General features: G+C 42.3%; 4 protein-coding genes and 4 long non-coding RNA genes across 14 annotated transcripts; 2 read left to right on the top strand and 6 right to left on the bottom strand.

The window, feature by feature from the left end:
- Window positions 1-3,840: 3,840 nt before the first annotated feature.
- On the bottom strand, window positions 3,841-6,375 carry LOC119011535. The gene is made up of 3 exons (XR_005072216.1): window positions 6,266-6,375; window positions 5,299-5,391; window positions 3,841-3,906 (listed from the first exon to the last, which is right to left on the bottom strand). It is a non-coding gene; the product is annotated as an uncharacterized LOC119011535 (long non-coding RNA).
- Window positions 6,376-42,467: 36,092 nt separating this feature from the next.
- On the bottom strand, window positions 42,468-123,382 carry cdh2 (cadherin 2, type 1, N-cadherin (neuronal)). Of its 2 annotated transcripts, none has more exons than XM_037085017.1 (16): window positions 122,994-123,382; window positions 100,737-100,845; window positions 65,031-65,251; window positions 61,584-61,751; window positions 60,027-60,182; window positions 58,675-58,819; window positions 58,139-58,311; window positions 56,808-56,945; window positions 56,138-56,323; window positions 55,242-55,495; window positions 54,052-54,194; window positions 52,732-52,965; window positions 51,616-51,849; window positions 51,241-51,380; window positions 46,764-46,928; window positions 42,468-44,055 (listed from the first exon to the last, which is right to left on the bottom strand). In XM_037085017.1, exons 3-16 carry the CDS (start codon window positions 65,133-65,135, stop codon window positions 43,849-43,851), a joined length of 2,448 nt encoding a protein of 815 aa, XP_036940912.1. In that variant the 5' UTR covers window positions 65,136-65,251; window positions 100,737-100,845; window positions 122,994-123,382; the 3' UTR covers window positions 42,468-43,848. The 2 variants fall into 2 exon arrangements, with proteins under 2 accessions (XP_036940912.1, XP_036940911.1); XM_037085016.1 differs by lacking the exon at window positions 122,994-123,382 and adding an exon at window positions 102,682-103,091.
- LOC119011692 lies at window positions 102,838-197,517 on the top strand. Of its 4 annotated transcripts, XR_005072250.1 has the most exons (8): window positions 102,838-102,966; window positions 104,759-104,821; window positions 142,126-142,228; window positions 153,013-153,079; window positions 178,386-178,580; window positions 179,475-179,596; window positions 196,607-196,819; window positions 197,370-197,517. It is a non-coding gene; the product is annotated as an uncharacterized LOC119011692 (long non-coding RNA). The 4 variants fall into 4 exon arrangements; XR_005072252.1 differs by lacking the exons at window positions 196,607-196,819; window positions 197,370-197,517 and adding an exon at window positions 193,206-193,231; XR_005072249.1 differs by lacking the exons at window positions 196,607-196,819; window positions 197,370-197,517 and adding an exon at window positions 191,173-192,231.
- LOC119011693 lies at window positions 167,999-179,517 on the bottom strand. The gene is made up of 4 exons (XR_005072253.1): window positions 179,434-179,517; window positions 176,170-176,320; window positions 175,370-175,431; window positions 167,999-168,463 (listed from the first exon to the last, which is right to left on the bottom strand). It is a non-coding gene; the product is annotated as an uncharacterized LOC119011693 (long non-coding RNA).
- Window positions 197,518-204,584: 7,067 nt separating the features above from the next.
- Window positions 204,585-206,147, bottom strand: LOC119011694. Its single transcript, XR_005072254.1, has 2 exons — window positions 206,083-206,147; window positions 204,585-204,983 (listed from the first exon to the last, which is right to left on the bottom strand). It is a non-coding gene; the product is annotated as an uncharacterized LOC119011694 (long non-coding RNA).
- Window positions 206,148-209,446: 3,299 nt separating this feature from the next.
- Window positions 209,447-218,600, bottom strand: dsc2l (desmocollin 2 like). 2 transcript variants are annotated; one of them, XM_037085019.1, is made up of 16 exons: window positions 218,277-218,600; window positions 217,986-218,076; window positions 217,668-217,876; window positions 217,438-217,545; window positions 216,546-216,701; window positions 216,280-216,424; window positions 216,035-216,189; window positions 215,785-215,919; window positions 215,135-215,320; window positions 214,798-215,045; window positions 214,488-214,630; window positions 213,679-213,897; window positions 211,987-212,208; window positions 211,646-211,761; window positions 211,176-211,502; window positions 209,447-210,749 (listed from the first exon to the last, which is right to left on the bottom strand). In XM_037085019.1, the coding sequence occupies exons 1-16, from the start codon at window positions 218,313-218,315 to the stop codon at window positions 210,552-210,554; spliced, it is 2,697 nt and encodes an 898-aa protein (XP_036940914.1). In that variant the 5' UTR covers window positions 218,316-218,600; the 3' UTR covers window positions 209,447-210,551. The 2 variants fall into 2 exon arrangements, with proteins under 2 accessions (XP_036940914.1, XP_036940915.1); XM_037085020.1 differs by having other exon boundaries at window positions 217,438-217,542; window positions 218,277-218,599.
- A 3,995-nt stretch (window positions 218,601-222,595) lies between these two features.
- On the top strand, window positions 222,596-232,384 carry LOC119011689 (desmoglein-2-like). The gene is made up of 14 exons (XM_037085015.1): window positions 222,596-223,041; window positions 224,097-224,219; window positions 224,682-224,837; window positions 224,951-225,092; window positions 225,197-225,360; window positions 226,000-226,134; window positions 226,249-226,434; window positions 226,533-226,813; window positions 226,911-227,053; window positions 227,142-227,363; window positions 227,905-228,141; window positions 228,459-228,586; window positions 228,718-229,053; window positions 229,258-232,384. Exons 1-14 carry the CDS (start codon window positions 222,988-222,990, stop codon window positions 230,275-230,277), a joined length of 3,327 nt encoding a protein of 1,108 aa, XP_036940910.1. The 5' UTR covers window positions 222,596-222,987; the 3' UTR covers window positions 230,278-232,384.
- A 3,687-nt stretch (window positions 232,385-236,071) lies between these two features.
- LOC119011919 (tubulin beta-2A chain) lies at window positions 236,072-240,727 on the bottom strand. 2 transcript variants are annotated; one of them, XM_037085388.1, is made up of 5 exons: window positions 240,486-240,727; window positions 239,955-240,063; window positions 239,665-239,673; window positions 238,718-238,828; window positions 236,072-237,507 (listed from the first exon to the last, which is right to left on the bottom strand). In XM_037085388.1, the coding sequence occupies exons 1-5, from the start codon at window positions 240,540-240,542 to the stop codon at window positions 236,423-236,425; spliced, it is 1,371 nt and encodes a 456-aa protein (XP_036941283.1). In that variant the 5' UTR covers window positions 240,543-240,727; the 3' UTR covers window positions 236,072-236,422. The 2 variants fall into 2 exon arrangements, with proteins under 2 accessions (XP_036941283.1, XP_036941284.1); XM_037085389.1 differs by lacking the exon at window positions 239,665-239,673.
- Between the last annotated feature and the right edge of the window lie 833 nt (window positions 240,728-241,560).

The following is a 241,560-nucleotide window of genomic DNA, read 5'->3' as shown; positions in this document are numbered from 1 at the left end:
TCTGCCCTCTGTTTCTGTCAGCCAACTTCTCCTCGCCTCTCCGCCTCCATTCCCCCATTCTGCTACAATAAATCTTCCTTTGCTCTCCTCACACCCATGTCGGAGCCCTTTCGTATGGGTCCGCTATAACATATCTCTACTCCGAGGGTACATTTACAGAAAGAAATTAATTCTAGTGCACCTTTTAGTAGGAAACATCTTTATGTTTTACAAGAGCACTTGAACCAGCGGCGGTCTTTATAAAACAAATTACCCAGTGTCCTTGAGTGTTGATGGTAGCTTTTACAGGGAGGAAGGGATGTAAAATAAATGCAAGAAACTGCCAGCGTGTGTTAGAGAGCAGCACTCATTTATGTGTTTGTTTTGCAAAGCAAATCCATGCTGAACGTTATTACTTTTAGAAAAAGGGAAAACACAATTTCCCGTTCATCGGTCGCACTCTGCTGTGTCTGCACGGGGAGGTGTGTGGAAGAAAACAAGATCGTGATTGGGGATTTGGGGAGCAGGAGGAGGAGGACGAGGAGGCGATGTTACTGGTATCATCACGACTGGCCTGTCGCTACGTGTGGACAAACTGCGCAGGGATGATGGGGGACAAAGGAGGCGATTAGTTGGACAGAGCACTCGTAATACACTCTCGGGGGACCAGTAAGTCAGGCAGCTCAATGCCGCAGCCAGGTTCACTGAGCAATTAAGAGAGCCGGGAGAGTCAAAGTGGCTTAGCCTGATGCTCCACAGCTCTGTGCCAGTGCTGAGAGCAGAGGGTCACTTTCAACCCCTATCAGTCCACCTGTGTCTTAATGCACCCATCCACACTGGCTAGATGAGCCGAAGCACAGAGCCAAAGGGACAAGTGGGGCCACAGCAGTACATGGGAGGAATTATTCTCCCTTTTCCCCATAATTGTGCCTGACATATCCTTTGGCTTCTCTCCCAGATCACTCGCAATACATATATTTTTTCTTTATACCCTTGTTATCCTCGGCTCCTTAATGAATTATTTATAGTGGGGAGAGTGAAGGGGGGGGTAGAGAGCATTTCCCTCAGAGTAAACATACCAATAAAAGCAGAGATGACTGCAATAAAATTATATGGAAGGCATCGTTTGGCCTTTTTGCCAAAATAGGTTTCGAAGTATTATGGGGCCACGCACCATATTTGAACTTAGGGAAAAAAACAAGCGAGGGTCTTTAGCAAACGGATTATCTGGAAACACATTGAGGTCCGGATAAAATTGCGCAAATTAGTATAGCGAGGTGTGGGGGGGCCTTCATTGTAATTCATTTTTGACGCACAAACAATTGATCTTAACTGTAATATTCCCGGCTGCTGCATAAACAGAATCGATTAAATCCTCCTAAATATGGCATTTTCAAACGCTGTCTCGGCGTAAGTGCAAACATAGCGATCCGATTGCTGCTCCTGTCGCAGGTTCCTCCCCGGTTTTAGAGTGTGTGTTAGATATTATCCATGACTGCCTGGCAATCAGAAACACCAATAAAAAAAGAACAAAAAAAACCTTACTGTACCTTACTGGAAGCATTTAAACACTCAGGCCCCAGGACAATCATCAAAAGGTGTTTCTTTGATTTGCTTTTCTCCCTCTCTCTCTCTCTCTCTCTCTTTCTCTCTCTCTCTCTGAGACTGCAATACAAGCAGGATTACACGAATGGAGGCAGCGATGCCTTGAGGGGAACAATTTCCAACTTACCGGCAGCACATTCATGAGCGCTCTCTCACCTGAAGGTCCTCGGAGAAATCTGCGCTTCAATTTACAGCTTCCGCGAGAATGTGAGAAATAACTGTCCCAAAATGAGGAAATCAAGCTCTTTGTTACGTTTCATTGGAGGAGTAGCCGTCAGCTCTCAGGGTTTTTTTTTTTTTTTCCCCCGAAATTGAACAGCACTCCAATGGCTCTCCCTCGCCGTGCATGTGCTCTGAAGTCTTAATTTGCGGCGAGTCTCATTTATTCTTAAGTCCTCTCGATGATTTTTGACACATGTGAAAGTGAATTATTCTCCTGCGTACGAGTCCACGTGAAGTCGTTGCTCGGTGAGTCATGCCACGCTTGAAGAGTACCAGCCTTTCAGAATTGCAGGAAAGGTCAGTGATAGGTCAACGCAGAGAGCCAGTTAATTGAAGTTGTATATAATAAAAGAAGGGGGGGGGGCAGTCTGTCCATTAATAATTGATCAAAGAGCCGTTAAATTGAAATGTGTTTGCATCAATTAATCATACCCCCAGATGCCACTAATCAGCCTTTTCCGTGGCAGCATCATAGCAGTCATGCAGACGACACCGGTTGTGCTGCGCCCGAGCCATCGTCCATCATGTCTCACTGTGCTCTTAAAGCCGGCCTCCAGTCTGTGACAGAGTGATTAAAACACTATTGCCATTGAGCGCTGCAGGCTTTGCTCACAATCTCCTCTGAAAATTGGCTGCATTCTGCCCTGTGTACAGTGTGAAACTTGATTACCATGTTTTCTACGAGATATTGATATTCTTTGAACTTTAGCAGGGCGGCGAGGCGTTCGGCTACAGTCTGCAGCGACAGTTTAAGTCCTTAAAATGTTCAGTTCAATCACTGTCAGGCCGCACGAGTGCATGTAGAGGGGGCGGACGCCCATTAGCAGTTTGGGAACAGCACAAAGCGGAATTTGTAACAATGACGTTAAGGATAACCCAAACCCCCCTAACCCTTAATTACAGCTCATGGTTACAGTTTCCCAGCACAGGTAAAACATAAAAAATTAAAAAAAGGGTAGCACATTTCTTTAACTTAATTAATCTAAAATGCATCATGTGGAGAGCATGCTAGGTTATCTACATCGAACACACTCACATTCTGATTTTGAAGCCATCAGGGTTGTCTGATGTGCAGAGTGACAGTCAGCAGTAGGTCTGTGTGACATCACCGTGTCGTTCCAGGTCCATCATTTGAACTTGTCTAAGTAAAGTAGCAACAGAAAACTGTATCTGTAGCAAGCCATTTATGTTGAGTGGGGTATTTATTGGCCTCTTAGTGTAGAGACTGGGGACCAAATCCAGCTGGGTTTGTTAGGTTTAGGGGGCAAAAATACCTGGTTAGGTTTCACCAACAAAAGTACTTAATTCAGGGTTAAATGTATTGCACCCTAACCTTTTACTGCAGCTAGCTTCATCCTGCTATCAGCTCTCCATAGAGCTATGAACAAAACCATGAGCCTGGATGTAGGCGTACCCATGCCTAACATTAGCAAACTAGCTAAGAACACATAACCTTGCAGGTGAATGTTCTGAATGTGAAGAAGCAGCAGGAGGAAATGTAACCTTTGGATCAGCGGCCACTTAATACAGCTCTCATGTAAAGAGAGTGACAGCACACAGTGAGGTAGAAAATCATGGCTGAACATATGCCGCTTGTTTCCCGTGAATCCTTTGTGCACATGAACCCCATTTGGATCCAGTCCGGGGAATAATAATGAAAGCCACTTAATGGAGAGGTAATCGCTGAATATAGATAAATTAATGTCTTCTGCAAGAAAAGAAATGCAGACCACACATTATGTTTTTTTTTTAAGAATAACCTTCAAAGCATGTCTTTACACATAACTTATGTGGTAACTCAGACACATTGTGATTAGTCTGGCAACGCTGCAATTTGGAGGAATTTATTGCAGCTATCTCAGCTCTCCAGCAGAGCTATAAACAAAACTTGGCAACTCCTGAATTTTCGTCCACCCATGGCTATCATTAGCAAGCCAGCTACAGTAAAGAGACAAAACAAGTGAAATTACCAACTTTGGAAACCAGGAGTTACAATTCTTCCTTTTTGGGAAAAGGCTAACTGCTCCTCCTCACCTCCGACCCCTGCACACACCACCAGCCTGTCTGATATTCAACACCAATTGGTTCCAAGGCGCCCATCTATGTAAAACAACGTATCATTCAGTTTGGGGGAAATAGTCCTGTGGTGCAGTTTGCAAAGTGAAGATATTGAGACACATTAAGAGAGACAAAAGCATCAAACAGCAGCAGCTATTGTTGTTTCCATTATGCAGGTATTTTTTATTATAAATACATGTTTCAGCGCTGCATTTGTCTCAGCTCAGTCATCGGAGGATGATGTCATTACAAATGCCATGTGTCCCGAAGAGTCACCTCCATCTAATCTGTCTGAAATCAAAGCCCCCATCTTTAATTAAGATGAAAGCGCGAACTGATGCCTTTTCATATTTACTACATCAGTGAACATCCAGGTTAATCCAAGGAGGGATTATCTGTGCCGACTCAGACTGACCACTCATGTAATAAACTCATAGGAAAAGGTGACTCAGTGGAGCTCCGGAGTGGCCCGACCACAAGTCATAAGAAGTCAGTCCCACTAAGCCGTGTTAGGAAACGTCCACATCATCCTTATTTAAAGTTTAATATCTCCGGGCTGTGTCTCTGGCCGACGCCGTTGACATGAAAATGATCAATGACAGTAGATCAACCCCGTGGGAAGTGCAAGATACACATCACATGATTAATGGCTTTGCCAGCTGTCATGAACTATAGTGGACCAATACAGCGACGGCTTCATAAATCACAAGTGTTTTGACACAAGAAGTTTTTGTGCACTTTATAACAGCAAACATTTGGTATGTTTTCATTTCCCGCCCCCCCCCCACCCCTTTTTTTTTTCTGCTCGCGTTTCTCTCAGGAACATAACAAGATCAATTTTGCTTCCAATTTAGTGTTTAGAGTTAGTGTATTCTGTTGACAGTGGTGCTATGGCGCACTGCCTCAGGTCTAATGATGAATTAAACATGAAATTTAAGAGTACAAATAAGATGTCCCGCAGGAAAGACTGTCATGTGCTGTCATGCGCTAATGACTGTCTCTTAAACATGCATTAAGTGTTTACCACTAGAGAGAAGAAGGACTCCAAAACAAAATTCAAAGCAACGGAGCGACCTGGTATGCCATCGTCTTATCAAGTGCTCAGGGCCAGAGTCTTAGTAGAAAACCGACTGCTTACACCTCCAACACACGTGGAGCAACACGGGCATCGTATTGGAGTCTTCTTTTTTCTGCTTCTACCTGTCAGATCTAAGCCTGATATTCAACATTTCAGACCCTCGTTTGGACCGTGACCGCTTGAGGAAAATATCGCTGGATTTTCCTGGACGCTTAGATGTAAATCAACTGCAGGCAACAGAGAGCTGCAAAGCAGTAAATAACATCAATAATCACTGCAGCCGTGATCTTGTTTCATTCCGAGCATCGAGCGAGTAGTTTTCCACACAACCGTCGGTGCACAGTAAAGTTGGTTACCTTGCTGAGGAGTCGGAGGCGTGCAGCTTGTCGCCTGCAGCTCTTCATCTTAAAGCTCGCCGCGGTTTCTGCTGCAACATGTTTCATTACTCCCTGCAACATTTTTGCAAGAAAAGAAAACGGCCAAAGATGCCTGTTATCTATAGTTCAGTAGATACATTTTTGATGAACAGTTGTGGCTAGTGACAAACACATTGCCTTCCCTGTGGCTGCTTCACAATATCTTAGGGTCACTGCCGTGAAGGTTCTTAAAGTGCAACAGCTGCGGTAGAATATGTGCCGTTTGTATGAGCACTGACTTAATAAAGCTTGAATGTAAAGGCAGTGACAACACAGTGAGGTAAAATCAGGCATGATTACATGTTGCATTGCTTCCCGTGAATTATTTGGACATGCAATTTGAACTAGAGTATTTATGTAATTACTTAATAGGAATTTAAAAAATGCAGTCTGTACATTTTATCAAAAATGTGTTCTGATACATGAAAAAAGTGAGGAGCAGGTGGCAGTGCAACAAATTACTTTACAATTTTTGAAGTAATTTGATTTAATGAGCTTTAAAAAAAATCACTGACAGGAACTATTAGGGACCTGTGTGTAGGGTTTAGTAGCATCCATCTCTGCTGTGCAACCAACTGAATACTCCTCATCTCTCCCAAGTTGCAACCAAGAAAAGAGGCCAACAGGGAAGTACCAAAATCTGCTGTGCATTAAATGGCCACTTGAGGCTAACAAAAGCAAGTCAATCCCCATAAGAGCCCGTGTTAAAACTATACAGCGGAAATAACGATGTTTACAGCCTGGTACAGCAAGCAGCTTTGCTCTCTGTCTGCTCAGACGACTGCACAGGAGGTGAATTTTTATATAACTCACTCATTTAGATTATAAAAAGGCTTAAAGTTATGCATAATTAGGGGCATAGCCGCTTTGAGTGACAGCTAGCCCTGAGCTGTCTGCCACGCTTTACCTCAGCTAATTCAAGAAGCTGTTCTTCACTTCTCGGTTGTGTTTGATGCCTTGTGATGCCCCCTCTGTGTTTTCTTAGCACTGTCTTAGCATTCCTGTTGTGTCACACTGGAGGTGTGTCTCATCTAATCTGTGCTGCACCCTTGCAGGTAGCTTAATTGCGGCAACTCAGTGCACCTGCGCCCGTTGTGCTGAAGTTACTTAAACTGCCGCAGATGACTCTCACTCTCCGTCTGCTCTTGTTCTTGTTTTGGTGATGATGCCTTCCTAAATTTTCCGTGTGCACACACAGTCTGCACTCACGCACATCAAACACAACTGACTTTGCTGATTTCCACGTCCCATGTTGTAGATATTAATTTGATCATCAACCACTGTGTTGTCTCCTTGTTTGTCGTGACCTCCTGTGCCGGGTCATAGCAGCCTGTTCGAGAAATTGTAATGCGAACACCGGAAAAATAAAATGGGTTGCTGTGTGAATAAATTGGACTTAACAGACTGTAGTGGAAGGACAGACGCTTGTGTTTTTGAATTTAACAAGGGACCCCTGTTAGCATTATCTGACAGATATGCTGGAGCTGGCAGGCTCTGGAGGAGACAGCTGTGGGACAGAGCCCAGATTTTCTGGAGGAATAAACACCTGGAGTCGAGGAGAACATGAGAGCTTGTTACTTAGAATTTGGGAGATAAAAGATGAATTTATCTTAATGTGCTTTGATTTCCTCTTATTTGACTGTTGAGTGGAGGGGAAATGTTCTTTACGTCATTAATGTACCGTGAAGAAAAGGGGGGTTAGAGGATGACATATGAGGACTCTCTGGTGAGTTCACCATCTTGCGGGTAACGTAAAGTCACAATGAAGTAGTCTGTCTTTTTGTGGCAAGGAAACCTGTGTTCAAATTTGCCTCTCTTTATGTTTGACAACAGGTTACTTGTTAGCTCTAGCTAGCTCGAGAGCCTCCAGACGGGTCAGTGTGCTTTAAGTAACTAGGTTCACTTCACTTATTTGCCCAGAAGTTAGGTGGAGTCACCCTCTGCTAAGACGGGGCAGGTCTGACTTTCTCATACGGTGGTCACTCAAAATGTTCAAGACCCGAATGGCCCACTCTAGTGCCAGTGTTTGGTTTGTCCATTCAGGGCTATGGTGGTGCTGAAGAGGACTCGCTCCCTCTGTTGCTATAAAAGTCTCATTCTAAGTTGTCAAAACTATCATTAGATTCAGGTGATTATCCACAAATGAAAATTAATTATGCATATCGCTCTCCATTCCTGCCTTTAAATTCTCCTAAATCCAACACACTGGAGCTTTAAAGGTCATCAGCCATTATTTGCATTCCCTTTAATGTGCAGTGGTGATAATCACCCAAATTTCACCGGCAATCATGAGTTTCTGCATCTGACTTTCTGCCATTCTTTCTGTGTTTTGTCAGAAACGATCTCTTTCTCATTAAAACAACAATAAACGTGAGATGCTTTTCTATGCAGTCTTTTCTGCATATGCATTCCACGCGAATCATTACGCTGCCATGTGGCCGCAGTAACCCTCCTTAATGGCCGTATTAGTAAGACAGGTCACCGGGGGTACAACTCGGGAATGATTACATATCCGCCCACCATCCGCCTACACATATGTATGCGCAAGTTCATTACTCAAACATGCATGCGTGTGCGCAAAACTGCACAGGAGACCGCGGGGACGACAACAGAAGGAGCTGATGTGGAGAGAGGGAATGAGAGGGAGACGGCGAGAGATAGAGGTCAGAATTAATAGAACACTGAACCTTTACTAACACTGTACAGTAGCGAGGCCATTACAATTATAATTATACTCATTAGCCTAATATCTCCTTCTCCATCCTGTCCGGGATGATACGCAACTCTGCTGAGATCCATCAGCTTCATACCCGTTGGGACTCTGTGAACATATGGTGCATTTAACGATGTGGGGAAATAATAAAATAAATTACAAATAACCTCACATAAATCCAAAATAATTGTTTATCTGACCATGCCTTTGGGGAATGCATGCCATTTCCAACAACACAGAGAAAACATAATCTGAAAAGTTACTTTTCTTGTTTTTAATTGCTTGCATTTCTGCACAAGTCAGCAAGCGAACTCATCCCTTTCTTGTGCCTTAATTAAGCACATTAAATCTGTAGGTTATTGAATCAGAACAACTTTATTAGCACCATGATAAAGAAACCCGTGAGTGATTGTTTCAGTCTGTAATTGGATATTTTCTTGGTTTGTAAATGCTTTAAATCCAAATTTGCCGATGTCTTAGCGGTGCAGAGTTACTCTGCAAACCATCTCTTCCACTCGCTACTCCGTCCAACAAAGAGTTTTGTGTGAATTTGCCAGGTCATTTTAATATAACATGGCAAGGTCAGCGCACAGTGTAGAGTAGCTACAATCACTGGAGTCGATCTGTGGAAATGTTTGCAGATGCCAAGAGGCAAAACATCGAAAATGCATCACAACTTAAAATCAAGCATGTCAAAAGCAATGAATGCAGTTCTCTCTATGACCGGGTAAATAGAATGGGATATCTACAAAATCTGCATGTTTTAACATCAGTGATCCATGACAGAGGTCCGTGACTGCTGTTTGGTGAACTTCATGCTTTCACCTTTATATTTTTAGATCCTTGTGATTGTTTTGGGACCTGTCCAGGGCTATATGCTGCTCACCTGACCAGTCCATGCTAGGACAGCGTCCAGGCCTACTGGGACCCTAAACAGGATAAGCTGGTATACAAGAAGGATGGATGACTGGATGCAGTGGAGTCTCCCTGGAGAGAAGATGTATGTGTTACAAGAATGACAGGCAATCTGTTCTTACTAGTGTGCCAGGCGCCAGTGAACTCAGGTGGGGGGCAACCACCTCCACTTGGTCCCCATGTTTGAAAAAATGCTGAAGAAAGATCCCTGATGGATGGCCCTATGGATAAAACATGATAAAGTCCCTTTAATGGTGCCCTTCCAAAGGTACAAATGTGATGCAGTGCACTAATGGCTGCACTTAAAATGGAGAACACTTGTTGCCCTGGTGGATTCTCTTATGGTAAATAAAACACAATATAATGAAAGCGACTGTGGCTCATTGTGCCCTTCCAGTGGAGGGGACATGAGGCTGCGCCATTAAGCTGCTTTACATACCAGGACATTAGTTGGCCTCTGAGGGAGTTAATAGCTCCCTCGATGTTTGACATAGGTGCAAGAGTTATACTTCAACTGTTAGTCACTCTATAAAACAGTGCTGTCAAAGGTGCGATATGTAAGAACTGACCACCTTTCCAGTTCAAAACAAAGTTGATGCTAGCTCTGTTAGCTGTGCAGCTACTTTGAGTTCCCACAAAACTGAGGGAATTGTTAGTATTTACACCACTAGCATGCTAACTTTAGTTTGTATCTTTGCAACACAACACAGAGAGACACACTTAAATCATTTTATCCACATTCAAGTTAGCTGGGTGCTAAACTGGAGGTTAACCGGCTCGATTGGCTGTTAAAACCTTGAAGTTAAACACTTAAGATTTAGGCTAATAAATAGTGATGCTAACTAGGAATGCTAGGAAGTGGCGACCAGTAACACAGCAGCATTTGAGCTTCCCACTCTGAGCACAGCCACAGAGGAGAATGGCAGCAGTGTGAAGTTTTAGGTGTTGAGTTTTTTTTTGGCAGCAGAAATTAACAGCCAGCAGTTACAGTACATCGCCCAGGAGCACATCTATATATATAACACACAGTCAGCAGTGTCGCAGCCTTGCAGGTTGCTGATTTTGCCATGAACACACAAACATTACAGCAGAGCTGAGACAATGACACATAACAGTTTGCTGAAGCATGCTTGCTGAATTGAAGCGGTGGTCCCTGGCATCCCAGCAGAAAACAATGTGGTGGTTGCACCAACCTCAGATTGCCACAGCACACAGAGGCAAAAACTGTCTTCTTGCTTGGATTGCATCTCGGAGGCTGAGAGCTCACATAAAGAACAACCAATAAATTGAGTCGAGGATCTCCGCACCTCGGCGTCGGCAGGCAGTGTGCGAGCACAATTATCTCGCCCACAAAGCCTCTCTAAAGTGAACTGATTAGACTCTTAGCAGGTAAGTTTTCCTATGAAAAGCAAGATGAGCAGCAGAGGCAGCAGCAAGTCTTACAGCAGACGTGGCTAATGAGCAGGGTCGCAGCCGATAGCTTACAGAGACCACACTGTAGCAAAGGGTGCATTAATGTATATTTCAGCCGGCAGAGTACTTCATGTGGGAGTGTGGCAGTGCAATTTAAGTTGCCTCTTGCTCGCAGGCTTCTCTGCTGATATATATATTAAAAAAAAAGGAACGGTTCCAATTTGGAAAAAGACCAATTTGCTGCAGCTATAGGCATATTTATTCCCCCATGAGTCACAGCCATGTCTTGCATTCTGTTAGTTACTGTAGCTTTCATCTGTCAACATTCGGAAAACACATACTCCCAACAGGAAATTGATATATAGATGATTCTGGATGACTTTTTTTTTTGCCAAAATGATCAGTTTATCCATCATATGGTTGATATTTTGGATGTTGATTTCACTGTTGTGCTCGAGTAACAATTACTTGGAAATGCAGGCTCCTCAGCGCGAGGGACATCCAGGTATTTATACTACAAAGACTGAAAATAAAACGCTATAATCAGCACTGTTACGTGTCTAGTGGCCGACACTGAAAGCAACGTTGTTGTGACTGAGAGAGCCAGGACACATCCTCGTTAAATGTCACTTTGCGGGCGGCGAACAGCGAGGCCTGACCCTTTGATTACACCAGAGCCGGGGACAAAGGCAATCCGAAAAGGAGACCCACCTCACCACTATGATTAATACTGCAGGAGCCGAGGCTTCCCCGTGCTTTTTTTGATCCTATAAGATCATTTCTGTCAGAGTAGCTAGCGAAATAAATAAATCAATAAAACAGAGAATGAAAATAGAAAAACACTGCAAGCACCATTAGGCAACGTGGGGGGGGGGGCTTGAAACAACTCTCACTGGATACTCGAGTTTGTAGCATGTGTAGCCATTCCATCAGGTACGTGTCAAAATTCAGTCCAATGCAAACATGACAGTCAAAGCTGCTGTAAGTGATTTATTTTTATTAAAATAGGTGTTAAATAGCCCTATATTCCAACAGTAATCATTGTTAGAGAGTATCTGGTCAGTAGCCTACGTCTCTCCTGATCATGCAGTGACATAGAGAAGAACTTTTCTGGCCCCACTTTATCCAATCAGGAGAGAGAACTCCATAAAGAGGCAGTCCTGTCTGCTCGTATCCTCCCATTTGCTGTTATGTCAGGCGATTACTGCTGTGTGTTTGTGTGGTGTCATAGCAAGGGAGGGAGGCGATTGATGGCTTCAAAATGTACAGGAAGTTAGCTAAAAATGACGGCAAGGCTAACAGCAGCTTGGGACATTTTGAGTAGTGAAATTTAAAGGTGCATTACATAAGAATTGGACCACATCGAATCTATACTCCCAACAAATAGGGGCAACATATCACCACTGTAACTGCTAAGAGTCGCCACCTCCATTCTTTTTATGCATCCATGACTTAGCTCAGCCGTGCAGCTAGCTGGACTACCAGGGGAGGGTTGTTGTTTGCACCGTTAGCACATGAGCTTTGGAGCTCAGGGAGAAAGAAGAAGCCTGCCCTGGAGCTAGCTTGTTTGTATGTATGCTAACTGCAGTACATATCTCTTCAGACAGCTTTGATATGAAGTCAAAAGTGTTGTTTCTTTCCATTATGTTGATAATATTTTTAATGCTTTCAACTTACTGCACCTTTAAACCAAAGCTGACAACCGTGAACCAATCAAAGGGTGCAAATCAATGATGTGGATAAAGCCGCCCATGCTACTGTGTTTTCACAATGGTCAGACTGACGGCACTTGTAGATACAGATATGTTTTGAGGCGGCACGCTGTGGAGAAAAGTTTGAGAAACACTGATCTAGATTTCTTTGAAACATCCCCAAAAAATATATTATTCATGAATTGAATATTAGCTTCCAGAAAGCCACTGGTGGATTTGTTCTTGAAGGTAACTTTTTTTTTTTCTTTTTTTTTTTTTTTTTGTCCCTGCATGACTCGGTTGCAGGCAGATGAATGAATAAATTGATTCTCTCCACAAAAGAAAAAGTAGGGACGGAGGTTCAGCTATGGGCAGAGATGAAAGCAGGCCGCGCTGCCTCTTCCTAAATTAAACACAGAAGACGAGATAACAGATGTCATAGGGGAACAACCATGAGACGAATGCATTGTGAAGCAAAGCACAAAATGGATGTTTTAAGGCATGACTACAACCAATAGAAAATATACAGTAAAATGTGAAGTATACATGGATATATGATATGATAAAAGGCAGATGATCTGATTTCTCACAATTACTCAAAAATGTGTACCGCTTTATTCCCTCACAAATCCATAATTAAAAACTAAATGTATGCATTATTTCCCCCTTGGTTTATGTGCTCATGCTTGCTTTTTAGCTATAAATTATTAGTATAATCCATTAAAAGCATAGGCTGATGTCATGAAGCCTGACAGTTTAAGCTCTTCCTCATATTTTACAGCTCAATGCTAGAAAGCAAGTGACCAGAGCAGCCTACTGCAGAGATTATGAGCACTCAGTCAAGAGATAATGCTGAAGCGAGATGAAATTTGTGATTTTATTGAAGGAAGGGGTTCTGGCATATCAACTGATACTGAGGAATGATTACAGACGGTCCCTCAGGCCATTAAGAAGCTCACAATAAAGTGAAGGGATTGGGTTGGAAAACAAAATGGAAAACATTTCTGTCAGCAGAGTTTCATTTGTTTTTTGCATCCTGAAAGTGAGTTCTGTCCACAACATCTGAAAAAGAGAAATGAAAATGACCAAAGAAACGAACGTTAGCTATAAATAGTAAAAGCACGTGTTCAAGCACCTTCAGTCGGATGAAAATGCCTGTTTAAGAGCAGCCTCTTAGGCCTGAGAAGCCGATGACATCAGAGATTATTGTGGACTTTAAAATACTCCTCGAGAAGTAATGGTACCTGAGCAGCAATCACATATGGATCACTTATCAATGTATTTCACTTTCAGTTTTACATCATTTACCTCTAGGTAGAAGAAATATTTACTCAGCATATACAGATATAAATTGCCACTCAAGTTATATTTACTGTTAAATGTAAATTTTCCACATTTCATGTGGTTTTCCTACTGAGAAGAACATTGCAGAAGGGCATCAATTCAGTGTCATTCGACTGAAATCTTTATCAAGTTCTGTTGCAGACGACTAATGGGCAGCTTCTTGTGGTTCAAAGTCCATCTTGGACTCACAATGTCTAGATGTTTACACTGACACCCCGACTTTACCCCATAAAGGTGACATAACAGGATGCACAGCCATGAAAAGTGCAAGAAGTGCAGGAAAGTACTGTGTTGTTTTATATTGTTTCCGTGCCTTATCACTATGCTTAAAACTGATTCCAAACAAAAAAAAGTAAAAGCCTGATTAGTAGTTCTATAAATTGTGAATAATGTAATAATGATGGGACCACAGAAAATTGGGGGACGTGTCAACATGCTCCTTTCTCAAACCACACTTTAAAATGCAGATTAATTACTGAATACAATAAAGACAATATAGTTATTTCCAATGCTATTAGAGATTGAATTGCGTTTCTCACAAGTGTAAACGTCACCCATCAGTTTGTGGACCACTGTTTAGAAGCCTCAAGCTTGAAATTAATGACGTCACCATCTTGGTTTTATAAAAAATGAACACATTTGGACGTGAGGGTGGAGCTGTGCAGGGTATCCTGATTGGTTGAGTAGCAATTTGTCGATAATAGAGTAGCCAAGCCTGCTTCATCATATATTTAACTCTGAATGGAACCAAAATGTACAAAATGAACATCATGCTGTGTTGAAGAGGACCTGACACTTGTTATAAACCCATAACGAAACTGTTAACTGAGGTAATAAATCAAGTAAGAGTAAGGGTCATTTTCTCATAAGCTTGTATAAACTCAGGTGTCTTTGTGAAACCAGAGGAGTTGCCCCCTGCGGGCTATTTGAAACACTTCCATATTTATCATTTGTTTGCCTCTTGAAGCACCACGTTTAATACAGATAATAGTTGTTTATTTTATGCATGAAGACAGAACATGAATTCTCGATTGGATTATTTATATTCAATCATGAATTTCTCTCAGAAGTTGACAGTGTAATCTAAAAAGTTTTGAGTCTCTCGAAGGTGTTCCTTCAGTTCACATTATCAGAAGAAAAAAAAGGCACGTTTTTGTAGGTGAATCTTAAATTACGTTCCTATAGGCTCCAATATTTTTCCACCAAGGTTTGTGAAATGAGTGCAACTCTTTCATCATGTTCTCTGATACAGCAGCCTAACAACACTTACCCCACCGTTGCCATTGATTAATGCTTTGCTGTCATGTGGTCAGACCGCGCTGCATCCATACCTCCTTGATTATTCCATTTGTTGTCATCTCTGCTGTAAGGGGAAGCTAAATTGTGTTTGTCTGGTCTGTTCACCGCCGACTTACTGTGCAAAGTAAAACCACAGGCACAGAGTACATGCGGGCGGCCCTGTGCGGATATGGTCCGGTAATTTGCGTCCATGGAGAGCGAGCCACAGGAATGAAAAATTATCTGCGATCGTTCTCCTGAAAGCAGACAGAGTGATGGAAAAAGGTGTCAAGGCTAATGCTCCGGGTTGTTAACACTGCTGATTTTTTTTGGTGACCAGACTCTGCCCCCTTGGTCCACATGTGGTTCTGATTACGGGAGACCTTGTGGGTTTTTTTTTTTTTTTTTTTTTTTTGAGGAGAAATGACCCTGAAATCTGTTCTGGATCAGGGACGAATGAAACATCTTTTCCCAGAATGTTTGTTTTGCCTTTCTCTGTGCTGCCTGCACTGAAATATGTTAATATGGTCATCAAGACGCTCTGAAAACCACACAGCATATACAATTACTGAATACATTAGTGCGTGACATCTGGAATCATTAAATTTCACTTTTTTGGGGGGTGAAAGAATCGTTAAAGTAAGCGGCGCGGCATAAAACTTGAGATAAGTTGGCAGGCGGATGTGACATGATGTGTATGCTAATCTCTCTTCCACTGCGAAACATGAATGAATGTGAAGCATGAATATGGAGGAGTGCCACCCGCACCTGCTGTTTCAGGACACCTGGCCATTACGCTGCCACGTAGGTGCTGCTTAGACAAGTTTCCTCAAGGTTGCGTCTGTGTTATACCTCTACTTTGAGGCTGCACATCTTCATTTGACATTTATTATGCCTCAGGCTTTTATCTTATATGGTAAAGTACAGCCTGTCACCTATCGTCTATGATGAAAGGTAATGGTGGATGTTTCAACTCCGAGGGACATATCATTCCCCGCGATCCATTTTCGGAGATAAGTTCATTAAACAGAACATAAAGAAACGCACCTTCCCTTTTTTTTTTTTTTTTTTTTTTGGTGCTCTGAAGCACAGAAGCCAGTGGCTGAAAATAATAATAATTATATAAGGGGGGGCGGGGGGAAAGATTTTTTCATACATTTGTGTTTGATTAAGAATCATCCCGGGGGAGCTGTGCAGCTCCTCATCGCCCATCATTAAACAGGCGCACAGCGAGAGGATCAGAAGAGTTTCAATGAAAGCGAAAATCTCATTCCCTAACTTTAAAGTTTCCACAGCGGAGGCTCACACTTACCAGCTTCTCTTCACACAAGGGCAGGTTAGTGAGGAGGAAACAGCTGTACTGTATCCACTGCACACCATGGCCACTTTGTTCCTTAAAAGCTGTCTGAATACTCAAGGATCAGATTATTAAAGGGCCAGTTCATCCTAAAATCAAAAATATTCTGAATATTTTTCTCTCACCTGTAGAGCAGATAATCCATCTGGATTGTGCTGGAGTGACTTGCAGAGTGCTGGAGAGATGTCAGCTGTCTTGTGAGCACAATGGGAATAGATGGCGCTCGGTTTGTGGCGCTCAAAGTGCCAAAAAAATAGGCTACATGCGAAAAAAATCAACATGAGCGTCTATTTACGGGAAATCGTGACCCAGTTACTAATCCACAGACTTTATTGGGAGCGCTTTCACATGGGAACTACTTTTGTTCAACCAAACTACGTCAGTGTTTCCCACACATAGACTTCACATGTGCAGGTTCAAATAGAATCAAATCGATTTTAGTGACATAGCCCAAAAACATGATCACATCGCCTCACGAGGTTTTACAGTCTGGACAGTGAATGACATTCTCTGTCCATGGGAGAAACTTGAGAAAGAGCCACGGCGGAGGAATCCTTCTCCTAGAACAGATAGGCAATAGATGTTGCACCTACAGAAAAGAACAGCAAAATTCCAATTTATGACAGAATATCTGTCAGTGCAATTTATATGATATCTTTAAAGTCTGTGGATCCAGGTGGACAACTGAGCAAGCCAATGCATCGCCAAGTGGTACTTGAGCCATACAACCTCCTCTCCACCGTGGCGACCTGGCAGAGGGCAAGGCCACACAAGATAATGAGCAAGAAAAAAAAAAACAGAAAAGAAAACTATGTGAAGATGCATCAAATACAGATATAAGGATATAGTAAAAGAGCACTGATGCAGCGGAGCCCAGGTTAAGTCGATCCAGAATATGTGAGGCAGCAGAACAAAAACTAAAAAAGATAGAGGAAAGTAATGTTATTCAGAATAAGCAGATTGTTCCGTTGTCGGCAGGACAATGTGAATTCTAATACTATTCTAACTCACTGCTACAGAGATGGACCCACTGAAGAAGCTAGCTGTCAAAGTCAAGGACTGTTTAAGGGTTAAGTAAGAAAAAATAAGTTTTGAGTTTAGATTTAAAGGCATCAATAGAGCCTGATTATCTGATGTCAGCAGGGAGGTTATTCCAGAGGAAGGGCCTGATAGGAAAATGCCCTGCAGCCAGCTGACTCCTGCTTAACCCTGGGAACTGTCAGGAGCCCTGAATTCTGAGAGCATAATGCACGAGGTGGAATATACGGTATAATGAGATCTGACATGTACGACGGGGCAAGGCCTCGTACAGTTTTGTGTGTCATCAGCAGCACCTTAAAGCCCAAACTTATGTGAACTGGGAGTCAATGCAGTGAGGCTAGGACTAGCGTTAATATGATCGAATTTTCCTGTACGTGTTACGACTCTATCTGCAGCATTCTGAATGATTTGACGACTTTAAGGAGTCTCACGTGGCAGACCCGGAAAAATAAGACATTGCAATGATCCCAGGGCATGAATCAGGATCTCTGCGTCAGCCGTGGACAGCAAAAGGCCTGTTATTTTAGCCACGTTGTGCAGGTGGTAAAATACAATCTTGGCAATTTTGTTGATGTGCTGGTCAAATAAGAGGGCAGAATCAAATGTAAGACCAACGTTCTTGACAGTTGAACTTTGAGAAATAGCACAGTTGTCAAGAGTTACCATCACATGATCAAAGTGGTGCCTCTAAATAGACCTGGTCAGAATGCATCAGAGAGAACAATGGCATCCACAATCAATTGAATAGTGAACAATGTGCCTTCACTCTATTCCTCCCAGCCACCGATGTTCTCTGTTATGACGTCCTTCCTGTAAAACTCACTGATTGTGATGCGACCTCTCCTATTCATCGTAGGCCGTTGTTTTGTACAAGCTTGTGGAGGCACGTGATTGCGGATAGGCTACTTAATCAAGCAAGCATCCTCTGCATGTGGATCACCTGCTGCTGTGAACGTTGAATCGGGTGGTGAGAAAAAATCCAAAACATCAGGCGTTATTAATCTTCACATCCTCTTGTCCGTGAATGAATTCATGCTACCTTCCTTGTTCTTCTTCTATTAAATCTGTTGTGGGTGGCATTGTTCTATTAGATGGATACTAAAAATAAGTAAAAAATAATTACAAGTTTTGAAAAAACTAAAAATGCTGCTAAAATGGGTCGACCGCCCTCCATAATTAAAGTCTATGTGTGGGAAACACTATTATATCTCAGTTGAACAGAAGCAATTCCGACACAAAACAGCTTACAACAAGGTCTGTTTATCATCTCGAGGAGCTGGGTTGTGATTTCTGGAGAGTTTCAGGTTCATGTATGTATTTTTTTTGGCAGTTTAAGCACCACAAGCCGGGCGCCATCTAGTTCCATTATAAGCCCGAGGAGGCGGACGTCTCTGTGGACGATGTCTCACAAAAATTGGCAACATACACATCAAAACAATCTACACGGAAAATAAAAATACATTTGGATTTTGGTTTTTTGAGGTGAGCTTCCCCTTTAAAACAGAAAAAAATAAAACACTTTGGCTCTGGGTGTAGACAGAATTCACAGTCCCCTGGCCAGGATAATAAAAAGCACAGATGCACATGAATGCATTCAACACAAATACCCAGATGCAGGAAACAAGGACCGTGAATCTGTCCAAACACCCCCCACCCGTCTCTAATCCTGGTGGGATATTTTGTCATTACTGGCTCTTGTGTGAGCGAGGGATACAGGAATGCTGCATCCGGTGCCCTGAAGCCAGCGCCGGCAGAGCTAGCAAGAGATGTGCTCTGCTAGCAATCACAGCCTACTGAGTCACAGGCCAGTGGAAAATGTCAGATAAACATCACAGTGGGAACAGGGTTCCTCCCCCTCTCCCTCTCTGGCAGTATAAGTGGTTTAAGAATAGCACTAGAGATGGAGCTGCTTATTTTAAGTGACACCATGAGAGTCAAAAGGTCAAATGAAATATACAAGGTTAGAACAGGCCAATACAGCGCTGAGTGGATCGGATGACCGAGGCACATGCCAGGGTGTGTTGTGGGTTTTGCTCTAATTCAAACGCTATGCCGCATGTTATTCCGTCTCGCCAACATCTCTGCTGTCATCCCCTATTATGTCCCGCACAATAAAGGAGGAAAGTCTGTAGTGAACCAGGAGGAACTGAAACCTGAGTCAGGGCTGAGAGCTGGTGCTGCAGAAGCACCGCATTAGGACTAAGCCGAGTTCTTGCTTTACCAGCAACCATTTCAATTCACACCTTTCGCACAAGCGTTCACAAAAAAAGCTTGTCATAATTTCCTGCGAGACCTGAAAAAACACAGCGAGGAGCAGCTCTCACTGCAGGCTGCTATTGTAAATCACATGAGGGCAGCTCTGATATTTCATTTTCACTGAACATTTCTCTGCTCATCGACCGGTGGGGGGAAAGTAGCCTGGGAAACATCTCCTCCAGTTTCATGACGTACTACACAAACTCTGTGCTCTGCCTCAAGTGAGGCTCACACTATGAAACATTTTTGTCAGGTATAAGAGCTTTTTACTTATTAAAGTCCTGGATACCAGGAAAGCTGCATTTCATGGGGATATACTTTAATTTACTACATGTATTGTGTCCACACAAAACCTACATCAGCTCACTGAATAAGGTGAACTGCTGTAGAGTAAACTGCCAATGGTATATAAGGAAATTAAAAGCAGCATCACCTCAACCAGCTGCACATTCTGGTAATAATAATAAACTTATGACCAGAACGGCACTCGGTCCCTTTTTGTACTCAGTCATAGATACCAACTGCTTAAAGATCCATCCATTATTCCCTGAGAAATGATCAAAAACGTCGCAAAATCTCACATTCTTAAAGACAGCGAGAAAACATTCCTGGATCTGTCCCTTTGTCCGGATCCACACCAAGAGTTACCCGGGTCTATTCCGAGCTGGGAACCATCAGCCATCCGAGTTTGGTGGCAATCGGTACGGCAGTTTTTGTGTAATCCAGCTGACAAACCGACCGACCGACAAACAATCAAACAGGCACAGATGGACACACCCTTCTTGGCGGAGGCAATGATTCAGTCATGATGATTTATCGATAAGATATATATAATATAACACTCGTGTGAAGCGTATATCCTGTGTCTGGTTTCATCAGCTTCAAATCTACTGCTAACAGGGCTGCTGGAGGTGCAGCTGGAGGCGACGGCGCAATCCCACTTAGAAAAGCTGCTTTTAGCCGGGCTGTCTTCTGCTCCAGAGTCCCCATCATATCATCCATTTAAGTGTAACGCCAGGAAAATGGTTTGTCGGCATCCCAAAATATGAGGACTGGTGTTTTTATTTCATTGTTGCGCATGTTTTATATATACACTGTATATATTTTTAATCACAAAAATTTCAGCTAACTTTGAATGTTGATGATGATGAATATAGGCCGTCCCTTTTCAAAATAAAGACTTAAAGTTTTGAACACATAATACGTCGCATTTCTGCTTCAAAATATCTAAAAACAACTAGACCTTTGTTACATATTTTTTTGAGCTGTGTGGTTATATTATCCTAAATATATATCTGTAATTTTGTTCCAGTGGTACATTTCATTCGGTCAGCTCTCAGGGAGGAAGTAAAGAAGCCCGGCGAACAGGAATAGACATAATAAAACTTTAAAAACACTACCTCAAGAGTGCACATTCCTGCCTGAGTCATGTGGACAGATTTTCATTAGTAATAGTGGTTGTTCAACATTGCAGGAACAGGAATGGGGGCAATAAATCACCAGAGTAACCGCTAACAATCCAAGTTAGCTGTGCAGCTAGTGGTTTGGACTTGGAGCTTTGGGACGGGGCGAGTGTCAGTGTTCATGACGCCTGCACAGGATGCTCACTTCTGTAGATATCCGTGCAACACAATACACAGATCTGTGACTGTGGGTTTGGACAAGGCGTGGTAGGTTCTGTCGATTTAATTTGGCCCTGAAGTTTCCTTAAGTTTAAAACACTTGGCAAAGTTACAATATAGGTTCCTCAGCCCTCCGTTCTGCCTTAAATCATCCTTTTGCGGTCTAAGAAGTAAAAGCAAAGTTTTCGCTCCATTTCCTCACGACTCCCTCATTGCTGTGCTGACTGAGTGCTGCCCAGCCCTCTGCTTTATAGCCGCTGCACATAGCAAGGGATGAGCTATAGGTGCCGTCCAGTTCCTCCTCCTCCTTCTCCTCCTCCACCTCCACCTCCTCCCTGGCATTTGCTTGCTGTGGCAGCCGGTGATCATGGCAACGGCGGGTCTTTGGCGGGGGCCAGTCAGGTCTAGACTGGTCCAAGCTGCAGTAGTCTGCTGGCTGCAGTGCTCAGGCGCTGTGTTTAATTAGCCCCATCCTGCTGAGCTGCCGCTGTTTATTTCCCCTGTGACACTCGGCTGATCTCCGCTGAGCAGCCAGAGAGGAGGGGAAGAGAATCATTATGCATACGCTCCTGCACAAAAGCACCTATAGTCTAACTGCTATACTGTACGGGCGCATGAAGTTGCTCTCGAACACACACTCGCGCGCGAACACAGCCTATTCTTTCCACTTTGCCTTCCTGTGCTGGTAAATTTCATTCTCTGCACACACACAGCCACTTTTGAGGGAGACAGTATAGCAGCTCACAGTGCTCAGCCAGTGATCCTCTGGTCTTAGCCTGCACTCCCACATTATTACACTGCAGCAATCTCTACGAAAAAAAAAAAAAAAACACTTGGAGAGTCCTTAAAGCTTAGCTGACAAAGTGTGTACTTGATATTAGCTTTGTCATGATTTGGACAGGCTGATCAAATGTCAGTCCAATCAGCTGTTTGTCATGCTAAAAGAGTAGCTCGACGTTTTGGGAAATATGCGTCCTCTCTTTTGTGCCGAGTTAGTTGAGCGGATCAATACCACCCTCACGGCTGTACGGCAAATATGTAATATACCCAGCTGCCGTTTAGTTGAGATTAGCACAAACGAAGGGATAACAGCCAGCCTGGCTCCGTCCGAAAGGAAACTGTTGGGTATAACAGCCGCAAGACAGAGAAACTGTCCAGCAGAGAACTTCCAAGTAAAAACCACAATGTGTCATTTTCATTTATTAATTAAACAAGTTGTGTTATGTGTGCTGACCTCTTCTTCATCACCTCCTTCTCACAGTTAAGCAGCCACAGGCATCAGACTCGGGGAGCAGTGCGTAAAATGAATAGCCAGGATTTGTGCAGGAACTAATAGTGAATGCCTACGTACAGGGTCCAGACTTTTGTGCTACGCCCATGCAGCTAACATCTGGGAAAGAGTGGCGCAGAAAGCCCCGGCCAATCCTGTCATTATTCTAATGGTTGCCTGGCAAATAAACACAAACACAGCTTAATGTGGATGTATGTGGACGTATTCTTAGAGGTCTTCGTCTGCAGATTGAGTTACCTTTGGACAGGGCAACAGCGTCCGGTAGCTGGTCCCTGGCTTCACTGCTGTCACCTAGTACAGAAATGCATTCATCAGCATCGCAGAAGAAAGCACAGGTTTTTTTTTTTTTTTTCCGACCGTCCGTCCTGACCAGCAGGGTCCACCCCAGGAAGGAGAGGAAGTGAGCCGAGATACAACTCATTGACTTAAGGCTGCTCCTGGTTAACGTCAGGTCGCCGGGAAATGAAATGGACAAATGGGGATCAGGCGGCCCAAGCACCGGAAAATCAGAGACTGTTGGTCCGACATCTTTCTATACTCCACCGCAGCAACCGAGATCCAGCTGTTGCACTGGACAGGCGGAAAGCGTTCTGTTCGGGAGAGGCCGACTCTGTGTTCCAGCCACTGATGCTTCGTCAGCCGGAGTTCATGTACAGCATTACGTGTCAGACTTTGAAGCATGCACTAAGTGTTTTTTTATGTATATATGTACATAAACAACAGTGGAAGAGTTTAAAGAGTCGACCTCACCTTAGCATAGAGTATCGCCTCGTAGCTACACGAGTACATTGTGTGAGTGTAAGGGATACGGTATGAAAGTAAAGATGCTCCAATGTAACTTTTTCTGTAAAAGTAAGAAACATTTACATACAGACACACACACACACACACACACACACACACACCACTGCCCATCCCTCACACACTGCTTCAAATAGAGCTCATGTGATACAGGGGAGAGGGCAGTAGTCACGTCTCCCTGGTCCAAAAAATCAATGCTAAAAAAAAAAAAAAAAAAGAAGGGAATGGCTCTGACAGAAGTTAGGTTGGGCCTGTGAGTCTCTCCGGATCCCTGCAGGGCAGAAAACTCCACTGAGTTCTTTAAAACATTAGCTGTTTAATTTAAGTGTGGGTCCAGTGAATCGAAAGAAGAATTACTGTTCATCTCTGCCGGGTCCCTACGCGGCGGAAGGAGAAGCATCGGGGTCAGCACAAAACGGCAAACAGCCAGAACGGACGGACGTATGGAGATGGATGATGGATGGATCGTCAGAGAAAAGGCTCACCAAACAGACGCCTCATTGTATAGGACACTTTTTTCCCTGCGTGCAACTTAAGCCGCTTAGCTCAAACAAATCTGGAGTGGAGTGAAGAAAGACCAACAGGATAATGTGCTGTACCTCACTTTTTTTTTTTCTTCTTCTCCACCTCTTGTTTTCTTTTTTTTTTAAAACTTTCCTCGTCGTGTTTCCGCGGCTGCAAATTGAGAACAATTGAGAACACATGGCATGTTAGGGAAAATCAGTTTGACTACTCTGGCACCTCCCGAACTGTGAAAGTAGGACTGGCAGAGCAACCATATGCCGCGTGCCAGATCCCCGTCTTGCTACACAAACACTTCCTCACACGCACACGCGCCATAATTCCGGGGGAAATATGATTGATGTCCTGCTTTTTGTGAATATCCACTGGTTTAAACCTGCAGCTCAATGTGGAATCAAAAACGTGAAGATGGCAACAGTCGGAGGTTGCTCTTCTCTCAGCTACGGCGGCGTCATGTCAACATCAAGGTCGTTTAATAGATGTTTATGTTCAAATGAGTGGCTGGCGAATCCGTATTTAAGTCTCCAGGTGTTCATTTTTTGTTTTACGGTTTCCTCGCGGGGCTCCCTCGCCCTCGTAAGATAAGGAGGGGAATATTTTCCTTGTTAAATGGAACAATTTCTCCTCTTTAGGCAAAACGTATGCGGAGAATAATTCATGAGACACACTTCTTCAGCATCCGCCTTGGCTTGTAATTCATTGGCCACATGGCGTCATTGTGTCTGGATGATAAAGTGAGTGAAAGCGGCAAAAAAAGAAAAAAAAATGGGGGGGGATTCGTCTAGGAATCCTTCTGAAGTGTGTAGCTGTGCTCGTATCAGTTGTGTATGAAGTATAATGAGGGAACCTCCTTGTCACTGTCACCTGTGATAGAGTCATCAGACTTCCATATCACAGGGGCTAATGGAGAGATGGCCCAGCGGGATACAAAGGAGAGGCATTGTTGTGCGAGGTTACGGTGGCGTCTTTCGCATCGAAGCGGCGGATTTATCTGCGGTGTTAATGTATCTGAGAGGAGCTCATTTGTCTGTCAGCATGTATACTTGACTGGAGGAGGATGGAGATTAGCCGCTCGAGTCAATGTGACCTCTCTGTCTGTCAGTCCTCTCTCCTCCTGACTGTCTGTCGCATCCGGCTTTGGTGCGCTTTTTTCTCTCAAAGGAAGTGACCGTGAACTCGTATTAAGGGGGGTCCTTGGCAGAGCCGGCGCTTTTTCTTGTGAGACGACAAAGTGCAATCTCCAAAGAGAGAGTGTTTCTTGATCCAGCGCCTGGGATGAGAACATTTTTTTTTTTTTTGCAGAATGCTTCTAGGGACGGAACTGATTGCTGCAGCTGTTTACTTTACCTGATTTTAAAAAAAAATAATAATAAATAGACGTATGGGCGCACGGGCGTATGAGAGCAATTACGATGTGGGAAAAAGAAAAAAAATTGCAAACCTCGTTGCGTCTGTTTGCTTTCGCCTGTCAAGCCCCCTCGAAAAATCGTAATGAATAGAGCAGATAAGAAAAATATTAGGTTCAAGCAAAAATTGGTTCTCTGGAAAGTCTCACAGATTTAAACGATCAGACCCGACAAATGATAAATAATGTAATACCCACGCTGGTGTAATGATACCCGGGCTGTTTTATTAAACCCAATTTATCTATGTTTACATAGTGTTTGGGAGGACAAACATTTGTGTGGTGCCCTGACAGGCATCAGGATCTGGAGCCAAAACAGACTCATAACACAAAAAAAAAACCTGTCTTGCCAAATGTTTGTAAAGATTAGCCACTGTCAAACTGGCAGTTTAATTATTTTTGATTGCACGTTATTAGCGGCGCTCTTGCTACACATTTTTTCTGCGTCTCTCGTTTGGCAAATGAGGCGCATTGTTGATTTCCCTTTATTTTTTTCCCCCGTGTCACCAGAGTTCAGGACAACACTGTTGGCGCTGGGAATGATTGGACGGGGGGGGGAAGAGAGAGAGAGAGAGAGAGAGAGAGAGAGAGAGAGAGAGAGAGAGAGGCGACAGGCTCCAGCAAACAATCTCAGCATGATCAAAGCTGCTGAGTGGAAGAGAACACTGTGTGCGATGATTGGGAGCGGTGCGGGAGGAGGGGCGCCGTAGTGAAACAGATCACCTCGACACAAAGTTTCTCTGACACTGCAGTTCATGGAATGGAATCGGGGAGGGTTGCAGTTACATGCCATTAATCATAACTACCATACCAGTGTCAAGCATTATCTCCGTGGCCTATTGTGTGACTTTCTATGGCGGGCCGGGGGAAGTGATAGCTGTAACTGGAGCGTCGTTAAGCTGTGAGCCTTTTTATTTCCTTCAAGTCATCCTATTATTACCTGAGGTGCGACGACAATAACAAGGAAAAACAGATGCGGGCTAACAACGTGAGGGCCGGTCATCGCCGCACGTTGTAATCAGCCTGACAGGGTAACAACCTCCAGTTTGTTCACAATCCGCCTACTTGTACGTAATTATCACATTTCTCCCCTGCAGCGAGCCTCCCCAGCTGGAGCCGCATCTCCGTGCAGGGAGACAGACATGTGACACCCATACCCACCAAGCACCGTCATTAGACACTGATTGGAGGCAAAGTTCAGAAGACGGCTCCCGCGTTAAGGCCTAATGGTTGCACATTGGGAAGAGGCGCTGATGGGGGGGGGGGCAAGTAAAAACACATAATGGTGGGGTGGTGTAAATTAAACGGAGGCAGTTAGCTGGGTGTGACTTCGAGCAGAGCTGTAAATAATGCTGGCTGATTTACAGTATGAAGTCATCGCTCTCCCGCTTTTCTCACAATTAACACGAGCTCACAGAAATGTATTTTGGTGGTGTCTTTTTCACCCGCGACAGAGTTTAATGAAAAAGGTTTCTATTTTCTCATCTCGCCAAAAGGCTTGTTTACCTGGTAACTTTTTTTTTTATTTTATTTTTTTTTAATCTTCGAGTCAACATTTTATTATATATTAAGTGAATACTAGTTCTGGGGATTTGACCCTCTATGATGCAACCCGGATTCCAGCAAAAGGTGGTACGCTGTGGAAAAAAGCAAGACACTTACTAAATGTTTTACTTCATCGGTGTCACTGTTTTGGAACACAGCAGCACAGAGGGAAATAAGTAGCAGCAGAGACAATAATAAGGAGATATTGGAAAGAATAAGCTAACAATTGGAATAAAAATATATTAATATATACAGCACCATATACAGTAACTGCTCTTGTGTATAATGTATAATGTATAATACATGTAAACTGGTAACAGGTGATTGTATCATGAGTGGATATGAAAGGGGCGAGGTTCACCATTTTGTTAAACACATGGTTGTATTAGAACACTGAACACTGAAACTGTTGTCAGGACACACTGTTCTTTTGCAAATTATTTATTAAAAAAATCTTTTGGGATTTTGTAATTCTTACACAGCATCCCTACTTTTTTGGCATCAGGGTTGTACGAGTGAATGGTTTAAATTATCAGGACAACTAAAACTTTTACAGCCAAAGATTTGAAGAAAAGATTCTGTATTGGACGTTCAAAGCAATTATTTTTCACTTAAATTACCGCTGATAATAGCTTGATCTTGATCTTAATCCTGATCCATCTTTTGTTTCTGCGCTGTGTAACTCCAATGAGCAGGCGGGTTCACAGTGTATCGCGCTTCAAGGCAGCACATCACACACTGACTACCAGTGAGTTTGGTGAAACTGGATCATATTTTATGGAGAGAAACCTTTTCTGGCTTTCCCTCTGATGTCCTTCTGCTCTGCCCGGACTCTCTATGATTTAAGGGGTTACCTGAAAGCAATCTGTAACTGTGAGGTACTGTAGCTCCGGCACAAAAATGGCTGAGCAGCCATCTTCACTTCAACACATAAGTTTTCTAGACATAAAACTGTTATGACGCCGCAAGTTTTGTTTATTTGTAGCACGTAATGTGCATCTGACAAACTGGTACAGAAACCTGTTGCACCCAGGAACAGCGGGGGTGGGGTGCAAATCACACACAAGAAAAATTACTACATAATGGTGCTTTAAGATAGAAACTCAAATATTTTGGCATTTAGAAGTTGATATTTTTGGCTGTTTCATTTAACATTTTCATGCTAAACTAGAATGGGAGAGTGCATGCCCTCGCCAAGGCCTGTCTAATTCAATCAGGCCTAATCCAATACCAAACTCTATAGCCCCGTGTCACTCTGAATTATAAACCATCACTGCTTAACTCTATTTTAAGCTCAGCAGATCTGTGACAGCCAACAAGGACAACAAAAACGACAACGATTTTTATTAGGATCCACATCTAATTGCGCTCACTCATACCGCTTTAATCCGCCTGGTATTTTTCATTAAGATCCATGCATCATGACCTGAAAAATGAAAGAAAATTTCCAGCTCACAAGATTTTGGATCTGACCCTTTATCCAGATCTACACCCAGAGTTAACGGGGTTTATTATGGGGCTGAGACCCATCCTCCATCCAAGTTTTGTTGGAAACCCGTTCAGTAGTTTATGTGTAATCCTGTTCACAAACCAACTACAAAACAGACACAGACGAAAAGAAAAAAAAACATAACCTCCTCGGCAAAGGTGAAAAAATGAGAAAATATCTGACGAAAGTCGAGGGGTTTGGGTATGTTTACCGGGGATGAGTCGAGGCAAAGTTGAGAAAACTTTCAAGCTGATACACATGGGACACTAACACTCACTGGAAACTTAAAAAAAATAATATCAACAACACCAACAGGGAAAAACGTGCAATAAACACTGAAATAAACATACATGAAGATATAACATCATATCCATTTTATCTGGGATGACAGTGGAAGATGAGCCAGTGAGCATTCTGAATATGAAGTTTAAGGCATGAGGACTAAACATGTCTGTTCTCGTGTTCTTCACTCACTGAATCCTCGATTCATCTGAGGATTACGCTCTGCCTTCAGTGTGCGGCGCGCTCGCTTTTTATGCAGATGTGCATGTGTGTATATACATCATGTATACCGGTCCTGACGCATATGCATATAAGCTCATATCCGGCGGACACTTCTGGGTCAGCTCCTCTGCAAGATTGTAATCCAATCGGTTCCCTCTCTCTACAATTAACAACACCACTCAGGAATACCACAGTGTGTCCCAATTATCATTCCTGCAAATGTTCCCGGCAACATTTTCTGCAGCGTGTGCTCCCTCTTCTGCTTCTCCTCCCACTTCTTGGTTCGGGCGACAGGCATCTGAAATACCTGGCTCGTCTGTAGAGCTTTTCACAATGCCCCAGATCCATCATCGCGGGGCCATTGAGGCTCATTGTGCGCATCCATTAACTGTATCTATGGCAGAACCTTACAAAGGGGCCAGCTTGAAGAGGGTCACTGGTGCGTGGGCCCCCGCCATCATAAATCTGGAGCAGTCCGGCGCTGAACCTCCCCTGCGCTCAACTAATGGCGCTCTAATCGCTGGTACCACTCCTTGGGTGGGACGGAGGGGTGGGGTGGTATGAGTGTGTGCGGTTGGTGCTGGGGGACGGGGGCTTTTGCAATGCGGATGGGGGGGGGTTTGTATAAACCACTACTCATTTGTTTCCAAGCTCTGAGGCCAATGAGCCCTAACTAATCACTCGGCTTTTTGTCTTTTTCCATAATAGTGTTTCTGAAGCCACAAATTAGCCAACCGTTTTAGAGACACTTCCTTTGTCGAGGTTATTGATATTAATCAACGTCTTTATCCCCGCTCCAGCACAGTGTTAATATCCATATGAATAAAATATAGGCCGCGCACGAGGGATGGTCAAACCTTCCCCTCCCTCGCTCGCTTTCGGATGGATCTCGTTGTTCCTCATTATTGAAGCGGGTCAGCGCCTCCTCACCTCCCTGCTCACCTGTGGAAAAACATATGGGTTTAGAAGGGCCTGAAATATTAATGCTCACATAAAGCAGGCGTGACCTTCTCTGCAGCCGTCTCCTTCCGTAAATATAGGCTCGTTTCTGTGGTGGAAACCAGCTCAATAAACATTATAGTTAGTCATTTGTTCCCCCTTGTGCCTGAAAACAAGGTTTTTTAAAAAGGTGGTGCCTGATTGTTTGCAACACCCTGTGAACCCGCATGTCGGTATAAACATTGATTAGCATCTGTAGTGGTCGCTCCTAATTATCACACCAGTGAATTACAAAAACATCAACAACAGTATCGTGCAAATCATATGCTGAGGATGTATAATATGTGTGTACAGGAGACAGATTTCTAGAGAAAACAGGCTAATTTTGGATGTTTCTCTCCCCCTCTCAGTTGATATGAAGGAAGCGGTGTCAAAGTGCGAAATCTGGCGCTCGCGCCAAAGTCGCATATTGTTAACTTGCTCAGTATGTTTCCCTTGCGTTCCTGAATGCTGAGCGGTGTCCCCTGTGAGCATTGCCATGCAGGTACAAGTGTCCCACTAATTTGCCTGCAGGTTCCTGGGAACGGCTAATTCCCTCGTGCTGTATCACACCGACTCATTTGGGTTATTTTGAGGCAGCTAAGCGGGATATGAGGAGATTCTTTAACACGCGGCATCCCACAGCTTGTCCTCTCTGGATTGGGCAAATAATGAACTTTTTTTTTCTCCCTTCCCTCTTCTTCTCTCTCTCCGCCTCCAGCTTTGTAGGCAGCTCAGTCAGAACATCTCCCACTAGAATCCGTGGGTGTCCTCTCAAGTAGAAGGAGCTCCTATTGGGTTTTCCTACCGCATCCTACCCACACATCCAAAGGTTCCCCACCCATCTTCTCTCTCTCTCTCTCTCTCTCTCTCTCTCTCTCTCTCTCTCTCTTTCTCTCTGTTTCTTTTGCGAATCAGTCCCTGCAATTCCTGGCAGCAATCGCTGTGTCTGAAAAACACAAAGGAATCGTGTCCACCTTAATACCATCCCTGGGTGCAGAGAGATGCAGGAGGCTGGCATTGGCAAAAAAAATTGAAGAGAGCCTCTCGCTTAAGGGGGCCCCAGTCCTCCTCTATCACTCGTACGGTGGATGATCAAACCTCAGAGGTAGATTCAAGTCAAGTGCTTAGAAGACAATGGCTTGTTCCTGCCAAACACAGCGGGATTACTGGCGGTGTGTAGCCAGTCATATTCTCACATCAATTACACCATTCAAATAATAGACCAGCGCTTGATGTCCAATCATAGTATTTACTTATGAGGCCCCAAAGTACAGAGGACCATAAGAGCCATGAAAATAGTAATCAAAAATTTAAAAGGTGCAAAAAACTAAATAATAATTGAGTCCTTGAGGCCCGCTGAGTGTCGAGGATGAGCTCAGGAGTCTCACGGCCAGGGAAGTGAAGCTGCTCTGTAGTCTGCTGGTACATCAGCTGATACTTCAATTAAACTTTTCATTAATTAAAAAAAAAAAAAAAAATCTTTATTTGTTCAATGAATATGATGCAATCTCATGGATAAACTGAATACATACACAAATACACATACAGTGTAATCAATGTCGTGTGAGTTTATTTTTGTTTAATTTGTAGATTTTTTTTTTATGTTTCAAAACACTACTTTTCATTATGCTACTTTTCATTTCATAATGTGACGTTTGATGTTAGTGGTGCAGTCAACTACCTGTTTAGCCCACATTGCTCCTCTCGCTCTCTCTCTCCAGCAGGCAGGTTCAACAACTAGCTTACCGCCAAATTTAGCCGGTTAGTTAGCTGCGGCAACAATATTTCCAAAGTAATTCTGAAACAGCTAGCCAGTAACTGTTGCTATATTGGCCTGAAGAAACATATTACACTGACACAGTGACAACACAACGTGGCTACACATGCAACGTAACTAGTCGGCTAACTGACTCAGATAATGACGTGCAACTCTGTGAGGAGCAGAAACACCGACCATGCTTTTAGCTGAAGTTGTTTCAGCTAACAAGAGCTAGCTAACTTTGATGCCTAGTAATACAAATCAAGCTAACCCAGCCAAGCTAGTTAGCCTGTGCTGTCCTGTGTTTGTTGTGAATTAAAACAGTGGCCTAATTAGTAAAAGTCACATGTGAAAATACAAAGGTACACGTGTGTCATTATCTTATACGCATTATCTTATGTTAAATTTTAGTTCACATGTGAAAACAACAAATTGTACTCCAGCCCTGAAGGTCAAAACACATTCCAGAAAACGACGAAAGCATTTCGGCACACAAACATGTGTTTCCTGTTAATGTTGCGTCCTCCGAAATGTAGCTGTTGTCTCTTTAATGTTGTTGTGTTTTGACCTTCACGGCCACCGTATAACAGCATGTGACGAAGTGTGAAGTGGGTGAATTTACACGTGAAAAAGCAGATGTAAACACGAATTTCCCATCGACGAGTTAAAAAAGGCCACCGCGTGTGAATGTGTGTGATCCATGTCAGGAAATGGTCCTTCATGCGTGAAAAAAACAATTGCTTGAAAAAAAAAAAAAGACCTGTGATATTCACACTTTCACACGCAATGTTTTATTAAAAAGGGTCATTCTAATCGTCTTCATTTGCATCAGTCAGCGTCCTGTCATGGTGACCTTATGCAGGAGTGTGGGTGTCTCCATATGGTTCATTCTGAACCGCAGCGGTAACACCAGCACATGCTTTGAAACGCATCTCGCAAATGCACACATGATGCATCTGAATGTTTTCACGTTTTCCGTTTTATGTTATTATGTGCAATCACAGCAAAGATCACTTTTCATGATCGATGCGTTCTTTTTCTCCGTGTGACATCACGCCATGGGTGCAAGGGGAAAAGGGGGGGGGGGGTTGGGGGCGTCTGATGTAATCAGTAGCAGTAAGACTTTATTATCAGTGAAGTGTGTGGAGTAATACACCAGAGAAAAGCTATATCAGATATTCATCTGAGGTAATTTCCAATGTGTAAACATGGATGTCGCCCTTGATAAGGTTGTGCCCAATAGTCCAGCGATGATGATAGATGACCACTGATCCACCCGTGTGTTATTCGGCGCTCCTCCGAACGTGCTCATCAGCTGCCGGAGATTACCATTCTGCTCAGGCCCTTCTCCTCCGTGCGCCGGGGACAGAAAGTGAAAGGCTCTTGGAAATATGAAATACATATGCAAAACAAGCAAATAAACAAATAAGGGGGGGGGGGGGTATGTATTTGTGCCTACCTGTTGGATGTTGCTCGGTGTAATGATTCCAGGATCGCTCATGCATAAAGTGTGCTCTTATTAAATCGAAATTCTCTCAGTGCACTTAAAGGAATCGCTACGGCGCGTATTCGGTTGGAGATCAGATTATCTGCGGCGTCGCGCAATGGCTCATTTTGGAGCTGGTAGCGATTTTGTCAAAAGAGATTATCTGATTATATGGGTAATCCTTTTTTTGTCTCTATGTTTTGTGTAAAAAAAAAACAATAAAAATACAGTGAACGTACCTGATATAAACATATCTGTCTGCGTGCTGACAAAAAACCAAACATGCACAATCGTTTTCTCGAGTCAGACACCCTCATTTGCATTTTTATCCCAAATTCTTGCTGGGAGACGAACAGAACGCGTTCACACTCCACTGCACAGGTAAGTTAAAAAAGACATTTTGATGTTTCATGCAACATTTGAACGTCACTCTTTCTTTCTCGTCTTTATATCTTTGTCATCTATCCATGTGTCCTCTACAGTGTGTGTGTCTTCTTTCCTTCCGACCTCTCATCAGCGCAAAAAAAAGGAAAAAAAAGAAACAATGTGCGACCTGCCACTGCAGAGCTCACAGCACGTCTGAAGAGCCGTGACAGGTTGCTCCAGGTGTCAAACTGACACCGGCATCTCCATAAGGGAAAAAAAAAAAAAAAAAAAAAAATCTGTGATAAACTCGGGGTGAGAAATATTGACTCATTGCCGGCGTAATGAAACTATAAAACCAGCGTATGTGTCAGAAAGCAGACGGAGAGAAGGGAACAGAGAGGCAGGTAAAAGAGGGAATCAGGTGAAGGACTGAGACAAGGTTCACCTCTTTCTTATTATAAGGTGTGATTGATCACAATATCATGCCATTAATGGTGTTGGAGCTCACATGGAGACGCTGGGATAACAAGGTCATGCTACCACATTATTGTGCAGCGCTGTTCCCCCGACAGGGTGGCAATATCCTCCACTTCTGGCTCTCACTTCAAAATCTCTTCACCAAGACTGACTCTCGGGCTAATATTAGACATTTGGGCTCCTTTCTTTACTTCATAAAAATGGTAAGAATCCTTTTAAAGAGCCTATTTAATATATGAATGTTTCATGACTCGCCTACAACTAAGGAATTACTGGCTTTGCATAGTCATTCCATGACCAGTATGTCTTAATGACATCTCTGTGGCTCCTATTTAAGACACTAATGGGCAGTAACGGATCTCAAGCTGCGGTGTGTTATATTAAATTAATTATTGATCCCGGCCTCATATACGATTGATGTCTCAGTCCTTGGATACCTTGTTATTGATGGATCTTCTCTGAGGTTGCAAAGCGTGTCTGAGAGCCAAAATGCATCAGGCTGTGGAGCCCGGAGTGGTAACACAACATGAGCGGACGGCTGCGGTGATGCAATTTGTAGTCCATATTGAGATGAGGGAAATCGATGGGACATACGCGTGGAGTCGCATTCGCAAAGCTGCGCCGTCGATACGCGAGGATAATAAGCCCAAATTGTTCTGTTCTGTACAAATGGCGGCCATCGTTTCCACCATATTTTCCACCTAATTAGAATGAATTTGTGTGTTTGCGCTGACTGTGTAATTGAGGGAGGATTCATGGACGTGGAGGGATTCATGAGGTTGTGACGCATGATCACAAATGTGAATTCCTAAGGCAGGTAATTACATTAATTAACGGATGAGGGAATGGAGTCATTTGTTTATTTCAAAGGGAAATTCCACATATTTTACCCATTTAAGAGTGCTTAAAGGGACCTAGAGGGAGTTCTACCGCAATGGTGAAAAGTAGCATGAAGTCTTTTATGGGTTCAAAGAAGCTGCATGTAATCTGGTAAATCATGTGGCTGTGGCTCAGGGGTGGAGTCAGTCCCCCCGGCCCATGTGTTGAAGTGTCCTTGGGCAAGATACTAAACCCCATACTGCTCCTGATGTGCCGGTTGGCACCTTGCATCACAGCCACCGCCATCGGTGTGAGTCGCTTTGGACAAAAGCATCTGATAAATGCCCTAAATGTTCATGTAAATTGACTCCAGTGATGTCACTCATTAGCAAAGTTGCATTGTGGGTAATGTAGGGTTTTGAAAAGAAAGAAGAATGGGGGGAAGAAAAACAGTGAGTTGGTTCTACTGAATGGATTGTCTCCATATCGAGTCCAACAGCGTTATAGGAGCACAATGATACACTAAGGGGCTGATTTTCAAAACCTGGTGCCTACATTACCCACAATGCAACATGGAGACTATTTACGCATTATTATTATTATTACATGCAGCTTCTTCTGGAGCCCCAAAAGGCTTAATGCAACCTGTAAAAACACTTACATGTGTAAAACTGGTGGAGTTGCCCTTTAATCGTACATTTAACGCGTGGACACCTCACATTCTGTCGTACGTATTTGCTGTGTATTTGTACTTCTTGGCCGTCTTGCGCCGCACCACTGCAGCCAGAGACAACAATATCAAGCAGCAGTGTGAGAGACTCGCACTGGAATTGTTGTTTCTTTGTCTCATGCGCTGTTTTTGTGCGCGCACCTGCCCAAAAACCACTTCCAGTTTGTTTTACATACTGATAATAAAATGTCCTCGGAGTTCTGGGTTCTGTGTTTGAGGCTGTGAAGCCATGAAGATGATTTATCCATCTTGGCAGGCGCGCATTTCTTCTTGTTTATAAACTGAAGAGTTTATGGACTTCTTAGCATTGGCACGGCTGTCTTTTATCTGTCTTTTGGCACTTCCTTTTCTTTGACAGAGGAAACAGCACCCGCCGAACAAAAAAAAAAAAAGAAGAACAAAAATGTTTGTATTAGAAGTATTTTAACAAACTGAGCCAGCAGCAGCAGCAACACTGTACAAAACGACTCTGACCAATAGATAACCTGCAGAGTTTAAAGGTTAATCTTTACAGTGGACTCATGCTAACCTGAATTTCCCAGGGCTCACGCTGCACACCTGCCTCAGCACCGCGGAATTGGGCCACATCTGGCTCCAGTCTGCGTATTTGCTTCCCCATAATGCAATCCCTCCCTGCTATAAACAAGTCGAGTGAGGCAGTCTTTGGTTTAGGATCTGTCTTTGTGCTGCTAGTGAATCCTCCTCTCTTTTTTGGGGGGTTGGGGGGATGGAGGTGCTAAAAATACTTGCGTGGACAAACAGAAAACAAAAGCGGAAGGAGGGGGTAAGAAATACATATTGTGTTTGCGGCACACGAGGCATCCCAGAGATGTTGTGAAATATTCAAAACCATGGAGCAGCAGTGGTTTTTATTTCCATTCTCTCTCTCTCTCCAGCGTCGGCGCTATTAAGGTGTTATTGTAGATGTATATTTCATGGATGCAACCCTTAAAAGTCATAACGTGCAGACTGTACACCAACATAAATCAAGCTCTCTGAAGATTTCATCTAGTGCAGCAATAACTGAGAGTTTTTTTTTCTTTTTTATTATTATTATTTCTATTTTCTTCCACATGAGACGCAGACGAGCCGAGGGACTTTGTGGCAACAAGGCACCAACAGTGACGATACCGAAATCTCCCTCTGAGAGAGAATGTATCCGGGCCTGGACCTCGGACCTTCTGAAGGACACGGCTCGTGAAAACTTCCTGTGACGGAGTGCAGAGACACTCCCAGTGTGAGCCACCCTGCTTTTGAAGCTCCTCTCCACTTAGAATTGAGGTTATGGGGTCAAATCAAGAGAGGAGGGGGGGAAAAAAAAAAAAAAACCACCCATGGCCTGAAGAGAGATTAGTCAGCTCAGGGTGGAAACTCATTTAACATCAACCAGTCGCCGCCGTGTAAATCTGTTCCTACACCTTTTTTCTGCAGTGGCCGGGGCAACGTCATATTAGCGCGAAGGACCAGCGCGAGCTATTTATTACTACAGCACGGGAAAATTCTCAATTGAATTCAAAGTGTAAAAAAGGATTAAAGGGGCTGCTTGTAATCACTGTGTTTATCGCTGCTTAGCCGAGCGGATGGTTTGACACGTGTCAGAGTTGACTAATGATTTTTTTCACTCTCTAATTCAACGCTACGTTACAGTAATGAGCTGTAATTCGTGCATTGTGTGCATTTTTTTTACAGATGTCAAACAAATAATAGGCTGATTAAAATCCACTTGAACCGATGTGCCGGCCTCATATTACATCCGGCGCTCTTTTGACAATCGGTGAATGGAAGCTGATGTTCTTCAGGCCGACTGCGGCCCGGAGTTTTTTGTTCCTGCTCCGGCTGATGGCTTGTCACTCCAGCCCCTCGGCCATCCATACGAATGGGTGACTACAATAGAGTCAGCAGACGGGAAAGACCGGCCTATCCAGTGGCCTCTTTTCTCCTCCATATAGACAACAATATAATGACCCAGTTGTACGATCAGCAGCGCATTGATCTCGGGGGGCAGTCTAGCCTTGGGCACATTTATTAGCCGCTGATCGCAGAAAGCCTCTCGCTAGCCGGCAGCCAGAAGCGCACGATAACAACAACGTATTTGTTCTCGTTGGGGGGAATTATCCGGTCATTTTGTGGACGTGGCCGAGGGACGCAAGGCCTTAATGACAAGAGGGTGCCAGAATGTCAAGTGTTTAGTGGCATGAATAAATCTAAAAGCCTCTCAAGGGATCCATTGTTTCCTCTCGTTTCTCCTTCTCCATCATTTCTTTTTTTTTTTTGCATGTTTTATTTCACAGGAGAATTGACAAAAAAACAACAAAAAAAGCTATTTCTCCAGAGTGCACAGTGGCTATTTTCTTTCTTGTCTTTTTTTTTTTTTTGTTAGTCATTTTCAGCTTGTGATAAAGGAGGGAAGTGCACATATGTGTGCGTTTTACAGAGAGAATGGGACGAGCAGGAGACGGCCCAGGTGTCTGTAAATGTGTGTGCTTGGTTTATGATTACATGTCCTTTGTGGAGCACATCAACCACTCATGCAAGAGGAACCACGGGCGAGATGAGAAATTCCTCCCCACACACTCGCAGGCAGCAGAAAGTGACATTGAGCGTTTGTGTACGGGCCGAAAAATCTCACGCTCAGCCGATATGCATCTTTTAAAAAAAACGGCGTTCATCATTTCTCGTCTGGGCGCCACACCACCACCTCCTCCTCCTCCTCCTCCTCCTTCTCCTTCTCCTCACTAACTGCGTGACCACGGTGTCATGGCTGTGTGTGTGTGGACTGAGAATAATGGCGGGATGGGGGCCTGATAAATGAGAGCTGATAAATCAGTATCGCGAAACAGAGGCAGAACAATATCTGCTGAAACAGAGGGAGAGCCGGCGGAGAGATATCCGCCCGCAGTCAGTGGGAATGCAGGGAGTCGTAGATCAAGGGGTGGATGTCGGTGCGACTGCGAGGCGAGGGCCCTGGACTCAGGGAACAGGAGTTCCCCTCCACTCTCGGTGGCTCAAGAAATCCAAACAAATTGATCCGGCATCACACTTAGAGGGCAGCAGTATAGAAATGAAATTGACTGATTCCTCACAAATGACCGGGCCCATACACAAATACATTAAAGACTGCAAGTGCCCCGTGCGCACACACTCCGTCATCCTGCCTGCTTACTTATTCATCCGGAGGTGGCATGCCGGGACTGGGAAACCGTAAGAAATATGCTCTCGCTGCTGCGGGCCAGAAAATTTCTATCGATAGCCTGGGCAGCATCCATCTTCTCAAAGTCCACCAAAGGTCAGGCGCAGCATAACTTAGAAGCTGGTTTGCATTGGATTCTAGTCTGTATTCCGCGTGTTTACTGACAGTCCCCCCACGGAGGCTCGGCGGGCTCTGTGACACTTGCTCAGCCATCCACACACACACACACACACACACACACACACACACACACACACACACACACACACTCAGAGGGAGCTGAGGACGGCTGTCTTGTAAATCCGCGATGGTGAGGGCGGTGTCGGTGAAAAGCATTGTTTCGCAGTCAATAAAAGGGGCCCTGGGGTGCTTGTAAGAACAGCAATCTGCAGCCATTTTCCAAAGAGAACATCTAGGGAGTACTTGAGAGTTGTAAGTTGAGGCCCTTGCTCGTGTTTTTCGGAGTTAATATTTCGGGATAAAGACCAAAACAATAATGCGGCCAGCACATATCGCAGTATCTAATGGGGGGAAAAAAAGAAGATACGGAGCCGCTGGAATCCAATGTGCACATCAGAGCCAGAATCCACTCCAGGACTGACAACAGAGCCCACGATGATAGCCAGCAAAATGATGGCACATTTATTATTTATCTATCTCTCTGTATTCCTGAGGTGTTTTGCTTTTTTTTTTTTATGTGCATTTTGTACGTCAAAGACATTCGCATTAAAAAAATAAAATAAAAAATTTTTTAAAAAATGGCAGATGAAAACCAGTGTCATTCCCGTCCAACTTAATTAGCTTTGCAAATAATTTCCTGCATATTTAAAATTCCCCTCGCACTATTTTTATCCGTTTGTCAGCTGGCTAAAATGTGCAAATGAGATGCTATTCCGAGCAGTTACTTGGACCATCCTTGCTGCGCCATGTGACAAATAAACGATGAAAATGTGCTTCTCACACAATAGACGTTCTAATTACCGCTCAGTCAGTCAGTGTCAGCGATTGTAATCCTCAAAATACATTGTCCTTTAATTTCCCATATAATGTGTTCTGCCATCACCATCACTCTGGCTGAAGCGGACCCCTTCTCCATGCATTGTTAAACAGTCTCTAACGCCACATGTCTATAAATGGTACAGTGTTGTATGTTTTGGGTGTGGGTAGCAGAGGAGCTGAGTAGCGGCTGCCTTTATGTCCTGGGCTCTCTTAGATTGCCAGCTTTTCCCTTCGGGGATAATCCATGTTGTGAAATTGAAGTGCAGCGCCGGAATATCAATTCTTTTTTCTTTTTTTTCCCCTCCCCCTGCTGAGGGTTAAAAAATGAAATGGGACTTGACTGCTTGGTGGATATGAACCCGTTGGAGCAATCTGAACATCAAGATGACAATACGGCAGGGTGGGAGTGCCTGGAGAGGAGTTAAAGCCGGGGGAAGAGGTCTGCGTTAAGAGCTGGACCAGTGTACACCGTACAGCACAACGCTGCGACGGTAAATCTGCTCATCTGTGATGTGTGATTTAAAGGAGTAGTTTGACATTTTGGGAAATGTGCTTTCTGGTGGAGAGTTAGATAAAACAAACAAACAAACAAAAAGCCACTGTCAAATCTGTCTGTTAAATATAAGGCTGGCCCGGTCGTGTCCGAGGCACTAACAAAATCCACCTTCCAGCACTTCTCAAAGCTCACCAATTAGCACATTGAATCTTCTGTTTACTTCCTACGAAAAAAAACTTGTAAGAGCAAGATGAAATGATCAATACCACTCTAAGATCTGTCTGTTACGTGTAAAGCTTGCGCCAGCAGAACGTTAGCTTGCTGGTTGTAGCTGTCACTGGGGTGAAACAGTCAGGCCGACAGCGGCCAAAACATCACAAAATCCACCTACCAGCACTTCTGAGGCTCACTGATTAAAACACCTTGTATTTTCTTGTTTACCAAGTACAAAAAAACGTGTAACAACAAGATAAGCGACCAATACAAAGACTGCAGTCTGTCTGTTAGATGTAGGGCTAAAGCCAGCAGACCGTTAGCCTGCTAGCTGTAGCTGTACCAGCCTTTGTGAAGCTCACTAATTAACACGTTGTATGTTGTTTGTTTACTTTGTGCAGCAACCGTTGTAAGGACAATAACAGTAAGTTAGATGGCAAGATCAAGAGACACTCTCTAATCAATCTGTTAAATGTAAGGATACAGCCAGCTAGGGGTACGTTAGCTTGCCAGCTATGGCTGCAAGTAAGACAGCCAGCCTGGCTGTGTCCTAAACACTATGAAATACAGCGTTTTTGAAGCTCAAATGACCATGTTTTATGTTGTTTGTTTATGTCGCACAGAAACATGCGGCAACAACATGAAAAGAGTCTGTTAAATGTAGGGCTCAATGCAACAGTGCGTTAGCTTGCTGGCTGTAGCTGTGCCAAACCCTCTAAAGCTCAAAACATAACACTGGATCTTGTTTTCTTAGTTTGTACACCAGTAGTATAAGAACAATGATAGTGAGTTAGATTACAAGATCAATACACACTCTCAAACTCATCTGTTTAACCGTAAGGCTAAAGCCAGCTAGCAGAACGTTAGCTGATAAGCAAAATACTTACCCACGTTGAATCTTGTTTGCTTGACAAAAGTTCAATGAAAAGATCAATATCATTTAAATTTAGCAGACCCCGCCAGAAAGCAAAAAAGCAAAAAAAAAAAGTCTATTAATGGTGATCTTCTTCCGAAAGTACATCTTACTTGGCTACATGGTTGTCAGCTTTGGGCATGTTCAAGAAGTAAAAAAAAAAAAAAAAAAAAAGGGATTTGATGAAGCCCTTTAGAGGTCCTGAGTCATGAGCCACATCTGTGCCTGCCTGAGATCAAAGCAACAAGTAGTTAGGCGAAGGTTTAAGCGGTGCAGCGGCTCTATTAAGGAAAGTAGAAACAAAAGGAAGTACACGGAAACCAGCTGCCTGGGCTCGAAAAACCTCAAAGTCTGAGGAAGTGATATGGCAAAACAAATCTGACTCAGTTGCACTTGAAACAACACCTCGAGGTCAGACGGTTTGTTGTTGAAGATTTCATCTGACTGGGCATGTAAAATTTCATGTTGCCTCTGGCGAACGGAGTGCATAGCTGTGCATACCCTGATAAGTGATATGCACTAGACAAGGTCATTTAAAAACAGCTCCGTTAGGAAAAAAATAAATAAATAAAAAATTCCTCGCCTCATGCAGGATGTAGGAAAAACTACCGGTGTTCTTCGGTGGTACAGGATGTGGAACTGATTAACAAGGGAGCAGCTACACTGATTACACCAGCTGAAAAACAAAAGGCAGGTACGGTTCACTGCCTACTCTCTAATAGGCATTCATTGCGTTTTGCGTGAGGCGTAGAAACCCAAACTCCTGTCTAATTTGGTTGAATTAATAAGCCGTGTCCGCGTCGACTCTACCGGGTGGCTCTGTGAATTCCAAGCCCCACAGCAATCGCAGAGAGGGGAGAGGAAGGACGGGTGACGGCGGAATGGCCTACGTCCCCGTGACTTCCATCGGCCAAAAATTCACTGCACGTGACGGGTGAGTGGACCGTTAACCGCTGCTATACCACCATGAGCACCGCACGCACTTTCATCTCCATCCTTCCACATGTCCGAGGAGTACATGCAGGATCCCCTTGGGGCAGTTTTGGGAGGCATTCTTCACTTTTGAGGTCAAGGCCGATCTGACCTACAGTACTCTACAGTACAAATCCCTGATAGCTGCCAGGTGCTGGATTGGAATTGGCATTTTTTACATGAGCCTTTGACCTTGACTCGGCTTAGGAGCACACAGATCGTGTTACATAATGGCCGAATTGTTTACTTCTCTGTCTGCAGCACACGACTTATCTGGAAAACTCGGACAGGCCTTAGGGCACTTTGCTCATGCACAGTGTGTGTAAACAATAAATATATAAGGATGTAAATGATTTATTCTCCCCTCTGGTAAAACACTATATATACTATGAACTTTATTTTTTTTTTTTTGGTTTAAAAAGGCTATCGTCCTTTGAGATAGATTGCACAACCTCGCAATCTAATTAAGCCTCTGCAACAATGCTACATTTGAGTAAAAAACAAATAAATAGAGAGGCAGATTTAGCTCCAAAATTAGCATTTTATTTGGATGGTTGGGGTCAGAGATGTATAATTTGTTTTTTCCAGTACACATGGTTATCCACAAGGCTTTTAAGTCCAAAACCTTTTTTCCAGTCTTAAAGCTGATTCAGTAATTAGTGCCTAACATGTCATCCCGCCCCACCCACCCCCTTTTTGGTACAAATTCAACAGTTGTGCTGACAAGATCACTACTTTTTTCTCTTTTTTTTTTTTTTTTTCTTAATCGATGTTTTTTTTTTTCTTCTCACGTTTTATACAAAAAACTCTCTTAACTTCTACACATTTAATGTCACCCAGATTTTTATTTTTTTTTTCACTTTGTAAATAAATTTGGGAAACAACATTTTTCATTTTTGTTGTCAAGAAAAAAGATAAAAACATGCAAAAAACTTTGAATTTTGTAGTCCAAATCAAACATTTACAGGTTTGGAACTTTTTGCACTTTTTCATATACTACATCAAAAGAAAAAAGATAAAGAAAAAAAAAAACATTATGTACACACATCTTTTTACAGTGAAGTAAAACTTGAAAAATATCAGATGATGACTAAGGCAAATGAAGTGTACATAGATTAGACCAAAACAGTTTTTTTGTTGTTTTTGTAAAATACTACATCACTTCAGAAAAAAAAGAAAACAAAAAAATCTGCTACAAAAGTAACTGATTCGTAACTCCCTTTATTTGCAACCAGCTGCATAATTTTAATTTTTTAGTGAAAAAAGTCTAGAAGTCTAGCGTACTGTACAGTGCTGCTCTCAACTGTTTTTTTCTCTACCATCCAACCTAACAGATTATCCTTCATTTCTCCGTCTTTGTAGTTTATTTAAATAATCTTCAACAAACAGGAGCGTTGTGGAACCAAAGAAAAAAAAGCATGTAGAAGCATACCAGAGTGTAACATACTTTGTTTGAAATCACTCCAAAAGTCAGTACCATTAAAGCCTTGAACATAAAACTAATCATTTAGATCCAAAAAAATGTACAAAAAGGCACATTATATCCCAGTGCTTCTGTACTGTGAAATTCAAGTGTAACTGAGCGCATTCAATACCAACAATCCAAATGGTGACAGTCCACCAGTGTTCCCCTCCCCACATCCTCCATAACTGGACCACAGCCTATGCCTAAGCTTTCAACAAGCATATGTATGCGTAGACTACAACAATAAGCCTAGGTTGGTTTGTTTTTGAAAAAAATTTCTGAATCAATGTTTATTTTTTGTTTCTTTTTCTGTCACAGTTCCATCTTTCAGGGAATATCAGAAGCTGTCCATGTCCATCAACAGGAAATCTTTCCTTTCTTCATTTTTTTTTTCTCTTCATCTCTTCATCTTTTCTCGAGGGAGTGGCTGTGTGTCCTTAGTCATCACTTCCGCCGTACATGTCTGCCAGTTTTCTAAAGCGCGGGCCCCAGTCGTTGAGGTAATCGTAGTCCTGGTCACCCCCGCTGCTGGAGGAGTTGAGGGAGCTTAGGGAGCCAGCTGTGGAGCCGCTGCCCTCGTAGTCGAACACTAGCAGGGAGTCGTATGGAGGAGCGGTGGGGTCGTTGTCTGCTGCCTTCAGTCCCTGAACAGAAGGAAAATAAAAAGCGCGGTTAGATGAGAAGATTAAGTCACGTCTGCGAAGAGGAGGGAGCCTCGAAACACCCCCTCCCCCCTCCTCCTGCTGCTGCACACAAACAGGCTAATCTATCCAAAAACCAGTCAGTTGTTCAACCTCCAACTTGCTCTGGAAATAAGATTAATCAGGCTCCGGTGTTCCCTCTTCTGTGTTTTAGTCAGAACTCTCCCGATGTTTCTGGGATGTGGGATTATCTGCTGCTTGATCAAAAGCCAAGACTGAGCATGACCAGCGGCCTCAGATGACTGGAATTACTTCTGCTTCTCCAGTGACCCTTGTGCGAGCCCCCCCCCCCCCCCCCGCCCCCGTCTTCAAGGGCCTTTCGACGGGCAAAACAACTCCTGCCCTGACACTCTTCCACCTATAATTTAGACAGTTATATCTCGGATGTGTGTAAAATCTAACATATTGTATTTATCTAACTGCTGCCTAAACATTAGCAGTAAGCACTGAGCTCAGATCAGGCAGAGACGAGAGGGACATGAATGACTTTGACACGCATGCGCGTCTCTCCGTGTTATCTCGAGGCTCGTGGTGCTTGGTGGGGGTGCTTCTATTCTCAAGATTGTGCTCGACATTCCTAGAAATCCTCATCGCGTCATGAGAGGTCCTTATGGATTGTTATTGATTTTCAGCCCCATCCCCTAACGGGACTCTAGAGACTTGATGGATTGCTAATCTAGGAGTTGAGATGTGCTTTGGCCATCTACCACGTTGGATCCAAGCCTGGTTTCTCCCTCTTATCGCCACAACTGAGGCGCCCAACAAATAATAAATGAATTAACAGAAGTGGAGCAACATAACAGTGAGAAACGAGACCTCCGCTCATTGGGAACTTGTCGAAGATTTATAGTTTCCTCTACGCTGCCATTATAGCGCTGAAATGCTCTCAAATAAAAAGATGGATTGAATTAAAGTGCCTGGGCACTTAGCGATTATTTTCCACTTGTTAGCTTTCGTTAAGTGTTTGCTCAGGGCTGTGGTGCTGATAATTTGGTGGGAAATATGACAGATGGATCATTCATTACAATTACAACCATAATCGCTCTGCTGGTTATAGCCCCCTTCCATCTACCACCAAAACCCCACTGGCAGTTTCATAAGGTTAGTCAATCACAGAACTCAGCCTCCTAATTTCACCGTGCAGGAGACAATCACGACTTTCAGTGAAATGGTGAATCGGTCTCCCCACTTTTTTTGGAGTCACTCTGTCCCAGATAACAAAAGAGACGTGTAATAAAACCCACTGGTATTTCTATTCAGAGACAACCTTGCCGGGGCTGAAACGAGGCACCGTGAAAAACAATGAACACAATCACTTCGGCTTTGTGGCGCTGTGTCCACCTGTGACCAACAGAGGTCACGTCAAGTCAGTTCTAATGTATCTAATAAATGCACTGTCCCCCTCCCCCCCTTCTGGGAGAACAGATGAATAGACGTTTGTTTGTCCGACTGTGACTTAAAGTCTTTACGCTAAACCTAAAATTTCTTGTCCCTCTAATTTAATTAAGAGCCACAAGCTCCCGGGGCGTGTGCACTTTATAGGATGGAGATCAGACACCCCCCGCCCCCCCCTTTCCCCCTCCCCCACTCGTCTCTGTCTCTCTACTACTCTGGCAGCTCGCCCTTATCAGTTGGGTCAGATTCCAGCTCCGTGTGAGCGCTGGAGCTACCATGACTGAGCTTTAGCGACAGTCAAATCTGGGGCTAAAAACAGATCAACATTGCCTGGCTGCAGCGAGCGTTTTCTGGGTCAGGATGCTCAGACTTGAAAACGTCTCAGAGGTCTTGTGAGAATATTGAAATGACAAGTCCGGTGAAGGATGGGGCGCATTGTGAAGCCGCTCTTCATTGAGCGGCGCGAAACATTAAATTCCACTCAATATCAGCTGTTGCGACAAGTGTGTTAGGTGTATTCATGAGACATGGCGAGAGCGAAAATGAGTGGTGCCTGGGTTAAGGGATCTGAGAGATAGATGGTCGGGGAGCGGAGCTGAAAGAGCGAGTTCTAATCTAAAAACATGGGCGCCATCCAAAAACTCGGAGAGAACTCCATTTGTAATGCTGTGAAACTCTTGTCTGTTGGAGCTTGTGAAAAATACATGACTGCTCTTTTCATTTTACATTCTCCCTTCATGCTGGAGTCAATGATGGCCTCAGGCAAACGAGGGCACTCTGAACAGCGCACTCCGATAGAAAGCCAATGCACTGCTTCTCTCATCTTCCATTTCTACGCTGACACGTCTGTGACTCTACGTTGGCGGAAAGTGAGGAGAAAAACAATTATATCCAAGTTAGTTAGCGTCATGTGCTTTTTGGGCTCTCTGTATGTCTGAGCTGATATACTGTGTGAGATGAGAAAAGTTTCTGCTGGGAGAAGATGAAAACAATTCAAATAATTTATTCAATTTAAAGTTTTTTTTTACTCCCAAGACAAGGCTGTGCACAACTGCTTGATACGAAGTCATATGAGCCAAATTGTTTATTTAGATACAAGTTGATTATAAGAAAGTCATTCAGCTTGAAAATGAAATTCAGGCTTTTTGGGGCAGCACTGATCCTTTCATTTCAGCTCCTCTCTGAGGGATTTGATTTCACCATGCAACACAACAATCTCATTTTTTGCAATAACTGTTGCTGGACGGTGCGCTTACCTCATTGATGAAGTCTCCGATGTCTCCGGGGTGGGGTGCTGCTGACCTCATTGGGTACTGTGGCTCAGGGTGGAGGGGTCTCTCGTCTAGACGGCGGATTCCCACCGGCTTGATGGCATCAGGCTCTATCGTGTCCGGCTGCTGGAGCTGACTCAGGTCGTAATCCTGGTGAACACATGGACAGATGGGAGTTAGCTGAGCGGTGTGACGAGACCTAAACCGAGTGTGATTATTTAAATTGATAAAACACATCCTGTGCCGTGTGGAGGAAGAGGGGTTCAACCCAGCGGAGGAGATTTTTTAAAGTTTGAATGCAGCGGGAAGAGTTGAGGGGAACACAAGAGAAACTTTAATCTCCTTGTCTGTGAAGCACAAGCCCAGGGACAATTTGACACATTAAAAAGAGCCAGCACTGAGGGGGTCCAAGCTGAGGACCACATCATACGCTGCAGAGTGTTTGTACTTGTGCAGGCGTGCTGTAGGAAGGATGTGCAGGCGACTGTTTTGCTCTAATCAATGCCCAGACACGGGATGGTGGATATGCATAAGCCATTCCTAATCCTATTAACATTACCAAGGCAACCTGAATGGCTCGCAGTTTGTGCAAAGTCATGGGCAGGGAAGAAGGAGGAGGAAGAGCGGGGAGAGAAAAGGAGTTGGGGGTGGAAGAGAGGCCGAGCTGAGCTGAATGACTGGATGCTATCACGGTGACAGCAGATATGATAGAGAAAATGCCATTTGAGAATCAGGGTGTGTGCCTAATAAGCGTGCATGATGGATTGTCCCTCTTTAGAAGATTTTCGGTAATCCATCCATCTCTAATATCCCCCTTCAAAATTGTCTTTGCTCAGTTGCACATGTACCTACACACAAACCTGCATGCACGCTCACTGCCAGGATAAAAAGGGAAAAAAAAAAAAAAAAGGCTGGAGAGGCTCCAATGTAAAAATAAAGATGAGAATAAATATAAACCATGTGATGGTGCACAACAACCCAGATATACAAACACAAACACCTACTCAGCTCCACACTAATAAGTATCGTCTCCAATCTAAAACAAACACATTGATTATTCGTGTGTAATTTGATTTCATTGTGAATGACATTAACCTCTCAAGGCTAGCTGGAGAAAGTACGACAGTCATCACGCATCACGCAATAACAACCATCCATCATCTGAGGTGCATTTCATTCTGACTCCTGTTCGACCTTCTCTGAGGTCACGCACCGGAGGGGTCAGGAGTCGGTGACAGGAATTGCAACGGAGCCATATAATGGCTGAACTAAGCAGGAAGGTCTAATGATATACCAGCTCCCTTCAGGGAATCGAATCCTCACACGTACTCTGGCCCGATGAAATGGCTGCCCCCGGCACTCACGATGACCCACATTCAAACATGCGAGGGTGAGCATCGCTTAGCCTTGCAAGTCGTGGCTGAGCAAGTATGAACAGCACCCAGTTTATTATTTTCATATCTTGTTCTATTGTTCCTGCTGGTAATAACATCTTTCTACACACTTATTTAATGTGGAATCTGGGAATGCAGCAAAATCACTCTTAACAATTCCTGCCGGGCAGAAAACAGGATGAGTCAAATGGTCACACAGAGTTAAACTCCAGGCAAGAAGAAGGAAAATAGGAAAAGCTAAATTGTTACCCAAATTGTCCTTTAGCCTTTAATTTGATTGTAAAGCCTCTTGGCAAACAAAGTGGTAAAGATAATCTGGCTAAAGTGCTGGCTCGTTTCCAACATTTCTTCAGTAGTTTGACATTCAATAGTTTGACTCATTTGCTTTCTTGCTGAGAAGTCATTGGAAAGACTGACAACACTCTAGTTCTGTCCGATCAATATAAGGCGGGGGCCGGCAGCCGGTTAGCTTAACTCAGCACAAAAACAGAACAGAGGTGCTAGTAAACAGATTTTGGACAGATAAGCCATTTCCTCCTTTTTCTTAAGGATCTTTCAACTGGTTATGAACCAGTCTCAGCTTAATTCTGATGCAAATGAAACAAATGAGGCCATAAGCATGAACACTGGCTGTTGGTGTGTAGTTTTGATGAACATTTTAATGCCTGTCGGGTTCCAACTCATCCGGGTTGGATGAGTCAAAAAACGATTACTATCTGTATAGAATTTCTCAAACTTTGTAACTATTCCCTCGATGGCCTCTTGTGTTTCTTGCCCTGATGCACTTGACAAGTGGAGGTGGTAATCCCAATTCTTACAATAACTTCCTATTATATGTCAAATTGAAATAATGGCCCCCAAACCCAAGTTGCAATAAGCTGGAATTATCCTGCGATAACATTAGAGATGTTGGCAGTTCCTCTGAAATGTTAAACTTGTTTTTTTATCTCTGGTGACAAATACATGAGGCGCTTATAAAGTCTGTGAAAACAGGTCGATTCGTTTTGTTTCACTTACTGCTTGAGATAGAAAAACAAATCAAAATCTTCTTGCAAAGCATGCCTCCAAAACCACAATATCTATGGTTAATGTGCAGCATACTATTCAAAGGGGGTCACTTGGAGAAGACAATGATTCAGTTTATGTGCACGACAACTTCTCAATTTGCTTTTATTTCTGCATTCTTTTTTTTTTTTTTTTTTTTGTCCGGGACGCGCAGCCTGATCAGCCGTCTGCCCTTTGATGAAATGAGTGCTTCACAAACCAATAGAAACCAGGGCAATGGCAGCAACAACCAAAATCATATACTTTGAGAGCTCCCAATGGTCTGACACTTCAATTTCCTCACCAGCGGGAGATAGGGAGAACAGAGGTGGGCATTATAAAGACCACATCTCAGAGAAAGAAAGGGTCATTTTTTACCCAACGCTGACTCTTCCGATCCCACAGACAAGACCATTTTCTCCTGCTGGCCTACCATCCTCTGCACCACTCAAAATGGAGGCTTGTTTTCCCCTCAACAAATTGCTATACCCGATCGTTTGCCTTTGAGGGGTGTTATATCACGATTCTTCTTCAACATGTTCCGCTCCACACGTCTGTGCGCTTTGTGTGTGTGAAAGCGAGGACGTGAATACACAAGTGGGTGCGTTCCCTCCTGCCTAATCACTGGCTCATGTGTGATGGTTTTCCAGTCATACTGTTACCTTAGACAGAGCTTCATTATTGTGCCACAGCAGATGTCTATCTCCAAATGACATCAGCTTACCAATTACAAGTCTCCGAGGCTAATTTGGCACAGTGCTGGGTCAGAACGGGGTCTCCTGCTCGTTTCTGCAATACCTAAGCCACCGGAGCACTTCAGCCAGTAACAAAACAATAGCCCATTTGGTATATTACTGCCTTTTGTTATGAAATGGTTCCGTTATGCTAACAAGGGGTCATTAGGACAATTGAATTTGTGTCTGTGTGTGTGTAATCAGTGCAGGGGGATAAAGAGATGTGACTTTATTGATGCCGGTGGCACTGCATTACTATTGTATGTGTGTGTTTGTGGACGTTGGGGTTGAGAAGAGAGCACCAGTTCCAGTTGAGCAAACAAACCGATATTTTCCAGAACAGATAGGATCAAAATGTGTTTGTCTTATTGATTCCAGATTTCGATTCCCTGACCCCTTTTTTTTTTTTACAATGAAAACTGCCTTACTACGTTTTTGTGAAGGACTGAAGTGTTTTGGAGCCTCATAATGAGCAGGACTGACACTAGAAAGAGAGCATTGTTGGCGTTTATATGTTCGCAAAACGATTCTAGGTGGTCCTCTTTGTCCTTAAGTTGCTTCGGTTAGACAGAAAACTGCTGCAGCATACTGCTGAAAGTTTCTCCCTAACAAAGACGGGAGACTTCCCTTATGTCACCATTTTCAAAACACTGTGTTGTTTGACGCTTTTCTACACTACCACCAATATGCGCACATTTCTCTGCTGGGGCTAAGGCTGGACAAGTAACAGAAATATTACCCTGATGTGGCAATATGCAGATCTTAATATTAGCTGCAAAAAGTTAAGATTTTTTGATAGAGGTTATACGTGTGACCAAAACAAAAAGCATTTTAATAACAGAATGTAGTGCTATGGCAACAAATCTAATAAACATGCTTGTCACATCGCAATATCTGTCAAAATAGTTGCAAGATGCAATCCAATCTATTCATACAAAAATATAGTATTAGGACCAAATCACAGTTTCTTTATTCATGTGAGCATAAGGATCCAGAGTGGAACTTTTACTATCTAACTAAACATTCTTGTCTAATAAAGAAATACTGCTGCTGTGAGCATTATCATTGTTTTTATCTAACCTGTTTGCACTTGACAAGATCTCTGTTCTGACTGGCTAAAGTGGGCACTGGTACTGAAAAATGTCTTTTCTATTTCCACAATCTGAGGAGCACAGACAAAGCAGCGTGGATTCAAAATTTGACACAATTGCATATAGTAACATGCAGATTGAGCACAGATGTTAACGGGGCCTTCAAAATAAGAGTCTGTGTTTGCCACATTGTTCTTACCTGATCCTCCTCTCCGCCACCTTCCTCATCGTACTTGAGAATGTTGTCTCTCACATCATCCTCTGGATCGATGAGCAGCTGCTTGGCCTGGCGCTCTTTATCGCGGCGCTTCATCCACACCACAAACAGCAGCACTAGGACTGATAGGCAGACAGAGAAGAGATCTCACATTACTAAAAACGTAATAACTTACACATTTTCATACAAGTGTAATCGGATCCGATGTTTTAGAGCTTGGATGGAGGCCCGATCAAAGCTATCTTTTTGGTAATCCTACAGTAATCTAGCGGTATCTCGGATCATGTTTAGCTGTCTTTATAATCCCTGCGTGTGTTCGTGCGTTGTGCTGTTTGAGAGAGGCACTGAGACACTCACTGAGGAGGATGATGATGCACAGGAGGATGGCAATGATAGCCCCGGTGCCCAGGCCTGCAGCCATGATGTGCTGCTGGTCAGTGCAGTCCCCATTGATGTCGCACTGGCACACTTTAATCCGCAGATAGGAGGTGTTGGACATGGGCAGGTTGCCCGAATCTGTGATTATGATGGGGATCTCATAGATTCCACTTTCAAGGTAGCCAATTTTCAGGCTCACCTGAGCATAGTCACCTGAGAGATGAGGAGGAGAAAAGATAGAAAGACTGAGTGAGTGATCTAAGACAGCTCATCGTCAGCGTAGATACATATGAAGAAGGGAGCGCTGAAATCAAGTTGCTGAATGTGTTCAAAAATAAAATAGCACCATGTTTCTTCAGCTGAGGAGCTTTCAGAGGGGATTAAATCAAAACTCTGAATACTTGTTTGTATAGACCGTGTTCACAGTGCGATTACACTCCCTATTACCACAAATATGCAGCATAAATTCATACCTGGAAGTTGCATCAGCATATCTAATCCAAAAACATGGTCAGGATTTAGATTTGGAGCTTATAAACCTCCTGAATACCTTTTGATAATGCTGCTTAGGCTGAATTCCCAGTAGCGATAATCCAAATGCCATTATCCTATTAAGATATATTCACTGCTTTTCAACTGTCACACTGTCTAATAGCTAACAAACAACAAATTAGTTCTTCCACACATGTTTTTTGGTTCAAATTAGCATAAACAATTAATGACTGTTTAGTAATGTTAATAAAATAACTTATTGTCTGTCCCAGCTCTGCCTGACCCCTTTGCAGTGTGCTATTTACACTTCTGCAAAGTGTTGTTCAGATGGATCACAAATCAAGGTCTCAAGCTTTAATTACCAGACAAAAGACTGCTGAAAGTTACATATTTTTTCACATTCCTTTCAGTTTTATTTCTAATTACTAAATGCCACTAAAAGAAAAATCTGAAATGCGTCATTCCCTCTTTTTTTCAATTTCCAGTAACAAACACAAAAGCAGGCCAAAAAGCTGAATCAACATCACAAAGAAGATTAGTGCATTAGACATCACCATATAATGTGAATCTAACAGTGGTTATTCATGGGAATCTGTTTCCTACCGCTGATTCTTGTGATGGTCCAGTTTCTCCTCACATCAGAGGGCCGGTGGGCTAACTCGAAGGCAAACGGCCCGGCGTTGGGGTTCAAATCTCCATCGACTGCAGTGATGTTGATGGCATTTGGCTCGGGCTTCTCACATATCTCTGCCTCCTGAGGGAACACCTTTGGAGCGTTGTCGTTGATATCCAGCAGGAAGATCTGGAGAGTGCCTGTGCCGCTTGCTGGAGGTATACCTACATGGGTTATAAAATGACACACATACAGTCTGAGCACATACATATTTCTGGGGGAAAAGGGGATTTTTCATATGGATAGGAATGTATACTGCTGAGAAGCCATTTATCATTTTGCAGTCATTATGCAGTAAACAGAGAAAAGTAAAGTATGGAGTTTATTCTCCTGGTCTCATGCTGTAATAAGACACTCTAAACAGCTATTTACTCTAGTGGGAGAAGGCCCATCCAAGCTGCATACTGATCTGAGATCTAATCTCAAGTGAGGGGGTAGACAGAAAGAAAGAGAGAGATATCAGAAGATTTGGGTAGTGTGTGTGTGTGTGTGTGTGTGTGTGTGTGTGTGTGTGTGTGTGTGCCTGGAGAACGTCTTCCTGACGAAGGACACAGGATGGGAATACTAAAGCAGACAAACAGAGCCCACTGTCGCTCCTCTCAGGCTCCTCTATGTATTCACTCAGCTAAGAGGCTTTTTTACCATTCAGGCCACGCTCAAAGGAGCTAGTCATCCAATCCTGACCCATTAATGCTGAGAAACCTCTTTATTGGTAGAGTTTTTAAGCCTATTGGCCTAAGCTATGCTCCGCAGAACAGGGTAAACCTGAACAGAGGTAAATCCCGCCAGTGCAGGGAAGAGGTGAATACATCCACATGCTGCGCGGTTCTGGGATTGCTAGCACATTAACCTTCAACTAAGGTGGTCAGCGTTCCAGACACACCAAGGGCCTGGTACAAGGTTGACCTTCAGGCATGGAGGACGTCTTTGTGACTGTAACTGAGACAGTTTTTCTTTTCAGCAGATGCAGTGCATTTGTGCCCTGACTTCAGGTGAAAAACATCACAGTGGGAGTCAAAGTGATGCTAGGTGGAAGATTGACCTTTGAGAGGTAGGCTACATTAGACATACGCTAGGCTTCCTTCTGAAAACGTAGCATTATCTCCTCCTGACTGCTCCAACAGTAATGGCCTCAAAGAGAGTGCTTGTGTAACAGCCTGGCTAAAACACCTAGACCATATAACCGGTGCATCACAGGAGCTCGGCGAGGTATTTTTGGCAACTGCAGTACCACTTGACTGGTTACATACCGTTGTCAGTAGCCAGGAATGTTGCATTGTACAAACTGTTCTTCACAAAGGGCGACTCTCGGTCCAAAATGGCAATTGTTTTGATACGACCGGTGTTCGGGTCAATCCTCAACCAGTTGGCTGGATCTGAGAGTTTGGAATATCTGAGGGGAGGAAAAAAAAGAGGATTACACAGTGATCCATAATCCTTATTATTTCGAAGTACTGTATCGTAGGCAACTGGACTTTTTTTTTCAGTTTCTTGAAGACGTTTCAGCTCTCATCCAAGAATCTTCGTCAGTTCTAACTAACTGGAGGGGAGTTTGCAGGCTTTTAAACTCTGTGTGGGAGTGTCCTTACGAAGTTGTTGAGGATAGCACTTGGAATTACCATGACCTGGATGACTGAGAACTGTCATCAACAATCTGTATTATTCATTTCAGTCTGTATTTTAAGTGAGTTATCTGCAAGTTCTTTTAAAGAGTAGTGAGGTCTAAAAAGGTTTCGTTTTGTTTTCTGCATAAAGATATTTTGTTGGTGAATTTAGTTTCCATTTCCAGCGAGGCATGTCTTTCTTCTAGAGATGCTTTTGTTTTTTATTTGTTTACACTGAATAAATATTTCAGGCGTCATGCATTTTACATAATTATTCCAACTTTTCAGAGCAGCCTCACAAGGGAGACCAAACTGGCTTGCTGTTATCAGTAGCTCAAACTAATTTGTAGGACAAACCGTGGAATTACAAAGCTAGCTTATTTCACATGGACTGTTTTCAGGCAGATAAACTCTTCCACGGCCAAACAGCTGTGAGGCAAGATGTCTGATGATGAAAAGGGAGGAACAAAAATAGGTCCTGTTCTACAAGAATAAGATGGAGACATGCTGGCTGCATCGTGTTATTTGAGCAGGAATGACACAGAAATTGGCCAGGATGGCAAGTCATCACAACCTATTATGTTGCTTCTTCTCACACACCGCGTGCCTTGTAATCAACGGTAAACCTTGCAGCACTATTTTTGCTTTTGTTGCGAATCATTCTATCTTTAATAAGATGTTTGTCAAACATGTACGTCCACCACGTTTATAGCAACTCAAAGATGACTACTCCAGCCTTTAAGGGAAAAGGCTGGAGGTAGTTTTTCAAATTTTCCACATATGTGAACTGGACTTGTTTAGATGTGTAATGGTTCAGACAGTACTCAAAGAACTACCTGATGGTTTGTGGCATGAAGCGATCAGGGTCCTGTGCAGTGAAGGTGGTCAGAGTAGACTCTGGCATCATTCCCTCCTCGAGTCTAATGAGTTTCGGGTTGGGCTCGAAGTAGGGACTCTCATTCATGTCGATCACTCTGATGGAGACAGTGGCAGTGGACTGACGAGGAGAGTGGATGCCTCTGGCCAGCGGTACCTCATTCCTCGCTTCCACTGTCAGTACATACGTCCTGCTGATTTCATAGTCAATAGGCTGGAAAACAAATAGAGAGAGTATACAGAGGGTGAGTCACTCAAATAAATTCAGGACAAATAAACAAAAGGAAATCACATTACGTTTTTGGTAATCTGAGACTGGTGAGAGAGCACCTAAAAGAATTAAAACTTCCTCCTCCTCCTGCCTGAAAAACCTTATTGTGTAAGCTCACAATAGACAGTGAGATGATATAAAGAGGCTCCAATTGTGGTCAGTTGAAGGATGAGTCATTGATGCACAGATAATATTTTTACCGGAATTTCTCTCATTTGTTTGGGACCCTGAAATCTCCCAAGACATGTAAAACCTGAGTAAATTAGTATGTTTTTCTTTTTTGTGATAAATATGATAAATCTTGTAGTAATTGTCTTTGAGTTGCTTCCATTCTACAGACAAATGAACCAGACAGTTGGACTATTAACTGCAAGCAAAATCACATTTAACCTTTAATTTCAGTTCCATCACATTCAGTGTGTGTTATAAACGGTCAGAATATAGAAACTGTCAGATATCAATCTTATTAATCGAAGAAATATTAATCTTAATATTAATATCCCTAAACATTTCAGTGTAGCATACGTATATTCACTACACATCTCCAAGGGATTAAAGGGGCGGAGTTTGAAGAGGAGGCCTTACCTTAACGACCGTCACCAGACCCTCGTTAGTGGTCGGATCAGTGGGCACGGAGAACCTGCCCGTGGGATCGCCCCCGGTGATTTTGTAGACAGCATTCCAGGCCGGCGTGTTGGGCTGGTCCTTGTCAGTCACCGTCAGGTTGGCCACAATGACATTCACACGGTTTTCAGGCACCTCACCGAAAAACTGCATGAATAAACCATGAGCGTACAGAGCAGCGAGCTGTTAGTGATACTGCTGTGGCAGCAGAAAGTAGACCGAGCCCTGCCTGCCTCTCACAGCACAGCAGGACCAATCCAGGGTAAATAGACATCTAAGGTAACTTATCATGTCGTCATGGTCATCTCATTCCCTGTCCTCCCCTGATAGCACGACAGCAGCATTACAAATTTCAGTGATTCGCGAGCACAGTAAGTGCCTCTTTCACTTGGGCAGACACCCCCCTAGTTGCATGTGTCAACATTTGCAGGAGAATATAACACTTCACACATGGCTGGCTACTTGTATATCTCTATGGCTTCAGAAACGCTGGGCAAGCAGAACTGGGCTAGTGGGCAGAACTGACGCTTGAGTGCATATATCCACAATGGGGTGAAATGGGGGTCCTTGTTGTGCTTCCCTCTCGCTAAGATTGCTGTGCTGATGTCCCAGATGTGAGTTTGTTTCTTACCGTCTCAGCAGTAAACTCTGGTGGATTGTCGTTAATGTCAGTGACTCTGATGACAGCAGTGGCTGTGTTGGAGAGGCCGTACATGGGGTTGCCTTCCATGTCAGTGGCCTGGATGATCAGCGTGTACTGAGGCACTTTCTGGAGGGAGAGGGAAGAGAGAAGCAACGTCAGGATTAAAACACAATTCTTTGATCTCAACAATATAAGCAATTAATTGTTTATAAGGTAAAAATGGTAACTCAGTGCAATCTCATACAAAACCACAGTAAAAGTTCCCATATTATCTACCCTGTCTCTAACTCTATGGTTGTTCTTAACAATGAAAGGATTTGGTTTTAAAATGCATTACATTAAAAGGTGTCTGCCCCCACTATGTACAGTATGGAAATGAGAATTACATTAGAACAACTATTCAACATACTGCTGTTAAACACAACTGCAGCCTTCACAATGACCGATCCCCAGCAAAAACAGAACATTCCTAGTTCCACAAAGATGATGATTTATTCCTGGACAGCTGTTTTAGGTTGAAATAGACTTCACAAGTGTCCTTAATAAGCTGGTACCCCTGTGCACATCAGTATTAATGTGTTCACCTAAAATGAAACAAAACTGAACCACCTAGCTTTTTAATTATGATGAGTAATGGTAGCTTTTTATATAAATCTGATTTATTCTCCATGGGGGGACATGAGTTGCACACATGCTCGTGTGAAATTCACAACCTCTCCTATGTACACTATCATGAAGCCAACAAATGACTCTTTTCACATTAAAAGCCACTCAGGTGACGGACCAGTTGCTAGGTAATGAGAGTCGGGCAAATTACTTTCATGGTGGCAACTGGCGGACATAAAACGGCGGCCCCAGGGCGGAAGTGATTGAGCAGCCACCTAGCCAGATTGCCCTCACTAGAATTGCACCAACTGGCTCCAGCTTTCTATATTATTTTATTTATTTTTTCAAACAGCCATGCGATCCAATTGAATGACAGAGTGGTAGCATTTACAGCATGGGAAAAAAGAGAGAAAGAAAATGCAAGTAAAGCCTCTGCTTTAGAGAAAGGAAGACGGAGAAAGCGCGAATGAAGGAAGGGAAACGTTTAGCTGCTCAGTGACGCGCACGGCCTCCTTGTAAGAGTAAATAAGTGTGAAACAGCCAAGTCCATTTCCACTTTCTCATTTAGTTGGTAATCAGAAAAAATCACTTTGGCTCATTAGTTCTCAGACAGTCTGGATATTAGCAAATACAGTCAAGCTGTGTTTTGTCATCATATCAAAAAAAAAAAACAAGGCTACAAACAGGAGAAAGAAAGAAGGACGGTCAGTCACCTCTCTGTCCAGGCCTGCAGCCACTGTAATGATGCCTCCTGTTTTATTGTTGATGGTGAACATATTGGAGGTCGGACTCTCGGGGTTCTGAGACAGGATCTTGTAACGCAGCATCCCGTTTGCAGTTTTGGGGTCATCTTTGTCCACAGACGTCACAGTCATAACAAATGTTCCTATGGGACAGAAACACAAAGACAAGATGCAAATATTTTTCTGTTATCTTTCTATTTATTTCTCCTTTTACTGGCAATCAAAATACATCAGAAGTTGAGGGGATGGGGCTATATTGAACACTGCTAGATTTATAGCTTTGAACAGTATTATAGATATCAAGTGTTCTTTCTAGTGATCTTTAAATACCTCCGCACACTTTAAAACAGCAAAAGCAAAGTTAACAAAGTGGCCTCCCCAGGAATGCCATCAATGCTGTTTGATCTACTAACATCATAGCAGCATGTGAAGCCGGAGGCTCAGACTACAGTCAATTGGTTGCTCATACAGTGCGAAGCTGTGCTTGGCTTTATGTGGTATATTACCTGGCTTGGAACCCTCTGGAACAGTGCCGTTCCAGATCTGATGCGTGAACTCAGGTCTGTTGTCATTCATGTCGATCACATTGATCACGATATCAATGGGGTTCTCTACCTGGTTGCCATTCAGATCCACTGCATGAGCTCTCAGCTGGAAGAAACAAACACATCTGGACTGTGGAATTGTTCAAGCCAGGATGATTCTCCACTGTTTCAAGCATATACTGAGAATAACTACTCACTCAATGTTACCCACTTAACTAAAATATATTTTTACTGCATGTAGAAGAGCAAACAGTTCAGAAAATCAACTTTATTCAGACAAGCGTGACCACGAGAGGATGCTTTTTTTTTTTTTTTTTAACAAAGAACATGTTTTTCCCACAACTAACTCTGGCATGTGCAGGTCAAAAGGCAAACAGATGACTAGATTTAGTCAGATACCTTCCATAGTCGACAACAACACAACCCTTTCAGCTGCATTTTTATTGTGGTCTGAAACAGATATACTCAGATTTTATTCAGTACTGTTGCCTACACTGGGTCAGCGCAAGTTCAGCTGTTTTACAAAAACAACTCTGACCAACTGCATGTTTTTGCACTTCAAGTGAATCGGTCCTGCTTTCAGCAAGGTAGGTTGGTGGTTACACAAGATTTCAACTCACTGATGCACCTATATTTTGATCACTCCCATCCACGCTCTAGATTAAATATAAGTAATACTGTATAAAGTGAAAATCTACAGGCTTTGAACAGTATACATCATATGCCCTTGAAATATGAAATATTCAACACGTTACAGTGTCATGAGCATATGGCTTACATTTCACACGCAGCTTAAATCGAACCACTATGAACATATGTGAGTTTTTTCTGTGAAAGTCTTTCTCTTCCTTAAGGGATCATGTGGATTTTGTCATTCTATTTTAACCACAATCTTGATTAATGTCCAACATTTCAAGTTAAAGCACATGGATAAATAGTATCTATAAACTAAGCTATGTCATTTAAAGAGCGCTGCAATATAATGGGTGAACCACTAATGAATAAAGCAGCTCTGAAGGAGCTGGAGGTTATCATAATGTGTCTAATACACACTAAGTCATTTGAAAACATCAAGTTAAATCCTTTAAATTCTCAGACGGATCAGTCAGATTTCATGGGAGACCCTGGCCCTTATTGAGTCTGAGCAGAGCATTTAGGCTACACATGACCACTGAGCACATGCCAACTGGTGGGAATGTACAGCGCCTCCAGACAGAACACATTTCTCTTGATGCAGCAGGCTGGAAACACCATTTGCAAATTATACCTCTCAGGGGGGTTGCTTTTTATATAAACTACTGTGTCTGACTTACATGGAAGTTGGAGATGTGCTCCCGATCCAGGGGCTTGTTGACAGATAGCTCTCCAGAGATTGGGTCGATGATGAAGATGCCCGTGGGGGGCTGGTCAGCACCGGGGCCTGTCACACTGTATCTGAGGGACCGGTTTTTGTCATGGTCTGAGCGGATCTGTTGGTACAAAGACTTGTTAGTAAAAGCTTCAAGAAAATGCTGCCTATTAACTATACACTGACTCCAACGTTTTTTATTTTTATTTAATTGATTAAATCAATAGTATTCGGAGTGTAATGTATTGTGATTGAAAAAGTAAATAGTTGAATGCCTTTTACAAGTTTCTAGAAAAATCTAAATCAAAAGTATACAGAAATAAGAAATGCAGAGTAAATAAAATCAGGATTAGAGGTGACAGACAAATTGTGTGTTTCTCCTTATCGATAAGAAAAATGGGTTTATTTTTATGCCCCATGCATTCACAGTCAGCATGTGAACTTTTGACCTATCACATGGGCCATGAAATGAAGACAGAGCTGGCTGCTAACTACTATTAGATTTTTCTGGAGTCAATTTGTTGGGGAGGTTAGCTAGCAAGATGAAAGAGAAAGGAAAGAAGAGCTGATGCGTTGTCCTTTAATATCTATTCATTTATTGCTAGTCATGTCATCATCCCAATATTGAACAACCTTATAGCACATCCCAGATTTTCTTCATAATGTGCAGGCACCATTGCTACACTCTTTCCTGTACACTGACTGACATATTGAATTATCTTTTCAGCACCAATCACAGTATTAGTTTAAAAATAGGTTGCTGTGCAAGTAAAACGGTGCATATAAGGTGTATGTGTGTCCGTCTAGTATTGAAAATCTGTCTTGGCTGGTCTCTCTATTCTGTTTGCCATGTAAGCTGAGACCCTATGTGCCTACAGCCTGAATCCATGCTGAGCAAACAGAGTATTTCCTCATTCTGATATCATCCACTAAAGCCCAGAAACATCCCTTCTAATATGGCCGGATTAAATATAATACATACAAATAGCATGTACAGGACTTAACAGTCGGTAAGGAAGCCAGCTTAATATGCTGAAAAAGGATCTACTTCTTAGCTGTCCTGAGTATTGCTTGTCCTCTGTCAGCCACCCACACTCAACCCTGACCAGAGAACTGATGCAAATGAATTGTGCTGTGTGTGTGTGTGTCCTTGAGAGGCAAGATATAAGGAGTGTAAAATCTCAACAGGCAACTGAGGAACAATTGCCATGGTGAGCACTTAAGATTTCTCTCAGCTTCTAAATAATGCCAGGTTACATTGGTACCGACCGCCCTCTGGAACAAAAGATAAATAATACATAGGAAAAAAAGGACCCTGACCTTTAGCAAAGTACTGTAAATATAAAGCGTTTTGTTGAAGGCATGTGTCTCATGTCTGCGACCCTCTGAGTGGGAGCTCAGGGCAACCGAGACCTTCAAGGTTGTCATATCAAGAAAAAAGCCTATTCTTTGAAGTTGTGAGCGTGGTGTGTGTGTGATTGTGTGTGTCTAGGCATGCGTGTGCTTCAGTGAGCTACGTTACCCGGACAAGCTCTTGCGGGAATGGGCCTCGTGAGTTCTCCGGGACATTGATTGGGGGGATGACCCAGTCTCTTTTCATGCGCTTGAGCTGGCTGTCCATGTTTCGTGATGGAAATGCTATTTCCTTCAAATCCTTGGACATGACGGGAGGGACAGCACCTTCCTGGACCTGTGAAAAGGAAGTGATTTAGTTCAAGAGCTGGGCGGTGATTATACATTTATAAAATATCACTACATACATACTATTATGTGTCCATACTATAGGATGGATTGACATTCAATTTTGTACAGACGTTCACAGTCTCCAGAGGATGAATTCTATGACCTCTCTGACTATAAGCTCCTAAATTTTCCCTCTGTAACTATTAAAGTAGTTTCTTCAACTTCTTATCCAGCTTCATAATCAGATTTTCATTAGTCCATTACTTTTATTTATGACGAAATAGTTTGAAAATTGTTGACATGTTGTGTCATTTGAGTTTAGTGCCAATAGCCAACTTGCATGCTAATGTGGTAAACTAATATGGTGGCCATGGTAAACATGATGGCTCTTGCAGACAGGTTCGAAGGGAGTCTGCAAGTCTGCTTGTAGTTTTTATCCGATTTCTGAAGGCTGACCAATAACCCTTCCATTTCAGTTAAACGAAGAGGAAATTGATGTGGTTATAAAAGGAAACATCTAAAAATCTCTTCCGAATGTCACTTAATATTTATTGAAAATCTGTGTTCAATCAAACAATCCACTGTTTTATGACTTTCTTTGTAGCTTAAAATATCTACAGTACAACACGTGATGATATGCCTTGAAAGGCTTTGGTGTGGCGACAATTTGGCAAGTGCAGTAGTCACACACTGCCAGAGCTGTTTTTTTTTTGTGTGTGTGCTTTAAATGGCAGACCTCCTCTTATGTCCTGATAAAATGCACCCACACAGACAGACCAGCTTCCATAATGGATCTGCCATCCTCCCTCGCCTGTAATGAATGAGATTTGAAACAAAGGAGGATGGTACCTGCAAGCCAGACACTAAACACACAGATGGCTCAAATTGCCTATGCTGCTCCAGAGACTGAGGAGACTGAAGTAGTGCCAGAGAAAGTTAAAATAACCTTGAACAAAACAAGGCAGGAAGGAAAACAGAAAAACAATATGTGAAATCTGTCAATGTCAATGAATGATAGCTGGGGTTTCAATGGAACTGTCACATCCCTTGAAGTATTTTCCATACGGTTGCCTTTAATCATCTGAATGTTGATTGGTTATGAGGTAGTCAAGTCCTAAAAACTACTACAAAGTGTTCTATGCATACAGAAATTAATTACCACTTTGCTACCTTATAACATGACCCATATCCCTCCTTCCCCCTCCTCTAACATCTGGGGAGCTGTCGGAGAGCTTCCACTAATCATGTTTGAAATCCGATTATACTGCTTTCACACATTGGAAATGCAGAGAGGCAAGCGGACAGATAGCGAAGGAGCATGCCTCAGAAATATCTATTACCCTATTAAAATGAGCGCGAGTGAGAGCAGTAATTATTTGCAACCTGTGTCTGGAATGATGAATGGCATGGTGGGTTTGTTCAGCCCAACACGCATCTATCTCTGGTGTGCTGGAGGTCTGCACCTATCCACACACTCCGAATCCCCCTCCATCTTCTGAATAGAAATCTACTTCAGAGTCCAGGAGAGTGTTAGGTTGAGTGATGGCCTGAATGTTTGTGAGTGTGTGGGAAGGATTAGATGTGTGTATTTGCCCTTCTTAGAAAAATTCTCTTTTTTCAGACGTTGAAGTGTTTTCTCCTCACGGACTGCGGTGGTTCTGGGTGGAGATGGCGGGCAAGGACCCTCTCACGTTAACGAGGATATTGTTTGGTTGTCATTGATTAAAATGTTTCCCCAAGGCTGCCGCATTCACGGACTAATAAAAAATGTAATCGCTGATGTGATTAAGAGATGCGTGATGATTCATGACAATAATTATGCTGTGGGGAAGACAAACGCTCATGACCTCATAAACGTACACGATACGGGAAAGTCAGTCCCTGATTTCATTACTGACAAATCAGGGCAAATGCAAGAGCTCTTTACACATGCAGATCAAAATTTGGTTGCTGATGATACAGTTGATAATTTGTAAACGTATGTGTAGCCAATGTGAGGCACTTACTTGTATTTAAAAGCTAAGATTAACCTGCTGAAAGTCTGAATGTTTACCTGTTTGCGACAAGCATACATTTGCCTTTGACCAAGCGACACAGTGACTGATGATATCATTAAAATCACATACCTGCAGGAGCCTATATAGTAAATGAGTGTCAGTGGCTAACGATGGTGTTTTGAAAAGCAGTGAAATCATTACCGGCTACAAGTTTAATTTCGGCCCAGCAGACCACTGTGCCTTCGGTACTGACAGTAACTACACATAACTGTCAGTATTAACTTTTAATCTGCACCCACATAATATACGACACCCGTCTTTCCTGAGATTATCTGCTATGCAGCACATGTAGAAACAGCCACTCGTGGCCATTCACTTAAGTGTATTAGAAGGATAATAAAGACGGGCACATTGGTCTTTGTAAAACAAACACGATTATTGCATTTGGGGGTGTTCATTAAGACACCAGACTGCTAATGATCTCAGATCTTACAGCAATGATTATTTTACAAATGCACATAAACCCCCTTATATCCCTACAGAATGGGTAAGGAGAGTTAAAGACAATGCGTGTGTGTGTGTGTGTGTGTGTGTGTGTGTGCGCGTTGCTTTACTCCTTTAAGTTTAAAGCAACAGATATTATCTAATTGAACAGGATCACATAATCCACTGGCACTGACGTTAAAACCTCTACAATAACACATCCCTCAGAGCTTCTTTTCATTTCCTGGTTACAACGCAGACTGATGGGACATGTGCAGTGCTTTTTTTGTGCACTTCCTCTGATCCCCGGCCGACCACAATGTTGACATATGAGCACATGGTCATTCTAACTAATTGCAGATGACTGCACAACACGTCCAGTGGAACAAGTGGCGCTCTAAAGCTCAGACAGATGCTTCCTGTCTTCCAAAGCAGTGAGAGAGGTTCGTCCCCTTTTGGATGATAAGGCAATAACCTCACAATCACAAGGCACGCTTACTGAAATCAACTTTATGAGGAGCTATTCTGCATCTGCTCTTGCTACCCACTGACCGTGTTGAGTATATGTTTGTGCTCCTAGTAAATTGACACATTAAGTTTTAATTAGCAAGCATCCATCCAGTCTCTCGGAACACCTGCTGCAATTTAGGGAACTAGTCATCTGTGAATGTGCAGTATGCCTAATGAGCGTACACTTTTTGTTGTGAGGGTAGAATTGATCATTCCACCTTTCTACGGCTATAACATCAGTCAGACAATCGTAAAATAAGTCACAAACGTTATGGAAGTGGTTAAGGTATATTTACCTGCTGGCTGGGGAGTGTGGAGGGTGTCAGCTTGACTTGAGTCACCCATTGCTGCTGAGTGGTCGTGTCGCTGGCCTTGATCAACAGCGTTAACGCAGGGGGCATAGAGTGCTGGATACTCCTGACAGCATAAACCACTCCGTCAGCTTCTATCCGGAAGTCAGATGGGTTACTGCATTCAAACCGCACCAGTCCACCTCGGCCACAGTCGACAAACCCCACTGCAAGAGACAGAAGCAGAAAATTAGCCCAACAGTACAAGAGAAACCTAGAGGGGAAAAAACTAGCTATAGAGTCAACTGAGCTGAAAGACATACAGACACACACCCAGACAGACAGAAGGTCCACAAAGGTTTTCTGATTCTCCTTCTCGCTCATACATTATTCACTTCAAGCTGTGCCCCAAAGGTATTGCTCAAAACAGGTGCAGTGGAGGAGAGAGTTGGAGGGGGAGAAAACTACAGAAAAAAAACGAAGTGTGCCCCTTAAGGGCTATTAAAAAAGAACCCTAAAACCCAAAACCATTACATTTAAAACCTGATGTGTAAATTAGACTGCCTCAGTGCCCCGCTGTATTTGGGTTTGAGAAAATATACACAGGACATATAAAAATGTTTAATTCCGTGATAGAAATCTAATTTTATTTCCAGCTAAGGCCATCGCATGCTAGCTTTGTCCCACATGACATACAGGGATGCCTTCTGCGGATGACTACCTATCCTCAGCTCCTCGAGAGACAGAGGTAAGTGCGTGTGATGTTTATTTCATCAGCGTGTTCACACAGAAAACACACCGAAACTCACGCACGCATGCATACACTGCAGACAGGTGGCTCATGGGGGCTGGAGTCCCACCGGTGCCTCAGTGGCAGTGGTACAACACCAGTTCATGTTACAAGTGAGTGACAGTACAGCACAGACTCCACGGAGCTCCGACATGTACACACACACACACACACCCCTTCACACCTAAGAGCTTCATTGTCTGATCCTTTTGTGTGGATGTGTTTCCCTGGCTGCCCCCACCCCCATGTTGTTACCACACAAAACAGCATAAAGGGAAAGATAAAATTCCTCCTGGCCACAGAGATCACAACGTTACCATACAGTGTTTGTGAAGGCCCTGCTGGTGCGGCAATGAATTATTAAAGGAGATGTGGAATTACTTAACAAAAGCCTTGAAGGAGGGTGCCTAATCTTCCTTTGTGCTGCTACCTTGGGGACCAACGGATGTCTTCAGAGTATCATCTGCACTCGCATATCTGGTTCCTCTGGGCTTTGGTAGAGGATGCAGTAAGATCGTTCAGGGTCTAAAGGAAGTCAAGGAAGTTGAAAACCTCCATGCTTAATTTAATATCATCGCCCAAAAACATGCAATCAGTTCTCCTAAAGTGCACCACATCGTACAACTAATAAATCTCTCTGTGATGACACGGGAGAATTTAACACTTTTCTCGTTTCTTCTAACGGCAGACAAGGCAGATGTTTTCAGGTAGATGCCCTTGGTCTCAGCACTGACAAAGATTAGTTTTTTTAGTGAGCCACTAAAGGCACAAAAAGCAACACAGCGGCAACAAAGGGAAAGGCAAATCTTCCTTTTAAGAAAAAAAAACTATTATTGAAAAGTGAATGTGGTATTTGGATTTTCTCACTCTTTTCTTTAGCCGAAGCAAGCGTCCTATACAAACCAGCATGTTTTCGAATGTGAAAAGCTTGGAAACTGACGTGCGGTGTAGTCACAGTGTATTCATCCTGATGAATGGAAATGCAATCTTGCTCTACCCAAACCCGGGGAGAACGAATCTTTCGCAATGCTCATGTGTTGCATTCTATTACGACCACTGGTAAAAGATTTAACATCAACATAACAAGAAAACTGCACTGCACACTGGACCTTTTTTTGTACCTGATGAATTGCAATTCATCTAAATATTGCTTAACAGCACACAAAGTGCAATTGGATTTGCAGGAGAGTCAGCAAACTAATAATGAAGATGGAAGATGACAAGATCTTTCCTTTATACTGGAATACACTTGATATTGACCATCACCTTCTTTTCTGGCTGCCTTTGTTAAATTACCCTTGACCAATTAGTTTTTTTCTCTTTGAACCTGGCAGAGCTGACATCAGATAGATGACCTTCTCTCTCTGAAGGTTTTGCCTTAAAGCCAGCCGCCTGTAAACTCAAAGCCTTCAGGCAATCACCAGCCAGCCCAAGTCAGCAGATCCTCAGACAGAGGTAGAATACAGAGTAAGGGACTGTCAAAATAACTCACAATGCACCAGAAGACAGTCCATAGATTTAAGAACTTATACTCCGAAGAGGGTTGTGCTCCACTTGCGCTTTTCTGACTGAGGTGTTCATTCTGCATGGTGGTATTTGGCAAATTCAAGTAGTATTATGTGCAATTAGAACATTTAATTGCAACTACTTTGATAAAGGAATCATCACCCAAGCATTTGATGGTTCTAGCCTCTGAAATATGAAGATTTACTGCTTTTCTCTGGTTTGTATCATAATCAATCAAATATCTTTGCAATGCTGACAATTGGTTGGAGAAAATAAAAGGGATAGACTGATTATCAGGGCTGATAATCAGCATTTTTTGTTTTTTCCCCTTTTGTATCAGTATCTGTGGTTTTTGTGTCTGACTGCCAATAGATCAAATTGATTTAAAAATGCCCTGCTTCCACTCTGATGCACGGTCCTCTCTCTGTCTGTAGTTACAGCTCTGTAGTCTCATTCCACAACACAACCAGACTGGTTACATGTCACAAGGTGTGGAAATTCCTGAAAAGTGTATTTAGAGTAGAGCACTTGGGTCTACTGTACCTGTATTGTCAGTTTTACTGCAAATGTATATCAGCTCCAAATATTAGTTATTTCTCCTTAATTGCTCAAACAGCACACAAGCATATTGCTCTTTGGCTCTAGGCAATTTTGAAGGTCATCTTTCCCACCAAATGCCTGCAGGTCTAAGTTTAGTGGATGATTGTTAATTATTAAAAAGGAACTTCTGCATTGTTCCAGCGGTGCTACTTTAGCCAGTTCCTCTCCCCCTCATTGTATTTAGGGGGATTCCAAATCAGCATCATGTCTATAAGCAGTAACAGGAAACCAGCAATGTGACACGGATTTGTCTGAACCAAAAAAAAAAAAAAATATTTATAGAGTACAGATGTTAAAGTGACTCAGCTGGGTTTGATTCACATTTGTTTGAGTAATACTATGTTATAAGGTCACTTCTCATCACTACTTTAATCCATCACATAATACATTTAAGCTGCAGCTCATGTGTTTTCATTTTCTTTACATTTTCTTTCTAGCACATTAGACTATACTTTTTTTTTGAACACGTGTAGCAGCACACTTGACAGCAGCGTTTTCCCCTGCAAGTAATTTTAGCCCAGGCCTCTCGCTGAGCTAAGCTTTGGATCCTTAACGTTGGCTGAAATTTGGCCATCAGGACACCTCTGAGAGGCCCTTCAACAGTCAGGCCCCAACGGCAATCACTGCACAAACTCCCAGCAGGCCCGACCATTTCCAATGATAATGAATGAGACTGTCCAGCATGTGTCTATTCATTTATCAGACACACTCTGCTGGTTTATAAAACCGCAGAAATGTGGAGTGAGGCACTGCTTAAACCCTGGCTCCTGCACCTTATCTATATCTAGATGTATTGGCTCCCCAAGGTACAGGGGCTAAAGGAGATCTTGGCTGCCACGCCCTTTTCAGACATGTCGTCATGGGCACAACGATAAAGGCCTTTGGTTTGGATAGAAATGCCGATGCAGCAGAGGGGATTGGGGGTTGGGGGTTAAAAAAAAGGAGGGGTGCAGAGAAAGAGAGGGAGAAACAGGCATGTCAGCAGAAAGGCCTGTCCAACTAATGCCCTGCACCGGGGCCCAAAATTACCTCCGGCTCAATGATCCTATTCACGGCTCAGATGCCCCCCCTCACTGACAAGCAACACAAAAACCCCAGCTAACCTCTCCGTAGTGCCAGAGTGCCTCTCTATTGTCTACTCCATCACGTGATGAGTCTAACTCAGACAGACACAAATAGTTAGAGAGAGATAGAGAAAGGCAGTGAGAGATACATTTAATTTGGAACATGGAATGCAGACTCCGTGACAGCACGGAGGCAAAGAAAATGTTCCACAATCTCAGCTTTAATGCCTGCCTGCCAAATACACTGGCTGTGAGTGAGCGGGCTGCAAGTCCCTCTAATGTGTTGTAAATGTGACAAGACTCAAACCTCTCATGTGAGATCATCCCAATATACCATCACTCATTTCCGGAAAGTGATGTCACTGTCAGTTGAGAAATACTCAACATAGGTGTTTCATCAGTAGCCATGGATAAATGCAGACCCAGGCAAATACCCCAGTGGCAAACCCCCGCACACACACACACAGATACCCAACCCTAGCAAATGGTACAACACCCCTGACAAAATGCATTATTCACAAATGAATGTGACCAGGTTTAGTAGAGTGGCCTGCACTGGCGATGAGACAATGCAATATGAAGCAGAGGCTCCAGCTGAATGTGCTGTGTGAGACGTGCATGCCAGCACCACTGTTTATAAGATCCTGTTAAGCCCCAGTGGAGCTCGCAGTCCGCTACCTCAATTCAAACTGCTGTGATATGAAATTCTAATCCAGTCTAAAATTGGGGAGAACATGCCAAATTAAGGTCAGCATACAGCCTTTGTGCCCAACCACAAAAAAATCCTTCACAGCATATTCTGTAATTGACCAATTATTACACAAACTGCTAAAAGCAAAATGCAGCTAAGATGACTGCTTGATATGCGTAGTTGTGCATGCATATGTTACTTGGTCTCTCTCTAACTGGGCTTTTTTCTCTAATGCTATTATTATGAATGCATATTCTACAGCTTCAAGGCTAGTGAACAAACAAACACCATTGTCCAACTTATTAAATCCTATTTTTCACAATTAGGGCCACTTTCATGCTGTAGTACTTCTTTTAGGCTAAGTGAATCTTTTTGCTCTCTCTCTTCAGTTGCAACAAATAAATATACATTTACATTTTACAGGTAATATAAAAACTACAATCAACTGCGTCATGTGGGGTTGCCACAGTGATGACATTTTCCCACCAGTTAATAGAATCGTGCCAACACTGGTGTTTCATATTACAACGGACATTTTAAAAGGATGCTCACCATCTGTTGAGCTCTGCATTAAGTTGCTGCTGATGCAAATCCAACATTTTCTTGAGCGGCAGGAGGTGACTTTTATTATTAAGTGTGCTAATCACAGAAAATGCAATATGTTCAGTACACATGCAGCTATTTTTCATTAAAAAAATCAGCCTAAAATGAGCAATTCCAACTTATCATGCTCTGAGGTAAACAGCACCCTTTTACCTTGTTAACATCAGGCTCAACACTGGCATTGCATTTAAATCAGAACTGATTTGACCACAGCAGCAGCCCTATAGTCAAGAATTAGGTGAGTTAATCTGGGGTTGTGAAAGCACTGTCCATCCTTTCTAATCCAAAAGGGTTACAATGGTACACGATTTTCACGATGTGATGACCGTTTTAGAAAATATCATGGTATCACAGTATAACAAAATCATTGTTATCAGTTGACCTTAAAGCAACAGAATGTGACATCCTTGAAAAAGATAGTTGATTGTTGAGTCTCATTCCAAAATTGTCAAGACTGTCAAAATACTGATGCTCTGGGGTGGCAGCTCAGGCTGGACACCAGAAAAAGGTGTCAGGGGTTGAGTAATCAACTGTCTTTTTCCAGGATGTTACACTTTACTGCTGTACTGGAATCAAACAGGGGATTTTTGGTAGGTACAAAAGCATGTAATTTCTAGAAATATTATGTCTTCACAGGTATGAAACTTGAGATTTTTTTCAACAACACTGACATCGTTTAATTGGATACTGCAGCCAATTAACACGGTATGACAATCATCACTTCTCATATCATGGCTGTGAAGTCATATATTGCTGCAACCCTAATAAAAGGTTTCTAAAAATTGGATTATTTAAAGAAGCTGAGATGAAGAGATGAGACTGAGGTATGCACTGTATATTTCTGGTTTCAGAAAAGAGGGTTTTCTTCAGAGAAAGTAAACTGTGTTTGTAGCTGAAGCTTGGATCTGGGGATGATGATACCGCCTTTTGCCAGACTAAGCCCTCGAAGGCGTTTTGCTAATGCACTGCACTTCAAACGTGCAAAGCATCCCATGCATTTATAGCCTTGCCTAAAATATGTAAGGGATTTGCATGAAAAAAACATGCAGTGTTTGTACTCTGTTCAGTGTCTCTAGCAATTAAGAAAACTAAAGAGGAATTGCATCAGAGCATAAACACATTTAGTAAGCAGCTGGCTTGTTTTCCTAGCTTGATTGCAGTGACCATTCCCAAAACACTTGGGTTTGTGTAGTTCGTGCATATTGTTGGAGACATTTTTTTCTGCTGCCTCAATTAGACATTTATGTAGAGGCCCTCAAAAAACATATTGATACTACCTACTCTTATCACACACACACACACACACACACATTTGTGTGTGACGTCTCAGAGGCTACAGCAATATGAGCTTGCTCAGTCCCAAACACAGAGGTTTTTTAAGCTCCCTTGATCTAGCCAACTAGCCCTTAGGAGAGAGAAACTATTTTCATTCGTTTTGATGTGCTCTCCAAGGGTACAGTAGCCACATTTGACAGCCATTATGTTTTAAGGACAATTACAAGGTAAGCAGACCCCCCAGCAGGCCGAGAGTCGCCTCCATTTCTTTCAGAGTGCAAAGGCTTATCCCTGCTCCTGTTGGGTACAAAGTATCTCTGTTGTGTGTCAGCAATGATTAGCCTTAAGAAAGCTACATTTACCCTCACGACTGGCTGTCCCATGCCTACACATCAACTGCACTGCTTAGTAGATACCTGCTGAGTTCTGACTGAGCAAAAAAGGTATACCAACATAACCAGGTCGCTGTGATCTTCCTGAACTGACATTAATAAAGAGCCTCTTATTCCAGTGGCAAAACCGGTTTCCGTGAAAAGAAAAAAAATGCATGATGACAGTTCGGCTCTTTTGAATGAGTAATATTTGACCTTTGGAAATTAGCAATCTCAATGGGTTAGTAGTGAAGGGGAAGCGCAGGGGGGACATCACAATTATTCACCCGCCTTTGTTGGGTAAATGAAATGATTCTGTGTTTTCCAGCACAATGACAGCCACGCATTGTGTGGATTACTGTGTCACTAGAGCCAAGAGCTGATAAGACTAAGCTACATCCTTCTGCAGTTATCAGCGCATAGCTACTGGGATTTTGTTCTGCGAGTTATTGAGACGAGCGGCTTGATACAGAGGCTTTAGTGGGGTATTAAACTGACCACATTAGCAGGATGTCAAAATCTTACCTCTTTATGATGTCACTCAGAGAAGCTCTGTGAACCCTGCGAACGCGTACAGGTGATGCTCATTAGGAGAAGCGTCACATTAACAGGCTGGTTATCAAACTGAGAAAGACAAAGGCTGACTGCTTCATAGATCGCCAGAAAACGTGCTTTACAGTTTGTTTCCTTCCTTTCTTTCTCCAAGTTCAAGGGACAGTAATTGATACTTTTGAAGAATGAAACTTATAATCAGTGCAGACTGTGATGGGGGTTAAGTGTTAGGTAAATGTGACACTATAATACCAACGTATCTCTAAATCTCCAAGCCTACAGTTTAAAAACGCCCGGTTGGCGGAGCCCCTCAGATGTAAATCAGACCTCTATGAAATGCGGAACTTTCTGACCATAAACAGCTTTTCTTCATTCGCGTTTCTGTCCTCTCATCAAAGGTCACAGTTTGTTTGTTTTTTAATTGCTCTCTATACCCTAATTCACCTTGTCACTGCTGGCATTGGTCACTTTGTTCTAACTACAAAGGCTTTGATGATTAGCGGAGAGACGGAGAACAAAAGCAGGGAGTGGCAAAATAAAACAATCTGCGAAGGGTTGGAGGTCAGAGTCGGACTGGGACACCGAGATGTCTTTTAGAAATCAGACTGTGAATAATAATCCATTTAAAATGTCCACATGCATCATTTTTTATTGTTCCTGTGTTAGATAGGTCATTCTCTGGTGACCATACACCGCAGTAATACACATTTTAAGGGAATGCTCGGCTGCACCACACCATCCATCTCTGCTGTGCCACAGTGCTGCTGCATAACAGGCATTTTCAGCTGGATGGAACGTTAGCTCATCTCTGAGGGTGAGAAATAACCATAAATATTTAACATAGGATATTGATCGCTTTCATTTATTATACATCTACTGTGATGAAAACAAAGACACTACTTAAAAGAAAAAAACTAAGCATGCATGGCCTGATTCACTCAGACACCCTAATTAATTCAATTATTAAGCAAGAAAACTGCCTCCATTTCATCACTTTTATGCTGTGTTATGCAGTGAGTAATGACGAGGTAAGGTGGAGGACAACTAGATTTAAAGTGTTGAACAGCAGACACAGTCAATATAATCTAACTTTAAATCTATTAATGAGGTTGTAGTTTGCACTAGAATTGAATGGGAGTGTATTATATTGAGAAATGTTTCTAATGTTTCATCCAACCCATTTATAAGCCTGAGGTAAGGCTGAGCATTATATGGATATTATATTGTTAATATGATGTGAGAGAATAACTTCTTGGATTTTGGATAGAGATGTATTGTAATATGGCATAAAAGCTGTCTTTTCCTGGTTTTAAAGGCTGCAGTTCAATCAAGTGATGTTATTTTCTGAACTTACCAGCATTTAAGAAGTGATTTTAATAAAATTTTAAATAATGTAGACTATTTTATGAAGTGTAATATAGCTGAAAAAGATTGCAATATTATTTTAGGGCCATACGGCCCATCCTGAGCATGTGGGAGCAATAATATTACAACCACTTTTGAACATAATGCACTAACTGCAAAAAAAAAAAAAGTAAACAAAAACTGAACATTATCTTCAATGTATAGTTTGTGGCAGATATAGTTGTACCTAATAGTATTTGTAGCTATACAAATATAGTAAATAATTGCTTACATTAAATTTAATAGCTGATTTTATACATGTACTTTATTCTCAAGTATAATTGAGCGATTAGTGGTCGTAAGAAGTCAGAGAGAAAAACACAAGTATAAAAGCACGCAGTCAGTGGCCACATCAGCTGATCACTATGAAGCCCCTGCGCCTCAGGCTCCAAGCTGAGCTGATATTTTCTGAAAAGCCTGATCACGGGGGCCGGGCACTAAAACTGCCTCAGTGCAACCTGTAATGTGACATTATTAGGTCCTTTTGATCTCAGAGGCATAGAATCAGAGCTATTTAGTTCTCCCTCTTGATCATTTCTGTCAAAATACCATCATGAAATTCAAAGAGACAAAGAAGGAGGCAGTGACCAGTGATGAGGTAACATCTGCTGGCATTCTCAGTGGTTCTTGTAGGACTTTTTAATCACGGCAGCACAGAGGGTTCTGTCTCTGCTTTGTTGCTGAGAGGAGAAACACAGAGATGTATCTCTCTGCACAGAAACAGTACCAGTCGTCGTTCCACTGGGACAATCATTATCCAGAGTTTCTGCAGGAAAACAGGATAGGTGACTTATGCAATAATGTCAATGCCTCATACTGCATTCACTAAGTAGGGAACTAAAAGTGAAAATCATGCATAGTTAGGGTGTAGATTCCAGCTTCATCGTCTCTCGCTGTAGAAAATAGTTTATATAGCTCAGCGTTGGCACAGTATGCCAACCATCTTAACTTAGTCAGGAGGGGCATGTTTATGGAAATTATATCAACAATCACTTCAAGGTAGTGCTACAAGATACCCGCTTATTACAGGGACTAGAGCTGTTATCACTGTAAAAAACACACTATTGGTGTGTCTGTGGTTGAAGATGGCTGGTGCCAGACAGAAATGCACCAGTTTGTGTGCAAACATCGCGTGCTTGAGTAAAGGGTGGACAGTTCGTACATCAATCAAATCTTGACAACTCACTTGTCATCGTTGCAGTGAACTGGTAACAAACGGCAACTGTTTATTTCCCCACATCTTGGTGATGTTATGCCATTTGATGGACAGCTGGGGACTGAAAAATGCTACAGAAGGCTTTTGAGTTTCAACACATTTTTTTTGTGAGTTCTATGTGAAGCATAAAAATTACCAGCCTTTAAAAGCCACCTTTCAAGCCAAAAACATTTAAATATGTGATACTAGAATATCGAGAATAATATAGGGAGAAGCATCACTTTGAGCATCAATAATTGAGAATCACTTTTTATATTTACCTTTGAAAAGTAAAAAACAAGGGATTTGTAATGAAAATTGAATTTCAGACACCCACAGGACTAACAAACCAAACAGTTCATTAAAACTTTGATTCTTACTGGACAAAGCTTGCACGAATTAATGTTCAGAAGATGAAGCCATTCCCCAGGAGATCAACCGCGGAGGAAGCCATTTGTACGTTATCAAATTTGATAAAATTAACACAGTTGTATATTAGGACGTGATTACATTCCACGAATTGCCTAACCTTCTGTGTCATTACGCGACATGGAGTTAATTCAGTGCTGAAAAGAGGCAGGTCCAGCCACCGTAAATAATAACCTTCATGCGTGACAGGAGCAGGCGCCCTCTCCTCATGCGTGGCACACCCCATTCATAGCTATACAGCAGCGTGGTGTTCTTCAGGATTTGAAAGAGTTCTGGGGCTTTCCATCTAGTAATAAATGTAACCATCTGATCGCCTCACTGTATTCAAGCACATTCAAAATTTCATTACACAGTGGTGAATAAGCCACAGGAATGACCAACCAGAATAAACACAATTACAAGGGTGCCAGGTGATAGTCAAGGCAATGTAACATGAATAATATCCCAATTTACATGCACTACTTCCTGCTATCTGTTGAAATTGTCAAATTCTCACATTCACAAATGACTAGAAGTCAAAGCCGTCTGTGCGATGTTAAAAAAAAAAAAAAAAAAAAATCAACCTCTGTTGGATATCATATATTATATATATAAGTACAAGGTGATATAGCAGGGCAGTTTTATTTATATCTTGAAAGGCTCTACAATTAACATCAGCAAAAGCAGTTTCAGCGATTTAAGTTTCATCTGGATGTGTAATCTGTCTTGACCTGATGTTCTCTTTTAAAAGCTTTGCTACCCTTGTAACATTTGAGGCTCTTCACCATTTCATTTTTGATTATTTCAAAAAAATGTATAAAAACCTCCCACTATGTTTTACTTAAGGTGAGTTAGAATCTGCCACATAAACTCAAACACAGATGTACTGTGACTGGATCGAGTTAATATGTCTTTATGGAAATTACATTTGAACCATCTTCTTTGCAATAATGACTCAATACCAATTAACAAGAAAATGATAGCTCATGAAAAAGGCATGGTTTGTGCATCCTCTCTACCTACATAGGGAATAAAACTTGCGCCTGCTTTGCATAGCTCTGTTGTCAATCAAACCTATGCAAATGACTGGCTCAGGTAAAGACTGATGCGGTCCACTGCATCCAATTACAAACCTAACCACACACACAAACATGCCGTTTCTGTTCACTTTTTTCCTCTTTCTTTTTAACGTGCACACGCAAACGGTGAGGCGCGCACACACTCACACACATACGGTTTTCCTTTATCCTTCTGAGTGCTCAAAACAGAACAGCAAAGCAATTTGAACCAGATTCAGAAAGTGAGGGATTTTATACAAAGAAGAGTGTCTGTGGAAAAAAAGACAAGACATGGAAGGATGTGATGCACTCACCTACAGCGTAAGATGTAAAATAAAAGCTGAAAAGAAATGCATGGGGATCTGGGACCAGTTCTTGGGGCCATTATGTCATGTATTGCACAGTCACAAGTTCACGCCGAGTTTTTGAGAACAAAGCTAATGGAATTCCTGCTTCTCTGCTTTTTTTTTCCTTTGGAGAAGTCAGGGCACGGGGAGAAACAAGAAGAAGGCATGTGAATCCTCTTTGGCTGGGAAACAAAGCGGCAGACAAAGGAAGATGAGGCTGACAGCCTCTGGAGGAGACTATTATACTGTAGGATAGGGGCTGCTTCTGCATCGCTCTCCAACTACAGATAAATGATTTACTGAGTCATTTGCACACACACAAAAATTATACTGTATATTTTTCTTACTGTTAACACCGACCTCTAAATTGTACAAATGTACATGCATGTGGTAATCAGTTTCCCTATAGGGAAGGAATGTAATTTCTATTTCAAAACAAAGATATTAAAGAGAGAGAAGGAGGACGAGGAAAAACATTATTTTGTCGAAGCGGCCATATGAACACTTAAATGCTTCTTTTTCGAGCTAAACAATGCGTATGAGTCATCGCGGTGGGCAGACCATTACAGCTACAGCTACCAACCATTATCCTCATTTCACTCACTTGCCCTATGCCACACATCATGAGACACTTGAAAAATATGCCTCTCTCTAAATCCCTTCCTAAGAGCAAAACAAACTAACATATGGAAAAACCCAAGGCTGTGGAGTCACTGGGTTTAGAGAACCTGCCTTCAATGAAAGGCTGGGGAGGGGAGAAAATGTTGAAAAAAAAAAAAAATCCATCCTCAAAACAATGACAGCAAGGAAAAAGCTTCTTCTTCAAAGAGAGGGATTAGGGCAGCTGCCAATACACAGGGTGTGTGCATTTGCCACTGCACGTTTGAATCAATACGTGTCAAATTCTGCTTGAAACACAATTAGCCCGTGCTTAAAGAAAAAGACGAAAAATACACAGAGAGAAGATTAAAGACAAGCCCAATGTTGCTTTCAAAAGCTTTCGCATTCAACACATACACAGCCTTTCAGACGCATGACAGCTTGTTATGTGCTGCTCCAGTCGGGAGAAAGCAAACAGAGAGGGAAGCGTGCATTTGTATGAATTTACAAGCGCTGTCTTAATGTGTCAACCAAGCTTATCCCTTTGTACTGTGTTGGTTCCTCGAGAAATCAAGCTACAACTGAGATGCTAAGCACAGCTCGCTAACAACCCGCTTTGACGTGCTTGACCCTCCCCCACACATATTTTGTGATCAAAAGGGGGAGGGCAGTTTATGCTATGGATTGATGGTAGTTTAATATCCATCTGTGAACAAAAAATAATGTTTTTTATCTCAAAGCTGAATGTATCAGATTCTCAAATTGATGGGACAAACGTATATACTTAAAGCAGAGAAAAAAATCAATTTAAAAAAGCATTTTTCGATCGTGAGCGGTTTGTAGACTTTGAAAACTTGAGTCGTTTGTCTGAGTTGGATATAAAGTTGCTATGTTGTGTAATACAGACAGCTTGAGCTGTTATTGATCCCCGTTTTGTTTTTTTTCTCTTTCGTTTTGCAGAAGTTAAAGCTCAATGCAGCATCAGTCTGTACGAGAGACACATCTTTGTATTAGCTGCTCTTTCAATATGCATGACTTCTTTTTCTATTTTGGAGCAGAAGCAATTTAACACAATCCAACCCAACAAATTGGCATACTGCATTGGAGTCTCACCATCAAATAATACAGTCTGAGCAGCATTAAAACCGCATAAGTTTTCCATCTAAAAATGCCTATAGACTGAAAAATATATGTACAATTCAGTCGTTTGCATAGCTGAAATGTGGATTCTAAAAGATCATTTAGATAAAGAATGAACCTAGTTGTCCTTGTGTGAGTAAAATCTGTGTTACACATTACAAATAGCACCGGATATAACAGTCCCTGAAGTGTAACAGTTGCAAATGCAACATCAGGTGTGAGCAATTAGTCTTGGCATCGGTCCAGCACAAGGAAGTGTCTCGTCTCGCATGCGTTATCTGTGCTTAGGGACCAGTTGAGCGCTACCATGTGGGGAGCATGGCTGTGCGACTGGACTGTGTGAGAGGAGAGCCCTCTTACTCCCATGTAATCAGCTGAACTGAGTGGGTTCAGAGAAGGATCTGTGCAGCTGTGCTTTATTACAGACACAATGAGTCCCAGATTAGGGGAACTGGAAGGAGGGAGGGAATAGAGGATCATGAGGGAGGCGGAGGAGGCGGGAGAGGGGTGAAAATGACTCCAAACACATCTGTCCTCAGTTTGTCTGCAGCTATAACACCAAACCACAAGCATGGCCATGTACAAATCTGTCTCCGCTTGGAAAGGCGGCCTGCGGAAATGTTTCAGACCTTGGGGTTTTTAACGCGAGGACTCGTGGGAATAGTCTGTCACTTCACGGTGATACCAATGTTCGTCAGGGTCACACAAACATCAACAGTGGTGGCATGAACAAGCAGGTAGCACAAACATGTGGATCAATGTAGACAGCTTCTTGTGCTGTCAGGTTGTCTCAAGGAAACACTCAGTGCTATATTGAATGACGTGCTGTTTTCCTTTTGGTTCTTTGCTTTAAAATGTCAAAGCAAGAGCCTGACCCAACTTAAAGCAGTGTAATTGTTGTCCAATTATACAGTGCTTTCAGGGCAGGCCTGGCAGTCAGTCTACAGAAATGCAAGCGATCATGGAGCCTCCACCTGAGTCACCCTAACAGACCGAGAGAGAGACACACAGATGAGAGGGAGAGAAGTGAGATGCTATGTTTGGTCGAAGCTACCCTATCATTCTGCCTCAGTGGAACCTCTCAGGCAAACAAAAAATGCAGGTTCACAGCGTGTTATGCCAACAGAGGCAATATTCACCAGGAAGACATCCCACTACCATTAGGGCTTACTGGAAAGCCTCTCTAACCCCCTTAGAACAGCTTACGCATAAGGAGTGATTAAACATCAAACCACACTGTTGAACCCTAATCCACCACCCAGTTCCTGACGTGCCTCCCTGTTTGTCTTGCTGTCTTCTCTCACATATACATAGGCAGACACGAGCTGATATACTCACACTATTTAGAAGTAATCCCAAAATAAGGTTTTTGTGTCTGAAAAGTAGTAACAGTAACAGTAACAGTTTACTTACTAACAGCTAACACAATGATGAAATTTAAGTTTTGGATTAGATGAAAAGCTTTTTTACAACTGACAAAAGGCCAAATCTGGGGGGATTTTTGAGTTGGCAACAGGCACATGACACAGTCAGGGTGAAGCGCTGGTTCTTTGTTGGTCCGGCTGGAGTGTTAAATTGTTTCAGGTGGGCTACTATTTTCTTTAAAACTCCTCTGCTCGGGCTGTGGGTATAAGAATAGCAATTCCCAAGACTGGAATTGATCCTATTTTTTTTTTCAGCGCATGAACACACCAACAGGAATGATGGGGGGCGCATCACTTGGTCTGTAGCTGGTTTTATTACTTACATGGCTTCTCATCTAAAGCTGTTCTCTCCACTTATCCACATGCCTCTGATATACTGGAGTGGGCACAAGAAGATGTTGTTTTTTTACTGGTTTAATCTCATTATTTTCATTGGCTGATAAAACCCTGTGCAAAAAGTGAGCTTATTATTTATTGCTTTCAACAAAGTCTATCTGCACCAGGTGTTTGAGCATGCTCAGATGGATGCAGGGATTCAAACAAGCGGTTGGGGGGTGATAATAAGAATAATGACCTTTTATTTTTTGTTCATATCTCCTGTGGTCTGGTATGGCACAGCTGCTTAATAACCAATATGATGTCCTCTGCTACTCTATTTCCTCTAGGACCACACTGGACAGATCCAGCAATATAAATGGACGCCCAAGATGTACGGCCTAATAACTCACATTATATGAATTCAATAACACGTGTCTATAGCCCTGCATGGTTGTTGATGGGAGCAGTAAAACAAACTTTAATATCCCAGTGTGTTACAAGTGTTAATGATCAGCACTGAGAGGTGTTTAGGCTGTAACTCACTGTCCATGGCCACCTCCCTGCCAATGGAGACAGTAATTCTCATGCTAACACTACATGCGAACACTGACCCATAAACAGCATCCGATTTTTTTACAATATTACCAGCTCTCTGACGTCAGCGTTGAACTTGCAGATTCCTCAAACTCACCACACTGTCTGATTCATTGCCCCAATTGTTTTCACATGTATGCGTGACGCTGACCACTTTTCAAGGTCATCCGTCAACATGTCATTTGGCAATCCGGGGGTAAATAATTAGTTTGCAGAGGTAAGACTTTGGCAAGGCTGACGAGTGCAGCAAAATACGGCAAACATGGCATGCAATGAGATCACAGACTGCTGGCCAGCTGTGTCTGTTGATGCTGCAGAAACTCTTTCAAGCCCCTTCAACATATGGTATGAATCAAGTACATCAGAGTCATACTGAGTTTTAAAAACAAGCTAAGGTTCCATGTATTTGCCAATGCGGGATTAATTAAAACACTGAGAAACGCATCATAAAATGTATCTTGACATGCAGAAATGCTGACACTGTACTTAAGCGGCCACATATTTCAAAAGCATAGTTCAAGAAGAGAAAAAAAATACTTGGCCGACTGTTTCACTGAAATCCAGCAACTGTTTTAAATTAAAATCTAAACAGCATTTCAAAGTGAGGTTTACTGTAACCGCACGGTCTCATGCATTTAAAATCAAGGACTTGACTGTATTATGTGGTGCTGATGTACCTAGACCAACTGTTACACCTCTTAACATACTGTCTAGGTGGGATAAATACAAGAGATACAAGTACTTTAAATTAGATAAGGCTCCAGCAGCCCATTTTCATCTCTCTCCACCAGAACTACCCGCTACCTCTTGCACATGTTCAGACATAGACATACATTAACTGCCAGGTACTGAAGAACTGAACTGCATCTTTAGTTTATTGAGTTTGTAAGCCATCTTTCTTCAACTGTATTATTCTGTAACCAAGGACATCCCTATGCTACACAGAATCAACATAAAAGCAGAGAAAAGGTGTTGGGGTGGGGGGGCATTACGTGCAGCTGTGCAACTTTTGTTAGCAAAGTGTTGAACAGGGTGCTGTTATATTCATTAACCCTGCAGGAGAAGACTGTTTTCCTGTCTCCGGTTAGAGCAAACAAAGCAAAATGGTATTTAATTGTTTACTTGTTTTCTTAGGTGCTTATGTGTAATGTATCAGTCCGACATATACGTGCCTCTGTAGCTGAACATTTAAAAGAACTAGAACAATAGAAGTCATCATCACTATAAGCCTATAATGCAATAAGTCTATAGTAAGTAGAGGCATAATATATTAACCATGTAACATCAGTATAAAGCAGGCTGAACCTAGCATATGAACCCAGGTCAGAAAACTCACACTGACCCCATTCACACTGATGATAAACCGTGTTTTCCTAGATTGCTTTGCTGGCGTGAAACTTTACATTTCTATGACCAGAAATAGGCAGTTGATATACTCGGATACAGTCTGGGAAAGGGCGTTGTCCATGAACCTCAGCGTGTTGCTCCATCTTGTGTTACACATCAACCCCCCAATCCTTTGTGCAGAGCGACAATAACAGCGTTTGGGAGGGGGGGTGGTTAGGGCTGACGGGGTGGGATCTGGTTGCCTCCCAACCACTGCCATAACAACATATGGAGGAAGCTCAGTTACATGACAACAGGTCCATCTACCTATAATTCTTTCTACGCTGTTCAGACGCCTCAGGCTACTTACTGTTAAGCAGTAAACACAAACACACATACAGCAGAGAGAAGGTGGTAGTATAGGAGCAACACAACAGAAATTGTGCATGTTTACAAAGACATGTTATCCACGTTAAGAAAAGTGTCGCGTTGGCTTCAATAAAACTCACAGAAACAAAAAGATATACACGATAGAAACTGTGTGTGCGTGTGCAGGAAAACAATTGTATCATCCCTCACTTTTGTACACTCATTTACATACTGTGGGCGTAAGGGGGTCAAAGATCATCCCCATCACAAATCCCTTTGAGTGAGGACTCACAATGGGCAGGAGCTGAATGCTTTTAGCCTAGCGGCAAAGGGGAGAGCGGCTCCTCCCTTGGTGCTTCATTCCTCCATCCCTATACCCGAACCTCTGCTACACCCCCTTATTCACCAAGTTTATCGTTTGAAAAGAATCTGCACTGTAACCTGAAGCAGTCTGTGTATCAGTTTTCAAACGAGAGTAAGACAAGCTGTGAAAAAAGAGAAGCGGAAACAGAATAAGAGAGAAAAAAAACATTAACAAAGAGAAAAGGGTGGGGTAAAAGCTGAACTTTTATTGTGTCCTGGTCCATGGCAGAAACTGTGGGGCTTCTTTCAGTTGTCACACTAGAAGACCCATCCATCAGACACAAAGCTCAGTGTAGTTCCCAAAAGACTAGCAAAAGAGGGGGACACTTTCCACTGTGCTGGCCAACACTCCTAAACCCGGCTAGTGTAAATAAGATTTCCACTGGCGCTCATTATGACCAGCATACAAACAAGGCCATAACATTCCAGAGGAGAGACAACAATGAAATTAAAGACATGGTGGTGGGACGGAAGATTTTTGCACAGTCACCACACGTAGCTAAGCAGAGAGTTCACTCCTTTTTACCCTGAACAACATCCAGTGTGTACATCATCTAAAAATATGTGGTTCACGTATAGTTCATGCAGCATTAATAGCAGAGCATGGCATTATGAGGGCATTAAATGAGATTCCTTCCTTGAAAACAGTTGTTGTTTTCCGGTCGGGACTTGGGCCTCAAAGAAGGCTACTGGGCCGGAAGCCTTGATGATTAAATATGCAGGCTTCTGTCAAAATAACAACAGATATCTTAAAGAGTCAGCAGCTGGGATGCTAGCAGATATTGTGTTGCATTCTGAGCTGGGAGGCTGGCGTAGGACGAGGATAACATGACAGCTGTAGCGACCCAGGGTACCAGGAAGACCTGGAAGCACAAACATTTGCCTTTCTGCCTCACTGGAATCCACATTAGGAGGTCATCGGCATTACAGCAACCCCCCCAGACGTGACCCAGTGGCAGCTGTGCATGGGAGTTTACAGCCCAAACACAAACAAGAGATAGGGTGTTCAAGACGGAAGGGTGCTGCCATGCATGTACAGTATGACACTGGCGTATATCCTTGACAGTATGCCTGGAGTCAATTAAATTACCATTTTATGACAGCGACTGGACATTAATGTATTACAATGCGAGTCGTAGGACTGGGCAATAAATCTCCAGTTAATTATATTGTTATTGTGATAAGAGAGACTACATGTAGTCTGATATCGTCATAACGTGATATGGCATAAGCATTACGGTTAAGTGATGCAATTTTCTGAACTTCGAGAGAGATCTATGGATTATTGTCATTGGACTTTGGATATCATTGTGGTATGGCATAAGTGTTGTCTTTTCCTGGTTTATAAAAGGCTTCATTACAGCGAACTGATTTAATTTTCTGAACTTCCCAGACTGTACCAGTGGAAAGTACCAGCGGTCATCAAAATATCGAGGTATACTGTGAGTACTGCTGCAGTGTCGATAAGGGTATTTGGTTTGGGTATTGTGAAATTTGACTTGGCAGTGCTTTGGAGGAGATTTCAAAATATCGACATATATTGTGAGCCACGATAAAGCCTAAAAATACACCAATATCATTTTGAGGCCATATCAACCAGCCTCAGCATGAGGGGACACAGACAAGTAATGAGGCGAGTGGTAATATGAGAAGTCCCATTTGCATCATAAATCAATCTGAATATCACCAGGGTCATGTGATCTTAAACCAAACACTGAAATGTTTGATGTTGTCCTTGCATATGTCCCACTCAATCATGCTAAGGTCCTCTTCTCAAGTAGACCAGTGGGAGCCGAGCTTCTAAGATCAATGTAACATATGGAACAAACCAAAGTGAGAAGGGTGTGGCGCCCAAGGGTTAAATTTTAACACGGATAGACAGCTGGTGCTGTGAGCTATGACAGCATAGAATTCATATGGAATTCAATTCCCCCCCTTTTTTTTACAGCTCTGGAATTGTGGGCAAATCGTGGAGCTTCTCTGGTAAGAACATTAAAGGGTTTTTTAAAGGTCTGCTAGAAGAGAGCAAGTCATTTTAATGAGTGGCAATGTCCAGCCTGTGCTCCTCCTCACTTTAACTGCCTCAAAGCCCACGTTGGACCCCTCAGCCACATCAGGGACATCTGGCCCCGACATCTACAAACATGGCCCTTAATGGGCAATTACAAAGTCCAGGGGCCTGGGAATATGCTGCGATTTATAGTTCCAATGTATCCAAACCCAGAATCTTCTGTCTATCATGGCCACATTAGGTTATATGAGACAGGAGGCCCATCAGACCTAATAAGCCTTATCCTTTCCAGAGGATGGCCATTAAATTCCCCCCCTACCATGCCAGCCCAGCCATCAGCTCCCAGTCTAGTAAATTAAACAAATGAATGGCGTCCTCAGTATTACAATTAAAGCATAGAATAACATCAAACTATGAAGCTCATTAAAGCTCGACTCCATCTACACTCGAAGCCTAGCCCGGGAAAACTCAATTATAAATCATTTATAAGGCAGACATCCACTGTGTGTATTTTGTTTCACCCTTCCAATGTCAGGCTCATATTCAGTCCGACTATATGTCGGCATCTGAAGAAAGCTTGAGGGGGAGGCAGGTTTTCACAGAGCCATTTTAGTTGCCCCTGACAACCCATGGCTTTTGCCAAGTTGAGCCCTCTTCATTTAAGTTCCCCTCGTCTTCATTTCGCTGTTCCTCCCTCTTTTTTTCATTCGGGGTCTCCTGCTTTTATTAAGCCCCCTCCCCCTTTCGTTACAAACACAACTGCGTTATCCATGTCAAATCCATTGGAGACAGCCTGGGGAAGTCAATATGGAGCCAATAGATTCTCTGCTTTCACTGTGGAACTCCTGAGGCAGGCAGGGCAAACACAGCTGAAACCATCACGGACAACTCAAAACAACTGTAACCTTTTTTTTTTTTTTTTTAAATGTTTTAATCTAAAGCAAGAACATATTCTTACGGAAAAAAATATTTAACTGTTATTTCTTCACACATTCAGTCAAGATTTATCCAGGTGTGACAGAGATGTTCCACTTAACAGTTTTTCTTCCTCTCAATGTAAAAGTAAATGAAAAAAATTAAAAAGCCCCTGTGCTGAAAAGAAAAGCTGGACATGTGAGAGAAAAGAATGAAACTCTTTTCATAGCGTTCCTAAGCTCACAGCCACAGAAAAGAGGATTTTTGTACAAACACATTAATCTGTGTACTTTATTGAAGTGCTTGAGCAAAGAGAAAATTCCAATGTGAGTCACAGACAAAGAACAGAACAATTGGTTGTGAAACACTTTATTCCTCCCGTTGGATGCAAAAATACCATTTTATTCTTAGCAGTGTGTGAAATATCAGCGCAGGGAGAGCAAAAAAATGACTACAAATACACACAGTATCATGCCTTGTTGTCTTTCTGCTGTCTTTTTTGGCAATTAACACCTGCCAACAGCCTTTCACCTCCTGTCCTGAGCCGCAGGTGTGAGGAGACCAATGTGTGACCTGATGAAAGACACACTGCCAGTTTGGTGCCAAACAGTCATTTCCCCTCACTGATAGGCCATTCTTTATTTAGCGTAGCCTAAGGAGGTATGCTTAGTCGTTGTGCAGACCAACACACACCGGCACCGGTGCTAAAAATAAACTCTCACCACCAGCACAGTCTACTGGTCACACATTAACCACAGAAATCTAGTTACTCCCCACCTGAAATGATAGCGAGTCTTGAAATTAAACACATCAGACAGAAAACAGGAGAGGGAAAAAGACTGAACGTGGCATTAAAGTATGAATCACCACCTGTACAGCAACATTTCTCCCACTCTTCCGTCTGCTCACCCAGTGGACAGAACTCTAGAAGTGACAGTGAATGCTAACAACGCAAGTTAGTGTCTCCTGGGCTTCTGTACAGCAGGCGCGACGCAGAATCATAAATGAGCGACTTTGACAGAAAACACATAGGCTTATAGAAAAAAAAGGAGGTGAAGGATGAGCAGCAGAGGAGGCAATGAATTTAGAGGTTGGGGGATTTTCAATATGACAGGGGGTAGTTATTTGCTGGCAGCAGCAAGCCCTTTACCAACAAAGGGCCTTTCATATTTCCTGTGAACAGAGACAGAGACTCCCATTAATCCCGGAGGGAGGGCTCATCTCAGGCTTCTCCTCTGCACATAAATTACTCTTCTTATGCCCTTCCTCCCATTACTGCTCAGTGTTTACAGCATAAAGAGCAAAGAAAGAAAGTGGAGGAGCCAGCCACACATCTTTAATGTGTTAGGCCACTCTTAAAAACAGTTATGTCGGCGCTAACTCATAACACATGTGCCAACATTTGCTTTGCTCCAAGCCACAGTCAGGAAGCTGCGGCAACCCCACTCTCTGTGGCCCTCCTCTCATTCTGTCTCTCTATGTCTCATTTCTGTCTGTCTGTCTCTCTCATATGGGAGGAGTGTAAAAGCTCTGCCCAGCTGTCGCATTTTTGAGCAGATGAAACCTGCTCTGACGGGCAGAGAACATGCCAATCCCCACTTATCCCACACAGAATGGAGTTTAACAGTGGTGCACAGCTGCCTGTGTGCACATGCTTAGACCCCTCGGTGGTCTGGTGGAAGGCACGATAAGCGGCTAAGGAACCATCGTCGCCCCGTGTGGCATGCTGAGAATGGATTTAAAGGAAGTGGGGGACAGAGAAAGACATGGAAATGGAGAGAGACTGTGAGAGAGAAAGGGGCTGAAGAGGGAAAAAAAAACATATCCAGTATCTGGGCTGCCTTATTTCAAACGGACACAAATCAATGGTAGTGCAATTGCATTTTCCAAACGCACTGTAGACGGAGCAATAAATGAAGGCCGGGGATCAGAGGATAGTTTGAGGAGAGGCTCGACACTGCATTGGCTCTTTCATACAACACTATTCAAGCTGTCAGCAGGGTCCTACACCTACTGCTGCATTCATGCAAACCATTTTAATGCATGCAACAACCCTGTTCATAAGGTGCTCAGCATGAGAGAGTGATAGAGGTTGTTAATGAGACTACTATTAAAAGCACCAACAGCAACACTATTATCCTGTGAGACGGTACTGGTTATGTTTGGTGGCATTAAATGTGGATGAATCATCACATGATCTGTTGCACGCATTACTCAGGATATTAGTTTACATAGTTGTGCTTTAGTTCCGAGCCCATGGATTCAACACTATGAATAATTGGTGATGATCAAGTCTGAAGTCATAAAAATGTGGCACCAGTGGTATGCTTGGATGTTTTATATCCGGAGCACAATATCTCAAACACAAAAGTGGATTTCATCGTACTCAATCTTGTACCATCAAATATCTATTACTGAAAAGCCATGGATCGCTTCCAAACGTCAACATGTAGGCTCCTGTGGGTAATAAATATTTTTTCTCTTTAGATTGTTTTTTTTTGTCTGACAAAAAAAGACCAAAAATCACCGCTTCAATGTATTCCAATTCAGAACACAAGACGTGTGACTATCTTTGCAGTCAAAAAGAAAAAATGTAATATGCACCATCATAGCTCATGAATAAATATTATCTTTCAATCAACTGTCTGATCTTTCAACAGATTTATAAAAGAACAATGTGTGTCAGTGTTGTCCACTCCAGTCGCAGCACAGATTAAGCCTCGTAAATGCAGAACAAAGCCTCGTATGTGTCTTTTGACCTCAGCTCTTCTCGACAACACATTCTTTCTAGGACAGAGGGGAAACATTCAAATGGGTTCGCCATAGTTGTTTTTCCGCTATTTATCAAATAAGATCCCCTTTAGAAGACAAGCTGTGCGTGTGTGCTTGGGGGGTGGGGGAGTTGCTTTGAACAAACACCAAACACTGAAGTAATAATGCCACGTCAACCTGATGGTTTATGTTCTTGGCAAGGCATCAACAGCATACTTTAGTCAGGACTGAAGGGGTTCTTTGTTGTTCCTCTAAAGTTTATCTATTACTTGATTTAACTGCAGTATCTGTCACATTTCTAACACATTACTGTCCCTAAAAGGTTTCTCTAGGTTCCAGGAATGAATAATGGCTAATGGCTTATCCTCCATCCATTTTTTGACTAAAAATGTCTAATGAATCACTAATGGACTACAGGGGGCAGTGGCGTTGTCCATACTCAAACTTTCTTATTGACTGCTTTATCAACCACTGACAGGGTTAGATTTATATTACATCCTACATCAGAGAGAAATGGTATAAACATGTAAAATAGAAGCCATGTCATTTTTCTGTCAGAAGCTCCTATAACCACAGCAACGCTTGCGCAAAAATTGTGCCAACACAAGCTTTCTGAAGTGTTTTTTCAGCTTGCCTTGATTGCTCAAACAACCATAGGTGTGATTTAATCCATCAGGTTGTACTAAACCGACAGTGACTTCATATGCTTTTCCTCCTGACAAATTTAGTGCCTTTAAGGATGGTGCTATGTAAAGTGCAGCATTTGGTCCCAGACCACAAAATGGCCCACGATGGGAGCAGCACCATTGGAAAGGCAGAGCCTGGGCTGAAAATGTGAGGATGTTACATCACATCTCTGTCTCTGTGAGTAACTGCCATCTTGTGTGGAAAAAGGGCACCTCACACCTCAAAGAAGGAAGACGGTGTAAAAAACAAAAGGCTAGCTGTACTATTATGTTTGCCAACTTACAGTTGTCTGAGTTTACAGTACTGTGTGATTAAAAAAAATACACTGTTAAATATAGCTGAAAATGCTTTAAACCTTCAAAGACTGTTATGATACTAGAATTTCAAAATTCAATACAGTGCTAGCATAAAAACATGATACTCAATACCATGGCACAAAAAATGGAAATAAGATATATACATTATTATTTTTCAATAACAACCTTCACATGGTGCTGGTACATAAACACATAGCAACACATTTGCAAGCATATTTTTCAAAGCTCTGGTACTTTTGATAATACCAAATGTGGATAATGCCTTTTTTTTTTTTTTTTTTTAACGTGACACCAAAAAAGTATTAAAGCCTTACATTTTTTCAGTATTTTATGGTCACTCTCAAACTGAACTGTGTGTGTGAACCTCTGCTTCATAGTGACATCCATATTTGGCTCCACTGTGATCATACCCTGACTGCATGTTTCCCCCATCAGCTGGCACCCACTTGTCCATGGTCCCTGCTCAAGGTAAGCTTTTGCGATATGGAGCTTTTCAGGTTCAAAATAACCCTCCTACTCATACGTACTGCTGTTGCCCACAGGCAGAAATAATGTTTTTTCCCATTTTGCACATGCTGTACATTTTAATAAGTAGTCCACCTGAACACACAAATAAGTCCCCTTAAAACACAAGTATGCATCGCATTTACAACCAGCACTTTCATGCATGCAACATTCGCATGCATTAGTCCTTTTACCTAATCCTCTGGCTATCTCACTGCAAATAAACAAACACTTGAAATATTCAACAAGCGCCTCTAAATTAATACTGCAGAGGATGGCTGAAGCAGCATCAGTGATTCTGTCTCTGTTCTTACTCTCTAAATGAGGTTACAGCGAAGCCTAGTTGGAATATCTGAGGGGTATGTATGAGTGGTACAAACGTACAATATTAAAAATGTCCTTTAAGTTGGACCTCATCGGGGATGTCCTCTAATAACAAAAACACATTAATGGTACAAGTTCTCTGTTTTCATCTACTGCTTATTTCCACAGGGATGTGATTGTGGTCCTATGTACAAACAATGCATCGGGCGGAGATAAGCTTCTCCAGAGTCAATAAAAATGGCTTTAGTTGAACCCCATAAGGGACCGGGTATGATTATAAACACAAGTAGAGGAGCTGGAAAAATAACATCATAGCATGTTGATCCAATATAAATGCATGCCTCCCCTGCCTCCCACCAGGTTTTACAGACTGGGAGCTCTGAGGGAGGACTGGGCTGGAATAACATGCGCTCAATCTTCTCTGTCCACGGCTGTTTCTCCGCAGTCCACACAGCATTCTTTGCATGCTTCGTTTTATTCGAATGCTTCTCTGCCTGTTCGGCTTTGCTCCTTTGTCTCACAGCCACAAATGTTACGAGTAAATCACAAGCAAAGACCCGCAAAGACAAAGAGATTTGTGAGAGAAATAAAACTGCGAAAGTCTTGTCAAGCAGTTTAAATCGCCTTTGCAGAAAAAAACTTTGATTAGGGATTCTGAGTCCACAAAATCCTTCATCTGATAATAATGACCTCAGTTCAAGATGTGCTGCTGTAATGTGTTTTGTGCTCCAAGTGTTAATCCTTCAGGCATTTCACGCACTGCACCCTGATCTCTTCCAGACACATTCAAGGGAGCATTACGATTCTGTGTAAGTCCTGCTGTATGTGCTCTCGATTTCTACTTCGGCAGCAGACACTTGGTCAAACAGTGTTAAAAAAAAAAAAAAGAAGTAATGATTTAAAAATAAGGGAAAAACTGGAAGATAATGTTGCCCCCTAGGTTTGATTCAAAGCCCAGCTCTTTAATAAGCCCAATTCATTTTCCTCCTGGATCTGGCTCCCTCTATCACTAGTGACAGGCGTGAAAGGTCAATAACCTTGGCTCATACCCCTCATATGGTTAGCAATGCCATAAATTAATGGTTGAGGCCCGTTATTCCAAACTCTTCAAGTCAGCCGAAGGAAGCTTATCTTCTACAAAGGTCACAGTGCTTAGAACACTTAGTGTGAGACTGAGGGGCTGATACAGGACCTATATAAAGTTGAATGTATTGCACTGGTGGAATCAGATGGGCGGTAGGTGGGATGCTGGTAAGCTTTTGTAAACCTCTGTTACTGTTGTCAATCTTACAGTGTCCACTGTGTTATTATGAGATGAAATACAAAACTGGTTAGATGGGGCTTTGGCCTTTCTGTGGGTTTGATGCAGAATGATGTTATGGTTTTGATACAACATTACTTTATATTTATACTGAATCAAATAGCTCTCTTGAATGAGAGAAGTGATTTGCTTTATTTATCATGGTTGAGAAAATAGGAATACCTCTGCACTGTAATGTAGCCGTGCAAAAAGTTTTACCTTGAAAGTTTATGTTGAGTCTACTTTTCTCCTCTAAACACCAGGAGATTAGACCCTTCAGGCAGTAGGGATTTTCTAGTTTGTTTTTACAGCCTTGACAGCTTCATCACATTAGACATACTTGTTGTGCTCCCTTCCAATACTGCAACCAAGACTGTGTTTGCAATGTGCTTTTGACATCTTCTAATCTCAAAGTTTTCAAAGGAATGGTAACATAATTTGTTAAACAAATTTTAGTCAGAACTGGATTTGACTGAATAAATGTGCTTCCTCTTCCCTTCTCTCAATTTGAAATTTAGGCAGAAATTAGGAGTGTTTGGTTTAACGCAACGGATCTCCTGCAAATCCAAACACAGCAAAATCATTGTCAAGTGCGAATGAGATTTCAGTTATGAATGTAAATATTGATTTTATTACAATTAATCATGTAGCTCTAATGGACAGCGGCTGCCAGCTCACAACCTCACACAAGCACATTCTACCTGCCAAGAATAAAATGGCAGAAGGCCAAAAAAAGGACAAACTAGTGAAGAAATATAAACAATTGAGGGTTAAGAGTCCAAGATATTTTATTTGGGACTTGGATAAAACTATAGATTTAAAAAATGTGATTATCTGACTTACATTTGTCAGATTACGAGAGGCAGAACTCCACTGGGATGGCTGTGCTGCCCTAGCTTTTGACTGATTTATTTAAAATGTTTGCCAAGATGTAAGTTACAAGAGCTGAAAAATATAACGATTTAAAAAGTTTGTGATGGAGTCTCGCTGACAGTTGTTCAGGCACTGTTTATAATCTCTTGATTTAGTGCAACTTGATTAAAGCACACAGCCACTTCTACCAACTGATTTTCATTTCATTTTGCTTACAACTTCAGGCAGAAAAGTAATTTACAGAGAAATACAAATCAAAATAACACTCACGCTTATGCAATATGTATTTGTCCTAGCTGCCCTATTGGTGCTGATTTTGTCAAACACATAAGGTTATTTTATGCAAGCTAGATGCAAAATGTTTGGAGAAATTAGCAGACCTTCATCTTGTAGCAGCAGTTATACCCTTCAGTGAGACTCTGCCCCCCTTGCAGCCCCTGTCCTGCTGAGCAGGCAGTGCTACAGGAAATAAAGTGGCGACATGCTGCACGCTCTTTAATGCCTCGGTAAATATCGACAGAGGCAGAGATAATATAAACTCAGACGACGCAGGCCGCAGAGCGGTATGTTGCTCACTGCCACAGTGAGCGCTTAAATGGAGGCAAGAAATTGCTGCAGGTCAATCATAATATCCTCGTGGTGATGGCAGACACTGGAGTCAGCAAGGTTTGGTGACAGTAGATCACTTCAGACAACTAATATGGTGGACTACGTATGCTTATCTGATGAGCAAACGGTTTGGGCAGGGGAGAGGGGATTGGAGGCAATGTTCCCAACCACCAATCCAATCAAGATTAAAGTAAGAGATTATTAACTACAGATGAATGTAATGATGCTCTTTATTTTGTAAGACAAGCAAGAAAAAAAACAGATATAACTCTCAGCCTGCAAGGTCCTGAAATTATGTGATCAATCAGCAGTGAATGGGACTTCACTCATTTCCTGTCTCTTGATGAGCATGGATACACTGAGCACACGTTGGAGTCCAACAGACTTCACAAGCTCCACAAAACCTAAACCATCCATCATATATATTACCAACACCACTAAAATCCCACATCACACTCATGACTTAAGCCATTGAGCAACCAAGGTCACTCTGAGAAACAAACTGAGTCGGAGAATAAAAGACTAAATGCTACACTACTGTCCTTGCATTACTCAATTAAGTCACATCAATCATTGTATAGAGCCAAGGGAGCTCCTCCATCTTAAAGCTCACGTGCGGAAGCGGGGGAAGGGAGAAAAAGGGAAGGGAGTGGTGGAGGTAGTGGAGCCTTGGATAACAGAGAGTGTCACAGGATACGACCTAGCGACTCATCAGCGGCTAGTGTCCAGAGAGGCGCTGGTGCATTGAAATTGAAGCTGGAACACAATAGTTGGCGTGGCCCGCAGGAGGTAGACGTCTCTTCCCAGGCAGGATATTGGCCTTTGTGAACATGGTTACAGTATCTGGGTCAATTAACGTGTCCCTGCTTCAAATTTCTCTTTTGTTGTCAAAGGAATAATGGTGTGCCAATTCATGTAGCCTCTTGAACGCAGCATGGGGTCCAAGTATGCGAGCAATGTGTGTCACTTGCATACAGGAAAAGGCTAAACACAAGGCTAGTTCTGTTTCTATTTTCTACATTTGCTCATACTGTCTCATTAATATATTCATTTGAGTATTAGCTTCCCAGTTTGACCCTGCGCACAAAGACGCTGTGTCTGCCTGCCTGCCTGCCTGCCTGCCTGCCTGTCGTTCAGTGATGTATATACATCCGGGCAGCCAGTGAATGCACTCCTGTCTCAAAGCAAAAGAAAAAACTAAATGTATCTATGTACGAACAAAAGATTTAACCAGAGAGAGAGACAGTAGTGGGGACTGGGAGTGGCTTCCCTTCACATGCCTGCTGATGGAAACATGCTAACCCGAAGCTCTCTATAGTCTCATATACCTTAACATTATGACAAAAAAAACAAGCACGTTAGAGAGAAAAACTGAGAGCAAAATCGAACTGTGCAATTGCAAAATAAACAGCTGGGGCAAACTGCAAACAGAGCTTTCTTTGTAGAGACAGGATCTGTGAGAGAGATATGGAGTTGTTTGCTCTGCCAGCCAAAAAAGGCTGTCCCACTGAAGAAAAATGGCACTGAAATCCACAAATCAGTCCCTAGAACAGTAAACAGTCCACTCCATAGTGCTGATGTATTGTCTTCTAGGTGCAAGCTGGCATTTTCTTTTCCACACTAGTTCTAGCATTTCACTTGTGAAAAATAACACTAGCCTAGTTATAAGAAGGCATATATGCAGAAAGTCAGGTCAATACAGCTATTTATATACGGCCTCATTAAATAGCGGGGTCATCTTATGCACTTCCTGGGTGTTCTTCATATTAAATAAAACACATCAGAACTAGTGTGCACACCGAAATCGCTAAGAAAGACCCCAGGTTCCTCTCATGTTAGAACAAACAGGAAATAATTGTTTAAGAAGGAAAAATAAATCTTTTCTCTTTTGACAGTCTTTCAGATGGAAGCACACACATCAATAATAAAACCTTAGTAAAACTGCATCACGGATGGAGGGGCCCAGGTGTGATCTAGAACCAAATAACCTATGAAATCCTTCTACCTTTCACATGACTGTGTGACAGGTGCAGTACAACGAAAGGGTCTGCTGTTCAGATCTGTATTCAGTCCCGGCAGATCATGACAAACAATAAAATTTTGATTTAGCAAATCTAGTTACCCACAACCTTGCGAAAAACAGATGACAGTGTGCATTTAACACTGTCAGATTATACAGCATGGTCTGACAGTCATACCTTGCACTGAAAGAGGTAGTCTGGGTCAATTTGCCTTCACCAACAGCTAGTTATAGAGGGCTCTGTTACCAGGAGCCGCCTGTACGTTTCTAAAAGCCGTCTACATTGAAGAGGCTAATTATATGCCAAGGACAAACCCCCCACATGCTCACACAGGCAGGAGAGAGGGACACCTTAACTACTGCCCAATGTCAGAGACACACACTGTTAGGTGCCAATAGCAAAGGGCAGGGCCTGTAGCTGATAAGAGCGATATGAACAGAGGTGATGAGAAATCGTCGGCACTGTGTCAGGCCTACTTTATCTACATTTAGGCACTGTTCAAGTACCTGTCTGCCTCCAAATATGTAGAAATTATTTTCAGCCTACCCTTTGTTTAGATTAAGAACTTGCAGCCTAAAAAAGGTCAGACATAAATAAAATATGCTCTATCCTGTCATGCCACCCAGCAGGCTCGGAAAAGCACACCCACAAATTAGCCACAGATGGCCGCACTAGCTTTAATACGCCAACATTGTTTTTTATTTTTTACGATATAGCCTGAGGACTGCAACAGAGCTGTGAGCCTCTGACAAATGGCTACCACTAGCCCTCAACCAACTCTGCTTCCTTGTTATACTGTAGGCAAACCATACACCGCCAAGATTCAATCTGCCGTCACAATATGTGGTGGTTATCTAGGCCGTGGTGCTCCCAGGAAGAAAATAAAGGACAGCGACGGGGAGATGAAAATACATTTATGCAAGGCTGATAACAATAAAGAATAAAACAAATTCATACCCAACCCGCCAGTGATGCTTTAGCTGGGAATTGGAGCGCAGCCTTCATTACAACATATTGATCAGTGCAAACAAAGACCCTGGATTTATTGATCCACTTCCAGAAAAAAAAGAGGGGGTTGGAGGCAATGAACTGCTCTTTCGGACCAACTTACAATGAAACTGCTGCCTTAGCTTATCAAAATGAAAGGACAGCTGGAGTTTGATTCCCAACAAAAATAAAAAAGATGGTCATGGGGTACCTTGATGTCCCACAATGACAAAGAGAATATGTAAAACACACAGCAGGCAAGATACGATTAAAGAGGAGGAGCTTCACATTATCTCAATTTGCTCTGTATTTTTTTCTCATCTGCTGTGTGATGGGTCCGCTGTGCTCATGGATCTCAACTTCAACAGGGATTTGAATAGTAAGAAAGTCATGTCTGGCTATTGAATTATTCAGCAGTGGCACAGACATCAATGCGGACCTCATACACCTCAAACATAAAGATCTGAATGGCAGACGCTCCTTTTTCTGACACCGTGGGCTTCAGCAAAAATTCTGTTCCCGCCGATTTCATCAACCTATACTGCATATTTCAATAAAAAACAGAAATATATAAAAATTCTGCAATGCTCCAGGAACAGTCCCTTATAGTCCTCAGCCATACCACAAGGGCTTTAATCGTTATTTACTGTACATCATGCTGCTGGAGGAAAATTACTAACAAACTTCATATGCAGACTGCGAAGAACCCTGGGGTTCAGACATGTGTCTTTCTCAATTGATGAACGATCGACATTGTAGGTCAAAAAAACAAGAGGCAGGGGTGTTGTGCATTTGCTGCCTCCCTGGTGACGGGTCAGGACCTCTTTGGCTGGTCTTACATTCATCTACACCTCACCAGGAAACCCCCACCAGCCTCGACCCATATCAGTGCGCAGGAAAAAAGAGTATTTTGCTGAGTACTTCGTCCAGTTTACAGGAGAGGGTCGAGCGGGGTCACGTCTCACCAAACACAGGGGCCCCTTAAACACATCTGAGTGGCCCCAGCTGTACCCAGGGCCATCAGAATGTTAACAGAGCGCAGAGAACCAGAACAGCATAAAAAAAATGGGTTCAGCTGGTGCAAAATTCAGGATTTGCAAAAACAATGTTTTTCTTGTCAAAAGGGTGAAATTTTGTTTGTGTAAAAGGTTGGCCTTAAACAAACACAGCAATGAGAGATAATTATACTTGATGATAGATTAAGTGTAAATTCTCAGATGTATTTAGAGCCCGAGAGAGCTTTCCAGTTTGTGTTCTCATTGCTGACGTTGACATTAATTGCTTCAATCACATTATTAAACTGGTCAACTGTAAATCCCTCCCCCTAACTCATCCCTGGAGTCGCCTCACTGGGCCCTCTTGACATGCTCACATTTAAAGCACTTGAACCGAAGCTAAAGCAGACTATATACATAACTTCTCTTTCATCACCAGAGCTCGCATAATTGTCAAGAAAAAAAGGACGTAAAACACAAGGCTGTGGGGTGGAGGCAAGAAAAATGAAAGCAGAATAGATGGTTGGGGGTAGGGATGGCAGAACAGCAGCATAAGAGACTGTATTAAGCTCAATTAGGCTTTTGGGCTTTTCATTAACCCAGTTTTTAGGGAGGGAAACCTCTGCTGAATAATGCTGCGACTGACTCACTTTGCAACCCTGCTTTAAAGGCCTCATCTGGAGAAAACTGCACAATGTGTGTCAGCTCTCCAAAGCCACCAGAATTCCATTAGACACCCAGGGGCAAACCACCCGCAGCCGCAGCCTACCTGAAATTAAATGCAATTTAGTAAAACAAGTCAGCTTATCAAGAAACTAAACAAGATAAGTAGAAACACTGCGCACATGTTTAAAGACTCCAGCTGCACTCATCTCCAAGATAGTCCAATAATAAATAACCATGTTTGGTCATTTCTCTCCACTCAGGCCAGAGCAAATATTCCAACGTTAAAAGCAAGGTCATATGGGCCCCAGAGGGTAGACAGTGGGTAACCCCCTAAGCCCTGTGTGGTTTTGCACCTGCAAACAATGAGCGTAACCTCCCTTGAATGGATCATTGGAGAAGACTTCTTGCAGACAAATAATTGTCCTTCCTGGCATTTCTCTGTTCTGCTCTGCCAAGCAACTTTGACGTAATGCATTTTAACAAACCTATTGAAAATCAATGGGGCATCACTTGGCCAGCTAACAGTTAACGTCTAAGTTTACGCCCCTGTAATGTGATTAAATCTTACAATCAAATCGCTGCGTTAACTGGACGGCCACAAATGGCGTCATCAAGTCCACAGGATGTCTTCAATTTGGCGCATACAATGTCGTCTGTTTACATGTCAACAACCACCATTTCCAGGTTTAACAGACCTCAGGATGTGTATTCTCTTGATCAGTAACAAAGAACAGACTGCAATTACATGAGACAAGATAGCTAACAGCTCAACCCCCGCTGCATCTCGTGAACATGCTGGGGTCAAATGCAATACAATATGAGTGAAGGACTCATATTACTGACACCTTACACAATGTACTGAATTACACAGACATTAAAGCAGATCTACCAACCAATAACTTAACAAGAGGTTACCGGAATAAGCCAACTAGTTCATTTATAGCCTGACAAAAACCTGCATTCACACTTTCAGGTAAAGTTAACAAAATGACTCATCATGATTCACTCAATGCCTTTCTATTCATTATCTGTGGCCTTTCTGGGCCCAATTGGCTAAGTTAATGGAATGCATGGAAACGTAAAGCATTATTCAGCTACATGCAGCTATGGAAACATCAATTTGAAAAGAGGGAAAAACAGCCTCTGGTCAAAAACAATATCCCAAACAGCATGGTGAAAGCAAAGTTGAAAAACTTGGGGCATACTCTCCACACTATGGGGCTTTTGTCTTTCAAAACATGCCACAGGAGCTTTTCATTAGACATTTTCATTAACATCATCCCATGCTGCTGAGCCCTGCTGCATTACAATGACACAGGAGTGCCCCACTCCGTCAAGGAAATCTCCACAGAGCAACAGCTCGCTGGGGGAAGGGAAGGTAGAGAAAAGAGGAGAGGGGGTAGTGCAGGGAAGGGAAGGGGGGGCAAACAAAAGGGAACCTGATTACCCCCGGTCACGGCTCATCCACGAGCCAACAGAGGGAAATCCATCACCTGCAGGATCAAACGGAAACTTGTGCACAAGGTAAAGCCCAGTGAAAGCTGTACCCACCCATCTAAACACTCTCTTCCTTTTCTCTTTTCTTCTCTTGTCATTGCTACCACCCCACCACCACCACCTCTCTGACTCACTCCAACGGCAGTGTGCAAGTTTTAGGAACACACTGTGAAATCCAACACAAGTGAGAATGTTTTCTGGTCCAAATGACCTCGAGGCTCTCACCTCTCTAATGGCACACTGGTGATATATTCCAGCTTTTATTACCGTCTGTGGGCCTGCTTACTGCTTCACAGTAGCTGCATCCTCACTTTGCCTATATTAAACTCCATAGAGGCCATATTGGTCATGCCTTCTGCAATAAAATGGACTGCTGGGGGAAAAAAAATCATTATTTCTCACTTTCTTGTTTGCACCGGGTTATATGTTGGAAAAAATACAAACCAAAAAGAACCTGGACAATAGCTGTAATAAACATTTTGAAAGAAAGGAGCTCGAATTGCTGTTATTACCGCAATTGAGTGGATACAATGCCATTTAATCCTTGCAGGAACCTTTAGGCACGTGTTGAAAAGTAAGAGAAATTCTTCCTGCATATGATTTAAATCTGTACTGAAGTGATATTCAATAAACACAAGACAATTGCGAGATAATGGCAAATGACGATGCAAAACAATTCAGTTTACCAGCAGTAGGCACTGAATGTTTAACAGCAAAGCTATTTGCCTGATTAAAGTTGCAAGTATTGAAATCTGTGTGTAATTGATTTTTGTTCATTGCAACAAGAAGTGTCCCCAGTGCAATCAACAAAGTTTGCCTACTTCTAATGACAGAGCCAGCTAGTTATTATTCGTCTAAACAGAAATGCAAATTACAAAAAACACTAACTGCTTCGCCTCAATATATGACCAAGCACTTAAGGAACAATCTGCTTATATTCGTGTCTCCTGTGAAGGAAAACAGCATGCACACCGAGGGGACAGGAGCTACATAAAACTGAACCACATTTGAGCTGGTTTACAAGACAAACTACATGACTTGCAATACCACACAGCCACACTGAAGCTAATTGTTTAAATATGTCAGGCTTGTTCTAAACCGCCCTGAAAAGTAACACATGGAGGCAAGCTTGCACAACTGATATGCATGCCGACAAGCGCGCACACGCTCACACACAAACACAGGCAAACAAGCATCCAGCACGGAACAGTGCGAGAAAAATATTTCACCACTCACCGTTGAAAAGGGGCTGTCCTTTCTCTGTGATATCTGGCACCACAACCTTGTATACATCTTCAGAGAAGCCAGGCCTGCATGGTGGGGTGTCCCTGCCCTCTGCTGCAATCTGTATTGGTGGGGGGAAGCATGGGTTGGGGGGGGGGGGGGGTCATAATGAGTCATAAATCAACCTTCAAAAAATGCACTCTGTTGCCTCTAAAAACCTCTTGGTCACGTTCTGAAGTCCCCACAGTTGTACAAAAGCATCTGTTGTTTTTATAGCAGGGACCGCAATTAGGATAATGAGGCCAAAAGGGTTAAGCATTAGCCAAAAAGCATGGCTAGGCAAGAACAAGCTCCATTTGTCCCCCCGGAGGGGCCCAGACACAGGGACGGGTTATGACCAACTCTCTACGTCGGCCCCCTCTGATCAACACACTACTCCGGACAAACACTCCACTTTGAAGCACAGGAACAAGGGAATAAAAAGTAAATGGCAACGAGCCACTTTTGGGTGAATAAACATTGCTGTGAAAATGTCTGTGAGAAAAAAGAAATAACAACCACTGATTTCTAAAGAAACTGCGAGGCTCGGGCTGTGATCGATACTGTGCTTTTTAAAAAAAAAATGTATTTATTTATTTTTTTGCCTCTTTTTGATAAAGGAAAACCTGCACCTCGGGGTGTCAACACAAAAGATTTGGGGGAATAAAAGGCGGGGGGGCTGTTGCAAAAGGAAAGAAAAATCTGTGAATCACTGGAGCTGGCGCCCGCACAAGCCAGAGAGAAAATCACTAACAGTGAGAAATCACAAACAGAACATAACAGAGGAAAACGCTCTGGTGTCCAGGCATGTCCAAAATATACTCCATCACACACACACACACACACACACACACACACACACACACACACACACACACACACAACACCCGGCATTGATTCAGCTCCCAGGAACAGGAGGCCTGGCTGGCCCTTATTTCTTTGCATGCACTCTCAAAAGAATGTAAAACGAGAGGAGTGCTGCTGAAAAAGCGCATTGTGGGTATCCGTGCCACTTGCCATTCTTAATCAGAGGAATTTAAATGGAAAAATGCTTGCAGACTGGAGGGGAGGGTGAGGAGGAGGAGGAGGAGGAGGAACAGAGCCAATCTAGCACGTTACAGCACCAGGATGTACATTTATAGAAATAAAAGTGTGAACACAGAGACGCCTAACGCTTCACAACAATTATTTCGGCCGCTTAACGTGTGGCTGCTGTTCTCTCACAGTTCCATTTGCCACAGAAACACACACACACACACACACACACACAATCATTCTCAGGAGTCTCAGATTATTCACTGCTACATATTGAGCTGTACACCATACACACACACACATGTACATATTTACAGTAAGCTACTTCCCTTTGTTGCTCTTTAAAAAGGAGACAATTAGCACGCATGGTGGACGGGGGACACGCTGCAGTAATCTACATAAATATTAAAAACTAAATACAACCAAGTGCGAAAGAACTGGGTTATTGTTAGCGGGGCTGCGTCCCCCTAACTTTCGGACAATAAAATATTCAGCCGTTTGAACTCTTAAACCGAGGCTACGTCACCGCAGAATGTTTGAATTCTCTCATCTGAAATGATTAACCCGTTGGTTCTAACGTCCGCGCAGCAGTTAAGCTAGCATCTCCCGGAGAGTGAAAACCGTTAGCCGGGCACCTTAAATGGCGTAACTAGTCTAAGCTAGTTGAGGGGGGAGTCCGCGCTACAGACCCACTTTATGGTGAATTTATGCGGCATTCGCGGCCACCGTTCCCCCATGTAAAGTGGAAAGGGGGGGAGGAGGGAGGGAAGGCTAGCTCGTAATTCAACGAACATCATCTCCACACCAACAACATGACACCTTTAAGAACAAAAAAGTGTCCGGCGTAAACTCCCGAGCAATTTTTTTTTAAAATCAAATTTACCTGCAGTCCTGCCAAGACCGCCAGCAGGAACAGACTGCTGCCCTCGTGTAGTGAGTACATTTGTACGCCTCGGCTTGCTTTAATTCCCAACCCCACTGCGAGAGTCGGAATCCGTGTAAGAAGGAGAGAAAAAAAAACACAAAACAAACGAGGGGAAAAAAAACAAAAAAAAAATGGTGAAAAAAAGGAATATCCGTCTGATTCAAGTGAGACAAAAAAAGGATTCCCGTCTCTCTACGACAAAGGCAGGAGCAGCGGCAGGAGCGGTGGCGGCGGCGGCAGCATGTAAGCAGCCTCCTCCTCTATCTATCCGGTGTGTACTGAGGGAGAGCGGTGCCTGGTACTGAGGCTGCTGCTGCTCCCTCCCATCCAGTCCGACCGACACAAAACGAAAAAAAAAACCACACAGAGCCCCGGCCACTAGTCTGTAAAACCGCCCATCTCACTGTCTCTCCCTACTGGTCACATTGCCAATTTCACTGCTGGGACGGATGTGGGGGCTCCCCTTATGTTAACTAGCATTCCCCCCCTCCAAAAAATGACAAGAGTATTGTAGTGTTCACAGGTGAATATGCTCACGGCACAGTGTGTGGTAGTTAGTGGTGGCCCCATGTTACATTGCGGGATATATTTGTTATAGTGTGTTTCTAGATTTGAGTAGCAGCCTACTCAAATCTATTACTTTGCAATCATAACAATACTCTTTTTCTGCACTCAGAATGTGATTTGAGTAGAAGTGTTGCATTCAAAAGACACTTGAAGTGGCAGAAGTGGGGATACTGGGATATTTTAGTGTTTCAGTTTTTATCAGAATCTTTAAATTTGTGTTTTGTAATCATCCCCGAACATGGCGTGACACATTTCTGTTGACTTTTATTGCACATCCACTCACATATGCACCCATAATATCCCAAATAACAAATGTGTTAGTAATTTGTGATGTATTATGGGTACTACATTATCACTTGAATGTTGCAACAGGCAAAAGCGAGGCTGCTCTATATGCTGCTGGGTAGCTTACAGTGATCAATTGGAGGCATTCATAATACATCATTATTTATCAGTTGATTAGCATTATTTTGATACACAATGTTGAGGGTGATACTGTTATTAGGAAGGAAATGTATGTATTTCTTTCTGATGATTGCTCAGATATCACACTTTTGATAAAGACATGTAACAGAGGTGGGATATTTTATGGTTAATCATATAGTTAATAATAATTAACCATACAGTTTATTGTTGACCCCATTATCTAAAATGACATCACTGTGGCGAAACAGTAAACTTACTGATTAATTGGTAATTATACATCTGTCTGCATTCTTAATTAAAGAACGATAATGTAACCGCATGTATCAGAAAACATATAAACCAGTGCGAAATATTGTTGAAAGCCCGATATTGACCAATAACATAGGCCATACAGTATATCCATCCGGTTGTAGCAAATATTTTTAATCGGCATAGCAACTGATGTTATCAAATGAATGCAGTGGAGTAAAAAATATGGTAATTCCCTCTCATATGTAGTAATGAAAATACTCAACTAAAGTAAGAAATCCTCAAAAATAATCATACTTAAAGGTCCGGTGTGTATGTTTTGGGGGGATTTAGGGTAAAAAATGTAATATGCATCATGGGAATAATGCCTAATATTCATAATTATGTTTTTCATTAGCGTAATGTTACGTCCTTGGTTGCGTGCCATGTTTCTACAGTAGCCCAGAACGGACAAACTAAACAGTGGCTCTACAGAGGGCAGGGTGAGACGAAAGGGTATATGGTTGGTTGTAATCTGCATCATTACTGCGAGATGCTACAAAATCCTAAACACTGGATCTTTAAGCACAGTCGACTACTTGAGTAAAATGTGCTTAATTAGTTTCCACCACTGTTTTATATCTCTTGGGGTCTGTCATGTATTTTAAATGCAGCTGTGATACATGAAAACATATATGTCATTTACTGTGGGACACGTCGCCGCCAATTTTTGAATTGGGATATTTTGCCCTGATCACTTCGAGCATAACTGACAAGTATTGTTGACTAACTAATTTTAAAACTGTTGACGCAGGTGACAGATGATGACACGATGTTTGCCCAAGACCTCATATGTTCAGCACATGGTGAATTGAGGGTAAGTAACAGCCTACAACTGTTAATGTTCCTTTGCGATCATCAAAATGTAATTGATCAGCTGGACTGTTTAGCCGGCTAGAAAACCCCTAATGTCTGCAAACACGGATGGCTGCATCTTACATGCTAGAGTTTGTGGTACATAATAAGACAGACTTAAAGTACAGTACAGCGCTGCTCACTTAAGAGTGCCCCCCCTTCCCCCTTCACACAACCCTCCCACCACATTGCACAAAAATCGGATATGTTGTGCGCCATTAAAAATGTTTTCCTTGTCATGCTTTCGCATCCCTCCCCCCAACACTTGTCAGCGAAAGTGACGCCTTGGAAAACATTGTTATTACTGTAGCTTCATCTAACTCGAACCGTCATCCTAAAAAATGCAGACCTGCTGATAAGGCGAGATAAGGCCCCCCCCAACAGCAGTGTCCAAAGTTTTATGGGTCATTCCCCATTTATTTGCTCATTGTCTGGTTTCAGTTACTCATTCACATAGCATTTAAAAGGCGACTCTCGACCAAGCTTGGGAAAGACAGGTGACCAACGCAGACACTCTGTATGTGCTGGAGACTGGTTTGAAGTTCTCAGAAGGTGGTGTGTTGTTTCTGCTCAGCGTACACTGGGATGTACCACTACTTCTTTTGTTTTCATTTAAAATTTTATGGTTCTCCAGACCCCCTCTGAAAAAAAAATAAATGAAAAATAAATAAATGCTCGTTGAATGTCATGGACATCAGTCATTCAGGTTTCAATCAGTTGTCTCTCGGCCTGCATAAAGAGTAGCCCGCACTATTGATCATTAGGTAGGGGGTGTTGATCACTTTGCCCTTAGATAATTGCTGTTTACTGCATGTCTGATCCCGAGGATTATTAATTGTCAGTGGTTTGTGGCCAAACCTGTGTGTGTGTGTGCTACCGTCGATATTTCACTTGCGGATACACAAAGCTGCACTGTCGAGACAGCTCAGTGTTTTCACAAACGACCATCGCTGTGGAATTTGGGATCTTTGCATTCTATCCATTCATCCTCGCTTAGGTCTGGAGTCCGCAAGTAAAGCTTTTTTCATGTTCCACTAAAGTATGCGATGAATAATTCCCTTAAATTATCTTCTCATGTGATACAGCCCGATGAAGGTTAAATTACCTCGGTTGTGCCCTGACACCTAATTAACTGTCAAGAGATGTGGCTGTGCGAAAAATAGATTGCATCTGTGACACGGAGATATTTCAGAGTGTTGGTGGACGAGAAAAATAGTTATTCTGGCTTCAAATAATAAACAAGGGCTGACTTTTGCTTCACCTCCTCCCGGGCAATCTGTTGTTTTTCCGAGTTATTGGCGTTTGGAGTGTGTGATGGGAGCGATGCTGCTCCCCCTCCTACTACAAATCAAACCATCCGCTCCGGAGAGTGTGCTGTAATCCTAAACAAACAGTAAGCACTATCACATCCCACTTATGGTCGGCACGCGCGCATACACACACACACACGCAGGACAGTTTTTGAAAGCTTCTTGTAATAAGTGACTCGTGTCACTTCACACTCTTGTCATTGATTAGCATGCCTGATCGCGCATGTTTTAAAATAATTACTGTCTCTTTGGTGGAAATGAGTGCAATCAAGAGAAGAAAGGAAGTGCAACAAAATTAAGATAATGCACTCAGACCAGTAAAGAAAGACCGCTGTGCCCCCCCCCCAGTGGCTATTAAGAAATACAACAAGATCATGTTTTCACCCAAAGGCAGTTTCATTCGACGTCAAACCCTTCATTTGCTGTGGCAGAAAACGGTCAAGAGATCAAACCAAATGACCTGTTGATAATTGATATCACGTTTTGTACAAATTGTTAAATTTATGTAATCTAATCTAATTGAGAGTGGGATCAAAATGCCCCATCTCTTTGATTAATGCAGAGGCGGTTATCTTTCATCAGTGCTTGTCTAGGCAGGGAGGGGAGGAGGCGTCGCTGGGAATCCAATTTGGACTTGGCGCATTCAATCAAACAATATCATGTTGCATGATTCATAAGACCAATCTGAGACCCCCAGAGAACCCCCGTGTGCGGCGTATATACCTGGTCTTGGCACGGTCAAAAAAAATAATAAAAATGTGCAGTCAAAGGAGAAGTTTGCCATCAAGGTCAGTGTGCGGCCTTTGGTTAATGTATTCTCTGGCTCGGGCTGTCTGTGTGCAGACAGATAACATTGTTTTGCAGGCGAGTGTGAGGCAGCCGTATGATGCATGTTTTGGTCATGCTGCTGACACGGCGGTTGACTCTCATAAACGCCGGTGTCCAAGGGGGCTGGTGGCCCGCAGGAGCCCTTGATTACGCACCTTTCACTCTGCACAATTGGATGCGGCGCGGAAGCATTGCAAGTGCTGTGGCCTTGATGGCACAGGAAGAAAAATGGACGAGGTCAGCAGCACTTTCACATCTGCGGCACTTCCTCATGCTGACTTTGTGTTGCTTCAGGAATATCACACGGCTCACCCTCACCGCTCCCACGTACTGCAGAACTCAGAGCTCAGCCGTCGTCTTTTTTTTTTTTTTTTTGCTGAAAGCCAAATATAGATGACGATATTCAGTGACACACATACGTGCAGCCTCCTCCGTTTGAATTCATCGCCTGCTTATGTAAACCGAAGACGCGGCTGTCAGTGTTTTTGAAATGACACTGAGCCTCGGTGTTCAATCAGTAAGGGAAGGAGTGCGTTCTCCTCTGGTTTAAAGTCACATATTTCAACCCCCTCATAACGATTGGCGTATATTACCTTGTTATTGGCAATCCCGTGCATGTCAGGCATTGCTTTGGAACAAATTAGTGGGTGGAAAGGAGCAACCTAGTCCTCAAAAGCCATTATCAAGTCCAATCAAGCTTCATTGTTATGCATTCAATAAAGGATCTCTAAGGGCCACAGTAACGCTCTGATTATATTCCTCTTGTGCCAAAATCGGCTCATTCAATCTTTTATGCCGTTTGAACAATGGAGCGAAATAGAGTCGGGGCATGCACTAGGCTGCGCACACACGCATATGTGTAAGTGTACGGTGCACGTGTACGATTGCACATGCAAAGAATCACGTCGTCCAAGCTATCTTTAGTTCATTTACGTTCTCACTTTTTACGGCGTTGGTCACTGCACGCCGCTCTCCACCAAAACAGCACATGACAGGCGTTTTCCACAAAAAAAAAAAAAAATTCATGATCACCTCGCTGAAAAATGTGTAACCTCACATAAGACCTGATTATTATTGTGCTGCACGCAAAGTGACAAACGGTGACAGAGACACGCAGGAAACATTTCCGCCGAGCGTTTTCTCTGTAATTTCTCGTGAAAAGACATGTCAGTAAAGCGGCTTGGTGCCACCCCCTTGTCGACAAATAAAGGGAAAACGCTGCTCCGCGATCTCTGGCAGCGTCTACTGAGTCACAGGGCTCGCGCAAGTGTGTGTCTGCCCCAATTTAGGGATGGCGTTTTTTTGCTGGGGGCCACATCTGCCTGCTGCATGCTGGTGTGGCACACAGATCTAATGGTGATTGATTGCCTGATTAAGGCAAATTGTGTTGAACTCCACAGCAACCCAAGGAGAGAAGAAGGCATCTTTAGTTAGCGACGCAATAAAAGTGTGGCTATTGATTTGTGATGACGCCTTTGTGCTGAAAGGCAGTTGTCTCAATTATTTATTGCCCACTTGTTATTGCCCGTGTTTTCTTTCAAACAAACCGTGTCCGAAAAGGTTATTTTGGTTCACAATTTCAATTCCAAAACTGCATGAATAAGCATTAAAAATAGCACATTATTATTCATCCAGTTTTGCCAATGATAAAAAAAACCACAGTTATATAACACTCTGCAATAGAGGAATTAATATTAAAACTTTAGCACTACTGTCATGCTAGCAGTTCTGTGAGGCTGTTCTGAGGCACGATGGTGCTTTATGCTAAATGCTAATATCAGCATGCTAACATGCTGCTTACAGTTACAATGCAAACGTGTTGATGTTTAGCAGGGATAAATTTGACATTTTTCAGCATCTTAGGGCAGCAAAATAGCATGCTATGATCACATTACATTTAGCAGACGCTTTTGTCAAAAGCAACTTGCATTAATTCACACACTGATGGCGGTGGCTGCCACTGAGAGAATGGTGGCACCAACGATTATGGTGATCCATTTTAAATGGTGGCTTTAGAGGAAAAGGAAAAAAAATCACTTATCGTCTGAGAACCACAAATGTATGTACAAGCTTCCATTGTAATTCATCCAATAGTCATTGAAATATTTCAGTCTGAGCCAAAGTGGTGAATCAAGCGACTGGCCACCATTGCCATCCATTAAACCAAGTCACCAGCTTAAAATGTTAAGACACAAGGAAACAAGACAAAGGCAACTAAACAAGATTCTCTTCTTCACCTCACCACGGGATGAGAAAATAACAAATGGCTGTGGTGTTGTTATCTGAGTGTTCAGGGTGAAACTGGAAAACTTTTTGCTTTAATAAACCGCCTTATCTTCTACACATGACAGGTCAGTCGGTCAAACGCTTGCACACACACACACATACACACACACACTGATTTATGCTTACAAGTAAGCCCACCGTGAAACAATTTAGAGATATTTTTATAGCTCCAGTCACATGTTGAATCAGTGCACAGCCATATTCCACATCAATGGTGCAGCGGTGCAGCAAAATCAGCCCGGTCTCTTCAACTGCCTGAACTAGAAAGTCCAAGGCGGAGGTGGAGGTTGATGGACGGGTCAGCAAAGGCTGGACTTTCACTCAAGAGGCCGATGTTTGTGTTCTGCATGAACACCAACAGACAACACTTACTTGTAAAATAATGGGTGTAACATATGAAATAACCAAGTAGTTTTCTTGCCTTGAAGGTGCTTTGCCGAGATTCCATTTCTAAGCTAACACTAGCAATCGGGAGAGAGAGGCTCTGAGATGAGGCACTCGAGAATTAGCATTAATTAAAAGTCCTCATCCTTTGGACATCCTTGTATAGGAAGCCGAGCAAGACAGGGAGGGTCTCATCTTTCACGTCGCGTTACGATCCACTCACATATGGCAGACAAAAAGGTGATTTATACATGTAGATTGCCCCTTTAAACAAAGCTGTGACCGTTATGTGCTTATTTTTGTTGCCATCACTACAAAGATCATCTGGCTATGGGTTAGTTCTCCACAGAAACTAATGGGCAAGGGTTTGGTGTAACACAAATTTGACTTTCACGTGTGTGTGTGCATAGTAGGACAACAGCTCAGCTCAGTGTATTGTTTTCCCACCATGACATTAAAAAATCTGGTTTACATGCTCACGGAGCCCCCGGCGACCCGAGAGCCTCTTCGGTGTCTTCGGTATTTGCAGTTGGAAATTTATTTCCCCTTATCACTATTGATCTGCAAGAAGACAAGGTCTCGGGCCGTGACAGCCTGGCCTCCCTGATTTAGGAGTGGACCAGCAGCCTGTCTCACACAGGGACCTGGATGGATTTATGCGAGGGCTGCTCGCCGCCGCTGATCCGCCCATGTGCCGTCCTCCGCCTCGCACCGGGCTTTCCCATCAAGAGCTTAATTTCAGGGGTAGTCGCGGAAATGAGACAGTGTTTTTCCGTAATCGCAGAGGTAATGAGATTAGAGGTTACTTATATAAATGCTTGACTTTTTTTTTGTTTTGTTTTGTAGTTATCTTAATGTGTTCAGCAGGGAGAGTTTAGTTTTCACATTTATTAGATTGCCTTCATGCAAATGGCGGAGACGCCTGATTGCAGAAATGTGTTAATAATTACTGCGGGCCTAAGAAGGTGGCAAAGGGCTGGCTGGCTGGCTGGCTGAGTTTGTCAGATTGCATAAAGCGGTACAGTGTGTTCATTAAAAGACTTAGAATCATGATGGAAAGGATAAAAGGCACGCTAATTAATGAATGAAAGCATTATTTTCATTAGTTCCCTTTTGTCACAGTGGCGTACAGCCATTTACCTGAAACACATTAAAACGCTGGAGATGAAAAACCTTTCTAATAGGCAGCGACTAAATTAAGAACATTATGTTCTTTTTTAATTTATTTTTTAAAATTTTACAGTATTGTTGATCTGACAGAATGTACTGCGTCTAAATGAGATTAAAGTATGATCCTAATTCATGGTAATTGCCACAGTACCTATTCCAGCACACTCGCCTGTGGGTATTAGTATCTGTTTTTTCCTTGTCAATGTGAACAGGATTATTATCTGGCGCATTGTGCTATCTCCACAGCTCATTAGCAGTCAGCAGGTTATCAAATGCTTAACATTCTGTGTTTCTTCTCCCCAGTTCAGAAAATAACACCGCATTTTCATCCGAATCAGATAACATGGAGAAATAAAAACAATATGGAGGATTTTGAGTGCATTGTGATGGACTTACTGTCATCTTGCTTCTCTTTCAGTACAACAGGATCCTGACAGCTACAGCACTAATCATTCAAATTAAGCTAAAGATGGGTTATTTTAAAAGTGATATGGGTTTTATCTGAGGGTTTTCATCCTTGTGGCGAAAGACAATGGCTCGGACCGATACGTGGGGCCGGATTCCTGCAACTTACAAGGGCGTTTGCAGCCAAAAGCAGCAGATGTTAGTGGCAGGTTGCTCGGAGCGAAGGGTGCCTCATTTGGCTCGCTCGGGAGGTGATCATGAGACATATTGCCTTTACTCGCGCCCTCCAAGCAGACACATGACTGCCCTCCACACTCACCGGGGAATTCGGCAAGACTAACACCAAAGGGTCAGGCAGAAGGTCTGAAGTTGTTCCTGGTGCGCTTGCTGTTGTATCGAGAGCTCGACATAGTCACTGCTGAGCTTTCATTTTGTCTTAGGTGAGGCAGAGTGATGCATCAACGTGACTCACACAATCCACACAATGCGTGTGCCACACAGCGCTTCTTTTGAAACGCCCACAAATCATGAGTGAGGCCGTCCTCAGATATGTCGTTTTTTTATTACCAGCTCCGGCGCCGTTAAGCACAAAGAGCACTCTTGCATGTCTCGCTGCAGCAAAGATGTTTGATTTGCACTACAGTGGGTTCACAAAAGAACCCCCCCCGCCCCCCACACACACGCACCAAAAAAAGTCTCACTTTTTGTCTCAGTCGGTGCTTTTTTAGCTGCTCAATTCCTCTCTCACCTTTCGTGGTGTCTAATTGGGTTTCATTGATTTACCCCTCCATGATGCTGGCTTGGCCAAGTCTCTGCTGACCCTGCAGAAAAATATCAGCCGGGCTGTCTAACAGGCACTGTTCCGGCTGCACACACACACACACACACACACCCAGCACTCCCAATATAAGCAGTGAATGATTGTGTCAGTGAGCTGGAAGTGAGTCAAACTGCCGCTCCTGTGGCCCTCACAGCAGAACCATAGATTAGCGTCGCACTGAAACAACAAAAGGCTCTGGGGGGGGGCGGGGGTTGTACCCGCTGCTCGTGGACTCCAGCGCGGTTGTAGAGGGGAAAAAAAGTGAAGGGGCCAACTGGCGGTCGTCAAGAGGCCCGGGGACACGGCCACTCATCTGTGCCTGAGCAACCATGTGTCACCTTGAGCTCTCTGGAGGAGGTGTCCGGACACGAACCTGCTGGGCCAGACGGAGTGTGAAGAAGGAGAGGCAGGAGGAAGGAAGGCAGAGAGGATGTAGAGCTGGCTATCCAGCGTTCCGTATGCGACAAATTGGGAGAGGAAACCCTGAACAGAGAGCGAGAATTTGACCCAAAAAAAAAAAAAAAAAAAAAAAAGAAGGAATGAATGCCTTCACCCTTTCAATTCCGCATGCGGCAATAGAGAGGATAAGAAGAAAAGGATATAACACAGACAGAGCTTTGATACCAACTGTGTCCTCGTTTCCTCCTCTCGACTCCCGTCCCCCTTCTGCCATGCATTATAAACGGCTGATTATGACAGTGACAGCTCCTCAGGTGTGCAGTATGCTAGATTTGTTATTCAGCTCACAGGCAGTGCTGTCCCTCCCTCTTACCACCTGCACAGGCACACTGACACGCACACACAGTGACACACACACACAGACACACAAACGCCCACACTCGTACGTACTGCTCACAGCTGCTGTGTCAGCGGGACTCTGGAGCCGGAGAGAGGGGGGGGTATTACATGAATCAGCCTCGCACAACTGTTGTATTCACAGCGCTGTGATCCAAACTCGCAATTTGAATTGAGCTTTTTATTGTTTGATTTAGGTTTTCATGGGCCTCTGGGTTGTTTTCATGAGCCTGGTTTTGTTTACATTTACGAGGTATTATTACATCTTAGTGGACAGGAGAGAGAAGATTTGCATTCCTGGAGAAGAGTGTAAGGGCAACCTAAAACCAGGCCTTACAGGAAAACGACTCTGTCCTCAGGGCACTGTGGGGCCACAAGGCCTATCAAATTAAGATGTACACTTCAGTATGGTTTGCAAAAACACCCTAAATTAGTAAATTCTACTTTTGTGGTGATCTGTGAACGTGGGTTCGATTGACAGATCGTAAAACAGACGCTGAATGCGTCACAAACTCGACATATTTCAACGCTTAAAGCTCCACCAATTAATATGCTTACATCAGTGACTGATTATGTGATGTGCTTAAACTGTCTATGGAGAGTTCAAGTGTCTTTCAGCTCATTGCTATGGCTTAACGCCCCCATATTTACTGTTTTAGCTCGGTCTCATCACTCTCATCACCCTCATTTCCAGTCGCAGCAGGGAGCTACTTTCAGCACAAAACAAAAAAACTAAAGGTCTGATAAACCCACTACACCACCTGCCCAGCACCAAATGGCTGACAGAAAAAGTTACTGTCTAGCTGGTGAACGTAATGAAGCATTTAGCAGCTAAAGAGCCGGTTATTTCCCTCAGGAGTTGGTGAAGACAAAACTGAGCGAAATGGAGAGTGAATATTGGAGGATTGGGAATTTTGCTGGTGGCCAGAAACACAACTCCCAATGAATGCTAATGTTGCTCCGGCTCTGCTGGATGTGTAAATAAGCAACTGTTTGCCAACATGTTAGTGAGATTACTGTTAGTTAACGACTTTATATGGTAATTACAGCGTATGTCGATGTCACGTTTACAGCCGCTCCCCCCAAGTGTCCAATAAAAATGTCTAAAATGTTCTGTTTAAAGGAAAAATACGCACTGAAACACAGTCAGATTCCTTTCAAGGCACTCGGCAGCCATCTTGGCAAATCCACCATCGGCTCATCCCACCAGCACCAGTTTAATTTTGATTGATGATGGTGAAAATAATGCATCTCCTTATCAAAAGTTCTACATGTGGGAAACACCGCCCTTCAACTTTGACTGTGTGTGAGCGCCAAGCATCAACGTTACAAACACAGAGTCCAGCTCTCCTCATCCAGCTGTAGTCCGGTGCTCAGAACGCAGTCTGGCCATCGAGTGCAACAACAACTTCAACAACATCTGAGATGTTATTGTGAAGACATGTCTCTGTGGGCACTACAGGTCTCTGATTCCACGTGGTTTGGTCACCCTGAGTCCTTTTGTGTCTATTTCCTCTTCCTGCGGCCAGCCGTTAGCCAGGAGCAGCCTTAAACCGAGCTGGATTAGCATGACTCTTATTCCACCTCTCTTCCTCCCCAGGCTGATCCAGCCGGTCAGTTGGATGGCCGAGAGAAGCCGTGGGCCGTGATGGTCTCAAAGTCCACTGCTCTTAGTCCACAACACCCACTATCTTCTCCAATGACAATGATAGTATTTCAGCCATAGGCAGTGTGTGTTTCAGCAATAAAACTGAAATATGATGGTTAAAATAACACTAAAATGGAGCATAATTTGGAGGAACTACTGGCCGTTGCATCCTCATGCGCTTGCCATAGCAATGTATGAGACATTTGATCTCATAATCATGACTTTTTATCTCATAACAATGACTTGTATCCCGTAATTATATCTTCTTAGCTGACAGTTTTGGCAATTCATCATAATTATGACTTTTTTTAATCTTGTAATGTCAATTTTTAGTCCCAATTTAAATGTTTTAATCTCATAAATCCTTAACTTGCAGAAATGGGCTTCCATAACTTTCTGAGCCAGTGCGCATCAGCACAGAACTGCTTAAAACGTTTGTGCCCTTGTGTGATGTTTGCAGTTCGGCTTTCAGCAAGCAGATGAGTGACTGTTGGGGGGAAGGTGCAGGATATGTGTCATACAATCGCCATCTCTGACGACACAGACTTTTCTATTCAGACTGCCCTCAGTGTTTTGTCTCCTCTCCTCTAACGCCTCTGACTGTCTGACCTTTCCGGGCCTGTAGCTTAGTTGGTGAGTTTATGTTTTCGTGGAGAATTGCTCAGTTATAAACTATATAAAGTGAGGTGAGGGCACCTTCAGACTTCTTTAGAAGCCGCATATTTAATCGTGGAAATGCATCCCAAAATGCTTCATTAAAGGCATCAATCAAATCAGAAAGTGAGGACGTTTTCATAGCCTCTCTGGCGAAGGCTGCAGCACTGAACCTGTATTCACACGACTCCTAAATCACAAAGCATAAAACAATTCCTGAGCAGCATCACCACTGAATATCGAGTGCGTGAAAGTATCCACCGGGGGAATTTTCCCTTGAAGATTTAGTTGATAATACTGCTGCTGTGTACAGTTCTTATCACCCTGTAGTTTTCTCCTGTTACAGTATTTTTCAGAATAGAAAATGGGTATGACTCAATCTCCGGGGCAAAGATGGCGAAGAGATTGTGTCCAAAACAAACATGGTGAGCTGTAATAATTTCAGGGCATGTTAAGGAAAAAAACCAGAAAAATTACATTCTCGCGGTGTTGATTTTGAGAAGTCTCCTCACACGGCATTTCTTGAAGTGCCTGTTATTTCAGCAGTGCCCGTGGCTTAGCTCTCTAATTTGCTTCAGCTTTGGCTTCACTCTACCATGTAAATGCAATCAAGTTGCTGACAAAGTATTTCTGTTGGCAGAGCTGCCGTCTGCCTTCTACATTAACAAAATAAAGAAATAAATACACAGGAAACCGATCTAAAAATAGAAAAAGGAAAAAAAAAAAAATCACTTTGCCAGGCCTTCGCTGTGGGAAGCAGTAACTTACAGAGGGTTACGGCTTCACCTTTTAAAGTCACATCGATTTCATTAGAGTTGCATTATATTTGTGTCCATATTCGCCACAAGTATTTTCAGCCTAATCCGACTTGACAGGGTTAATTTTGCGAGGTCCAGTTTGCAGCAAGACAGATTGCTGACCTTTTGACAGTCAACTTTTAATTAGGTTCCATGTTCACTTCAGTGCTTTGCTTTTCTAATGCAGGCAGATTGCGAATGGTAGATATATTAGATGTGATGTAACCTGAGTAGGTTAACCGAGCATTGCACCCCTCCCTGCATTAAGACTGATTGTCCAACCTTACACATGAAAAGGTTACATCAACCTTCAATTAAAACCGTCTTCACATTTCTCACACTGTGCAGAGGTTGGTAATGTAAATGTTAGCATAATGGCTGCTGGGTCAAGAGCTGAAATGTTAATGCCCTGGTGCCTAATTTACTTTGTTTCCTTGAGGGTCACAAATTAACTCTCATAAACGCATCATTACGCCTGCATTTCATTTCTGCCTTCAGGGCCAAATTAGACAGACGTTACCTTGATTGGAGGTTGCTTTTACAAAGTTTCAGTTTCACAGGTCAGCTGTTAGTACTGAGGTAAAGCAGTGGAAACCAATGCACAACTATAATGGCATGTGATGATGTGTATGAATTATTCCAATCCCTTAAGCACCACTCTGGACAAAAGGTGCAAAAGAAACAAAGGAGGGTTTTTTTTAATTTTGTTTCGTTTGTTTTGGTTTTGTTACTGCAAACCACGGATACATGCAAATTTGTACGTGTCATACATGTTGTATCAACATTTCTACAATGTCTGTCATATCGCGGTCACTTCCATAACATAAGCTGTTTCTCATGCTGGGAGGTGGAGAGGCGGTGGTTGATGGCGTGACAGACACCTGCTGTGCCAGAGACCGCTGTTTGAGACAGTGTTTGTCAGCGCAAGACCACAGGCCTCTTTTTCTCAAGATGTCAAGTCGTTTTCTAAACGTGTGATGGGCAACACAACCTGATATTTATGATGTGATGTGGTGACATCTTCAAGACTTCTTAGTGACAACTAAACCAGATGTTTATGATGAGATTTCAGGACATTTTTCAGATGTGGTAGTGCCAATAAAAAACTGATATTTATAACAACACATCAGGAAATCTTCCAATCGTGCTAGTAGGAACATAACCAGATATTTATGACAAGATGTCAGGACATTTTCTAGCTGTTTTAGTGGCAACAAAACCGGATATCTATGATGAGAAGTCAGGACATCTAGCCTAATAGTGGCAACAAAGCCAGATAATTATAAAGAAATGTCAAGACATTTTCAAGCCCTGTTAGTGGCAACAAATTTACATATTTATAGCAAGATCCTGTGACATTTTCAGGCTGTTAGTGGCAACAGAAACTGATATTTATAATGGGACGTCAGTGAATCTTCCAGTCATGCTAGTGGCAACAAAGCCAGGTATCTATGATGAGAAGTCAGGACATATTCAAGCTGTGTTAGTGGCAACAAAACCAGATATTTTTAAAGAAATGTCAGAAGATTTTTCAACTATGCGGCAACAAAAAAACGTATATTTATAACAAGACGTCAAGAAATCTTCCAGTCGTGCTAGTGGCAACGTAACCAAACATTTATGACGAGATGTCAGGACATTTCTATCTAGGATAGTGGCAACAAAACCAGGTAGGCCAAATAACGGATGTTTTCCGAACCTGTACCTAAACCAGACCTTCAACATGCCATTCATGCAGGAAATGCAGATATCATATTATAGATATAACCAGCTGTTAGTCAGGGCTGTGGGCACTCTGGGCCTACTCCAAGGAAATGAACCTTGGGGACACTGTTTGAGCATCTGTTACTGAGAGTGCCAGGGCTCAGACCCCCTTAAAATAAGACTGAAATTGATACTGACAGAGGAGCTCTTATGAATGTCACGGGCTCCTGAATGCGATGACAAATTGCATTGTGGCTAGAGTTTAGGATTCTGGTGACAAAGTGTCATCTTGCATTAGCTCGCTGGAGATTGGCGGCCCAGGCCAAACAAGGTGGCAGTGAGGTGGAGAGAGGCAGTCAGCACATGAGACCGTTCACTCCTGACAGGCTTACTGTACGCCGCTCAGGCACCGAGAGGCAGAGCTGCTGTAGCCAAGCGATTTCTCAAAGTTCCTGTGCGTTCACACTGCTCACTCTGAACCACATGATTTACCACTTCACCAGTGCCATTTTTAGTTTCCAGGTTGTTGGGGGTTTTTTTGTAAATCCTTTTGCCATATGCTTTTGAAAACATATTTTCAAACCAACTCGGAGCCCCCTTTTTATTCACACAGAAACAATCAGTTAAAGCCAAAAGCTCCTGCGCGTATCAAACGTCCCCAACCACCCTACAAACTTGGAATGAGGCAACATTCAGTCTCCCCACGGCATTGGGTTGGAATAAAAAGAACTAGGCTGGTAGAATAGAGGAGGGACCCAGCTGAGATTTACCACCTACCAATACCTGCATTTTATTTTTAGCTCTTCTTTGAGCCGCTTCTGAATTGAGGAAACTAACTAAAGGCTACTGTGCTTTCATATGTATCCCCCTCCCCCCCCAATGAGGAACTTATGGTGTGTTCCAGCTTTAAGAAACTGAGAAGAAGACGTCCTTGTAACATGTGAACTTTCTGATAAATCTCTCTTAGCTTCTTCTTCTTCTGTGTTTTTTTATGAAGGAGCCCCTCACTGTTGTTGTCCTTTACTCACATTTTTAAAAACGTTGGCTCTTATGCTGCAATTTACCTTCTGCTTTTATGCTCTTCAATTATATTCCATTAAAGCGATGCTCTTGTTACAACCTGTATTATTACTCATAGGATTTAAATAATTGATTAAAAAGGCATGTTATTTCTGATGCTTAATCCCCTGAAAAACATTTTGATGCCTGTTTCTTTTTCTTAATTATTATTATAATTTACTGATGCCTCTTAGTCACATGGGCAGAGAAGCAACTTTGTGGCTTCCAATCATCATCATCATCATCATCATCATCAACTGGCTACTGCCAAGGCTCTGAACTGAAAAGCTGGACATCTTTTCTGTCCTTTCCCAACCTTCGCCAGGGAAAAATATGCCAAAAATGCAGCTGAAGATTTTGCAAAAATGGAATGGCGAAAAAACCTCCTTGTATTAGTTTATTGTGTGTGTCTTGTCCACTTCTCAAACACATCAGGCATCACATTCTTGTGCTGCTCTGCCAGTGGGGTAAAAATATACCAGATGCTATGAATAGGATGCTGGAAATTGTCCTTGTGATATTATGATGTTAATTTAATTAGCATTCCCACTTTACAATTCGAAGAGGACAGTGTGACACCTCTCTGCATGCAAAGCAGGGTGAAAACGTGTTATCTTATAATAGTTAATTAGATTTCTTATGTGAATACTGACATGTTAAACAGGCTTCTCCTACCAGCGTCCTTCATGGACCATACTCATGTTTATGATTACCATTAATCCTGCCAACGGAGTGGAAACAACTCGCTGTCTGTGTATTGGCACGGAGCTCCTCAATTATATCAAAAATCATTTGTGTTGATCTATTGATGTTGAGCTTTGGTGCAGAAGTTATTTCCCAGTGAGGACTAGCTTCCTTTTGCCAGTATTTTAAAAAAATCTGCTTGTTAAACCAGCCGGGCTGAACAAGCTGTTAATGAATATGCAGTGATATTAACATCTGTAATTGCTGTAAAGGCTGATTCCAGCAGCATGGTCTTGATTATTAAATGATATTTGATGTTAGTTAAACGCCATCTTCTCAGTGCCTTCCGTCGGGCTGCATAGATCTGTGCCCAAATCCTGCTTCTAATCTCCATTTGGCAGCATTTCATCCAAAAGAATAAATCTTCTGTTGTGACTACATCCACACGTCGGCGCAAGGGGTGACGGGACATATGAGGCAAATTGAAAAATTAGTTGTCAGCGGTATTGATTGTCAGCATCCCCCGGAATCGACCTGTGCACGCCCAAGTCCATGCACTTCCCCTTATCTTGTGTAAATTAATGTTTTTCAGGGTTGCAGCAGGAATAACAAGGTTTCCCAACAAATTAATGCATCCTTGTTAGCGGGACTATGGCTGAGATGCTGTCAGCACCATGCTGATCTGCTGATGATTGTCCAGTTGGAGCATGCAGCGGTCTGTCATGATTTATTTTTTTCGTTTTTGTTTTGCTCTTCCCTGCCGCTCTGTTAAATGGATTTTCCCTAAATGCGGGCACAATAACAAATTACCTGGCAAATTTGCATATTATTGTTGTAGCTAACACCATTTCTTCCAGTAAACACCCCTAATTTGCTCATGGGCCTTTATTATAACACCTCTTCATATTTTTTTGCAATTATATGTGGTCATCGAATGAGGGCATAACAGAATAATTGAAATGCATGCAAGCTACTTGCTTGATTTGCTCTTTTATTTATGAAAATGTGCCTGGCACATGTGTGTAGCCTTCAGTATAGCAGCTTTATAGTTGAGAAATCAGACAAATGTCTCTTCTTAACCTGTGCCGTGTAAAAGCTCACATTTGTCCTGCAAGCTTTCTTCCATAAAAACGTGCCACAAATAGAAGAAGTTGGGTGTTATAGCCTAAAGAGCTGCCAGAAGAAGGACTGCTGCAGTTTCCCAGAAAACGTCCAGGGGATTATTTCCCAGTTGGAAAATAATCAAAATGGCGAGGACACAGAATTTAGAGGCCTACCGGAAATCAAACAATTCAACACTGCAATAACACGGCATCATTTTCCATTCAGCTTTGTTCAAATCAGGCCAAGGAGCCCCTCAGCTGATAGAGAGACGGAGCAGGACCCCTTTTTACATAATATTACACAAAATTTTGCATATTAAACTGTGCCCACAATAACGTGTAGGGAGGTGGAGGGTTTATCAGAGTTACAACGATCTAATATGACTCACAAAAATGTCCGTACACTTTGGGATAATAACACAGATAATGGCCAAAATGTTCAATAATATGCAGCTGGTTGACTATTTCACCATTACAGATAGGTGCCTGAGGGGATTTAGTGTGTGTTATGGGTAGCTTGCCATCAGTGTTGTGTGAATTAAATGTTTTTTTCAATCTTTGCTTTAATATGTTTGTTTCATGTTGATGTGCAATTTCAGACTCAATTTTGTTGAAAAAACTAAAACGTAGAGAACATTATCGAAAGATATTTTAGCGACCCCCTCCAGTAACTCTGAGGACCCACATACTGCACTTAAGTACATATTTGAGGTACTTGTACACAACTTCTCAGTGGCAGATAATGTTCCATCATTAAAAGATGCATTATTTAATCATTTAAGTTTAAAATGTACCTACAGAATGTAAAGAAACAACAATGTTGACCAACTAAATATTGTGTTGCAGAGTTATCTTCAAGAGTTAGCAAGCTAACAAGTTAGCCCAGACCCATCATGTCTCATAATACCATTCTGTACTTAGAGAGGCGATAGTCCAATAGTAAAGCTCAGGCAGAGTCATCTAATAGAACTGTTAGCTGCATGGTCAAACAAATGAGCTAACTAGCTGATGACAGCTACAGTAAGCAGCAGTTAGTGGTTATATGCTGCATTCTATGTGCTTGGAGTAGGATTTCCACAGGTGGTTGATTCTTACATATTGCACCTTTAACGTAACCAAGGTTTTGAACTGACTTTGACTTGTTCACAGAGCATTTTCACAGGCCATTATCATTACGTTCACAGAAAGGAAAGCTCTGAATATGTTGATAAAGGTTCTCAGTCACCCAGGTCATGGTGATTCTGAGGGCCGGATCGAACGCAACTGGACTCTTTCGGTTCCTTGAAGAAGTCTCACCTGTCATCCGAGAGGCTTCTTCAGTTCTGTAACATCCTCAGGGAACTGAAACAAGTCTAGACTGATGATACAGAACTGAGAAAGTTCTGAATGCTTCTTCCACTACTGTTAGTGAGGAAGTCAAAATGAACCCTTTTTGCATCGCAAAGGAGTAGAAGTTAGATAAAAGCATATAAATAGAGATCATGTGCGCACATCCCTTGGCATGTATTTACTATTCATTATGACTCACAACCTCCAAATGTCATTAGCTGTATCACATCACCCTATGGTGGACACCATAGGAGTATGTAATAAAACAAAAAGGTCTGAGGTAATCTTGATCAGATAGGCTAAATAAACACTTGACCTAACTGACTCAACTTTGAGTTTTCAGTTTCGCTTGAAACTGCTCCAGTCACTGTGAGATTTAACTGCAGTGCTGGCAGGACTTCAGTTTCACCCAGAGATATCCCTACAGGCCTTGGCCTTTACTGAAAGTGCCTTGGACCGAGCAGTGACACGTCCTCCCTGACCTGGCACTAGCCCGGCTAACATTCACATGTGTTTTAGCTCAGTGTGATGACAGTAGGGCAGTGCAAACGAGATAAATAAGCAGTCAAACTACAGTAGTACAACCCAGAGTACATTCTTCAGAGCCAGAGAGTCTTCTTTATCTTTACATTTTGGATTAATACAACAAAAAGTGACAGTTTATTTGGATATGTCATACTCCCAACAGCTGGTGACAAACAGATGTTTAAACTAGCGCACACCTCCGCCAAGGCTCAACAATCCACTTGAATCCAATCAAGCCTAATCCAATATCAAATCCAATAGATCTGTATCACTCTAAATTTTAAACCACATGCTCAACCATAATTTAGACCATCGTACAATGGAAAGTCACAGAGTGTATTCTAGGCTAAGACCCATCCTCCAACCAAGTTTTGTGGAAATCTGTCACGTAGTTTTCGTGTAATCCTGCTGGTGAACCAAGCAGTCAACCAACCAACCAATCAACCAACCAACCACATAGCTAGCCTACCAGCAAGCCAGCCAAACAGCCTGTTAGCCTGGCAACCAACTAGCCAGCCAGCAAACCAGCAAGCCAACCAACCAACCAACCAAACAAACAAGTGAACGCACTTTCGAAATTAAATGTACATTAATCCAAGCATCAGCTAAAAGCATATATTACTTACTGCTAACCTTTAATTACGAAGTTGATTTATCTTGAGGGGCGGAACTTCAACATGTCGCGATTGTGTCCACTGGGATGATAATTATCGTAACCACCTCACGCGGACACACGCACCAAAACACTAGTTAAGCTAACTAGCATGAATTAGTGTCGGCTCAAAACAGACACCGTCGCGCACCTGTTGCGGCGACTCCAGCAGCTGAGCGACGATTTACAACCACAAGAAAGAAGTGTGGAAAACTAATTTTACACTCGCTGCTTCTCACACTGAGTTAATAAGAGGCTCAAAAATAGCAAGCTAAATACAGCCAGCTTCCGTGGCTCAGGAAAGATACTTATTCTTTTTTATTTTTTTTAACGGCAAGTGTGCTATAACAGACTGAAACACCGACCCCCGCATCCTTCAGCTATGCTAATGGTGAGTAAAGTTTTATTTTTTCTCTTCTGACATTATGTTGCTGCTTTTTGCTGTTTTCTATAGACGCCTCTCTGCTCGCTATGGTATGTTTTGCCGGCATTGTCGCTGTCCATGGTGTTGACTCATTGAAGTGATGTGACGTTTTTTTTTTTGTTGTTTTTTTTTCTTCCTGTGATGTGCTGGAGCTCCATCTCTTGTTTTTGACAGTAATAGTTTGGTCTCAGTGGCTCTGAATACATTAAATATCCATTAATATGTATTTTAACGTGACCGTTAAACATCAGTCCTTTCCCAGGCAAAACAGCATCATTGAAAAAAGAACAACATGGAGCCTTGGAGGGATGGAAACAGATGAGAAACATGTAAAATAAGATGTCATATATGTGGGGATCTCGCTATTTTCATGGCAGTAATGCTGAATATTAAACATGTTGTACTTCTAAACAGCCGTGCAGCTGATGCAGTAAGGGGAAGCAGCAGCGTTTTGAAAGGATTTTCCCATTTCGGGATTATATGAAAATGCCTCACACGTGTTCTCACACAGAACATTATCCTCATTATCTTCAAAAGACAACACAACAGCCAGAAGAAGCTAATTAAGAAATCACTTGACTTTTTTGCTTTTGATCCCCGGCTGCACTTTTGATGCCGCGCTGTGGATCCTGACCTCTCATTTTGCTGAACTACGATAATGTTTAAGATACAGTTTTCGCCAGGGTTAATAAAATGTCACAGCACTTAGAATGGATGAGATTTGAAATGAATGGAGCGGCCGCCCTTGGATACAGGAGAGATATACTGTACTGTGCACCTCAGCTGCTTCAGTCCAGTATATGCGGCTTATTCAAAGGAGCAGCAAAAGCATTTTGATGCCTAAATTTAGTTGGGCATGATTATCATCAAAGCCATTCTGATACGGGCAACAAAAAAACAAGAGGCTGATTGCAGCAAAGGAGTTTTTGATACAGAAGTGAAAAAAAGCATCTTTTGGTGTCAAGCTGTCACAGAACAGCGCTGATTAATGTGTTACAAAAAAAAAAAAAAACGACACCCTCAGACTAAAATGTGGATACCGCCGCGGTTGTCACATGCAATGACAGTTTGGATCTAGAGGGAGCTATCATGAAAAGGATATTGTTGTTCACCTGACGGGGGAAATCTACTCGCCTAATAGATGATGTGATTAAATTTCCTAAAAGAAGACACATTCAATCAAGACATGCATTTCGAGGAAAAAAAAAAAAAAAAAAGGTTCCCCACTTCTCTGAAAACCGTCGAGCAGTATTCTGTCTCGTCAATAAGGTGGAGCAGCGTTTTGTAGGTATTAAATATTTAGAAGACGGTGGGGATAAGGGCGGACTACTCCGGATTCCTTTTATTTGTCTGCAAAAAGTCGTGATAACTCTAAAACACTCAGAGGCATTTTGCCTTCTTTACCCAGGGAAAGAATTGGACACTGGAGCGGAGAGGGTGCTTTAGCAGCAATTGTTTTTTGCTGATTGATTTAGATGAATTTACCCTGAAATGTAATGTAATTAGCTCACAAGGGTTTTTGCAGATTCATTGCCATAGTCAGGGCGTTCCCCCCTGTAGGGAGACTAACACTGCATCATTTACCACTTACTGTACCTGCGTTTTAAAGCAACTGAAATCAGATATTATAATGGTGCTGCTGTACGGGGAGGCCAAGGAGGTTTTTCAGACCGTCGCTGCAGAATTAAGGTGGTAATTACAGAGACAAATCACATGAGCTTATCCCAACTGTGGGAAAAGTAGAAAACCAATTTCTGAACACATTAAACTAACCCCAGTACACACGTTGCATGTAGATATCTCAGCCAGCTGTAAAATGCTGTTTGAAGACAGTCTACAGGATTAAAAGACGGTAAAGGTGCCACAGTGTTCTGCTAGTTTTATGCCTGAATCATATGTTAGTATTATTACTCTAAAAGTGTCAGTTTTGTATATTTAGTAGAGATGCACCGATCGATCAGCCAGCGACGTTTACATTTAGGGCATTTAGCAGATGCCTTTATCCAGAGAGACTTACAATAATTCATGCATTCGTGCATTCATACATGCAGACCGGGGGAATGAAACCAGCGACCTTCCAAAAAAAAGACACTGGTTCCACCCGTGAGCCACAGCCACCTTGAGACAGGAATCAGCTGTTTTTCAGTGTGACAGGCCATGCAGACATGTCTGAATCTGTGCCGGTTACATTGACACACATGCTGCCTGTCTCCCCAACATGGCTGCCAGCCTGAACAGAAAGGGGAAAAAAGGAACAGTTTGTTTTATTTTAATGTCATTTACCTAATTCGCATGTATATGTGTATGTACTCACGCAAGACATGGAGTGGAGCAGAGACAAGGATGCAACTCGAGTTAGTCAGTACGACGAAGATTATCTTGTTAGATAGATCTGTTGCACCAGTTTGCTTTTGGGTAAATAAAACATTTTATTCGACGTCTGTGAGCCTCCACCTCACTCATCAACCAAGGGCAAGAGCTCAAAGGTTGAAAAGAACCAATACGTGATTCTTGTTGGTATCCAAAAACACAAAATAACAGGTTTTGAACCCCGTGTTTTAGAATGTTTGGTTAAATCCAGAGCAATTTCGCTGGTGAATTTGTTGAAAAAGTCCTAAAATCAAGTGTTAATCAGATGACACATTGGGTGTAAAACACAGTGCTCAAAGATTCGTACAAGACTGCAGGATTCCTCCCTTGAAATAGCATTAGCCCAAATTATACCACTCAATCATCACTTATGGGCCCCTGGCACTATATGTCAAAGTTTGTCACTTCGTGGAGCTGCAAAGACTCTGCGTTTTGGCAATATCTTTTCCTTGTGTTTTTCTATTACCCTCCACCAAGGTCGTAATGTTTTCAGTCCCATTTCTTTGTTAGTTTGTAAGCACCGTAACTAAAAAGCATATTAAGAAATTTCAGAGGCATTTTGTGATACATTTTGTGAAGAATTGTGTGGCCTTGAACACGTCTACAGTCTCTGAGTGCTTTTCTGGTTATTGCTGCTATTATTTTACAATCTCCTGGACACCAGTAGGCGTTTAGGTCTGCCACATAATCGTAAAAGTGCAAAAATCGATCCATATTATCATCTTTAAAATAGGCATTTAATATAAGATTTCCCATGGCACGTTTGTGCCTGAACATTTAAACAGTATGAAACACAAGGCTAATTTTCATTGGCTGGTAAAATGTTTGTGACAAGTTGAATTTCATTTACTTTGCTGCTGCAGTTTTTATTTTTTTGTCTTTGTCCTCTTCTACTTTTCTGACTTTAGATCAGGTGGACAGTGTGTTGCTGTTGGCTTAAATAGTATCTCTGTCTTAATGTGATTATCCCTGACAATGATAGAGAGTTTTACACATGCTGTCATTGTATTTAACTCCTAGTTTGTGTTAAATGGACATGTGATATTGTCTGATATTGATCGCAAATTGTTCTGTCACAAATTTGACATTATTGCCCAAAATATCTATATAATGAAGAAACTTGAGAATATGCCCCCACAAACTGAAGAACAGAACAGAATCAGACACCAAAGAATTACTGTAAGTAGGTCACAGGCAGGTGGAGATCAAGTTTCCTTTGGTAGTGTTAGAACCTAATTGTGTAGCACATCCGATGTGTCATCACGGATGAAAGGAATTCTGCTGATTGGAAGGTAACACACAATAACTGGCAAGAAACATTTCATGGCCACACCGCTGTGGCTCGAGTTCTATTTGTTAGCACACTGGACCCATGACAGATTTGGTACGTCAAAGAAGAAGTAACTTGTCAACATAAACACAATGTTTACCCTGCAGCAGCTGTGAACACACAACATTTACCAAGTGGAGCAGCTTTTAAGAGGACGTGATACTGTAGAGCACATATCACTCACTACGACTGCATACAAAGAGAAATTTGGTAATATATGTGTGACCTGTTCAATTTGCAGCCCTTGGGCCGAAAGATGCCCTCTAACAACCTCAATCCAGCCCTTTGATCCTTTTATAAGTAGGCTATTCATTAGTTATGTGAGTTGTTAGGCACAGAAATACATTGACTTCATTTAAGTTTGAATGCAGGCTGTTTAAGCAGAGCGAATTTAGATGTGTTAAATTTAACATTGCTACTACACTAACATTTAAAAGGTCCATTGTTTTTTCCCTGTTCTTTGGTATACGTGAGGTTTCTCTTTCCATTTTGAGAAACCGTGAAGAAAAAATAAAAAGGTGCATTGTTTTACATTTCCAGATTTCCAGGTCAGACACAGGAAATGAAAAATTCTGGCCTTTTGGCACTTCACTTTTTTCAAATCTGGCCCTTCTTAAGAAGAAGGTGAATAAGCATGATAAATGCTTTACCCTGACACAATGGCACAGTCTGGAAAAAAATGGAGGTAATGTTTGATGACATCCTCCTGTGAGGAAACTGCATGCTCCAACTGAGTTTGGGCTGTTTTGTGTAGTTATCCCCATAATAGCCTGCCGGTGCAGGGAAGGTTCCAGTGACTCTGCTGGTAGCATTCTGCAAAATAAAACAAAAGAAAACAAAACATTCCATTCAATCAATCCTCTGATTCACTGATTCACATGATTGGCACGGTACCTGTCCAGGACCTCAGCTGATAGACCTCTGTTTTTACGCTGTTGTGATTTGCTTCAGCCCGGCCTGTAGCTGGTTACCAGCCTGTCACAGTTGGGAACCAACTCTGCTGTGTGGAATGCAGGAAGATGCCTTAGTAACAATGCATAAACAGCAACTGGCAGCAAACGCAACACACAGCCTCTCAGTAACTATTATGCAGCAAAACTGAGCTTATCTACACACTTTATGGCTGAGGAAAGTGATAATAGCATGCACTTTTCTTTTTCACACACCGGGAGAGACTCACTTCCTAACACAAATCCACTGCACACACGCACGCACACACACACACAGACACACACACAGACACACATACGTAACCAGGATAACTCCACCAATTTTACACATTTAATTTTTTTTTTTTTTCAGGACTTGGGGCTACGACTGAATATCTGAAAAAAGTAGTTTAAAGCCTGTCGTGGCTGCAGAGGAAGCTGCATGTAATCTGATAAATCACCTCCAGTGATGTCACTCAGCGGCTAACTGGCAGTATTATTAATGGTGTTAAGAGGGTGATGTCTCTAGTTCTGCTGTATCAATTTTGATTATTGGATTTTAAACTGTCCATAATGAGTCCAGCAGTGTCACAGGAGTCCAACACTAGACCAGTGACCTGCAGCGCCTACGTTTTCCACAATGCAGCTGAACCACTGAGTGACATTTATCAGATTACATGCAGCTTCTTCTGGAGCCACAGAAGGCTTTATACTACTTTTTCCTCATAAAATTAAGTTGTACTCCCTAAGGCCTATAAACACACTTTAATGTAAACAATTGGGGAGACTTGGCTGGTAACACAAGTACAAGCAGATGCAGGTTAGACGCTATAAGCTTAGACATTATCGCCAATGTGCCATGACTGTAATACCGGCCTTTTGATGTTCCCACTTTGTACCATAACACACTCTTTTCTGGCCCCAGTGCCTTGACATAGCAGGCTGAGGTTTAAAGCGGTGAATGTGTGATTGAAAGGGGATAAGCAGATCTGTCCAAGGTGGTGTTTTGTCAGGATGTGAAGAGATTCACACCACACATTTCGAATTGGGATAGATATTTCTAAGGTCCTTGCTGAAACATAAAAAAAGACCTTTTTAGTCAATAGTGAATGAAGAGAGGTCATATAAATTGTAGAAAGCAGTTTTATAATCCTGATTGAAAAGCTTGGTATGGAAACAAAATTAAGTGCCTTCCCCTCTGACTTATGCTTAATTGACAGTTAAACTAATGTATAATGAAATATAATCTGGGCTCTGAGCAGACTGTTATGGTCAAAGTTGATATATATATATATATATATATATATATATATATATATATATATATATATATATATATATATATATATATATATATATATATATATATATATATGTATATATGTATATATATATGTATATGTATATATATATATATATATATATATGTATATATGTATATATATATGTATATGTATATGTATGTGTGTATGTGTATATGTATATGTATATATATATATGTATATATGTATATATGTATATATATATATATATATATATATATATATATATATATATATATATATATATATATATATATGTATATGTATATATATGTATATGTATATGTGTATATATATATATATATATATATGTATGTATATATATGTGAGTTTGGGCTGTATATATGTATATACACAGCTCGGAGAGCTCTGTCAATATGTCCAGGCTGGTTCTATCGTTTGAAGCATGGCACGCCATCTGCAAATACCTCAGTGAAATTCAAATGTGGTGAAATGCAGTTATCTTTTTATGGGGATTTAGATGGAGCTGTTTGGAGTTGGGTCTTCCTATTCATTTATTCTGTCACCATCGAGCCGCTCAGCTGTATTACTGAATTGATGCACTGTGACAGTCTTAAGCTATTTTTATCTCCTTTCGCCATCGTATTGAGAAATCACAGCTGATATACTGTAGAAAAGTCAGGGATTTCCAACCGACACCACCTGAACTTGATATAGCTCATAACACCGTCTAAGCCGGCGTATTGAGTTTTGTTCCTCTGTGACCTGTAGATCAAAGTAATGGACTATTGGAGGCTGTGCACTCCAAACTAAAGAGGCTTGAGCTACGGAGCAGTTTAATGGTTTTGGGCAGGTTCTTAATTATAGGACAGATTCCCCTGAGTGATTTCCTCTCTTATAGAGGAGCAAGGCAATTGTACATTTTCACACCTGATCAATACAATGAGGATGTTTAATAAAAGGTACATGAGCAGACTCCATCAAATCAATTAGCAGACAATTATTCCACCGACAGTGAGGCAATACATTAGTCTAATACGTCAGAAAGAAAGTTCTAGCAACACGCAGCCATCCACCAAAACTACTCACTCAGGAGTTGAACTTTTCAAAATTGATTCTCCGCTGACATAAGTGATATTGATATCACCTTTCCAATGCATTTGCTTTCTAATTCAATGATATGCATTATGTTGAGGAGCATATTATAATATATATTGATATTAAGAGGTCAGAGCTGTTTTTTCACCATGGAGTCCGTGTCCTCAACAAGCCGCTCTGGAAAAGGTCTGTCCTTGTCCCCTCCGCCTCTGTGGTCATCTTGCTCGAATGCTCCCGCCGATAATGGTCTGATGACTTTTTGTTCCAACAAGTTCAGCGGGTCAAGACGTGTCATCCATTTCACTAAGGTCAGAGCCGGTATTGATCGGTCCCTAAGTGTAGCTTCTTTTTCTCCCTTAGCAGGGATTTCTGTAGCAGTGTGAGAAAAATACTTCTCTCCCTACTTATCTGGGCCCACACGTCTTACATCCAGACGAGCTGTAAACACTGATACGCTACAGCAGAATGGGAGGAAAAGTGGAATTATTGAGAGCAAATATGTTTTGCAGCATGGTACCACAGTGAAATAACATTGACTACAGCCACTGGTGAATTGCTGAGAAGTTCTGTCTTTGGAGAAAACATATATTTCTTGTTAGTTTTGTTTACCCAACTTTTTATTTTGGATCTGTAGTTATGAGATCTGAAAAAAGTAGAAGTAGCACTAATTGTATAGAAACTATCCTTTTAACATCACAGTATGAATAATATTGCACTGAGATGTAATGAGAAAACAGAGCATTTTATAAATAAATGAGTAGTGAAATTGAAGCAAAACAATAAAGCCAAAGATTGATTGCATGGTGGCTGGACCCTGATATGTACTCTGTGAAATACAGACTTCTGACAATGAAAAAGACTTGGTAATGTCGCTGTTCAGTTGCTTCCACTGGTTATTATTTTTGGAAACTAAACTCTCGGCTAACACTCTGCCACGCTGTGCTATGGACGACTTCATGTTCCTTTCATCATTCTTTAATCATCACGTACACCATGTTTTGTGGCCCTTTTTTTGACTGCCCACTCACTTTCTCACACTGAAGGTGCACATTTTTCTACAACACACTGAATATTTTAGTTTTTAAGTGGAACTGCCCTCAAATCAAAGAGTGATCTTGTCTGGAGCGCTGAAGTGCCTCCTGTATGACCATGTCAGAACTGCTGCTTTTTTCTGTCCATTCAGTGTAGTGTGCTTTGAATCATTTTGCAAACGTTTCATCAGTCATGCATAATCTTTCTTTGATGCACACGGCCCCGGCGACAGAGAGGGATGTTAGCTTGGTTTTAATGCGAGATCACTGAGAGAGTGACAAGGTTTTTCTTCGCCTGCAGATAGCTCAGCCTTTCCAGCAGTCAATGGTTTCTGCACTGTTTTTGTTTTTTTTTCTTTACCACATCTTACAGTTTGTCTTTCTGGATCATATTTTTCACTGTTAAATAAGAAGAGACGTGAGTAAGACACATAAAAGCAAAGACATGTCTTCAAATGTCGATGCCATATTGCCTGAATCCATGTTTGCCTCCTGGATGTGTTTGATATGTAAAATTTGAGCACATCATTATGTAAAGCGAGAATTTCAGCGGGGAAGATGTGTTTTGCGCTCAGCGGTGAGCTAGCGGAGGCTGTCAGCTCACTCTGTGACTTTGAGAAGTTCTGCGAGACCTCATCCGGTCACGCTCAGGACTAGGCTGGACGTGAGCGATTTGAGGCAGTCAGAGATATCATCCATCAGCCACTTCACCTGGGTCTAATGGCTCGCCGCAGACAGGCATGTTTGTGCATGTGTGCATACCACATGCCCACCTACTCTTTTTTTATGTCAGAATATCAGCAGGCAGCACAGTGTCAGGGCTCACAAATGGATTTTCTAATCCACTTGTTTGCTGGAAGTTCTTTCAACCCCCGGTTTTGAAGCCCAGGCCAAAAATGTACTTAAACACAAGCATTCCTGTAGACTCCTGTCTGTCCGTCCAGCCCCCTCACCCCCTCTCCACAGGCTGTTATTGTGTGTTTTGACTGGCTAAAATGTTTCCACTGCAGAGAGAAAGAGATGCAGGCAGGAAAGGCGAAGGACATCAGGAAAGCTCAAATAATGAGATGTCAAGCAGGGCAGACCATAATTGTTAATTGCATTTATTCCTGTGCTTTTGGAATGCAGCCATGATGCTTTCAGGAATATAAAGTGGTGTCCTCAACATGTTCCGGGTTCAGCCTTTTTTTTAAATGGGTCTGAGTGATCAGTCCTGAAATTCAATAAGTAGTGCCTTATTCCAATCTACAGACATCTCATGCATGACCATATAAGGGTCCTACACAGATATTTAAAAGCATGACGGATATAGTCTCAACAACATTAAACCGAATGAAACACTGGCTTTGTGAAGACGACCCGCCAGTGTGCTATTAGTTGGCTCTGACATACACAAATGTGTTTCTCCATTAGATAAGTGTTTGAGCTGCATGGGTCACCAGGATAAGGCTTAATAGTTTGACGTGGTGTACAAACTTTTTAATGTCAGCTGGAAATCACTCCCAGCGTGTTTGCTTTGACTGGGGCCGTGTTTGCTTGTTCTGCTCTCTAATTGGCAGAGTAAATGACCTTTCCTCAACTTTTTACCTCAAGTTGAACTTCTGCCGCTGGGTCCCGTCGGCAGCAATGGTTACTTTTCACAGCGTCTGAAAATAATTACATATGTGCAGTGATTCCGACTGTTTAGACGGACGCCAAATGAAGTGAACTGTTTTGTAGTTAGGGATATTTTTTCAGCCGATAACCAGTAATTACTTGTTTCTCATCGCAGATACTGAAAATATATAGACTTGAATTTCTATAGCGCTTTTCCAGGCTATTGACTCAAAGCGCTTTACAGCACTTGTCGCATTCATCTATTTACATACACATTCATACCTTGGTGACAAAGGTTGCCATGCAAGGTTATATCGTATCCATGCATTTATGTATGATTAAAATACATGCGTATCTGTGGTCAAGAAAGGCTCAGATGTCAAGAGACTCTCACATTATTTAATACTCCACAAGGTCTTAGTTATGATTTTGATTATTAGTGGAATATTAGGTCCATGAGGAAGCAGCTTGTTATTCCCTCCTCCCCAGAATCGTAGGATAGTGTTTCCTGTGAGCACCGCCTGTACATCCTGCCAGCCCAGTCCCTTAATTGACTTCTAAAGAGAAACTGTCAATCATTTTGATTTTCTGTCACTCCAAACGCATTGTTGCAGTAACGACTCAGGAGAACTATAAATACGCCTCTGTTTGGAATCAGCAACTCTTCCTGTTTTTTTTTTTTTTCCACGCACACCCTCTGATGTTCATATACCTTCCCGGTTTTACTTGCCACCCCCAAACCATCTGCTGTCAGACATTGGTAATTAGTTTTATGGTGTTCTTGGCCGCCAGAGTATGGCTTCACGATAATTACCCTTTTATTGTTTTGTATTCCATTGTTAATGTTGTTGTTTCGTAGCTTGTCCTAATTAAAAGTTTGGAGCTTTGCAGAATTAACACAGGCTGCCCTTTTTGTCCTTCTAAATTGCTTATCCCGCAAAGCTAACATTAAAAGGATATGATGGATGGTGCATGGGACAAGAGAAGATAAGGCGTGGGACGGTAAAGCGTCAAGGTAATGAAATAGACAAAATCCCTGGCACCACAATGCACAAGAGTTTCCGTTACCACAAGCTGTAATGACCACGACATTTCCAGGTTGCTCTCCGAGGGGAAACTATTGTATCATTACTATTTTTCTCCAAAAGTCTTGTCTTGCAAACCCACCAAAGTATTTCAGGTACTGGAAAACAACCTGCGTCTCCCCTCTACAGATTTCTTTGACATTCCTTTATTTCCTCCCGCTCTGCAATCCCCTGGGTAGAGTACAAGTCAATATTCGCCCTGCATCTCTCACCGTGCTGTTTGTTTTTAATGGCTTTTAAGTTGACAGGCGGTCGGAGCTGGCTTTCTCAGGGGCCCAAATGTGTTGTCTGAGAGGTCTCTGGTGCTGAGCTTTGGTCATCGTCGCAGCCAAATCCACTTACACACAACCCAATAAGCTCTCACATTCAACGGCACACATTAACCTGGAGTAAAAGCTATCTAGATTAAATGGAGGACTTGACCGAGAGAGGAGACTCCATCTGGTATCGACCGACACAAACCCCACCTTGATTCTTCGTTGATTCAGTCACTCAAATATCTATTTTGATATTTCTGCTTTTTTATATTTTTATGCATTAGCTCATGAGTACTGTTTGAAACTGTCTGTGTGGACGTACAAACTGCAAACCTTGCAGGAGTTGCAGATCACAAACTCTATCTTGTTTAACTCAAAACAGTGGTGATATCTACATGGAGATTAATACTTCTGACAGACATTAATTGTATCTTCACTTTTTCCACAGTAGTGTGTTTCATCGCTAAATTAACCAAATGTGAGAATGTTTGTTTAAAAAATAATCAAAAATTATTGGAATTTATCAAGAGAATGTGAAGAAATAACAGTGTTGAAAATGTTATGTTAAAGATGTCTTTGTACTGAACTGCAGAGAGATCTACTAGCATGCTAATGAGCTCGCCCAGCCCGTCCTTTCTTGCAATAATTATGTACGTACCTCAAGAGACGATGGTGAGTCACTGTATTGTCCAGTCTCCCCTAAGTCCAATTGAGTGGCTAGCTTAGAGGTTAAAAGAAGAGGACATTGTAGAAGCGCCTAAATTTGTAGTCATTTGAACAGCGACTTGAGGCTGGATCTAAGAGCGAATCAGTCCCCATAGAACACCATATTAACATTACAGCAGAGACTCAGTAAAGTGCGTATCTCCAACAAGGTCCTGACAGTCCCCTTTTGTAACTGACGCCTAAATACAGCAGATAACAGCCGCCTCTTTGCCCAGTTTTGGATTAGCCAGGAGTTGAGCAGGGTCACCATAATCATGTGGAAGTTACTGCCCCTGGTTAGACCCTTTAAAAAATACAGTAGTTGGTGAATGTAACAGTAAATGCAGTGATGGCTGAAGCTCTTTGCAAGCCAAAATCATTATCACCACCACTACCATTCACCCCCAGCGAAAAAAAAAAACACTTTTAGCTGCAAAGAAAAGAAGTGATAGAAATGGAAGAAAAGCAGCGTTAACTCTGGTGTTGCCTCCCACAGCTGGAGACAGCTCTCAGCGCGTGAAAAAGGGATGAAGTCTGATGTTGTTCTCGCAGCATTTCTTCTCTGCTGATAATAAAACCGCTGTTTATGCTGACATTGGGTAGCTAGGGACTATGTTACTCATGGTAGGGGTGGACTCCCCAATTTTCTCATGATATGCTGCAATCAATTTGTTTGGAGTATTCGTTCAACCAGTGCCCAATCCTTGCGTATGACACCTTTAACGAGGAAGATGTTGCATTGTAGAGTACTTTTCTATGTGTCGCTTTCCAGCTCTGTATATTTTCTCGATTATTAAATGACAGACTCTAGAGATATGTTATTTCCATTTCGCTTTCAGCCTCCCTTTTAACACAATTGCATGCCATCGGCAGTATGCTGTGAAGCAGTCAGGGGTATGTGTGATACAGCCTGAATGACTGATTACTACATCTTTAACTCCCAGTTTAACTAGAACTTTGGGAAAGTAATCATAACATATTTTTCCTTTCATTTTTTATCTGGCTCGGTCCCCTGCTGTCTCCCACTCTATGTTCTGCAAATTAAAAAAAAAACCAAAACAGTGCAATATGTCCGTAAGAAAAACAGTATTTTCTCTAACCTAAAATAAAGTAAGTGCATGTGGTGTGCTGGAAATATTAAAGCTATATTTCCACTTCTTCCCATAACACCGAAAGTCATTAGTACATTATTCGGTCTAAATGGGTTGAGATCCACATTTTTTAACTGTGACACGATGATCAAGGCAGTGAGCTGTCACTTGTACTTCATGTCAAGACAAACCTCAGCGATCCTGTAGTCAGTAAAATATTTATCGTCTTTTGCCATGTTATTCACTAAAATATTAAAATAAGCAGCACAGAATGAAAGTTTCCCGACGCAGCGGCGGACTCAGGACGTTTGACAGGCAGGGCCGGAAAACAATAAAGAAGGGCACGAGCTGTATGCGATGGGGCACCAGCACGCAGACAGTTGTGATGGATTTGTTGTGAAGAGAGGGCTCTTCACCACATTTTCTTCAGCGGAAAGGCGTCCCAGAGGGCACTTAATCATGTTTTATCCACCACAGTCGCATCCAAAACATCACTTTTTTAACATAGGGGACAATCGCACCCCCTGCAACCCCCCTGAGTCCACCAGTGGCTAGAAATGTCTGTACCAGTGTATGATTAGCACCCACATGCAAACCTCTTTACTCTAAATGAATGTCCACCAGTTGTTATGATTAAATTGTAGCAATGTATGTCACAAAATAATAAATAGTAAATAGTGAATGTTAATAAATCATAACTGGAGCCTACTCCGAGAAATTAAATAATTTACTTGAATCCCTTTTCGACCTTCTGTGAATTTGATCCCGGACCCTCAACGCAAATTCATTAGAAAGATTCCTGAAGGTTGGTTTTAAATTAAGTTGTTCCCTCCTCTCTCTGTTGAACAGGAAAACATAAATTTATTTGATCATTTTCATCTAATTTCCCCCACAATCCTCTTTTCCCCTAATTACCAGAGTTTTAAATTTGTTTTTACATTACTCCCAATCCCTTAGCCTAAATGTCACAGCATAACATATTTACACTGGCTAATGACCTGTGCTGACAAGAGAGGGGGGGCAGCTATCTCTTTATTTAACACACGGAGAGTAATGATTTGCACGCAGAGGGGGCTCCGGTGAGGGCTGGACATCTCAGTCTGTGTCCTTTTAATAGGGCCTGTCTCCAGTGATTAGGGATTGTTGACAGGGGGAAGTTGTAGTGCCGAGCAGCAGACGGAGCGCTCAGTTTCTCCTTCCCATTTATTACCACCTTCCCAATCTGTGCTCACCAGAAAATTACTACCCTGCGCACGAGCACAAACGAAACACGCGCACACGTACTTCTGCTCATTATGTCAGATATCAGATGGTGAAACCAACATTGTCAAGTCATGGGGGAGAGCAGGGGCTGCCTTTCCTCCCACGCCTTTCCGAAAAACTTCTGGGTCTCAGGGCCACACACTCCAGCTCTCTCATCATTACACCCCGGTTCACAGCACAGCATCAGTACTTTTTCTATCTTGCACCAGGCTGGAGCCAAACTAATTAGCCTGTCATCTCTATTCTCTTGTCTTTCAGGCTGCTGGATTTTCTGTGATTAGTTTCTTCCATGTCATTTTCTAAAATGGTTCATAGGCCACAAACTCTTTTTGTCTAAATTAATCAACAGTGTCCTTTCTTCCTCTGGTTAGAAAAAAAAAAAAAGACTCAGACCTTGAGCTAATTGTAAGGAGATGGCTCTTTCTCAAAGTCTTTTCCAATCCCGTAGACAAAGAAGCCTAATTCTCTTTTTCAGATCACGGTCCTGGCTGTGTCAGCCAGCTCCCCTTTTTTCCCGCCCTACCCCACCCACGCCTCTGGAGATCAAACCCAGGTTCACCCAGGGCTTTATGACACTTTGACACCAGAGGTTGTAATTGACCTACACTTCTGACCCGTGCTTGTACACAAACTGTACAGTGGTAATTCGGCAGGCAATGCATACTGAATAGCTACAGCTTCCTCTGGGTTGCTGGAGGCTAAATTAATTTGTATGAAAGTCGAGGATAACTAATGGGCAACCTGGACGAATAATACAATAGGAGCCCCCTTACTCCACAGTAATTCAAGCACACAAGGCATATTTGATTACATATTCCTGCCAAATGCATACTCATCCTCATATGCAAAAGGAGACCTAATGGCATACTAATGCACAGTGTTAGCCATTATGCATGATGCGTTTCAGCCTAAGCCACCATGAAAGCCAATCAAACCATAGCCCTCCAAATTCCACAGTGTGCCTTATTTTTAACAGTTTTTTTCCTCTGAAATCAGCAATTAATTGCAAGGAGTTAATTGCAGACTGAACTGCAGATGACCTGTGCTGCTCTGTTGCTGCAGTGTGTATACCCTGAGAGAAGAGTATAATAGATGTACAGGGGAGGAGGGATGTGCTGAGAGGATTAGTCCAGGCTCTTTTGTGGCAACTAAAGCCAGCATGTGATTTTTGCAGATAACACCTGACTCCGATAAAGAAAAATATATACTTTATGGTTGTACACGTCAGTATGGACAGAAGTTAAGGCCCCAAAAGCCTCTCTCTTCAAAGGAACTCTAAGCTCCGGAAATTCGACCCAGCTTTGTCACTATCCATCATACATGGTCATTAACCTGTGACACGTGGCAGCCATCTACCAATCATCCCTCGTCATAAATCACTTTGTTCCATGAAACAATGCCATTTCTGCACGATGCAATCCCATATGGGAGCAGAGAAGTCACAGCAGACGGTCACATCACTGGATGAATGTGGCCAAGGAGCTTCTGCTCGTCACATGTTGACAGCGGTTGAATAACCAGCTCAAACGCATGAGCCCACATTAGTTGATATGGGCTGGCCTCCGTGCATGCTAGCTCTGGCCTAAATCGGCTATGATTATAACTAATGGCCATAATGATGTACATTTTCTCCCCAGCAGGACAGTGCAATTAGGATCAGGCGAATTTAGTAGCTCCTCAGGCAGTCCCCAAACCCTCTTTCTCTCAGTCTTTGAGCCATGCATTTATGTGCATATACAGTATGTTTGTGTGTGTGTGTGTGTGTGTGTGTGTGTGTGTGTGTGTGTGTGTGTGTGTGTGTGTGTGTGTGTGTGTTTTAGACAGAGGGAGAGAGAGTCTGCATTGCTGTGTATATCCAGTAAGAAAACATGCTTTACTTTTAGGTGTGTTCATTGATGACAAAGGCTTCAATCAAGCCCAAATTAAACATTTTTAAAGCTGTTCGATCTAGATTCATATTTAGATCTGCATTAAATTGTACTCACTCATAGTTAGAACCATTTTCGTTATGATCCATGCATTATTCCCAAAGAAATGAAGAAAAAGTCTGAAAATGTTTTGGAATATTAAAGGTGCTATATGTAAGTTTCAGTTAAAAAAAAGAAATCACAAATTAACCATAATTATCAACAGAATGTGAAGAAATAATAATATAATAGAAATAATCATGATGTTTTTTAATTTGTTGCATAGATGTCGACTGAAGATAACATGCTGACCAGCTCGCCCTGGCCTGTCCTAGTCTAAAGGTCCTTTGCTAGCCGCGCTGTTAACTGAGTTAACTAGCTAACAGCAGCTACTGTTAGCGGCAGTTACCAGAAACTCTGGTCATATGCTGCCCCCTATTGGCTGTGAGTATGAATTCAACAGGTTTCTGGATACATCCCTTTATCCAGATCTGCACCAGTAGGGTTCCTTGGGTCTGTTCTGGGCTGACACTCATCCTAAATCCAGGTTTAGCAGAAATGTGTCCGTATGCTAGCTGTAAGCCTGCTGACCAACCAACAAACAATCATGGACGGAAACATACAGCAAACACATTTTGCAAAAACAATACTAATTTCCCCTTTTTCCTCCTTAAACCACAGCTTCATAATAAATGTTTTCTTCTTGAAACTGACATTAATCCGTGTTTGTTAGCGCGGCCGCAGAGGTGTTGATTCTCTATTTTAATTGTGGATGCTGGAGGCTATAATTGTCTTGTGCTGGACTGATGTTGCTCCAACTATTTTGTTTCCCCCGCGAGCAAAAATAGTGGACATTTCGCACACGCTCTGGACTTGCACATCAACAGCAAGACTGAGAAACATGTGCAAACATGTACTGTAAGAATTTCTGCAATTTTGTTGATCATAGACGGCTGCATTATTCATCAAACAAGACTTGCCTCTGGTGAAACTCTCCTCCCCGCAGCTTTCCAAGTTGTTTTTTGTTTGTGCAGCGCTGAAAATCTCTATCACTTAAAATCACATCTGGCTTTCCAGACACTATACATCGCCTCTGGCCATTTACATCGTTTGAGTGATTCAGATTTTCTTTAGTTTCAATCAATTAAAGTGTTTTTCATAAATGGTCGAACAAACTCTCCCTCTTTAGAGTCGACATGCTGCCTTTAACATCAAAAGGGTTTTTGATTTGTTCTTTATATGCTTCTGGTTGCCAGCATAGAGGATGTGCCTTTTTCTCCACAAAGAAAATCTTTTGGGGTTTACTTTCAGCTGTGTCTCTTTCCTGCTTTTAGACTTTTGTTCAAATTAAAGAGCATGCACATAAACATATTCTCACATGCACACCGGAGATACACACATTGTGCTCGTCAAATCAAGCCACGTCGCCATGGAAACTGGAGTCGAATAAAGAGATTGCCTTAATCACTTGATAAGTAGTACAAACTCTGCTCTCGTCTGGCCAAAGACATTCACGTTCCAATATGATTTCAGATTCACTGTGTGAAATATGTGAAGCCATTTCATTCTATTACCCAGTGTTATACACGGCGACATCTGGGACAGCTCTCCAATATGTTGTACTCGGGGTTAATTAAAAATGTAATGGTCAAGTCTGTATTTGTAATAGAGCTGACGGGAGCTCATAATTCATTCAGATTGATTAGATATTAAACCACTGGTCTGTACAACCAGTAGTCAGAGATGACTATATGGAACAATTATCCTTGAATCAGTGCTGATGATGTCCACGGCTCTGATTGGGACGTGGATGGAAATCTAAGGAAGCAGTGAAAGCCGGTTGAAGCTCTTATTCAAGACTAATCCTTGGGAATGGTGAAATAGATTTCTAATTTTTTTTTCTTTTATGATTAGTGCAATGAATGGATGCTTGAAAATCTTAGAAATGTAAAAAGAAAATATAATTCGATTTCAGTTTTTGCGGAGAAATGAAAGAAGTGGCTGAAATTCTTAACACAGCCTGTATTTTATTGTGTCAGACTCACGGTATGTGTGTGTGCAGCACAAAGGAATTAAAGCTTTATCTCTAAATGAATGCCGTACCCTTGCAGTGCAATTCCTGTTATATAATATTCTTTCTAGATATCCATCTTTTGCAGCAGAACGTGGATGTTTTATTTGAGAGAATCACAGTATCTGCAAGCTGTTGCTTATGAAGTATTATACAATAAAAATAAGGGCTGATTTGAGGAAAAGGCGTAATTAAATTTTACTGAGCAACATTGTGAGTGAGATTGTTTTGATTTAATTTGAAGTCCAGGCCTGTATTTGTGTCTGCATAGTAACAAACAAGATGTGATTGTAACACGTTTTATCACAAGCTCATCTTGTTTCTACATGAATAGAATCATGTAGAAACAAGAATCAGATAACTCATGCATTTGCCGGCTGTCACAGAAATAATAACATCATAGGTGCTGATGAGTTTAGTGTAGAAGCACAACAGATCATGCTGTCAACTTGAGGGTGATGGGGAATTCGTAAAGTGCTTTTTCTCTTTGCTAAAGAAAAAGTGCAAAAAAACTCTAATTGCTAGATCCGAGTCCCCAAGCTTCTTAGATTTGACAGATAAATGGGAAAAGGTACGACTGTAACCAGCTGTGAACTTGTATGAACAGACAACATTTCAACTTCCGCCAGAGTGGTATTTTTCTTGATAATTGGATTGTGTTCTATTTCCGTAGAAACAACTCCGAAAACACTGCGTGTGTTTTTTCCAAATTTCTGTGAAGAAATGATCAACACCACTTAAATAAGAGAGAGGAAAGAAGCATTTCCACTGATGAGGTAACGTGAAACTATTGTAATTTCATGTGTATTTCAAGTATTGCTTCATACAAAAAAAGTAACTACAGCAGCAGTTGCCATCAATGTGAAGTGGGAGGTAGCAGAAGAAAAATGATGCGAGTGCAAGTCAATTCATTCATATAGTTTATCATGAAGGAAAAAAAGTATGTCATAAATCGAGCGTGCATCTTCACGTGAGATTTCGCTCTTATGCATGATCATTCAAGAGCCATTACATCAACATTTACTTTTTAATGATAAATTCGGTCGATTTAATCATACAGCTTCATTGCTCAAGCTACCCTTGGCTTTACAGTACCGAAGACGCGAACACATTTGGTCCAACCATTACAGGGCTCTGTGAATGGAAAGTTAGCATTGACATAGGGTCAGAACTTTACACTGTGTGTTAAGCATCTTAACATGCTCCATATCTCACCCCAAAAGTTATGCAACATCAGCAAACACCTTACAACACAGCACTGTAGCGGGTAGGACTCAAAATGAATAAAAAAGTAGTGAAAACAGTGTGTTTGTGCAAGGAGCTACATACCACTTTGTTGACATATGTGTCTTCCGGTAGCTAGACCAAACTAGTCAATCCGTCAAGCATGCGCTTACTCCCTCACTGGCGGAGACAGAAACGTATTCCTGCATTTTCGTTTTTCTGTTCATAATGTACATGTCCATGTTACAGCTGTCATGAGCCATGAGCCTTACAATAGCCTGGCAAGCCTGTTGAGCACACGCTCGACGGATTGACTAGTTCGATCTAGCTACCGGAGGACATGGATGTCAACAAACCGGTATGTGGCTACGAGAAACAGGTTGTCTATTGTCAGCTAGTTTTATAGGAAAATTCACTAATTCAGTCCACATTTATTAAAGCATCACATTAGTGTTGTACTTGCCATTGTTTATTAATATTAATATATGATTAGGTAGTTCAAAAGTGCTGATAATTCATAGTTGGCTATTCATGGTATTGATTAGAAACTACTGACAGTTCTTAACCCAGCAGTAGTTAAAGGTGCAGTATGTGAGAATTTCAGTTTAATAATAATGATGATAATGGGGGAAAAAAATCAAAGTTTCAACCACATGTCAAAGATCTATTTTATTACAGAGATATATACATAAGTTAGCATGCTAACCAGCTAGCCCCGAGTTGCTTTGAACCAACAATCTTCCAATGCTCTGAACTCACAGTGTAGGCAGGGTCTGCTAATACAACTGCTAACTGTGTAGCTAGCTGAGCTAATTAGCTAATGGCAGCCACAGTTAGCAGCATTTCTCCCCCTATTTGTTTAAACTGGATAAAATTCTTGCATACGGCATCTCTAAGACACTAGCTACTTAAAGAATTTCAGTTGAAAACAATATTAACTAAATTTATCAGCAGAATGTGAATAACAAAACTGATGTTTTAAGCTCTGTGTGTTGTGCTGAAGAGATATCAACTGAAGCTAGCATACTAACCAGTTAGCCCCAGTCTGTCTTGGTCCAAAGCTCCTGTGCTAGTGTTGTAAACACCAACACCCCATTTGTGCACCAAGCTCACGGTCCGGATGGCTAGCTGCATGGCTAATTACTGCATATTGCACCTTTTTAATATTTCAGACAAACAAGACAGGCTACCTCTCAGTTCTGGATCATCAATAATCTTTCAATCTAAACATATTGATTGATTATTTAACATGATGTTAAATCTACTCTTTTAATATTGCTAATTGGATGAAGCTCTCTGCATTGAACTGACAAATTTAAAAATGCCATTTTTTAGACAGAAGCTGCTGGTGATTTTTCCTTGTGGTTTGTTTGTATGCAAGTGTGAAATGTGTCTTTCATAAGAAGGTAACAATGTGATTTACTGCTTTGTTTTGGTGCACAAAAAGAGAAAAAAAAAAAAAAAATGGCCATGATTGATGTGCCAGTTTCAGGTCCTCTCTACCGATCACGAAAAAAACTACACAAGCTCTGTCTGTGTTTTCCCATCCTCGTCCCCTGAGGCGGCGCTCTGATGTGGATGAAGTGAAGAATTATCACTGTGGGAAAAGATGGGCACCTGCCTACTGTACCTGGATTTCGTTTTGATTCTTTTTGCATTCTGGGGGTATTTATCTGCATTAAATGTGGGAAACGGACAGCAAGAATTTCTCTTTCTCACATGAGCCATATTTTCAGAGCTTTCGCAGGATAAGGAATTTGAGAACGTGATGAACATGAGCTCGCACAAAAGCTGATGTGATTCTGCGTATTTGTCACCCCTTATTTAAATCATCACCTTTGAAATTCAAATGCAAATATGTAGCAAACGACAGAATGCATCCATTTCATTTTCTCTTACATTTTAAACACTTGAGAAAAGTGCCTTCATACAGTTTTTAATTTTAACTTTAGAGGCTAATTAATTCTGCAGTAAACACAATGCGTTCTTTAGCTGAAGGCAAAAGAGAAAATATAGAATCAGAATCAGAATCAGAAAAAGCTTTACTGCCAAGTACGATGTTACACATACGAGGAATTTGTTGTGGTGATATTGGTGCATGCATCAAATAACTATTAAGTGAAAATATAACAAATTAACAATATAAACTATTTAAAGAATAGAAAATATAACAAATTAACAATATAAACTATTTTAAAAAGCAGAAAATATAACTATACAATATAAATATATATACACAATCTGTTTTTTGGGTAAAAGGATAAATAAATAAATACATTTTTATATATATATATATATATATATATATATATATATATATATATATATATATATATATATATATATATATATATATATATATATATATATATATATATATAAATTTATTTTATGAAAACATTGTCCTCTGTGTCAGTGATTTGGTTGCTAAGGCTGGCAAACTCTATCTATGCTGACTCATGACAAACACATCTCCAGTCAGATCTTGTTTTTGGTAAAAGCTATCATTTCACCCTGTCCAATACCTGACATCAAAGAGGGAGAATATTGAGGAAAAAAACATCTGTGCCTCATGAACTGAATTGTTATTATGCATAAGTGACAGAACTGTATCTCCTCGGTCACTGAAGTGGAAGCCGAGTTTTGCATGATTGGTAAAAACACACGAAGCGGTAAACACATATGTGGACACACCTGGCAGTTTCAGATAAATTCAAATAAAAACTGTCAATTCAATCAAGAAGTGAAACACATCGTTAGTGGTGATATCTGAAGATGACAGAGGAGGAAACACTCCTGCCAATATGCTGCCTATGAATAGGAAATTATTATAGGAAATAAATTATGCAAACAAATGTCTGTCTTCAGTAAGAGAAGCAAGAGAGAGCATTAGAAAAAAAAAAGATTTTCAATTGAAAAGTGTCTGAGGTGATACTTTTGGCTTATGGAGAGACTTAATGTAGTGAACTAATGAGCAGGGATTATACTGTTCTGACTTTTTTTTTTTTTAACAGACTGTTCTCTGACTTTCTGCTTAGTGATGTACAGTATTTTATGTCTCCATTTTTATATCTCTTCATTGTTTTGTTAATGCTCACAACTTAATAATTTATTTTGTAGCTAGTGTTGTAACCAGAGCATTAAATGTCAACAATTTGTGAGTTAAACTGCTCTACACAAAAACACCGGGGGTTAATGCATGTTGATTGAGGACTGTGAATTAAAGTTTTGTTGTTATACACATCATTTCCAGAATCATCTACCCCTCTACGACTAAATTAGATTCAACTTTAACACTCCCTGCAGGGAAATTGGGATACGTTGCATAATATGTCCTAAATTCTCAAATTTGTGAGGTGAAAAAGGGAATCGTTGACGACGTAATTATGAGAGGAAAGTGGTTTTGTGGTTTTGAATGCACACACACACACACACACACACACACACACACACACACACACACACACACAGACAGTTACTTTTTATATTGAGATCGAGAGCAAATAGAAAATTAAGTTGTAATCTTGAGAAAACAAGATTGCAAACAGCCATAATTAGGACGTCGAGTCAAAAATGATACTTGTCCCCATTATAACTGATTGAAAAACTGATTGTAAAACTTAACACTCTTGAGTTTGAGTACCACACTCTGTAACTGGGCATTGGACTTCCTCACAAACTGACCCCAGACAGTTCGGATTGGCAGTCACACCTCCTCTGCTTTAGTGGTCAACACAGGAGCTGCCCAGGGCTGTGTGCTCAGCCCCCTCCTCTTCACACAGTGTGCGGGGACGATGCCACCGTTATCAGCCGCATTATGAACAAAACGAGAGCTCACGTCAGGATCAACAATCTTGCAAATTGATACATAAGTATCCATCAGCAGACTGCGAAGCAGCTTCTTTCATAAGGCTTTGACACTCCTGAACCCACAACAATGTATGTTTTTTTTCTTGAGAAGCAAAAGGGCGCTACACCTTACATTTCCTTGTACAAGCCTTGTGAAATTAAGTGAACCTTGGAACTTTTTGGAACCTTTGGAAACTTTAGCAGAGATGTCTTTCTGATGCAGAGCTTGATTTTGACATGTAAACTAACTGAAGTGAATTCTATTTTAGCTGTAACTTAATTGTGTTTTGATGTAGCGGAAACCTTTTAATCATCACTCATTCAACATTTACAAGAGATTATATTGAAATGTCAAGGTAATGAAATGCTTTAAAGTCATTCTTTTCACTTCACACTGCTGTTATCCTTTGAAGGCACTTTTTTTCTCCTTACAGTGGGAAGCAACAAAACATCGATAACACAGAAGACTCACCGCAGTAAAACACTCTGAAAAACCTGCTGCTGGTCACTGCGAGAGCAGCGCCCCTCAGCTTTTAGACAGGAGCCCAAGATAAACCACATGAAAAATACATAACAACCGCGGTCGCTCGTAGTGTCTTTGATATAATGTACCTTTTGTTGCTGCTCAGGAACAGAAAACATATCTCTTATTACTAAAAATATAATCCACTCCCAGGGGCTTTTGAAAGTCTGAAGAGCATTCTGAAGATTTTAGGAATGTTTTTGGCTATTTTCGGCCATCTAAAGATGCAGGCAAAATGCAGTCAACTGACTGATGTTTTTCTCTACAAATGCAGCAAAACAAGTTGATATGTGTAGGTCAGCAGGCACGAGCTTTTTTAGAGCACACAGAAAGTTTTGTTAGGACCCAATGAATAAGTCGAAATGTGCTTTGAATATCTAAACAATAATTTCTTCTAAGATCTCTACAATTCGATAAATATGTAAAAGATATTGCTCTGTAAAAGCTATCATAAGGTACAAATAATACTTGATGATTGTTTAAATCCAGAGTACACAGTTCTGACTACCATCAAACTACAACCCAATGATCTACTCAGCCTGGCCTCATGGCAGAGTAGATCACATGCCCTCCTCTGATTCACACTCCATGTTTTCAGAGTCGTACCACTTCTTCCCCATGAATGACTTTTGATCACGCGGTTGTGCATGCTGTCCTACTCCACAAGGGTAGGGTACATGCTAGAGGAGACCTCTCTGGTTATGACTTCGGCATGTCATGTACCTTGTAACTAGCTTCACACAGTTCGGACCAGCTCTGCTGTGAACAATGCAGGAAGCCATCAAAGCCCCCGAGCGAAGGAGCTCAAGTATCTTGGGGTCTTGTTCAAGAGTGACAGGAAAGTGGAGTGTGAGGTGGACAGGCTGGATGCTTGTAGTGAAGAGTGAGCTGAGATGGACGGCAAAGCTTTCAATTTACTGGACCAAACTTCACCTGAGCTGTGGGTAGTGACCAAAAGAAAGAGAATCGCGGATACAATCTGGGAAATTAGTTTCCCTCTGTAGGGTGGCTGGGCTCAGAAATGGAGTGAGAAGCCTGGCCATCCGAAAAGGAGTAGAGTTGCTGCTCCGTCTCATCGAAAAGGAGCCAGCTGAGGTGGTTTGGGTATCTGATTAGGATGCCTCCTTGCCGCCTCCCTTTGGAGGGGCACAACCAACAGGGAGTGGACCCTGAGGTAGACCCAGAAATCGCTGGAGTGTTTATGCATCTCATCTGGCCTGGGAATGCCTCGGGGATTCAGGATGAAGAGCTAGGAAGTGTTGCTGGGGATAAGAATGTCCAAAATATCCTGCTAACCCTGCTGCCACTGCGAGTCCACCCAGGATAAGCGGTGGAGATGGATGGGCATCATAGTAACGGCTGCATATACATAAACTTAAAATATTTCTCCTCCTCTTCGCCAACACAATACACAGCCTTGAGTAGCCTGACTATTATTCAGCAATCTATGCTCGTCCAAACACTTTACAACTGACTATAGTGCTCCCAAACACCATGTAATTGTCTGTGATGGTGGCAGCGTGCTGGTACTTCTCCCAGACACTCAGCCCCCTCACACAACAAACGCGCTCGACTGCATTGTCATCCACGTTGCTCTGCCAGAAACATACAGCTTGAGAGCAATAAAGGCACCCTCTGTGTTTGGTCGTGTTGTTTTGGGAACAATGATACGTGTCGTTTTTCGCAAACGCTGAAAATCGTCCCGTTGAGTCATTTACAATCGAGGACGTGTTGCATATGCTATACAAGAGTTACAGTTGCAAAAGGGCAGAGAAATGTGACTGTAGGTGTTATTATGTGTCCATATGGTCAGGTTTTTTTACATTTATCAAATGCGTCATAAACAGATGTGCACGGGGAATACGTTTCGTCTTCTCTTGTCCCTCGTTGTTGTTTGGTTAGCATAACAATGCTTATGAAATGCGATTAAAGGAATGTTTCAGGAGTTGGAGATTATGCAGGCCTCGAGGCACACATGAGGACTTTAATGTCTCCCTTGCTTTGCTTGTTTTACCCGTACACTGTATATTTTCACACCCACCATATCTAGACAATTACAATAACAAATAATAATATCAAATATTAAAGCATGAAGCTGTTAATTGGATGCTGTGCGCTGTATGATGATAGTCATCCTCCTTGAAATGAGCAGTATAACATTTTCCGAGTGCAGGTAGACGTATTCATTATCAGCCTGGCTCTGAAATCTGTAGCAGAAAGAAAATCTTTCCTCATCCGTTGCCTGATTACTATACGTTTCTTACACCGTGTTCTGATGCCTTCCGGTTACTTGTATCTGTGCGCAATTTTGATATGCAATTGTCATGAGGTCCTTTTCCATCAAAACGCTTTATGAATCGCTATAAGCAGAGATTGGTTACGGACAGGGGGCGAGAGGGAAAATAAAATATTTTTGTTTATTTCAGTGTATTGCAGCTCTTTCTGAATACACTGTGCAGAATGCAGGAATGTGCATCGCTCATCATCAAAAGACAAGCCACCAATGTGAAGTGAAGGCAAAAATGTTTTATTAACATCCTTTGCAAATATAATCATATAAACCTGGCTATGATTAACCTGCACTCCCTGGCTCCAGTGTCTGAATAGCTTTATCCTGCGGAAATTCTGCCAGTCCAGTTTCCTTTTGTAGGCTGAGATACCGCCTGGAGAATAAAGCTATCCGCCAACTCAACAATCGGTTGTTTTGATTGGTATTAGGCCAACAGCGCTGTCAAACTCGGGGATATAAAAGAGAATCAGAAATGATAATCCCACTTACACAAGATTTTAAGTTGTTGAAAGTCCCGGTGATTCTCTAAACTTCTCTCACATGCAGACACCTCGGTGGATGTGCACTACGCCGAGCCTCTGGAGCGCTCACCACAGGGCTTTAACAGTCTGCGCTTTGATGTGTGGTTAGATGGGTAGACGTAGGGAGGGAGGCCGAGAGCCAGCGAGAGATGGAGAGAGAGGGAGAGAGAGAGAGAGCGAGTATTAAGTTCAAGGCCAAGTTAGCTCGAATTCCCACTTTCAAGCTTCGAGAGCGGCCTTTCAAAGTTGAGAACAGCATTGAGTAAAAGTCACTGGAGATCGCATCAGCACTGTGAAAGTCTAATCACGCCAAAGGTCGTTTTCATAAACCTTTAATTATTGATGTTCAGCAACTGACACCTAGCACAATGAAAAACACAGGCAGCTTCGCATTTTTTGCATTTTTTTTTTGCAACCTAAACCAGAGGTGTCTGTTCGTTCAGAAGTTTGGCCGATGTCTCTCAGATTCACAGCACTTTTATGAGGAGTTTCATGTTGCAGAAGTCTTCAAAAACATTTTTCTTCTTTTGAAATGTTTCTGCTAAAAAAGTCATGAGCAGGGCTAAATCCATATTCCTTTCATATTTATATATAAAAACACATAAACAGTAATAATAAACGAGCAGCGGGCGGTGAAAGACGTTCTCTGTGGCTTTGGAAAAAAGAAATGAAAAAACATGCATCTTCTTTGAAGGTTGAAATTTGTCTTTTAACGTGTACATTTTTCTACTTGGTTAGGGGTTAGGGTGAGGGTTTCAACCTCTTATTTAAGGTCCTTGTAGTGATAGTTGAGGGTGACCTTCATTTAAAAATGATACGGAGATTCAAAGTACAAATAGACAGCTCTGATAAAATACAAATCAAAGGGATCAACTAAGTTAAGTAAAGCATCAAATACTGAATTAAATATTCTCACATTCAGTTGGCTATTGTCACACTTGAACAAAAGTTTTACATGCAAGTTTGACATTTTTCACACATGTATTGCACGATTTCATTCGCGATAGGCTTTTTTCACTTGTGGATTAGAATTTCCAAATGAAGAAGCAATGCACCGCACATGAAAACACATGAAATTTGCTTATTTAGATGTGCATTTCCACATTTTTACATGTGATGTGTCACGTGGATGTTTTCTCATATGAACTAAAATTATGATGTGAAAATGAATGAACACATGAATGAGACGTCATCTAGAGTAATTGGCTTTAAAGTATAGAAACTATAAAGAAAGAAATCTGCAGTCTGTCTGCATGTTGTTCTCTTGAGAGTAGTTCATCCGGTCCACTTCACACTTGGCTCAAAGAAGTGCAGTGTTGAATTTGCAAGTGCAGTTTAAACATGAGACAAAACAATACTGAACAAACAGCACACACTGCTCTGTGCAGCAGTAGGGTTGTGGCTCCAGCGCTTTGGCTTCTTGACTCTGCAGACTTAAAATCTGGACCCCCGTTTTGAAATCGGGTTGTTTTTCTTCTCTCTAATCTTAAACATGCACACATTACAAGATTTTGAAATGATAGCGCATCACACACAGTACAGATAAGGTAGTCATAGCAGAGGGAGCAATACACTACCCCATGTGATCCCTCTCACGTGATCTCATGGGTCACATCCGAGATTAGCCTGGTGCAAACAACCAGCTGCAGTTCTGCATTGCAGTGATTAAAAAAAAAATCAAAAGCAGTAGGTTAAACACCTCTGGATGAGTGTGGAGAGGATGTCAACACAGGTTTTCTGTTCTTCAGCGAGAACTGGATGTGAGATTTAAAGTTTCCTTTAACAGCTGTACGTTAGCTAGCGTGAGCCTCAAGGGCAACAATTTTTACCTTTGCTTGGCAGCAGTGTCAGCTGCTACAGGATGCCTCGAGCATTGTTTGTTGTGGTCTGGCTTGGAAAATACAGACGTAATAGTCGAAATTTTGAGTCTTAGAATATCAGACATGTTTGATATTATCGGGGTGGCCCTAGTGAGTCTGCCAGCAGTTCAGGAGGCTTAACACTGGATCAGTAAACCCCTCACAATTCTAGATAATCTGTGCCCAACATCGCAATTGATGCATACATGTAAGCTCTGCTGGGGGATGCAAATAAGTCATGTCAGGTGTATATTGCCCAGTACCCACGGAAGCATAGTGTCAGGTGTGGTTTTGTTTGATTTAGCTTTTCTCAACAAGCAGCAATACCTCAGCCCCAGTAATCAACCTTTTTTGAACAGCCTGTTTTGAAAGGGTCTGCACTAGTATAAATGTAAATTAACACATGAGAAAGTTACATTTTAACATGTATAACACACATTTTCATCCATAATTCTATCACTTTATACATAAAGCATGACCGATTGATCACTAGAGCATAAAGAAGTAATGTATGCACAACATAGACAGCAAGGCTGTAGCAATATGTCACTGTAGGACAGGGCGTGCCAAGCTCCCCAGATAGGAAATACGAGGAGGGTGATTTTATTTAACAGCTCATTTAGCATTCATGTATAGTACCTTTAGCCTAGGTTCCTAATGGCCTGTATCCCCCAGGATTTGTCAGAAGATGTATGGAAATTCAAATACATCAGCAGGAAGTGCACCCGTCTCTCTCGGCATGGCGTCAGAGTTGTTGGAATTGCAGTAAAAAGTCTGGCACAGGGAGCCTTTAGCTGTTTTTAGCACCGAGCTGTTGGGCAGCACTTCATCTGAAGGGACATGCACACAGCTGCTATAACGCTGTCATAACATCAACACACTGACAGGAACATCAATTAAACTCTATGAATGATTATGACTGTTGTGATTCAGTGTCATTTGGTTGATTAGTTACTTGTAATGCCAAGTTTGTTAGTCTGTTATGAAGTTCTAAGTTTAGAAGACATAATCTGTCATGGCAGTCTAACTAATAATGTGTAATCACACTGTCAGACTTTATTATGATAGTGTCAGCAGTAGTTTCTCTGTTTCCATGTAGTGGCAGATTTTGAGAGCTTTATAGATGATGTAGACTGTCTAATGTACTGACTTTGTAAATACGGTGTTATAGCAATTTGTAAAACTGTAGTAATGCTGTAAACTCTTATCATTCTTATAGCTCGAGTTTGAGTTTGAATCTGACATTGTGCCGTTCTCACCCTTCCGTCTGTTTACACTTGTCCACATGTATCAGATCAGAACTCTGATTGGCTATTGGATACCAGTCTTGAGGATGTTGGAACACACCAGACGAAGCTACAGTAGGTAACATCCTTCTATCTATCTATCACTATTCCTAAACTAGCATGAACAGATATATGATCAATGAGCTGGACAAAAGTTTTTTTTTTGTTTTGTTTTGTTTTTTTTGTCAAGCTGCTTTTAAACATTGAGCTAATATTTGTCTCAAACAACCTCCTGAGGTGGATTTCACTCTGCACTGAACACTGTAGTTGCATTTGCACTTGCCTTTTTGATATTGCCACCAGTCCTGATAGTGAAACTCTCAAAGTGTCGGTTAAGCTGTTGAAATGTTACAGATACTCTGTTGACTTTCCATTGGTGAACTATACACATAAAGTGTTACCAAATGAACACACACAGGCGAGCGTAAATAACATTTTTGTTGCCTCTTCTAAACTTGGCTGTGTTTCATCTGGCTCTGTGTCAACTAAGGTGTAAGGCTATTTTCTTGGTGCAATTTAAAATTGTAGACAAAATTGTACAAGTAAGTATACAACTGAGTTCTTGCTTAATTTTCTAAGGTATAAATGGCCTTTTTGTCTGTGTCTTAATGTACAGACACGGGGTAACTTGAGAGAACTTTTAATCGCTGATTATATTACTGGATTTTATTATCCTTTCAGGGGCAACAAATCCTCACAGCTGTGCACGCATTCACAAACACACGCACAGCCTTCTCAGACCTGAACATCCTTTGCTACTACTTTTTGCCTCCATGGCAATCCATTTAATTACATCTTTCGGTCCTCCTAATCTCCCTCACTATCTGCTTGCCGTGTATTTAAAGGAGCAAAAGTTCAAGGCTGTCCTTTGCTTGTGTTGGCTGCACACATGCAGTACAACAGCAAGCACATGCGCATGGGGGTTGAGAAAACTCAGCCAATCCCATTAGGAGTGAACTCCTCCAGGGCATTGGCCCCCTATCAGACAAGCAGTTACCAATGGCTCCTAATGGGTTTACCACAATGTATTACCTGGCACCATCCTACTCTAATTACGCAGCCCGGCTCTCACCAGGAATAATACAAACCATTACGGCCTCTTTTGGAAAGACAGAACTGAGTGAAACCAAGACATCCTTGGCATTTATCAGATGCCATCAGTTAATCAGAATCAGAATCATTTTTATTGCCAAGTAAGTTTTTACATACAAGGAATTTGGTGTGGTCTGTACCTGTAGGTCCTAAACAACAAGTGTTACAAAAATAATATAATAATAATAATAATAATAATAATAATAATAATAATAATAATAATAATAATAATAATAATAATAATAATATAAAGAGCAGACAATGACAAGCAAAATACCACAGTAAAAATATAGAATAGACAGTAACATGTGAGTGAACAAAAATATGAAGGTAGAAGTGCCAATAGAACACTTTACAAGTGTTACCGTTATTGTGAATTGTAACAATCTTACCTGCACGCCTCATGGTCCTTGAGTGCACACCTTAAGTGCTTGTATGTTATGTGTTTTAGTCCACTTTCAGTTCCGGGCTCTCTGTCAGCAGTTGTCAGCTCGATCTCCAACATTTCACTGAAACGTCACTGTACAGAGAGGCATGCTCCTAAATATATCTGAGCTCACTTTAGACAAACCTACTAATGTAATCACCTTTGTTCCAGGCCTGTTTTTCTTTTTTCTTTTAACACATTACAGTAATATGAACAAGAATGATGTGAGCATAAAAGGCCCAACACGTCCCTTCAATGCAATCAAGCTTAGGTTTAATCCGGCCAGATCCAGATTTTTGCAAAGATCCATATCAAATTGTTCTCACAGATAAATACTGCCTTTTTTTAATCAAGACCATTGGATTATTAGTTGAGAAATTGGAAAATATGTTAAAAATTGCTCACAAACTTGTAGTGTTAAAGAAAGTGAGAAAAAGCAATCCAGAATTCATCTCTTTTTTCAGATTGGCATATAAACATTTTGGGGTCTGTTCTGGGCCAATCTAATTTTCATTGAAACTGTTCATCCTGCTGACCAACCAACCAACCAACCAACCAACCTGCAATCCATTCAACCAACCAACCAACCATCCAATCCCCATCACCCAGCAATCCAACCAACCAACCAGTCAAAAGAAATTGGCTGGAATCATGCCCCTCTTGGTGGTGGTACTAACAATTTCCCCCACTTTCAAATGTTAGGAGGAATCATTTTATCTGTTCGCGCTGAAACAAAGCTGTAAGTACGGCATTGAAGTAACCCTGACAGCTAAAAATCAAAACAGCCGAGGAGCTGTGTGTTACATAAGTCAATAAGCTGTATATTTAATGTCTTCCTGTGAGTGGACTCAAGGTAAGTTAACACAGCACGAGTGAAAATACACCAGTAGGAGCCCAGTACTTTACCAAATCGCAGAGGTTCCCACGGTTCTCACTAGCTGTCTGATAAATGAGAGCACACTGTGGGAGGTTTATTAATCACTAATCACTAAAGCTCAGTGTTGCTGTAGCAACACTGAGACACAAAATCCTCCTTTGCTTTTACACTGAGCCCACCTGGCTAGTTTTTATATGACTAAGGGTCAGGCTTTAGCAGCACAAGGCAACAGTGTTTTTTTATTGATACAGTGCTCAAAGAATGAGAGAAGGGGTGTGTGTGCGTGTGTGTGTGTGTGAGTAAAGTTCAGACTGTGCCTCAGGTTTGTGAGCTTAAACCTCTTTTCTCCTTGTGCACATACTGGCAAAATCCCATGTAAGATAAACACCTTCCCTTCCTGACAGATACCACACACTTTGTATCGCAGCCTCAGCTGGTAGAGCGAGAGGCACAAAGGAGAGATGAGCAGTGTGATAATTGTTAACAGCTCATTTAGCATTCATGTAGAGGATGGTTTACTGTGAATTTTAGCTGCTCAAGGGACCTAACAGAATCACCCACCCCTGGTCAATATCAGTCCATCTGAACAGAACATAGCTGTCTGCAAGAGAGTTTAACTTCTCGCCACAGGAACTGTATTGTAATCCACCCTCGTCATGTTTCATGATTCCTTTTATGGTCATGAGTTGCTCTGATTTTGATGCCAGCACAGTCAAAACTGACAACTTTTGTGTTGCCATATAAAATATTCACAGCTGTAAAGGCTGGTCTAAAAATAACCTGTGTGTTTCTTCTTTTCTTTTCCCTCTCCACTTGTTTTGTCAAGTGGGAGGACCTTGACTTTTCTTTTCTTTTCCAGCGCCTGAGCATGGCCTCTGAGTTGGGAGCTTGCTCAACTTGATCCGCTTTTTTCATTCCCACTGCTTGCCAATTTTCCTGACAACTGAAGCAGAATGCAGACAGAGCGAGAGAAGGGGGGGTTGAGGTTGACGCAAAGGCTTGACAGCCCGTCTCTGCCCTTTGTAATGGCTGTGCTCACCCTCCAAGCATCCCTCCTAGACCTACTCGCCCCTCCTCCTCTAGCCCTCCCCGCTAGCCTTACCAGAACAGGGTTTATCATCTGTGATAAAGTACCCATGCTCTGGGAGGAATCAGCCCTGGATGTTTATTACATTAGGTCAGTGCGTACTAATGGAGAAACTCCTCCAGACCATGTCATCGCCACAGGGCAACAGGGTAGCGGATACAAAACAGCATTACTTCTTTCTCCTCTCTTTCTCTCTCTCTCTCTCTCTCTCTCTCTCCGTCTTTTCCTCTGTTCTCTTTCACACAGACAAAAAACATACACCCACACAGGAAAGGTCATACTCGATTAGAAAGCTTATTACGGTTTTCGGCATATGCAATTTATTTGACTCTACGCAATTTTGAGAGCAAATAAGCAATTATGTGTTTTGTTCTGCTCACACGCACTGCTCTGTCAGGTTCCATTCATTTGGTAGCAACAGAAAATGAGTTGACGAAATGGTTTGAAATTGTGGTCAGTGCATGATGTTTTGTACTTGTGTTTGCCTTGCCAGAGCGAAAACTTCAGCCTCAGGGGAACATGATGTGCCAAACGATGTGGCGAAATCCACCTTTGTCTTTGGTACGCCGAATGTAAAAACTCCCAAAACCTACCCCTACGAACATCATGCAATAATATAACTAATAGACTGCAACACTCTGGCAATGGGCTAATTACGTAGCATCACATTGGCTGACGATCAGTACCTGCCATGTATCTGAGGTGAGCAACAACAAATGTCTCTGTATTTCATGTTTTTTGTCTTGGTGACAGACTACACCTGTCGGATTCTGATGAAATAAATGTTATATCAAATGGGTAAACTGGGTATGTTTCCAGTTTTGCTGGTACAGTGTCGCTTCATCCGGTTTGAATTTGTGTGAACCGACCGAAGCAGCATTGGTCGGATGTCAAGTCACGTAAAGGTAAATAGCAGCATGTGACTAGTTAGCCTGAGCTAGGGGATATTTTGTACTCTTCAGTTTTACAGATAATAATAGATTGTGATGCATCATTAAATGATCTTCTTGTGCTGCAGTAGTCCATGCAATGGAATTTGTGTTTTGCGTTTATTGTCGAGGGAAGGTCTCCCCTTTTGTTGTATGTGGTTTGATGTTATGCTTGCCCACGCTCCTTTTGTAACGCGGCCCTGTAGCTCTGTAGACTCATTGGCAGATGTACGGGTGACGTCTGCTATCACCATAAAATTCTGTCTTTTCAGTGAACATTTTCATCCTGACATGTGGTGGTGCCAGTCATCATTCTTGGTGGCACCGGCCTACGCAACAGGTGTGACATGAGGATAGACCTGCATTCTTGTTTTTGTTTTCACACCCGCTTTTTGCATTTGCAATTGTGCATGCATGTTGTGTTTTGGGACACATTTTGGAAATTTTCTTTGTCACAATTTTGTTACTTTAATGGTATTCGGACAAGAAATGAGATCTAATCTTAATATTTCAAAGATGGAAAAAAAAACTGATCTGATGAGGTGAGAGGTGACACCTTTTTTTCATTAAAGCAGAAAGAGGACTCAATGGGAAATAAATTTGATCTGTCAACATGAATATTTTTGCAGCATGGAGCTAAAACAACCTTGTAACCATGGTTACACACTGATAAAGATGTACAGCACAGAAAAAGTGACAGTAAGCCCAGTCTTTTATTTTGCTGTGGGATGATACATGTTTGCATTTAAAGCTGGTTTAAATAAGTTCTCCTCCAGTACTCTGATGATGACTTTACTCTGACTTGCGTTGTTCAGGTGTCTGAGAAAGCATCAGCTGCCAACTCACCTGAGGCCCATAATTAGCGTCGAGCAGCTGCTAAGCTTTCTGTGCCATAACAAATTCACACTCTGTGGACACAGACTGTCAGCCTTGCAAGATCAGCCACATAAAGCAATAAGGCTGTCTTCTTTCCTTCCCTCTCTCAGTCCATCACACTTTGCCCTGATTTGTGAATGCATGCAAAGAGGCAATGCACCTTCTCCTTTTATGCTTCATGCTAAGTGCCAGCTCTCCTTCCTGGAGCAGGCCAGATATTAAAGTGACTCTCATTCATTTTCATCAGTGCGCCATTGGATGGAAACAGTACTTCATTTTCAACTGCTTGTTGAACCCCTGCAGTAAGCAGGCAGGCGCTTTGCCCGAAAGGCAACCCGGGCCAGTGCAACATCAATGACCGCAGTGGCACCATTAATGAGAGACGCTAGCTGGGTGTGATATGAATCATAGGGAGTTCTCACGCTGCGCACGGCACACTGTGTTTTAATGATTATCAGGAATGGGAGAGGAGGCCTGGACAGATGGTCTCTCTTGAGGCATTCTCTGTTAGGAACAACTGCCACAAGTAAAACAAGTTACCTTAGATGATCTATTCTCTTCTTATCAGCCCCCCAAATCTGTGTCATTATAAAAATGCACAGAATGGCAGATATGGAAGGTAGATTAACGTTCCCCTCGCTGAATTCAGCCTCAGTCGATAACATGCGACATTCCTCTGAAGAATGTGAATCCATTTGGAAAGCAGACAGACTCAGTTAATACATGTTCTGTCCCCATTTTCAGTGAATTATGTCCTGCCTTGTACCGTAGTATTCTTAAAGTAGACACATTATGCTCATTTTCAGGTACATCATTTACGTTTGGGTCACTGGTAGAATAGGTTTACATATTTTAATGCTCAAAAAACACATCAGTTTTCTCATACTGTCCAGTGCTGCAACATTATAAGCCCCCTCCTCTGAAACACTCTGTTTTAGCTCCTGTCTCTTTAAGGCCCCCCTCCTGAATACTGAGATACAGCACATGCCAGAAGCCAACACAGCCAATAACACGAGAGCAGTTGTGCTAAATCAAATATCACGTGCCGAGCTAGCCCGCTAGGCATAAAGTATACAAATGTGTGACACAGTGACAAAGTGTGATGTCACAAAGTCACAGGATTAAAGGGGGGACTACTGAAGAGGCGTTTCATGAGCAGAGTTTTCTGTGGGAGAAAGGAGTAACATACAAAATAACATATACAAACACTGGAGGATAGGTCTCCTTTTGATATATTCACTTAGTACAGTCTTATAATATCCATTTTTTTTGAAAGACACATTCATTGTGTGTTGTTGTGTTTCCGTCCTTTTGCAAATGAGAAGAAGAGAAATGTTACTTGGCTTGTCGCGTTGCAACCGTCCTGGTTGACAGTGCCAATACAAAACAAGTCTGTACAAAACATCCAACACATGGAGAAGAACACCTTTCAAACCACGTTAGTATTCTTCTGCATCAAAATAAGCTGTGTGAGCACATTGATATCATGCCTTGCTAGCTGGTGTGCCTTTTATGTATGTATGTCTGTCTGATTTAAATAGACACCAGGCTTCCCGGCAACCATCCACAGCGAGTGAAGCTCAACAATTCAAACATTACTTTAATTACCTGTTGTCACGGGAGAAGGTGACAAGCATGAAACTATGGATTCAGGTTTTATCTGAGCATCCCGCTTTATCCAGAGTAATGTTTGCCTGCAGTGAGCAAAATGCTATATACACAACGATATTATGCGTGGATATGAATGAATATAAGGCAAAACAAGCACTCACAGAGGGATACACTCACACGCTTGTAGAAGATATTCAGTCACAACATATATCCATGTGTGAATACGCCTGAAACTCACAGCATAATAACTCGCAGTACCACCGTCTTACCTGGGATTTTTGAGAAGGATGTGTAGCCATGGTTGCATTTTTGTGCTTGTGCTGTATAATCATGTGGCAGGTGTTACTGTATGAATCAATGTTCACATAAATAAAGGTGTGGAAGCGCCTTCAAAGCGGAGCAGATAAAGGAACACCAAATGTGTTATGTACTGCCTGCCAGTAAAAAAAAAGAAGAAAAAAAAAGAAAATCCTTCCACGAAACAGGTTCCTGCCTCAGTGCCTTCTCTTCTTCTCCTCCTGCGAAAATGTTTTTCTTTCGAGGGAGTGAAGGTGCATATCTGCTCAGAAAGGGAAACATGTTTGCTACTGTACCAAAACAAACAGGATAAATCTCACCAGCAGAGGCAGTGGTGCAGAGACGAGCCTGACAACAGCCGCGGGGCCCAGCGACTGCTGCACTCTGCCTAATCAAGCAGCCCTTTGAAAGCGTTGTCACTTTATTCCCGGCACAAAAAAAAAAAAAGAGGAGCGAGAGTGAGAGCAGGGTTTCAGGTGGCATCGCTAACAACAGGGAGACGAAAGGAGGGGAAGATTTCTCCCTTTAAGTTTTTTCTTTTGGTTTTGTTTTGAATATCTGCTTTTCAGGTGTAGCAGCAAAGGAAACACAGTGGAGCAGACTGTGTAGGAAGCAGGGGTACAGCTATCTTGCAGAATAATGAACTGGATACAATGCTGTGAGCATTTAAGCCACCACTAAATGATCCCAGAAGGGCACTAGACTAACTTTTTCATCAGTATCTCAAAACAATTGTAGCCGGTCTGGCTGTTAACAGTACCAAAATATAATAAGTTGTTTCATTACTTTGTTATTATCATCTGAAGTATTTGTACCTATAAACTGTACTCAGCTGAAGCACTTAAGTAGATTTATACACCATAGGGACAAACTATTAACATTAAACATCAGCATAGGTGGTTCTCATTTTGAAAAGTATTGCAGGGCCCCAGGGTGCCACTGTTCCATTGGTCGGACCAGCGCACCTGAGATTTAGGGGTTTATTTTTTGGAAATTTCAGATCATCCTAGTTTCTTGTTGCACATGACATAAATGAAGAAAAACACGTATTTCCGCCCTTTTTTTACTGTTACTATCATTTACCTAATGTGTTAACTAAGTAAGCCGAAATGTATTATTGGGTTCATGAAAACGTCAGGCACACCAGTTCAACCAGCATGAAAGATCTGTTTGGAGCCCTGCATTGTATGTCTGTAGATCAGTAGATTCTGGTCTGTAGATTTTTTTTTTCTTTGCTAAATGATGGGCCACTTTGAATGACGCTTCGGTTGGAGCCTCAGCTCCCTTCACTGGTTTAGTGAACAATTGCTGCCGTTGCAATCCCACTTTCAGCTCGCTCACCTTAGCTGACCGCAGGCTGCTGCCAGAAGGAAAATCACGGTCAAACTTCTTATGAAGTGTGATGAAGTGCCGCTCCACGTTGCTTTTCTTCCCGACTGCAACGCTCGTCCCGCAAATCAAGCGCGCACACCTGTCACTTGTGTTTACACTTGCGAAGAAATAGTAAGTCTCCCACTCCTGATGGAAATGGTAGGCCTTCTGTTTTTCGTCGATGGCCCTGCCTCACTTATCTTGTATGTTAGCTTCAGTCACGTTAAAATAAAATCCACATTTGCTTGTTAATTGCATTCACGTTCGGCATTGTGGGGTTGGCGAGCTACTTATTGAGCTACCGGTAGCTCAAATATCGTGCATCCCTAATTTACTGTAAATGTATTGAGTTGTTTATTAATATTGCAGTTTAATTCAGAATAGCTGTTAGCCTCCCTTAGCCAAAACATACTCTGCTGCCCACCAATGGCTAACAGCTAACCAGCTCTTCTCACGATGATTTCAACACAGACTTGTTGTGTACGATGCAACATTATCGGGTAACAAAAAATGCTGCAGTGCCGGTCGATACTACCTCCTCTCAGATTTTAAAACATCATATTTATCTTAGGTCTCGTGCTAAGCAGCCAGCCAGTGATGGTAACTATAGTAACCGCATGAGAGGATGCGCCCCATTGTTGTCTCGGTGCAGTTTGCCATTTGCTAAGTGATAACACATACTCCTTTTCATCCTGGAGGTGTTATTAAGTCTTCATTTAGACTTAGTTGTATAACTGTTTTCTCCTGAATTTGGGCATGTGGGCACTGAATGGCAGGCAATTAACAGTGCCTCTGTCTGTCCTTGATTGGGAGAGAAAAAGATTACACTAAGCAGCTAACGATGGAGCCATCAACCCACTGCACCCTTGTCGGCCAAGCAATTGCTTATAATCATTACCTTTCCGATCAAAGCAGAACTAACATTCCTTTCTCCAAAGTATCCTCTTTCTAAACACGATGAACCTTTGAACTGTACAGCAGAAATATTCATCTCCAACTTAAGAAAATATTCCGCAATTACCTCCTCTCTCAAACGTCGTTTAGATGTTATCGTTGCATTATTAATGGAGGCTGGTTACCAAACTCATCTTCACAGTTGAGCTCAATTCTACAATCCATACTTCAGTTAAAACCGTATCCTGTTTTTTAATAAATGGACCATAATTGATGCAGAAATATTGAACTGTGTTTCTAGGCAGTTATACCTGTAGCTTATGCTGTAATATATATATACCATCATTATTAATATTTTCTACTATTTAGATGTATCAAATCCTTTTGTTAGACCTTCATCTGTGCAAAGCTTTTTTTCCATCAGCGAGGCAGCAAGAGCGGAGTGACCTTCTACTCTTATTCCTTTTATTTTTTCTCCTCCTCTATCCTGTTAAGGGCCTCGTAATTACTGGTCTTAACTGCCACTGCATTTCAATGACCCTCTTTCAAATCAAAATAACTGGAGGTTCAAGGTTAAGAATTTATTATAAATAATTACATTAAAAACCGTTTTCACGAGGAACGTCTCTCTCCATTACGTTAAACAGGAGGGAAATTTGCTGAAACAGCCTTTTAAAGAGGAATTCGGGCAGACTGTTCGCAGACGAACTGGACAATGCCGTGTTTGTTTTAAGTTACAATGGAGCATGTGCTCGTCTGAGGGTGGGTCTCTGAAATGCCCTAGTTTTTCTGTTGAACATAAAATAACAGCCCATAAACAAACCTCGGTCCTTTTCCTTACCGGCTCGTGCCAATGTTTCTGGAAAATATTGAGTGCATTGTGCCTCAAAACACATGTTCCTTCATTTCAAAAGCAATCATCTCAAACATTTTTTTCGAATCAAGATGTCATTCCCCTCTCTATAATGTTAGCAACCCAAGTCTTGCATCAGAACATAAACCATCAACTCCATGAAATGCTATAAACAAAACAAAAAGAGAGAACGAACGCAGCACGGCATCTTTTCAAAGAGAATAACACTGCTGACAGGAAACACAAGGCTGATCTACTCCACGCTGTAGTCATAGATTAAGATTCACTTGTTATGGATCATCATGCTATTTTTATAATCGGTTTTCTATCACTTAATTTTTCTATCACTTTCTTAATTCAGACAATACGATTTCAATGCAGAATGTATTGGATTCTTGATTAAGTGGTTTGCACCTCTGACACGGCTCCATACGTTTTCCGCTTCCCCTTTCTCAATGCGTCCTTGTGCTAAATGCAAAAGAAAATGACTTTAAATGGCTATTAGCGGTCATCAGCAATCAGCGAGTGAGTAATCCAAAGGAAACACTTCTGTTAGAATAACAGGGACTTTGAGAGAGAAAAGTCTGACATGTGTAGATGAGTTCACCAAAGCTCGAGGACTTAATGGAGGCCACGTTTATAGGTCCCAGCCTCTCCGGTCTCTGTGGTATCAGCGTCTTCATCAGCACAGGCAGGCTTGAAGGGGAGACCAGTGAACCTTGTCTGCCTCCTCCACCCTGAAATCCTTCAATCTCAGCGAGCTTTCTGAGGCAAATGAAACAATGTTCAAATTTAGCCCTCTCCTCCCCTCCAGCAAGAGAAAGTTCTTGTTTCTCATCAGTGTAAAAAAATGTAGAGCAACAAACTCGCCGTGAAAAAAAAAAAAAAAAAAGGGAAAATAAGGTTCGTGTGAGGAGATGAAAGAAAAACTTTGGAACATCTGGCAAGCAGACGCTGGCAGGTTAAGGTAAACAGAGTGTCCTTTTATGGTAGTACTCCTACCCTCCGCAGAATCAGAGGTATGATGTGGAACACCTTCAAAGGAGCGAGGGGCCAGCACATCTTGTTTCAATTTATCCTCTCACTGGCAGACATGCTCTTTGGCCATTATGCACTCCCACAAAGAGGATACTTGGCTCGCACAATCACGCATCGATACCGAGCTGTGTTCGGGTACGGCGTGCATTCTCAGACACAAAAGCTTTTGTTTGAGTTTGCGTTTCATACTGTGCGGCGCAGACTTGTGCCCGCGCACACTCAAACATTCAGATATTCACAAAACTCACATGTTGTCTAGTGTGACCTTCTGTGGAAAAACCAGGGCGGGAGCAGATTAATTAGTTCACGGCCAGCCCTGAAAACTAGCCTCATGCCAGACCTGCATGTCAGCCTGTACAACATCTGGCAGCGGGCATCTGGTGCCATACATCAAACTAGCTCCTCCGCGTTCCACGCCCCGCACACCGAATGTTGGCCCCGATCAAACTAACTTCTAAAACTAACATTTGCTTTACGGGGGGGGTAAAAGGGGGCTCACAAGGTCCTGAGGGCTGAAGAGGTTCTTGTACCTGTTTTCCAAAAGGTCACTGCCAGACCAAGAAAAGGCAACTTCTGTTTTTTGGGTTTCAGGGGAAGATTAGAGATGGAAGGAAAAGAGTGCGTAGGAATGCTTGTTCATCCATTTTATTTTCGTGTGTGTGTGTGTGTGTGTGTGTGTGTGTGTGTGTGTGTAACCAATCCCACCTCCTGGCCCTCGTACCCCCAGCTGCTCTGTCGTGCATCCCCCCCCCCCCACCTCGCCAAAGCCTTTGATGTGACGAGCTGAAGTGTCACGAACCCACGAGCGCTCCAACCGCTTAGGAAGCTCTAATGAACAGGATAAAAACACAACCCCTAAATCAATGAGCAGGCAGCAGCAACCCTGTAGCTGTCACACTGATATCAGAGCGGGTTCTGCCCGCCACGCTGAAGCTGCGGGAGGAAAAACAGGCTTCCCCTGTGATAATAGGTAGCAGGCTTTAGGCTGTTAAACTGGGTCACTTAGTGGTGCATGTATCTGTGGAACTCTCTAAATGTCTTTCCTCCTCTCCTCTTACATCCCTTCTCTTTTTTTTTCCTACCTCCCTGTCTTTTTCTCACTCCTCACCCCTCCAACAGAGCTCTGACGCCCCCGAGTACCACCACTCCAGCACCGCCACCCGGTCCTGATAACAGTAACTACATTCCTCTCAAGTATTACCGCCGACGGTCATACAGCACATCGTTGGACTGCCATGTTTTCATGGCCATAAAAACAGCACGGCCTCTTTTGAATATCCGTGCGCTTGCGTGAGGTATTTTATTATCGCGTTTCGTTGAGTTCCGGCTCTCTCGTTCCGTAATGAGAGAAAGAGATTGTTACCTCCGCCGCCTCTCCCTGTGTGCGCGGTGCCATACTCAGTGGCTGAGCATAATTGAATGATTTTGTGAGGGATCAATGAGATTAGGGATTGTGTTTATTCCTCTGTCGCTCTGGATTAGCAGTCCTTTTATATCTGCCTTGAGGAATAGCACATACAGTACACTCTCTTAACACAAACACACACGCATACACACCAACCTCTCACACACACCGTGGCGGATACAGATAAATGCGCTGACAGGCTAGCGAGATGGTAAGAATGTAATGGAGAGGTGTTGAAGCTGTAAATGTGCTTAACGAACACACAGGTGTTTCTGAATTACAGTAAATTATGAGTCATCGTCATGTTGATGTACAAAAAAAAACCCAAAACAAACACCAGTATTTTTCCTTTGTGCGGGCTATGTTATCATGCTCGTCTGCACGGGTGTTAGCCCTGCGAAACAGCTTCACAGGAGACTGCTGGGGGGGATTTTTTTCTCATGGACCATATTCCAAAAGTGGGGGGTTTGACTCAGACGCTTGTAATGTAGGGAAAAGCCCGCAGGCCCGCCTATCTGCTGTTCTATGGGTAAAAGGAGAGTTTGCTATTATTAACCTCGCTATGAATCCCGTCCTTCTACCTATCTACCAGTAATCCTAATAATCCATGCTTGCACTCCCATCCCTTCCATAATAAGTGCCAGATGCTGATGGTACGGATAAACAGCAAACCTGTGTTTTTATCCAAGAAAAATAAAGCAGAGAGGCCCGCTGGAATCCACACGCTGTGATGAAAGAATGTGAAAACAGTGGTGCACATAAGCAGAGAAAATCTCTCATCAAGGCAAGAGCCTCGCGCTACACCACTCATCCCGGCAGATCTGTGTCTTAAGCGGCACACAGACATGCAGAATTTGTGGATTCCACCGATTTATCTCGCACTTCAGTAAAATTATATTTACAAGTGGTCTTGTTGTACGAGTCATGTCTACCTCTGCGCCCAGGGTGGAAATAACACAGAATGACACCGCCTTAATCTGAATGAATTAGCAGTCTATTTATGATACAGAATTCTACTAAAATAAAGAATTTTGAGAGGAGTTTGTTAATTCATGCAAAAATGTGTTGTCTTTTTAACACGGGCATGGCTTGCCAATTAACGGAGAATTTTGAAGTCTGTCTTTCTCTTGACTTCTGTGATTTCATCAGCATATTTGGCACACTTCAGTCATTAGAAAAAATCTCTTGATTCGACGCCTCAGGGTGTGTGTGCAGGTCACAGGGAACATCTTCCATTGCACCAAATAGCATAACAGCACCTCCTGTCAGTGTTGGGCAGCATTACTTTTCAGAGTTAATTGTGAGATGGTAAGATTACGCCTGCTGAAAAAGTTACTTGTTTTGTTATGATGTTAGCTGATGACAAAAACCCATTTGCGATTCCTTACATATGTTGCTGCTGTTGTCCAGAGGATACACAACTTCCTTTCAGTGTGCCAACTCTGCTAACAACATTCAGCAACCTGTATCCTGTAACACTGCAGGCAATCAATAATAGGAATGACATCCCCAGCACAGCTCCTGATCAATCTTTTATGTTTGATTACAAAACATAAAATTGAGTGGGCACAGGGCAGATGGCCTGACAAGTTCATATAATATCTAATTATTATTATGTTTTTATTCAAAAGCAGTGAACAACAGCCAATTTTATTTGAAGTGCATGAAAGAAAACAGAAGCCGAGGATAGCTGACAAAGATAAACAAGAAGATGCTGGCTCATATAGCCTACAGTTGGGAATGGGTATTGTTAATAATTTATGAAATCTGTTGTAATGAAAGATGACATTACACATACATGAAGTGAGCACCGTCCCTGAGTGCAGCCTTTTGTTTTTCCTGCATGCCTCGAGACAGCCAATCACGAGCACTTTTAGATCTCGGCACGACAAGCGGGCTGCATGCATATTGGCTCACTGATGCCGATTAACTTCTTAGGTGCTGAAATTTGATATCGAATGACAGGACATCCTTCGATACTCGATAGTATGGAGGCAATTTGATCGGTGCCCTACCTACATCAGGTTTAGACATGCAATCAATGAGCCAGTTAGCGAGGTCAGCGCTTACAAAATATAGATGTCCACGACGTAACGGCTGTGTCCTGCCCTCTCTGCTCACACAGCATAAAAGATCCCTACGTACAGATCCTCAGATGGCTTCGATGCTGTCTGTCAGGAAGCAGCGGAGACAAAGAAACCATGCAACTGCAATGGATTTGATTTAATTAGATTTTTCATTGTGGCAAGAAACAAATACTTCATTGTCAAGGGCACGGGCAAACAAAATTATTGTTTAGTTTCGAGGTTACCTTGAGGGGGTTTTGTGTGTGACATTTACAAACAAGTCGCACGGAAACATGTCGGGTTTGGCGTAATAACATTAACTTGTGAAGACAATGTTTTTCTTATTCATAATTTAGACAAAGAAACGTCGTAAACATAGATAAAGTATTCATAAAACATAAAAAAGCAAAGAAGAGGCAAAAAGACGCAGACAAATACATACAGTCATGTACGGAGGATCTTTGACACTTTGAGGGAATTGCTCGTGGGCTGCAGTATATAATTAAGCCCTATACATCTGAAAGATGTAAAAAAAAAAAAATAAAAAAAAAAGAAAGAAAGAGGGAAGCAGCGGAGCATTGTTCAGGCTGATCTCCTTGGGTCTTCTCCGGCTGCACAGATTGCTTGCGGCACTCCCTGGAGGCAGGACAGCGGTGCCGGACGGCCAAAGGAGAAGAGATCATAAGCAGATGGTTAAATCAAAGGGATTTATCTGTTCATATAACCCACCCAGAGTCGGTGAATCATCACCATTTTCATGCAATTCCAGCTCCCAATAGGTGATTAGGAGATGCAGTTCTTGAAGAAAACGCAAGTAATTCTTTCACTTTTGATTGCGGCAACAGCGACGGGGAGCAGGGAACAATGGGCACTTTTGTAAGAGGCCTACAAACCAGGTGACGCTTATACTAGTCACCAGGCTAATTAAAAGTAGTTCTCTGAACCTGCGGTAGTGTGCATCTCAATAGAGGTTTCTGAATTGTTTCCTTTGTCACCTCTGACAGTGATTCATTTTCATTGGTAGGGTGAGTCTGCCTGACCCAGTTGTAGGAATGCTTTGTTTCGCTTTTCCTTTCAGCAGGAGAATATGTTGCCCTCAACTAATGCTCCCATACAATGTCTGGCCTTGAAGGCTTTTTACACGGTCCTTGCTCGGGCATTATAAACACTGTATTGTTATCTGTGAGACATACCAGCGCTAAGTTGCAGCAGTTTTTTTTTTCTTATCCTTTTATGAATTCAAGGTTCAACTGTGCTTAAGTGGAAAAGTGAATGTTTTTGAGCTGTAGAAAAATACAGCACAGTATGGACTGACTAGCATGTAAATATACCAATACAATATATTCCATTAGAAATACCAATGTATCTCGGGGGGGGGGGGGGCTGAGCTGAGTTTGATGGTGATGAAGAAGGCAGCAATGATCGCTGTGACAGCACTGATGTTGATGAAGATTAAATGGTGCCACCATACCAACAGTCCTGACTCGACGATAGAGCTGCTATGATAAATCGATTACTTGTCAGCTATTCAGAGAATCACCAACAATTTGGATATTCGATGAATTGATTTTAGCACATTTATAAGGAGACTGATTCCAGGTGACATTTCTAGTTTTACATTTTATAGACCAAACAGCTAATCTATTTAATCGGGGAAAGACATTGACAGATAAATATGGCCGTTTCATTTGCCACAAAAACGCCTGTAGATGGCCTGACTTCCTGCAAAAAAAAAAAAAAAAAAAAAAAAAAAAAGCTGGTTAAGGACGCCTGTGAAATGGCTGGAGATTGTCAGACTTCCTGTGAAAAACACCCAGTTTTGGTCGCCAATAACATCGCTGTAGATGACCTGCCTTCCTGTGAAAAACTCCAAGTTTGTCGCTGCAAAAAAAAAAAAAACCTGGAATTGGTCTCGCTTCCCGTGAACCATAGCTGATTTTGGCTGCCAGTGACACGGCTGGACATGCCTTTCTGTAAAACAACACAAGGCTTTGGTCCTCACAGATAACACCTGGAGATGGCCAGAAAAGTGTCCACAGACTCACACAGCAGTCACCCTTTTGGCAGCCCTGTACTTTGCAATAACGCCACCTTCTGCTCCACCTCCTAAAGTGAAAGTCAGCTAATATGCGTATGAAATTATTGTGATATGTCGTGTTTGATACAATTGTCAACCTCGGACGTATCTGTAGTTTGCAGAAATGTTAACTGCCGATGTAATATCCTGGTGCCTGGGCTGATACTTGACATTGCAGTAGCAACTGCATCCACCTCCAAGCCCATCAGCACCCCTCTGTTTTGGGCAAGGAAAATTAGAGAGCCACTGCCAAGGTGGAATCGACCACAGTAATGTTTTTCCCCTGTGGAGAGTGAAGCCAGGGCAGGTGACACATCCACCCCCATCATACACAGCACCGCACTCCATCACCTCTTGTCAGCCTGAACTGTGGACTCCTTATTCCATCCAATCTAGCGCTCCTTTACCTTATCTCCACAACCAATCAGTTTGCCCCTGATCCTATCCCCTCAACCAATTTAAATTCTGGAGTCTCACTTTAACCAGACAGAGTCCTCTGCCCTTTTCATCATCCCCACCGGTCAAATTAATAGCCACTACCATTTACATGTAACATCAGAGGGATCGGCAAGGCAGGAGCGACAAAGACGTGCCTCCCACTGCTTTGCTTTGATACCCTTATGCAAACTAGCTAGTCTGCTTGACTTCGTGTCAGCTTCAGTGTCAAAAATTGCATGTGTAAAAATGTATTTTTCCTCCGTAGACAAAGCTCCGCGTTTTGTTCATTAAAACTTCACAACCCTCTTTCACACATGCAGGCGGTTTCACAAAGCCTGGTGCTGCTCACTTGCTGGAAAAATAAATTAGAATTGATAAGCAGCTCTTTGAAAATTATAAAAAGCTAACATTTGTTTTATTCTCTTGCTGTGATTATATGCCTGCCGTGTGCACAATTTGATCTGTGTTAAACTCTGAGTCAAAAGTCTTTTGTTTTGTTTTTCCCACGACGGAAAGCAATGAGGTGTTGTTAAGGCATTTCTGATTAAACTGTGACTAAACATGACCAAACACTTCCTTTTGTTGAGAGGATGACGGCAGGGATGACTTGCTCACATGGCATAGCAAAAGCCAACACTTGCTCCTTATGTCTCACCCTCCCATTCATGTGGAATAATGGGGGCCCCCAGCAGGCAGATACGTGTAATTGCATGAGTCAGGCTCTTCTGAAACAGCCTCTTTTTTGTCTGTCTTTGTCAGCCTGCTCGTCAGACCGCTGAGTACAGGACAGGGCTGTCTGCCAGCTTCAACTCTAAAGTCCTGACTTTTTTTTTTTTTCCCCTATCCCGTGAATGTGTGTGTGTGTGTGTGTGTGTGTGTGTGTGTGTGTCTCTCTCTCTCTCTCTCTCTCTCTCTCTCTCTCTCTCTCTCTCTCTCTCTCTCTCTCTCTCTCTGAGTAATTATGTGTGTATGCGCTCATTTCATGCCCATTTCTATTTTATTGATTTCTTTGTCTCATTATTTGTCTATTTATCTTCAGTCCATTACACCATTATTGCCACAATTGCCCTTTGGAATAAATCAAGCAGAAGGCTGTTCAGCAGGCAGCCCACATACTGTACAATGAGGAATATCTCCAATACTTATTGACTACATTTTCTGATGGCTTAATAACACAATGGAGATAATTGTTATCGGTAATTGACCAAATAAATACAACTCAGTAGGTACAGATAGCTTCACAGAGACTGGAGGTGAGGTAAGATTATTTCTGCGAGCAGCGGTTTGTGTGTGACTTTCAATGGGGAAACAAATGAGCTCATTTGTACTTGAAAGCCTGTTTTCCAATATTACAAATTACTGGAGTAAAAATAGCACTTATTCATGCGTTTATCCCTCACGGAGATGCAATGTACGTTCAGAAACCTTTCCCTAAGCATCGCACAAGTGGATGAGATGCGCTACCCCATACTGTTTTTCCATTTCAGATTACTTTGCATTTAATTTTAATTTAACATGCAATCAGACACCATATAGTGGAAACAATTAGTATGAATGTCATTAGCCACTCGCACGCTCGTAATCTGAGATTTTTGCATTGCAAATCACATCACGCACCATTACACACATATGTTTGCTGTTTGCTAAACATCTTCACAGCATATTTGTCAGTGTGTCAGAGCACAAGTTTTTACATCTAAGTGACAATTTGAATACTGATCGATGTCCGCCGCAGGCAAAAAATGTTTTTACATTTTTCTGAAGTGTTGTTTTTTGTTTTTTTTTGTTTGTTTTTTTTTGGACCAAGTGAATTAAACAAGTATCCTGCACATGTGCCTCGGGGGCTCCATATTTCCATACCGATCCAACACTCAACAAAGTGGGATCAATGGTCAACATTAATCTCTTTTCAAAATGGCTTGTAGTCAGTAAATCATGTTGTATAATTATTTGTCTCTACTGCCGACAGGTTGCAAAACATATTTATGGAGACAGCGGTAACATTCTGGTAAGTTAGGGAAAAAGATGGCCATGTGCAGCCATTGACTCCTAAAACAGCACCAACGCCAAACACTTCCTCCTGTTCTCACCTCCCTCACCCCCCTGACTAATACACCACATGCCACCATCACACTATAACGCTCAACCAGTCATCCCTTACAGTGAGCACAGGTCTGACAGAAAATGACGGTCCCTCAGCTGAAATAAAAAAAAAAAAAACACATTTCTCTGTTGTCGCTTATAAATAATTAACATGACAGCATTTCCCCACATTTTTTTTTTTTTCTTGTTTCTCTCCTTTTTTTTGTGGGGGACATAATTAAAATCTCAGGAGCCCCCTGACTGTGCTGGGGATTTATCTCCCATGGCACGTCTCCATCTGCAGCCTGGATCATCAGCCATCCCTCTCTGCATTAGCCCCCAGCTGTGCAACTGTCTGCCCAGCCCAGGCCTAGCACGCCGTATGGGGGGGGACACTTGGTAAGGAAGTGGGAGAAAAGAGCGAGAGAGAGAGAGAGAGAGAGAGAGAGAGAGAGAGGAGAAGAGGGGAAGGGAGGGTGGTAGGTTGAATATCAGCAATAAATCTTAATATTTCACATCAATTTTATTTTGCAGAGCTGATTTGAGCCTCATTTTCGCTCAAATGGCCTTCTCCAGTGAGATCTGATTGATACTAATAGCTTCCACAGCGGTTACATTCAGGGAGGGTCGGAGTCTTTTTTATTGGCGTAGACAGTTGTAAGTGCAGCACCAAGTAAGATTGTAAATTTGGCTCTCTTTCACATAATGTGACTCTTGAGGGCGGTTAGACTGATAGCTTGTGAAACACTACCGTCATCCATCCACACTCGCCCCGTGGATGTTCAATACTAATGAGATGAGTCAATTCTTAAATCTCATAAACAGACACAAAGTTTATGTCAATTTTGTGAGGTTGGCAAAACCTCGTTTTTTGATACTTTGTATTTGACGGAAATGACTTTAATGTTTTCAGATGCATGAAAAAGTTGTCATTTTTTTCAGTCTGCTGGAGGTTTAATGGCACAGTAATGTTAGACAATAACAGATGGCTGAGTGTAGGTGTGGGCTATATATACCTGGCCTCATCAATCTGCATACCAATTTTCGACTTAACACTTTGAAATTGCGTGCAGTGTGCTGGATACGCCAAAGAATTAATATGCTTGCAAGTGATTTCCCAGTCCTTGCCATTAACATCTGTGGAGAGCAGATCCATAGTCAGGTGAAGGGCTTTCTGTTGTCCCTTAAACAATAGAAAATATATTTGGGATGAACAGAAAGCTTTCTCGGGCCAAAAGGGTCTTTTGTACACGGTGTTTCCCACGGTGTTTTGTGAACGTTTTTTGTGTTTTGGGACAATTTCTATTCATCTCAAGATGGGGAGAAAAAAAGGTTAGTCTGGAACCTTTGTTGTCATAGTCATAGTCATAATTGTGTCGTTATGTTATTAAAAGTAAACATGTAACTTCTTGCAATTTGGTTAAGTTTAAGGAACATAAATATTTGCTAAGGTTTAGGAAGAGATAAGGTGTGCATGATGCAAATGTAATATAAATGTTGGTTTTCTTCTGGGCTTCCCAACTGCCACCATTGTTTCTCGCTCTGTAGACTAAGTCATCAACATTTTTTATGTGTGTTATTGGAATGCATCTCCTTCACACTGAACTTGGAGGACTGTCGTATTCGCTGCTTGTAAAATTGGATTGCACTTAATAGCTGTATTATTTGTAAGTTATTGAAGCAGCTATGGATGTCTAAGTCTGGACTAAGTGCAAGGGATGTTAATAATAAATTATTAATCTATTAAACGGCGTTGAGAATTTAACTGATTTAAATATGTATTGATAAACAATCATAGTCACAACTACATCAAATGTAGGCCAGATTTTGTTGAGCCAGTTGTCATTATCTTGTGTTATTAAGTTTATCACTCAAGCAACATGTTTACTTTATCTGTTCCTCTAATTCTTAAAGTGGCCCTCTCTGATTTAACATCAAAACAATTTTCTACTGGTGAAAACGTACAACATATTTCATATGTTATTAATGATTATCGATAATCAATTGTTAAAGACTAGCGATTCAAGAAATGACAACAAATGGGCATCATGTGTGATCTGCAACCAAACAACTCTCCTCAAATGAGCAGTGCACTATGAAAGCAGTCAGTCACAGGGGCCCATGGGTTCATAACTCACCCGGTCTTTGGATTGGAAACCGTCCCACCTACGAAATGGCCAAGTATTTGGCCACCTCATATTCCAGGCGATTTAACGGCGCCTGAGCTCCAGCACGCAAGATATGGTTGATCCAATTTAGGCCATGCTCAATCAACCTAATTCTACAGGGGACACAGAGGCTGGGTACTGCAGTGTGTGCAAGAAGGGATTGCTCAACAAAGCAGCTTTTAAAGGTCATGTTTTTGCTGCCTCCGTGCCCACCAGATCCTTATAGAGGGCACCCTTTTGCGAAGCAGTGTATGTAAATTCATCACAAACCTCCAACTCAACAGTGATTTATGCTGTGAACCTGGGGGACCTTGCTTTTGACTCAGAACGGGAGTGTAAAATGCATCGTGGCGTCTCTGAGGTCCTGTTTTGTTCTGTGCTCAAAGAAGTTCAAATTACACTGACATCACAACTCACCTGACCTGCAAACCCTCGTTTCACTGCTCACTTGTTTTTCCTACGGTTTGCAAACCCACAGTAATAATTTGCTAACACTGTAAATTGTTGTAAATGTATGCGCACGTCAACATGTTTTTTTCTGTTCCTTTTCGGTTTCCCCATCTTTCTCACAGGGAGCACGGTGTCATGCTTTTGCGTCTGCCATACAAGGAGACAATTATGCTATCAGCATGGGATCGCCGCTTGACATCACATGTCCCGATGATATAATGAAATAAAAGAGGTTTCACACACATTCCCCCACTGTGTCCTTGACGTGCGGAAATGTCTACTTTGCAATTTCTGTAATTTGGATGAGAGGTATATTTTCAAACATACCATGGTGTTGAATGTTCTCTGTGGGGGATCGGCAGTCCCGTCTTCCATTTCAACGGGTGTCTCTGTGAGGAGAAGGAGAGAATCTTCCGATGGGGTATTACACATCTTGAAAGTCGCCTTTGGGTCTTTCCTGAATACCAGTGAATGCTCCATTAGGACTGGTGATCCCACAGAATAAGGATAATTACTGTTTAACTCAGAGTTTTGGTCAAAATTCCTACTTTTGGATCCAGAATGCAGACGAAGATGGGAAAACGGGCGAAGAGATCGAATGTGGACATCGAAATCTTTCCACATGCTGGCCATTTTAAACATTCATCACTGTTTAGAAGCCCACCTTACCTATCAGTGTATGTGCACACACATGTCAGCTTTCTGTTCTACCTCCAGATATGTGGTTTGGATAATCTGTTAGTTTTAGACATGTTACCAACAATTAACAGCAGTTTTCTTGGCTGATTCCAATATTTTTGCGAGTCTGACTTATCGATTCCAATTTCTTTTCCTTCAAAGAACTATAATTAATTACACATTTTTACAACCTTTTTTGCTGGAACATTTAATTGCAAGTTCTTTATAAAACATTGACTATTAAATAACCAATAAAAACCATACGCCGTAAGCTGTTTTAATAATCTTTCAGTCAAATGTGGAAGTGAATCTTGGCTCTTTCTTGTAACATTTACACACTGTAACCTAGTATGTCCGGGAAATAAAAATGGAGGGAGTCTGCCTGTGATGCGCTGCAAATTACACGTGAGCAGAATAAACAACTCGCTGATCTGGTTCAGACGACTTACTTTCCCAAAAGAAAACAGGTGCAGCAGCTCACAACACATCCTGTCATCAACTCGTGTTAACGTCCACGTCTCTGCTCCACTCCGTGTCTGTGTGGACGCCTCTATGGTAGAGAAAATGACGCCAAAGTCCAGCAAAGTCTCTCAAACGGACCTGTGAATGAAACAAGCGCACATATTTTTGGGTAATACTGCTTTTTTTCTGCTCAGACTGGTCTGTTTTGCTGAAAACCGGCTGAAAATCAATCTGTGTGATCTCTAGTGTGTTCACACATTCTTTTGACTTTGTCACACCAATTGCTTTGGTGAGTAAAACGATAATGAAAATGATGGAAATGATGGTCAAAGGACAAATGGTGATAAACCGGGATTCTTCTTCAGCAGCTACCTGCAGCTTCTGTCAGCAGGGAACACCTTTTTTTGGCTCAGTGTTCCACATGACCGTACAAGTAATTGACTTACATGTTTAATAAAAATCAGTTTAATCTGGAGCTTAATGGATTGGTTGGGATCTGCAGAAAGCTAATTTGCAGCAGTTCTGATAATTGATTAACTGTTTAAGGAATTTATCTAGCAAAAACTGCCTATCGCTGTGTGCTTCCAGCCTGACCAATGTGAGGATTTGCTGCTCATCTCTGCGGTATATACTTGGAAACTGAATAGCCTAGAGAAAGCAAGCAGTTTGGAGGCCTGACCTTGGGGTACAACAAGCAGTGAATAAAACAATTAATTGAAAAAAAATAATGAATAGAATTATTAGTTTAAGCCCAAGTTTATTTACAGGCGCAGCCTTGTATCTTTTCAGGGATATCTTCTATTTTATAAATTGGAACACGATGTTTGGGTGAGAGCAAATCTTAGTGATACAACATGGAGGAAAGGTCGACGTGGAAACTCTGATCGTCAGCGATGAGGGGAATTTTAACAGCCGTTGGAAGCCATCATGTCTAACATGCAAACTTTTACAGCAGTCAGGAATGCTTGTTGTAAATGCTCAACACGCTGCAATAAAATGTGCCAAGCAGCGCTTGATGCTGGGGTTTAAAACAGGCTTGTTATAATGAGATCTCCCACCAACAAACAGATGTGGCGAACCAGCATTCTGTGAAGTTAACATCTGTGGATAATTGGATGGTGTAGCTATTGTGGAAAACACGTTGTGGGCCCCTGTTTCTCAGTGAGAAGTCATTATCAGTGTTTATGTTAATAGCTTTGCCTTACCAAGGTTGCATGTGTTCTTGGACTGAAGGGAGTTTTGGCTGGCTGCTTGCGCTTTCCACTTCTTGGTCATGGCAGCATTGCTACTCAGAATTTCAAGTCTTGAATATCTGCACAATCTGTTGTGAATTTCTAAACTTAGTACTGCCGTCTACAGAGACCAAGATTCCCCTCACTTGTTGATTTGGCACTTGCGACCTGTCGGTTATCTTCACATTAGTCTTGCCAGTCGCCTGCCAGTGTAAAAGAAACTCATTTTCAGATCTTACAGACCTGTGCCAACAATGTGCTCTTAGGAAACAAAAATAACATTTTGGTGCACGTGTTTGTGCCTTAACGTGCAAGTCGTGTTTCAGAAAAATCTTAGTCTAACACAATAATAAGAATTTCTTGAAATGTTTGGATGTGAAGGTTTCTTCTGCTACGTTAAACATGGATGGTTCGGTCGGATGTGGTGTCCATTTCGTGCTGGACACCCACAGATGCCCGGCTTCTATTTAGTATTCTCTGACAACTGTTGAATAATTTGAAACCTACTCTGAATGAAGATGGTCTCTTTGTGTCGGTGTGTGTGCGTCCCTGTCCGGGGCTGTGCTCGATTGCAATTTGATCACATTTGATATTCACACTCGGTCTCAAGGCAAATTCAATACATCATTTATACATTTCAGAAAATGAGCATATCCAAGGACAAGACATTGGACGGTTAATGCATCATGATGTGAAATTGAAAATGTTTGTGTTTACTGAGCTCTGAAAGAAGGTTATTTAACGTCTCAAGCAATGAAAGCGATTTTGAAGTGAGGAAGGATGCGATAGGCTGCTGTTTGTTCGTAGTGTCCTTCTCTACACAGACAGCTCGCTTCTCCAGTCAGTCGGCTCCTTATAAATAAATTGCAAGTACGAGGCATGCCGACAGGTTTGGCCGGTTCATTTACTACTTGACTAAAATGTTCAAGATGTGATCGACTGTAAGTGATTTGAACTTGGTATGTTGACAGGTGCCTGATATGCCTCCAGCATCCCAGCAACCCAGCGACCGCGAGCACCCCTTGGGAGCTTCATGCATTATGCTTCTAGCATTTACAGAGAAAGAGATATTAAAAAACATCCAGTCGGCAGCAGCTCTGCTTTGTTGTGGAGAAGAGAAGTCAGAGGAGAGCAGGAGAGAGAGACGTTCAAGCTAAATACAGGCCGTGAGTAAATAGCAGACAGCGGCTTCATACCAGAGTGATGTTCAGAGGAACTTTGTAGAACATAAACCGAGAACAGGCAATGACCAGATTGTTATCTTGCTACATACTCACAAAACCATTGAAGCCTTTGTGCCATTTCTTTCAGACAGCCTGATGTTGTGTGCACGATTTCTTACGAGGAAAGGGAAATGCTGTAGCTTTAGCAATCAAAGGTGCGATGCATAATAATTTGTTGTCTTGAAATCATCCTCCAAAAAAAGAGGGGCAGCATCTCACCATAGTTACTGATAACTGCTGCTAACTGTGTTCTTTTCAAACATCCATGGCTGCAGGTACTGTTAGCTCGTTAGCTCAGTTAGCCGTACAGCTAGCCGGACTAACTGGAGAATGTTGGTGTTCACACCACAAGCAGAGGAGTTTCAGACCATTGGGAGAAAAAGGTTGTCAGGCCTGGGGCTAGCTTGTTAGCATGCTAACTTAAGTTGATACTCTATGTCTTCAAATCAAAACATCGATGTTGGCAAAACTTGTTTCTTCTGTTGATATCTTTAGTTAATTTATGAATGTTTTGAATTAAAAATATATATATTGCCCATTTAACCTAATGTTTCTCATATGGTTTGCCAATTTAAGATAGGATATTTCTGAATATCAATGTACAACAACCTGTACCCCTGTGTATCTGTCCAACCTCATGTTTGCGGCTGTTGATGTGGTCATTTTCCTGTCACTATTCTACAATACAGAATTCTGAATGTAGCTTACTGGCTAATATTCTCATTCTTTATCCTGCCGCTGAAGCTCATATTTCTCCAAACAGATAAAACATTTATCAATGGCCACAACATCTTACCTTGTGAGGCAGAGAAATGACATGATCATCTCATCTCGCAGATCCGTACTACATGGCTTCAAGCTATGTGCTTGTAGCTGAACCACAGTGGTTTGGATCAATCAGCGTCCTATGAGGAACTACTGGCAGCTGTTTGAAAAGAACAGTGGCGGCTCCTAAAGAGGTAAGTGAGGATGATGCTATAGCTTCAGTTATAGCAAAACTGAAGAGGATTTTTTTTTTTCATTGAAAGAAGAGCAAAGAATGGCACTGAAGGCTTTTCTCGATGGAAAAGATGTTTTTGCTCCTCTCTTGTCTCTGGCTTCAGCAAAGAGTTTGATTTATCAATGTGCTCCACCGGTTGAGCTCTCCTGCTACATCACATGGTTCGTTTAGCTGATCGGCTGAAGTTAGCACATGATACAGGGTGATCAATGAAGCATCTTTTGAAGGTGCCTGCTGTTTTCTAAACAGTGTCTTGGGGCGACTTCCCAGGTAGTTCTCCGTAACAAACCATCCGGCTTATCAGGTTACACAACACCACACCTGCTGTCCAAACCGGAGGTGTATGAGATGATTCAGCAACGTTGACCAGGGCTGTGTCTATTCAGCGTCGCTTGACGAAGTATATCTTTCCATGGATAATGTGCACCGTCATGCAAATGGCATAATTTAAACATGAATCATGGGTCCAAAACCTTGCCAATGACTTTGAATCACTCACATGGTCTGCACAGCTCTCAATCTCAAGCCAGCAGAGAACATTTGGATGATTTTGCAGCACCTTGGAAAATCAATGCCTGGAAAGATCTGACTGTTTTGTTCACATATTTCAATTTGTGCTACCCGCTAAAGCAGCTGGCCAGTCAAATAGGATTGAGAACAAGAGTTCTCGACCTTTAAAAGAGGAGCTTCATCACAGCCAGTATACATGAGTGTGTACAATACTCTCGGCTCTAGCTGTATGATTGATTTAATGTGGTGTAATGTTAAAAGAGGCAAGCCTTTAAACACGACCAGGAGCACACTTGGAAATATATGGTGGCAATTCATAGGTTTTGGAGAAAATAGTACAAAGGCTATGTGAAGAAATAACCCTGAAACACAGCTAGCATGTTTTCAAAGGAAATGACTCAAAGGTAATTCAGCTGCACATCAGTGTCACAAGTGACAAAACATGAGAAAGATCTATGGAAGACATCGTGCTCGTGTCGCTATTCATTAGTATGCAGCACATCACGACATGCTCATGTTCAGGGGGATAAGAATGTGGGTTTTTTTTTTTTTTTTTCATTCAGGTTACAGCTTCAACACTTTTTACCTGATTGACATCCCTTTTTTATAATTTTTTTTTCAGTATACGTGATATTGAGTTGCCCCGGCAGGTTCAAGCACACGCTGCAAGATAACAAATTGATCATGAATAAACAAGGTCACTCCTAATCAAACAGTCCGATGCTTAAGTCCGAATGTATTAGCGGGATCAGACGTGCTCAGAAAGAAAGGAGTCAGCAGGCAGAGGAATAAATACCAGAGAGGCAGCAGGCCAGGAGGTCAAAGTTTAAAGGTGGAGAAAGACCAGATATGCTGGATTGCAATTCAATAAATTCCTCTCTGTTTACTCAAATAAGTCCTTCTGTCAAGTTCCTTAAGCACACATACTTATCTCTACCTGTTTAGGTAGATATTCATAGATTTATTTATAGAGAGAGCAGTAATGTTCCATCTAAGAGCCTGTAAAAACCTTACAGTCTGCATTGCAATTGATGTTAAGACACACCACTGTGTTTTATTAAAGTTTGGAATGAATTAAGTTTGCACCTGCAGTGACATCCGCGAAGCTCTTCCTATTTTCTAAACAGGCGAATTGTTTATCCATCTCAATATGACAGATATTGATTGAAGTAGCTGAAGAAGTGTTTTGTACAGGCGACGGAGTGCCATGGCATGTAATTATCTCCCACTGTCTTCTGCTGATAAGGAAAAAAAAAAAAACTGCCGTGCCTAAAAAATGTTAATCCGGGTATTAGACAAGTGGGAAGATGCATGTCTCAGTGCAGGCTGGGAATTAGTTTTCAAACACTTTCATTAGAGCCCTGTGATTGAAATAACTTCTTTGGCTGAGAAAGTTTTGCAAGGCTTTTCTCTTTGCTTTAATAACAAATGACCAGGCAGTGTTTGTACTGTAACTGCTCGCTGGCTGTAAATTGTTCTGACTGCGAATGGAGAGTGTGTCTTTCTTTCTTTTCTTTTTTTTTTTTATATAGACAGGCTGCGCTTGGTAATTGCTAACTTTGGGATATCTGAGAAAATGCGCCGTTATCTGTGAAAGCTTTTAAACCATTGTGTAAAGGCAGAATTAAACGGTCAAATGGAACTGAAAGCACTAATCCACAGATTGTAATTTTTCAAAATAAAGCCATTATATCGCTTTTGTGCTGCATTATCACTGCCCATCGCTTTTCAGTAATTTTGAAGAATCTGAATGAGCCAGCACAGAGTGCTTCTCCTATCAAAGAAATAAAACACTGACTAACCTAAAGTAAGCGCTCACCATGCAGGAACTTAATCCTGTTCATCATTGGGAAGAATTCTGTTATGTCCCCCTAAAGTCATATAAAGAACATTATTATATGACCACTGTAGACCAAGATGGGAAGGCCATCCTGAGGTGATACAGAGAACTCTGAACTGCAGCACTTTCACAACCAAAAGAGAACATTTTATGATCATCCCCACTGTTCTGTAAAGGTCTGAGACACTCTCAGGGAACTTTTAAGGAACAGAACATCCCCTTCTTCTGTGGGGTTTCTGCTCACTCCCACTCTAGAGCTGTGATGTCCATGTACAAATCAAGATGTCTAATCATGCAGCGGCACAGCAAAACCACAAAATATTTGGTTCTGGTAGTTTGGTGACGTACACACAGGGCTACATGGTGATTGCTGTAACTCTCAAGCTAACTGCTATCGCACCAGCTAGTAGGGAACATGGTAGCACTAGCCAGTCACAATAGTTCTCAGAGCTTCTTTCAGTTTTATCAGTATTGATCTGCTTACATCTGGCATTTCGTTTCTCAGGAGTGTATGTCATTTAATTCAGGAAGGAGCTTTGAAGGGGAAAAGAGCTTTCCAAGCTAGTTAGCAAGCTTCTTATCTTGGTCGCTAACAGGAAATAACTTCAAAAGACACGGTGCATATAGCCCAAAAAAAATACATCAGTCAATCATCAAACACCAAAAATCATCTGACAGTGGAGGGTTGAATAAAAATGGACAGTGCAACACAGCTAATAAGCTATGCTAGTTTCCCCCAGTTTTTCTTGTTGCTATTGGCCAATGACAAAAGTTGACCTTGCTGAACAACACTGGTGTCGATTTGATATGGCCAAAGAATGCACTGATCGCAGAAATTTAATTTAAAACAAATTAACTTAACTTCTCTTAAATGCCGATGTGATTGACATCCCTGTTTAACCCCTTTATTGGTTCTAATGTGGCCATGTGGTCAAATAATTATTTGCCCCACTAATCCAGCACTGCTGGTGAAGTAACACAGGACCTTCACACAGTAACTGTGATGTATGTTCCAGCAAATACCAGTCTACGTGGTCAGGACTTGACCTACTAACCCAGCAGTGAAGCTCTGACCCTGGACTCCCCCTCTGGACACCACCTTGAGCCCCCATTGAACTTGTTAACAGCCTTCCCATGTCTCTGGGCCGGGCAGCGGTGATTTATTTTCTGTGCCCTCACAACAAGGAGCACCGCAGGGTTGAAAGATGATTGTCCCGTTGAACAGGGGAATAAACCGAGCTATGATGGTGTCAGGAACCCCAGCTGGAGCCAGGAGCAAACTCTATCACAGACACAAAGGAGGGAGTTGACCTTTAATCAAAGCTAAGCTATACATGCTGCTGCAGTCCAGTGGAAATCACCCTATTCTGGTGATTTTGAATTTATGATTTTACATTTCATTTGTTCCTCTGTGGGACAGTATGCAAGCAGGACATTCCATTAAATCCATGAGATGTATTGAATGGTGAACAGTCCACTTAAAACCTGCATACCTCTGGAAGAATGTCTCATAGTAATTATATTTCCTGGCAGGTGATTTTATGTGTTTATCACCTCTCAAACCAAGGTTAATTTAAAGTGCTTTATGTAAGACATATAAATGATTAAAAACAGTTGAAGCGCATTCAGTATGAGAGAAAAAATTAATACCAGCCACCTAAATATTCCTGTTTTTCTTTTCATCAAAATCTATTCGTTCATGGGTTTAATAACATAAGGTAAAAATAATCCCTTTATTTACATATTTTACCTGTCTTGATATGTCACCATATTTCTTAGTTATTTGTTGATGTTCGTATATCTGCAGATCTTGCAGACAATAGATACAAAATCGGTCACAGAAAGAGATCCATGCACAATTCACAGAGAAAGTAATGACAATGATGAAAAGCACCCCATTTAGGAATGTGAAGTCAGACAGCAAACTCTTACAACAGTAAGGAGAGAAATTTCCCCAGACTTCATTATAAAATCGCTCAACTTTGTGTGTTGTTGATTTAGAAGAAACATTATAAACTTTGTGAAATGTACTCTATGACGCAATCCTAATTTTTTCTGCCTTCTTGTTAAATCGGCATACATTATATCTTGTTTTAGTCATGTGTGTCTTTGATATAACGACTTGTTTTAGAGGATGCTGCAGCAACCAAAGCACCACTGTTCCATGCTGCCGTGCACAGGTTTTCGTGGAGATCAGTTTTGTAGTTTTTATGTAATCTTGTTGACAAACAGTTGAAGATCGTCATCACCCCTTCACAAATTATGAGATGTACACAGTTGCTGATTTGGCCTGAGGAGATACCCGGGGAAAACTTATGCAGGGTTTTTTTCCCTTCCCTGCCATAAAAGCTGCTATTTTCCCAGAAGAACATCAATACCAAACTTCGTGACAGCAAATTTCAGACATTGCAATGAATGTTTTTTTTTTTTTTGTCTCTCATTATTTTCTTCTCTCCGACCACAAAAACCATCTCAACAAGAGGAGTTTGAAGAAGTTAAAAAGAACAATGGCGTAATAAAATAAAAAAACCTTAAAGAGGAGGAGAAATCATGAGGAGCAGCAAAGGTACTAAATAACAGCGTACCAAAGGCAAGAATAAAGACTAGTTGAGGATGAAGAGCTATAATCTTATGCTGACTTTAACTTAGACTTGGACAATTTTACACCCCCAGCAGTGCCATCATGTCTCACTGTGGTGAGCTTCAGTGTCTACTAAATCAAGTCCACCCACGCACACTACATCAGCTCGCCCACGCCCACCACCCACTGACGAATCTGTCACGGCCGCTATCAATGGCGGTCCCTTTTACTCTGGTGGAGGAGCAGAGGCGTGCGCGCTCTCAAGCGTGTGTGTGTGTGTGTGTGTGTGTGTGTGTGTGTGTGTTAGCGAGAAAGAGAGCGAGAGAGTTGTATTTATCTGGTGTGCATGAGACAAGGCAGAGAGAGCCAGTAAATCTGCGTTAGCCTGACATGAATGAATCCTCTTTGCTGTTTTTTGATTGCTCGCACATAATCTCATTTTCTGTACATACAGGCCATTTTGGTGAAAATTAAAAGAGGGAGGACTGAGTTAAAGAAGTGTTCTCCAGTGTACAGTCAGTTTTTCCGTTGTCTTCTTTTTGAAAGAATCTGAAGAGCCTGTTGGGGGTGCCGCGAGCCGCTGTACACTTACTTGGAGATGAAGGGGATGAAGTCATTATCTATTGATGTCTTCTTTTTAAATGCCTTCGTCCTACTGATGTGTACTCAGCCCACACTCCCCGTCCCCGTCCCCCCCCCCCTCCCTCACTGCCAGCCCTGCACTATACCACCACTCCTCTCTATCTCTTCCTTATTTGACTTAATGCTGATAAATTAGCCCCATCTTTACCCCTCGCGCTCCTCACTCTGAGTGGCCCCGGCTGGATTTACTGGCGCGTACTTCACAGTGTCTGTCTCCGCTTCTTTTTCACTGTGGAGTCAGAAAAAAAAAAAAGGGTTCTGGTGGCGCATCCTCAGCGAAGGTCATTCGCCGTCGATACCAACTTGACAACAACATCTCGGCTAAAATGGGATCATTTGAGCTCGCAGACGCAAAGACGGCACCTTCTCTTTGCCCCCCCCCCACACAAAAAAGCTATATTTCAACTTCTATTTTATATGTGCCGTCTGCAGAGAAAAACGCTCTGAAATGTTAAAAGGGAGAAATACCGGAGCCGTTTATTGCATTTAGAGGAACGCCAGAGCTGCTAATTTTTACCTAGGAGACTCAGCCCCTTTAAAGTGTTGCCATTGATGTAAATGAACACTATTATTCTCCCAATGGTTTTCCAGAACATTGCTATAATTACCGTAATTATATACTGTAAAAAAGCAAATTTGCTGAACAACGGGAGCAATATCTCCACTGCCTCACTGTTTGGTGTACACTCGCACATTTTTCTTCACACACACTAACTCTTTCTGCAAACTTCTCATTCTTATTCCCCCAGAGAGCTTTTTTTTTTCTGTGGCTCTCCACAGTTTTTCTTAAAGGAGGGGTGGGGGAGGTGTTGGAAAGAGAAACGGGGGGAAAAAGAAAGAGCCTTCTGCTGCCGTGAGAGAGATGTCGAGCTTAACTGATATTGCCTGGCTGCTGTGTGTGCGACGCTGGGATGCCATATCTGGGTCAGGCCTCTCAGCCTGGTTCAGGCGGCATCATGCGGTATTCTACAGGGAGTCCTCTTTAACTTCAACATGGGCGAGAGAGAGATGGATTTTGAGAATATCTGGTTTCACAGGTGTGGCACGCTTGATAAAAACGCTCCCTGGTAAGACAGCTGAGCAGAGATTCATCAGCAGCGCAGTGGGCCTAAAACATTCACAGGCCAGCTGGTACACTCTCACAGCTCTGACGCCACGGAAATGCACTTGAGATCCCGTGTCTGTGTTTTCACTCTGACACAAACCTGCAGTGTAAAGTAATGGTAAAAGGCAGCAGTGTATACCCTTTACCCACTCCATCGAGCCGTGCCCTTCTGTTGTCCCAGGCCTCTGGGGTGCAGGCCTGTTGATGTACATAGTTTAATCAAACTGGCAGGGCGGCCTGCGCTGACGGGTGTGTTGTTTGAGCTCGTTGCTCCATGTGGCCGGCCGTCCCACCCTGTGCTTTCCTCAACACCCTTTTCACAACATACCTTTTTCACACCGGACAAAAAAATAAAACACCAACACCCGCTGACATATGGCTTCTGTTTTCCATGGGTAAGGGTGCGGTTGGCATTCGTTTCCCAGGTCAGATGAGTCCGCAGCAGTCACAGGTAGTCACCGACGCCGATCAGCTGCGATAGAAAAGTGATGCCCAGGTGGACACACTAATTTTCACCCCCACCGCTCAAAAGCACTTTAGAGCACTTGTCAGATTCACCCATTCACACACTTACACACCCACTAATGGAGGAGGTTGCCGTGCAAGATGCCAGCTGCTCATCAGGAGCAATTTGGGGTTCAGTATCCTGCTCAAGGACACTTTGACATGCAGCTGGGGTGATCCGGGATTTAAACCAGCGATCTTCCGATCTTCACTATCACTAATTTACCAATGAGTAAGGTTGTTTAAGGTTGTTGGTGCTTAAGTCATTTCCAATCATATCCGTTGAAGCAGCACTCAGACTTCATTAGTTTGTGACTGAAAGAGAGAATGAAGTAAAAAAAGTTCCATCGCAGCTTTTTCACTGATCTCCGAGCTGCCTTCTGCTGTACAAGTCAAACCCATCAGCTGGCTGCTGCAGACATCTACTGGCATTTAAAAAAAACCTACATATACATATAGGCTGTTATTGACATTTAGCCACTTCTGCTACCATTGCATTCACAACAACGCTAACATTGCCAATGCTAGCTAGCTAATGTAAACATTGCAGACACTAACATATGGACAGTACAGTATGCTGGGTGCGTACTGCAGAACTCAGTCATTTTTACTTTTTGTTCTCACAAACTGGCAACTACTGTCCATGTTGTGTGCCTGCATAGTTGGGAGTGGAAACGTGGGAGATAGCGTGATCCTCTCATGCTCATGGGCACTTCAGACGGAGACGGATGGCAACACCCGTACGTTACGCTGTGACGCTCGTGTCTGCCGGGAGCTCGGCCCCCCAGAAGCATTGACAACCACTGCGGTGCTCAGGGGAACCGGCGGTGATGCAGTGTGTGAAAACTGGGATTAACAAGAGAAAGAATTTTTAAACGACTACATTCGATACCTGCGGTTTGAGTAAATGCTCGAGCCTTTCATGCTTTGTTCACTAATTGCAGCACTCTGCGATTGAACTCGTGGAACATGAAAGAACACCCTCACAAAAAAATACCTTTGAATGTGGAAGAATACTGTTTCTTTGTCTTTACACTGAAGGGAACGTACGTGGGGAAATTTTTTCTTTTCAATTGCGTAGCCTTGAAATGTATCGAACATTTGAAACTGTTGTCTACAGTATGGCAAAAATGCTCTTAGTTGAGAGCTGGTCTTTATTGTAAACTGGTAGAGTTTGAATGAACCGAGCCCAGTGTCACTGCTGTTATGTTTGTGCTTGTGGATGTACAGACAGTTTATCCTCTTCTACTCGTCTACACAATAAAAAGGCTGCTGTCGTGCCTCGCAGATGGTCGATAATGTGATATATAAAAATACTGATGCCATTCTCTAAGGTTGCAGGATATGGTCTAAAAAACATAATGCGGTTGCGATATCACGTACGATTATATGGAATGATCATTTTTGCATCACAATTTCCATTTTTTTCTCTTTTTTTTTTGCCAGAAGAATTAGTAAAATCCTGCTGATGTGACATTTGTTGGGGTCCGTACCAAACAAACACACGAGATTTGTGTCTCAGGGCATCTCTGCAGCGCTGCAGTACTTCATTATAATGTTGTTTGTCACATTTAACCTTCGTCAGATAATTGCAGCTTCCTGAGATTTTGATACTGCACAGAGCCATGAAACAGTTGATTGGTTTTGCAGCCCCATATGCATTAGTGTGACCATCAAGACCAATCTTTTAATTGCCAATAATTCAGATTTTTAATAACCTCGTAAGAGAGCCCAGAACTAGCAGGCTTTTCCCTTCGTACCTGCCTGTTTATGCCTGCAGGTCAAAGGAGTTTGTGTTGAAATCGTGATGCAAGAACTCTCAGTTGTTGCACTTTGATGAGAAAAAAACAAAGAAAAAAAAAAGATTCTAGCTTATAACATTTTCACCGCTTTCTCTTTGGAAAATAAAAACAATTTCATCCGTGTGATTTCTCTGTTTGTGTGGCAGCTCTAATTGGTATTTGTGGGTATTTTTTTTCCGTGGCTACTCAATTCAGCTGCTCTGCGGAGGTGCCCTCGTTTTTTGGGATCACACAGATGTCAGTTCTGGAGCTCTTTTGATGAGCTTTCTATTTTAAGCAAATCGCTTCACTGTTGTGCAGTACTTTGGTCTCTGGTGAACAGCTTCAGCCGGTCAGACAATTAGATCAGTTATGAAATTTAAGCCAGTCTTTTAACTTGTTTCTTCCTGTTTTGATTGTGAGTCACAAGCCCTGATCAGTGAAGCCCCATACGGAGAGGAGCACAATAATTCCAGGCAAGAGTTGCGGCTGGTGGGCTGAGGACAAAGGGCAAAACTCAGATCTGCCCACCCACTGTGGTCACCCTGCCTGGATAGCCTCTGGATACGGGTAAATGGGCATGGGGATCGTCATCCACATAGTGAGTCAGTCTAATAAGCTTTGTGAGTGAGTAGGCAGCAGTCAGGCCGTCTCTGCAGGATCTCACTTCTTTGACAATGTAATACAGTACATGTTCTCTGCGATGGGGACAGTACGGTGTCATCTGAAGGCTTCCTCAGCGTCAGCTGAGAGAGATTATAAAAGGAGAACAATAAAGGCAGGTGTGACCTGCAGAGACACACAAGTGGAGGCTAAAAGCTGTAAAAAATTAAAAAATAAAAAAAAAGAGGAAAACGTGCAAAGTTTTCACGTCAGTCAGTTGAAAAAACGATCTTTGAATTGAACCAAATGTCAAGAGATTTTATCCATTACTTCGGAGGACGATGCACTGGAATCAATCCCTCAAAACTAAATCACAAAATAATTAGTGTCTCCTTATCGCAGTCTCCCCCGCTCCTCTCCGTCTCCTCTTCTCTCCCTCCACATGTACAGAAATGCACACATGCTCGCATGCTTGCTCATCCCCGTTCTCCAGGACTAATTACTTTAAATGAAAAAAGCTCTCCTCAGGGGCACCAATTTCACCCAGTGCCTGATGAGCAGAAATTACATGTCTAATGGAATGGAATAGTTGCGCAAATTGAAGAAATGAAACACACTTTTTTCTTTTTTTCTCTTTTTAAATCTTGATGCTACCTTAAATTAGATTTTAATTTGGACCACACTCGCACATAATGGAGTGCAGTAAGCCCTCTTTGGCACCTCTCCTAATTTCCTGTGGCTTTCTTATTCCGCAGGTCGCCTGCAGTATCCATTATCAACTCCACCGACCGCCATTTTAAGCGAGATTCCTATTGCCGCAGGAACGTGATGTCAAGTCACCTACAGTAAACGCGATGGCCGAACTGCTTTTTTGTGTCCAAACCCCGTGTAAAAAATGGAACTTCGGCTACGGCTGTTGAAAGAATCAGCCTTCGTGGCCTGTCGTTCTGCTTTTTAAAGAACAGCCTGCCGAACAGACGGAGTTGCCTCACATAGCGGAAATAATCTCTGCCTCTGGACAAACAACTCACCAACCAGGGACAATAATAGTAGAGTTATGGCCCTGCACCTGGTTGACTAACCTGCTCCAGGTAGTAGAGCCCTGCTTGTCTGTAAAATGACCTGCCAACCACAGCCACTCCGCCCTGCCTCCGGCTAAACCATCAGCCAGCTGATCTTCACTCTGTTCTCCCTGGCGATTTGCCACAGGCAGGCTGATTCTGCCCGTTCACCTGGCCGCTTTAACAAAAGATGGAGCGATATTTCTGTCGTGCAAAGAATAATAATTGATGGACAGGTAGTTTTTTTTCTTGCCAGGGGCAAGTTTTCTGACATGCTAAGCAGGGTGAATATTCCAGCACAAAGCGTTTTGACTGCGATTCATGATTCATGTACAATCCGATAACAATGCTGTAGACACACTGTGACAAGATTCAAGGTTCAAAGTGATTTATTTGTCACTACAGAGGAGGGTTGCATAACTAAGTGAAAGTATCTAAACTCCTTTATATTAGATGTTCAACATCCAGGAATCTTTCTATCAACTTTGACTGCGTGCTGGCGCCGAGCATCAATGAAAAAATAAAAAACAAAATCGGAAGGAGCTTCTTGCTGCTGCATCCGCACGGTTGTTCGGCGGCAGCCAGTGCTTCCATGCAGTGACTAAAAGGCATTGATTTTTTTAATAACTTGTGTAAACCACAACTTAGGCAAACTATAATTAGCCAAAATTGCTGAATCACAAAAAAACAATGAGGTCGTAATCCTGGCAAGATGGGATGTTTTCAGGAGAGCAAAACTGACGCACATGTTGTTCTTTGTTGCTCTTTAGGATAAATGTTAATCACAAAGTCTTTTTTTCATACCTAGCCAGTATAGGGGAAAACTGTAAGCGTAGGTTTGTATACATGTTTCCATTATTGTTATATAGGATTATATTTCTATGTTCATCGTCCCCTTTTGTCCACAGGAGGTCCACATGTTGCTCACCTTTTATGCCTCATGACTCACTAGTTGAGCAGAAAAACAGTGCCCCTGCTGAGTGGAAAAAAACACACAAGATCTTGTTGTGGATGACTACCGGCGGCCCTGCATACAAAAACCCCAAAGCCGCTTGCTCGTTCGTGGGAGGAGTGTCTTTAAGCCAAGGAATGTTGTCTTTGCCTCCTCCATCTGAGCCCATCTGGACGTACAGTGTGTCCGAGTTTCAGCCGAGATTGAGAGAAAAGACAAACTGCAGCTGCCGGAGTTAAAAATAAACAGAAACTGTACTGACGGGAAGAGGGCTGGAGAGAGCTGTGGAGAGGGCTTCAAGAGGTCGACCTAATGGTCCGGAGGTCACCGCACTCGGGTGTGTGTGTGTGTGTGTGTGTGTGTGTGTGTGTGTGTGTGTGTGTGTGTGTGTGTGTGTGTGTGTGTGTGTGTGTGTGTGTGTGTGTGTGTCAGAGAGGGAGAGAGTGAAAGACAAAGAGAGTGGAAGATGTGGAAAGTCCCAGAGAATACAAAAACATCACAGTCACAAAATGCTACAGAAACTGTGAGAGAATTAAACAAAAAGACCAAAAATGTTAAAATCCATGCATTAAACACACAACATTACTCCAGTTTAAATTGTATTGTTTGTGTGTCTGAACAAAAGGTGAGAGAAGAGCTTCCTAAAAAAAAAAAAAAAACAGCATTCACTCATTTATTCATTTGTTTTTATCTCTTTATCACTATTTGAGATTACAGAGGACCGGTCCCAGCTTTACCAGCTAAGATCCGGCGATAAATGGGAAACTTTTTTTATTTTTTTTATCGAGTCTTATTAGGGATTCTGCTTGTCTGCCCCCACTATGAGCTGATGTAAAAACCAAAAAATAAAAAATGAAAGCTTTCATATCGTACATGAGTGGTGTTCTGGCAGCTGTCAAGATAATGTAAGCCGAGGGGAGACGTGTTGAAAGAATTGCAGGAAGAACAGTAACTTTTCACCGGCGCCCCGCTCTTTGACTGCAGCTGAGGCGTTCACAGCAGCTGAGTCACCGTCCCAGAGTCCCCTCGCTCGCCGTGTCTTTGCTGTTGCGGCTTAAGAAACCTCCAGTACTGTATGTGCGTCACGTACAGTATGTCATCGGGAACTTGCAGTCGACGATTTTGAAGACGGTCACGTTTTTCTCATCGTGCTTTTGCGCTCAGTATGCCGCGTGTTAAATTGAACGATAGCTGTGAGGTGTTGCCTTCGAGTTGCTTCGAGGGTGGAGGTGAACACTGTAGGAACCTTTTTTTTTTTTTTCAATAAAGGTAATAATAAGTCTTGGATGTGGATGTAAACATGCTGAAATTGGAGCTGAAAATTAATTCAAGTTCATTTTGAAAAATTCACACAGGCTCAGGCTTTTTCCAGTGGAGGGCTGAAACTGTAACTCAGTGGCGGACATGGTCTAAAAGCTCACACCTTTTGTATTGCGCTGTCTTGTATTGTATTGTTAAGATGTTAAATGGCCCGACTCAGTTCCTAAGTCCTCAGGTCTGAGGGACGTCATGCACAGTGTCACTCTACTGGCCCTTTTTTAGATTTTGAAAAAGGATTAATGCAGTACCTCACACAAAATAATTAATAATATTTTTTTTTAATCAAATAGTATTAGACAATAGATATCCTGTACACAGCAGAGCTTCTCTCCTGGGTGCATCCAGGACAGGACGGACCAGAGTTCCAGCGCACGCCAGAATACGATTTGACGTTATTTTATTAACAATGACAAGGACGGAGGACAAATCTGATAAAGCAACATGCTAAAGGCACAGTTTGCTCCTTGTTATTCTTAATAAAAATATATCAATTGAATCGTAGTGTGCACGTGAATATTGATATTTCTTATTTTATTTTGATAACTTACGGACCAAGTTCGGGCAAGTCAAGTTGATTCTATTTACACAGCTCACAATCTCACAATCTCAAGTCACTTTGCCTCAGTTTGCTTCACAGTCTGTGCAGTGAAAGACACTCTCTGCCCTCAGATCCCTGGTTTGAATATGGAAACCCCCCCCCCCCCCCCGCCCAGGTCAAGCTGTGGGAGTGTGAGTGTGGATCCAGGAGGCCGACTGATGTGGAACCTCCTCTCCACTGCGGTGACCTGGACGAGCACAGGCCATGTAAGATGATTACATGTATATAGATATAAGAAGATTATAAAGCAGAGGAAAGCAGGCCCTCTGTGCTAGAGCACAGTTGTAGGTATCAATGGTAACTTCAACCAGCGAGTAGAGGATGTGGAGCAGCTGGTTTTTGGACCCGTGAGCGGCAGCTAAAACATGGCAAAGGTCAACATTTCACCTCTATCTGTTATTTACACTTCACAGTAAATGACATAACTGTCTGCGACCAGCGGCACCTCCTCAACCCCCAACAAACCACTTCCGCGTGAGATAATATTCAAAGCTTAACTCTCAAAAAATAATTCACCATCACAGAAGGATTTCTCCCTGTAATAAGGGATTATAGAGCAGCTTTCTCCGCAGGATTTTTGAAAGCCATAAGCTGAAATGGCACTAAAGTTCTTCTGAAAAGAAGAATTAGTTATAGTGTAACAGAAGCGTTGATAGATAGATATATATTTTTACGACCCCACTACCAGCAATTATCTCTTTGCGGTCGTGGCTCTGGATGTGCAGAGAGAGGCATTGAAGTATTGCTTTGTTTCGCTTTTACGTAAGCGCTCCCGACTGAGTTTGGACAGTAAAATTGAGTTTGAGTTTTTTTTCTTTCATCAGGTGCTGAAGATGATTGCTGCGTGGGCTTTTAACATGAGGGTTTTATTTCTCCATTTACCAACAATCACGCGTTACGCCAATTAACCCATACCCAGCACCTCTGCCTGCCTCACAGTTTTTACCCAGCAGCACATTGAGAAAACTCCTGGCCTTTTTTTTTTTTTTTTTTTACCAGAGATACAGCAGTTTGCAGAATGAATGCCGATGCTCCTCTAAAATAGGTGGTCAAGGGGACAAAAGAAGAAAATGCATTACATTTACTGATACGCCGCGGAGTGTGTTGTGTGGAGAATTACCTACAACAAATGAAAGCGCAGGCAGGAGAGGGGGAGATAAAGTGAGCGGGCACAAAAAAAAAAAAAAAAAAAAAAATAGAGTAATGTTCCCGCAGTTTGCAGATTTGTTGTGTGAAATGGCTCGGCCCATTATCTGGACAGCCAGGAAAGGTTTTAGCGCAGTGTGAGGAATGCGAAGGTGCGCGTCCCGGTGTGTAATTAACAGATAAAACTGTTGGTTCATTAAATGCATATGCAGTGTCATGCATTCTCTATGCGAGTATTGATCGACCGGACATCTCCGCGCGCCTCCCCGCTCGCCGGACTTCTGACACACTACATCCATCACGCCACCTACCTCCACCATATTTATAGAATTTTAATTAGCTCTGCGCTCAAGCCAACATCATTAGCTTTTTCTCACTCTCCCTCTCCCCCCCTCTATCTCTCTCTTTCTCTCTCTCCAGCAAACAGCCGTGCATTGTAATAATGGTGTTTTCAGACAGAAGCGGTGGGCACTTATATCAAGGACACAGCAAGAGTGGGGGGAGAGAGAGCGCAGGACACAAGGTTGACAGTTTAAAATGACAATGAAAAATGGAAGTGGTGGAAGAAGAAGAAGAAGAAGAAGAAAAAAAAAACAGCGTAACATATGTGGAATGCAGGCAGTAATGTCACCTTGGAATAATTTCAGTATGATTAAATGAGTTGCTCCGGCCATTTTTTTTCAGCGTTGACAGTATCTGAAAAGAGTCGACACACCACCGAATCCTGAAAAGAAGTTTGTGTGAAGTTTTTAGTGACTCCGACGTGCAGGATGAGATTATATTGAGGTGCGTACAGATGCTGGAGACCATTGAAACACTTGAATTTAAAATTCAGTTCATGCTGAATATGGTCAAAATCATGTTGCTGGTTCAGGGTGAGTTGTGTCTCTGTCTCAGCCGCTCTGCCCCCCCATCACTTCTTTCTGCACTATGTAACTTCAGTGAGCGGGTAGGATCACAGCGTTACGTACATTCTTACCTGAATACACAAGTTTTCAACACATGACATTGCTATGACGTAATGAGTTTTGTTTATAGTCAGCGGCTGCGTTACATCTGACAGACTGTTCCAGACCTGGGATTTGTATTTGTTGCACTCAGAAACTGTGGGGGGCGCCAGATCGCACACAAAATGCCAATTTCTGCATTATGTTGCTTTAATGTGTTTAAAAGTGCTTTGATTTGGGGAATTTTGAGTTTAAGTGGACAATGCTACAAATGTCAGACGTGTATTTATGATTTAGGTATTCATTACCAAACTACTTTTGTCTTATGTCTTCAGATAAAGAGAAAGTTAAAAATGGATCTGGAAAACGCTTGAAAACACAATTTTTATATTTGACGCTGGTACATTCGAGTGGACTGGACTTGTGTATAAACTAGTTTTTAACGGAATAAAAATGATGCCACAACTGTAATACCAAGTTACCAAGTACCAATTAATGTTTGTTAACTGAATTTTTTCAAACAAGACGATGAGCTCCAAACTTCCATGACTGGTGATAAGATGAAACAGTCAAATCCATGACGCAGCCTCACAGTGCTGCAGTCTGCTGGCAGTTGTAAACTGAAGTGGCTCCGTGCTCAGACGCTGAGATAATTTAATCAGGTGGCCCGTAAAGATGACGCAGACTGACTGCGATGTCGAGGAGTGAGAGACTCGTCTGCAAGCAGCGATGGAACCGAATGTGTATAGTCATGTGCACATGCATATTAAAGGGACAGTTCACCCTAAAATCAGAAAAAGGATTTTTTGTTCCTGTTGTGCCATTCATCCATCTAGATTGTCTCGGTATGAGCTGCAGATTTTTGGAGATATCTGCCTTCGCTCATATAAAACAAAAGCAAACAGTAATGTCGCTCCCCAGAAACTATGGTTGTAGTTAAGGGTAATAAAAAAATGTATGTCTTATTTAGGACAAACTTCCCTTTAATAACCACATTCCATGTGAACACTGTGTCCCAAAGAAAGTTACAAATCTGGATTTGACTCAAGTATATTTTTCCAGATTTGGGCCCAATCCCAGTAAGCCCCGTGTCCTTACCACTGAGCCCTACTCCCCCGTTTTGCTGCTCACGCCTAGGGTACCACTTCTTGTTGGGATAGAGGGGGAGGGCTACATGTTTCTCCAAACGGAGGTTTTTTTAGTCCAGCTGCACTTGGTTTCACCGCTGTAACATCAGTGCAGACCAGCAGGGTAGGAGCAGGGCTAATGGCAAGTTATTGACTAAATGTTCTTTTGTTTTGTTTTTTTGTGATGACGTCATTGATAGGCTGAAGTTGTGAAAGAGTTTTGAGCACCCATGCCTTCTCTTTCTCCATCAGATAAACAGCATTGTGATAACACCAGGATTGTCAAGGCAATGCAAGTGAAATCCCCACAGCTGAAGACGTCGCGCTGAAAACGTCCAGTTGCGTTTGTTAACGCACACAACACCGCGACTACTGACGACGTATGAGGGTCTTGAAGGGGTTGTCCCATTTCAAGGGTTTAAGATTTCCGTCACAACCCCTCGGTAACACTCGGAAAAACGAGAGGTAAGGGTAAAACTTGTAAATGGCATTGAGCCATTTTTCTCTCAGCTGGGCAGTGAGGCACGTCTCAGCAGCCTCCTGTATATTCACCTTGATGCTGTGACTCATGAAACCTCTGGTCTGTTTGGGGATAGCGTTCACACACACATTAGCTCGCGGGGCCGCGCACACACAGGCACACCACCACACAACACTCACTTAAGGGTGACCTAATTAAGCCGGAGGGTAGGTGTAATTACATGCAACCTTCATCTGCCCTACTCTCTATTGTTATGGCTACTCCGCTGCCTATGGACTGAGTCACCGTGCGCCGACGCTGCTGTCGCCCCGGGATTTCTCGACGCATTAGCCATATGAATCCACAGAGACGCAAATATCACTTATAAAGCTCTAAAGCGATACATTTAGGCTTTCATGCTGCCTTAATATTCCATTCACTATTTCATGGAATTGCATACGAGCTCACATTAGAGCCTCTTCACTTGGTTTGATAATGGCAAGTTATGAAATAATTATTCAGATGAATAATTGAGGTTGTCTTGTGTTTTTATAGACGAGTGTGACTTCCTTGAGGAGGAGATGAGATGTGCTCCTGTACACAAGGCTTCAGCTGCCTTCTCCTAGCAACAGCGCTGGCCATTAGTCTCCAGGTTATTAATGGAAAATGTTTTTCCTCATAAATATACGGTCCACAACTGAGAGTACGTGTACTGTTTTTTCTCCACGTAACCCTTGAGCTGCTTTAATAGACGCGGTTTCTACAGCAGTCGAGATGATAAACAAGCTTTGCCGTTTTGGGTGAGCCGAACGTTTTCCCGAGGACTTTAAACAATGGTTTTGAAGATAATGTATGCATAATTATTACAATAATGTTTGTTTTCACTTTGTCTTTCGCTTTGTCCGCATAAAGGTTTTTTTCTAAATGCATATTTTTATTTTATACCAATAACAGTTCATTACCAGTAGGATAACTGACAATTATCTTCTTCTTCTTCCTTACTCGCTTGTTAAGTCTATGAAAGCAGTTTAGCTTCATATTATCAGCTCTGTTCATCAGACAGAATTTCCCTGATGCGATGAATAGATGATATTATCAATTTCCAATGTATTGGTCCCATATATATGTCGCACATTCCCAATAAATATCTTTTATAAATATCTCTGTACACACGAAAACCCACAAATGCTTAAAGGAGCATTCCGAGCTAGTACGTGGTGACAAAGTCTACATGACAGACATTAGAGAATCTGAGCAATCTTTGGCGAGCATATTCACTTCACAATGATTCAAAACCATAGTGAGCTGCTAAATTCAGTTGTAAACTAGTTTAATAGACCGAGCAGTGCTAACAAAGATTTTTACATGTAGGTGCTAACCAGACGTGAACAAAAAAAATATCCTCCGTTGTTGACTCTGACACATGCTCATTATGCTCATTAGAAGGCCGCAAATTGATGTGATGAAACTGTTAACACAGTTAAACAGAAGGTAGAGTAAAAAAAATATATCTCCACACTACAAGGTGTCCTAAAAAGCTGTTCACATGCGAACAAGAGGCGAAAAAATGTGTGTGTGTGGGGGGAAGGGATGTTTGTTTTGCCACATATTCCGTATACGTGTGTGGACAGACTAGAAAGTGATCTCATAACTTATGCACACTTTAATATGGATGTCGGTGTACGTGCTTCGTCGGTTGTATTTTCTCATCCTTCTTCAGCTCCGTTGACCTGCCGGTGGCTCCCTCATTCCAAATTCATGTTGCGTGGACAACAAAAACCCCACAGAGCATCATTTTGGATTCTAGTGAAGCTCTCAGAGTGTACGGTGATAATACAGGTGTCAAGCTAAAACAAAAAACATGTAGAAAGTAAAATTCTTCAGATGGTCCACACCAGAAAAACAACTGTTCGTCCCGGTTTAAAGCTACGTACTCTGTGTTAACATGAAGTAGGAAGTACTGCACATCTGTTATGGTGTTTATTTATTATGGTGGTTAAACATGTAATATGCCCTTAAAAAAATAAGGCTTCTAATTTCCTCTTTAGGAATCAATCTTTTAACATCAATGGCTCCATTAATACCGTCCATGAAAGCCGGTCTGAATCAGGGCTGTGTGATCTGTGTGACTTATGGAAGGGGCGATAGAGGTCACAGATAAGAAATGTTATCACACGAGCTGTCAACTGTGGCAGCAATTTGCTGTAGGACCTGTAAGTAATTAATCACAGCGCCTGGTAATACATTCATCTGATCCTCGAGGGATTCGCCGGGGCTGGGCGATGACCCCCCCCTCCACTGAAAAGGTCAAACACTCCAGGTCTCGGTCATTCTTTGAGACCTGTATTTGCAGGTTGCATGGAGGGGAGGAGATCCTCCTCTGGTCAATACATGTTAATCACTATGTACATATTAAATGAGTCACAACCACGATTGAATTTAAATGTGTTTGAGATAGAAGTAAGAAATAATTATAACCAGGGGAGATTCATTGTGTGACAGGAAATACACCACAATCATTGCACAATATTTATTCAATATTAAGATTAATATTTTGCCGTTTTATTCACGATAGCAGAAAAAAGTTAAATGCTTTTCCAAAAAAAAAAAAGAAAAAAAAAGGCAATACAAATGTCTTATTCACACATTTGAGTGAGATAAAAATAAATAAATAAATATACAACAATCCTTCCGCATGGTCGGAATTGCTGATGACCGGCCTTTGATTTGGCCTCTTGGTGGAGAGGATGAAAGGTTAGAGGAAAGGAATGACTGCCAAATGTACTGGCATCGATTTATCCTCCTCCATGATTCTTTTACCCGCCACTCACAATGGATGGAGTGTTTTCTGTGATGTTGGGGTGGCAATCGATGAGAGAGGAAGAAGACGACGACGAAGAAGAAGAGGTGATTTGGTTGGTATAGAACTTGGGGGGGGGGGGGGGGGGGGTAGGAAAGGGAACCTCGCCCTTATTTAAAGGGAAAGCGTGAAGTTCGCCGCACACGGCGAGCTGGAGGGAACAGCAGCGGAACAGGTGATCCTGCATGTGAAGCAAACGGGTCAAGGTTGCCTGTCTGCTGAATGAGGTGCGCATTGTGAGCAGGTGTTAAAAATGAAACATCGTGGCAACACTGTGACGGTGCGTGAGCACTAAGGTCGTGTCCAGACTGACAATAGCACTGCAACAAACACACAACCTTCTCATTCATTTTCGATGAACACCAAAGATAAAGAGGGCTTCTGAGAAAAAAGACACTCATGTCTGTCCAGCAAGGAGGCTGAATCCCACTTAACCACTGCCTCAGCACAATGCAACTTGATACTGCATTGAAATAAGTATGAGAGGACCTTCTGGCAGATCCCATGAACACTGTTCACCTTGTTATTGTTGAGACGGGGGATGCACTGACTCACTTGGATTTCTTGGGTTGTAATTTTTCCTCATGCATTGTATTATTTTTGAAGGATCACTTCAGTAATTTGGGGTAACACCTTTATCAAACTCGGCCTAATGACTGCCTGTCATTGTAAGTTCCTCAAGTTCAAGTTACTTGTTAGTACCCAAAGGTAGATCATATTTGCAGATTTTGTACTGAACTCGTAGAATCTGCTTATAGTTTCTATACCTTCTATGAACTCTGTTTATAATGGTATTCATATTGGTTGTTGTATGTCTGTTCTTGTTTTTAGAGGATCAATTCCACTAAAATACAAGGCTGCAGCCAGCAGCCAGTTAGAAAGACTAGAAACAGGAGGAAACAGCACAACAGTTACAAAATCTGTACACAAGCACATCACTCATATGCAACAAATCTCATTTTAATGTGCAAAACAGATGACCACTTCCTGGAGTCACCACTGCAGAGACACAAAGGAAGTTACTAACCCCTGCCGAGAAACAACCCGACACATAACCTCATGTAAAATGGCAAATTATTGTCCGTACACTTTGATTTTATCAAAGATTAATCAGGTGAGATTTACGTATTTTGCTATTGTTGACAAAATGAAATACTGTATTATCACTAAACTTGAACTTGGTTCAAGTTGAACTGGTAAACTTGCTTTGAAAAGACAAGTTTTCTCACATCTCAGAACTTGCCTTTTCAAACCTCTCCAGTAAAAGCCGAACCCCGACCGAAAGAAGAGGAAGACTTCAGGTCAGATTTTCACTGATTTCCTGCTGATCTGTCATTTCAGTGTAACGGAGGTGAGAAGCAGGATGAAATACGGAGGCACTTCACATGTAAACAGTGCTTTCAGTCTTAGCTAACACTGTGCAAGTTCTTGTTTTGGAGTTTAGTTTTACAGATCTTCAGGATTGTCTAAAAAGTTTGCCAAATGCGAAACCAAATGTTTTTTTCTGGCGGATGCTACACTTTTCAGTATGGAACACGATGATAGATATATGGTAGCGCAGTATGCTGCTGTGATTCAGTTTTTTTGTATTGATTATCTGATTTACTGACTCAGTTAAATCAGCCCCAGACAACGATATCTTTCACCTGGCTGCCAATTGTCTGGGAATACGAGCCGAGTGAGCTCGACGGAGCGCGGCAGATTTGTGTGATGTGACTTCTTTTGAGCCGGCTGGATGAGATATGGGGTCAACCTCTGTGTTTTTCTGCGGTGCACATCATCATTTGCTGGTCTATTTGTGCTCGGCTCGCCGTCCGCCGCCTGTGTTGTTGTGTACTGAGTCTCCTGATAGGACCATGTTGATCCAAGCCTGACAGCAAATCAATAAAATGCATTCCCTCCGCATCACTGTTGCTGGATATAAAAAATGTCTTCAGAGCTCAGTCTTAGAACATGAAAGGGATCGGCATGTAAGGGGTGTCGGTGTGGTTTAACTTCTCCAGATTTTCGGTATAAATAAACAACAAAGTGGTCAGAGGGCTCCGGAAGAGATTTGCTGCTGTGCAGTATTGGATTTGTGACTACTCTGTGGATGTATTTATTCAAAGATAATGAAGTTGTATTCACTTTTACATGCAGTGTATGCATCTTGTAGCATTTGCTGATACAGATCCTCAACGAGTGATGCGCCGCTCTGCTTTGACATGTTTGTTTTTATATAGATGTGAAAAAAATGGAAAGGAAATGTTTACGTTGAGCCCAATAATCCTAATTTTTTGATTTTGAATTTGAATGTTTACTCGCGGCTTTCCCGTGTATCCTCATCAATATGCAAATTTCCCGTTATGGCCATTGAGCTCAGAGGACTGAGGGGGCCGAGATTTCGGCTGCACGCTCCGTATCTGTGCCTCCAACCTTTAGCTCATCCTGTTTTGACACCTACAGTGTCAAAACATTCCCTGAAGTCAAACGTGCAGCGGGCCAATTAAACTCCTCACTAAGACTGTGTGTGGTTATCAGGGCATAACCCCTGTGCGAGGAGTGTGTTTTGTAGTCTAGCTGAAGCCTCGCTCTGCACCCAGCCAAGAGACAAGGCGGTGAGGCAAAAGCGGCCGCTCGCGCAGAAGGTGGTCTTAGCGGGCCTTATAGATCTTCACTGCGGGAGGTCTCACACTGAGAGCCGGAGTGAGCCACCGTCCTGGTGCCGACTTAACGCCCGGGCATCAGTTCCCCGAAATCAACTCACACCCACGTGAAAATTGTCTTGCCTCTTCGTGTGTGGTTCAGACACCCTGCCACTCTTCTTTACGCTCCTAATCTACCTGTTTACCCTCCTCCTCCTCCTCCTCCTTCTCAGCCTGTCTAACCCCCGTCTGTTCCTTCTCTTTTCTACTCAGGCAACTTGCACTTTGTTGATCCTCTGCGTGTTCAGCTGTTAAATCCTCGCAGTTCAACCGTTAAATTCCGGCATTTGGTGAAACATGACAGTGAGATTTTTTTTGCAGAGGGCTCGCTTTGATTACGATAAGTACAGAGAGAAACACTTTGTCAGGTCCCGCTTTTTTTATTTTCCCCTTCCTGTTTCTGTCAGATAAAATGTAACGAGGCCACTGTGCTAATGCGCGGCGCTCTCTGACGAGCCACAACGTCACGTGCGTCAGGCAGAAACTCTTTTATTCTCTGAAGGCTCTCAGGCAACAACAACGCCCCTTTGAGATTGCAGCTATTCTCTGTAATCTTTTTTTGTCTCGAGTCTGTTTTCTGTTTTTTTTTTTTTTCATGCCGTATGAGTGTGTTCATTAAGCAGCTCTGTACATTCCCCACACACGCCTTTTTTTTTGTGCAGAAGTGATTTCAAACCTCACACCAGCCGAGAACCAAGACAAGCTGTGAATTTCTCTCGGAGCAGCGTTTCAAAGCCTAACCACCTAAGCCAGAGTGTGATCTGCGGCGCGAGCCTCGGCTGGATGAGACGCTAATGAACGGGAGCCATATTTGATGGTTTCTGCGCTGGCTAAGTCTGCTGACTTCTGGTAGTTTGTTGCACCCCTTCTCCAGCAGAGGCGAACACAAGCGGAGGTCTCACACCGCACACCTTAACCGGGTTTTGTGATGCTGCTCAGAGGTGCGACCGTGGAGATGAATGGCCTCAGCGCGGTCAGCCTCGGCTATCCATTCGATACAGTAATGAGTCTGAGGCTTTCCTTTCAACCCGGTGGACACTTCACCGTGGAACACCGGTCTGATGAATGCAGCCGCTCCGTCCTCCTTGTTAAGTTCCCAATAAGATGAAAGTCGGGCTTTCTTTCAAACACGGCCTACCATTTATTGTTTGACAAAGAAGAAAATAAAAATATTTTTTTCCCAGTACCCTCTCAGTTCCCCCCGTTTATGCTTTTACCGCGTGCGTCACTCGTGTCCTTGTGTCCACCGAGTCATAATCACATGGACTCGCCATTTACATCAGGGGGACTACTGGCTTCCAGTACGGGCCCAATACACTTTACATTAGTGATACGGCATATAGCAGATGGATCAGATGATACAAATCCAGATTTAAAAAAAAACAACCACATTAAAAAACAGGGGACTGAGTTCGACAAACAATCCATCACAGTCTAGTCGTTTGCGTTTTGGTGGTCTGACCTGTAGGACTTCTCTCCTTCCACCACCTGCAAGACCGCGGTTGCATCCTCGACTGCTACGACCGTGATAACGCAACGAAAATACGGCAGAGTGTTCAAACTTCCCACCAGTTGTTGAATCGCAACAGATGGGCGCTCCACAAATCTTTGATATTGTGTTGGCATCAATCAAGCTAATGGTCGAAAATGGTTCTGATGGAAAAAAAAAAAAAAAAGTCCAACATGTTTCACATATTATTATGTTCATCAGACAGCCGACTGACAACCGAGTGCTTAAAATTTGCATCCCTGGTTGCGACTGTCGCTTGTCAGCACCAGAAAAACTCAAAAGCATCATTGTTGTCCTTTTAGTAATGTATGTATTCAAATGACATATCAGCAGGGTTTGCACTGAAGTGTCCCCCTCTTCAAATGTGGCGTTGTGTTTGCTCATCATAATCTGTGACCACTCAGCCGACTCTCATAGTGGTTGTTCTACTAGTTTTCACATTGCTCTGGGATTCTATCTTGAACTGGGTGTTAATGCAGTTTGTTTTGTCTGTTTTATTGACCTTATTTTCTTTGGCTCTGTCCTTGTTTGTGAAGCACTTTGGTCAGCTCATGTTTTTATTATATTTGACTCAACTTACATAAAACAAGCAAAGTGAACGACATCGGTTAGCCCTTTCATCCCAGACGTATCCAAGCATTTGTTGCTATGCGAGTGCACTCACCCGATGAAAATGCCATTGTTGCAATCATTGACGTTTCTCCTAATAGATGTGATTTTTTAACTCTATATTTAGTGAGTTTCCCTACAGGTTTTGTGGTATAATGTGCTGTGTTCATAAGGCGCGGCGCCCGGTGCCACACATTTCCGCTGCATTCAGAAAACAATCTGGTTACCGAAGAATGTTTCAAAAGGTTCTGATTGCAATCATAGTGTTTGCAGCATGCATTGTGCTCGCCTCTGACCGTTTTTTTTTTTTTTTTCACTTTAAATGGGCCCTGTTGAACTTCTCCATTGTGCTTGAAGCCAATTGTTTGTTTACGTTAGCGTACTTCCATTTCTGAGCTAACGTTAGCGTCAGTTGTTCTTGTCAGGAGAGAGGCGCGTATAAAGTAAATCCGGCCCGAGTCCTTTGCAGAGAAATCCCCAGTCACTTCATGTCACAGTCCTCTCACCTATGGCCAATAAAAAAAAAGTGGTTAATGCATGAAAATTGCCCCTTGAAGTCAAGTCACCTAGTTACATTTCGCTGAAAAGTTAGGGAAATGAATCCAAGCCTACTAAGCGAGACTAGCATTTTGGATATTGCAATGATATCTATAGAGATCAAATGTCAATGTGGGAAAAAACTTAACCCAAAATCATTTCAGAAAGCCGTTCATCAGATTTGAAATCATAAAAAATAAACTATCTGCATCTCCCGAAACAAAAACACCAGAGAAACAAAATGTCAGACCGATTATTAAGACTGTACTCTGGTATTCTACTATCAATAATTATGTATTTAATTGAATGGGTTAATTTGGCATTTTACACTCATATTCTTCAGACTGTTTATCACTGGAAATCCTTTTTGACTAATTAAGACCCAGATGTCTCACTGAAGGCTTTCCGCTACTTAACAGATTTATCTAATTAATATGTGAGCTGCACGTTTTTTCAATCGAGTGTGGAAAGAGATACTGACAATCAGACAGAGCGACACCTCAAACCAAACAACGTCATCTGGGATCTTGCATGTTAAGTTTAGGTGCAGCGCATTTCTGCCATATGGTTCTATGTGTAAAGCCCCACATATATAGAAGTAGTCAAATCCTTTCTTCTCTTGAATAAGTCATATTTGTAGTGATGTGGTTACCAGAGCTACCACTTAATGTTCATGGAAAACCACCTCTGAGATCAACTTCTTTTTGTCCTTTTGCTACCTCCTGTTCGGCTACTGTAAATAAATCACCGATAAGAAACGGAACACGATCCTTACTTTGAACTGTGGAAAGGCGTAAAAATGTTATGCTCCCCGAGACACGGTTAAATATTCAAAATCAGTTAAAGAGAGAGTTTTAAGTAAGCTCATCATTACTCCTGGCAGATTCATTAGAGCGCCATCCTAAAGAGCTGGCGGTCGGCTCCCATCTCACTGTAGTTATAATGAGCGCCGAGGTGCAAAAGGGAAGTAGTAGTAGAAGAAGAAGAAGAAGAAGAAGAAGCCTGATCGTGTTGGATAAGTGACACCAAATATCAGCGAAGGTGACTTAAGAGCAATGTGATAATCACCGCGCGGGTCTTTGTGCGTGCGCCACGTCGCAGCACAACGAGGGCCCACCTGCCGCAAAACTGTCACATCTCTTCACTTTCACCCAGCTGTCGTGACTTCACAGCTAAACTGAAGTGATTTCAGGTGTTTGGTTACACAAGTGACAGACAGGAAAGTGTCTTGACTGGAAATCAGCCGCCTTCTATTAATATTCCGCCTCCGGTTGGGGTTGGGCTTCGGCTTCGAGCTCAGAGAGGAGGGTAAGTGTGACACCTAGTGGCCGAGGCGGGAACTGCTGTGTGCTTCCCTCTTTTCATGAGGGGAAACCGCAAATGAATCATGCATGATTAGTGACAGGAGGATCGTTTCTGAACAATAGGTAATTGCTGTCGCTTTTGTGAATACATCATAGTAATTTGGAAACAGGGGCCTGTTGCACACCTCACACACACACACACACACACAACTCAGTGATTAAATTATTCACAAAACTCCCCCCTAACCCCAACCTTGATTCCATATATACACTATATTACCAAAAGTATTCGCTCACCTGCCTTTACTCATTCTATGAACTGAAGTGCCATCCCATTCCTAACTCATAGAATTCAATATGATGTCGGTCCACCTTTTGCAGCTATTACAGCTTCAACTCTTCTGGGAAGACTGTCCACAAGGTTGAGGAGAGTGTTTATAGGAATTTTTGACCATTCTTCCAAAAGCGCATTGGTGAGGTCACACACTGATGTTGGTCGAGAAGGCCTGGCTCTCAGTCTCCGCTCTAATTCATCCCAAAGGTGTTCTATCGGGTTCAGGTCAGGACTCTGTGCAGGCCAGTCAAGTTCATCCACACCAGACTCTGTCATCCACGTCTTTATGGACCTTGCTTTGTGCACTGGTGCACAGTCATGTTGGAAGAGGAAGGGGCCCGCTCCAAACTGTTCCCACAAGGTTGGGAGCATGGAATTGTCCAAAATGTTTTGGTATCCTGAAGCATTCAATGTTCCTTTCACTGGAACTAAGGGGCCAAGCCCAGCTCCTGAAAAACAACCCCATACCATAATTCCTCCTCCACCAAATTTCACAGTTGGCACAATGCAATCTGAAATGTACCGTTCTCCTGGCAACCTCCAAACCCAGACTCGTCCATCAGATTGCCAGATGGAAAAGCGTGATTCATCACTCCAGAGAACGCGTCTCCACTGCTCTAGAGGCCAGTGACGGCGTGCTTTACACCATTGCATCCGACGCCTTGCATTGCACTTGGTGATGTGTGGCTTGGCTGCAGCTGCTCGGCCATGGAAACCCATTCCATGAAGCTCTCTGCGTACTGTACTTGGGCTAATCTGAAGGTCACATGAAGTTTGTAGCTCTCTAGCAATTGACTGTGCAGAAAGTCGGCGACCTCTTTGCACTATGCGCTTCCACATTTTCTTGGCAGCCTGATAAAAAAAAAGAGACACCACTCCATATTGAACTCAGAGGGAGCCAAGTGTCCTCAGACTCCTCTGGTGGAGGGTGAAAACACACACCCCTATCTGAGGAGATTGTTTTCACAGTGTGCCGAAAACTAATTACAAGCAATAAATTAATTTCACGCTACCGCTTTAGAATTAATTGCATCTTTTGCAGAAGTGACTGGGGAAGTGATGGCTCAAGCAGCTCCGATAAGGGGGGGCCTGGACACACAAAGTGGTCCATTGAATTAGGTGGTCTTATCAGCGCCATTACTTTACATGAGGATGCACTTGATAATCCGTAAAGAAATTATCTCCAAAAAAGTCCCTCGTTTGTTTGTCGTTTTAATTGCTGGTGAGGGTTGTTTTTTTTCCATGTAGCTCCCATGACACACATACACACACACACACACACACACACACACACACACACACACACGCCATATGTTGGGGACAGCTGAGGGATGTTGTTTTGCACATTTCCAAGTTTCTTCTGCACTGTGTGACAATGTTTTTTAGCGTGGAAAAACTTGTGACCCCCCCGGTTCTCAGTTTGGACATCCATGATACATTTCACACCCGCTGATTTGTAAGCGTCTATAAATAAACTGTCTGTCAAGTGATTTTTTTTTGTTTTCACTCCTGGGTCACAATGCTGTGTCATCACTGTGACCAGCTTGTGAGTCAGAGATTCCCTGACAGCACCGGCAGAGAGTGCGACCTCTCCACACAAATGCTAAATATCAGAGCCTGCAAGTGTGAGGCACTTCTGAGAGAAAAAAAGAAAAGGCAATCATTTAAGTGGCTGTAGCTTTCTCGCTGCACATTTCTAGAATACAAGTCAAACACAGCAGCTCTTATTTCTGCAGAGGGTACTAATTAAAAAGAGAGACTGCTTATTGGTAAAGTAGGGGTAATAGAGCTGCTGCCTGTGGTTGGAGTGCGTCCTTTAGATATTTGGGTTAACTGCTTATTTTTCATCATTTCGAGTTAAGTGACTTTTCAAGATTTCCCCCTTCCTAATTGGTCCCAGTGGGATTTTTGAGCAAAAAAGCCCCTTTGATGTTCACATCTCGTTCACATCCTCCCATAATTGTGACAGTATTATTGTAATCTGTGCAGATAATGTTGTTGTATATTTTGTTGTTTTTTAACAAGATCCCCGTGTTTGATGGCGATTTAATTCCAAGATTTATCCCCACTCTGCTCTCTGCTGTCATCTTGGATACTCAGCACCACAAATACATGACAGATTGGCCCTTTTTCTAGATCCTGTAATTATAATTTACAGCTTCTGGATTTGTAATTCTTCACAGTAATGCAGTCCTGCGTGTCATCTAAGCAAAAAGTGGGGGAATTGTTATTTTATTTATATCATCTATGAATTAATAATCCATAATCAGCCTGTGTAATACGATCACCAGCTCACTGGGGAATTCAATTTGTCTTTCAATACATTTGTTTTACTGCTTTATTAATTTATGGCGGTCTGTGCATTATGCAGCTTAGCTTTTTTTCCTACAGAATCTCATATCCTTTTTTTTTCTTATCAATAATTGATTCAATGTGACGTGCAATGAAACTCTTGCTGCTGGAAGACGATTTTACTGTTGACCAAAACATATGACTACAATTCAATTCAGTCATCGCTGCATTTGATGCAATAGGTAGCCTACAGCGCTGCTGGCACAGAGAAAATAGGATAATTACAGGAAAGGCGCTGCAGTACTGTATGTTCGAGTGCAACAACTTGATCTGCCGAAGGTAAATATTAGCTAGGAGCCGGTTTGTGCAAGCTCAAAGTGCCACACCCAGTAAATTATTCACCACAGTACACACAGAGGCTGAGCACAATGAACCACTGTGTTGTGGTCGGCTCTCTTATTCTGTTAATCAGTTCACCACAAGTACAAAGTCAGAACAGTGATAGGAGGCCTTTTCTTTTTAATTTCACAAGTTAATGTAAGTTAATGTTAATGTATATCAGAAAGCATACTGTAACATCAGAGTCCAGCTGTAAGCAAAGCCTTAAGTGCATGCAGTTGAGTCAAATTAAGTGGCCTGTTCAATTAAACGATTTATTTTCCATTAAATTAAGGTCACCACAGTCTTTTAATGACATGCAAAATTACAACTTGAACAACTTATATATATATACACGTGTGAGAATGTCAGTTTCCCTTTGCATTTGCAGGTTCAAGCACATTTTCCTGCTCTGCTTTGGCTTTTCTCTTGTGTCAGATCATTGTTGACTGTTGCAGGCGGTGTCAACGACACCCTGCTCCGCCCGTTCACGCCCTTGTGCTGACTTTCACAGGATTACTGTCAGAATGTCGCAACAGCCTCGATGACACCGAGGGCTGAAACTACGCCCAGTTTGCGGTCAAGAGCCGCGCTGGAATGTGTTTGCGCAGATAATTACTGTGTGATTCGGAAAACCAGTCAAAAGTCAACACTACTGTTTAGAAGAGATACGTGATTGTGAGCAAGGAGGTATTTTCATGTGACCGATTTAAAAAGGCACTTCTATTATTGTATTGTTTTATTTATTAGTTTTCTTTTTCTTTAAAAAATATATCAAAACGAAACAAACATTTTGAAATCAGCCACACAAATGCAAAACTGTGACTAGTTTATCACTAATAACCAAAATACCCAAAGTCTGTTACCAATTGATAGAAAACCCCACAGCCCTTCACTGCATGTATCTGTACAGCTACCATTATGAACCTGCAAAACCAGCCCACCATGAAGCTGACAGGTGGATCAATGGAAAAAAACAAGAATCTATAGGCAAATGACACTCAATTCAAACCACAAAGTATGTACAACAGATTTCATCAACACAGTTTTCAGTGCAAAAGACTTTTTTTACCAAAAAGCAGCAAGAAAAGTAAAGACAAAAAAAAAAACCTAACAAAAAAAAAAGCAAAGCAGGGCATCTGTTTTTGTCATTCATGTTCAGGGGCATCCCAGTCATTCCGCTTCCTGTACAGTCAAACGTAAACACCATTCTTCCTGAGCACCATTGTTCATGACTTTGTGCAAACATCTGCTAGGGTTTTGAATTTCGGTCCGAGGGTGTTTAGGAAGTCTAGGTCATCGTTGTCGGCGTAGTCACTGCAGCATCCGACGGAGCCGGCTGTGGAGCCTGCGCCCTCGAAGCCGTAGGCATGGACTATATCGTCTGCGTAGCGCCCATCGTCTTCTGTTCCCATGAAGGACAGTTTCTGTGAAACACAGCGGAAGGGAGAGAAAGCGTGTTATTACTTGTTGTAGACTAAAGCCTGAGCTGCAGGAGGCGAGATTCTCCACAGTGTGATAAAATAAGTCTGCTCAGGATATGACTGGCAGCCAGATATTACACATCGAACAAACACAAACAAGTTAGAAAGAAGCATTGTTTCTCGGCAAGAAGCTGAGAAATATTAAAGTTTACAGAGGATACTATCACGGCTTAGAGAACAAGATTATATTACACATGAGAGTTACTGAAGCTCTTCCAGATAACAGAGACGTTATTAAACCACAGAGAATAAAAAGGTGTACACTTCTGGATGTATTTAATCCTGCCACACTCTCCCACTTTCAGTCAGACATATTTTTTTTCTACATACATTAATATAAGCATGCTTTCAACAATAAAACAGCATTACCTGGTGTAGGTAGCGGCCGTTTGTTTGCCAGGTTCGAAGAAACGTTGTGTCCTGCAAGTATCTGTTGTCAAAGTCCACGCCACTACCAAGAAGATGGCCTCCATTAAACTGGTTAGCGCTGTACAGGTTGCTGTCGTATTGGGCCGAGTAGAACTCGTGCGTGTCACCTTTGACAACACCGGACGTATACATCCCGTTCTCATGCACGCTGTGGCCACCAATCGTGCTGGAGCTCTTGTTCCCGAGCCATCCTGCGTTCACCGCGGCGCCCTTAACTGACCCCATCGTCAATTGTTCAACCGGAGCAGTGGGAACAGCTATGAGATCCTGTCGAGCAAGACAACAACAAGAAAAAAAGTTGAGCTATACAATTGAATAAATGAGGCAAACTGAGGGGGAAAAAAGGATCAAAGTAAAGTTTCTTCACAAGGGTATGAGCCTAGGCAATGCTTTCATTATTACGTCCTTACCACTTCATCCCCTGGGGCCTCAATGTTTGATTTAAGCAGGATTCCACCGCTGTCTCCGACATCGTCAATCTCTAACTTCTGTCTCTTTGTCACGCAGAAAAAGGCGAGCAGTAAGCCTGCAACAACAAAGCAAGTATGTAAGGAACGGGTGCACAAGAAGTGCATTTCATGATCAGCAGTGTTCCACGTGTGGAGTGAACATCATGACATTAAACACAGTATACGATGCTTAAACTTCTAAAAGTTCTATCAGTCCTAGAGCACAAACGTCCTGTTTTATTATCTACACAGTGTAGCCTACACAATTCTGCAGGCAATAAGTATAGCAGTGGGAGACTCACCAAGCAGCAAGAGGAGGGCCAGAGGCAGCAGCATAGTCAGTAAAGCCAGTCCCCCTAATGACACAGTGTGATCCTTAGCCAAGCAGACTCCATTCCTGCACTGGCAGATCCTTACGGGCACTATCTGCTTTTGACCATAGCCCTGCAGATCCGTAACTATGAGCTCGACGTCGTGAATCCCCGTGTGAAGCTCTTTGACCTGCTTTAGCATAGCTGCTGTATCTGAGGAGGAAACACAGGTGTAGAGAGCATGAAGAGATTTGTCCGAGAAACAGCAACTGAATAATTCACACAACACTTTAAACCTTTTTTTCAGGGCAGAGCAGTGTTAGGCGTTTTAAATATGATGCTTTCAATAAAAACTTAGAACAATAAACAAATATATTCTTTTGTATGATTATATTCACCTATAACTCTTGACTGTCAGCACAAGAAATCTTAGAAGGTTAACAATTGGTTGCCATCAGAAATAGGACAAAATTACTTTTAAACCCAATAAACAATGTGAAAATGTACAGTACATTATATTTTTTGTATGCTTTTGTTGCCATTTAGAAAAAAATGTCCACCAGGGAGCGCAAGTTTATTTTTCAACTGAAAAATGTCCCACTGAGTACATATCCTGGTCATGATTCTTTTAAAAGTGTATTTTGGGTTTTGCATTTATATTATGTTATTTTCAAGGGTCGCGTGTAGATCTGGAGAAGGAATTCAAACTCATATTCAAACTAATATTATCAATATTGATGGGTAATAATACAAACTCTGAAATATTTATTTTATTCATGACTGAATAAACAAGCTGTTCTCAAGAGGAAAATGAAGTCCCCAGAACACTGATTGAAGCTAGAAAGGTGGCAGGGTCCGCCACATATACACAAAGTATACCAGGGAAAAAAACTGTTTGTGAGTTTGTTTATTCAGTCATGAAAATGAAGAGTTTGTTTATTATGGCTGAAAAAATCTTTTCAGCTAATATGCAGTCATCACATTTATATAGCTTCTTTTAGCTTTTAATGTTAGAGTAGTCACATTTACAAAAGTACTTTACTTAAGTACTTACTTATTTTAATTTTTACTAATTCAGATTTCTACTTTACCGCTCTTGTGACAGTTGCAAACTAAGTAAGTTCTGAGCTCTTGAGAGATGATTAAACAGAAGTTTCAATGAGTACTACCTCATGTGTTAAAATTAAAATGCTGCTGAAACCTTTCTGCATCAATGCTAAAGATCATGTAATAAATAAATGTAATAAATATAACTAACAGGGATCATTTTGCTGCATGTCGTATTTGTACAGTGTGATCTGAATTCCTCCTCCACCACAGTTCTCCAAAAATCATTATCAGTCGAGTGGTAAACAATCGATGTTAGGCCTGCCTGTGGCTTGTTGACTTGCCATGAATGCTTCTATTAGATTTTGTGTTTTAGTGGTTTGTTTTGACAACTTTCACACACACGCACACAAAAAATAGGATACTGTGTGAGTACTTTGACCACATATTGCAGAGCTTTTCCAGTAATGTTCTGCTGTTGTCCAACATGTCTCCTGTCAACTTGAGACACCATTTGAGGCTACATGGTGTGAGTATCTGATATACGAAAAGTTTTTATCCAAAAGGTCCAATAACAGAACTAACTGCAGCTCTTTGACAAACTTAGATTAAATGGGTAAATATTCAACCACCTACCATTAAATGGTGTCACCGACCATTTGCCGTCATTATCAGATGGAAGACTAAAGCTAAAGGGGGCAGAATAGGGGGACTGGTCGGGGTCTTCAGCCAAAACCATCACAGAGCCGAGCTCTCCCGGCTTCTCACACATCACCAGCTTACTGGGGACCTTTGGCATGTTGTCGTTGACATCCTCCACCACAATGATCACTGTTCCTGTGCCTGTCTTGGAGCCTGAAATACATTAGAAATATGTTAGTAGTTGTCAGTACAGAGATAAAAAAACAAAAAAAACAAAACAGACTTAGCTGCACTGGGACAACGATTGGCTGTCATTTCTGTGGAACTCTGACATGCATCTGAGATCAGTTTTTACCAAGCAACTGTGAGTCACCATATACAACTAGTCAGAACATAGCTGTCAGTTTGTTCAGACTGATACTTGTATGGGTGTGGCTGAAGTCCCCTGTAATGTGTGGCTGGTGTAACAATACCACTGAAAGGTGTGGAGCTGACAAATGTGCTGTCCGTGGTTATGCCATTTGTAAACACAAACACCTTCTGAAACCAGACTTGGCTTGGTGACAGCATGATAGGTATTGCTACATATTAATTCAGGTAAGTGATGTGGTAAAGAATAAGGTAACAGCACACTTTCAAAGCCAGTGGTTTCTTTTATCAGCCCAGTGGTTATATAAGGCTTAGCATGGTTATGAAAGCACAGGAGATAAACCTGAGCTCTAAGCATTATACGTGCAATTATTTTCTGATTAAAGTAACAGCTGTGTGGAGTCAATGGAAAAGGAAATGTACAAGAAACTTACTGGCATCAACAGCCTTCATGGTGATGTTGTACTTTCCATCCTGGACGAAGTGCGACTCTCTGTCAATTGTGTTTGCAACCCTCAGCTCCCCGCTATTCTTGTCCACATTGATCCAGGAGGCTGGGTCTTCGACCTTGTAATAACTGAGAAACAAGGTAGAAAAAGTACTTGTGTGTTAGCAGCACATTCTTCCATTCAGCAGTGAAAGTCTGCCCTCCAGTGTTTAAGAGGAGTAACCAAAAATGTAGCTGGGGTCTTGAGGATTTAGCCGCAACTGTGTCTGTTGCTGTCACTAAGTAAGATGACTCACCTGATGCCTTTGCTGTTCTTGCTTTCAGGGTCTACAGCTGTGTAACTTCCTATCAGCGTGCCGTTTGCTACGTTCTCTCTGACGGTGAAGGTAACAGTAGGAGCTGTGAATTGTGGACCCTCGTCGACATTGGTGACAGTCACGTCCACAGGGGCGGACTGCCACTGGGCGCTGGTGCCGCTGAGGTCAGCTTCGTTTCGCGCCGTGATCTCAAGCTTTACATTTGTACTCTTCTCATAATCTAAGCCCTGGGAAAAAAACAGGGAGGGATTGTGTTACAAATACAAATGTTGTGACACAGGTCTTGGATTTCCATACAAAGGACAAATGTACTCACCTTTGTGACATACAGAAGCCCCTCGTTAGTTTTGGGGTCGGTGTCAATTCTGAAATTTCCATTCTCGTTTCCTTTAGTGATGACGAATTTAGAAATCCAGTTCGGCGTGTTTATCAGATCCTTATCTTCAACGGGAATTCGGAGGATAAGTTTATCTATTTCATTTTCTGTGACAGTGGCTGTGTACTGAGGGAAACAAAAAGGGAAAACACTTAAATGAGACATCCATTTTTATTTAATTTTTTCTTTGAACAGTTTCAAACCACTCTGGTTTAATTTACAGTGATGACAAAGACTTTCTACAAATCGCAACCTGTTGTGTTAAAAGGCCTGTCACAATAAACTTCTTCTGTTTGACAATATACTGTCCCAAATACACACCTTATATGAATAATACACTTTCAGTTCTTAAGAATATTCAGAGATTTAAATTTGGAACATATATAAAAACAACAGATAAAATTGGCTCTTGGACCCTGTTGACAAAAATTGCATGTCGACCCATCCGGCAAATGTGATCGAGGTCGTATACCTAAGATGTATACAATAAAATATGTGCGATAAGTCCAAATGTATAACTATTGTGACAGGCCTGATTGACGCCAAACTTTAAGACATTATTTCAAGACGTGTAACCACTGATTACTTACAGGTGTATTTAAGAAAGTCGGCGGGTTGTCGTTGATATCAGTCAACGTAATGGTTGCAGTTCCGGTGTTGACCAGACCATTGACTGCACCGTCCATGTCTTTGATTTGTACTGTTGCCAGATGCTTGTCTTTTGCCTAAAGAAAGAAAAACATCACGAAAGATGCAAGATGTTATGATATCTCAAGAGACCACGAGGAAGCTTTTGGACCATTGTGTTTCTAAGTCAATCACTGATTCAGTGGCACTCACCTCTCTGTCCAGGGTGTTAGTTCTTGTAGTGATGACACCTGTCTCTGGGTTGATGGCGAACAGGTCTAATCCATCCAACAGAGTGTATCTGATCTTGACGTGTCTGGTACCTTCTTTGTCTCGGTCTGTAGCGTTCACCTTGCCCACCACTTCACCTGTGGTTCAAAACGTGGTCATGGAGCGTCATTCACACTTGGAACGCCAAAAACCACAGCACTTTCGGCGAATATTTTCATATTCCTCACCTGCTTTGCTCTTCTCTGGTACGGTGAACTGCAGCGGGTTCGTGAATGTCGGAGCGTTGTCATTGATGTCGTCTACCTCTATGGTGATGGAGAGGGGAACATCTGTATCCTTTTCTGTGTTCTTGTCAATAACTCTGGTCTCTAACTGTTTGGACGACAAAAAGTCCATTGGTTAGTTTCATTAACCGAACAATTAATCAAGTCTTTGAAGAAAAATAATCGGCGAGGAAAAACAAAAGCTGGTTGCAGGACTAGTTCACACTCACTGTGAATTTTGGAAACATCTCACGATCAACCTTCTTGTGCACCCTTAACATGGCAGTTTCCCGGTCAAGACTGAACACGTCTGTCGGATACTTATCGAAACCAGGTCCACTGAAGCGGTAGTAAACATTGTATTGGGCTTCTGAATCTGAAACAATCTAAAAATTATATATAAAAAATAAAGAATATGAATGATTAAAAGAGATACAAGTACACACATTTACACACATTTTAATTCATAAATAATCTCTCAAAATTAAGGAAACCCATTTGTGTGGTATAACATGCTGTGAAAACTTACAACTATTGATAACTATTACTGTTGTTAAAGAAATATAGGCAGAGGTGGCAAAAGTGCAGCTTATTTACTTAAGTGGAAGTCCTGATTCAACTTCCTCAATCAAGAAAAAGAAAGAAAGTCCAGGGCATTTCTGTGCAGAGCTTACCGAAGCTCGTGTCATATTAATATAATCCAAAGATTATTAAACCTGAAAAAATGTAGAATCAGTAGGATTTGTCAGGGTTGTACTTGTAAATGCTCCAGAGAGATAGTCAACATAAGATTATGACATTTCTTGGTCAAAAGTAGTGAATAATTGAGTAAGTATTTGTACTTCCCATCTCTGAGTAGAGGACTGACACTATAATAACACATTTGTTCGACCTAAAAACAGACTTATGCTTTAAGCATCATTCTAACTTATGACGATAATAATAAAAGTTGCGCCTTTATTTTTTCTCATAAATCTCATACCTGGCTCAAGGGATTAATCACTGCATGAAGTCAGGTGAAAGTCATGTCATGATGTCCTGATTAACAGGTGTGTCTGGGTGTGTGAATAAAGTTAATCCGGGGGATAAAGAGCATGAGAGAAAAAAAAAGACAAGATTTACCCTGTGAATGTCTCTTGGATAAGGTCCATCATCTTCCTCCAGTATGTGAAAGGTTGGGGGGCTCCACCGCCTCTTGGAGCGCTTCAGTAAGCCTTGTCCTCCTGTCTGCTGAGACATGGGACCAGATCAGGAAGTGTTGTTTTTGTTTTTGTTTTCTTTTTGTTGTTTTTGGGTGACAGACAAAGACTCATGTAGGAGGACACGCACACCATCTCTCTCCGTCTTCTTACCTTTCGTGGCTGCTCCGGAGCGCGGATGAGGTGAACTTCCATCTCGCGCCACTGTCCGCCGCCGTCGCGAGCCTCCACAGAAAATGTCTGCCCTCGCGCCGACACGGACACGGACCTCACCGCCACTATTTCACCATCACTGTACACTGTGAAGCTCGGGTCCGACACGGACAAGAGCACCGGTCCGTCACCGCAGTCGGCGAGATTCACTGAAAAACCCCGAGAAAGTGGGCGTAAAGGAAAGAGAAACGTGACCGAATGCTTGGGAGGAAAAGTAAAACAGAGGTCACTCATGAAGACATAATAAGTCATGGGTACCTTTTGTGATGTGTTGTCCGGCCTCGACTGTTTGTGGCACAGGTATGTAAAGAGATTTCGGGAGAAAACACGACTCCGCTGCGGACAGGAGCTGAGGAGGCAGTCGGTAAAAGAGTTTTAATCGAATAAAAAACTGCGTGAAAATGTAGCCTACCTAAAGCCTCCTCTTCTCAAATCGAGTAATTATATATAAAAAATGAATAAACAAAAGCACTCTCGTTTATATATAAAAGAAAATAAGCTTAAATTAGACTATTAGAGAACATGGGAACAAAAAGTGCAAGCACTCACCAGCAGCAGGCAGAGGTTGGAGAATAAAACACTCGCCATTTTTCTCCTGTTGACGTGGGAAAACTCACCAGAGGTTTATCGACCTCAAAGTGAATAAGTGCCGAATTAGCGTCGGCGTTAAAACCTCCCAAAAGAAAAAAAAAAAATTAAAGAACTAGTTCACTCCCACAGCCTTGCTCTCTCTCTCTCTCTTTCTCTCTCTCTCTCACTCTATCAGGTCTGTGATAGCAGTTCGCTACCGCCTGTGAGTCAGAAAGCCAGGAGGGACACACCTTTGCCAGGACTGCCCCACCCAGCCTGGCCTGCGAGAGCCTCCGGGGCGAAGAAGCACCTTACAGAACCGTACGTGCTCGACACTCCCTTAAAACTTTGCACACACATACATTTATATTTGATTTTTTTCTGCCAGCAGGGGGACACATTGCTCACATATTCTGTAAATTATTCTGGAACCAAGCTGTTGAATGTTGCAAGACACCAAAACAAAGCTGCACACCATGTAATTTCTCATGGGAGAGTTATTGCTCTGCCAAAAAAGACTATAAATCCACTTTTATAGGACTATTGCATTGATTCGTGTCCATGTTTTCAGATGATTGCATAAGTTTGTTTAACAGGAGAATCTGGTCTGAGGACATCTCCCTGTAAGGTGAGCCCCCCCCCCTTCTTGTCTCGCAAACTCCACTGAAGCATTCAGTGCAGGAGGAACACAATCGGGCTCCGCACTTAACACCGCAGGAATGTGCTGCTGAATGAAGCCTGCTGTGGGGGGAGGCTCCTCTCCCACAGCGAGGCAATCTCTATCTCTATAAACTGCTGATAAGAAATTAAAAAAAAGAGTGAGAACGGTCAACAGCCAGCAACATGAGGTCTGTGTCCTTAAAGGCATGTCCCACTCACATCTACTGTAGTGTGTGTGTGTGTGTGTGTGGGGGGGGGGGGGTGTTTGTTTAGGAAGTCAGAGTACAGTACGTGGGGGCTGCAACAGGAAAGGTGAGAAAAATGTCAGGAAGACTGAGTCATGGGCGTGGACATGAATGCAGAAGTGCTTCTCGGGCTGAGAGGCTGGACGGCAAAATGTAAAACAGACGGAGCAAAATACCCCCCTGTCACTCCCAGGCCTAGAAATGAAAGTGAGTTATCGTCGGGCTCGGGCTTCAGTGTTTGCACACATGTAAACCCGTTAATGTTTTCTGCTTATTCTCCTAGTGACACTGAGTCTGACCTCTGTCTCCCACACACTCATTAGAATAAATGAGCCACAGCTGAGACACTTACAATCCTGTAAATAACAGAATTGCTCAATGTCGTATTTAAAAAAATTTCTTCTCCCTGAGAAGTGCAGTTTAAAGGAAGTGTGTGGTTCTGCAGAAATTCTCTTTCAGCGTCATTGTAACAGTCAACTTTTACTAAAGGCTACGGAAGAAAAAAGGTGCGATGTTTGATGTCACACTGTCACTGCCAGAGGGCACATGACAGGTTTGTTTCTCAGACGCAACAGCTTCAGTGTGCAACAGTTTTCCAATCAGTTTATGATAACAACATATGTATCCCTGAGGTAAGAAAGTTTTCTGAGTGCATAACACAGCCACCCCACCCTTCTCTCTCCACTCCCGTTTGGCTGAGCGCCAGGGACAGGCAGGGTGGGGCGTGCACGTCATGTGTTTCAGTTCATGTTTGGGTGAGACGATTTGCTGAGCGATGTCTTTTTAGAGACTGATGTGAGTAATGGCCACCTGACTATAAATGAGTGACATGAAGTACTCGGCTCTGCGGAGACGACATCAAACGTGATGAAACCTACAGTTCCGGGTTAATAACCTTTTCATTCCAGACAGGCACACCTGCGAGCAGTCTACTACGACAGCTGGAATAACTCCTGTCTCGATCAAGAGAGGCGGTGAAGCACTCATGCTAATTTTTCTATTGGATTTCACTGATACACTGACAAGTGTTTGCACAAAACGCGTCTCCATAAATCGTGGCATTATACATTTCTGCCAACCAGCCTAATGTATAAACTTGACATTTTTTGGTTTAAAATTGCATGTTGTGTGACAATGTTGCGCTTAAGGTCTGGTTAGGATTTAGAGAACAAAAACCACTTAGTTAGTTTCCCTGCCACAAACATGCCTGGAAAATGTCCCGACGTCTAGCAGAAATCACTTGTGTTTGTTGGATGCAAACTGGTCTCAAACTGGGGTCTCTCGCTTGGCGGCCATATTATTACCGTCACTCCTTTCCTGATGAGAACTTTACTTTATCAAGGTTTATGTCAGAATTGGCAAATGATGAAACAAAGTCAAAAAAAAAAATGCCGACATGCAACATACATCCGAGTGGTGGGTTTAAAAGTGCCTTCGTTTCCACACAGGCCCATACACGTGGGTCATTGGTTCGTCTAAGTAGACAGGACATGGAGATCAGATTAAGCAGCAACAAGCTTCTTTTCATGTTCTGTTTAACATCTCACGAACAGTAACAGTCTCGCCTTGAGCCGTCTGGTGGTCAGGGCAGTGCGACATAAAGATAGTATATCATTATCGCGATATGACACTATGTCGCCTTAGATTATGGATATTGTTTTAATATGATATGTCACAAGTGTTTCCTGTTCATAAAGGCTGCATTACAGTAAAGTGACGTCATTTTTACTGAACTTTCCTGACTGTTCTACCCACTTTTTCATTGTATCCACATTACTGTTGATTATTGGTGCAAAACTCTCATTATGGTAATATTTGATGAAGGATCTCTACAATACTGTCGGATCAGAGAGGGTATTTGTTCAAAAATATTGTAATATTTGATTCAGTGTCCAGAATCAGAGACATTCCGTCTGTGTAATCAGAAACACATCTCATCATAACACAACACAAAGAGTTTCAGCAAAACATTACATCACATGTGAAGGAAAGATTTATGAAAGAGCTGCATTAGTTTAAGCGATCTGCCCGCGATAAACTTGTCAGATACACAATTTATTTTTGATCTGGATCTTTTTAATTAAGCTCCCATGTCACGGACTCATCATTACAACATTGCACCTGACACCTGAGATAATATCCTCGCTAATACCCTAGCGTACGTGTCTTTCGGTCTGTGACAAAAGGCAACAGTTTGGTGTTTTTTCCAGCAATGTTGACGCCGTGAATCGTTGATCCTGTAAAAGCACTTTGGTCACTCAAAGTGGACACAGATATGACACACCCTGTTTCATGTTGGGTTACGAACTTGCTCTGTTGCATTTTCAGGATTGGAAAAAATGGAAGTTTTGTGACTTTGTGAACCTTTGCGAGCATCAGCGCTTGGAAACGTGGTCGAGGAGATGCCTGTTGTCATGGGGGGAACTACGACAGAGGTGGTCCTGCTCTGTGTCTCGTGTCAACCATGGTAAGATGCAGTCAGGAAACTTAAACGGGTGCGGAGATGAGTTTGAAGATTAGACGTTATCCGACTCATCAGCGCTGAGCACTCCCAAAATTGCGTTGTAGTGACTATTATTCACGGCTCAAAATGTCATCACACTGGTGTTGTGGCTGGTTTCTGGTCCTAGTCTTTTGTTGATCTTTTAGCATTTTAATCTCTGTTAAATAAAGGAGATCATGACTAAGAAAGTCGGTGGCTTCACTCTCACACAGCACAAGCACAAGACCAGTCCACCTTTTCTCTCACATGCAGCCCTTGGATTTGTCATCCGCCACCATCGAAACCACCCGTTCACCTTTGTGCTGAGAGAACCGTGGAAGAGGAGCGATATAAACTGTCGATCACAAAGCAGCCGCTCTCTGAAAAAAAAAAAAGTTTACAAAAAGACGACGTTGCAGTCTCCCAGTGAATCATGAGATTCGCTGTTGAATAAATTCACTACAGTTTATTTATTTTTTTGTGAAAGACATGGATATCCCCTCCCACACACCTTCGGACACAGGGAGTGAAAGTTTCATGTAACTTGGCAACGCAAAGTCACACACTGTGCCAATATTTACACACACACACACACACACACACACACTCTCTCTCTCTCTCTCTCTCTCTCTCTCTCTCTCTCTCACACACACACACACAGTCCTAAGTGTGGTGACCCCAGGAACAGAGATGCTCTACTCGGGAATGTCGCAGGCATGGGGGAAGTTTTACAGATGAGTGAGAAAGTTGATCTGAAAGCACTCCAAGACTTTTTTCATACATTTATTTATTTCTTTTAAAGCTCAGTATCAAAATCATAAATAAATGAGGTGATGCCATTTTATTTTATTACCAAGCATCTTTTTAATCCACAAAAGCAACTTTTATTTCCAGCAGTCACAACACCGAAAAAAAAGCCATGTCTGTCTTTTTTTCTTTTTCTTTTTTTTAAGATCCCAATCTGGAGGGACTTCCTCTCAGTCCTGTCTACCTTTCTCTTCCCTCCTTGGCAGAGACAATGGGACAACACACAACTATTGCAGCAATGCGCAAAGTGGACACACACCGCCTCTTTGTCTTTTCTCCCTCTCGTCTTATCAGGAGTCGACTGTGAGCAGTCAGCCCGAGAGAGGAACCGCCTCTCGCTGTAAAAAGTCCCTACCCTACTGAAAGGGTCAAAGTCTGGAGGAGACCTACGCAGGAGTCCAGAGCGGGATCAAGTTTTCGCGATTTCACTTCAACGGGAGGATTTTTGTTTTGTTTTGTTTTGTTTTGTTTTACGCGGTTTTTTTTCCTGAAGCCAATGGCTCCTCTGCTAAGATGCACCGTTGTCATTCTACTGGCCGTCGTCCTAACGGTGAGTAGAGCAAAACAACCCAGATTCACCTTTTGTGTCATTTAGAGCGAGAATCGAGCAGAATAACTGACCGCAAACAGGTGTGGCTCCTCTGTTCGTGGTGCGTTTAGGAGCATCGGATACGTTTTTGCGTGTAGTCCAAGTTTAGATCAGAGATTAAAGGACTGATGAGAAAGTGAATGCGCCGTTGGCTCTTTATTTCCTCCTCGCGTTTATTTCCCTGAAAAAACGGGATGTGGGTAAACTTTCATAGCCAACAAGTAAGACTTTTGAGGAGATTTACGCATTGGCGAGGGATGGTGCTAATGTTATGGACATACTATTTTTATTAGACTACTAATATAACAATTTTGCTATGAGGAGACTTTTTTTTAAGTTGTGTTTTTAAATGTCCAAGTTTTGGGGAGCCTTATGTACTGTACATGGATGTGGGAAGCTGGGGTGCTGATGTGGCTGCAAGAATGAGGCTTAAACACGTGCCGAATATACAAGAAGGCCCAAAGATTAAGAATTTGTCAATGACAGCATTTCACAAAGTTTATAAAGTTTCTCAACACTCAAACTCATAGAATAGATGTTTGTTTTAAAGGAATCTTGGGTCTTTCCCTCCCTGCTGTTATTGACTGTAGTTGATGTCGCTGTTTTGACCTAAGCTATGTTGGTTTTTAAGCTGTAGTACAAACTGTTGTAAATTATTCTCAGTTCATGTCTCCCTGGCCACTCAAATAAATGCTTAAAAAAAAGTAGTAGTGGGCCCTATTTACTGTGACATTTTTATACAGATTGACCCCTCAGCACACTCAACTGTGACCTCCCGTGTCCCTACCTGAGGCCCTTTTTATTGCATGTCAGCGCCCCCATCCCTTTTCCTGTCAATCTTCCTCTGTACTGTCAATAAACCCATGAAAATGGCGAACAAAAAATAATGTATTACCCTGAGATAAGGGTAAATAAGTGTGGTTAGGTTAGAAGCAACAATACATCATATGATTTTGTAGTTGTTAAACATGAATGATGATCAAGTTTTTTTTCCTCCTTCGCTTTTTTACCTGCAGCTTGTTCCGGTGAGGGCGAAAGGAAATGGACAAGTCCTACGGAGACATAAGAGAGAGTGGATTGTTCCCTCCAGGGACCTGAAGGAGGGACATGACTACACTGGCTTGGACTATATTGCAATAGTGTGTACTTAATTGTTGATTTTTTATTTTTTTTCCCAAAGAATTTGATTAAAACAGCAAGTCCTATCAGTTTAGAATTATTCTACAAATGTTTAAAACAGCAGTCCTTGAATTAATTACAACATTGTCTAGATAATTATTGTTTCTCCTCCTCTCCTTTTGTGTTGTTCAAAGCCGAAGTAAGACTGAGTGTTCGAGTTGAGCACACCGCACTTTGGCAGACTTCCATAATGACTCAGATGCAGTACATGATGAGAAATACACCTTTTCTCAAGCTTATCTGGTTTCATACCTCAGCTAGATACACATGTTGCTAGGTTGCTAAGAAACAATAATGCAATCCTGTGAGCAAACAATTTCGATGACATCAGAAAAAGTGACAGTAACTGGTTATGACTAAACATTTCCCTGTTATATTTCCAGATCAGGTGGATTCATTTTTTTGTGTATTTTGTTTTTCAGATTCGCTCTGATAAGGAGAACTACACAAAGATAAATTATTTCCTATCGGGGCCCGGTTGTGACGAGCCTCCTCGAGGTAGATTCGGGGTTGACAAGGACACTGGCTTTGTCAAAGTCTACTCCATTCTGGACCGAGAGGACATCGGCTTCTATCGCGTACGAGCGCATACATGCATCCTTTTTGCAGAAACTGAGGCATTTACAACCATGTCTTCAAGTTGTACAGTGAGGAAATGATAAAATAATTGGATGTTATCTTTTCTTTTTAGTTAAAAGGTATTGCCAAATTCCTCGACGGGACCCTTGCTGAAAACGATGTTTACCTGAATATTACTGTTTTGGATATAAATGACAACCCGCCAGTCATTAAAGTGCAGCAAGTCGGATATGTCAATGAATCGAGCGCAGAAGGTATTTTAAGTCTTCTACCGTATATCTGTGCCATGGCAGAACATTTCATTTTCTTTGCCTGTGCTGAACTGATGTATTGCTTTGTTCACATGGGTGATTTCTAGGTACTATTGTGATGAGAGTGATAGCTACTGATGCAGATCAAGAGAACACACTGCACTCCAAGATCAGCTACAGGATTGTGGGGCAGAGTAGCTCTGCTGGGATGTTCTTCATCAACTCTCAGACTGGAGAGGTCATGGTTCAACAGCGCACTCTAGATCGCGAGGTGAGTCACTTGACTGACCTGAAAGTCTTCTTTTTGTTGGCCAGTCAAACAAGATCAATATACTTAAGAATTTTTTCTGAAAAGGGTCTTAATTTACTTTTGGATTACTTGTAGAATCGGCTTACATGTTTTAAAGCTCAATCCAGTGCTGCAGACCAAGTCTCTTCTGATTGGTCAGCTCACACATGCCCGAGGCCATCACAGCTAATAAAAACAGAGCAGCTGTGCTAAATAGATTCTTACGTGCAAAACTAGCTGCCAGGTATGAATTTTGCAAAATGTGTGACATTGTGACATAGTGTGATGTCACAAAGCCATTAAACTAAATTGAAGGCCGGACTACTGACGAGGCGTTTCAGGAGCAGGGTTTTCTGTGGGAGAGAGGCACTTCCATTGATGTGGACATTAGGCTTTTTAACTTTCAATATCTTTTATCTGAACCTATATAAAACACTAAAGGAAAGGGAAAAAGCAAAAAAGTGTAATATGTCACCTTAACACATTGTTTTACTACAGTTAGTGAACAACGCTCATTGAATGCTAAAGAAAAAAACCAAAACCCTAACACTAACACTATAAAACATTAATCACCTAATCTTTCGAGATCACCGTCTAATCTTTTTGTTTGTTTGTTTCTAGAAACAAGATACGTATAGGTTGACCATAGAAGCCTCAGACATGGGTGGACAGGCTGGAGGACTCAGAGGAACCGGCGAAATTGAGATCAAGATTCTGGACATAAATGACAATATTCCAACCCTGGAAAAAGAGTCGGTATGTGCGACACAATAACCACAAGCAATGTTTCCGTTTTTTCTTTAAATGGTCTGTGTAGCATTGTTTCACGGCTGTTCTAAAGAAACTGGTGGTTTGTGTTTTTAATTGCAGTATGAAGGGAGCGTGGAGGAGAACACCATCGGTGTGGAAGTGATGAGGATCAAAGCTCTTGACATGGATATGATGTACACTGACAACTGGCTGGCTATGTTTGAATTCATTTCAGGGAATGAGGCTGGCTACTTCAGCATCACTACTGATTCTAAAACCAACGAGGGAATCATCATGATTAACAAGGTAGCCTTGTTTTTATGAACTGAAATTGTAAACGGTGAAGTGAATGAGCGTGATTAAAGGATGAAGGCTCATGTGAAGTCTTTAACATGAATCCACAGGCGTTGGACTATGAAGAACTAAAGGTGCTCAACCTGGAAGTGGGCGTTTCCAACAAAGCACAGTACAACTTTGGCAGCTCACACACCTCAACGGGGACCTTAATTAAAAAAAGATACCCCCTTAAAATCAATGTGGTCAATCAGAAGGAAGGACCCCGTTTCCAGCCAAATGTCAAAGTGGTGACTCTCTCTGAGGACCACACGACCATCTCCCTCGGCAAAGTCATCGGCACCTACGCTGCGATTGACAGTGACACTCTACAGACGGCCACCAATGTGAGGTATGGCCACAAAGTGAATTGAACCATAGTTGCATCGACACCCTTGTTACATTAACAGCTTATTTTTGAGCTCACATGTGGATTTTCATTTTCATAGGTATGTCAAACTCCGCGACCGTGACAACTGGTTGATTATTGACGGGAAGACAGCAGATATCAAGCTGAACAAACTGCCTGACAGAGAGTCCAAATTCTTGATCAATGGAACATACTATGCTGAAATTATATGCATCACCAATGGTGAGTTCTGTAAATTCGACCATTGTCATTATTCTACAGTGGACTAATATGGTGCACAGCAGTTAAATATTAATCTCTTGGATTTCAGATGCTCCCTCAAAAACTGCCACAGGGACCATAGCCATTCAGGTGGAGGACTTCAATGATCACTGTCCTGAACTGACTGCTAAAACTCAAACAATGTGTCTCGGGGATAATGTGGTCTACCTCACAGCCACAGACGGAGATGAGTTCCCCAATGCAGCACCATTTGACTTCACCCTGATCCACGAGCTCAGCAAGGGGCAGTGGCAAATGGAGCCATTAAATGGTGAGATTCCAATTATGTCTTGGTAGATGTCCTGAAAATCATTGTTAAATATTTGCTTTAATCTCGTAAATGTTTGCATTAAAGAGGCATTTTTTGACAAATGTATGTATTTTGGGACTTCAAAACATTCAATTTGAAAAGACTTGATGTTGATCATTTCAATGCCACATACTTTATTATTCATCCCTTGGAAAATTGCACAAATTTTACTCACTTTTTTACGATATTTTTATAGTACATGTTTTATTGTTTTCTTGGGAACAGCTTTATGAAAGAATGCTATACCATGTAAGTCTTTCAGTTCCAGTGGTTCACTGGCACGAATCACTGAAACAAACTGAAGTATCATTTACTTTATTACCCCCATATATGCTTTTCCTGCCGTAACAAGTCTGTCTGAACAACTGTCCATCTCGGTTTTATCACTTCTGGCTAACATAAGAGGATGCTTTACTTAGTACTGTTACAAGGGTACGAACACAATTCTTTGTAACTCATGCAGCAAAAAGAAATAACAAATGTTGGCCTCTTCTTCCTTCAGCAACCACAGCCATTCTGCGGAACCAAGACTACTTGTGGCCGGGTATTTACAAAGTGGCAGTGGACGTCAAAGACCAGCAGGGAAAGTCATGTCATGATGTGCAGATGGTGGAGGTTACTGTGTGCACTTGCCACAAGGTCGTTAAAGCCTGTTTGGCACCCAGAACGGACGGTGCAACAGCAGTTTTTGGGGCTTCAGGTATCCTGCTGCTACTCCTGGGACTGCTGCTTCTACTGCGTGAGTAGAGTATAACTTTGGCTCTCTTTGGCTTGTTTCAATAAGAGACATTTAATTTTCCCTGCGATGTTGCCTCACCATACATGTTTTAACATGCTTGGAGAGGTAAACATAAAAAGAAGGGGTGGGTCACAGGCAGTTTTGGAATAATAGAGAGAGTGATCATGGATTACGCAACTATTTGGTCATTTTTCCACATGAGTTAAATCCTTTTGAGGAATAGGAGCTATTCACAGATTGATGAGTCGATGATTTTATTTTGCCTGACAACTATCTTTATGGATTTCTGTTTACATATCATCAAATATGCGTTTCAGTGGTGCCATTGCTGCTGCTGTTCTGCCTGTGTGGAGATGCAGCTGCTGTTGGAGCTTTCAAGGCCATTCCATACGATACTAAGCAACAGCTGATCTCGTATCACACGGAGGGACAGGGAGAAGACAAGGTATTTTGATTAGCATAGCCTTGGTATGAATGGATCTGTAACAATATTAGGATGTTTTCCATTTTGTAAAATTAAGTTAAACCTGTCTGAAATGCTGCATCTCTTGATGAGATCTCATCCTTTTCCCACAGGATGTTCCTCTTATGACTGCCCCAGTAGAAGTTGATGGTGGCCACATAACTACCCAGAATGTCAACAATTATGCAAGCAGGTACACCGGGGGACTGGCAGAACTAGGAGGAGCAAACTTTGGAGGAGCAGCCTCAGGTGGTGGCGTAAACATCTCAACCGTGACAGCTGAGAACATGCACCAGTACAACCAGTATAACTATTCTGGTGGGCAAATGGGGATGGACACAGGCGCTGGGATGATGACAGGACAAGAACATCTTCACTCCAGATACAGGACTGGGGCCTTTGATGGGATGGCCCTGTCTGAAGAGTTCCTGGGAGAGTATTATACAAGTGTAAGTATGGAAAAAGTAACTCAAAAAAACAATCTGATCAAGGAATAATGTTTTTGTTTTTTTTATCCAAAACTTGATATATAAAATCTTACATTCTTATAGTTAAGCTTTTTTTTTATCATATATATCATTATACAGTCACAATTGAACTGTTAAGTGTTATTGACTTTGTACTTCATATATTCTGGTGCTTTTTGTTTACAGAAAGCCAACCATGCCACTCAACAATCCCAGCAGAAGGATGGTCCGCTGATCTATGACTATGAGGGTCAGGAGTCCCTTGCAGGTTCTGTAGGTTGCTGCAGCCTTCTAGAGAATGAGGATGATCTTTCGTTCCTCGATGATCTTGGGCCCAAATTCAAAACCCTGGCTGAGATCTGTCACGGCTCAACCTTGGTGACTGATACTGTGGATGCTGGGGTTTCTATCTCTCCACCCAGACCTGTGTCTCCTGCCAGGCCCTCCACTTCCACCCACACACATGTTCATACTCACAGAGAAACAATCAGGGACAGGGACAGGGACCACATCAGCTTCAACACCCTCAACACCTCCAGTGTAGCATCTGGATCCTCTGCCATCGTCCAGGAAGAACGAATCACTGAAAGAGCCACTGTTCCCAATGTACATGTCAAGGAAAAGCTTGTGATTCCCAATCAGACGATGCTCATACAGCAGCCCACTATGTACTATGCTGCCACACCCATGTACGTAGTAGAGTCTAAGCCACAAATGGTGCTGGTGGCAGGTGGTGCCCAGCAAGCAGTGGGTCAAGTACCGCTTGGCCATGTTGGGATGACTCAAGGGCTGGTGCAGGTTGGTGGCCTCCAAGGTTCTCAGGGTGTGGTCCTTGTAGATAGGCATATAGGAACGGGTGGGATGACAGGGCAGGTAGCACAAGGCCTTTCGCAGGGAACCATCTCCAGGTCTAGACAAGTGTTGGTGGAGAATGGGTCCTTAGATGGAGCGCAAGTTGCGCACTTAGCACAGGGCTTTGTACAGACAGGACATGGGTATGCTGCAGAGCAAGGCTTGGGGGGCAGGGGTCAAGGTATGCAGGTGAAAACTCAAAGTTTTTCAGTAGGTTCAAGTGGTTCTGCGGGGTCAAATGGAGAGTTTGCAATGACAGCCACACCCAAAATGCAAGGAGGCCAGAGAGTGGTTGTGCAACATAAGAAGGTGTCAGTGACAGAGAGGAATATTGAATCCAGCACAACAGCGTAAAGCAGCACTTTTGTTCAGCATATGCACTAATGTCACACTTATGGTATATACTGAAATATATTTCAGTACACTAAAAGTACTGCAATGAATAAATACATTTAGGTTCATTCAGATAGAGAGATTGTGGTAAAACTGCTAAAAGGACAGTTTGGTCTGCTTTACCAAAAGTGCAAGACTGTATGTCCTTGTCTAATGACAACACTACTTACTAAAGTAGTTAAAACAGGGTATTGACTACATGGCCAAATGCCATAAAAGGCTTTGGATTTCTATACATACTTTACAGTATTGGTTTAAAGTATAAACTTGGGTTAGGGTTTGGGGGACAAGACAACAGATTGTAAGAGGTATTCCATCATTTATTGAAGTTTAACCTCTGGTGGGATGTAATGACAGTGTCATTTCCCTCTTTATTCAGTCCCAGGATTTACCAGTTTTGCACCAAATGACAGCCCTAAAAGCACTGTATTTATTTCAGGTACACAACTAGCATGGCTTCAGTTAGGGAACACCCAAGTAAGCATTACAGAGCTCAACCAGTCTGACCAACAGTGTATACAAAGAGACAATAGGAAGAAGTACAAACAAAAAAGGCTATATGCCCCTCCTTCTCACGGGGCACCAATAAGCAAGTGTCAACAATGTTATTTTACAATTAGATAATCCCTTTTCTAGTCCTGCTCGAAAATCTGCCAGCTGGAGAAGGAAGGGAAGCACTTCACTGGTTGTAGCAGGTCTCTGTATTACTGGAGGCTGCACTTGGGAACCAGTTAGGAGCAAGCACTCACCTGCACAGTAACTTACCATCAAGCCATAGCAACCCAACTGCAGCTCAAATGAATCTGAGCAAGAGAAGAAACACAAAACACAATGTACCAGCATGTGGAAAAAGAAAATGGGCTGCAACACTAGACAGCTGGTGGGAACATTTAATCTCAAAGCCAGCAATGGAACTTTTGTGCTCCTAAAAAATCTCACAAGGATATGATAACCTGTGTGTTCGAAGCCAGCAGCACCTGAAAAATGGTCTTGTCATTGATACAGATCAGTACTGTTATTAAACCTATATCTCATGCTCAAGTTTTGTTGATAAGAACATCACAAAACATGGCTGATCATTTGTCAAATAAGTTCATGAAATTAGTTCCTAATCCTTAATCATGAGCCAAAATGCCTGTTGAAATGCAGTATAATACATTCATAGTGTAAATATATTGATAGCTTCGGCCCTTTAGTCTTGAGAAGCACACAGTTGTTTTGCGAGAGGTGGAACAAAGTTTCTGTAGCTTTTTAAAAAACATGTTAAATGTTTAAGAGTGGTGGGATTCTCTGGTAGCATTTTGTAATGTTTTAGCTTCAGTCGTGCCTCAAACTGTCTCTTGCTGACAGTGTGAGTTTTTAAGTTAGTTATACTTTAATCTTTATGGTGCTGTTTATATGGGTGGCCCCTCTTGGAAACTAGATAAATGCTGCTTGTACTGTAATACTGAGGAAAACACCCTCCCTAATGCCAAAGTGTTTGATTCAGCGCTTGAAGAAAAGATTAGACTCCTTTTATCTGCGGTCTTTTTATCATAGTCACTACAGACCATAAACATGAGAAGACAGTACTTCAAAGTCTCTATTTTATTGTTGCACTCTTTTTGTTTTATTATTTCTCCAGAATATCTTCGGTATAAACCCAAGTGCCAAAGCTGTAAAGATTGGGTATGATGGCCCTATTTTATTTTTTTTTACCAATGTACGGTGTGCCATAATTACCAGATAGACTTTTAAGATGTTTTTATTGTGTATGTGAGTGTTTGTGTGTGGGTGTGAAGGTAACATAATTTGGATATATGGAAAGGCAGAGTAATCAAGGATGAGATTGCCGAGCACTGACAAACATTTAATGGAATGACACTGTTTGATATTGCCGTTCATGCTTTGATATATATGTATTATCATCTCTAGTATCTGATGCTGTAGATACTGTGCTATGGCACGTGTTGCTTTAGAGCAGTGCAGTAGTGAAGTAGCTGTATTGGACATGATGATGACGTTTTCCCTGTATTTTTCACCTGCTGTGATAATAAAATAAAATGGAAAAATAAAGCTGTTGTGTCAACCCCGTTTTTTCTGAGTTCACATGACCATGATATGAAAAGATGATGCAGAAACATGTTAGTTTTGCATGTCAGAAATCGGATATGACCTCGTGTGGATATTTCACAAGAGTAGAATACTTATATTGCATATTTTGAGTTTTCCCAACACTATTGGGTGTGTTAAAAAGGAACTGCGGTGCACACGTACATGCATGTCGCAACAAGGACGCAGGAAGGACAGAGGCATTATTGTTTCATCCAGATGAACTGTGTATTTGTTTGCACTTCCAGTGGCGTCAAGTGTGAATAAAAAAAATCATGTTGGTGTGACGCTCCTTCGAAAAATGGTTTGAATGAATGTGTTGTCTTGACACACAAGATGCGATAGCTCACCTGGGTGTGTTTATCACACCTAAATTCACTGAGATTCATTAATACATCTTTCAGTGGAAAGTGTGTTCTGCGGCCTGACATCCACTACAGACGATGATGGTTGCACCCAGGGACGCACCTCTTGAGAAATCACACAAATGCCCCAAGCGAAATCAATGTTCACTTCCTTTTCACTCACATGCAAAGGGGGTTAAAGTTTTGATCAACTGCTGATTTTTACGTACTGCCCAAAATGGAAAGGCTTCAGAAAAAGGGGAGGAAGAGGAGGGATATTGATATGGGTTTTGGCATATATGTTGGTCTGTACAGTTTGCCCTGCCATTCAGGTGAGGACAAATTAATTAATTTGGTGTAACGCTCCTTTGAAAATGGTTTGTTTGGACACACAAGATGTGAAATTGCTTATACTAATCTAACCTATAATGCCATTTCACCCACTTGCAATCAACTTCCCTAGTTCCACTACAGACCAGCAAACTCTTACTGCTGGCAGCTACGTATGTGGCTGCTACAGGCACAGGCACAGGCACATAAAGGGATGGAAAATGTAATTAGGTTGTAGTGTAATGTGGAATAGGTAACTATTATCGATGATTGTCACAAGGTCATATCAGCAAATGACAGAGATCACCGTGTGGGAGTTCCAACCCATGACTACGCAGTATTTATTTCTAGGTTATTTCATGACTACTCGATACTCATGAGTGGAACCGCACCCATCTTCAAACCCAGCCTTCATTTTGATCGCATCTGTGGTCTGAAGTGAATTTCCTGACAGCCTGTGTTGTGGCTCACCTGGGTGTGTTTGTCTCGCCTAAATTAAATAATATTCCTAAACCTTTTCCCAATGGAAAGTGCACTGTTTTCTGTGGTCTGACATCCACTGTAGATGCGGACCTTATCTTGATGGTTGAACCCCGGGACACGCTTTTTGAGAAATCACAAAAGATTAAAAGTTTTGATGCTCTATTGATTTTAACGTAACACACAGAATGGAAAGGCTTACTATAAAAGAGAAAAAAGGGGGGAAGAGGAGGGATATTGAGATTGGTTTCGGCATATATGTTGATCTATACATAAAACCAGAAAGAATATGCAGTACAGGAAATGTGTCTAAATGAATTAAAATTGTTAGGCAGAAAGTTGTTTACTCAAGTGAAGTGAAGCTGGAGCAAACAAGTGCAAAAGCAATGCATAATCCGCAATTATGGTCATATGGTGGTTTGGCTTGCTCGTAAAAGTAGGTTAAATGTCACTTACTGCCCTTTGGTTCTCACTTAGCTGGGGAAAGATGCACGAAAGTCAAAGAACTTGTTCTACCGCTATCTCACCTGTCAGACATCCAGTCATGCGGTCAGTAAACGGGGGTATGATGTGGGGTTTGATGGTGCACAGATGGAGGTGATATGTAGGTGTATATAAATGCATTGGAGCTAGTGTGTTCTCTAATGCATCTTCTTTAGATATCATCCACAGTGAGAAACATGCCGCTGTTCTAACAGGACTGCTGTAGAGTCAGTGTGGGTCACAGAGGCCACTCAGTCAGCTCATCAGGACAGGTGAAGAAGGTAGTTCATTATCTCTCTGTCAACGTGGTATGTGTCCATCTCAGCGAGAGGCAATTAGTAATGAGTCCGGACGCAGTAATGACTCAAGCCAGAACTGGTTAGACAGTAATTGAAGAGTAAAGGAATATCCAGAAGAGAGACGTCTTTAACTTCACTTTTATTGCTGTAATATTGTGGCTGAGTAAGCCAAAACAAAAATGGCCTCCAGATAACACGTCAACCCGCAAACATATCATTTATAAGACTTTAATGGCCTCCTGGAGGGGGTTTGACTTGGCAGCTTGGATCAGACCTGGAACTCTCTGTTATATCTCGCAGATAACCAGCCTGCGTCTCGTTCTTCTGAGATAATTTATTAAACAGATATTAGCGTTTGCTCCCCAATTTCTCCAAAAGAAAGGAGTTCATAACATGATCCATGTCAGATTTTCTTCTGCAAACATACTGAAAAGCCTGTTGGGGGAGTATTTGTTTTCTCTCATGGCTGCACTGCACCCTGTGGGTCACATATCTTCAAGGATTTGCTGGTTTGGCCATCCATCATGTCAAGGCAGATGTTTTCCATCATCCGTCAAATATAACATTCTTTCTCAGCCGTGACTTGGGTGTGGCTGGCAGTGTTAACATATTTCAGCTCCGTCGCTCTGGGAGAGTTGTTTAACAGCCAGCCGCCAGATGATGACAGCACAAGCTGAAGTGTGCGTCGTGCTTCATATCAGCAAGTTGCATCATGTCACAGTCCTGTGCATTGCCTTCGTAGCATGGCAGTGATTAATGTGTGTTGTGAAATTCTCCTTTAACTCTGATTGTTGGACGTGCGTCAGTCTGATGCTGCCAATAAATTCACTACAAAAGGACAATTTCACAACGGTTTCCATACGTCTACGAGACTCAAGCTAGATTCTTCAGGTCATCTGGTTGCTCAGCTTCACATATTGCAAAATGTGCATTAAGAGATCATTACTCATCTTAAAGGAACTCTGTGTCTACATACATAATACTGTCGACAAATTCACTGACAAGACCAAACACTATGAGGCAGTCGTCTGTAGTGTCAAACCTCCTCACCCTGTTTGTTGCACTCAGCCCCAGGGCCTATTCTTTCCAGCCGCAAACGTAAATATTTTAAAACCGGTCTCAAATATCTTCAGAAAGTGCTGAATAATTAATAACTGGTTACCATGGTTGAGCAAAAGCTCCTCTAAAATGAGTAAACAGTGCATTTGTTGGGGGCATTTTGTCTGTTGGTGAATATTTACGGCACTGAGCATGTGGGACTGACTCAAAGTACTATCTCCATGTTACTGTTAGGAAGGAACATGTCAGCTGGTGCACCTAGATGGTCTATGGCACTAGGAATATGTATATGGGGCTTTTGGATACACATAGAAATACTTGATAATACAGATAACAACAGATTTTTGTTGGTTTAAGGGTTCAATTAGAAGAATATAGAAAATCAACAGACCTACCACTTCGAGGTAGTGAAGGCAATTCGAGATAGGTGATTGTTGGGTCTCATTCCCAGGTTGTCAAATCGTTTTGGGTTTGAATTTTTACCAACCAAAAAGCATCCATATTTGTCAATCTGTGAACGAGACTCAACAATCAACTTTTTCCAGAATTGTCTTCCCTTCCTTCAACATAGGGTGACTCATGCACACTATAGAGTTCTAGAGTAAACAGATCATACACTGCAGCTAAAACAAAGGCAGTTTTAGATGATTGAAATAAAAACACGACATGTAAGTATTGACCGGACTGGATCTTTATTGAGACAGTGAATGCATGTTGAAGTGAATGTTACAAAACTGTATTTAGACTTAGACTTATTTTTTGATACTAGCAAAGCATGGACTTGGAAAACCCATTTCTGTGGTTCTTGCATCTTTTTAGGTTCTAGCGCCACTTGTGATCTTTGTCAGAAGAAGCCATATCTATTTGCAATATAATTTCGGCTAAACAGCAATATTGTGTCTGCACACTGCGATAGTTAGTTGAAGAGCGTACGTCTTATGATCTCACTGCACTTGTCCAACAACAATTACAATTTTTCGAGGGGACTCATTCACCCAGTGTCATGTCAGCGGTGTACAATCAGTGGCGAACATCGTGGCGGACTTCTTCCTCATCCTCCATTTCATCTTCCTCATACTCGCCCATCTCATCAGCAGTGGCGTCCTGGTACTGCTGATACTCAGACACCAGGTCATTCATGTTGCTCTCGGCCTCGGTGAACTCCATCTCATCCATCCCCTCTCCGGTGTACCAGTGGAGGAAGGCCTTGCGGCGGAACATGGCTGTGAACTGCTCAGAGATCCGCCTGAAAAGCTCCTGGATGGCCGTGCTGTTGCCGATGAAGGTGGCGGACATCTTGAGGCCGCGGGGAGGGATGTCGCAGACAGCCGTCTTGACGTTGTTGGGAATCCATTCGACGAAGTAGCTGCTGTTCTTGTTCTGCACACTCAACATCTGCTCGTCCACTTCCTTCATTGACATGCGGCCACGGAAGATGGCTGCCACAGTGAGGTAGCGCCCGTGACGGGGGTCACAGGCCGCCATCATATTCTTGGCATCAAACATTTGCTGCGTGAGCTCTGGCACAGAGAGGGCACGGTACTGCTGACTGCCCCTGCTCGTGAGGGGCGCAAAGCCCGGCATGAAGAAATGCAGGCGGGGGAAGGGCACCATGTTGACAGCCAGCTTGCGGAGGTCAGCGTTGAGTTGGCCAGGGAAGCGGAGGCAGGTGGTCACCCCACTCATGGTGGCTGACACCAGGTGGTTAAGATCGCCATAGGTGGGTGTGGTCAGCTTCAGGGTGCGGAAGCAAATATCGTATAGGGCCTCATTGTCAATGCTGAAGGTCTCATCCGTGTTTTCCACCAGCTGGTGAACGGAGAGCGTGGCATTGTAGGGCTCCACCACAGTGTCGGACACCTTGGGGGAGGGCATGACGCTGAAGGTGTTCATGATGCGGTCAGGGTACTCCTCGCGGATCTTGCTGATGAGCAGCGTACCCATTCCTGAACCTGTGCCTCCACCCAGTGAGTGGGTGAGCTGAAAGCCCTGGAGGCAGTCGCAGTTCTCGGACTCCTTCCTCACCACGTCCAGTACTGAGTCCACCAGCTCAGCTCCCTCTGTGTAGTGACCCTTGGCCCAGTTATTTCCTGCTCCACTTTGACCTGCATGGTGGATGTAATGTTAAAAGACAAATCATGTTGGGCAAATGATGGTATTGCAAACTTGATAACAGGTTTATAAGCTGTAATTTATGACTGTTTGGATGGATTGCTGTAAAATTGGGCACAGACATTCATGGTCTGCTGAGGATGTACTTTACTGAATTTAGTGATGCCCTGACTTCTACTGTGGTGTGACCGTGAAGTTGATGTTTTTGGTATTTACATACATGTCTGGACAATGATTGGATAGATTGTGATAAAATTTTGTGCAGATGTTCATAATCCACAGAGGATGTATCCTAATGAATTTGGCCAAACCCCAACTTTTCCTGTAGTGCTGTCATAAAATTGATGTTTTGGGTATTTAGTGGCATATCTTGACCACTTTTGGATGGATAGATATAACAGTTGGTACAGACATTGGTCACAGTCCAATGAGGATCAATCCAAACCAATCCAAATTTAGTCAAACCCTTACTTTCTCTCTTGGACGACCATGAGGTTGACCTTTTTTGGTATTTAGTGAGATGGCTCAAAAACTACTGGATAAATCAGCATGAAATTTGTTTCAGACATTCATGTCCCCTTAAAGCTTTGATTTAATCAAGCACCATCATTACGTCTCTTCGGTGTGTGTACGTACAGTGCCCAGCCCGAAAGTAAATGACAACATGACATTCCCACCAGCTGCAGCTATGTGTTGCTGGAGCTTCACAGCAAAACAGCAATGGAAGAGGAAAAAAACTGAAAATATAAAATGTACAGTTTTTCATTATCTCCCACATGGTCTGGATACAGTCAGTTATATTCCTTGTGAGTTATAATTCTTTGGATTCAGAATTAATTACATCTATATTATCAAAGGTTCTTTTGTTTGCATATTTTCTGGTGAGGAAAAATAGAAATTAGTCAGTCAGAGTTTTCCGCCCTTGTATCCTCACTTGTGCCAAGCACTGCAGCATCATCTCCTGGTAGATTTCCTTTTTGCTGAGTCACCATGAGAGCTGTCTCAGTCTGACACAGCTGCACATGGACAATGCATCACACTGCTGGCACATCGCTGAGAGGCTGCAGGAGCTTCGTGCTCTACACACTGTAGAGTTACACAGCTTAACAGGATGTGACAGCCGCTGCTGACTTATGCACACATTGCACGGATATGCAGTTGGTTCAGGGTGAGCGGCGACACCAAGATATATCGTTCACTCACCGAAGACAAAGTTGTCAGGTCTGAAGAGCTGTCCGAACGGGCCAGAGCGAACTGAATCCATGGTGCCTGGCTCCAGGTCGACCAGGATGGCACGAGGCACAAATTTGCTGCCTGTGGACGAAAAAAAAAGAGCAAAAGATAGAGGGATAGAGAGAGGTAAAGGATGGAAGGGTGGAGTAGGATATCGACAGTCTCGGTGGTGCATGATGTCAGCACATTTGTAGGGAACCAAGGGAAAAAACTCTCCATGTTAAGAGTACTGATCTAAAGGAACATTAATACAGCAGTGCTGTTTGGTAACGTTCTCTTAAAGGAAACAACATCCTGTCCATCCAGACGGACATTTAAAGGCTGCTTCATGCATCCGATTGTTTGTTTGTTGCACTTTCCTTTGCTCCACCCTCTCTGTCTGTCTGTAACCCCTTTCACAAGCAAAAAAAAAAAAAAAAAAAATCCTCAGCATGCTGCACTGCTTATTTTAGACCAGCGGGGCTTTCAAGGTGCTGATCTCTGCAGAGTCTAACAAAGGTGCTGTCTTGCCCCTGCTTTACCCATTTTTTAATTTCTCTGTTCCATAACATTTATTCATGGGATGCACAGTCAATTCACATGCACTACGACCCAGTAGGTGACACTGACGCGAGCGTGCAACATGGAAACAAGGAATCAATAATGGCCTGCTGCGCTGACATAGTGGTGGAACATGCTTTTTAGGCCTGTACGGCCTCCTATTCAGGCTTTTTCATTAATCCAAAGCAGACAAGTGGCCACCGTTTGATCCCAACCCTGGCTGCACATGGATGGAGCTCTGAGCACTGATTTGTCCTGTGGTGAAGCATGTGTCTAAATGACACATGACGCACACGGGATGACCTTCAACATGCCAAGGCAAAAAAAAACAACAAAAAAAAAGAGCTGTGGGTCAGCTATACAGAGACTGCAGATACCTGTACTCCCTATAGAGAGAGAGGCAGAGAGAGACACAGAGGGAGACAGAGAGCGATGGAGAGACAGAGAGAGAGAGTGATTTTTTAGCAGATTCACTGTCCTAATTTTTCCCCTGCACTCATGCTGGGACCTACTTTCCCCTCACAGCTAATTTAGTGACACCAGTGGCGTTTCAAATGAGGTCTGTGGCAGCTAAGGGTCATGCAAGGTTAATAAGCAAATGGAAACAGCACACGTGTGTTTTTATTTGAAGCAAACTTTGATACATATCTCTATTTTGTTTTCTCACCCGACGCCTCATTGTAGTAGACATTTATCCTCTCCAGCTGCAGGTCACTGTCACCTTGGTAGCTCCCAGTGGGGTCGATGCCATGCTCATCGCTTATCACCTCCCAGAACTGATGGTGGGAACAGACATAATCATGATGTGAGCTTTCACCAAAAAAAGAGACGAGTTTAGAGCCATGTGTTTTTTCTTTTTTCTTTTTTTTTTTTTTCTGAGTCATTGCGTATCTGCCTGGTGAGAAAATGACACGCAGCAGCAGCAGCAGCAGCAGCAGAGGGAGGCCACATCACTGCAGAGCAAAGCCCAGCCCGACCGAACCGCGCCCTTATCAGCAATAACTAATCTATCTCAAACTTTTTTAATAATAGAAATCAAAATATCCTTGTAAATCAAAAGTAAATCGTTCAGCGCGCGCGCACACACACCGGTAAATAACGCACGTGGCGTTACGCACGGAAAAAATAATAGTCATAACAATAACAATAAGGCTACTCCATTCATCTTTTTTAAACTTCATATTGATAATATCTGTACCTTCGCCCCGATCTGATTCCCACACTGTCCAGCCTGGATGTGCACGATTTCCCTCATGGTGCGCTTCGGATGCGGGCAGAGAGCGTCCTGTCTCGACTTCAACCGGTGTCCAGTCTTCCGTCCTCAGTCTCTTGCCGCTGTGTTCCTCAAAATCAGCGCTTGCCTCATTTCCAGGTCGAGCTTTGGAGCCGGCGAGATAGATAAACGTGCTGCTGGCCGGATGACGTAGCGCACAGCGCAGCATCCCTGTATCCCCGTCAGCCAATAGGAGCGCCCCGGTTTGATGCAGTGGACTGGAGGATCATGCCGCATCATCCCCCCCGGCTGTACCCTGACATCACCCCCCGCCCCCCTTGTCCCATGCAGGAGAAATGTTGCCATTATCTACTTTTTTCATACATCGCTTAGCTTGTTCTGTGAAGCTCAGGTAAATGGGTTTTTTTTTCAGTGAAATCCTGAAATGTGCTGTTTTACATCAGGGTCAGAGTGAAGTGAAGTGTAGCTATAAGACTTCCTGTTCTAAAGAGTTGTCTCAAACTCCAGGATGATCTGATTTCTTGATTGGATCAGATTTTTTTAAACCCAGACTATAAACCCACAGTTGTTTTTTGTTGTTGTTGTTTTAGCTTGAATAATGAAGATAAGCTGTAAAAAACAGAGCTGGACTGACTTCTCTCAGGGACCGGGGGGGCATTAATGATATGTGGTGCTTTATAAAGCCAAACCCCACCACACCCATTCATGCAACAATGGAATATTTTTCATGCTCCCACCATGCCCCTAGATTTGCTGCACTGGGGCCTTCTCTGTGCTTTTTTTTAAAACCAGGGTGGTGATGTGTGATGATCAAGACCAGTCCTCAGTGATGGTAATCCCAAGGAACCTGAAACTGTTCACGTGCTCCACCAATATAGACAGGGACATTTTGCCTCCTTTGTTTCTGACATCAACACTCAGCTCCTCTGCAGCTGTGACAGTTTGATGAACCATAAAAGTTGTTGAAGGATGTGCACCACATAAGCATCTTGTTGAGTGAGATTTATAAACCAGATTTTAAAAGAGGGCCCTTTCTGAA

This window comes from Acanthopagrus latus, chromosome 21 (genome assembly GCF_904848185.1).
Source record: "Acanthopagrus latus isolate v.2019 chromosome 21, fAcaLat1.1, whole genome shotgun sequence".
Classification (NCBI taxonomy): domain Eukaryota; kingdom Metazoa; phylum Chordata; class Actinopteri; order Spariformes; family Sparidae; genus Acanthopagrus; species Acanthopagrus latus.
This window is presented reverse-complemented; position numbering and strand designations above follow the sequence as displayed.

Bases quoted from the DNA above. Each gene is read 5' to 3' on its own strand.
- cdh2 (XM_037085016.1), bottom strand. From the start codon at position 102,741: ATGTACTCACTACACGAGGGCAGCAGTCTGTTCCTGCTGGCGGTCTTG. The intron at 55,496-56,137 runs GTAAGGCCTCCT...TTTGTTTTCCAG, and splicing joins GTCTGGTGACGGTCGTTAAG to CCTATTGACTATGAAATCAG. The intron at 51,381-51,615 runs GTGAGTGTCTCA...TCTGCCTATCAG, and splicing joins GTGCATCATCATCCTCCTCA to TCCTAGTGCTGCTGTTTGTG.
- dsc2l (XM_037085019.1), bottom strand. From the start codon at position 218,315: ATGGCGAGTGTTTTATTCTCCAACCTCTGCCTGCTGCTG. The intron at 217,877-217,985 runs GTACCCATGACT...GGGGTTTTTCAG, and splicing joins CGGACAACACATCACAAAAG to TGAATCTCGCCGACTGCGGT. The intron at 216,702-217,437 runs GTAAATCTTGTC...TATAATTTTTAG, and splicing joins ATCCAAGAGACATTCACAGG to ATTGTTTCAGATTCAGAAGC.
- LOC119011689 (XM_037085015.1), top strand. From the start codon at position 222,988: ATGGCTCCTCTGCTAAGATGCACCGTTGTCATTCTACTGGCCGTCGTC. The intron at 224,838-224,950 runs GTACGAGCGCAT...TTTTCTTTTTAG, and splicing joins AGGACATCGGCTTCTATCGC to TTAAAAGGTATTGCCAAATT. The intron at 225,093-225,196 runs GTATTTTAAGTC...GGTGATTTCTAG, and splicing joins CAATGAATCGAGCGCAGAAG to GTACTATTGTGATGAGAGTG.
- LOC119011919 (XM_037085388.1), bottom strand. From the start codon at position 240,542: ATGAGGGAAATCGTGCACATCCAGGCTGGACAGTGTGGGAATCAGATC. The intron at 240,064-240,485 runs GTACAGATATTA...TCCCACCATCAG, and splicing joins GGAATCAGATCGGGGCGAAG to TTCTGGGAGGTGATAAGCGA. The intron at 237,508-238,717 runs GTGAGTGAACGA...TCCACCATGCAG, and splicing joins ACCTGACAACTTTGTCTTCG to GTCAAAGTGGAGCAGGAAAT.